General features: G+C 44.8%; 12 protein-coding genes across 21 annotated transcripts; 3 read left to right on the top strand and 9 right to left on the bottom strand.

Annotated features, from left to right (window-relative positions):
- Positions 1 to 9748: 9748 nt before the first annotated feature.
- snx29 (sorting nexin 29) lies at positions 9749 to 103695 on the bottom strand. Its single transcript, XM_079292902.1, has 21 exons — positions 103502 to 103695; positions 101975 to 102039; positions 101346 to 101398; positions 100669 to 100793; positions 99526 to 99706; positions 99294 to 99364; positions 98081 to 98341; positions 97028 to 97460; positions 96262 to 96374; positions 95731 to 95827; positions 95497 to 95579; positions 91801 to 91864; positions 91006 to 91134; positions 82387 to 82472; positions 52476 to 52582; positions 42533 to 42649; positions 41087 to 41142; positions 40607 to 40688; positions 26000 to 26140; positions 16183 to 16322; positions 9749 to 11193 (listed from the first exon to the last, which is right to left on the bottom strand). Exons 1-21 carry the CDS (start codon positions 103506 to 103508, stop codon positions 11067 to 11069), a joined length of 2538 nt encoding a protein of 845 aa, XP_079149028.1. The 5' UTR covers positions 103509 to 103695; the 3' UTR covers positions 9749 to 11066.
- LOC306795446 (uncharacterized protein) lies at positions 103569 to 105966 on the bottom strand (the record flags this gene model as incomplete). The annotated part of the gene is made up of 2 exons (XM_079293964.1): positions 103569 to 103697; positions 105508 to 105966. The coding sequence occupies 2 exons, from the start codon at positions 105964 to 105966 to the stop codon at positions 103569 to 103571; spliced, it is 588 nt and encodes a 195-aa protein (XP_079150090.1).
- Positions 105967 to 107605: 1639 nt separating this feature from the next.
- On the bottom strand, positions 107606 to 110705 carry rsl1d1 (ribosomal L1 domain containing 1). Its single transcript, XM_079293738.1, has 9 exons — positions 110645 to 110705; positions 110222 to 110361; positions 109977 to 110115; positions 109642 to 109790; positions 109451 to 109552; positions 108932 to 109025; positions 108580 to 108708; positions 108338 to 108481; positions 107606 to 108242 (listed from the first exon to the last, which is right to left on the bottom strand). Exons 1-9 carry the CDS (start codon positions 110681 to 110683, stop codon positions 108123 to 108125), a joined length of 1056 nt encoding a protein of 351 aa, XP_079149864.1. The 5' UTR covers positions 110684 to 110705; the 3' UTR covers positions 107606 to 108122.
- Positions 110706 to 111094: 389 nt separating this feature from the next.
- gspt1 (G1 to S phase transition 1) lies at positions 111095 to 118595 on the bottom strand. 2 transcript variants are annotated; one of them, XM_079293328.1, is made up of 14 exons: positions 118214 to 118595; positions 117886 to 117930; positions 116870 to 117193; positions 116739 to 116772; positions 116372 to 116449; positions 115916 to 116096; positions 115503 to 115657; positions 115188 to 115328; positions 114666 to 114759; positions 113253 to 113333; positions 112832 to 113005; positions 112347 to 112436; positions 112049 to 112217; positions 111095 to 111832 (listed from the first exon to the last, which is right to left on the bottom strand). In XM_079293328.1, the coding sequence occupies exons 1-14, from the start codon at positions 118407 to 118409 to the stop codon at positions 111780 to 111782; spliced, it is 1815 nt and encodes a 604-aa protein (XP_079149454.1). In that variant the 5' UTR covers positions 118410 to 118595; the 3' UTR covers positions 111095 to 111779. The 2 variants fall into 2 exon arrangements, with proteins under 2 accessions (XP_079149454.1, XP_079149455.1); XM_079293329.1 differs by having other exon boundaries at positions 116870 to 117190.
- A 391-nt stretch (positions 118596 to 118986) lies between these two features.
- Positions 118987 to 122653, bottom strand: dmc1 (DNA meiotic recombinase 1; the record flags this gene model as incomplete). Its single annotated transcript, XM_079293834.1, has 13 exons — positions 118987 to 119056; positions 119926 to 120042; positions 120134 to 120194; positions 120366 to 120480; positions 120603 to 120676; positions 120769 to 120860; positions 121182 to 121254; positions 121349 to 121390; positions 121503 to 121555; positions 121787 to 121869; positions 121998 to 122144; positions 122247 to 122291; positions 122597 to 122653. 13 exons carry the CDS (start codon positions 122651 to 122653, stop codon positions 118987 to 118989), a joined length of 1029 nt encoding a protein of 342 aa, XP_079149960.1.
- A 1226-nt stretch (positions 122654 to 123879) lies between these two features.
- Positions 123880 to 126352, bottom strand: tomm22 (translocase of outer mitochondrial membrane 22 homolog (yeast)). The gene is made up of 4 exons (XM_079293835.1): positions 126068 to 126352; positions 125484 to 125602; positions 125132 to 125249; positions 123880 to 124940 (listed from the first exon to the last, which is right to left on the bottom strand). The coding sequence occupies exons 1-4, from the start codon at positions 126155 to 126157 to the stop codon at positions 124866 to 124868; spliced, it is 402 nt and encodes a 133-aa protein (XP_079149961.1). The 5' UTR covers positions 126158 to 126352; the 3' UTR covers positions 123880 to 124865.
- Positions 126353 to 127580: 1228 nt separating this feature from the next.
- Positions 127581 to 130780, top strand: maff (v-maf avian musculoaponeurotic fibrosarcoma oncogene homolog F; the record flags this gene model as incomplete). The annotated part of the gene is given in 4 exon segments (XM_079293213.1): positions 127581 to 127669; positions 130105 to 130127; positions 130130 to 130191; positions 130337 to 130780. Coding segments are annotated over 4 exon segments (618 nt in total).
- Positions 130781 to 134003: 3223 nt separating this feature from the next.
- On the bottom strand, positions 134004 to 144594 carry tmem184ba (transmembrane protein 184ba). 4 transcript variants are annotated; one of them, XM_079293026.1, is made up of 9 exons: positions 144306 to 144594; positions 144178 to 144238; positions 142378 to 142611; positions 141554 to 141719; positions 139096 to 139186; positions 138715 to 138882; positions 138145 to 138314; positions 137865 to 138059; positions 134004 to 136960 (listed from the first exon to the last, which is right to left on the bottom strand). In XM_079293026.1, the coding sequence occupies exons 3-9, from the start codon at positions 142609 to 142611 to the stop codon at positions 136731 to 136733; spliced, it is 1254 nt and encodes a 417-aa protein (XP_079149152.1). In that variant the 5' UTR covers positions 144178 to 144238; positions 144306 to 144594; the 3' UTR covers positions 134004 to 136730. The 4 variants fall into 4 exon arrangements, with proteins under 4 accessions (XP_079149152.1, XP_079149153.1, XP_079149151.1 ...); XM_079293027.1 differs by having other exon boundaries at positions 144178 to 144240; positions 144325 to 144594; XM_079293025.1 differs by having other exon boundaries at positions 144178 to 144594.
- A 2657-nt stretch (positions 144595 to 147251) lies between these two features.
- Positions 147252 to 153559, bottom strand: csnk1e (casein kinase 1, epsilon). Its single transcript, XM_079292636.1, has 11 exons — positions 153431 to 153559; positions 152131 to 152228; positions 151918 to 152028; positions 151354 to 151502; positions 150331 to 150559; positions 149916 to 150086; positions 149630 to 149778; positions 149277 to 149475; positions 149047 to 149192; positions 148147 to 148201; positions 147252 to 147350 (listed from the first exon to the last, which is right to left on the bottom strand). The coding sequence occupies exons 2-10, from the start codon at positions 152204 to 152206 to the stop codon at positions 148169 to 148171; spliced, it is 1263 nt and encodes a 420-aa protein (XP_079148762.1). The 5' UTR covers positions 152207 to 152228; positions 153431 to 153559; the 3' UTR covers positions 147252 to 147350; positions 148147 to 148168.
- Positions 153560 to 156088: 2529 nt separating this feature from the next.
- tnrc6ba (trinucleotide repeat containing adaptor 6Ba) lies at positions 156089 to 176757 on the bottom strand. 4 transcript variants are annotated; one of them, XM_079293451.1, is made up of 23 exons: positions 176199 to 176757; positions 173392 to 173481; positions 171655 to 171676; positions 170899 to 171339; positions 170585 to 170778; positions 167668 to 170455; positions 166803 to 166967; positions 166371 to 166606; positions 166021 to 166095; positions 165613 to 165831; positions 165286 to 165405; positions 164969 to 165094; positions 163260 to 163430; positions 162688 to 162822; positions 162394 to 162601; positions 162031 to 162198; positions 161713 to 161859; positions 161312 to 161455; positions 160582 to 160674; positions 159528 to 159731; positions 159114 to 159181; positions 158771 to 158910; positions 156089 to 158483 (listed from the first exon to the last, which is right to left on the bottom strand). In XM_079293451.1, exons 2-23 carry the CDS (start codon positions 173446 to 173448, stop codon positions 157943 to 157945), a joined length of 6462 nt encoding a protein of 2153 aa, XP_079149577.1. In that variant the 5' UTR covers positions 173449 to 173481; positions 176199 to 176757; the 3' UTR covers positions 156089 to 157942. The 4 variants fall into 4 exon arrangements, with proteins under 4 accessions (XP_079149577.1, XP_079149574.1, XP_079149575.1 ...); XM_079293448.1 differs by having other exon boundaries at positions 167668 to 170778; XM_079293449.1 differs by having other exon boundaries at positions 165286 to 165384; positions 167668 to 170778.
- On the top strand, positions 175385 to 179022 carry LOC306795097 (putative endonuclease 4). Its single transcript, XM_079293452.1, has 8 exons — positions 175385 to 176334; positions 176759 to 176883; positions 176974 to 177183; positions 177338 to 177520; positions 177921 to 178052; positions 178223 to 178327; positions 178490 to 178619; positions 178849 to 179022. The coding sequence occupies exons 2-8, from the start codon at positions 176760 to 176762 to the stop codon at positions 178907 to 178909; spliced, it is 945 nt and encodes a 314-aa protein (XP_079149578.1). The 5' UTR covers positions 175385 to 176334; position 176759; the 3' UTR covers positions 178910 to 179022.
- Positions 179023 to 194332: 15310 nt separating this feature from the next.
- cdc42ep1a (CDC42 effector protein (Rho GTPase binding) 1a) lies at positions 194333 to 204200 on the top strand. 3 transcript variants are annotated; one of them, XM_079293391.1, is made up of 4 exons: positions 194333 to 194518; positions 198433 to 198544; positions 200852 to 201849; positions 202694 to 204200. In XM_079293391.1, the coding sequence occupies exons 3-4, from the start codon at positions 201378 to 201380 to the stop codon at positions 203398 to 203400; spliced, it is 1179 nt and encodes a 392-aa protein (XP_079149517.1). In that variant the 5' UTR covers positions 194333 to 194518; positions 198433 to 198544; positions 200852 to 201377; the 3' UTR covers positions 203401 to 204200. The 3 variants fall into 3 exon arrangements, with proteins under 3 accessions (XP_079149517.1, XP_079149518.1, XP_079149519.1); XM_079293392.1 differs by having other exon boundaries at positions 198433 to 198912; XM_079293393.1 differs by lacking the exon at positions 198433 to 198544.
- Positions 204201 to 204957: the final 757 nt, after the last annotated feature.

Raw genomic sequence — 204957 nt, 5'->3', positions numbered from 1 at the left:
GAGCTAAGAAATGTGAAACCACACAAGCACAGCAGAAACTGAATTTTAAAACTGCAATGTGCATCTGTGATGTCGTTTTAAACCCCGTAGCGTGTCTAAGGTCGTATTAGACCTTTATTTAAAAGCTGATTTATTATGTCAGGTCATCAACAGAGGAACATTGGCGAATCTAGTAGACTGTTTATTGGGACACAGGTCTTCTCCTCCCACCAGTCATACTGTATTTATCCACACAATCATTTGGACTTTATTGGCACTTCTCAGATCGTTCTCGGTCACTGGAATACAAAGGCTTCTTTGGACCGGCTGTTCCATTTATCTGCTCTAATCTCCAGCACCATATTGGAGCAGGGACGTGCCTTTCCAGCTGGAGGTGGAGCGGTGGCCGTCTACCAGATCAGACAAGGAGACGACACCCTCTGCCCTGGGCCACATGTCATTACTCCCATGACAAAAAAGCACAAGTGAGCAGAGGAACAAGAAGCTGCCAGGCTCGTTGGAAAAACAGGAAACCATCTCTCTTCTTTGCCATCTCTCTGTCATAGAGCCCCCCCCCCCCCCCCCACGCTGTCTCTTCCACTTTATCTCCCTTTTTTCCTCTCTCATATACACACACACACATAAATAATGAAGCATAACAACACAAGCGCCAACAGCTTCACATGACTCAGTTGGTTCACAAGTGTCCGCACACACACACGCAAACACAGACACAATTAGCGGATTGCCGCACAACAACAACAACAACAACAGCAGCAGCAGCAGCAGCAGCAGCGCCGTTGGGATTCCCGGAGGTTTTGTGGAGCACTGTGGTTCATGGAGAGAGTTTTATGTAATCTGAGACAGCCCCAGCCAGCTTACTGTCAACAAGAGTCACAGCTGGAACTACTGTACCTTCAAAAATATCCGAGCATGGAGTTCTTTGGGGGGGAATGTCAATACAAATGACTCAATACTTGCATCTCCAAGTACTGAGATTTATAACTTTCTGGTCTATCTATTTTTGAAAAAAAAAACCTCCCAAATCACCTCAGCTTTCCTTTTGCATTTTTAGCTGCTTAACAAATGAGGATGAGTAGTTGGCGCTGCAAGAAATGCCAGCTTGGAAAAACAAGCTTCATTCTCAAACCAAAAATCAGTGTTTCAAAAAGATGTTTCTTATTAAAGGGGAGATTTGATGCTCATTTCCAGGTTCATACTTTGGGTTTCTTCTAGAACATGTTCATGTGCTTTCATGCTCAAAATAACACTTGATCTTTCTCATACGCTCTGTCTGAATGAACCTGTATTCAGCCTCTGTTTGAAACGCTCCGTGTCTGGCCTGCTCCCGAAACAAAGCCCAGTCTCCTGTGATTGCCTTTGCAAAGGTAAAGTTCTCAAGCCTGACTCGGATGTGTGATTTCACAGTTCCTGGGTTGGTAGTCACTCCAGATACGCAAATGTATGTTCACAAGCACTGAAAAGGTGAGTTTTGCATGATATGTCCCCTTTAATTAAGATATGAGAGATCAGCGATATAAATTGACATCATTTTGATGTAATTAACAGGATGCTAGATGTACCGATCCGTGTGAAAATGACACCTGTTTTGCAAAAAATAAAAATAAAAAAAACAGTCACAAGCCTTTTAAAAATAGAACTGACTAATTGTCAGCTGCGATAACTCTGTATTGAAATAACAAGAAAAAAAAATGGCGGATAACCTGTGAAAACGAGCACAAGCAGCCTGGCCGACCTGAGATGGTGTGATGTTGCACTTCTCAGGAATAGCAGCAGTTGCCACTGTTGCTGAGAAATAAAGGTAATTAGCACAGGCGACAGAATGGTACGGACACACACACACACACACACACAGTTTGTGCAAACAATAAAATTCTCACCCTGGCACTAATAAAAAAGGAAACTGCAACAGAGAAGTAGGTGCACACACACACACACACACACACACACACACACTCTCCGAGATGCACTTTCTTCTAACGAAGCACCAACACTTGCAGCACGTGAGGGAAGCCTTGTGTAGGCGAGGAGGGACTCTACAGTACTAAGAGTGTGATATTTCACAGCTTAGCATGTCGTCTCTCACAGGCAATAAATCACAAGGATTCATATGACTCAGGAGTTAAACTTCTGCCATCAGTGTTCTCCCCAAAAGCAAAAATCTGTTACTTTCTTGCATTAAAGAAGCTGTGTGTGCATAAACATACCTTTTCATAACAGCCTTAGCATTCAGTGACAGGAAAAGGATGTGGGGGGGGGGCAGACGGTGGCTGTGTGAAGATGTTCTTAACCATGAATCTGTTCTTTTGTAAGCGTTAATTCAGCAGAAAGTCATGTTTGCACTCTCTAATCCGTTATATTCGAAAGCCAATTGTTTCTGCCATTGATCTGATGATTTAGAAATGAATGGTGTTTTCCGCTTATGCAGCCGACGACTCCAGGCGTCAGTCAGACTGCAGCTTTGGATTCATCTTCCCTCACAGAAAGCAGAGCTCGGCTACACGCGCTGCTTATTTTGCTGAAGAAAAACATTCACAATTGGTTTGAATGTTTGGCAGCGGCGAGTCGCTCCTTCATTACATTCGTGGTGTTTTTCACAGCAGACATTTTGACTCGTCACAGCAGGAAAAACACAGCTGCTACTGACGGCATTAACAATGACTCTGCGCTATGTTCTTCTCAGAGTGTCCCAGTAAAGCCAATTATTTTCAAATCCATATTACATATTAATTATAATCTGGTTTTCAGTATGTAATGCGTTCACACCGGAGAACAAAAGGGGAACAATGAAGGACGGATGGTTGTTGTTTTCACAGCCAGTGAAATTCTATCACGTCCTCTTTGTCTAAGTGGGTTGAGGATGTGGATTTTTCTTCGACCCTGCAGAATTGATGGCCCAAAAATGTCCACATGAAGCTGCTTGTTGCTCTCTGTTTTGGGGAAAGTTTCATTCACAAAAATGTTCATACGAGAGTAACAAGACGTCCAGCTTTGGCGATCATGTGACGGAGAGAATATTAGCCTGCAGTAGACCATGTGACACTGTAGGGTGGACAGAGGACGACACTGGACTGAGTGAGGCCTCTGAGGCAGCTGTTGGAGAACAATGCCGAACTGTATCAGTTAAAATATGCTGTTATTAAAAACAATCGGACAAAAAGAAACTCAGTAAACTAACGAGCCAATTCATTTTTGCATTACGTTTGTTTCAGTTGAATCATTGAGTTGCTTCAAGTATCAGATTTAAACTACAAATTCATTTAAACTACAAATTCCACAGCTTCATAATTCTGAAGTCAAACTATTTGTGACACGTGCAACAGGTCTGGAGCCCTTCATCATCGGACTGAATTGCCATTTTGTTTCACTTAATTATTTCTTTCCTCTTCTCCATCTGAATCAGTGAACACATCTGAACCGTGGGCACTTCAGTGGAGTAGAACCAGGCGACAGGATGTGTGGCTGCAATGGCTGGCGACACAAAAAAACAAAAAAAAACATATTTGTGGAGGTTTGACGCCTCATTTTAATAAAATGTGATCAAGGTGACGTCACTTTTTTCTTGTGTTTAATTTCAAACCTATTTTTAAACATTCATCTGAGTCCCGTGTCATTTTCGCACCTTAGGAGTTGATTTGTTCCGAACTCAAAATGTTCCCGCTGTCACTTCGGGCTCCAGACACGCAAGACCCGCCATGTACTTGATGAGTAAGAACCTCGGCCAGGACTTCAAACCACATCATTTTGTTCCTGTTTGACAGTCAAATGTATCCCCCTTCTGTCAGTTCAGTGTGTGAGTGTCTGACAAGAACATACCGGATGGAATCAACCTTCATGTTTCCCCATCACCGACGGGCCGGCCTCATCTCTCACCTCCCTTTGTGCTCCCGCCATCGCTCTCTCTCGTCACATGAAGGACCCCCTTCGTCTCCACGAAGAACAAATGAGGCTGACCTTCGTTCCAGGCACATGAGATCCGGTGCGGCGCGTTTCGGCTTTGAATTCTGTCTCCTCTGTACGCTCCATTTCCGTTTCTGAAGAGGAGGGAAGCGTCCTTTCTGTCCCTTATCTCCATCTTTTGTCTTAATCTTGTGAATTCTCTCCCTTTTTGTCTTCCTTCTTCTCTCTCCACGCCTCTCTGCTCATTTCTCCTTCCCTTTGTTTCGACCGCTCCGTAACTTCCTCTCATCGCCTCCTCACTCCCCCCCCCCCCCCCCCCATTTTCCTCTCTTCCTGCGCTCCACATCTGTCAATTCCTACTCTGTCTGCACCCTTCCGACTTCTCTTTGCCCTCTTTTGCTTTCTGCCTGTGTGCTCCAGTGAAGAGACACAGTGTCTCAGTGGTAGTGACAGGGATCACTGTCCGGGTCCAGCAGTCTCTGCCTCAGAGCTAAATACTAAAAATGGCATGTTGCAGCCAGAAACTGGTACCAGGTGAGAAGAGGGAGAGGGAGACAGAGAGGGGGAGGCAAAAAAAAAACGTGAGCTCGCTTTCTTTAGGCCAACATCAGCAGGATTTCGGCCAGTGTCGCTACATCAGGCTCATCAAAGATCTTCTCTCCTCCACCACTACACCCACCTCTCGCTTCTGTTAAGGGTCATCAGTTCGGGCCGTAAAACACCACTTCCTGTGATTAAGTGTCCAATTACAACGCCATTCTACTCCCACGCCTCCTCTTGCTCGAAAGGCGGTTTCGAATAACGTCGTGTGGATGGGTCTCAGCCGCCGTTATTGATGGAGGAAAATGGGAGGAAAAACCTGAATTTGCAGGTCCAAGGTACCTCAAGGTGGTACCTCAGTTTGTGCTTATATGTTGCAGAAAATAACAGTTTTTCTCCGTTATTCTCATGCAGCCTTAGGAACAAAATCCTAGTTTAAGGAATTGTTCAGCAAACATAAAAACTGCCTGTTTCTGTTTATTAATTCATGATCCAAGAAGTGTTAAAACTCGATTTACACAGTCTAGGAAGTGTCTAGGAAGAAAATACGAACAAAAAGTGCAAAAAGACAACAACCGTCTTGCTTTTTCAGCACGGTGCATTGACTTATAGGTTGAAACCTACAGCACATGAATGGATGAACAAAGTGTCTGTGCACCGCTCCATACCTTATCATTTACATCTGTTGTCTCCTGACCTGCACGGGATGTTTTGCGGAGCACGTTTCTATATGTGAACCGTAAAGAGACGCTGTGTTTAAAGAAGCACAAATTATGAAAAATAAAGTGAATGCTTTAGTTATCACTGCATCTGCAGTCTCAAGACTGCAGATGCAGTGATAACTAAAGTGCATCAAAACATGATGTTTTACTGAACCTCAAAGTAATTGAGAATTCAGATTGGAAACGGCAAAATTGCTACGCATGGTTTTAAATGCTTATGGTTCATTGAGATATGTCTGTCTAAAATGTATTCTTGATTCAACATGGCAACGGCTTTTTCTGCCCACTGGGTATTTTGGCTAAACTAGCCTACAGAACTGTGATCTGATGACAAAAAAATAAGATTAAAATAGACGAAACCGTTTTCCTTGACTAAAACTATATTCAAATAGTTATGGTTTTCTTTGACAAATGCCCAGACTTCAAGTCAACTTAAACTTGACTTAAAAAACCCGCATGAGGTTGATGATGAAATTGAACAAGGACACTTGCCGTAGGACTTCGACTACATAAAGAGATAACTGACTAAATGAGCACCAGTGGACGGGGAGACTGCGGCGTTTTGAAGATGGTTTGGTTCTTGTGACTCTGGGCACACACGCCAGCAGCCTGCGGGTAAAGGAAACAAAGTCAAATCAGAGGACAAGAACAAAAGAGAGCCTTGTGAAGTTTACTTTTTTGTTTTTGATATATAGGAAAGGCCTTTATACATTTAAATGTATCCGCACAACCTGCTTGTTTGATGCCTTATTCGCAGTGCGAAAGCTCAGAAAAATCTTTCTTTGCTGCGTTATATTTGCATTTTGTGTAAAAGTTTTGATGTTCAAAAACCCCCCAAAAAACTGTAGTCTACAGACCAAGCTGGAGCTTTCATGATGGATGAAAGCTAACAGTCCAACCTTCCTGTTTACCGGTGTCTAGAAATCAACATGCTACGTCGCGTGCTCTTATCTGGGCCCCAACGTGGCGAGAATCAGCAAATCCATCATCTGATAAGGTGACGTTGCATTGCTGTGTGTAGCATTAACGCTGAAGAACACCCTCAACAGCTTAGGGATGAATCGCACAGTTCATTTCCCATGTCACCAGAACTGAGCATATGAATTAACATAATCCATTACATTTTAATTTGGGATTTAATTCAGATAAGATACAAGAGGAACGCATCCTCTGTGATCCATCGACATGTTCCACCCTCCTGCTCACCTGGAACTACAGGTCATGTGAACTTTGTTTGACATACCGGGCAAGGAGTCGACGCTCGATGTTGAAGAAATTGAAAAAGATGAAATGAGGAAAACAATTCCAAAATCTATTTTTCAACGCAGTTTCAGGATTCAGCAGGAGAGTTGGGAGGAAAATCCTCCGAAGGGCTGTCTCTCTCGGTCTCTCCTGCCTCTTTGCTGAACAGGTAATAAACACAGGTAGCCAGTGAATTGTGAACAAAAACGTGTTTTAAGAAAATCCACACTTCGATGATTTAAAATAAGATCATACTTACTTGCCGTATCAATGCGCACACAGCAGTGTGAGGATGTCATTCCTACCAGAGACTGCGGTGCGCAGCCTCTACAGTGGAAGCTGTTTACGCCCTACATATTGCATACCAGATACTTTTCATCAGCGACCTGGGGTAGAGTGAAAAGTATCCTTAATGAGCAGGCAAAAATGCCCCAGCAATCAAAAGCAGCACAAGCTAAAGTTACTGTAATAACTGACGCAAGCATTTCAGATTGATGCAGCTCAGCAAGAGCTCTGAGGAACATCCGCTGTTGGCCTTCTAGTAAGCAGAAATATGAAGCGCACGCTCATCTTGGTGTCTAGGAGGCTCCTTCCTGAAGGGCCAGTTGTCTATAGGGTGCCTGAGACGTCAGCCCCGTTCTTTATCATTACGATGAGCATGCGCCCTGATGCCGAGATGGCCATTGGGCTTTGTAGAAATAGGAGCACTGCTTATGCAGCGGCCTGGTTTAAAACCAGGTTCCCCGTCTCCTTGATGTTCCTCCCACAAAGGTAAGAGCTGGGTAATTGCATGCAGCTCTGTAAAATGAGCAAAGAGGGACCTCCATGTCTTCAAGGATAGAGGAGGGAGCGTGGGACACAGAGAGACGTATATAGACATGGATGAGGAGGGGAAACAGCAAATGCATTCATACTTTGACTGGCAGTCACAAGGACACTAAACTCGTGGAGTGATCTTTAGTTTGCCCTCTTTGTACCGTGTACATGAATCCCTGATGAATCATTAAATAATAGTAAGAGGCCCAAATGATCCATGTTGCTTTTCTCCAAAACATCTCTGAGAAGGTGCTCACCTGTGCTGCATTCACCTCCGATCTATTCTTCAGCAGCTGGCGCGCTCTTTAGTTACACAACGTCCTCCTTCAGTCGTGAACAACGGTAAAAGCTTTCAGTCTCCGGTTGGAGAGTCAAGGATTTTTCCTTTCATTTTTCGAGTCCAAAATTTATTTTTTTTAAACACACTGACTGGACTACACGACCCGTTACTCACACACGTTTATTTTAGCTTGAGGACATTGACCAAATGTCCAATTCTGCATGTCAGTGTGGGAATATAGCACAGACTGTAAACATGCTGCGCCTCAGTCAGCAGGATGGTTACACACAAACTGCAACCACGGCATTTACTGGAATCCCCACTGCATAACATTCAGTGTCTGATTGCGGTTTAATCAGGGCAGCATCTGGGAGGAAGCGCTGCCTGAAAGGATCAACGCTGCGCAGAACCGCTCCGTGGGGCAGCAAGTGCTCGAATCACTTCCAGCTGGTGTACCACAATATTTGTAGTGAATTAAATGAGTCATTTGTAAATGTAAAATAGAGACGGTGTTATTACAGCTGTGGTAATTACAGATGTGAGTTGGTCATTAGTCTACTGAGGACTCTGGCCTGGCAGGACCGGGTTTGACTGAGACAGCCCTCTCTTCTCTTATGTAGCCAGTTCATGGGTAAAATGTTGAATGGAACTCTTTAAAATTGTCGCAAAGGGCAACAAAAATATCGTCAAACACTTCACCGCTGCTCTCCTGCCGTCTCCCGGGTGTTTCGCGGTTAATGAGAAGTCAGACTTCCGTTCTGTCCCTCCAATCTCCTTCCACACGCCAAATCTACCAAATGATACGACTTATCATAAGAGTTGTACACAGGCAGAGCATCTCGTAATACACACATTTCCATAGGATGTAGTTAGTTACACTTTTTCCTCACAAATAAATGTGAGAGCCCAGCCAGTGCTTTTCTATTCCATTCTATGAAAACAATAGAAACATTGCAGGAGAAGTGCCGTGTCAGCGCTTGGAGAACTTGGCTTGCATGCATCCGGTCGTGTGTAACGTGTCCAACGTTGCCAAAGTCAATCAACCTCCTTAACGGGCTCGTAACCAATTTTCTGGTCAATGGACAATGAGCATTTAGCACAACCTCGCCATTGTTCCCTCTCTACCGACCCGGCATGCCCAGTGCAGGAAGAAAAAAACTAAAACTGCAGCCTTTCCCAAAAAATGGCTTTGAATGGATTGAACAAGCAACAAGGTAAACAAAGACACCTGGCAACGAAAGGCTCGTACTTGTGTGATCTCAACAGCACCGAGATGTTTTTAGCATTTAGGGCATCACGCAATAGAAGAAACCCTGGGTTAAAGGGTTAAAGGGTTAAAGGGGCCCTGTGTAGTTAACGATAAAGCGTTATTCAGCAAACATTGAGATTCAAACAAATGTCGTCATTTTACTTTCGAATGCAACATCTGCAAAAGCCAACTTCTGGAGTATTTTAAATCCTGGATCGTTAACATCCATGTTGGCTACTACAGCCACATTAGCAGCTTCCTTCGCTTCCTTTGAGGCGTCTGTCAGCAGACCAGCGTGACGTCAGCACCGGGACAGTGGGCCGAGGTGCTCATGGACCTTATAAGCAAACACTGCTTATAATAGTGAGGCGTTGAAAAGCTTTCCCAGACAATCTGCACATTGTGAGAGTGTTATAGGAGTGCAATGCTAAATCGGCGTCGTCTTTTCAATAATGACCCCGTGCATTACAACATGTACAATGTGGATATTCATGCAGCGAAAGTTAGACCCACCAGTGTTCTTCTCCGTTGGTCGGCGGTGTAGTAGGACGCTGTCGGCAGATTTTCCCAATAAGGCAGTACTACACTTCAAATATCACCAAGTCTGTGCTTTTACTGTATCACAGCAGAGAATAGTCTTTAATAAAAAGAATGCCACAAATTACATGTTCTCGATACGATGCAACAGCAGTGGCATTTTGTTTTCCGATTGAGGAGAAAAAGAATACCAATGAAGAGTAATTCCTTGAAGTGTTTCCACACCCGGTGTCCTTTTCTTCCCCACATGTTGAACCACAGACAGAATCCCTCTGCAAAAAGGTCTCATGAAAGAAATCTCTATTTGACGGTGACCCCACGACAACGTCCCGACAGCGCACCGCGTTTCCCAGCAGACGGCTACTCGCGAGGGTCACGTCTGTGTGAGAAGAACAGCTTCATTAAAACCCACAAGCCTCGTGTGTCCCCCCCCCCCCCTCCCCTCCCAGACGGTGAACGGTGTTTTCCATTCTGCCAGCCGACCCTTTGATTCGAGTTTTTTCCGACAACCTTCTAACACAATCAGTCCTCGTTTGAACGCGGCCTACTCTCGGGTATCCCATACATATGGATTGATGCTCAGCAGCGCTTTCCTTTGCACTCTAACAAGCAGCGCTTCTTCCAAGTGTTTCGTCTCGTAAACACTATTTGCAACATAACGCCGCATTAAATCCAGCTAAGACACGTGAGTTAAACAATCCTTAAACATTGAAACATTTTTCAGTACAGCCAGCCGACCTGGCCCCACATCGATGTGATATGGTGGAGTTGTATAGTGTAGTCATAGTGGGGTTGAGGGTAAACCTATTGAAACACATCTCGCCCATCTATTGTAATGGAGAAAACTGTTTCCCTCCATTTCTGCCCAAAAACATTTAAGACGAAAAAAATGATCGTATGCGTCACAGCAGGTGTCTGAGACGGACCTCAGACATGTGAAAAGATACCTTTGAGAGGAGAAACCACAAGAATGTATGCGTATTTAAGAACTTTCTCGAAAAGGGACTGTCCAAAAACTATTAGGGGACAGAGGACAACACTCCTCTTTCACTGTTTTAGGGCTTCATTTTAGCAATCAGTCAACTCGATAAGAGACCAACATGTTAAACACAAATAATGTGAAACAAATACATTGATACAGGTGATTAAATGTCTTTTTCACTGCAGATCTTCCATTAGCCATGATGATAATATAATGATATAACAGTAGTAGGAAGAAGGAATACCCACTGCCTTGTGGTCCACAGCAGAGATCGTGAATCATCATCTAAAATGTAATGGCACTATAATGCTGACACATTAGCTGGAAAGCAAAATTCATTTCCCCAGATAATACTTCAATCCGCTCCCCGAGCAGGAAAGCAGCTACAAAACACTGCAGGCACTGTGACCAAGAAACACCGTCACTACAAAACTGAGCGGAGGAAGAAAAAAAACCTGCTCTCCATCGTCTCATTGTGTTTGAGATTAGAGAGAGCAGCCCAGGTCCTGTGCAGTTTGCAGAGAGTCGTTTTGTGTCTCAGTGAGGTAAGAGGCGCTGTATGATTGGGTCCACTGCTCGGCCGCCTCAGGCGAGTCGTTTGTCCTCTACTCAGCCAGGCGACGCACAGACACATTTCCCCGAGACGCATCCAAACCTCCACCGAGGCCTTTAACCTGCAAGGCTCTGAAGGTCCGTCAGACACCCCTAATGTCCTCACACTGTGAGCCTGTGTGTCACAGGTCCTCCTCGGCCTATACAGTGAGAGATTATTATTCAGCGGCTCATGGGGGGGGGGGGTTAAAGGTCGCCACTCTGGGGTTCAGGTCTGGTTTCCTGGTTGCGGCTGCGGCCCAGTCTGGGGAAGCGGGATGACGTTTTGGACCGGGGCGTCTTGGACCCGCCGTCGTTGGCCTGGGGTGTGTCTCTGAATGAGAAGACAGCAAGAAGGAGGAGAAAGGAGCCATGGGCTTTAAATGAACATCTGGCAAAGATCATTACCCAGTTTATTCTTCAAACAAGCCACTGGTGCTGCATCTGGAGACTTAAATGCATCATTTCCCTCCTGCCAGAGGACCTTCTCTTGGAAAACCCGACATTTGTCAGAGCAGCAAATAGACGCTTTCATGCACCGAATACGCTGACTCTCAATGATTCTGCATTAACTGTGCATAAAGCTAATGTTGGTTGAAAATGCTGTCTTTGGTTTTGGCTTTATGGAGCTTTTGTGACGCTGTGCTCTTGTATTGTAGTGCTGGTTAGTCTTCAGATTGTCATTTCGTTCATAACCTGCTTAGCTTACATATTTGTTCATATTGTACATTTCCCTTTTAACAATACAAACGAAAAGGCTACAGGATGAGAACTGTTTCTAGACCAGAAACCCCAACGCGCCAGTGTCCGTGTTAGTGTGAGACCGATTGGTTTCATGGTGTTTTCTGACATTGTACTCTATCACTGCAACGGATTCCTTGCAAATGAAGCAAACACACTTCCCCTTGTACTCGTTCTGCCATGTTTACGTGATCAACTGAGGTAAACGTTTTAATCGGCTAGTAATCAATGTAGGTCAAGTAGGCGCCGACAACTGGTGTTCCAACTAAGAAGTGCAATGTACTGAAAGTGCAATTCATTAGAAATATGCCATATTCTAGTCTCATTCTGCAAACAGGCAGCAGGCCGTAGTTGAAGGTCAGATGGATAAACAACTGCTTAAATGTTCCCTTTAACTGTTTCTGTAATGTTTTAGTTTCGGAGGCTCAAACAAGCCGCCACCCTCTTTAAATGAGGAGTACTGCTCTTGCTACAACTCTGTGAACGCCACTGAGGAATCCACAGATCGACAGGCCCGTGGTGCTATGATGTGATTTGGCTTCTCGTTACTCAGGAGGATATAATCTCGGCAGCTTCATGACATCATTGCCCCAGTTACCCCGACGACCGTCTTCACGACATGTGAACCCCCGATCCCCGAGTCTCATCCGATAACAACGAGGAGGAACGAGAGGCACCCGTCGGGGGAAGAGCCTGCAGTTGAATGCTCTTGCTGCGTTTCATCGCCAAGACGGCGACCTCTGACCTGCTGCTTGTGACGAAGCAGTGATTTGGTTAATAGAAGCGGTGGGTTCAAGTGCTTCTTTGACAAAAGGGATTTTGATTTAATATTGAAAACAACGAAGAGGCAGAGGGCATTTCCCCGTCGGTGTCCAACCGGCCTCTTCAATGAAGCGTCCCAGCTGCTAGCGCTGTGATTAAGGTTGTCTGGGAGGTCCTGGAGTTTGATTCCCACAAGAACAACACAAGCTATAAATAAATGCACTCATGCTGAGGCTGATAGAGTCACCGCGGGCCATATGCTTGTATGTGAGGCAGTAGGGGCTAAAAAAAAATTTAAAAAGCAGCACAGTAGAAGGGCGTCATGTTCAAATAGGCCGAGCTATGGAAGAGACCGGCCTGAAAGCACAGATTCTGTCTCAACCGTCCCGATTCATCAGCCCCGGGGGGGGGGGGGGGGGGGGGGGGGCGGTAGGACCAGATAATATGGGAACAGCTTGAGCTTTGCTAATAAGGCGAACATCATTCTGTTTTCCTCTGGCACTGAATGCACATTCATCAGTGGCACAAGTACCACTCTCCGCCGTGCCAGGCAAGCTCAATGAGGAGCGCAGTCGCACGTTTTGAACTTGACCAAGGTTGGCCAAAAAGCGATGCAATGGGGAGTTATATCAGCAAAAATCGTACTAAATTGGGGGCAGCGTGTGGAGTCAAAACCACAAGCCATCTCATTTATTCATATCACACCGGGCAAAGGGGCTAAATGTGCTAAATGAATTAGGCTTATCCGCTTTCTTTCTCCAGCTCTCAGCATGTGCTGGTCCCCCATTTGGACAGGATATTGACTTGTGCAGGATAATAACTTTTCCAGGCACCGTTGGAATTTGAATAATTTGACTGCAGAGGTGCATAATTAGGATACAGAGGTACACAAACCCAAGCATGCATCAAAGTGATTGTCTAACAGCAAAAGACGGGGTGTGGTGATAAGTTATCTGAATAATAAATGATTCCCAGTACATTTCCTTTCACTCACACTCTCACTCACTCACTCACACACACACACACACACACACACACACACACACACACACACACACACACACACACACACACACACACACACACACACACACACACACACACACACACACACACACACACACACACACACACACACTCTCTCTCTCTCTCTGAGTAAACCTTTTCTGGCTTTGTAACAGGAATAGTGTCACCAAAACAAAAAACCCACAATCAGGCGTTTAGGTCAGTGCAGCATCAGTTTTGATCAAGTGCCTCAGCAGGAGATCTGATGTGCTGGACCACAATCAGTCTTCCCTTCTTTTCTCTCTTTCCTCTGTCTCCTCTTCAGACCCCAGACCAGCTTTCTTTCCCTGCACCTCCAGGCTCCTCTTCATCTTTCTCACTAAACCGCCTCTTGTCATTTTCTCCACTGGCTTCAATTTCTCTCAATGCACCAGAACGTCTGTTACCTGGCGTTTGAGTCTCTCCATCATTGTCTAGGCTTTGCCATTGGGTTACAAATTAAGCAACAAAATGTATAAAAATATTTAAAATCATGCTAACTTGTGGCCACATAGTCATCTGGTAACATTCACAGTGAAAGTGAACAATGTGAGGAAGCATATCTTATGTTTAGTCCATTAATGTCCATAAACAGTGGCATGAGGGCCGTGGAAATGAATATTTTGCTGAATTTACCATGTTCATACACCGCCTATATTGGCAACGGGCCTTGAGCCGTTTGTGCTGGATCATATCTGAGACTTGGCCACTATTTGAGAATTGACAGTGTGCAGTGTTGTTGCATAATCAAGCAAAGTACGGTTTCTCTTTGCGGCCAAACAGCGTTCTCGCTTACCGCTGCATCTTCTCCGTGTTCCTGCCCGCCCCCGCTCATCAAGTTAATGACCCGACTAATCAGGCTTTCATCCCTCACTGAAGATGTTAGACCAGCGCAGGTTTCATCATGTTAAACCATTAAACACCATGACAACACCGGCAGGCCTCAGCGCAGCATCGGCGACAAACTACAGCGTATGCCTGAATACACACACACACACAAGCCAAAAATATCATGGTATGCTGGTCGGTGTTGATTCGATGTCGGCTGCGATTCCATTGCGTCGTGGTCGTGAAAAATCCAGTGTCAGCACATATTACAGCGGGCCCAGAAAAACCTGCACATGCAAGTAAAAGTCCTGAAGCATCAACTTTACTTCATGTGATGCTCAAGATGGCGCCGTGCAAACGCGTTAACGTGATGGTCGTTCCTCTGCTGCGTCAACCCCATGTCATATAAAATAAGATAATAAGATGGAGGGGGCGGGGTTTATATGCCGCCAGAGGAAGATATTTTGGGTTGACTTTTGGGGAGCCTTCATGTCGGCCATCTTTATATGGACTGAGACATAGCTCATTCATTGGACAGTTTTAGTGACGTCATCCTGCACCATCAGTGTCACATGACCCGCAGAGACGATCTCATTCCTGTGACTGAGAGCCAACTCCTGTACGTCAAAGTACAATACTGCTACTCGTACAATGTTGAGGTACTTGTACTTTACTTTAGCAATCCATTACCTGCTATCTACTCCACTAATCTGACATCTTAAGTTACTCGTTACCTTTCAGATTCTAATTATTATCACAAAATACTGTGTGTGCTATTTAATCTAGACCAGGTAGGAATAGACTGAAGCAACAGATAGCATACACAGAGCAGTACGCCTCTGTTTCACTTATTTTCCTCCTGATGTATCTGGGAAAATGTGCACATCTGTTACCATGGTTACCAAATGATCTCGGATAATTCATGCGATCCTCGGAGATCGCTGGACTGGTCTCACAATAAGCAGCTGGATTTAGTAGTTCATCCAATGTATTCAATATGAAATCACACATCTACTTCCACACAGAACGGTGGTCGGTCTGCATTGCTCACATACCACAGAGTCTGATCCAGAACCAGAGTCTGATCCAGAACCAGAGTGAGACCCGTTTCAAGCGGTCTCGTTCAGTCCCCAGCCCAGGGACACTTAGACTGCACTCTTCTCCTTTATCTACGAATAGAAACGCGTGCCGTGATTATTATTTGTAATAAAGGCCATCATCACAGAAGAACTCTACACATTGTGGCCTTTAGCAAAGGCCACAAAGTGAAGAGTCCACATCTATGCCAACTATGTTGTTGTTGCCTGAGCCCGATGACTCAGATGTCTCCAGAGAGGAAATGACATTCCAGTCGGTCGGTGACAGCTGACTGAGTGGAAACCGATGTGAATGTTGACAGGCAATGACTGGAACATCTCATTTTCAGACGGAGCCTGGTCGGGAGGTGGGCAGCCAGGGCATCGTGCACTTTCACACTTGCTGGATCTGAGTGTGTGTGAATGTGCGTGTGAGAGAACAAATACACTTGTGTAGGTGTGCGAGTGTAAAACGCGGGGAAACGCTTGAAAGTTTGTTTACAAGGGATTTGGCATCGTCAGTGACATTAGTCCTCCCTGTTTGTATCCGGTAACAACTACTGCCACAAACAGCTAATTCTGTCAGAACATCTTGTCGATTAAATTGGTATAAGCAGACAAAGTATTGTCCAAAAAACTGATGTTTTTCCTTTTAGACCCACAGCATATAGTGGGATTTCTGCGAAGATTAGAGGCAGCTCTACATTTTTAAAGAGGTATATTATTTGGATTCCACCATGTTTGAGTTGCTTTGGACAAAACACAACTCAAAGCACCATCTAATGCTATGAGTATTCAAAGAAAGTCACAGAGACACACACATTCCCTGATTGATTTGTCCAACATGCCCGTGTGTGTGTGTGTCCACTTACAGACAGAAAGGCAGCAGAGACAGCAGGGTCTCTTTGGTGGGGCGGGCTGTGAACTCTGGCAGCGTCTGCATCAGTTTGTTCATCACCGTGCGAAGGTAGCCCTGCAGCTGCTTCCTCCTCTCCTCCACAAACTTGGCATCCTGCAGAGAGCGAGAGCGAGAGAGAGAGCGAGAGAGCGAGAGAGCGAGAGAGAGAGAGAGTGAGAGAGCTGAGGTTAAAGTGGCAACATGAAGCGTTATTCATCACACGAACATAATACACTCGTTTTAATTCCAACAATGGATTACATGACTACGTGTAAAGGGGTCGCTCGTAGTGATGAACCAACACAGAATTATCAGCCGATTCTGCAGTCCCCCGCAGACTTACGGAGCTTTAAACTAATAGTTTTGGTTTTTACGGCCCACAGCTTCACTGTTTTTCCATAGCGTTCCCACCAGTGATGTTTTCAGATGCAACAGGCAGCTGTTTCCAGCGAAAGAGCTCTTGAAATCACAACGGGAGGAAGGCGGATCTTAAGAACACATGCCGTCTTAAGGGAACATGTTGCTTATGAGACGATGTCAACAGTTAGTCTGTTTAAATCCGATTTGATTTGGGCAGTTGTGAACGCAGTAATGGTGTTCTGGTGCGGACCAAAACACAGCGCTATGGGTTCGCTAGGAATCGGGCCGAGACCTCTCACAAGCGGGGTCAGATTGCAGTGGGAACATAATCTGACCCTGTGGCTTGTGAAAGCCCCCTTAATGACCTGTGGCTCTGGAGTAATTATGTCTTGTCGCTGTGCAGGATCAGATCTTGAATAGGTGTTAAGCCAACTAATGCTGATAATGACCAGGCCTCCACATACCACGTCTCCCATAACAAGCAATGCTCCACACTTTACCTTCATATTTGTGTTTATTTTGTGATTTGGTTGCTGATGTTGAAGAACAATTCGGCACGGTCAAATGAGCATTCACTGCCCCTGATTTGAAAAGATAATATGATCCATAACAATCAAACAATTAGATAAATACAACACACATTTAAAAAAGCAAATCGTACCGGTAGTCGTTGAGAAGCAGAACAGAAGAAGAGTCCGCAATATTGCATTTGGAGACCTTCAGTTTTTGTTTTAATTTTGTAAATTAAAAATATATTAGTATTGACTCTAACTCTTACAATCCAGAAGAAAAATTAATTAAAAAATCAATTTTTCAATTGTTAAATGAATCAGTGGTTTGACCTTTTCATGTTTATTTCATTACTCGGGGAGACTCTGATGCACAATTAGCACGTCTTTTTCTGAATACATGAATTCAATTACCGTAAAAGATATATTTTTTTGTCGCTGTCAAAACAACTGAAACAACCACAGAGAGTAATGCATGAAGAATGTCACACTTTTCTCCCAGCGCGACACAGATCTAACCACCACAACCAATCAATGGCAAGGGTTCTGCCATTGTGCCATGCACAGTGACTTTACGGCCTTTGGCTGCATATTCCTGGTGCAGTTTGTTCGCATTCTTCCACTGCGAACCAACCAGAAAGTTGGTAGATGACAGGCAGTACAGTGGCCAGAGAGAACTTTCAAAACAGAGAGTAGATGAGAGGTTCACTGTCGCCCCAAGTAGTGCATAAGCGTGGATCACTGAACTCTGCTCCGTGCCGGGTACAATGGGCGCAGTAGGACCGGGTAAATGTGATGTGACAGATTAGGACGTGCGTGCCAGCGTGGCTTTCATGCCGTGTCAACGCGATGAGGGACACCCCTGGCTGCTTTCATGGATGTCGGAGCAGCGAAAAACACTAATTGACATCGTGACGAACTCGTCCGACGGAAGAGACGGAAGGCTGAAGAGGCCAGGTGCAGTCTCTCGTGTGCAGAGAGGAGCGAGAAGGCCGAGCAGAAATTGCTGTGGCATACGGATGCAGGTACAAGGCTGATGCCGTCTGCGCACATCAAGCTATCTCGACACTGCTCCTTCCTGTGCATTTAATGTGAGCAGGGCAGCGCAAACAGCCACATGTATGAAGTGTATTAAGGTTATTCCCTCCACATTGGCAGCCCATAATGCTTTAGTACAGCATCCTTACTCCTCACCTTTCACAATAAAAGCCCTAGACCGCTGGCATCACTGCGTACCAGAGGGAACTTAAATTCACTTTCCCGAAGAGTGAACTGAGCAAAATAGCTTACAATATGTATTTATGACAGTATTTATTATGGATGTTCCACCAATACAGAATCTGTTTTTTTTCAGGTATGGGCAGGAGAGGGGAGACGTCAATGGAAGAAAAGCGTAAATTAGTCACATATGCGCCGGGGTCTTCACAACTGCTCAGTGAATTTGCTGCCAGCTTTACGCCTTTCAATTCTGGGGAAGGGAATAAAAAAAATCCCAAAAAGCACGTCTGAAGAACTAACAACAAAAAACATATTCAGAACTGAACAGAAAATCGATGCTTTTGACCAAGACTTCGATCCTGCTTGAAAATTGTGGAATAACTGTGTTTTACAATGATTGTGGCTTTTTTGGTTTTATTTCGTTCCAGAGACTGAGACAGGAGGGATGTAAGGACGCCATGTAACGGAAGTCCCCGGCCAGATTTGCTGGTTGCATATTAAGCTGCTGTCTTGGCTAATTCAGACACTGATAATGAGCAGACTGAGAACTCATTTTGTCGAAGGATTTACCGTATGTGAATCAGGCCCTTAGTGTCTGGCATATTTTCTGGAAACAAAAAGTTTCTGAGCTTCACACATGCAAAAAAAAAAAAGAAGAATAAAAACCACCCCAGAACTTTCCAAGTCACCACTTGTTTTTCAGGGACATCAGCCGAGTGCTGATTTGAGCCTGCAGCACACTTGACTTAAACGAGAGTGCACAGCATTGGGACACGCTCGCCACAAAACAAGGTCAACACTTTCCACCAAGTCAGCCCACGCCGGGGCGCAGCGAGGCTGAACGGGCTGTTCTCTGAACATGCACCAAAACCGTGGGTCCGGGCCATGCATAAAACATCACAGGCACTTCAGGAACGCTCATGCAAGACCTCCACAACGTCTCTTTGACATAATTAAAAGTAAAACACGTATATTGCATAATATGTGAACACAACATGGTTAATAATTCACTTTGTTGTTTCTGATTAATTCATGATTTGAATCACTGTTCTCATCTTGCCTATACTCTCCCCGTGTAAATGTCATCCTCCTTATGTAGGTTTTTCTGTGTAGACTTCAGTATCACATCGTTGTTAATGAGTTGGCACACGATTGGCTGATGATCACGTGCTCTCCAGCTTTGAAGTGGACGAGGTGAATCGTTCCATTGTGTGCTCTCCGAATGCTAGGAGGGCGTCTTGGCGAGCCTCTGTAGGACCTGACGTAAAAGGACCCGTCCTTACCCGGAAGCATCAAGTGTCAACCAACGGGAACAACCGGCGATTCCAGGACGTTAGTGCTCAGAGCCTAGAAACTGTTTGGCACACATGCCCGTCGGAAATGGAAAACGTGACGTTTTTACACTGCAGTTTTTGCACGGATTAAACAAACTAAATAAAATGTGTTCCTTAGGGATCTTGAGGTGGAGGTGGGCTTTCTTACCAGGTTAGCGGTTGCGCCCTTTGTTATAAGCTAAGCTAACCAACTGCTGGGAAGAAATCAGAGTCGTATTGATCTCATGTCATCTATCTGCCAGAAGGCAAATAAGAAAATTTCCCCAAAGGTGGAACTTCTGCTTTAAAAACATTATATTTCCCTCTGAGCAAACCCAAACTAATGTAAAGTAACGTGAAGAACATTAATAAGTTGTGGTATCAACAGCGACTGAAAGCTAATTCAGAGCCTGAAGTCAACAGTGAAATTTTACGAGTCGGCTTCAGTGACCAAGACCACAGCGATACAGCGTAGCGGCTCGACACATCCCATTAGTCTGCAACCGTTGATGTCAAAACTCGAGAAAATCAAAGTCGATCTTCCACACAGTCTCATACGACTGCTCGCTAAACATGGACGTGCTGATTGAGAGAGTTATCCCAACCGTCTGACGAAGCAGATCACCAAAAGACTCTTTCCCAGTGCGTCTCTTTTAATCCGTCGCTCCTGGGAAAAGAACCACGACGTCTCCATTGAGAGAACAAGGAGAGCGAGATAAAAGCCCAAAACAAAGCCATTTGTTTCGGAGCCTGAGGCGGATGAGTGACTTCAAGGAGCAGGAGGGGAGACAGTGACACAGAAATTGGTAATTGAAAGAAAAAAAAAAAAAAAGACTCGCAAGGGCCTTTGGACACAAGTCATAAAATGTGGATGAGGTGCAGCCAGTGAGAAACGCTGATAGCTGGAGTCTGGGGTCTGACGACAACGTGTCTTTGATGTCATCATTGTGGCTTCTCTCTGTCTCAGCGTTCGCATCAGGGGGGATTTGACAGGCGCGACTTGGGAACATTTAGCCTGTATGCCTGGCCAGGCCCCTGACAAATCAGCTGGTTAAGAGCTGACACAGCCAGAGTGTGTGCATCTGAATCTCTATGTCTGTGTGTGTGTGTTTAACATCATCTGTATTGTTGGGTCACACAGCTGGACGGTCTCTCCCAAAAGCGCTCGGAGGCACAGCGAGGGAGAGTCTCATTAGCGGGACCGGCCGGGACACAGATGCACAAATGAGTCAACGAGGCAAAGTCTTGGTGGCGGCGAGGACTCGCGGGGGCCACGGCTGCCGGCTGATGAGACATGAGCCAATTTCTAAACGAAATGAATCCAAACGAGGAGTCACTCAACAGTATTCACATGACTGCTCCTTAAATAGCGATGGCTGAAGGTGTCCTGTTGCATTTAACTAAGGGTTCTGTGCATGTTCTATCATCTATAGATGGTTTGTTGGAGATTTATGAAGGTGAACTTGGTTTCATGGAACAGAGGCTTGAGGCCCACATGTTTCGTCTTGGCATGCATCAACACAATCTCTTCATATTTTGAAACGTTCTAAGAAATAAAACAACCTTTCATGAAAAAAACAATTTTCCCTATTTCAACATAAAAGAAGAAAAGGCCTCGATATTTACGAAAGGTTCGCTGGCTGGAAAAGGTTGAGAGCATTGTGCGTAACATACTGCTAAAAAAACAATACAGACATTGGCAGACATATCTATGATATATTAGTCTCTTCAGGTGTAACGTGATTCAAGCAGACGGTGCAGCAGTTAAGCCCACATTCGGTTAACACTTCTAACCCTGTTGCACTATTGATGAGTCCTGACACCACACGAGGCAGAAGATTAGCTGAACGGTCCAATCACAGAGCACTGGCATGCAAGCTGCCTGAGGAGTCAGTGAAGTGTTGTAGCACAGACGATCTCACAAACGCGTGTGTGTGTAAGTTACCTGCTTTGCATGAGATACGTGTGTGACGTTTTTCCGTCAGATCTCTACCGACTTAAATCCACAGCAGGGCGGACCTGCTGCTGTGTTTCCCTCTGAGCCGTCGATCATTCGGGGGAAGTGTGGACGCGATGATGAAACCGACTGTCCTCGTCATGTAATAGAGTAAGTGAGGTGTGTTTGAGCACACATTTCCTCTACTGCCTGATCTCCACTGGCAGTTGGCATGTTTCATCCTTTGCAGAGAGAACCACAGCGGAGCAGATCTCCACGGTGCTGCCGTCAAAAGGCGTTTGAGGGTCTCTCCCTCTCGCTTCACTGCTGACATGAACATTTCTCCATCATTCGCCACGCATCATAGTGAGAGGCCCTGTGTCTGTGTGTGTGTGTGTGTGTATCAAAATCAGCTTTGGGTGTGCAACACTGTCGCGAAAGTGTCACTTTGTAACGGAAGAAAGCAGGAAAGAGGACTTAAAGACCGATTGTTGCAAAAACTAAGTGCTTTAAAAAGTACTTATTACTTTTACTTTCGTAGTTCGATACGTCACTAATAATATTACATCGTTATTATAATCCTCTGGACAAAATCTGCACAGAAAATAACCTTGAATGCGGATTAAGCAGGGAAGTCAGTAAATCTGTCTGCAGCGATCTATGAATGAATGTGTACATCTCTGCATCGAGGTTTACGTGACGTCGGGTTGCGTCGCTTTCAAAAAGCTGTTTCCGCGTCAACTTGTCGCCCCCAGGCCGCTGGATTTTCTTTCGCTTCCTGCACATGTTCAAACGAATGGAATGAGTGCCATGTTCGCCACCTCATTTGGTGTGAATGCAGCTTTAACTGTGGCTTTAAGGGAGTTTATTGGGTTTACAGTTACCCATTTTACACACAATCCCCCAATTAAGACAATGCAGCAGGACAGAGATTGCTGAAAACTGAATTTCCAGCACGATTATTTGAAACAAGTAAAACAAGCCGACTCGAAACATCAGCATTACTGTGGGAGTAAAATAATCTTGGCAGCAGCACTGCTCCCCTCCTCACCTTAAGAAGGCTGTTTCCACCGCCGACACTGCAAAGTGCTCCTAGAGAGCCAGAAACAAACACCGACTGGTTTGAAATAACAGGGAAGCTCAACACTGCAGGCCTGCTGATTACCAACAACACCACACGCACAACAAACACGCCTGAATATACAAAGTACGCACTCCATGCTGCAGAGGCTCACTTCTGGGGTATAGAGACACACACACACACAGCCAATACATTCTCTCTGAAACACACACAATAACTGTCTTTTATGCTGTGCAGCACAGGCACACACACACGTGCACACTTCACCAATCTGTTACTTATCAAATCTTTGAGCTAAAAAGCCGTCCACCTGCTCCCTCATTTCATTTCAGTCTGGTCCCTAAGGCCTTGAGCTCTGTTTCCTTCAAAACTTCTGCTGCTGCAGCAGCAGCAGCTCAATTGAGAAACGTAAAGAAATTATTACATTTATTTCATTTCACAGCTTGAAGGTCTTCATAAGATCCAGTGGTGGGCCGTCAGGGCTACTGTCTCCCTCAGTTGCTCTGCTTCCAGTGCAGCTTGTTTTAAATTGAGCTTTTATCCAATCAGATTTCACCTCTGTGTCTCTAGGTAAGAACAGAGGCCGAAAACGAAACTTAAGCAGAGGCTTAGTCGGAGTAGTAAGAGTTCAACTTGAAAGATATGGAAGAAATGATGACTTTTTTTGCATTTTGCTTGGTGTAGATAATTATTTGGCTGAAGGAGAAACGGATTTGTGAGTTGGGATTTAACCGTTGGATTAAACTCTTTGTCAACAAAGAAAGGAGGATGGAGTTTGTCTTTAAGTCAACTGCATTTGTTTTTTTACATCTAATATCTGAACGGCCCTCGACTGTGTAGCAGAATGCGTGTTGCTGCAGGTCTGCTGGATTGATTTGTTGCTCTGTTGTCACATGAATATATGTGACTGGTTCTTGCGAGTTTGTTGTTGTCATTGTGTTAATTATATAGATTTGGACTGTATGCATTGTCCGTTAATTACGAAGCATACCGTCATGCGTGGAGTTATTGTTTGACAAGGCAGTACTGATAGTGTCCATGACAAATGTTCTAATTTGAAAACCTTCTGTCAAATGGGTTGAATGGTTAAAGAAGTTAAACAAGACAGGGAGAGAGATTTTAGCTTCCGTCGACATACGGCTGTATATTTTAGGCTTTAGTATCGACGTGGAAGACAAATGAACAGAGAAGCTGGTCTCCACAGTGCAAACCTGACTTGAACATCATCACTGCGGGCACAGTGTATTTGTGAAGTAATAGAAACTGTTAATGGAGAGAGTGGGGGAGGAAGAGACCTCAAGAGGCTTATAAATGGATCCACTCAACACAAAAAGAAACATGACGGCAAACAAAGGAAAGGGTAATTTGGGTAAAAAAAAAAGAAAATGAGATGAAAATATATAGCTAATGTGTTATGTATTATGAGAAGAAAACACTGAGTGAATGCAACTGAAATATAAATCAAGACAACAGAAGAAGAGGTGTTTGACAACATCTATTATTTACGCCTGTTATGAAGACTGATTGAATTTCCACCGTAACGTCATCAACCCTGAAAACCATAAACTGAACTCTTCTGGTTGAAAGTTTCAACACACACGAGTGCAGCGAGGTCAGGAGAAAAGAGTCTGGTGTTTAGCTACTCTTGATACTTGACAGGAAAGCGTAAAGCGAGTGTCCATGGTGTGTGTGTGGGTCTCTTCCAGCAGTGCTCCTGCTTTAAATTGTAGTCAGAGAGCAACAAAACCGGGGGCTGTTTTCTGTACGGTGACGGACGACTTCCTGGAGATGGTGAAAACCAATAATTCACACAAACCTGCAGCGTAATGGGCTTTCAGAGAGCTTTCCAGCACACAATGACACAGAGGCCTGTGATAGACACTTGGACTTCCACATGATCCCACACGGTCCTGCAGACCCACAACACACACACACACACACGCACACGCACACACACACTCCTCTCACAACCTCCTCTCACAACTGCAGCACCTGCACATTGGCGTTCAGTCCCTTTGGAAAGAGCAGTGTCGTTGAAGGTGGGGGAGTCAGACCAGCGTCAAATCAGACCAGCCACAGAATTGGGGTCAGAACCAAATTATCTCCCAAATGTTGGAGGGAGACAGAGGAGAACATGATGAAAAAGGAGGGCGAGAGGAGAGGGGTGAGGGGGAGCGATAGAGAGAGAGAGAGAGAGAGAGAGAGAGATCTCCGAGTAACTAGACAGGTAAGTGAGCCATGGAGACCTGGAGCAGTGTTTGTTCCCTGTAGATGAAGAGGGAGGTTTGGTGTGTGTGTGTGTGTGTGTGTGTGTGTGTGTGTGTGTGTGTGTGTGTGTGTGTGTGTCAGGAAAAAAAGATTGCGAAAGAGCAGAAGTGAGTAAGTGCTGGCAGGGAAATGGTGCTGGTTAACTCCATCTTTTCAGGCCGACATGAATTTTTTTTTGATAACTGGTCCAAGTCATGTGGGGATTGTGTCTTTCATATGAAAAGGGTTGAAACGACCATTCAGTGCAGCCCTCCCTCTGAAGGGAGAGCTTAGCGACCATGACTAGGCACAGAGAGTCTGCAGAGCTTTGGCGTTGTCCACATGGGGGCTGTGGTAAGAGCTACACTCCGCATTTAAAGAGTTTAGAGGATGGTGTTTTTGTTTTTAAGCCAATCTAAAACTAAAAAATCTAAAGTTTTAAGTCGTCGTTAAACATTAGCTGAAATGTTAGCATGTCCGGCTAACTAGCTTACCACTGTATTATTGTTGTTTTGCATCATTATTCTATATTTTACGCAACAACCCCGACAACGCCTGTCGTCACATTGAGCCACTTGTTAGCAACCGCATTTTTAAAAGACATATAGAAGCTTCAAAAGCCAGGAGTGGGGTATTTACTGACCTATTTCTTTATGTCTTTGAACAAAATGTTACAATCTGTCGTGTTAACCACAGACCTTATTTCAGTCATCTAACCAAAGCCATTGACTGAGACGAGGGAACCTTGCCTGAGACTGGACAAACTAATTTATGGAGCCATCCAGAGCGTAATTAAGACCCATTTATCAAGATTATCATATTAAAACGAGGAAGCTGCAAACATTAATAAGACAGCTGGATATTTCGTTTTCCACCAACTCCTGCAACTAACATTAGCTTAATTAGCTAGCTAAAGCTAATACAATCTGCAAACAAAATCGACGATTGATGAATGAAGAAATTATAGTTCTGCTTAAAAAAAATCAAGGACCCGTTATGTTTGATGTTTTACAGATTGTGTGCATAATTATCAAGGAGGTCTTTATGTACTACTGCTCCACAGAAGTGTTGGACACAGTCACAGAGAAAGGTCCACAGTCGGTCACACACAAACAGGTCGTGCTCACCTTGTTCCCTATGGCTTTCTTGGGTGGGAAGTTGAAGGTGTCCACCTGTGGAAACTGGGTCCTCAGGTGGTTGTGGAGCTCCCTGAACTCGGTGTAGCGCCTGTACACGTTCCACTCGTTGTCCAGGATACGGATGTAGACCTGGGGACAGGGAAGACACAACACCATCATCATCATCATCATATTCAACATCAGCATGTCCTCAAATCATCAATACAAATGCAACACTATAGAGACAAACTGAAACCCCCTTTGAGAAGCTGACGAAACCAGAACTCATTTATCAAATATTCAAAAGGGTAAAAAAGAAAGAAAACCGCAATAGCACGCTGTAGAGCTCTTACAGTGCTTTACAACGAATGAATGAGATGGGTGAAAGAACGACGTCCTCTCATCCTTGTGAATGCGTATTTTCACTTAAATGCTGCAACACACAACAGAGGAAAGAAAGTCTGTCTATAGGTGCGACTGTGGTGCCACCATTTCCATGCACCATTAGCTGCTTTATTCAGACTCGCGAAAGATGGAGGGAGCAGAGGGAGAAGGAGAGATGAGCCTATTACAAGGATAGAGAGCGAGAGATGGGTCCCATTTTCACAGTGGAAACACAGAGACAGGCTTTTGACAATTCAATTCAAAAAGTGCCCATCGACAAAACATACGGACTAGATTCAGGTGCACACAGACAGAAATTGATTTAAAAATTGACGAAGCTCCTTCATGCAAAAAGTCAAGACACAAGAGTGGCTGTGGTGCAGCCTTTTAGAGGTCTCAGAGAACGTGTTAGTCAAACGCAACTGCTGAAAGAAGGCAACGGTTTGAACTGCTCTCTCTCTCTCTCACGCTTCAAATACAACACAACACTATAATTGGCTACCGGGAGAGAATGTCTGAAAATAAGTGGTGTTGTTCCCACATTTAAACAAGTATCACATCTGTGCAAACATGTAATGACGAGATATTTCACTGGATTAATGAAATCTCAGGCCCACTAGTGGCACTGGAGGAAACATCAGAGGATCACACAAGTCCTTAGGCTGTATCCTCTTTAGGACCATGAATTCCTGGGGAAAATAAGATCCGGAGCAAAGCAAATATCAGTTCTTCTGGCTAAACACCTTGATATCATGACGATATTGGAGGGTTGACTATTGCTTTCACAAAATACTTACACAATGACTTTTTTTTTATAAATAATCACCAGTAATGTGTGTCTGTAAAGACTGAGTGGGTGAAGGCAAATGATAGAACAGCTAGAAGAAAAAAAAAGGGCCGGTAAGTTCAGAGATTTTAACGAAAAGTGAAACGCTGACAAGACAAAACGTTTGCCATGTTACGATATGTTGCCCAGCCCTGCTTCATATCATGATCAACATGATCAATAAGGCATTTGGGGCTCAATGGTTGGCTTTAAGGAATTACCCTTCTTAAAAGACATTTGGTGTCCATGTCAACCTCTAAGACATTTTGACGGACATTGGTGCAAGTGGATAATGACGGGTTTTTGTTTTTTTATAGTTTTAAGGGCAACTGTTCTTTTACCGAGTGCTCTTTTGTCAGCATGCATGCTACTGTGCAGTCTCGGTTACACGGCAAACACAGAAACGTGTGACATTTTGGACAGCCATTAAGAGGAGCCCGACAGCTGAGGCTTTGTTAGCCGTCCTAAATGTCTCGCTGACGGGCACGTCGAGACGTCGTTAATGTTATAAAAAGAGATGTGAAAATAACTCTTCACGGTATAGTTGAATAGAACGATCTAAGGAAGGGCACGTAGCGTCATTTAAATGGATATCTACGCAGTGAGTGGGAGGTGTTTCTAATCATACGCTTGTATCTTGTGTTTTTTAATCACAGAATTATAGAATGATACGCTAAAGGGTTATAACGTGGTATGAAAGCGAGGAAACTCTGATGTAAAGCTGAATTAATTGCCCACAGACTTTAAAACCCTCTGATATACAGTCACTTGTTTGCATGAAGAGCAGCAGCCGCCCTGAAAGACGGACCAGAGTGCGGAAAACGACAGCGGTGGCTGACGAGATGGGAGCAGACAAGGCTGCTAATGGATGGGACACTTTGTCATCTCAGCACTTTGTGTCTGACACACAGAAGCACATCTACGTTTCTACCAACTTCTTTTTTGCAAGTTAAGGGAAGGACTGTGTGTGTGTGTGTGTGTGTGCGTGGACGTTACGCCTTCTTACAGCTTAGTGTACGGCTGACTAATCTGGGTCATAATGAATCCCGTATTCAAGACGAATCAAAGAGTCTTTGACTTTATTTTTATGACAATTTTCAGATTTTGATAGATGACCAAAAATGTAGGAAAAACAACTCACCAAGCGAGAGTGCCCTCTACGGGTAGGTTGTTTTGTTTTTCATATATCATCTAGATCAGGGGTGCCCACACTTTTTCGGCTTGCGAGCTACTTTTAAAATGACGAAGTCAAAATGATCTACCTACATTAAAAATGCTGAATATCTATTTATATATATATATATATAGGCAAGGCAAGTTTATTTGTATAGCACATTTCAACAAGGTAATTCAAAGTGCTTCACATAAAACCATTAAAAGCATCAAAACATAAGGTGAAAAAGGAGATTTAAAAACAATTAAGAACATTCATTGCATTAAACATTTTTTTTTAAACAGTGTAAGAAATAAAATACAGTAGTAAAATGCAGAAATGCAGGAAATTGATTAATATATTAATTGAATGTGGTTCAATTAAAGGCAGCAGCAAACAGAAAGGTCTTCAATCTTGATTTAAATGAGCTGAGGGTCTCAGCAGACCTGCAGCTTTCTGGGACTTTGTTCCAGATATGTGGAGCAGAAAAACTGAACGCTGCTTCTCCATGTTTAGTTCTGACTCTGGGAACAGAAAGTAGACCGGTCCCAGACGACCTGAGGGGTCGGGATGGTTCATAAGGTAGCAGCAGATCAGAGATGTATTTTGGCCCTAAATCATTCAGTGCTTTGTAAACAAACAGCAGGATTTTAAAGTCAATTCTTTGTATGACACACTGAGTATACTTTATATTTACAATATATGTTGGCGTACCTTGCATAACTGCATGAACCCTTATGGCACAATACAATGCTGTACATTTTTGGTCATGACCTTACTCTGATGACTTGCACTGAATGGGATTGGCCAGAGTTGTATAGTCCGGACAGTAGTTGCTGGTGTCCGCCTCAAGCAGACTTCAAATGTTCATCAGTCATGGTGGAACGGTGTTTGGTCTTAATGTTCTTCATGTGGGAAAAGGCTGACTCACATAAATGAGTAGAGCTGAATAATGCAGTCAAGAAGGTATCACATGTCCTCATGTTTGGGTAATTTTCCTCTCTGAGGAAACTGTCCATGAGCCCTGGACTTCAGCTGAATGTCAGCTTGCAGTGTCAGAATCTCATCCTCCACTCCAGACGAGTTCAGGTGAAACAGCGTTGACATTTTTGATGCGAGTGAATCAACCTCAATATCTTCCCCAAATGTGCAGCACATAAGTGTAGCAACTGGCTCGAGTAAAGCAAAGTCTGGAAAGCGTTTGTCAAACTCTGACAGACACTTGTCAACCTGCTCTGTGTAGCGCGCGCTGTCGAGTTACGCACACGCCTTCCGCTGAGTCTCCAGTTCTGACGCCAGGTTTTGGAAGTTTCCCAAATCATGGCGCTGCAGCTTTAGATTCTTTAGTAGAAATAAATTGGAAGGCTAACTAATTAGCTCGCCGGAGTTTTGCGGTTGACCGCGCATACGTGGTGACCCATGTGTTAGAAAATCAAGTGGCAAATGCCATGAGGAAATCAAATTTTTTTTGAATGGCATGCGATCTACCCGCACTACCTCCGCGATCGACCGGTCGATCGCGATCGACGTATTGGGCACCCCTGATCTAGATCAATATGTTATTATTCACAACTTTAGTCTGGCCTTGAGTGAAAAATAAGCACCGACATATCCATCACCTTCATAATCTCCTAAAAAAAACATTGCAGAGCCGAATTCACACATCCACACATGCTTGCCTCAACCCCTCCGTCACCGTAAAAACATGATAATAACAATAATAATAACTACATAATCCTTCATGAACATAAGGTACAGCCTGCCTCAAAGCGCACACTACAATGGGTTCATATAGCTATATGTGCTACATGTACAGCCACATGTCGTCTCTTGGCTCTGAATACACATCCGGAGCTGCATAAGCACACATGTGGCGATAGCATCAGTCCCGTGGTGTCTGCAGTGTGTCAGACATCAAACGGCTCCACACACGTGACGGCGGTATTAGCACAGCGAGCGTAATCCACTCTACACCATCTCATTGGCGCATACGCAGCGACCAGCTCTCTCCTTCCCGGACGTATCACAAATAGTCTTTCATAAAATCTCGGCGACATCCAAAGTCAGCATCTTTGAATATTTGAGCAGCGGCGCTTTGATTTCTCCAATAAAAGGCGTCTTCAAACGGGGACGGGGCCTCTAATCATGCTTCAGAGCGACCTCGCGGAAAAGGGGTCGATGGGTTGAAAAGCTCGACTGTGATGGACACGGTCTTATTGTCTGTATTTAAATGGCTTATGAGAATATCTGAGAAAGCATTATAATACGTTTGATGAAAATATAACCCCAATGAGTCAATACAAGAAGGAAAATCCACCTTTGGAAGTATCAGCAATTTGTGATATAAAGGATGGAGGGTTTATTAAGTAGTGAAGTGCTGTAATTTAATTCTTCGGTGTCACGACTTTTCCCACAAAATTGACTCACCTACCTCAGCTGCAAAATCACTGCACTCAGCTCCGTAGGGAGGGTTTTAAGGGGCTAAAATTAAACATGTAAATACAAAGCTAATTAAACGCTCAAATAAATAAATAAGTAACGTAATGCTTAATTGCCACCATAAATGAACAAATCACAAATGAAATGACAATAAATGTTAAATCCATTTGTGCATTTATTGATCTGTTTGTAATTGTATTTATGTATCTATATATACTCTCTTGTAACTTGCTGCAGCGAAGTAAATAAATCAGCTTAAAGCCTCCGATTGGTAAATTAACAGTTTTACAGATGATAAGCCTCTTCGCCGGAGAGATGTTTTCAACATTCGAGCAGTTATCCACAGGAATACAACGAAATGGACCCGGGAATACAGGGTACCTCGGCACAAGATGCCGCTGTTAAAATGCATAGAATGTAACGCAACAACATGGGCCTAATGCGAGAACATTTTCATATAGTTACCCTAAATCTCCCTTACACTGTGCCTATACGGGAGACATAGCGTGATCACAGACTTGAGTGGGGGTCAACTGCACAATGAGCTTCAACAGACGAAAACAAAATGTATTTAGCAGCGCCAGTAGTCATGTTAGAGGACATCATTGACATCATTTTTTATAGCCCCTAAAAAAAGATCAGAAGTCTTTATGTTATTTAAAACACAGAACTTTTACCCCCCATGTGAACAACTTGTTTGTTCTCGGTTGGGTCTAAAAATATTAACACAGAGATATTATTATTTTAATCTTTTAGCTGCTCACTTCAGTGAGTTGCACTTATTCCGAGAGATCATTACTGACCTTTAAGACCGAACGTCACGGCGCGAGAACAGGCTCAATATATACTGTGTGACAAAGAACTGATAAAAACTGGAGCAATGACAAGAGGATGTCAAATAAAATGCTTTTTATAAGTCTTCTCGACGCGTCCTTCCGGTGAGCGATAATTAATTTCAACAATCAATGTCAGATGTGCTCTGTGGTGCTCCCAGCCTGCTTCGATGTGAAAAGGCTAGCATGAGCTCCACTTTATTCGCGAACACCTCAGCAGCGGCAGGTGGTCCGAGGTCTGCTGCACACATACATTCACAAAGACGCGTGATTTCAAAGTGCAAAGAAGTTCCAGCCTTCACGGGAGGAATCCACATGACGCCGAGGAGAACAAGCAAAGTGCACACCAACGCTACATCTCTGCGGACGTCTCTCAGCACGACAGCTCCCTGAGGAAAAGAGCACTTGCATGCCGTGAAATAACGACAGAAATAAAGATCTGAAACAGGAAGTCTGTGAAGGGATAATTGCAGCCTTTTTCTTTGCTTGACATTTCACTGGATCTTTAGCCTGCGGGTATTCCAACAAGCAGGTGGAATTAGGGGTAGTCGTGAGCCACTGCCGAGAATTTGCAGAAAGTGCAGATGATAATGATGTCTCTCTCTCTCTCTATCTGATGTATTTCTTTGAAAAGAGCTTGGTCTGTTGTTCCCCCGTCTGACAGGCATCTGTAGGAGATCCCACTCTGGTGTGCAAACCCATTTGCGGCACCACAGGACACCCACACAGAGAGCCTTCTAGCTCGCTTCACAGTTGACGGCTGACGTCTTTCGTTGACCAATCTATGGTACGACCAACATGATGACAGCGATCACTGAAACAGATCGAAAACACAACAAACCAAAATCCATCTGCCTCCGGGCCTATTTCAACATGTCGGTTGACTTTAAAGAAACGTTACACTGGTGAAAGGTGTTGATCAAACCAGAGGGAAGCAAGAAAGAAACAACCGAAACACAAACAAATCGCGAAAAACTAAAATTAGCAGGTTTTAATTGCGAGGCTATGATTTAAACCTTTGAAAAACCATTGGGGGAAAAAAAAGAAGCACATGAAAGAGAACAGCTTGGAGCACCGGAAAGACACAAGCGGTGCAAGGATGTCTTTGGTGTGTGCGTTCTAGTGAAGGAGACAGAATAAGTGGGCAAAAGAGAACGATTCAAGTCAAGCCAACGCAAAGGCAGCAGAGGCTCATGTCACCCCCCCCCCCCCCCCACTCTTCACAGATCATTGTTGAAAATAACAATTGCCCAATTAGGCAGGAAAGGACTGCCGTGAATGTATGAGTGCATCCCTGACCCCGTTTCACTGCCTGAAACCCGCCATCCAGGCACGCAAGATCCCTTGACTTTTCCTTTGAGGTTGAAATGTGTAGTTTTGAGTAAAATGTCTTAACAACAATAGTTTGGTCGAGAGGTTCATGTCCCAGAGAGGATGGTTTGTAATAACTTTGGTAATGTTCTGACATCTAGCACCACCATCAGGTTAAAAGCTCAACTGGTCGGTTTATAACCAAATACCTGTACAGTCTCGCCATTAACCGTACTTTGAACTTTGTGATAGTTCGCAAGCCACCAAACTAAAACGGAGACAACGGTGGACATCAAACATCGGCATCTTACTGAATAAGTTACTGAATAAGTTACATACTGAATTAGACTCTGTGAGAAGAGCCAGATGATGCAAATGAGGAAAACAAAAGGAGACGTAGGGGTGTGCAAAATGACATTAGATCGCGACCGGTTGAAATGTCTCAATGATCTGCCTTTACAACTACTGATGCTGTCTCATCCTTATTTTTCAGTGAAGTTTGCTGGAAGTGATGTGAGGTAGCCCTGGTGTGTTCTATGTGGAGCGCTACGTAAGACTCTGCTTCGAAAACAGCCTTTTAAATGCTACATTGTTTGTCGGCAACCGGTCATATGGTAACATAGGAGGCGGTTGTGTGCTCTTGATTAATTTAGTGAAACAAAGGTTTCTCATTGAGAACATAATTTGATATGGTGTTTTGTCACCGTGTACAGCTATAATTATTTTAAACGGAGAAATAAATTTGTCCTGTTGAGGAACTTGCAAAACAGTCTTAAAAACCGACATTAAAAAGAACTGAAACAAGACTCTGGATTGTGATCGTGCCTGAAAAAAACCGGGTGATATAACATTTTCACCATATCACCCACCCCTAAGGAGGAGAAAGGTGAAAGAAAACTGTCGGAGGAGAAAGCTGACGGCCTCCTCTCAAATCTGCCTGACCGATCACCTCGACTGCCAGGACAAAAAGTCAACGGCAGAATAAGGAGTTCCTCCTTTGTGCTTTCAAGTGACCAAAAAGGAAAGAACGTATTTCAATTCGACATCATTTTAAAAGCTGTCTCGTACATTGTGCGTACGTGGCGCGCACATCAATGGATCACTTTTCTGTTGCTCGCATTCGTCTGTAAAATGGGGGAGAAAAAAAGAAAGCTGGTGTTTCACGGAGGATCCTTCTCATTAACACAGAATGAGTGAAAATACAAGAGTGAAAGGAGGTTATTTCCACTCGTTGTACTCACTACCCAAGCTTCTCCTACATGAAAAAATAAACTCCTAAATATGGAGGAGGCTTATTATTCAAATATTCTGTTTGCTATTTCAGCGTTTGAAATGAAGAAGATGTCACATCTACAAATCTCGGCAAACAACGCTGCGCCTGCTGCCGAACGCCTGAGTGCATATTGGTGCTTTTGAAGGACAGAGTTTTGTAGAAAAGAACAGCGCTGGTTAGCAGACTGCATGTAGATCTGCAGCATAATCAGAATGCATGGTCAGTTGTATTCAGAATGCATACAGGGGGGACAAAATCATGCAAACACAAAGTTTCAAACACAACGATCCCAAACATAGATCTCATCTCTCATCCCGTCTTTTATCACAATTGCTTCCCTGATTCTGTTTCTCTTCTTCTCCCACTCCCTTCTTCTGTCAACTCCCTCCCTCACACTCCCCTCTGCATGGCCCTCCTCAAACACTTGACTAAAAACTAAGCCACGGGAGGAGACTCTCCGTCTCCCTGCCCCTCTTTCATATATGACTGAATGAGTCACCGGCGAGTCCTGAAAACTGGCTTTGAGCGTAGTAAGGAAGCCGGGGAGCAAATGACTGGCGGCGAGTGGAGGACGTGGAGCGAAGCAGACCTGAATGAGACTGAAAGAAAGAGGGGAGGGGAAAGCAGAGTGACGGGGGGGGGAAATGAAGCATGACAGGGAGAGGCAGACAATTAGAGACCCAAACTAAATGGGTAAATATAAATGGAGAGTAACAAGGGAGAGGGAAGGAGGAGGCGGTCTGATAAATGATGCTCCAACCTAAGATCTAATCAGATGTCTTGAGGCTAAAGCAGAGATCATCACACTCCCTCAAAGGGACACAGTCACCAGCCGGATCCCGACTCCACCACCCCGGAGGGAGCCGAGCCCATTTCCACCCGCTAACTGCGCGCCTTTGAAGTCTCTATTGGCGGGCAGCTCGCTGATGAAGTCACACAGCATGGACGGAGCAGAGACACACCTCCGAGAGGCCACGCAGCTCGGTTTGTCTTTTGGTGCGTTAAGCAGAGGCGAGATCCAGACGATGGAGACGAAGCGATGAAACAAACGGCAGCTTTTTATCAGAAGAGTAGCGACACCTCAACTCACCGGTTTGAGGCATAGTGATGGAATATTTTGTCCAAAACAACAACAGCATTAGCAGAATACAATGAGCTCATCACACACATATTAGTTTCGACATGTATATTAGCACATGTGCGAAAAGAAACGTTTGCAGTCATGAATGTTCTATTTACAGCATTTCTGCTTGAACATATTTTCTTTCGTTCACATTTGATTGGACTGCTAAAAGTGGGCTTAAGTGCCTTAAGTGACTTAAGTGCCTTAAAATATCAAGTAAATGACGCTGACGTTGTCGTGGTGCCCGCGCTGCAGCGTGCAGCAGTAAGAGCAGCCTCTGTCTTCCCGAGGCTGTTTAATCTGTGACTGATGGATGTAGCACCAAGACAACGATCGTGATTATCATCATTATCATAAAACATTCATCATAACCATCATCAACAAAACAGTTATCTCCCACTGTCACCAACCAGCCATGATCAAAACCACAATCACTCACGTGCGCGTCCGCACACACTTCTTTTAAACCTCCAGCGTCTCTTAAATCGAGTTCAGTTGTACAGAAGCACAACAAAAGTGTAGAAGGACAGAGAGACAGCACATTATCCAGCCTCATTAGCATAATTAAAACAGTGAGGATTTTTGCAGTGAGCCGATGACTGTGTGGAAATTATAGGCTCAGCTTTTTGCTGATCAAAGGGAATTGCTCATTTGTAATGTATGCACATACATCTATCAAAAGCATATGTAAAACAGCCGGTGAGTCGTGGGCCAGAGGTGCTACATTGCTGCTATTTCTACAGACTCATTCATTCACACTGCATTGTATTTGTGCTTGGGTACTTAGATGGAGTTTGTGTGTGCACGCATGGATGGATGGATGGACGCACAAGTCCATGCAGATTTGGACAAGATAAGGTCTTTGTGTCTCCGCCACGGATAAAACACATGGAGAGGTACAGGTCTTTGTCTCATCGGGGAAGTGGTGTGAAGACTAATTTGTGATTCGTTACTGTCAAACTGCCCACTTTCTGCCCCTGATTGGGAGAAAATTAGCAAAAGAGTGGGAGACAGAGAGCACGAAAATGAGAGACTGATTGATAAAAAAAAGAAAAAGAACAAGAGACAAAGAGAGGCAATAAAAGAGAGAGGAGTGTAAAGTAGAATGATGAGGCAGTAAACACCAAAACTCTTTAAAAGGTGCCCTGTGTAATACCTGGCACCACACGCCCTAAATAAATAGGGTGACGCATTTGACCTCTACTAGCAATCTCAACTTACAGTCATCAGTTATGGAAAAACTTGCTACTTTCAGCTTATTCAGAAGCCCAATCAGAACGTAAAGCTACGGATAAGTATTACGTTCGTCTCCTCTTTGTCAGCAAACAGAACTTGATCATAACTTGACGGTGTCAGCTGCAGTAGGTCGAGTATTTCCCTCCCGCTGCTGCACCACCACAGGTATGACACCTAGTAATCAACGAGCTGAAAGCTCCCATCAGACAGCAGCGCGGCGGAGAGCTTCTCAGCAGGGCTGCCCCCGAGCGTCTGACAAGACAAATGTGAAATACCTCGAGTCAAATAGCCTGATTCAGAGTTACAGTCGGGGGGGGTTGCGTAGGAACACGAGCTGAACTTCAGAGACGACCAGAACGACCTCGAACTTAAAAGTTTCATTCGCTCCATTGAAGCACTCTTCAAACACTAAAACAACGAGGTCCAAAGACACACAATTGTAGTCGTGATGTGCCAATCTGAGGAGTGAATCTAATACGTATACCCGACAGCAGGCTGCAGCGAATTTCATGGCAGTCCAACCAGCAGTTACTAAAACGTTTCAGAGTGCACCGACCGACCTCTAGATCCCGATGCCTCATGTTCTTTCTGTGTACACGTTAAAGCTATCTGCCTTATTGCCCGCACACACACACACACACACACTCTCCACAGCCCCCCCCGCCCTCAATATCCGCATCAGCTTCTGACTGATGCTCTTTTCACAGCACAATGCCAGCCTAAAATACGCAGATAATGAAAACACAGACACTCCAGCACACACCAAATGAGTCCGCGTGTTCGCTGACGCGCTCCGGACGCTTCCCTCGCTCTTCTAGTGATAGCCTCTATTGTTGGTGTTGTGTGGGAGGGAGACACTGATTTGCCGCGGCCGGTATAATTCTCTCATTACGAGTTCAGAAGGGGAGAAGTGGCACAAAGAGCGATGGAGGGATGAAGGCCCGGAGGCACGACGTGCCACAAAGAGCAAAGCCCGACTGATAATGGAGCAAATCCATCAGTCTCTCGCTCTCCATCGCGGGCCCGTCTCTCGTCATCCATCCCACAGGCCTTACTGAGCTTTAGATGGAAGTCATTTCAGAAAGCTCGGGGAGGAAAGTGGCTCCGAAGAAGAGTGGAAAATGGAGTACGAGCGGTTTTAGCGGCGCCATAATGCCGCGCAATCTGGCAACGGGAGGGAGGCGGATAGGGAGGCTGAAAAAGAAGTGCAGATGGAGGGAGGGAGGGAGGGAGGGAGAAGAAAGCGACATTCAGGGACACACAATGCAAGAGGTGGTTTTTGGATCAGTCTTTGTTGCTCTCTTTAGGCGAGTTTAGCAGCAGCACAGCGCTGTTCGTGTGCTTATTCTAAACCACAAGGTTGCTGTGACCTTACTGCTAAAATCCCATTCACTCCCCGACCCTCCCTAAACCCTCTCTAGCTCCGGTTATGGCTCATTGCTCTCATCATTCATTCAATTTTGCAAGCACATGCATGTGTGTGTGTGTGCGTGCATGTGTGTGTGTGTGTGCGTGCGCGAGAATAAGAAAAAAACACTGAGAAAAGAAAGTCTATGAACCCACTTGAGGGTATTTTACAGAGACCCCTGACTCCTCCTCACGATGCGGTCTTTAAGACTGTTGGCTCGGTGTTCAATCACCATAACAACCTCACCTTAACAATGACTCAGGTAACCTTGGCCATCCATTAGCCTGTCTCAGAACAAAAGCTGTTTCCACAGGGAGCCATTAGACAAATATAGCTCTGGGTTAGGGAAGTATCCAATACACCAGATGGGCTGCGCCTTGTACTAGCTGCAGGGCTGGACAGCAGTCTCTCAGACCGTTATTGAGAGGGAGAAATTAGGCAAAATCGGTGCAACACATAGAAAATGTTCAGGTTCGACGCTGTGATCATATCTAATTATTTTGTGTGCGATTTCCTCAGGTTTAACATTACCCATCAACCCTCGAGAAGACACTGGTTTCTATTATGGTTTGACAGTCAATGTGCACCTTCATGTTGGAGATGAGTGCCAGGTTGTGCCTTCATGTATTGCCATTGCATTCGAGCCATAGAGCTAAGCATCAGCAAATAATATTTGGCAATATTTGTCAGTGAACAACACTCACTGAAGGTAAATCTAGAATTATCAATGTGTGTTTTAACCGTTAAGATGGTTTCCTAACATTTGTCCCTGCTCTTTTTGTAAAGGAAATGATCAAAATATTAGTTATTTGGTATAAAAATATAAAATATTGGAATGAAACATCTATATGTCAAAATAACTGACAATACAATCTAAAATGTTTGGTTCAGCTCAAGAGATGCAATTTCCGACTTCCGTCTTTATTTGGATCAGGAAAAAGAGGCACAACTCAAGAAATCGTGACTCATATTTATCACGGAGCAGGTGACGCATGTTTACAGGAGTAAGTGTTTAAGGTTTGTGGAAATGACGAACATAGCCGTTGTTAAATGACCAAAGATCGGTGGGTATTTACCTTTCAGTAAAATCAGATGCGTCGCTCTCTTATTCAAATTAAATGGTAATACATGAGAGGCAACATCACTCCGTAATGAACCCTCCGAAACTCTGCTTTAATGACGCCACCATTACCATGCAAGTCCTGTGTGAATATTATATTTGTGTTTGCACCACTATATCCATTCATGTCAGTGTTTCAGTTTGCCTGTGAGTGTGCTTCCCTGTCTGTCTCACAAACGAACCATGGGACCGTGTGTGTGTGTGTGCGTGTAGGTGTGTGTGTGTGTGTGCTTCTGTCTCACAGAGGGGGAACCGGGGGGACGGCTGCGGTGAGGCAGCTGGAGTATAAGACCTCGTTAATGCGACAGTAACAGTGAAACAGTCACCGACGGAACGAGCCGCTGTTGTCTACTTTGCTCGATAACTTGACGGACGCAACAAGAAGCAGCAATTTGATTTGTTGAGGCTGCTCTCCAGTTCAGTTCCCAACTCACCGGAGTTGGATAAGTGTCTGGCACAAGTGGAGCTGTGCTGTTATCATTGCTGTGAATACAACAAGTTCTGATCAGGCTTGATTACAAAGTGGCACAGGCTGTAGTCTTCTTCTTCTGTGACGGAAAAGATCGGTGAAAAGTTTTTGGGGTTTTTTTCAAATTATTTTCTGTTGACTTTGTTCACATGACAGGCATATATTACAGACTGGATTAGTAGTCTACCGCCCATTAATCCAACAGTCTACGAGACAAATCACTCCACAAAACCAACGCATGTCAAACTGACGCAAGAGGAAAAGAAAGCCAACGACAAAAATCACTGTTACGACAACCAATCTAATAGATGTCGAGATATTTCACTCAGAAATGGAAAACTTTGGCCTCGTTAGCATTTGTCCTTTGGGCACCGTTGATATCTGCAGCAAATTTCCGCAAAAAGTTTTTGAAGTATTTCAGTCTTGACCGAAGTGGGTGAACCGACTGACCGACGAGCATTCCCGCCCCTTTGAGCTACACTGCTAGCATGGCTTAAACCAGGTCTGTGCCAATCGCTTGATTCCAAAAATCTGCTATGGCGATGGGATGACCTGCCCCACTCTGCCTCCGATTGGCTAGCAGTCGTTGCCTTCGTTGGTTGGTTTGGTTCGCTTTAGGCACGAGGAGAATAAAGTCACGTCCGGGTCTCTGTCCCTGTCCAGGAAAGTGTTCCGTTTTACCACTTGAGCAGTCGAGTAGGTTAACAAGGCCCCGAGTGCAATAATGCTAATGAACACTCATGATGGGCTATTAATGCAAACTTTAAGGTTTAATTATTTCAGAGCTTGCTCATTTGTTCTCGCATTGGCTTAATGAACTTGTAACTTCATCCCTCTGTTGTTCGGTTTAATTCAAACAAATCGATCGCAAAAAAAAACCTTCGCTGCTACTCCGTCTTTTTTTTTTTCATCAGTTTTTAAGTCATGTTAGAATCGTTTCCCACAAATACCACCAGCAAGCACAGCAATGTGTCCTCACGTGATGCCTTGCTAGTTTAGCCCGGTAGTCAGAGGACACAGGTATTAAGGGTCTGCGTGTACCTGGTAGACGTGGTAGGCGTTGGCAGCTCTGCCCTGCAGGAACACGGAGGGGATCCACACGTTGATGAGAGCGCGATGAGCCCTGAGTGACACAAACAACAAAGCGTCCTTACTGCCGTCGCCATTATCATCATCATCATCATTATCACTAAGACAGCAACGGTGTGTCTTTGCGCTGTGCTTGGACAGCTCCAGCAAATTACAGCTCACTCTGGGAAAACTCTTTAAAAATGCAATTTGGTCATGATCCGAGTGTGGAACAGCTGAATGAATGCATGAAATTAAACAGTGTTTGAGCTTTGTCCACGGGTAACCTCGAGGAAGAATAACTTCCACAATTACGCTGGTAAAGGTGATATTTGACATGGATAATAATAAGAGAAACTGCAGGGGTAGAACAAAAAAAGAGGTATGAAGAGAGGGAAGGTTGGAGGAGGACAAAGGGAGGGGGAGAGAGTAATGGAGGAGAGATATTCTTACGTCTCAAAATCTGACAGGCTGGGGTCATCCGACGTCTGGCTTAAATCACCTGGAACCTGGACAAAGAAAAGAGAGGGGGAGATGGATAACAAGTAAGAAAAAAACAAGAGACATCCATTTAACATCCAGTTCAAAGTCACGTAGCAATAAACACACACACACACACACACGTCCGATATGTAATTGATTCCCAAACAGAGGTACTTATAGACCCTTGGGGTACTTCTGCAGAAGATCGTAGAGGAGTTAACTCATTTGCATATGTGGAAACAGTCGTGGATAAACAGCTGAAACTGTCGCTAAAAGTCGTGGATAAACAATTGAAATAATTATCTAAAAGTAATTCATAAACAGGCTGAAAGTAATAAATTGTTACATTGTCACTGTATCTAGTCTGTAAACAGTTCAAACAGGAAACTAAATGCAAGTTAAGAATAGCTAACGGCTAACGAGGGGGAAATGGTGAGCAACCTCCTGCTCCTGCTGCTCCGTGTGGCAAATATACAAACTTAACCAAACCAACCTAATCACTGACAGTTCAACTGTATGACAGAAACGTAGTAATATCTGACTTTATCGGATAAATAACCACCACTTTAATGTCAATTGAAATGTGGTGTTGACGAAGGGGTACTTTCAATGGGGTCTGTGGTGAGCCTTTGATCAAACCCTCCGAGAGTGTCCCACACAAACGGACAAACACACACACACCCACACACATACACAGGTCCAGCAGAGAACAGCTGAAGCTTGGGGATAAGAGGTCCTATGTTCAGCCTGGGGCTCCCATCACTGCAGACGGTGTGTGTGTGTGTGTGTGTGTGTGTGTGTGTGTGTGTGTGTGTGTGTGTGTGTGTGTGTGTACCACACCGCTTCGAGCTCCCCTGAGCATGACCAGATGTTGGCATTCTGTCTGTGTATGTTGTTGTTGTTGTAGTGGAGGACCACTTTTAAAGTAAAGGAAGTTTGACCTAGTTAGCGTTAGCATTGATTGGACACCGGCGTGTTAAACAGGCACCAACAAGAACACCACCACCTACAGACAATCACAGAGAGAAGTAGAGGGGTGTGAGCGCACGCTGTTTGATTGACAGTTAATCTCAGAGCTGCAGGGCAGACGCGCCGCGAAAACATGAAAACGGAGGAATCTCACGGATGTTCAATGAAAATGCAGTTAGCCGTTATTGACCGCTGAGAGAAAAATGAGCAGGGCAACGCCGCAAAAACATACGGGGGAAAGAGGAGATGAAAATCAAACAAAATCACAAGGAGGAGAGTGGAGAAAACAGCAGGGTGACACAGACGGGAGGGAAAAAAGAGAAAACCTGCCAAGGAATCAGATGAGAGGGGACATTGTAGAGAGAGTATGTGTGTGTGTGTGTGTGTGTGTGTGTGTGTGTGTGTGTGTGTGAGAGAGAGTGTGTGTGTGTGTGTCCAGTCACTCACCGGGCCTCTCAGGTCAATGAGTTCCTGTCTCATCTGGACAATGAGGTGGTCTTTGGCCATGAGGGAACGGTACAGGTGCTCATTAAACTCGATCAACTCACCGTGCATCTCGGCCACCTGCAGCAAACACACACACACACACACACACACACACAACATACAAAAAGGGCTCTGAAATGAATCACACTGGAGAACAATATTACATAAAGCACAATTCAGTAAAAGTGAACAGAGAAGCATGTAAACACATTATGGATAGCCTAAGAACATTCAAATATACCATTTTTACTTCTCGTTTACTGTAACACACAAAAGGCTGAAGCACTCCAGGTGATGAATGAAATGACGTAATGAAAACCAGTTCATATCTTAAACAGTCAGACTCCTGCCAGCCTGTTAATCAATTCCCATCAGCTCTAACTGACCATGACGTGGTGTTATTCACGTCCATGTGTGTCTGTGGAAATATGGCCGAGCTATTCTCTGTGTGTGTGTGTGTGTGTGTGTGTGTTCTCCCCCCCCGACCTGTCTGCCTAACCAGGCTGGACAGGTCTCTGTCAGCAGGCTGACAGCTGTGCTGTATGGAGGGCACCTGCTGTCACAGCCGCTTCGGCAGAACGCCGTCTCCGGCTGACAGGTGAGCCGAGGCCGCCGCTCCAACCGCCGGCCTTCATACACTCACTTACTCGCATCCCGTTTAAGAGCCCACGCACTGCCGCGAAGGCGGAGGAGAGGCTCCTTATGTAATAACAGCAACAGCGATGACGATCACAACAAACTTCATTTATAAAACAACCCAATGCTTCACAAAATAGAGCCGCGTCAAAGGAGATTGCGGCTTCGACGCCAGTTCGCACCGAAGATTTCATGTTATGACAAAAACATTGAAAAAAAGCAGCATGGTTCCTTTCAAACAAAGGCTGCATTGAAAGCAGCAAGGATCTAAAAACACTCTGCAACAAGACACAGTTTGTGTGTCTTGTGTGAGTATGTATTTTTGATTGACTTATTTTACTCCTGGCTACAGTGTATTGACCTGGTTTGAGGACAGGTTCATATGTTTTGATGTCTCTCTTAATAACCATCACTTGGTCGAGAGCAGTGACTTCAGGAGGTGACTGCTATAGTTCCCTCTTTGTGTCTCCCTGGACAGTGTTTCCTTGCGGGAAATCTTTCGCAGCAATACAGCAACCGAAGGTGTTGTCAATGAATATATTGTTATGTGAATGTTTGTGTGAGACAGAAGCATGTGAACCCGTCCAGGAGCCGGACTGCAGCTCCACACATCAAGCCTTCGAGTCCAATCTACAGTCTGAGCCGGCTGCTGTGGAATTTCAGGAGAACACATTTAATCAATGTTTCAAATTTTCTTTTTACAATTCGCTGAATTCAGTTTTTTTGGCAGCGGTATTGACATAGTTTCAAGCCTCCAGTTGCCATGACAACCCCATTTCTAAAACACAGAAAGCAAGGCTACAGAACATGTGTTGTCCCCGCCTCTGGGCCAAATAATTACAGATATGCCGACATTCTCAATGTAGAATAAAATTTAAAAATACATGTTGCACTCTGCAGCTCACGTCAGTGTTTAACGAGTGACGAGGTCGATCCAACCTTACGAAGTGTTCTTTCTCATAAAAATTAAACAAAACACTACTTTTCATTAGAACGGTCTTACAAATTTGTAGGACTTCATATTCACAAAAGAGTTTTTTTTTTTTTTTTTTTTTTTTTTTTTTTTAAAAGGTAATTTGCAACTCTAATGACTTTTTGTGAATATTATCCGCTCCCCGGGCTCGATAGGTATTTTTTTAATTTACCTAAAGTGGCCCTAATATGCTAATAATAAGGCCCTCACTGCATAAACAAATCTGTTAAAATGATATTAACACGAGAGAACTGAGACAGAATATAAGAACACATAAGACGAAACACACAATTACATTTCACTCACAATACAATGTTGTGCACAGGATATAGTACACAGCCGCTCGCTCAAAATAAAAAGCATACCACAAATAACCATTTTCTATATCATAAAATCTGTAAATTCAGTCTCCTGTCTCTCTCATCATTCCTCAGTGAGAGAAAGTTTGTGCTGCGATTCACATGTCCCTCTGTCCGTCTTTGTTGCTCCATATTGTTCAACTGCAGCTCAGACGTTATTAAGTGGATACTGAGGTGCGTATCCTCAGCTCTATACCTCTAACCTGAGCTCTATAGGCGGTAATCCATCCAACGTGTTACGTAAATGAGTTGCAACAAGTCTGGGACTTTCGAAAGGCCTTCAATCCCTTGCAGCAGATTACAGCGATAACCGATTCAACACTTTTTGAAAAAAAGAAAAAAAGTCTCTTCGTAAGGTGATCAATACTGAAAAACAACAGAAGTATTTCACTTCGAGGACCACACGTCAACAATCTGAGTTCTGCTGAACTGAGAGAATGGGAGGCAGATTTCATGAAACTGAACTGCTCAGTCAATGTCTACATCTCTCTTAACCACGGAGACTTTAGAAATCTCAGGATCAGATCGGGCCGGCAAGCAATGCAACACAGCTAACGCTGATCTTAGAACATAAAACAGAACAGAGTCCAGCTCAAAAACGAATCCCCAAATCTGACATCTTAACGTTCCCGTTGGTGTCCTGAAGGAGAACTTGACGTCGCGTTTCTTTCACGAGCTGACAAGGACGCCCGGACACACACTTCTCAGTGGAGCTTATGCGCCTGGTCCAACGGGCCCGTGTCACATCCTGTCACATTGAAAAGGAAGTCCACCCTAAAACACTCAACGCCATTCATCACCTCTTATTATTTAAACGCCTCAACTCTCAAATAGGACATTATGAAGTAGGGAATTAATTTGAAGCGTGAAGAAACCCAATTAATTCTCAGTGAGAGGGAGCTAATCAGTTTGTCACTCTACGGCCATATGTGTGTGTGTGTGTGTGTGTGTGTGTGTGTTGGGTTGGTACAGAACAAGGCAGTTATGGAGACTTCAAAAGCTTAAGGGCACCGTCAGAACGGGTTAGGTTTGGAGTTTAGTGAAACTGCACAAGTGATGGAAACAACAAAGACAAGCCATACCAAGACAAACAAAAACACAGGCGAGGGAGACGATGTTAATTCCAAGTCGTGCCTCGTAGGATATGTGTGGGTGTGTGCATGCGTGAGGACGCAGCATGTGTCTCTACCTTCACCAACTCCTTTCTCTTGACGCCCGCAGCCCGAACAAAAGCGCGTTCCTCTTGAAGGTGATGGACTGGCTTTACAATATCCTTCAAGCCATTGGAGCTTCAAGTTGAAAAGCTTTTCGGTGTGAAAGCCATGAAAGGAAACATCACAATAAACCCGACAGCTCAACAAGGCAGCAAATTAGAAGCCTGACACACGCCGCCGTTTGCCTGCTCTAGGCTACAGTCGATCCGGAGCATTGAAGCTCCTAAAGGCCCCCCCGCACAAACTAAACAGTCCCCCGGGACCAACAGACAATAGATATAAACTCACCCCTCACAGCAACAGCCTCACTGCCCACCTTTAAGAGAAGCTTTCATGCTTTTGTATATGGTTGCAAATACATTTGTACCTGATACGACTGAGAAACGGGACCACAGCAGAGCAGTGCGAGGCAAATTACTGTTTGCTGTCAGACACTAAGTCCGGCCTGCAGGGCTGGTTTAGTACGACGCAACCGTCGGCACCGCTGGAGTCATCACAGCGGACTGCCACCCAAGTGACGCTGACCGCACGCTCTCTCGCATAAGCACACTATCACACCCTCATAAAAACACACACACACACACACACACACACACACACCACACACACACAATCCCCTCCTTCATCAGAGCTGAGCCGACCTGATTAAAAAGGCTAAGAAAGCCCCGGCTGCACGCCTCGCATTCTGCCTGCATTATTATTATTTCATATCTATTTCACTGTTCCAGCGTTTCGCGATAAGCACATCAACAGTATTTCACGAACAAACTCCAAAGTCAAATCTGTTTACTGCCCTTGTGGACTCTTTCAAATTTTTCAGACATCGTTTCAGGTCACAGAAAGTTGAAAGTAGGTAGCAACTGGAAACACGGATGACATGCAGCGCATCGAAGATCATAAGCCGGACTGGTGGCAACGTTACCGTCACATTCGTTTAATAACTAGGCCACCAAAATGCACAAAATTCAGATTTACTGATAGTCACACGTCATCTTTTCCTATTTAGCATTCTTTCTAATTCGTTCAATCTTCAATATATATTTAGATAAATCATTCCATAGCACATTTTTCACACTCTGTTCAAAAGTCTAATTTAATTCTTCCTGATATAAATACTTCTTTGAAAATATTATATGTAATACTTCCAGTGAAACCGTGGCCACTAGTCTCCTTTCCAATTCAACATCAAGCACTTCTTTAAAGAATTACACATTCACATCTTCACAATGGGTTATTGTGCACTGTGATGATACATGCAGCTGAATGGCAGGTGGCTCTTAGCGCTCATGTTACAGCAGGACCATTTCATAGTGGACAAGGACACCACGACTTGAAGGGAAAGCACTTTCCTCTTTTCTTTCCATTCAGGGCAGAAGGGAGACCCGGCCGCAGGGTATCAACGGTTCATTTAAACATCTTAAACTGAGTGAGACCTCAACCAGAATACGGCCGAAAAACTGGGTTACTTTGTAAATGTGAATGCAGCTCGTCTCTCTATCTGCGTCTCTGACTCACTTCAGCACAGCTGCTCCGAGAAGAGACAAGGCGGAGAGACGGAGGGGGGAAAAAAAGAGGAAGAAAAAGAGGGCGAGAAAGGACCAATTTAGACATCACAAGCTGTGCTCTCCATTATGAACTGAGGTGGGGAAAAAAAAGATACAAAGAGAGATCAGTTAAGAAGTGTGAGCACACGAGAGCGGCAGATGGACCAATAGAAAAGACAGAAATGGTTTATGAAAAATAAAAACGGCAAAATCTGGCCTGTGGTACAGACTCTTTGAGCTGCGGGAGCACTTGGATCACACATTTTTGGGTTGTGCAGTATTATTACTTTGAAACCGAGGCTTTCCACTCCTGCTGCAGAGCATTCCGTAGCAACATGCTACCCCACTGAGCTCATGATCCTAAAAGTAGCCGAGATAAACTTAAACACACATGCTACATGTTCAAGCTACATGGCAGGGACATTAAGTTTGAATACTGGTGAGATGATTTTACTGCACTGTGGGGCCTTTAATGATTCATCCGCATAATTAAATGCCCACAAATTGTAAGATTAAAACCATTATTGCATTCTGCTTAGTTCTCATTTCACCAATCTGAACATCGTTACATGCGTACATCAACAATAATTCAAGTAAAAGCGGATTTAGTAAGCCCTAGAATGGCTTTTGTACTCCGAGCATGTATGAACACTTCAAAGCAGACTCACCTGCACTGTTCTGAGAAGAATCGCATGCATTATGCAGCTTTTTTGTCTTTTCAAGGATCATACTCACTTGCATTACACAGCAAACACAACAGGCATTATACAGACATTTCTGTTCATACGCTCACGGTTTCTGTTTTTTTACTGTGTCTCTTCTCTGAGGAGATTCAGAGAGACTCTGAGTCGGTGGCTTGTTGTTCTTGATGTTGTTCATGGTTAATTAATGAGCTCGTGGATCAAAGAGAGAATCCCTGATCCCACTGGAGGTTTCAACCCATATCTCCTCTCTATCCTCCAAAAGCGCTTTGCCTCTTCTTATCAATAGAACACACCAGATTTTTTTTTTTTAATTCAAAAGAACACCATGGGAAACCGGAACAAAAAACCCAGATCTGCTGGAAGTGTAACTGCGTAGTCACAAGACTCCCAACGTAGTTCGACGTTAATGTAGTTTGTTTACTGGATGTGGGACAGACGTCTGCTGAACAATTTGGGTCAGGATGATCCAGCCTTTGAGCTACAGACCAGTCAGTTTACAGCAGTGCTGTATGACGTAATGAAGCCTCAATTGTAAATGCAAGACGCCTTCTAAGTCTAAAGAACTTTCTAATGACTCGCAGGTGTCTGGAGTAAGAGTATACTGCTCCATAGCGATGACTGATCACAACACGCTGCCTCTGCGGAGGATTGAGGAGGTTATTTTACAACAGCTGCTGAGATATCCGACCTTTCAGAAGCTGTATTATGGTTGATACATTCAGGCATCGTATCGCATTTTTGTTCACAAGCTGAATGGACAAATTACAGAACAATGTTAAGTTTGCACAGTGGTATTATCTCATCAAGCAATTCTGTCTGATCTGTGCTCTAATTAGCTGCATACTTGCTATGTCATTGGAGTAATTGTGTCTTGAGCAGAGAATGAAGTCACTTTCGCTTTGTGCGTTATCATTTCAGCGTCTGTGTGTTTTGTTCATGTCCGTTCATGTCCGGTCTTGCCTCACGTGCATGTTGGTGCATTCAATTCACAGTGTGTGTGCCCCAAAGGCTAGCTTGTCGCCTCTGCGCAGCTCTGCGCTTACCGCTGATAACATTGTCCCGACCAATGGTGTTGCTACGCAACGCCCACCCTCAGGCTTCCCCCAGGCCAACACCCGTACCTCTGTCACCACAACTTGTTGCTGTTGTTTGCACTTTTTGCGCTGTTAGCTGCTAACTGCGAGCTCAGCTGTCGCCATGTTGAGAACCTTTAAAGCCTCTGAAAACCTTCTTGCCTGAATAAAAATCTCATTTAACTGTGAAAGCTGGTGTTTGTACTGTATATGTAGTTCCATATTCACAGTTGCATTCAGTCAGACAAGTGTTTTTTTGTTGCCAGCCTTTCCATGAACTTCCCTTTGTTTGTTTTTTAACTAGCAGTTTAGTTCTTGAAAAGTTCTTCAAAAGGTTTGAATCTGTTTTTCAGAGACACAAATACTTGCTGACTTCACTCGAGAGGAGTCCCTGAACGCCTCGTCTCGCAACAGCCTGCAGTGGCGTCAAAAAATTCCAGGTTTGTTGAAAAATAAGTGGCTGAGGAGAGGTACGGCTTTACCTTCGTCTCATTTTCATCCAAAAAACACAGCCGGGAAACCCTCTCTCTAGGACTCCCTCCTACATTATTTCTGTGGCTTCTTTCTCTATTTTGGAAACATATTCTATGACAACTGACAAATATTGACAATAACAATATTGATATCGTTCTACAACAAAGGGCACGACATGCAATTAAATAACCAAATGCGTGCCGTTATCATTTCAGTTGCATAATTGATTTTAAAATGTAATTAAAAGCGAACAGTCACATGCTGGTGAGCGTGAATGCTTCTCAGGCCCACGAGTCCAGAGAGGTGCTTCCGTACTGTATCACTTATAACTTCACCAACAGCTTGTGTGCACGCATAAGAGGATGCGTTACATCATTACCTTCCTACCTGTTCCTCATCACCGGAGCCTCACAGATCAATGGCATGCAGTTTTGGTGTTTCTCAGAAACCTCAGTGGACATGCTAACTGCATTATGAAATTTGTTTTTAATCACTCACAGAGAAGGAAAAACCCCACGCACTAAAGCTGAAAATTAAAATGCTTGTGCTTCTATCCCCTCGAGTTCTTGTCGTTTCACTTTCTTCCCCCTTTTTTATCTCTCTCCGCATCTTTCACCTATTTTCTTCATTTCAATTGTGTTTCCTTTCAGACAAGCACCGGTCTATTGGGAAATGTTGAATTGCCCTCCCACTCCGATAGCTTTTTAAACCCACTTAGATCCGGCATCCACGCAGATCGGTGCGAGGAACCCCACTCACCCGGACAAGACTTTGCACATCTGGTAATGCACGCATACACGAACGCACCTCATATCGCTTTCTCACTGTTGCAGCTGAGAGGTGAAGGAGTGATGGACATAAAGAAGAGAGTAAGAACACTACTGTGTGTGTGTGTGTGTGTGTGTGTGTGTGTGTCTTTGGACTCCGCAAAGTCAGCCCTGCTGGTTAAATCACAGACATTGCATTGAGGCGACAGCGGCAAAGATTAAGCCCAACATCTGGCTTCTTGGACAGCTGTTTAACGGCGTGAGGTTCAACTTTCTATTCTGTTTAAAACCCCCCTTCGCCCCAACCCAGAGCCACTGGCAGACGGGATGAAAAGAGCATGGAGCACCTTGAGATTTGGCTCAAATATAAACAAAGTCAAAATCAATACCAGGCATTAGCATCATTCAATTAAAACTCAACTGGGTCACAGAACACGGGCGTGTTTCCCAGGTTAATGAAGGCTGAGCCCTGTCTAATATTTATTTGTGTCTGGCAGGCCCGTAGTTACCCAACAAGGCTCGATGTGACATTTCAAAAAAAATCAATAACTTGGTGAGTCAGATTTTGTTTCAGTCGCTGAAGCCAGACAGCTGAATCAGCATTGCTGACAGCTGCTCAAGTAAATCGCACATTTTCTGAATCCTCACATCAGGACCGACAGCGGACGGCGAATGGACGCACACATACGCGCGCTGACAAGCACTCTGAATATATTACGGCAAACCAGGTTGTTGAAAACATTGATGGCGGTCAATAAAGACAGCATCCTGTATCTCCTGATTGCTGCGTATCTTCCCCGTTCCTCTTCCTCTGAGTTTAAGACACTTGCTGACGTCGTTAGCCGCTAAACGCCGGCTGGCGTGGGACCAGAAGAGAGGCTGAGGTGCCATTGTGTCCCACACCGGTCCGACAGCCAAGACAATGGACACATAAATAAGTAAACGCCATTCAAAATGTACCACGTATACACGCCCTCCCACTAAATAAGTGAAAACGTAGTTTGGCCAAACACAGGCGGAATTATTTCTTATTAAAGGAATATAAAACCGTGGATTAATTATTCATACGGACGCCTCTCACACCTCACTGACCATTAGAAAAGACCGATGTTGACGTTATTCTTCTCTGTCACTCTCGCAGGGGGGGGGAGGGGGGGGGGTTCCTCATTGGTCAGTCTAACAGGAAACTGGACACGGTCTTGGTTGGCATCATTATGCCAGTTATTAGACTCACGCATAGAAACCGTGCAACAATATCGATATCTATGAGAAGAACCTGCTCAGGGAATAGCTCTTGGCCCTGTTGAGGGTTTTAGATCAATGCGGCTGCAGAAAGTCGAATTCTCTGCTTTATTTAGATGAAGTATCTCTGAGGATTTTTCCTCTGCAAGGCGCTCACAAGGCCAAAAAAACTTGTTTTATCATTCTTCCTGGAAGCCTGTGAATGTCCTAATCCTCTTTGGAACAAGATGCAACGAGGTTTATCTTGTCTGCATTTTGATGACGTTTTTAAACCCTGGTAAACATCAACTATATGGAGGTGTCACACTGAATTTCATTAAGATATTTTTCACATTTTAGGGAAACAGGACTGACACCACTTGTGTCTGTATGCTAAATGGAGCTAGGGCCAGCAGACAGTTAGCATAGCTTAGCATAAATGCTGGAAAAGAGGGAAAACAGTTAGCTTGGCTTTGTCCAAAGTCAAAAAATAAATAAATCCGCCAACTAGAACTTTTAATTAGCATGTTGAATCTTGTTTGTTTAAGCCGGACACAAACCAAAATGTAAAAGCAACAATTTTGTGTTTTTGTTTCTTTTACAGTGAGATATGTGCAGAATTATATATTTGAACCTGGTCAATGTCAACCTGAACTCGCCAGGCTTCCCCCTAGCCCTCCCCCCCCTGCTTCCAGTCTTTGTGCTAAGCTAAGCTATCAATCTTCTACTCTAACTCTCACCAAGAAAGTGACTGAGAGTATTTCCCAAAATGTTGAACTGTTCCTTTAAATGCTGCAAATAGTTCCTTAAAATAGTTTCACAACGCTCCAGTTTGAGATGATTGTGCTTCATGAAAATCTGTAATACAGAACCGTGGCACTTCCTTTGACGTGCATCATCGCCGATACGCGGCAGAGAACTAAAAGAGGCGGCACTCACCTCTATGAGTTTGCGTTCATAGCTGGCGGCCAGCTCCTCCGTGTCACCCATGAACTTATTCTGTGGGACCGGAGCCTGGTCTTCACTCGGCCGCAACATCGACATGCCTGCAGCAGAAAGAGGGAGAGAGAGAAAACAGCTGTGTTTACACAGACTTACAGATACGTCGATAACACACACTGCGAGGAACGACTCTTTTCACAGCTAATTAGAAACAGCACGTTTTATGCCAATTATGTGCATCGTGTCGTCCTCTGTGGCGAGTTTTGACACCTGCGGGTGTTTGACACTTGTTTTAGCAGCTGGGAGCAGCAGATCTATACAATGTACACATTATCAGCCAGGCAGGAGCCACACATTTCCATTTTATTTAATTAATGTCACACGCTGAAGTAGATACGAGTCAAACAAACAGACACCCACAGAGAAACCCCCATAAGCACACAAATCCTCAAACACAAGCACGCACACATTCTTGTATATACACATTAGAAAATGCTGCCGCAAACACACACACACACACTTTTCCTTCTGAGAAAACTTCTTGCTGTTCTTTTAAAATGATAAACTCCCCTACTCTCACCATCGCCTGATTTACTCTGACTCTCAGTTCAGATGAAGCTTATTGTTTCTGTGCACAACCGTAGCTCGCTAACCAGCTGAACTCATCACTGCGGAGCCTAAAGCGCCGCATCCGAGGCCATAAACATCCAGGTAATCGGGTTCCCTCAGCAAAGAATGGCACAACTTAGCAGAAGCCGGGGCTCTTTGCGGCGGTCGGGGAGACGGATTGTTTCTTCACCACAGCGAAAGCAAATTAGCGCCGTTCACCGCTAACAACATAACACACAGGCTTTAGACGGAGGAGGGGAGGTGGTGGGGAAATAAAGTACAGAGGTAGAAATTCAGCACATCCAAAGGCTGCACAGAACTCACATAAACGTGCGGTACAATGGCACTTAGGGGATGAGTTTAAAAAATATGTATAAAGTTGGACCGTGATTAGAAAGAACGTGAACCCCCAGCAAGTGTCTGGATGTCTAGACAGAGTGTAGGCAGGTATTGATGGAGGAGGCCGGCTCATTGTAGTTCCAAATAGACGGGACTGTAGAGGAAACAGCTGCTGAGAATCAATAGCAGATACGGGTACAAAAATAAGAGCACTGTTGGATAAAGGCAGCCTAGTGGACACACACACACACACTCTATATGTGCAGTCTCAGACTAATAGATTGGCCTTCCTGGTGAGACTTTGTCCTTTCATGGCACATTATATCTCAGACAGTGTTTGCATTTTTGTTTTGTGCTCTACTGAAAGGCACAGGGTACCAGCATGGCTCCAGGGCGGTTCAAGAGGTGTATGGCACGCAACAAAGGTCACACGGCTGGCATCGAACGGGGGATTTTCTTGCGGTTACGAGGTTACCTACGCGCTCCAGGATGAGAATAATATGACGGAGATATCACACAGAGTCAGGAATAGGACATCACAAACCATGCGAGGCTTAAATAAGTGATCACCTTGGAATTAGTCTGCGCACCCACAGTGATTAAAAACGCTGACTATTTATGATGGTATGAGAAAATGAAAAGGAAAAAAATCCTGAAAATTCTCACAATTGGCATTTGTATTTTAATTAAGAAAATTAAGAGTGATCAACTCATCAATTTAATGTTTTAGTATTAATTTAGACCCCTCAATAGAAGAACACCACGGAGACACATGTATAGAAATACACACACACAGAGATAGACGTCAAACCAAACCAACAGAGTTCAGTCATACAAACTACAATTACTAGCACAGCAACAAAGTTTCTCACACACACACACACACACACACACACACACACAGGCTGACAGAAATGCTTTATCATGGCTCCTGCAAAGGGCCCGGCAGCACAGCAATCCCCAAGCTTACCTTTGGCCCACTCACAGCACTGTACTGTAAACCTCAGTCAGCAGCCTAATACCCTAGACAACGACAGTACATGCACAGACACACACACAAAGTAAATATATACAGACTGCATAAAATGCACACAAAAGAAATGGGACCAGTGGCATAAAAGCGGCAAATAAACACTTGAACACGCACACACAGGATTGCTGACGGTTGCTCTTGCTGTTTTTTCCCTCCTTAAGTTGTATTTCTGTTACCCGTCACAGTGATAGGCACTTAATAATGAAACATATAGGGGGGGGTGTGGGCGAACGAGAGAGAGAGAAAGGTGGAGAGACGAGGGGGCAAACACAGATGTTCCCGACTCTAGGAAATGTCAGACAGCTGGTCTGTAATAACAAAACTAACTGAGCAACACTCGCGAGCAGCTGTGCGTGTGAGCTGGCGGGGTGCAGCCCTACTTTACTTACAGTCCTTCCACTGCTTTGGAAAGTTTGGAGTTCTCAGTGTTATCGATTGCCGACAAGCCAAGTGGACAACCCCATCGGGACTGTGTGTTCTTATCTTGTATATTATGCAAGATAAGAATTTTAAAAAGTGTTTACAATTTACATTTTGAATGAAAATATCTTCCTCGAGAGGACCAGCGTGGATATGTTTTACTTTCTGTTATTTTATGATCTTGACTGAACATGCTTTGTTGCTAAAGACTATATATATACACACACAGTATATACATGGTAAGATTGTGTGTGTGTTGTTTTTCGTAACGCGTGTGCGTGTGTGTGTGTAGTAGACGTCACAAATGTCGAGCCACATACCAGGAATATGCCGCATTGCAAATGCTGCAGAAAGCACATCAGATGTTATTATGAAACTGTGTGTGTGTGTGTGTGTGTGTGTGTGTGTGTGTGTGCGTGCGTGCGTGTGTGTGTGCATGCGTTTTGTGCTGAACTGCCCCATTCCCAGAAGTGTGCATCCCCCTGGGGTTCCACCTGAGTGTGTGCCTCTCCAGAGGAGCGTCTCTAATGATCAGTGTGTGAGATAATTAGCCAGTTTAGTGGGGAAGTCCACCAAGAGACGGGGACACACACGGGCCAGTGGCTGCTGCTCCACACAGAGAGGAATTTCCCAGGAACAGGACTCTGTGTTCAGATCGCTGCATCCAGAAACCAGGAGAGCAAAGTCGTACTTTTGCTTTTACAATCTGCTCAACATACAACACCTTCTAAAATATTGAATATTCATAAAGTTCACCTGCTGGACACAAATTATCTCCTGCTTCAGTGCAAACTCCATTCTTGGTGTATGCGAGCTGCAGGCTTCAAGTGTCCGCATTCTGCTCGTGTAGGGTAAGGGTGTTGCATATTGGACAATAATTGGCTTCAAAACATGTTCACACGTACACATGTCAAACTGAGACTTAAAGGACCCGTATTGTAGATATAAGTGAGATTTTTTATGATAAGCAGGTCCAGGTGTTATTTAAATACTGTGAAAATATCAAAACAAGCTGTCAGGTGTGCTTGACACACCCGGCGAGTAACGCTGACCAATCAGAGGAATCAGATTTTTCTGGAGGGGGGCCTTTAAGAGACGGGCACTAAAACACATTTATAGGCAGTGGTCGACACACCCGACTGACTGCTGCTCCGTCCATCAGCAGCAAAGGAGACGTGGCTCTGCAACGCGCGACGCCGAGCACACGGCAGGGCCGGAGAACTAACAGACGTCTGGCCGAGACGCTCGGCGGGCCGGAGCGAGCCTGCTGAATAAAAGATGCGCAGGCGTCCCTCCACAATAGGACTAACGCGCAATCAAGCGGAGCGCTCCTCGCAAACGGCACACACCTCGCGGCGCTCACACCACTGTGAAATAGGGGCTCTTCAGAATCTCGTCTTCCGTATCTTATCTTCTGATTCCGCTCCATCCCTCCCAGCTCTAGCTTCCCGTGCCTTTGTTCTTTTTTTTTGTGCCCCTTAACTGTCTTTCATCTCCTTTCGCTCATAAAACATGTCCTTGTTGATTCCTCTCCTCTATGAAGTATTGATTTGGTTTTCTTTTCTTCCTTTGTTGCATCTTTCTTTCAAACTCCCGCCTCTGCTCATTTATGCAACCTTCATTCATCCTGTTTTTCTCCACACTCCCTTTACCTTTGAAATCTTCCTCCCTCCTTACCCTTCATCCTCCTCCTCCTCCTCATTGTCTTCCTCACATTTCTCCTTTTATTACTTTTTTTCCCCCCCATCTTATCAATCTTTCATTGCCGTTCAATTCAAGTCGGCGGGGTGCTGCGCTGTCGTGCTACGGCGGTCCCATGCCACCAATCACGCATGGTGTTAAGGCCAGCCACTAAACGCCATACATATCAATGGAAACATGCACAAACACACCCCTGGACACATGCAGGAAGACGTCACAGCAAATTGAGGTTCACGGTTCATCCGTTTCTCATTATACAACTACAAGATCGAAAAGCAGGGGAAGGAGACGAAATGTCTTTGTGCCTCGCTACACTAACAATAGCATGCATTCACACACACACACAAAGTTGAGTTAATCATGCAGTGAAGCCATACATTGTTGATGTGCTGGCTCGGAAGCAGGAAGGCGGCTGACTGAGTTAATTAACAAGTGCTAATCAAAAACAATCTTCTTTCATTTTCTAATCGTTCATAGCTCATTTATCGCGTTGCCCTCCTTCGGATAACAGAGGCCTTTGTGTACATGTATTGGGGGGGGGGGGCAGATCAGGCCGACTCACTGGGGACAAACAGGTTTTCATTCAAAAGCACGTGAGGCAACACGTGTGGAAATCACTATTCTCCTCGCTCTGATGGCGCCAATCAGGGAGTTTCTGCTCCGGCTCATCATCTGAGTAGAACAGCTCACTCACTCTCTCTCTCACACACACACACACACACACTCTCTCACTCTCTCTCTCACACACACACACACACACTCTCTCTCACTCTCTCACACTCTCACACACACACCGTAGCTATTCCACACCTGTATACAGCTCTCCTGAGTTGACTGAGGCGCCATTGAAAGGTGCCGCTCCAATTATGACGGGTAAAGTGAGAGAACAAATCTCTTGATAAGGAATCTCAAGAACGGCAAGAAATATGCATCAGATCCTCGTCTGAGTGAACTATTCAATCGATTAAATGTACAGGATTTTATCTATGTTCATGTTTTAATTGAATATTTCATCCACACACACAGTAATAAGAGCCGTGTATGTATAAAAACATACCCAGAACGAACACACACACACACAAACCTATCATTTGGAAACCATCTGGCTGTTTGTGTGTTTGCTCTCCTTTCTACTTTTAGAGGGTGCTCTTTGAGCTCTGTTCTTGGAAGAGTCCAGAATAGCACCAATCGGAGCGAACCACGGCCAGCTTCCAGCCCTGCGTCACACAAAAGGGTGAAAAGCGGTCGCAACTACTTTTATTCTGCCCCCAGAATTAGCTTAACACACACACACACACACACACACACACACACACGATGCCCCAATCCCTTTGAAGAGAAATCCAAAAGCTAGCTTTCGTCCTGGAAATGTAAAGGAGCAAAAACGTCACGATTTTACTTGCCGACTGCTCGTGGAGGCGCCGTCTTAACACGGCATATCTCACTGGCTTCAAAGCAATCAGCCGAATGACCGCGATATGAAATGTAAGTGTAAAATCAGACATTGGCAGATGGTGAGGAATACTAATGGACAAACATTTCCTGTTTACCAGCCCTTCATAGTAGCAAGACGAGACGTCGCAGGGCTGGTGACATAACGGCACCAAAAGACGGTCATGACTCACGCAGACCAGTAATGGTAAGAAAACATGAGCAGGGTGTTGGGGAGTGTTATTACACCCTTTATCCGATTCTGTTCATGATAACACGGGCACAGTCAGTGTGACACACGTTGAAGGTCTCCTTGTGACTTGACACTCTTCGTTATTTGAATGTCATCATATTTCCACTACCGCTGCCTTTATGATTTGAATATTCTCATATTTCCACTGCAAATACAGCTCTTTTGAAGCTACGTGTCGGAGGCCTTTTAGCATCTTTCAGCTCTTTGTTTTGGTTTTTACGGCCTACAGCTTTACCGTTTTGATTCACTCTCATCACTATAAGCGGATGATGACTATACTTCATTTTTTATTTCTCATATAGATTAGCATCTACTTTCCCTTTGTATATTCATCACATGAATATAAAGTAATGAAAAAGACAGATTCACCATTTACTGAATTGTATTGTCAAAAGATGCAGTTTCAAAATACAAAAGTTTTCTTTTATTTCTACAACAAAATAGTTTTAATTGTGGGCGGAACAATAAGTTTCGTTACTACATTTCCAGTCAAAGTGACAGCTTTGGTTTTCCCGCCATGATTTACTCAGGAAGGCAGGAAGGCAGTGGCAAAGTACCATATACTGACCTAAAACACTGTGTGGACGACTTTATTACTATAAGCAAACTATTTAAACAGCATTCTGCCCAAAGCTTTTTGATTCATAAAAAGTGGTTGATAACTGTAACCAAGACTTTATTTATAATATATTTATCTTAAATGGATTACTGAGACCTCTGGCTATGAAAATACTTTTTTAAGAGCATACTCATCGCTTCACAACTCCACCAAACACACACATAGTCAAAGTTGTCAGTGTGCTACTATGTCCACCTCATTTCCGATTGTCTTACTGATGGACACTAGTGTTCCACAATGCAAACAGGAAATTGATAAGCAGCTCTGGTGGAAAAAAAATTAAATAAATGTGAACAATGGTGACCAAAACTAAATTGGAAGTAAACAGCCAAAATGTTTGGAAATACATGCATCTTCCTTATCAAGCGTAAGGAGCATGTCCTCCATGTTTTAAAGGTCCCATTACAATATTTTCTCTTTAAAGAATCAACAGAGAACCAAAAAATGTGTTCGTCTGGCTCCCCAACAAACACCTCCAATCGATGTTTCTGCAATGACCCAATTTAGCTGCCAGGATCAATGTGTGATCCTCCTGTGACCCGGAGGATTAAACGCGATCATGTCGCACCGAGGTTATGATGGCAGATTCAGCCTGCGATCAAAGCGCGAGTCGATGGCAGCGCTGATCAAATCCGCGGGGCGATTGTTGACAAGCGCGTAATCCAGGTGAGCCCGCCACTGTGACCTGAGCAAGCTGCGACGCGTTCAGCTCTTCCGACAAGACCATTTCGTAGCTTTATCACACACGTACCTAAACAAATCTGTGGAATGGTTGGCTTCCATCTTCGAACATGTGTTTTGAGCATGTGTTCTAAACTCTGTCCAAACGTTTCTAACCTGCTGCTGCCAACACATATGTGCCATCTTGAGGTAACCTGTGTTTTACCCCCCGGCGCGGTATGTTCCTTGGTGGTGATTACTTTTATTATCTGCGAGTCTCCATTTCCTCTCTTCTTGTCCACTATTCTTCCCTTTTGCAATGACCCAGTTTCCCCCCGCAGGGATTGAGAAAGTCTCATTTCTATCATCGGCTCTAATCTGAAGTGCTCAGCCTTTGTTTAGCCTTCGCACCTCGCAGCGTGACGCGAACCCTCGCTGAGGTTACCGAGCGTTGCTGCTGCGTGATAAGATGGGGCGCTGCTCGTGTAGGGGAGGAGGCGGCCGATCAATATTCGGATTACGTGTCGTGGAATGATTTGATGAATATTTATAGGAAGTGTTGAGGGCTTAATCATGAATTGTAATATTCAAAATGAGCGCATATTTACCACCTTGATTGCTTAAGTTTTCCGCGGGCGAAGCTCAGAAATAAGCCATTTTGTTATGGTGGTCAAAACCTTTTCAATACAAAAATAGTTTTTTCCCCCTGCTGACTGTAAATTCACTTCACCTCAACATAATATGGAGTTCTAGCAGTGAACTCAGACCCAGGGAAAGGACTTTTATAAATGACTTTATGTTGCATGATGATCATTAGCACCTTAAAAACAAACAAACACATAAAGAAACTTGCCAGATAACTTGTCTGACAACTTCACTGTATAAAATATTCTATAATAAGAAACCAAAAAAAAAAAGTGAAAAGAAGAAACACTGTTGGGGGGGGGGGGGGGGTGTTGTAATTGAATTTGGGTTTATAAGACGCAACGTGCCCAGCTCTATTCAACAAATAGGTAACAGTTAGTTCAGCAGCTTCAACAGATTGATTATCGCTTCTTCTCCGAGCCCGGTGAAGTGAGGATTCTATTAAAAATTCCCATTATCTCGGCCTGCGTGCAGTAGGAAGATTGAGTTTCCGCCAAATCTTTGACCTGACAGCGCTTCACCCGTTTCGCTGCCCGATCCGAGACGACCATCTTTCCACCTTTTGTCAGCGTGTCTTAATTAAAAGACATGTCACTGTCGTGCTGAAGGACGGGAGACAGAGACGTGTGTGAGCAGGTGCCTGCCGTCTGCTGACGTGTGCGTTTTGAGAAGGGGGCGAGAAGAAAACCTAATTATTGCTGCGATCAAAGCAATTATTAGAAAGAAGAAGAAAAACAAAAAGAGAGACTGACCCAGAAACGTCTCAGCTGGAAAGCGTCGCAGCTCAATCTGCTGCATCCTATTAAAAGAGTTATCAAGCATTCACAGAGCGCGTGCATAATTCACACATTTACAGAACCAATCGCACGCAAAAACGAGAACTGGTTTACTAAAAACTCACATTTTTACTCGCAACGTCACTCAAAAAACACACGTCAAGCACCGATTCAAAAGGACTCACAACGAAGCATAGAGGCATTTATATTTAGTTATGCTTGAAATATTGCATGCACATTCATAACGTGCGCATAACCTCTTCACGTGTAGGCGACGTATTCTGAGACAGCTCAGGAAAAAACAACTTTCACCAAAGCAAAAGCACTGCAGTATATGTGGGCTTCTACATCGACAGCAGAGGATTTGTTATTCAGATAGAAAGTACACTCCGTGCATATTAAAGTCTGTGATCCTTACTGTGCGGCCTCGATTCACACATGGGAAAAGTAATAGTGCTGAGAAGTGCAGTGTTGTACCGGAAAACGCTATTTCAATTCTCCAAAGCATTTATACGATGGATTGATGTATCAGGTCTTTATTCTGTCAAATCTGCAGTTAAACTCAGGCTCAGTAATGGTCTTCACTTAACTGGTGAATTTCTGTATCGTAAGCTTCAATACGTGCAGTTGACTTTGGTTGAAGGTGGGTCTTTAATTGATATTTTCATTGGCTCAAACTGAATCTAAGAGGAGCTGCACTGTTAGTCAGCCAATCAAAACGGCACAAATTAGTGAATTGATGTGGCTTCTTTAGGATAGAGACAACGCTTGTTAGTTTATAGAGCAAGTTAAAACACCCATGTCTGTTATTTTCTATAACAGCCCACACACTTGCTCAACCATGGAAAAAAAGGTTGCTCCAACATCAATAAATTAGTTAACAAACAGCAGTTGAATTATTTTTCCAACAAGAAAAGCCCAGAAAAATCCTACTGTAGATTCTGTAGATTTCGTTGTACCCGCGAGGAGCCGGTTTCTTATAAATCGGATGATTTCCGAACCTACTCTGGATAATCGAACAGAGGTAAAACTCAGACAGTGAGCTTTCATCACTTTCTTCGTGGACCTTTGTGTGACAGACACCTGTGAATAGACGTGTCCATCAGCGAGGCGTGAAGTGACAAATAGACCCTTTTACAGCCAACGTCACGATTGTCACGGCGTTCGCTGTGGAGGCAAAACAAAGGGAAGGCTGGAGGCCAACATGAATCACCTCAGAGTAGTGGGGTAATACACATCGAACAAATACAGCATCTTGCTGTGTTGTTGGGTGGCAGAATCAATATCACATACGTTTGAGATGATAAGCTGTGATTCAAGGCTCTGGCGGCTGCAATATCGGCAAAGCGTTTCAGAGATGGAGAGAAAATGTCGCTAATAGTTTAGCCTCCTGCTAACCTCCTCAGCCGCCGCGGTTGCTGCACCGCGGCAGGCTAAATTATTCGAGAAATGTCGGCTAAACTATTAAAAAGATGGAGACACGGCACGCTGCTGGGCTCATTTTCTGTAACCAGTGTAGCATCAAAGCATGGTGAATATGAAGTGCTGCAGGAATGAATCCTAAAACCAGGAAAGTAGTTAGCATTTTTTCACTTACGGTTCCCTCGTCTCAAAGTTGATGGGGTTTTTGGTTAGATGCCTGAAATAACGTTCCGTGGTTAGCACAGGCTAAAGAGATTTTAGCGTTTTGTTTTTCGATAAAAAAAAAATACATCAGTAAATACCCCTCTTGTGAATTTTTATGGTTTTACATGAAAATGGTTGCTAACAAGTGGATAAATGAGACTTCAAAACGTCACCACGCTGACCCGTCCGCCTTAACAACCTCTTACTAGCGCTCATGTGGCGGTGATAGTTCATTTATAGCCTAACGTTAGCTTTTTACTTCTGCCGATTGCATTCATTCGTCAAAAATCATAAAACGACGTTCATTTGTAAAGGATTATCTTGAACAAAACTTGTAAGAATCATAAACCTGTTTTTGCCACAGAGCTCATTTTCTGCAATAATACAAAATCCTGCGGAAAAACCCAATTGTTTATTTCGTTAAGGGAATCAGTGCCATGCTAACTTCTGGGGTTGGCCGACAAAAACACGTCATCCCTGCAGCACTCTATTAGCTAGCTAACTAGCGGACGGCTACTCAGCTAGCTTGCTTAGTGCGAGTGGCATATTGAGAGAAACTTTGTCAGCCATTGTATAACAAGAAAGGCAACACAACTAGCCAGCGTTTTTATTCTGCCTCCACTAAGCGCACCCAACAAAAATGCGACATTGTGTTTACAACAGAAAAGGGGTCGATATGAACTTAAACGGTATCAAAACTGGTATCAGCCTCATTCCCATGACAACATAAGTGTCTTGTCACATCTGCTTGCTTGTACTTCCTTTGAACACAGAGATTACAGGCACAAAAGCATACAAGCTCATTTGCATGGAGAGAAGATTGCCTTTTTCATAGTTTTCTTTAAAGCGGTGTGCTTGTCCCTTGAATAACAAACCGACTGGGCCTCAGAGACAGACAGGCAGTCAGAGCTGTTCTTCAGACAGAACATTTCAACACAAAGCAGTGGAAAAGTCAAGTTACAAACTAGAGTCGTATTCATAGAGACGTCACTTGATATTTCAAAATTTGGGATTAATCTACGTCGGTCAACCTGGCACCGTCTTTGTTCCGACCGGAGACACAGAACAAGGACAGATGTCTGCACAACAGCAATAAAATACAAAAAATACAAAAAATAAAAAACAAAGACACTCTGTGAGAACAGGCCTGGTGAAGTTTTCTTTTAAGATTTAAAAATAATCTTTGCAGCATCTTACAAAAAAAAAAAGGTTTGAACAGATTTTTCCTTCGGTCTTCAGCGACAGATATACACCTTCATATTCAGCGAGCTTCTGACAGAAGTAAACCAGAGTCTGGCAATGTCTGACTGGCCAGACACGGATCAATGAAAGTGTAGTCCTAGAATATGCCATGTTTGAATCAATATAGCTCTCAGGGGGGAAAGGGGACAGTAAATGTCAGTGTTGGACATGGCATTAAAAGACAGAACAAGAGGTCTAGCTGGTGTACAGTAAGTTCTCATGTAAAAACAGTATTCAAATAATGGTCCGTATGAACAAAGGCCAGTCGCTAAAACCAGGCAATTCACGCCACTTTGCTGCACCGAGTTTCTATTCTAAACCCGGTTTTATCGATTATTTATGTCAGTTTTTCCACATTTTCAATTTTAACAATCGTCATAAGCTACCGTCAATGCAATGTAGAACGTACATCTTTCAAATTAAAAGCCTGCCAATGACAGGCCGGCATGAAGACTTTTAATGTGAAAAATCAACTGGAGGCGTTGTGGTGCATTCACGGTAGCAAAAATCGATCTGGAAAAACTAATAGGTGGGTTATTATTAATTGGTGAATGAAAACTGTATTTCTGCAGTGTGACGAGTATAACATGATGGAATTAGTGTTGTGGAAATGTACATTTTGCGAGACGATGGCGCAGCAGCATCACCAGCGGCAACATCACCCAGCGTGCCGTATTTCTCTCGTCACGCGTGAAATGAAGGCGAACGGCAGCTTTTCTTGTTGGTGATCAGCAGCTGCATCATCGCCCAGTGTCCCAGAACTCTCATTTCCTCCCCCTCTCCCCCTCTCTTAGTCTCTCTCTCACCTCTCCCACTAGCAGTGCAGCAGCTTTTCTAATTGACTGCCATTTTAAAAAGCCAATCTAATTGCTTTTTGGTTATCTTGTTAATAGTCTGCTGTTAAAGGGCACCTGCGCCGCTAACATCCAACACAGTGACACAGACCATTTGTACTCTGCAGTTCTCGCCGTTTGGAGCCGCCCACTGACCAACCGAACCACCGTTTAGACTAATGAGGAAGGTAAAAGGGGTCAAATTATTATTAAGATTATGTTCGATTAGATAAATCTGCAGCAAACCACAATTGCATGGTAAGTACAGGGAGCCGAGAGAATTACGGACAAAATGAAGAAATCCGGGTGGGAAACATGAATGGGGGCCAATCCCACCTCTTAAAAAGTGCTGTCAAGGTTCCCTCAGTGCCAGAAAATGAAAGCATCGTGCACTAAAAGCTTTGAGTGCGTAGCTTATGGAAGAAGAAAAAAAAAAAAGCTGTCTGTGCTCAGCCTGCCTTCCCTGGTGAAATAAAGATTGAAATACTTGCAGGATGGGAAAACGAGTGAAGAGTTTGAATTGTGGTCAGAGCAGTCGCTTTGCTCCCACAACAACAGCGTGCACGATTCTCCTCGTCTCTGCCGACATTCAGTGAAAAGAAATACTGTGTGAAAAAAAGGATATAAAACGCTATATGAAAACACATACATCACCTCGGCAGGAGAAAATGTAACTATGCAACCAGAAAGCATCTAGCCCCGACATTTACAGGTGTATAACGGCTGAGTTCCTCGCGTACTTAAAAAGGCAGCACGCCGCCATCGTAACAAACGAGCGCATCGAGCCGTCCCGTCTGCCACGGATCGCCGCACAAGCATACATCGAGTTAACAGCGTCCGCTGTGATTCAACCACCTCCAGTTTAACACACTGGCTCGCCCGCAGGTTTGACTGGAAAATACACCGAAACTACATTTCGGAGTCCAGCAAATGTTGGTGGAAGGTGATGAATAGTGTTGCAGAGGCTGGCGCGACACGGCAGACTGTGTTAAGTCGGTACAACTGTAGTAAACACATGACGTGATGGCAGAGATGACTAATAATCTTACACCATGGTATCGTTATAGTGCTGAAACAAGTTGATTAATCGATTAGTAGATTAGCAGAAAACCAATCAGTGACGACTGTGACATTGACTGATCACTAAGGTAATTTATCAAGTAATAAGAACACGTCTACAGGCATGCTAGCACCCCCGTACGGCTGTACGTAGACACAGTGGTGCTTTGAGCTGAATGCTATCATTAGCATGCCAACATGGTCGCAATAGTTTTTAAGTACAGCATTAAAAAAGCTTCGTGGAAACGGCAACATTGGATTGGATTAAAATAAGTCTAGCGCTTGCTGGAGGTGCTTTTTGCATTTGTCGAAAAAGATTTGATGAGCTAAGTGGATTATGGGAGTCGACATCTGGCGAAACAACATCATAGCTGGTTTTAATCACTCTATTTGCATTTCTTTTTTTGCACTGAAAATGCACTTGACAATGCGGACAGAGGAGGTTCAGCAGGTTTGATGTTTACCAAGTCCACCATCTTACTTTAGCGTGTCAGCATTCTAACGTTTGATCTAATAAGCACCGAGTACAGCAGAGGCTGATGGGAATTTTGTCATAAAGTATTACAAACTGAAATGTAGACCTGATGGTGGCACTCGATGAAAAGGGATCGCCACCTTTATTTTTACAATTCAATACATGTATGAAACACGAAAGACAAATACGAAGAGTGTCTAAACTTCTTTGGTTGTGGATAAACATGTCACGAGTTCATATCTGCCATTTTGAACAACTAAGACTTTTATTTCAACTTGACAAATTCTCATCTTTTCTTTTCCTCTCGACCTCAATACAACCAAGGCGAGCACCAGCCAAATGAAAGAGGCCAAAGGAGGTTGGCAATCTTCTCAGTGATCGTCTCGTATGCAGAAAGTAATTATTGAAACGTCTCTATATTAACATGCTAATGAGCTCCCCTGCATGACGTACTTTTAATCAGGATTTGGCTCAGGTGTCTTGGGAGTGTTTATTAAAAAAAGAGAAGACTACGTCGTGTCGGTGTTTCAGATGAGCGAAGTGAGATACCGAGTGATGCCCTGTGCTCTGGTTTTGTACACCTGGAGGGGGGGGGGGGGGGGGGGGGGTACCAGCATGGCAGAATGAGCATTAACAATTGATGTTCCCATCTGGAGGAGAGGAGCGTTTTTCCTCCCTTCAAGAGATGCTAAGACCAATCCTTTCATTTAGTGTCAAATGAAATGTGTCCTTGGCCCTAACATTAAATTAAACAGAAGACGACAGAGGGTGGGAGAGAGGGAGAACAGTGCTACTGCAACCTATTAGCAAGGGTAATTTAGACATTTCCTATTTTAGAGCTGGGGGAAAGCCAGAAGGATGGCGACAGAGTGAGGCGACTGAGAATGACAGAGAAAGAGAGATAAAACAAAGAGATGAGAAATAAGGGGACAGACAGAAAGACAGAGAGTGCAACAAGACAGAGGTTAACACACAAAGATGCACACACACAGTATCTGATCTGTACTTCCTAAAATGATCATATCAAAAGGTTGCCAGACACGAGGCGTATTTGGCACATAGCGGGCGCCGCATGATTTATTTAGTTTTTCTTGACATTCTTAATATCCACCACATCGAATGAGGCAACATTTACATTAGCTGCATTCATATTTAGATCTTCAAACACATCAAAACAGGAGACGACGCAAAAACGCTTATTGTGCCGAATTCATCCTGCTGGAATTGATGACTGGAGACGACGTCACACAAGGTTGCCATGAATACAGCAGTCAGAGATATCGACTGTCACAAGAGAAACATTTGTCAATGCCAACCGAGCTCAAAGGAACACCACGCAATCCATTCATCCAGAAACACCGGCGAGGACTTGGCTCAAAGCTTTCTACGGGTAGTGGAAACCATCCGTCCGCCACCGAAATGTCTTAAAAAAAAACTGTCTCAAGTGTCTCAAGAGACATCTCAAGACAAAACTGCTCTTTAGACAACAGAAACCAACAGGCCTGTTCAACGCAGACAGTTTAAACCAGTCTGTAGTGTTAATATCGCTCTTAGATGAATCTAATGTAAGTTAGACTGTTGGACTGTAATCATTTGAGCGAGAGAGCCAGCGAGAGAGAGACTGTTGACTTTGGGATTACGACCAATTTCTGTTGCTGCAATTATTTAATTATAATAATAATAATAATATGACAAAGACCATTGGCTCCGCGCGAGCCTCGGCATCTTTAATTGAGCGATTCCAAGCAGAGGGACAAAGGAGGAGGTGGTGAGACATTCACGGCGGACGGGGTTGAGAGCGATGGCGCTCGTTATTCGTACAGCCCTCTCTGCCGCTGTGACCTTATCAACAGGTTCGGATCGCTTCATCCCGCGTCTCGACAGGGCGGCAGAGATGGAAAAAGAAAGACTGTTATTTCTCTTTGTTGTTTCGGTCGGTCCTCTCATCCCACTTCGTCACCAGTATCATCAGTCAAAGCCTTCGTCAAAATCAATGAGCTGCTCGGGTGTTTTCCGCCGGCTGGAGGTCAGGCCGCGGCACAGCGGAGCGAGATGTCTTTCCGAACTGTTTAACAGTGTACATCTCATTTCCTCGCAGGCCATTACTGTAAATCTGCATTACGGAGGCCTGTCGGTGGCCGTCTGCCTCTCCTCACACCATAACAGACCAGCACACACACACACACACACACACACCACGCTGGAGACTCGTGGACACACTGCCATCTATGGGTAAAAGACGTCGACCTGGAGAGAGCCGGTGCGTCCACGGTGCAAAAGAGCTTGTCCCACGAACGGAAAGTCAGGCCACCTTTTACTCTCATCAGCGGCCATAACTGAGCTCCCAACTGCTCTTTTATTATACCGTGGGTCGTCAAGTTTGAAGTCGTGTGCTCTGTGTATTTGCAGACGTGCAGAGCAGCAGATATACGCAATATTACGCAGCGAGAAGAGTTTGTTTTGTCACTCGTGGGTTGTTTTTTTTTAGCTGCCGGAAGAGAATAAAATGAGGACAGTGGATTAAAAATTCCGTTCTTTTCGGTCGAGGATTTTTCTCGCCATGCTGTTTCTGCTGGTGCAGTATCTCATCTGCTGCTGCGAGAAAACAATAGAATCTGCTGTGACAGCGTAGCATTAAAGTCAGAAATCTCCAGCCCAATCCTAAAACAAGACTAAAAGAATAATCCATCCAATAATCCCAAACAAAGTTACATTGAGGCCTTCTTAAATAACAAGCTGACAAATCATTACATCAAGGTCTTTCCTGTCACGGCTCGTGGTGCTGATTCTGTAGCGGCCAGAGACAGAAGGCCATGAGTTCGTTTGACTAATCTGCCTCTACATTTGTCTCCCTTGTTGCTAACTAGTGGAGACGCCAACGCAACGCTAACCTCACTGCAAACTATCTCCGGTTCAATGCAGCAGAACCAGAGATATCGCATTTTGTTATTAACCCCCTCACCTCCCCAGGTTAACACCCTTAGCTCCGTCAGCACTCTTGCCATAGCTTGCACTGCGCATGCTGTTAGCACTGTTAGCAGCTAGCCTCCCGCTCAGCCGTCGCCATGTTGAGAGCCGCGTGGAGGCAATCCCAGATATGCTCCGACTTTGAATTTAGCACCTTTAAGCGACGTTATAAATTCCTTCCGGCACATAAGAAAGGACCCTCGAACACCTCATACACAAAAGTTGAACAACTTCAACTTCCCGAGTTCATAAACAAACACCACCTACTGCATACGCTATTTAATCAACACAAGTGGCAATTACGCAGGAGATGAGGGCGCTATTACACACTAAAAGTTCAGACGAAGCTAATCACTGGAGGTGACAGCAAGTTTCAATCAGCACCACCTGCTCGTCACTCATTGCGCTTGAACACAACTGTGCCGTGTCGCATTTTTGTTTTTGTAAACTCCCTCTTTGTGTGCGAGTCAAAAGCCCGGCTAGTTCACACCCACAGACCGACTCGGTGCGCTGGAACTAATTAATGCCAAACAACTTGTCAAAGTTCATCAGGTGGCCTTTAATCACGCCAACTTGTCTGCAGACATCCACGCTTCGTATTTGAGCCTAATCAGCAGAGCAGCGGAAAACGGGGAGGAAGAAATAAAAGTCGGTGAGCTGCTGAATCAGGGAAAATTACCCCTGGTGTTGTGTTGATGTGAAGGATCTGCATTACGCTCATGACCCCCCAAACACAAAACAGATCACCCGTCTTGTCCCTGGCATATGCAAAACACACACAGTCATTAAGCAGCGATCTTCCAGGAAGTAGTCTGCAACTTCTGATGTCAACAGCTCCCCCCCCCCCCCCCCCAAAAAAACAACCTGACACTACTTTCCATATTCATATTCACACATCGAGGAAAGAGCTTAAGAAAAAAAAAAACAGCGTTTCAGAAGCTTTTCACACAAGCAAAGGGATGAAAGGGCCGCGGAGTGGAGCAAAGACACTAAAGTGTATTTTAGCGTTTCTTTCTTTTTTGCCCAGCTGCTTTCTGCGTGTGTTCCAAGGTCCGGAAGACGATCAAATATACATTCAGCATCTTATTTATATCTCCATATTCCACTCTGGTTATTAATGCGACAAGGTAGGTGGTGAGGATGAGAATAAACGTGTGTGTGTGTGTGTGTGTGTGTGAGTGAGTGAGTGAGTGAGTGAGTGAGTGAGTGAGAGATTGCATGGGGCTCGGTGCCAGTGTTAAATATTTCAATCGCAGATTGAATTGCTATGAACATGCTTTTGATCCAGACTCCAAAGGACTTTTACCAAACAAGCATTTCTTTAGAGTTGGCTGCAGCACAGTGGGATTCACCAAGGGGAGAAAGTCCAAAAATGCTCTGAAGGAAAAAAAAAAGATAAAAAATAAAAACATTTCTTACAAAGTGGATTCCCTCCAATCTTCATTATGTTGTAGAAAGTTCTTTTTTTTCATCTTTCAGCACTTTTGTTCTCATTCCAAGAAGATGCTATGGGTTTTGCATGTACGGTATATTAAGTTCTGGGAACATGCTCATTTTGGAGAACTCAATTTAATCAGTGCGACACAGTTTTCCAATTTAAGAGAAGACTGGCAGTAGCAGGGGGCATGTAGAGGATAACCTAATAATGAACCTTTTGGTTATGAATTCAGTCTGCATTTCACATTAATGACCACAAGGTGTCTACATCGGATTCTGAAATCCTGTAAAAATTACATAGGAACTAAAATAAGCTACAGGAAAGGGTCGGAGGCTTTCTTTCAGCATAAAGTTGAACTTTTACAGAGCACATGACGCAGTTTGTCTGTGAAAAGGACTTCCTGTTCCTCGTAGGATCCAAGATGAGTCAATACCCGCTGTGATAGCCAAAGAAGCACCTAAAGAAACACGCTTTGATGTCCTCTGTACACTAAAGCTAGAGCGAGCATCTCATTAGCTACGTTTAGCATAGCCATTGGGAAAAAAGGGGAACACCGCCAGTCTGCTCTGTCAAAAAAGAAAAGAAAGCGCCGACTAGGACCTCTACATATTGCAAAATGATTTCACAAACAAGATATATCACCTTACTTAGGGATCTTAAGAGGTGAGATTTTGTATACCTTTAGACTGAGCCAGGCTAGTTGTTTCCCCCTGATTCCAGTCTTAATGCTAAGCTAAGCTAATCAGCCAACGGCTGTAGCTTCTTATCGAATGGTCAGATACTAGGGTGGTATCAATCTTCTCGTATAACTCTCGGCAAGACAGCTAATAAGTGTGTATCCCAAAATATCAAACTATATCCTCCATTGAGACGAATGGCCATATCATGAGCGATCATGAAGCCTTATGCGATTACAACGGTTTCCCAGAAGCTTTAGTTTTTAGAGTGAACAATTTGAATATCTATGCTTATTTTAGGTTTATCTACATCTGTAATGCAATTACCGGTATACACTAAGGGATGGTTTGCATTTGCGTGTATGTTAATGTTGACACAGATGATGTAAGATGAGAACTAGAAGTGAAAGCATAAAGTGGAATTGTGTTTTGAACACTGGAACCCGGGAGAATATCGACTTAATTGTCACGCTAAAAACAAACTGCGGATCAAGTTAAATCTTAAACCCCCCCGCCTCTAAATCCGTTAATCTAAACTCATGTCATAATCAGGCATGAGCCAAAAAATTATATTTATCTCAATCACATTCACTGTAAAAAAATCTTTTCAGGTCCGCGATTACAGCGGCTCGGATGAATCGTGCATCAGCGTTGGCTGTCCAAAAACAAAACGTCGGCTGTTCACTTTTACAGACAATGTACCGTTTACTTCCGTCTCAACAAGGTCCTCTCCATCAGACATGTCAAATCCACTGCACCTCACTTGTTTTTGTTTTTTGATGCAGGTGAGTCAATGAGTTGATCTTCAGTACGTCCTGGGTGCATTTACACCTGGATTTTATTCATTCTTGAGCTCGCGAATTAAAATCTGATTACCCCTTGAAGCGTGTTCGAATCAAAGGAGAACATAAATTACTGGGAAATGACTCCTCCCCTCCGTGTGCTCCTGGAGAATATGCTGCTCTGCAGACGAACCGTGTCACCTCTTCATCAGTATTCTGGGTCTGATGTGGGACAGCTGGTCGGATAGACGGGTAACGCCTGTGCCCCGTCCCAGAGGAGGACAAATAAATGAGAAGAAGCGCGGCAAAGGCCTTTAGAGAGCTCCCCTTATCCTCGGCACAGGTATTTAACCAATACAAAAGAGCCTTCTGGAAGCGGTTAGATTAAGCAGCATCCCTCATGATCCTTCCACACCCTCCATAGTCACGAACAGTGATACGTCAATGCTGCTCCGATGCTGTAATTCAACATTTAATTCTACACACTTGTGATTCTTTTCACCAACTGTGTGCTGCAAGCAGAAATTCTGTTTCAGGATCACGCTGGGAAAAAGCTCATATGTTGGATGGAAGATGTATTGGAATAGTTTAACAAAGACTGCAGAGCTCCAGTACTGTTGACAGTGAACAATAGCAGAGGAACATTGAAGCACCAGAGACCATGGCAACGTTGAACATCCACCAAGTGAATTCTTGTAATTTATACTGGTCAACAAAACTGTGTGGTAAGACTGTTATTCTTGTTTAGGTCATGACACACACTCAAATTCAAACTCGAACTCGTTTTCTTTGTGGAAGGAAATGTGAAATGTATGATACTGCAGCTGTTGTGCATAGAAAATGGGAGGAAAACATTGTTGGACATATTTGTGAAGACTGATTTAAAGGAATAGTTCAGCCCAAAACAATATCAATTGTAGTACTCACGTCCCTATGGACGCAGAAAGTGATTTCTATCAAATGGCATTAAGAGGAGCGGAGCAACCAAAAATGAAAGCCTATCAGCGAAAACCAATGCTGGCGGAGGATGAAAAATAACCACAAAAAAAATGTTAGAAAAAAACTTTTAGAAAATCCCTCTGGAGCAAAGTGTCTTGCATCCATTAGTGGGCTCGTGTAATCCTAAACCAGGCGGCAACCTCCGGTTCTGCCGAGTGAAGCCAACGAAGAAGTTTCTTGAAACTTGCAGTCTCTCTACTGACCAGCAGGGGGCGACTCCTCCGGTTGCAAAAAGAAGTTTGATTGTAGATGAGAAAATGACCCACTTTCCCACTTGATGTATTACCTTCACTGTGAACATGAGTTTACGGTCTCAACGGCTAGTGTAAAGTCTTCTTCAATACAGCATGATGAAGTTATGGTCCATTTAGAGTCAAATAGACCATAAAGCAGAGTATGCTTCAGGGCAGGCTTACTGTGATTGACAGGTCGCTGTTTTTGGCTTAACTATTCCTTTAAGATGTCCCTTTAATAGTTTACCTGACAGTTTTCACACACACACACACACACACACACACACACACACACACACACACACACACACACACACACACACACACACACACACACACACACACACACACACACACACACACACACACCCCCCCCCCCCCTCCTCTTAAGCTAGGTGGTCTTTGAAGGAGCAGAGAGTGGTGATCCCCGGCCCATAAAATGCAGGATTAAGTTGTTTATGGAGCTGGGCTGTTATCGCATAGCACATTAACAACAGTCAAAGGGACACACATGCACACACACACATGACTGAAGAGAGGAGGGGTGAAATGCGCTATGAGGCCGCGATAAAGAGATAGAGATTTGCTGGTGGCACTTATTCAGGAGACAGTTCCAGGCGGCTTCTCAAAGCCTCCATGGGGTTTGAAAAGAAAAAGGCTCAGAACGAAGGGGGATAGTTCTCTGTGTAAGACTGTAAATATTAATATCCAAATCCCAGCAGTGCTCCAAAAGGAAAAAGAAAACTCATAATCAAGCCGAGATAGATCACTCAAAACAGATTACTCCCACATGTTGAGACTCAATCCGAGACCAGACGAGAAGAATTATTATTTTGTGTTGTGCAGGATCCCTGGTTTCCTTGAAAGGCACTCGCAAACTAAATGTATTATTATTATTATTATTATTATTATTATTATTATTACTACAATTACAGGGGATGCTGGTGAGCAAGATAAATTGGGATATGGATTATTTTCTTTGCACTTACTCTGCTCTACATGCTCCTGCTCTGGTTGCAGCAGTCCGTCACGTCACTGTGGGTTTGTCTGCTTGTTCTCTCACTGATCAAAGAACAGAACCTCATCAGTCTGCACTCACCGAAGATTACCCGGGATAAGACCAGGAGGATGATTAAGGTGTTACTTTTCAAACTTGCATTGTTCCTGCCATTACGCCAATCAGTTCTAATCATGATTTATGTCACCGTGCAATTAAGTCCCTTTCCCTTCGTGGCTCCAAGGAAGATGTCGGTCTAACGTCTGTGTAACGCACCCGTTTAAATTCTATTAAGGCTTAAGATTATGCATGAGGTCGTTGGCCGCAAGCACTTTTCAAACTCAGCTCCACCGCTGAGCCACCTCTCTGCCAATTTTTGGAGTTAGGGTGCGTCATCCCGGCCAAGATGTCGCCGGCCGGAGGCACCCACTGTGAGCTCACAAACGCTCACAAAACGCTCCACCAAAAACAAAAAAAGAGGCTCCAGTGCAAAGGTTATTCTGGAGTCCTGCTTTCACCATTATCAGGTCAAAATATGACCACACTCCTGCAAAACCGATGAAACTCCCATCAGCCTCAGCTGTACTTTGTGCTTAGCCCTAATTAGCTAATGCTAGCATGCTAACACGCTAAACTAAGATGGTGAACATGGTAAACATTACACCTGCTAAACATCGGCGCGTTAGCGTTCTCATTGCGAGCACGTTAGCGTGCCGATGTTAGCATTCAGCTCACAGCACCACGATGCCCAAGTGCAGCCTCACAGAGCTGCTGGCACGCCTGAGGCCTGTTGCTCTTGATCCCCTGACTAACACGCTGACACGTGACCGGAGTTTAATCTCATGACTGTGAAAAAAGACATTTAAATCATGTTCTTGACATTTACGTCAGCGTCCGGTGGTTCTTACCAGTGAATGGTGTTAAAGCGGCGGCTCCTTGTCTGAAATAAAGACGCCAGAAGAAATTATTGCAGTTTTATGAAATGTGACGTGAGCCTTTTCGGGGGAAAAGGAGAAGATGAACTGTATCACAACAACAAAGGCTGTAATTCAATGGGTGAGGCAATTGTTTTGACAGTCATCTAGTCATTATGAGACGAGATGCGTCACGATCTGTCAAACTGACAATGAACGGCTGATCACATTGTACATTCGCTTTGAGGTAATTAATCAGAGCAGCACATCGCAGCGTCAGGCAAAGTAGCAAACAAAAAGAAAAGTGTTTGAAGATGTTTAGCTGGTTCGGATATTTTCCACCAGGCATCACAAAGTGTGGAAATGAAAGAAACATTTAACACAACAGGAATTCAACTGACGTCAGCTGTCTGAAGTTATAAACATCCCAATTACCTTCCACATTCAAACCGTACTTTTGAAAACTGGGCAAGCATCTGCTTCAGTTCATTTATCGTTGATTTTGAATTAACCAGAGGATCCCTGTTTTTATTGTTTCAAATTAAACATATGAACACTGTTAAATCCAAGCAACAAAATAACATCATGCTGCTTCTTCGAGACAAAAAAAAAAAAAAGACGATGGTGAGAAATAGCCAGAACGTTCCCGTCAATGTGCTCAGGTCCAACCCCAATGTTTTCAAGCGTGAGAGGAGAGCACTAACAGGGGAGAGGACAACAGAGACAGATGCTCCTCGAGTTTCATTATCAGCTCCGTGTGTGGGACGCCGCGTCGGTTGGCTGTCACAGAGCACCGATCAGCTCTGATTAATATCCCCCCCGGTCCAACCAAGCCAGTGACATCACCGCTAATAAAGTATCCTTGTAAGCCTCGGCCTCCCACCCAGAGTGCATTGCAACAACTGCGAGAGGAGGAGTGGAAATCAGCGGGACTGCCGCAGGTATCCGACATACAGATGCTGTTGTAATTAAAAAACGACCCCCCCCCCCCCCCGACCTTTTAAACAAGCAATTCAAAACACACACACTTAACCTCAAACTCTCCTTCTGTACTTCGCAAAACACACAACCGCCTGTCGCACCACCTCACAGCTCCACCACTGCAGAAAAACATGTGTCAAAGTCAAACAGCCGGCATGAAGGGAGGCAGACATCCGCTCTATGCAACCCGGGCCTGTTTAGGCCTCGCGCCGGGCTCCGGCAAACAGCACAGAGCAGAGCGAGCAGTCGTCAGTAAATGACTGGCTAGCCTGGCCTCTGCTGATAAAGCACCAGTTAGTTCCTACTCTAGGTTGGGAGGCAGCCGGGGGAGTAGGGATCAGTGTGAAAGAGCTAAAGCTCCAAGACGAGACGTCGTGGCAGTGACCTGTCAATCACAGGGAAGTCTACTAGAGATTGAGACCATAAACTCATCACTGATGTCATAAAACAAGTAAGAAGTGGGGTCATTTTCTCATAGACTTCTACAACATCTGACTTCTTTTTACAACCAGTCGCCGCCTCCTGGTGGCCGTTAGTAGGGATGTTTAGGGAACTTCTGCTTTGGCCTCACTTTTCAGGTGAGGTGGTACAATCTCGCAAAACAAAGCCAGTCTCACACACATGTAAACCAGCGGGATGCAACTTGCGGCGACACCCTGAGGCAAGAGAAGAGGTGAATCTCCAGAAGCAGGCAGGCAGGCAGCACCCCCCCCCCCTCTTCCATCTCCTCTCTTCAGACTCATAGCCAGCGCTCTCTTTCCTTAATCCAGTCTCAGAGACAGACACCTCACTCCATTACAAAGCTTCAAGAGGATTGCGCGAGCGCAAATATCAGAACCGTCCTCCTTCAATTGACTTGCTCTCAAATGTTGCACACAATGCCTCAGCTCGGCGGAAAGCTTGAAAATCCCTCCGTCCTTCTTTAAGCTCTCCTCTGATCCTTTTTGAAGATGATTTCATCTTTTAAACAAGTAAGGGATCTCAGCTTTTACTTAGCGTTACCTGGTCGGGCTATTGTAGGGAAACAGTTTATGTTCAAAAGGGGGGCTTTGGAAACAGTGAATGTGTTCAGAAAACGACAGACTCGCAGACTAGTCCTGAGGAACTGACACTTACAGTACGGGCGAAGGTGCGGCTCACACCACCCGTTACAGCTACAGCTGAGGAAACTGAAATTTCACTTCTTTAAACATTTTTATGCCGGTGCTTTGATATCGTGGTTCTAGTTTGACAAAAAAAAAACTGATAAAGTCCTTGGACAAGAGACAGCATGAGCTCCAGAAACAGACGACATCATCGGGGTTGAAGTTCAGCCATGAGAGAGTGGACAGTTGGAGAAGCAATCCAAGGCCGGAGGCCATCTTTGGACAGCTAGAGGGAGTCACGGCCTCCCGTTATCATGTGACCAAAGCTCCACACTTTCATGTCAACTGTGCCATCTGATACATGTACTGATGCTAGAGCCCTTTATGAATATCAAGACGGCGATTTCAATCCTATTACACAGTTCTTACTTATACTTTTCAATGGTCATCCTGTCAGCCCAGTTATTCTACTCATTCCCACCAGCTGCTCCCGTTTCTGTCACTGCTGCTGCATTACATCATTTACTGCAGTGGTTCCCAAAGTGGATATCTCAAGGATGAGCCAACATTACATTGCCGATGTAAACGGAAAAAAAAACTATTAAATGCCCTTTCAAATATGCAGCAAATGACATCCCACAGGCCTCATTGCAACGCTGAAGCTTCGTGGCTCGTGAGTTTTCCAGGTACCAAAAGGTCAGAAAAAGAAACACGCGATCGAGAGATTCATCTTAAATTTGGAGATAACTAAACATTGCAATGTTGCAACAAAAAGCCATGCAAGTCAAACAAATGCTACAAATTGGTTGCCTAAGAGCCAGATGATGCATCACATGGGAATCTATCTTTCCCTCCTCAGCTGCGCGTTTTCTCCATATTTATCTCAGAGAGGCGGACGAGATGCCACCCAGCAGGCTCCGGCGTTCAGCGAGATGATTAAAATGTTCATTAAATCCTGCGAGACATGCGAGAATCCGACGCACGTGCGGCCGACAATCGAGCGGCGACCACCGGTGACAAACAACATGCGATCTCTCTTGTGCCAGGTAAATAAACACGGCCTGCTGGATTCATCGTCATGTGGACACACAAACAGACCGCCCTGTGCTGAATAAATGAAAGCCCCCCTCGCACCTTTGAGCTGGTAAACACGCCCAATCTGTTGGACTAAGACCTGCGAGGCTAAACAATGCGGGCTGTTGTGATCTGCGGCTGAATGTGTGGGCACAATTAAATTCAGTTCACATAGAGGATGACTCATCGTTTGCTCTTTTACAGTCAGCCTGCTGGGATGCAAATAACCTCATAACATAAACCACTTACACGCCAGTTACAACAGCTTCGTACCCACCTACAGCCGCTAATGCACAGTTTAATTTAGGCCTCTCACACACACACACACACTCACTCAATGCGACTCGTCCGCAAAATGACAATTAACACTGATAGAGTACATGAAGGCGCACACATATGCCCTGACAAAACACAAACCTACACACAAGCTTAATAATGCCCCCCCTCTCGCCACTGTGACCTGCTTTTCTCGCACTAACTCCCGAACACACACTCATGAGTTAAGTAATGAAAATCCACCTCCATTATAACACACATCTACACACACACACACACACACACAGAGAACATTGTTGGATTAACAGCCACAGGAGACACCAACCACACACATTCAAAGTTTTTATTAACATGCTAACACACCTTCAAACTTTTGTACATACACAAGGCAGGTGTGTACGTACATACACACACACACACACACACACACACACACACACACACACACACACACACCAGGATGTCTGACCTCCCCGAGGCCCCGCAAGAGCAAAACAGAGCGCACGGAGTGACAATAAACGCAGATCTGTGTGTGTAATGAATAAGTTACACACTCCGATTCGGGCAGGCAGCGATGACAAATGCCTCTCATTCACTCATTAGTCCACGGGGCTGCAGGAGAGACCAAGGCGAAGCGGAGGGAAGCTTATTGGGTTTGAACCGGCCATGTAATCCATTTCCTGACTGGAGATGAATAAGCTCTTGTCCGCGGCGGGTTTATTTATGGATAGATTAAACACGTACACAGTGACAGGCAAAGCGGAGAATTAATCAGAGTGCAGGTGTGTCACTGTTCGCATTTAATCCTGGTGGGGAAAACACAGGTGAGAGAGGGGGGGGGGGGCTTTAATTCAAATGTATTTATACATAAGTGTCAATCAGAAATATATATATCTTTGAAAGAGAGAAACTTTTTAAATTATTTGAAGGCAAAAAATAATGAATGGAATGTTTGAAAGAAAGCTAATGCTCCCTCTTCTTTACTTTTATCTTGAGGTCACTGCTTCTCATCGTTGCCGTTTTTCCAAGAGGGAGCATTAATCTAAAGGAATAATGGAGTGTTCGGATAAAAATGAGAGGAAATGGAGTTATCACAGAGCTCTTGATAAGAAAATGGAGGAGAGGGAATTCCATCTAGCCAGACTCACCGCCCTCTGACCCGTTATCGAAGCCCAGCCAGTACTGAACAGCTTAATAACTCCTGATCTCTATCCCGCCACTGGCAGGCCAATCTGTTATTTATATATACATATACATACATATACATATACATACATACATATATACACACACAGCACAGCAGGCCAATTTCAGCCGACCACTTGGAGCGATCAGCCATGTCAGAGGGAGGAGGTGAAACCCCGTTTACCAGGTTCGGTATATCCCCTCGGGGGAATCAGTCCCCTGGGAAAAGCAGCCAGTCGAATGGCAGCCGGTCAACCAGCCAGCCATTAAACCTCCCCACTGGGAGGCTGAAACGCCTCGAAACTGTATGCCCCAAGAGACAAGGAGCTTCCACTGAGGACGAGGCAGCGCTCTGAGGCAACTGCTGCTTTCTTATCCAGTCAATGCCCTCGTTTCTAAACCTGGCCTCCTTATCGCTGCACCAACGGGCTTCAGGCGACAGCGCGATATCTCAAGTCACGCCGTCCTGTGTTTCTCACGCCATGCTCAATTATCCAACCAAGAAAAAAAACTCAGCCCAGTGCCGGCAGCTCTTTTCCAATGATAGCAGCACGAGCTCCAACCTGGTGAGAAAGTCGGCAAGTTGGCAACAGCTCGTCCCTTTAGGCCTCCCTCCAACGCCCCAATATTATAATTCCGACAGTAAAGTACATGGCTATTATAGTACTGATGGCTAGTTACCAGGCAGGTAGCCGTCCAATCGTTTCATTCAGGCCGAATAAAACGATTGGACGGGCTTATTACGGACCTGCAACATCCACCGATGTCCGATTTGTTTTTAATATTTTTTGGTTGCTTTCGGGAAGTTATTTCAACAAATATAACAAAAAAAAAACAAAAAAACATTATCTCCCAAAGCTTTAAGTCGACGGACTGCCACCACTAGAACCCCTCGATTTCCCAATGACGTACTGCATCAAGAGCCCGAGAGGAGAGCTGCCATGTTCACTTGGATGTGGTCCCAAACAGAGAGAGACAGAGTGTCGCGGCAACATGATGAAACTGGCTGCAAACGTTCAGCATCTGGTTGATGGAATGCCTTTTTGGGGGTATGTATGCATGACAAAGGCTTGAAAACCAAAGTGAAAACTAACTTGCGCTGTCAATGTCAGATCGCATTACTGTGGAGAATATATCTGAAATGTATTGAAAAGGCCCTGGCCTCCGACCAGCATCATAATAACGTGTGCAGAGGACTCGCACACTTCATAGTGATTTAAAAAAAAAAAAAAAACTCCTCTGAAACAGTAGAAGGGAGGAACCGTCTTCTGTGGGATGTCAGTGGGGCTGACGGCGCCCGAGGAGTGTTGGAGAGATCACGTCTGCAGCGCCATCATTAGACAGGAGGAGTTTCAGATGATCACGGGGAAGCATACCGACAGCACATGAAAAAGGAGCGCTTGTGTATACATTCATCCTCATCTTTTTTTTTTTCCCCACATATGATTTTTGCTCCCCCTAAACTGCTCACATATTATTCCTCCTCCACTACTCCCAACACACACACACACACACCAGCAGACCGCGTGGTCAACATCAAAGTGTGATGGAACGAGGCACATCATTAGCAGGAGAAGACAGAGGCGAGGGAGGATGAAATCATTTAGACGCCGCGGTGGAGAGGTAATTACTACGGCTGTCGGGATAGCGGCGGTTTTTAAGGGGAAGACAAGAGGGATGAAGGAGGGGTGAAGACGGAGAGGGGAAAGGGTACAAATGATAAGTCATCATGGGCCAGAGAAATAATGAGTGGCAAATGACGAACAAGAGGAGAGCCAGAACGTGTTCGTTGAGTCGGTGCAGTTGAGCTGGGTGATGGCTATTTCCTGATAATATATGTGCGAGGGAATCACCATTTCCATTGCCGTGTTTTTATCAGATAGAAATTCTGACAAAAGTCCTGTCGCAGTAAACAATTCCTTCCTTCCTTCCGCCTAACTAAATAAATGAGAACAGGATCACACAAACACCAAGCTGGAGTTACGCTGCGTTCTTAAACGGATTTATATCACAAAGGTTTGTTCTCATGACCTCTTTAATAAAATGAAACGGCGTTAACTTGATATCACAAAGTTCTACATCTCCCTTTACCTCCAACAAAAACATACAAGAGAAACTCACAAACACAAAAACCCTCCGGGGTGTCACAGATAAACCGCTCTCCCTTCTATCCCCCAAAATGCAATTAGCCATTATGTGGCCCTCTATAATCTGCCTTGTTCAGTTTATTTGCCTTTGATACAGCGGGAGCTTATCTCACCAGTCTTTACACAGAGCACCGCTTGCATCCCCCCGGCAACACGGAAAACAAAGTCAAAGTTATCAAATCTGCCCCAAAAACAAACAAAAAAAAGAAGGTAGAGTCGGAATGTGAGAAGGGCTTTGCGCCGTGAAGAAAAGGCAGGTCGGTCATCTGAGCCCCTGAGAAACACATCTGAACTGATCTGTGTAGGGAACTGATGACCTTATTTCTCATCTATAAGCATTTCTGTTTCAGAGCGTAATAGATGGACTGGGACACAGATATGAGATGTAATATCAGGTCATAATGATGCAGTGTGTGTGTGCGTGTGGTTTACCATCATTGCCCTGGCTTCCCTCTCTCTTCAGCATCTGCACCGCCCCCACATACTTCTTCAACTGGACCTTCAGGACCTCATTCTCCCTGCAACAGACACACACACACGCGCACACACACGCGCACACACACACACACACACACACACACACACACACACACACACACAGCGTTAAACCAGAGAGCACTATCAGTAAGGAGGCTATAACGACATTACATTCTATGCAAGCAGTTCTTTGATAGCATGACTTTAATGTCAAATATCCTTACTGTAATTCATAAACAGACTAGATTCAGACTTGGGCATTTTGAAAAAATAAAAAAAAATAAAAAATAAAACCAGTCTGACAACCAGTCTGCTGACTGGTTGTCACAGGAAAGATGCAATCATGCACAAAAGTGACGACGGTTATTTTCCGGTCCAACAACCCTGAGAGCTGCATCGAGCCGGTAGCGGGAAGTTGTTGACTCTGTTTTATGACAGCGTGCAGTGGAGGGACACAGTGGGAAACCTGCTGTGACATCTTTCACCTGTGGAACAGTGAGAGTAAGAGCCAGGTGGCCAGACTGAGCTTTTTAAATTAAATCCACCCACAACAGTCAGTCCAGTCTTCACACTCGATATCAACATGAACCTTTGACGACTGTAATCTGATTTTTCCGCACGAGGCAGAAATCTCCGGTAGAAATACATTGAGGATCAGATCATCAACACCAGCTGCTTGGTGGACTGAAATATACAGTCAGGGCCATAAGTATTTGGTAGCTGTGCCTACGGAGAGATTATATTCACAATTATGTTTGCCCGTCCAATTACTTTTGAAAGAAGTATTTGAAAGAAGTATCTCAGAAATGCATTTGAAGAGCACTTCTAAATGTGATCCAGCCACATCAGATAAAAAGACAGTTCGGGCAGAAGGAGCCGGTTAATGGTCAGAGTTATGGCCCAGTTAAACTACAGTCCAACATTAGCATCGCTCAGAGCAGTGGCGCGTGTGTGTGTGTGTGTGTGTGTGACTGCAGATGAGGATGCAAATACAGAGGGAGTGATAAAGAAAGAGGCAGTCTCTTTACAAGCCATAACCGGTTGAACATCATCGACTTTGGGGAGGAAATCAATCAGAGTTGGAGTGCGCCTTTATGCCCTTGGCAGTTAAATTTAACAGCCTTTGTCTTGCTCTCTGCCCCTGCCCCCCCCCCATCATTCTCCACGGCTGATTTCTGGTGCCCTGCTTATCAGCCCTCATTCCCCCCCGCAACAACAAAAGAGGTACCTGCCTGGAGACCTCCCGAATCCACACGACGAGCTCTCCGAGGAGCCGTCCCCGTCGCCGTTATCAGAACCACCCGCAGCCCAGACGCTGTTCCAGCCCGATTCAATTATAGCGAATACGCGCCGCTTGCGCCGGGTGTGCCCGTTTGTGTAAGGGCTCTGGGAGATACGCAGACATTCTGACTCGTCTCATTTCACCGACAATGGGTCCGTTGTTACAGTGAAGTGTCACGGATACTACCAGAGACACTCGGGTGAATAAAAAGTACTTTTAGCAAATGTAGAGCTTTTGCTACCTGTTGATACCTCAATTACTTCAGCTCGTTTGTCCAATCAGTCTTCAGATGACAGATCTGTAACAGAGTTTCTCCACAAAGAATCACACAAAAGCACCACTTTGAATCTTGTGTTCACCAGAGATCTGCTCATAAATTTCTCGGAAATAAGTCCTTCAGCATGGAAAAAAAGCATAAAAAAACAACGAGTTAACGACAGAAATCTTCGACTTAAGACCAAAAACGACCGATTAAACGATGAACCAACTAAGAGGGGGCAGCCCTAGTGTTTAATACACTTAGTGTGTATCCATCTGTGAAGTTCTGTCCCTTGTCTTCCGTTTTATGAGCAAACCTAATCGTCCTTTAAATAACACAGATCACAGAGCTTAACGAATAATCATTTGAAAAATAAGTTGTATTAAACTTCATAAACTTGTTTATTTGGTTTGGCCCGTCATATCCGTGAGCCTAAATGATAATAACTGGAGAAAAGGAGGGACACACTCAGTGAAATACAGCCTAATAATTTGGGGAAATGCCCAAATGTTACATAAAGTAGCCCAAATTATCCCAAGCCATCGAATACCATTTTAACCGGCCAAATCAAATAAACTGTCGTCCAACTGGGTTGACAACTGTCCATTCTGGCGACAATGTCAGCGCCAACCAGCAGATGGACAAAGTCGTCATACACATGGCGACGCCATTAGTTGCGTAAGAGCCAAATATTTCCCTCAGGAGTTGGTGGAGACCAAAAACGGAGCTACAAGGAGACAAAATGTTGGCCTTACGCACAACTTAAACACAACTCAAAAAGCATGCTAATGTTGCTCCGTGTTTGCTGCGTATGTAAAATAGTCTGACGTTCAAGAATAGGTTTTTTACGGTAGGCTTAAAGACCTTCACAGCAGGAAGAGGCGTTACAACAGTAACGAGGGGTCTGGACCGGGACGCCCGAGCTGGGTCACATCATTGACGTTATTAACTACACGTTATTATTAATTCGTCTTGCTGTTATTTTCCATATAATTACCTTTGACGCTGAATTTCACACCACTTTTATTAGAATAATTATGTGTTCACAACACCGCAGTGCTGTGTTGCGCCTGAGGTTCAAATGCTTAAATGTTTCTAGTAACCTTTAAAGGAATGGGTCCAACACGTCAACACACTGACGATGTACCGTGAGCCCTTTCAAACCTGCTGAAAGGCCTCCAATCCATTATGTAACTGCATACTGTCAACAGCTCTAATGGCGCACCACAATGGAAGACGCTGCCAGACTTCAGCTAATCAAAAAGAATACCGTTTGTTCTTCTTTGTTCAGAGAATCACTTATTCACACCAACCCTTATTTCTATGAATAAAGGATTCTCTGAAGAAACAAACACGACCATTTCAGGTTACAACAGCCTGGTAATGAACAGTTTGCTGAATTATTGATCGCTCCGATGCAATTAAAGTGTTTTCAATGCGCTTGCTCTCTTTTGCAAAAGTGAAGACAGAAAACTCCGCTTGATATGAAACACAGAAGGAATGTTTAAACAGGAAAAGGCTCAAAGCCGTTTTGGTCTTGATATTAATAAGTCTGGTTTGATTGTTGATTCCAATGCCGAGTCATTAAATACCTTTTTACCTGGACTTTCTACCAACGTGTACAATATTAACACTTGAGTAGCCCGAAGTTGAACCATCTGTGTGGCTCCTTGCATTGAGACACACGCATGTTCTCAGTTTACCACCTCATGACATCAGATGATGGAGACGGAACAAAACAGAATCCTGACACAGGTGTAGACCACACCTACGGTTTGACGCGCATCCACAATATAAGCTGTCTTCGGGGAAATTTGGAGTTAGTGTGCAGAGGCTGCTGATATTGCTTGTGAGCGGGACCATGTAAATGAGCGAGTGTGCCGCAGGTTATGAGGGCGCGTCGCTCCAACGAACAGCCTTTACCTGCTCGGTACCTTTTCAAATCCAATTTCGGAGCAAACTGATAAAACACAACCCGGAGGCTTAAAACACACTCTCTGTGTCCTGTCTGCGTCGGAGCGGCTTCCCTCCGGGTCGTTCAGAAGTTCATGCTGCCACGCGTTACATCAAACACAGAATTCCTCGTTTCCCCCCCAAAGAGCGATTCACCTGCTCATTACCGACAAGGAAACTGTCCACCTCCAGACATCCACTTCTCTAACTTTCTCTTTTATTTTCCCCATGAATGTTGTAAGCTTCTGTTTATTGCTCGGGGAAAATACATGCCTTCCTCCACATGAAGTATCTGTCCGAGGCTCAAAGTCACAGGCTGTTTCTCTCAATGACTTAATTTGACACTTCCCTGTAGGGCTGCTTGATGTTGATAAACGAATTGATTAATCTGTTGGCTTGCAACCTTGAGCAGTTTAACTAGCGCTCGTTTTAATAGTCTGTAGAGGTCTGAAGATGTAAAAGACTAAGAGTCTGCAGCCTGGCTAGTCGCTCTTTGAGGCTGCACTTCCAATGGAAAATGTCAACCTCATGGTGGCGCTACAGTAAAAGTCAAGGGATCTTCAAAGCTCTGAAGATACATCGTCTGGAGACCATGAATGTGTGTAGAAAAGGTTGTGCCAATCCATCTTGCAGATGTTGAGACATTTGAATGCATTGGCATTTTATCGGCAGCCAATCCAATAGGACAAAAGAGATGAACCGACCAACTGTCTGCTAGCATGGCTAGATTATCATTTTGTGATAAAATGTTTATTTTTCTTCTTCTGTCCCATCTTATTCATCATGTTGTGACAACAGCCCTGCCCCTCAGGTTGAGAACCAGCAATCGGTTAAATGCTTCAGCACTACTTTTATGTGGACCGTATAAGTGACTGAATTTCTCCACGGTGAAGGAAAACATTACCGATAATGTCGCAAATTGTGGCTTTATATATTTTAGCCAGTGAGTAAACTACCAGCGTTTGAATTGTATCAAACCATTTGAAAAGCCGCACGCTGTTAAAGACCCGCTTCGGCCGAGACTTCCGTGTTGCATTCACTCCCTCAACGCCTCTTGGCGAGTTCATCACTGCCAACTCAGTTTAGTGGACAACCGTCACTCAGACCCACAGGGTAGAAGGTAAATGATGGATACCAAACTAATCTAAAGTACTAAGCCCCCTGGGAGTGACAACATCGCACAACCTTTTCGTCCTTAAAACTGCTGCAAGGAACTGCAGCTCGGGCTCTGTTAATGCTTTCCAATTGAGAGGGATCCATTAAGCCGTTTGGTGCTTTGCTTCGACTGAATGTTGGTACGCTGGAAATGTGTTTGGAAGTCATCTGAAACTTTAAGTGTCTTCTCTGCCTTAAGGGACGGTAAAGTTTTAAATGAGTGTGTCCAAAGTCAAGAACTTGCTCAGCATCTCTGCTGCTAAAACTGCATCCTTTGTCCGGCTGATGTGGGACCAGACACAAACCCCCTTTCTCATTAAGGGCAATAGTCTGACCCAGAAATATTGTTTGTGTGTGAATCAATGCTCAGAGGAGAAGCCTATTAACTACGTTGGCTAATGTTGACGTCAGCTCATCTTCTTCCATGCGAGAGACGAGCGGGGAAAGACGTGCAGGAGGAGATTTAGAAGAGTGTTTGTGTTGCAGAAGAAAAAAGCAGCGAGTGTGCCTTGGAGATATATTTAAAGAAATTGTTACTGCAAGAGCAGGAAACAGTGTGTGTGCGTTTGCCAGATAAAGACATTGTAAATACTTTCTGTGAAAGAGGGAAAGTCAGTCTGTAAAGTTTGTACGTGTGTTTTGAATAAAGCAAATCGTGTAAGAGGCTATGAGAAAGAGAGGATGGATGTAGAATCTTCTCTTAAGGAGCAAAAACAGGCATCTCAGGAGGGAAGCTGAAATTTAAAAACTACACCCAGTAATTACTCAAGTTGAGAGAAGCCCTGGGGTGGGGTTTTTGCTCTCTCTCTCGTAGCCCCCCCCCCACTCTCCTTTATTATCCCTGTGCTCGCTAGTCGTCTTAATGTGCAATAAACACAGCTGAATTGGCTGTTCTTCGGGTGTGATCTGGTTTTGTTTGAAAGTAGTAAATGAGAGGTGCAAAGCCGCCTTCACAGACAGACAGCTCAGTCGCTGGGTAATGCTCCTGAGAGCAATTTACTGCTCAGCCTCTTCTGAAAAAGAAAACTCCAAGTATATACACATACATATATACACACACATACATAGCCCCTCCCCCCGGGCAGAGTGACATAATTGACTTCCCAAAGAAGGAAAACAGTGAGCCTAAACACTCCCAACAAGTAAACTAACAAGTAAACTGGGCAAACTTCACAGCCGCTCTCTCTGCCACTTCTTAGATCAGCTGTACCAGACTGCCTGGAGAAAAGACGGCAGCTCAGCCAGCTAAGAAAAAGGCATCTGCTCCTGTCCAACCGCCCCCTCTTCCAGTGATGAGGTACCACTTCCCGGACCGAGCCCACTCGACTGGCCGCTTTCCCGTCTCGCTGCTGCCAGAGGCCTGCTGTCTGCTCTGCCAACTGACATCGAAAAAGGGGCACAAGACTATTTAATGTCCCCAAAAGTGATGTGACGTAAACATGTGTGTGCGCGTGGTTTGTGACATCTATTTTAAAAGCCACAGTTTTTAACAACTTAATGCCCGTTATAATTAGCAGTGATAGTAACTAAATAAAAGGCGCCGTGTGGTGAAGGTTCTGAGAAGCGAGGACAGATATCGAGTGGGATTTTGGTTATCATAACATATTTCAATTTAAACCTGAAGTAGGGCTGAACGATTTGTATCAAATCGCCTCTGTGTGTGTGTGTGTGTGCATGTCTTGTACATATTGTGCAAAATAAACAAACGGATCTGAGACCCACTCAAAATGAAATTGCCTTTAAATTGTCATTTTCTAAAAGCTCAATTTCCATGTGTTTTGTGAGATAATATTTGCATATATATATATATATATATATATACACACACACATACATTTTTCTTGAATATATTACATTTATATTACATTATATTATATTACACAGTGACATTTATTTGTCAGAAAATGCATTTCCTGACAGCTGAAATGTTTGCAAAGAATTGCATTGCATTTGAATTTTCTTTCCTTCCCTCAGTGTTGCAGCCGCAGAGTAAAATGACCACCAAATGTCTACTAGCTGAGTCATCATTGTCACATGACCAATGATTGGTCTGTCAGAATGTGTGTTAATACTGTATATTACGAAGGCATTAAGAGAGACCCGCTAACGTCTGTCACAACACTGATCGATAATATTGTGATCTTCGCTGTTGCCACCAGTGGAGTTCCTCCGGAGGCGATTTGACGCGCCTCGTGCACGCAAACGTACATCTGTTACACGTGCGCTCGGATTCCTGCAGTCTGGTAGGCGTTGAGGGTGAGGATGTGGGCTGCTATGTGTCACTGCGTTACATTTCCACGTTATATTTGGAGGCCTGTGTGAGTAAGGGTCCTGCAGTACATCTGAGTGTTTTGTGTGTGTGAGTAACTCAGTAAGTGAGCAGCGGGCTCATTTTAGCCCACTCCCCTTCATGCCGGAGTCTACGTCAGCCGAAAATCTATCTGTGGCGACTCGCTCATCCTCTGCCACCCCCATATACAGCCGGGCCTCAAGACACACACACACACACACACACACACCACTTCCTTGCTGCTCTACTGTACTACTACTAGGAACCGCAATTAACTCAACTCAGCTGGCGGTCCGTCGACGAGCGCGCCGACTGTCCCTTCAACGGGTGACGTGTTACAGTTCAGTGTCAGATTTCACGTCAGGCTTGCTTACTGACTTCCGATCCCCCCCCCCCCCAGAGTGCGAGTGAATCACAAAGAACTGTGGGATTCATGGCAAACCGGCGCAAGTAGCCTCTTCCACTGATTGAGGCAGACAGCTTCTCCAGCCCTCATTCAGCGGCTAGCTGCTCCTTCAGGGGTATTTATAGCCGCTATTGATCGAGACATTGGCTGAGAAGGAAAAAGCAGCACTTGAGATTGAAGCGGCGGACTGTAGAAGAGGCTTTTGTGTGTCTTCGAGTGTGTGCGTTTTGTTGGCCGCGGCGGACAAGCACACACCCCCCCCCCCCCAAGCAACTGCACCGTCCTCGCCATAAGCTTTGGCGGCCCCTACACACTCGATCAATCCCAGCTGGTGGCTTGACTTACTGTAGGAGGCCACTATGTGACTGCACACTTGCTGCGTCCTTCCGTTTAGATGGCTGAGGGATGAGTAACCCTCTATTTAAAGGGCTCAGGGCTCGACTGAGGACTTCTGGCATACGGGCGATCGATTGTAAATGCTGAGGTGACTCAACTCATTTAGAGGGAAGCGGTAGGAGGTCGCTTACTGGGATAAAAGAGTGCGATTGACCGACGGAAACGCAGCACTCTACAATTCGGTCTGAAAGGGAAAACGTTGTTTTGACAGCCGACCACTTTCACCATGAATAGAGAGAAGCTTCAAAGGCTTCCCGATATAGATTCTAACACCTGAACTTAAGTATCAGCAGATTCGAAACCAGTGTGTTAAAACCAAAAAAAATATATATTATTTCTATCTTGACCAGCTGTGTACTCCTAAACCGGTGACGTGATCTTAAAAACGTGCAAAACATGAACACCCCTTGAAACTAAAGCCTTGTACTGTACACGTCGCCATTTTATTCGTGGGATTTTCCAGTTTAAAATATTGCCGACTTGCTGACGGTTTGCTAGCTCCTGCTGACGCCTCACTGTCTGCTAGCACCTCCCCGATCGCTACTTCACAAAGAAGCGCGACGGCTCGCTAGTGACCTACTTGGATCCATTTCGGACGCTGCGATATTTGGGATGCAGAAGACCGTGGTTTTGGGGAATTTTAGCTTGCAAATAGCTTACGAGATGATACATTATATCGTTATTCTATAGTATCGATTTTATAGTTGAATTGATCAGTTGACCAAACGGCTCACCTCTGCTTTTCTTGGCATTTCTTTTTGTTTTTTTGACATACTGCCAGCTGAAATGACATCATTGATGGACGTTCTGCAGACGTCCCAGCTGTTTCTTACCTGGCCAGAGCCTGGACCTTGGCTGTGTGTCTCTCCTCCAGCTCTGCCAGCTTCCTCTTCAGTAAATCGGTTTCCTGCCTCAGGCCTGCCGAGTGCTCCATCTCCCCATCCAGCAGGCTGCGAAGAGACCTGTCGAACACATGAAGCAGATCACGGACCCGTGCGTTTCTGTCCCGTTTACCCTCAGGTCGATACATCTTGTGAAGACCTGATCCTCCATATATATTCAGACGTGCTAAATGTTGACATTCCGGTAATGCTATTTTCATAAACAGGAGGATGGGATAAACATTATTAAGCTTATTTAATTGCAGTCACACTCTGCTCCGACACAAAACACTTAATCAACAGCCATCTGTGATTGCATCGCTGTCATCTTAATGCCCCAAGTACAAATACGAATCACAGTTTATCATAAAGACCTAAATACGGCTTGGCAGAAGATTCGCATTCATTTAGGATTAATTGCAAAGGTGTATAAACATAATGCTGTGTTTTTTTGGTCATTACAACAGACTCTTACTGAACTGTGTGCTTTGCAGTTTGCACAGCAGTTGTTAATTTGCGTAAATCACAAAAGTCTCTGGTGGCTTAATGCTCAAAACAAAAAACACAACAAAACAGTCTCGAGCCCCCGAAGTTGGCACAAAAAAGCCCCTCTTGTCTCGGGATAAAAACAAAACAAGCCGACACAATTTATACAGAAAGGTCATTTGATGTCTCCCTCCAGTGTGCGTGCGTGTGTGTGTGTGGAGGTTTGCGAGCAGCAGATAAGGAGAACACATCCAAACGTACGTGTTTTGTTCCTCCAGCTCGTCCTTCCTGTTCATCATGGCCACAATGGCCTGACGCAGCTCCACTGCAGATGAGAACAGATTTCAGTCAAACTACCTCCGATGCACAAAACACACGCGGTCGCTACACACAGCAATATGCATAAACTAATACTCCACCGTTCTCAAATGTAGAAATGACAGAATCCCACTTTTTAATGCTGCACTTTGTGTTCCGTCCTTGTGATGAACTGCTTTGATAAAAATCCGGTTTTTACTTCTTTTTTTCCAGCTGACAGAAGTTACACACAGTGATATCTGTTTCACTCACAGAGAACACTTTTATTACTGAAGGCAGAAAGAAACCGACACCAGCTGAATGCCGGGGAAGACAAACACTGGCTACTGTTCGCATTAAACTATCAAGAAAATATGAAACCAAACTCCCAACAATGAACAAATCAACTGATCATACAGTCGAGCACGAGGAAACCGTCGTCTTCTTTGGCCGTTCTGGCTCATACGCCTCAAAACCAGACATTTATTATTGTGTTAACAGCCAAAGTAGCAAAGCCCTCCTGTGAATTCACTGATATATTCAGCTGATGTTTGCCCTTAATAACACATTATGGGCCGTCACATCCACCTCTGATTTAATGGAAGTTCCTCTCTTGACTGCTGCAAAATAAAATACTAATCTCAAATTTGTCCATGTAACAGAGCTGTCACCCAAAACAATTTCCGGGTGTAATGGTTTCTGATATTTCACCGACGCGGTGCTGAGATCTTGTAAGGTGCTCTGGCTTTACACAGGGGGGGGTAAGTCGTTTTGAAAACACTGGAATTTTTGCGAATAATAAACCCAAACGGTGTCGTCAAGTGATTGAATTGTGTTTTACTGACGACGCACATTATGTGCAGCACTCGTATCCGTTTGGCGAGTTTTTGCATCACACGATGATATTAAATGACGTTTTTATTTGCAAACCTGAGAATAAAAATGCTGAGTACTTCAAATTTGCTTCACCAGCAATCCATTCAGTGAAACAGAGTATCAGGCAAAGGTAAATTATGACGTCTTCAAATGTAAATATTTTGTTGTTGGTGAGAAACTTGAATAAATGCAGCTGTTTGAATGAGACTAGACATTACAGAGGGAATTGTTCACTTGTTTTATGCTTCTAACGCACTACTCGGTATCGGCCGATACACAAGTTGAGGTATAGGAATCGGGAAAGAACATATGCTGAAGGAACATTTGCTCTGCAAATTTGAAGAAATCATCAAAGAGCAGCAACTTGACTCTGAAGTCTTCAGTATCCTTCCCAGTTCAACTGTATCAGCTGCAGCCAAAGTCTGCTAGCAGTCAGCTGCTGGCTGATGTTAATCTCCATTAAAGGACAGATTTGGGGCGGGCTGTGTGGCGGTACAGTGACTCGTCTCCATAGTTACGCTGGGAGGTGCACATGAAGGTTTCAAAGCCCCTAACTAGGCTGCTACCAGGACTTCCAAAAATAACAACCATGGAACAAGGAGTTAATCTACCCTGCACTTTGCATTCCACCATCACACACACACACAACATGCAGAGACCACAACTATTCTCATAACTAATGTAGGGTGTCGATGTAGCTCCAGACACAAGTAGGTCTCCTCCAGCCCCGAGCTAGGAGCCTGGTTGGGGGGGGGGGGGGGGGAGGAGGAGCAGGAGGAGGAGGAGAGAGAAAGAAGAGTGTGATGAAGAGTGTGATGAAGAACAGAGTGCAGACTGAGCCATTAGGGACTTCAAGCGGAGCGGACGCCCTTCCGTCGTTGCAGACGTGCACGGGCAAATTACAGCACAAGAACGTATATACACATATGGAAGAGATTGTGTGTGTGTGTGTGTGTGTGTGTGTCCACCGGAGCCTACACGCTCTTGCTCAATTGTTACAATAATAGATGCATTAGCAGAGAGCTAGGCCATGTAATCGAGGTGTCTTGTGAATTATAGACTCCATACTCGCTCCAGCACGCTTTGTATTCGACTGCGTGTGTGAACAAAGCCGTAATCACAAAAAAAAGGGCAAACTGCCATTAACAGTTGTACCAATCTGAAGCACCGAGTGTACACACACACACACACAATGTATTGTCCTCTTCATAGAAGGTCTTATTACTCTTATGCCCATGCACAATCAACTGCTCATTGTCATTTATGACTTAATCAACAATATTAATCAATAGAGAGAGCGAGAGAGAGAGGTTTTCTTTATTTACCAGTCGAGAAAAAGTCACGGCCATTTGCTCAAAATGCAAAAATCGGTTTTGGCTGCGTTGCATTCTGGTCTATTGAGCCGACGGTAGGCATGGAAATCGGTAACTCTGCCGCGATGCCTTTCTTCCTGTGACACTGTTGGATGTCAGCGAGTCTGGAAAGGAGCCGTTTGCTCTTTGATTGTGAGAGACCGACACAAAAAAAAACCTGACTTTACAGCAATGTCACAGTATTTCAGGGTGGATTTGACTTTCAACTGGTCTGCTGTTTTACATCGTTATCTCAAAGTCTATTTTCTCTGCATACACAACAGAGACGTTGAGATTCTTCTTATCGCTCCCACTAGCTCTTTCCCTGACCCTGCGACCTCCTCTAACTCAGGGCTAATCGATTGGACGACGGCTCAATCCAGCCCTTACAGGCAGCTCTGGTCACCTTTCCTCCCCTAGCTCTGTCACTTACTCACACACACACGCGCACAGAATCCAAGGTATCACATAAGCATCAGTGTGAGAGTCTTGTGGTCTGATTAGCTCCAGGGCCCCGAGCAGAAAACACCAACCCCAAAATCCTTGTGTGCTGTGAGTCGCGCACACATTAAAGTGCTCATCACTGTGTGTTTAATGCACATCTAAAATCGCACAGCTGCCGTCAATGGCAGGCATGCACACGATCTGACTGGACCAACAGTGCCACCTGGTGGATCGTTTTTGCATTATGGAAATGTTGTGGAACGGAAAGGCACCATCGCTCGTCGCAATTAGATCACTTTAAGCACACGGAAAAACAACGAGGTTTGAAAATAACAGACAGTCTGATTGAATTTGATTGAATTTGCTGCAGACGACAGCTGCTGGGGAGACTTCCAGACAAAGACGTGGCAGGACTTCCACAGGATTCATCATCATCACAAACTTCTTGGGAATAAACTCCAAGATGAGATTGCCTTCTGACAAAGCCTCAAGAGGAGCCGACGATTCGACAGATGTGATTCTTGCTGTCATGTTGGAAAATAATAATTTTCATGTCATTAATCCTTGGCGCGACAAAGATATTAAGGAACTTCACCTAATAGGCCCTAATCTCAAAGGAGTGAGAGACGTTATTGAATCCTTTAAGTCACAACAGTGTCACTCCCGACACGTCCTTGTTTGTAAATTGCACCACCGCCGTTATCCATAAGAACATGAATCAACCTCGTTGGCTTGTAGAACTTTCATTGGAAAAAATGCTAAATCTTTACAAAGCGAGTCAAAATATCTCATAACATGTAACAAATCTAGTGTCCCCGGTCGAGGTGATGTCTGTGTGTGAAGTCCTGTGCAGAGACACTGTTCGGCTGTCTTGTGCGAGCTCACTTGTGGCATAAAATGCTGATTTACAACACAAAACCGGTTTGGTAACAAACCCAACTAGAAGAGCAGCAGTGAGTGAGAAACAGTAAGAGGCAGACACACTCACCCACTGTCATGGACTCTGGCAGACCAGATGTTGGCAGCACACCGGAGAGTGGAGCAGACTGCGTCGGTGGACTGGACTCCATACTGCAACACATTTAACAATTCATTTCTGTAAAGAAAGCTGAGCCTGCACTTGCAATACTTGTTTAGTCCTGTAGCTAAATCTGACGAATAGTTCGCCCTAAACTGAAAATAATTGGCACAACATGAGAGCAAGCCTGAAACGACGTCTTACTTGAACGTTAGCGGCGATCTGCCGCTCTCACAGTTCCCCGCCCGGCCTGTTGACTCACGCTGGGCAGGAAATGCAGCCGCGTCCTCCACAGAGTTCACTGAAACCAAATAGAAGTGAAAGTGAAGGTGTAGACGAACACAGAAAGTCCCGTGATTCCATCTTATTGGCATCCAATCCCGGAACTGAAGCCATAAGCAGCTGTGGTCAGCAGTAAAAACAGTCGCGCAAACATCACAGAATCTTAAAATGCGCTCTTAGAGCTGCCACAGTACAACTTAAATTACAACTCTTGATTTATATGCATATTTTAAAAAATCTATGCGATGTAACACAGTTACTGTGCAGTGCAAGTAGGAAATGTAAACTGAGGCTCAGTGTGGCAGCGTAGGCTAAAAGCACTCAGGAAAATAAGATACTGATCACAGATTGCTTCCGGAAGTGTTTTAATGTTCTTCGATCTTCCTTTGAAGCGGCAGGATTGTGAATGAAGTCTGCAGCTGTGGTGTTATTGTGTTGTGAGGACCACAGTACCTGGCTGAGAGTCTGCGGGGCTCAGAGGAATGAGGATGTCCGCGCTCCTGTGTTCGGTCATCACCTGTAGGGGGCTCCAGGTGGACACACTGGACAGGCTGCCGACCACCACCCTAGAACAAGAGCGCGTTCACCTCCGTCAGTCTGGCCGTGCAATCAGTGCTGTGCACTCCACATTTTGGATTGAAACCTCAACTGCACGACACATTCTGGGGTCTATTTCCCATGATGCTTAGGGGGATTTACGGATATATAATCAAATCTAAATACAAGCCAAATCAGCGGGTAAAACTACGAGAGCTAGTTTCCCAACATGAGGGGGGGGATCATTTTATTGAACTACAAAATAATGCAACTTTCACTGTGTATTGGAAAATGAAGACCAACATTTATGGTTCATCTTCCAGATATTCACTTTATATAATGCTGGTTGTTGTTGTGTTTCCGCAGGCTGTGTGTGCATTTGTTTTCTGATTAAAAACACTTCGTGTGCCCGGAGGAAACTGACTTTTGGAGCCTACCGATCACCTCCAGCAGCCCATCATTTAAGAACCCATCCAATAAAACAGGGTGAAACCACAAAAATGAGCACGTTTGAATTAAAACCGGATTTTTTCATGATCTCACGTGCATCTAATGAACAACCCTCCAAGGGTATTTTGTCCCGAGCCCACATTAAATTCTGTCGCAATAAATTTAAAAAAAAGTGAATATTTCTCTTTATACTTTTTATAACCTGACATTCAACTGAAGACATCTGACTCACTGATCAGAGCTGCTTCTCCTCTCCTCCTCCTGGGTTTGTGCTCTGGGTTTGTACATCTCCTCCTCCTCCTCCTCCTCCTCCTCCTCTTCCTCCTCCTCCTCCTCGTTGTCTATACTCTTAGTGTCAGGCGGAGGAGGAGGAGTAGTAGTGGGTGGAGTACGAGAGGGATGGGGGGACCCCACCCAGCTGATTATGCCCGGCTCATCCGTGCCGTTCTGGGCGGGCGACTCGGAGAAGACCGGCTCCAAAGGGTCTATTCCTTCCTCCACACTGCTTTGAACAGGAGCAGTGTGGCTCTTCCTCATCGCGCCCATCTTCTGGGAGTCCTCCTCGCCCTCCTCCTCATCCTCCGCACCTCCGTCCAGATCGTCATCAAAGGAAATGATGTTGGTGATTTTCTTTTTCCTCCTGCGCTCTTTCCTCAGCCCGGAGTCTGAGTGGGGAACAAGATTGAAAAAAGAAGTTGACAAAAATCCTGAATTTCTACCTTGAATAAAGTGAAAATAAAAAGAGCGAAAACGCTGCAAGTTGTCCCCGACGGGATGGACCGGGGCAGACGGCTAAATGAGGTCAAACAAGGAACCGACACTCTGGAAGTTTATTCATTTCATGGGGGATTTCATCACTGACGCAGCACTCCGCTGCACACGCCTTGTGTTGCATCCACTAGGTTTGTTCCACCAGTGCATTCGTTATACATGCTCCGACTGAACCATGTGTTGTTTTACTGCATGTGCCGGCTTTTTGTGACACAAACACTTCTCTAGGAGCAAATATACAGCAAGCTGCAACACTAAAGTATGGCATGTGTCCATCCTCAGGCAGGTTTATTTCATGTTGATAGTCCCAAAAAGTAGATGCCATGTATGCAAAGTTTCAATTTTTGCAGTTATGTTTTTCCACAAAAATGATGTGATGTGTAAGCAAAAAAAAGGCCCAAAAAATGACACCGCTATGTATTTCTTGCATGGCTACTGTGTTGTATAGTGTATTAATTTGACCGTGTGTTGCAGCAAAACAAACGAGCCTGTATTAAACATTGCTCCGTCCTACCAGCCGAGCTGCTGCGTGGCAGGACGGGCAGCGGGTCCGAGGCCCTGTCCACTCTGGGGGTGAAGCCGGGCACCACAGCCGTGGCGGTGCTGATCTCTCGCAGCAGGCTGCTGACCCCCTGAGTGGACTCTTTCCACAGGCTGCCGATGCCCTGCGTGGACTCCTTGAGGAGGTGGGACACCGAGGAGCCCCCTCCTCGCGTCACCCCGCCGTTCAGGTCAGTGTTGTCGATGTTGATGGCAAACAGGATGGAGTTCAGACCTGAAGACCGCAGCAGAAAGAGGGAGTTTATTGCAGGTCAGTCTCGTTAAAATCATATAAAGCTTTTCAACTCCTGCAAAGTGCTTTGTCAGCTTTTTTTCTGGACGCGCACAGATAAGAGCGGGCAACCTAAGATGAACCGCGTATGAACAGAGAGGAAAAGCTCTGGCACAAGATCAGTGGTTTGTATTCGTAATATTTTAGAGTTTGTGCTCAACCGAGTTTGGCTCATCAATAGTTTACGAGTCAGAGCACAGTCATTACCACTAATAGGGTTCGGACTTCAATTCCCACCACATCCAGTCGCGGTAAACAAGTGAAGTGCAAAAGCAGTTAATGGATTTTTACAGCGGCTCCGTTTGTGTGAAGCATGTTTAAATTTCAATGAGACTGAAAGTGAGGCTGTAATGCTCATTAGAGAGCGGAAGACGGAATACTTGGATGGATAAAACGCAGGGACACCAATTTGCTGTTTTTAGATCCTTTGCCACTAATGGGGCAAAGAAATACAGCCTGGCGTGAGAGGGTGGCACCAGAAGAACGGCTGTGAATCAAAAGGAGTTTCCCTCTGTGTGTTGGCCATTCAGTTTATTGTTAGCACACTAACATGCTAACATGCTACACATGCAAACTGCAACATGTTTTCATGCTAACTGAATGCATTTCAACAGGCTAACATTACCAAATCATGCTGTGTTTAGGCTAATGTTACATTACGGACATAATTAGTAAAATACCAACTGTACGCATTTTAAAACACCAACATTAGAGCACAGGCCTAACATGGCCATATTAGCATGCTATGTTAGCATAACATGCAACACTAATGTAAGGTGTTCACTTCCCTCCGAGTGGCATTTCAAATTAAAATAATGCTAATAATTAGCCACGGTCCTAGTTTTTTTTTACAGTGTATCTGTAAAATATCTCCAACATTAAAACACAACCTCACCTGCCGCCATGGTGGGGAGCATACTGGCTCTCTCTTCATCGAGAATAAAAGCCCAGTCTTCATAGTAAGTCCTATAAAACAGAGAGGAGGCGAAGAAACATCTCTGATCAGGACAAAGAGGAAACACCAGCTTTACAGAGCAGAACTGTGCAAGTGAATTGATTTTTGAAGTGTCAGTATAATGCATGAAAAGAAATCATGCGTGTAATCCACACAGACACAGTGTACTAACCCCAGGCGAAGGCGGTCGGCCAGCAGCGTGTGCAGGTATCGCTCCAGCGAGTGCTCGTTGAGGGCGCAGCGCAGCCAGGCGCGACCGCGGCCCAGCTCCGAGGCGATGTGGCGCAGGGAGTAGAACCGCTGGAGCTCGTGGCGGTTGAGATGCTCCTTCACGTAGAACCAGAACGTCAACTCTGGCGTAGGAGCGGGAGGGAGAGCAAGAGGGGCCAAAGAGGGAGAGAATGAGTTCCATCTCGTTGGTGAAAAACAAATGTTCGCGAGTTACTCGAGAGGTTCAAAAGGTCGCAGTCGCAAAAACACTTCTGGGGTCCGGAGAGTCAGCACATTCTCTCATTAACATATATATCTACACCTCCATATTTTGCACTCACCGCAGAACTCACACAGATGTATTATTTTCTATAAAACATCGGAAATGAATCGCCACAATGGTTCTTAAAGTTGACACAGCATAAACAATTCAGTAGAATGTAAAACTAACGTCTCCGAGGTCTTTATAGGCTTTGGTGGCTGCAAGTAAAACTGAATCTTGAAGCTTTTAATCATAATTTAATATCCTCATGGAGAGTCCCAGTCAGGGGTGCTTCTGCAGTCGCAAGTGTCGACGTGGAAAGATTGTGGAGACGCTAAAAATTAATTTTACAGAATATAAATTACAATTTGATTATTAAAAGGTTTTTAAATAAATTGCCAAACAGTAACGTTAAGGGTAATAAGTTGAACTAATTCAAATGCAAACACTGATGGATGAACAGTTAAAATAGCTTGCTTAAAGTAAAATAAATGTTTGAAATATTTGGCTGAACGTAGTCGATAAATGTTTAATAAAAATCCTGAAAATAAGATAAACTTAACAGAGACGGAGGATGTTTTCCACACAGCATGACACCGTATCACATGCTGTATATCATCTATCTGTGTTTATCCCACTCTTCACTACATCAACACATTCATCATATTAGTGTACAATGAATCAAATACTTAAACCACGTTGTTTTCTTTATGGCTGCAGTGTTTCATCAACTGGCAACATCACAGATGTCTTTCTGCACTTCAGTACCAGCGACCCCGGCGGTTAAAGTTAAGTCGCTGCCGTGGTTTTTGACCGACCCACGCGGCCGCTGAGGCGTCGTACCTGCTTCGGTCTTGCTGTTGAAGCCCGCTGCCTGCTTGAGAGCGGCGGCGGTGAGAGCCAGACCTCGGCTCTTCCTCAGGCCATGCTGCAGCACCGCTTCAAACTGGGCACACAGGCAGATCACCCTGCAGAGACAAAGACGCCTTACACCACTATGTGCACCCCCACATTTGAGTGGTTTTTAAGCCACTTGAATATATAGCTGCACTTTAAACTCCACGGGAAGGACCATTATCTGTAGTTTCCGAATGGAAATATGAAATTGTAATTCATTTTTCAAAAACTGGAGCTACAACTTCAAAATTAGATCTGAGCAGCGCAGGATATGAAACTTTGATGAAATATTTCTCTTTGACTGTATTAAGCTCTGATGGAACACGGTTGGTACGTCGTTTGTCTTACACATAAAAACCCTCTTATTGCTTAGATGCGATGGAAAATATTGTAAATCTCTCAAAACCCCCCAAAAAAATAAGATGATTTAGTTCATTGCAGCGAATAAAATAGATTTTCTTTTTCGCTGTACAGAAGAAGCTGAACGTAAGATACTGGAGCCTGAAGCGCCACAGCATCAAGTGACCTGGAACTACACGCTCAAAGCAAACAGCCTCTCGGGTGCCGAATAAACACAGACACAACGAAAGAATGTCTCGGGGGCGACAGGCGGCTTCTCTTACCTGCTGTCAGAGTCTGTGGCGATCTCCTTTCTTCCTCCAAAGCGGATTTGGCACTGGAAAGATATGAAGGGAATGATTAATAGCTGCCTGCGAAATAAAGACTTCTTTCTTCAGCGTTTGAGCTTGCGTTCAAACTTCGCTCCAGCACACGGTGAGCACATTTCTAAGATTTCTAAAGGCCTAAATCGCTGAAGTGGCAGCAGTAGAATCGATGCAGTCTCTTGCTGATGAACAGTGCTGACACATGGGAGCAGGCGGCCTATCGTTTACCAGCAGCTGGTAAGTTTGGAGTAAAGTCTGCATAGACGTCTATCATACATATATATCCATATACAATAATAAACCCGGCTAGTCCCGATACTGTCCATGCAGTCCCCACTTTCTTTGTCCCCCTATGTACGGGAAAGGACATGCCATCAAAGCACACAATATGGCAAAAACTAAAATCTCAGAGACATAAATCTGCATATATATATTCAGCAGAAGATCAGCTGGTAGTACGAGTGGTAAACACTGCTCAGTGTTACTTCCTCCAGGGTGTTTTGGTAAACGGTAGAGCAAAGGTGCACTGACACCACAAGCAAATGGTGAGTTACTTCCTTGTTCCGGTTAAAGGGCATTGGACTCACCTGTTTGACAGCATCCAGCAGCCTCTCCAGGAGGTGCTGTCTCTTGGTGTCACTCTGCTGAGTGCCTGCAGAGGTAAACAGACAGATTAAGGAAAATGACCCAAATTTAAGTTTGACGATGGATTCAGGAACTCAATTACCGAGTGATTGTTCCCGTTTTAATTATGTCCAAGAGGAGGGGAAGGAAACGAACTGCTGAAGAAAATCATGGCCATCGCAGGCGGTATAAAAACAGTTCGAGTACAATGGAGAAATCTTTTTTATGGATTACTCCAGCATGAAAAAAACGTTTTGGATGGAAAAAGTAAAGAATTGCTGTTTATCAAAAAATATAACACCCGGTGGTCCCTCAGCCTCTCTCGTCCCCGCTGAAAGACGACTCTGCCGGGAGGAGAGCGGGCGCCAGCTTCGGAGAAGGACCGCCGCAGCGTTAGCAACCCTCCCGCCTCCCGTCTCCGGAGCGACCGTGTGCTCTCCACCCGGCTGTAGTCTCCAGCGGCATGATGACATGGCGGGGTTAGCAAGCTAACTTTAGCCAGCCGCTAAAGGAGCCGTGCTGTTGATGCTACACAGTGGTTACTGAAAAGTGACGCGGTGGGGAGAGAATAGGAGAGGCGTCTGATGAGAGCGCGTTAATATTATTTCTATTTGATGACGTAGATCAGTCCCAAACCATCAACCCAGCTCAGACATCTGCAGATTCGGGCTGATTTAAAACAGATGGTGTTTTGAGACATTTTCAACCATGAAATGCCTATTTTTTTTGTAAATTTGGTCAGAAATCTCAATCTTAACACGAGCATTGAAATGTTTCACAGGAATACGGTCATATTAAATAAAAACACATTCAAGTGTGAAGTTAGTCTGTAATGGGCACCGTCCCTAATAAACAAATCAATGTGGCTGTTATAGTTTGCATCTTTCTATTTTTGTTACATTATGTGTACAGTACCCTTCTGTAATGACTTTGATTCACAGTTACAACTAAAGATAATATTGTCTGTTTGAATACATTTACCTGTTACAGAACATTTAAATGAAAGTAAGTGCTTTGCTAAAGAGCACTTCGGCAGTTGCAGAGTGCCGAAAGCTGCATGGAGCAGTCTCTTTCCTCCAGCCACATGTTTCCATGGGATTCCCGACCACACTTCTACAAACTCCAAGGCTACATGTAGCCTCCAGAGAACTGCGTCACGTGGTGACTTGACACTTCAAAACAAACAGAACAAAGTGTTCTGCAGGTTTGTCTTCAGTGGACCTGAACAGCACGAGGTTCAGTGGTGGTGGGCTGAGCTTACAGGACGCAGTTTAAACGTTTAGAGTACTTTTGAGCAGCGTTTGTATTTTCTCTTTCAGTTCACTACGGTTCGACAGACCAGAAAGGCCGTTCTGTGTGTTAACATTGGGGAAGTATCTGCAGCGCCGTTAACAAGTCAGCAGAACTCAAACTGCATGAACACAACTGACTGCATGATGTGCTTTAGTGGCAGAGTGACTACCAAAAGGCAATGACACAACAACACTCACCGTTCATTCTGACAGCCAAACTCCGGGACCCGTGACATCCAAGCCTAACCGTTCATGAGAGCAGAGGCTAGCGATGCACCGGGCACATGCTTCCTCCGCGGCCCGAGCCGGAGCCACCCAACCGCGGCGTGAGGACTGATGCTCGCACGGTGAACGGAGAGGCCTGCCGGGGAGCCGCTGTGAGTCTGTACACAGGCTGACATGCAAAGAGTTGTACGAAGCAGCGGAACTGTGCTGAGCACGAGCCCGAGTGCAGTTTCACAGCCACAAAACTGTCCGTTTTAAAAACATGTGGCGGTCGGTCTGAAGAGGAACGCGGTGTTTTCAGTCTGGGACCTGACTCGCCGCAAAGAACGGGAAGCGGAGGACTGAGCAGTGTCGAGGTCACGTGACAAAACACACAGCGGTCATATGACAGGCAGGGCCTAGTGGGAGTTGTAGTCTTTTGCTGTTGAAGTGTCGCACTACAAGAGTAACTTTTTATATTATGCAGAGAGATTCGAGAAAATCATTATTCATTTATATATATATATATATATATATATATATATATATATATATATATATATATATATATATATATATATATATATATATATATATATATATATATATATATATATATATATATATATGTGTGTATATATACTCACGATTCAGACTTTTTTTATCCAGCGCCATCACCAGGTTAAACTTCAATTTGGTTTATAACAAATACATTAATAACTCAGAAAGAGCCTCTCAAACAAAAAGCAAAAAGCAGCAGATTAGAGAACAGCCATTATGTGACAGTGTGTGTGACATTTCACGTTCTTCCCCACAACTAATTCAGACAGAGACACTAACTTATGGATGTCACATGACTCGATCAGTGGTAATCAGATGACCTGAGAATCATCGCAGTCCGCTTCAATCTGTACTCTGATCACTTTGGTCATATCTAATCTAAGGCTTTAGTGTCTGTGCATCACACATAAGAGAGTGTGTGTGTGTGTGTGTGTGTGTGAGAGAGAGAGAGAGCGAGAGCGAGAGAGAGAGAGAGAGAGGTAGAGAGAGAGAGAGTGAGAGTGTGTTACCGTTTTATTAGAGAATCACAAACATGAGATATTGTCAGATCAGCGGTGAAAGAGACTGTCTGACATTTAGAGAACTTTAGATTCTTTCCTTAATGTGGATGCTGATGTTTGGAGACTTGAAGTAGAACTTTGTGTACTATATACACAACTACTACTGTTTGTATGCTGAAAAAATGTTAGCAAGATACATTTATTAGAGTTCATTATATTTTGTACATGAAGAGATTACACTCCAGGAAGCTGAAGATGGCCGTGAGAGAGTTAAATAAATAATATAAAAGAGGGGAAAACTGAAATAATCAGACCATTTACAGATTTATTGATGGTTAGTCATAAATGTCTTCGGAAGGAAGCCACAGCCCAGAACCGCAACATTATTTATCAATGACAAATACAAACCGCTCACTGTCCAATATTCAACTGCATTGAAAACACACAATCAGCTCGTCAGACTTGAAACCTTCAGGGACTTTTCAGTGCACTTGGATACAGATGGCGATCGAAACATGTATTGTAGAGACGGGTGAGATTACAGCTTCAAAAAACAAAAAACAGGCGGCTATAAAAATTCTGGTCGCACAATCAGCCTCATCATAAGTCCCTCGTCATCGCGTTTATTTCATCACATCCCGACTTTGTAATATCTGTGAATCAACCAAACATGACTGATGAGAATGCTGTGGTTTCTGAATCAAGTCTTCTTCTTTTTTTTGCAACACTGTTATAGTGTGCAAAGTTTACATCTTATCAGCCAGATAAAAACATGTGGGTGTTATCTAGACAGCGTTGTCTAATCATTACAAGTGTGCATGTTAGCGGTGCAAACACAGAATCCCTTTAAAGTGACGAGCAAAGAAAAACAAACGTAAAGATCCAAGTTCAGTGTGTCCGTTAAAAAGGTTGAGTTCATATTGACAGTGTCTCTCTCACGAGTTCTTCAGAAGAGGTGGTGATGGTCGAGTCATAGATGGTGGAGAGCGACACCTCTGCGTTTGAAGGCCTGCTGTTGCCTGTTGGGTCTTCTCTGATGGACCTGCCGCTCTTCCTGAAAGAGCTCCTGATCGTGAAGCGGTCGGACACGCTCCTCACCACCCGGCTGAGCTCGCGGTCCTTCAGCTTGATCAGGCCCACGTCGTCCTCCAGCTCCTCGGGCGGCACGAGAATGTTCCCAGAGTACCAGAACACCCACCAGATCAGGCTGAAGAAGATGATGATCGCCCCCGCGTAGATGAACAAGTCGTGGATGACGAGCCCTCCGAACACCCCCAACAGCATGATGAAGACGCCGACGACGTCGTGGGCCACCGCGAACCAGAACGAGCACTTGCAGCGGCCCACTCCTCCGTCCACTCTCTCCTCCAACGGCTCTACCTGCACAGATGTTGACATGGTGGCAGCGGAGGTCCTCCGACGGCAGAGTGTAGTCCAGATGTGCAGCTGCCGGACAGCAAAGCGCGATCCTCGTCGACTCACAGACAAACCTGCAGTGGTCAAAGTACAACGTGCGCAAGCGGTTATCAGCAAGCACCGCAGCAGCTTTGTGAATGTGTCGGATGTTTTCGCAGGAAACGGTTGCATCATCACTGACAAAAATGAGTGTGTCCACTTTCACATTGCGGAGTCACTTCTACTCAAGCCCCCACGGCTGTACCGCTTCCTCCTCTGCTTCTGGTTCAGCACGGGGATCCACACCAGACCCATCACAACAAACATCAGCCCTAAGGACAGGCAGGCCGAGGCTACGGAGCGGGACGCCTCGGTCACCGCCAGGGACTGGAGCAGGAAGAGGAGGCCGCCCGCGGCAGACATCAGAGACCCCATCACCATCACAATGATGGGTTTGTGGAGGTGGGCCCAGCCCGGGCGAGGGTCCGGACACAGGCTCAGACTCCCAGAGTCATCTGGAAGTGAAGTTTCTCCAATTGCTTCCATGGTTGCTTTCAACAGAGCAACGCCCCTGTTGCCGCTTTGTCTCTCCCCTCTGAGAACCTTTAAAACATGAATAATGGGAACACCAGCCACTGATCGTCCAGACCTTCCCTTGAGCTCGTCCCGTCTGCTCAGCCAGTCCCCGTTGAAACACAGCCGCCTCCCACCGGCAGTCACACGAAGGAGCTTTGTCCTCCGTCTGATCAGAGTGTTTGCATGATGCATCTCTCGTTCTCCTGCCCAGCAGCCCGTGAACACTGTCGTTCCAGATGGCCCACCACACCCACACAGCAGAGGGAGGGCTTGGACGGACAGACACGACTCGGCCCACCTGTTGAACAACCAATATCATCACCGCCGATTGGCCGGCCACTTAGTGACCATCTTGTTGCGTTTTACATCAAAGACAAACATGCTGTGTGTAGAAATGTCGGGAAACTCATATTTCAGTATCTCAGATCTGCTCGTGTGTAGAATGTACTCTTTTTTTTTAGTAAACGTTGTGAAGACGCAAAGCCTCAAAGGAGGATGTACGGTAGTTGTGCCGACACGGCATTATTGCCAGCGAGCGGCAGCTGAACAAGCCCGAGTATTAACCAGTCAACAATAGGCATGTCATTTGATACGGCTAGCAGCTTTACATGCACAGCTCTGACTGTGAGCAAACACGTCTCAAGGATAACGCACTTCAGATGTTTAAGGATATAAAAGGTGTGTGGACAGATTCTGTGTATGAAACCATTCAGTGTTGTGTACAGACTGATGGTTTCAACCTTGAAATGAGACGTTGCCGACTTGAATCCATGCGTTTATTATTTTTAAGTGCTCAAAGACTTCAGTCCAAAAGCTAAATTAATCATAATTCGGTTTATTAATGTTCAGCGACTCATTCTACAAAGGCCTTGACGTGTCGACTCCTATTTTGAGAAATACATTCTTGGAGGACTCGTCACATTGGGTGTTACTTGAACTTTGCTCGAATCGATGACAATCAAATAAATCGGTCATCTCTTTCATGCCAACAGGGATTCGTTTTCCTGAGGAATGTCTGACGGTTAAAACGACCTGAAAATAAAAGGCGGTCAAAAAGATAGAATGCTTAAAAAAGGAAAGGAAAGTATATTTCCTTTTGTCGAGTCAACAACACAGTATTTGAATGTCCCAGTTGATAAATCACTTCTATTCTACATGACTAATCACTGGCCAAGCCACCATAAGTATTTTTTTCTTTTTCATACCGACATAGCAGGAATACGACATCGGTAATTATTGTTAATAAGGGATGAACTCCATGTAAGCCGTACTAGTCTCAGGACCCCGTCACTGTGTACGATGGCTGATTGACACAATTAAATAAAAACAGAGGCTTCATTTTCGATATTGGTTCCACTCGTGCTTTTCCTGCTCTGATAAAAGCGTCTGCTGTGACGAAGGCCTTTTGTTAAAAAAACACATTTAGAGAACAAAACATAGCCACGGATAGTTTTAGATTACAAAGTTTATTATCTGCTTCATCCGAGCAAAAACAAACAGACTGAATATAATGATAATTCTGTGAACGAATGTGTAAAATGTCCTTGTAGAGACGGCAATGTGCAAAGAAGCTCTATTGAGAATCATTTGACATGAGGAACTTTTCTCTTTACTTTAAAGTCAGTCTTGCCGGCTTTCCTGGCCCGTTTCTTTGGTGCTTTCTTTGCTTTCCTCGTCACGGCGGCTTTGGGACCTTTCTCCAGCTACAAAGACAGAAAGAAAGGCGATGAGGGTATGCAGTCCACTTAATTCATTAAATATTTACATTAGTTTAAATCTTAAGACGAGCAGCACTGACCTCCAGTTTAGCCTTTTTGCTTGGTGTTGCTATGGGAACCAGCTGTGGGATTTTGTCATCCTTTTCTCCCTCCTCTCCGGTGGCAACGGTTTGCTTCTTGAGCGCCTTCTCGACCGCCTTCTCCAGCTTTCTGGCCGCGGCGTTCTGAAATTCACGCACATGCGAGCTGTTTATTTAACACGCCGTTTCTAGAAATGAAGCTCAGGCACGAGATGAACATGCGAGTATGAACTTGTTCTCGCCTCTTTCTTTCTTAGCTGAGCATGTTCCGCCTCTTCCAGCACAGTGAGGTGGGTCAGGCTTGAGTTGTAGATTGGCAGGGCCACTGATGTTTGACTCTTGATATGGACGAGCTTCATTACGGGTCCTTTCTGTAAACGGCAACGCAAATATAATACATACTTGGGAAGAGGAAGCAGCTTAAACCAACACAGTATGAAGGGTTGCACAATGAAATAGAAGTTGTGGGCCCTTCACGCTACACACACGGAACATAAATACGAATATATAAATAAGAATAGAATAAAATAAGACAATATATGTTACTTATACACACAGAGAGACGTTGAACTGGAAGTTATCCAGGGAACTCACCGTGCGTAGTTTTGCCACCACTGCCTGGAACGCAGCCTCGACGTTTTCTGTCACCTCGTCTGCAGTCATGCCGGCGTGGGCAATGCGCGCCATGCTAAGATAGCGGCCATTCGTGTGAGAAAATGCAGCGTTACTCTGTGAAACTATAAGGTGACGCTGTAAACAGCCACAAAACAAGCAGTATAAATGCAGGGTTTTAATGCAAACGTAACATATTGTGTATCAAAGTTGTAGAGACGGACTTTATTGGAAGAGGAGGTCCATCTGGATTTACATTGAATCTCTATGGCACCAGCAATTGCCCAAATCAAACACTTCACAGAATCGACCGGGTTGTTTTGAGGTGCTATTCATGTTAGAGGACATCAAAACATTATGTGAAACTCTAATCGTTTCCCATCTTGCTGAAGCAATACTAAAAGAAAATGTTTTCCTGAAGCTGAATAAAGGTTGTTTTCACAGACAGCTGAATAAAGCAGATTTCACTGGGAACACAGAAAGCAGTCGTGCAAATCTCACCAGCAGCTGCCCCTGTTGCTGACTTTCATGTTGGTGCCCTGGATGACTCTGTGGATGTCTCTCGCCAGATGTTTGCTCTGCAGGTTCACACACAGCGGCTCTCTGGGAACGACAGAAGCGGCGTAAGAATCCATCTACTGCGGCTAAAGAAGAACTCGTTGGTACCAAAGAGTGGAAGAAAAGGGTCTCACCTTTTCCTCAGGTAGAAATGTTTCCCGAGGTGGGACGGCAGCAGGCGGCGGACACGTTCGTCAGAAAGGAAAAAGTCGAAGTTCCCCAGCAGACGGCGCTTGGCTTCATGCGGTTTGTACTCCGTCTTCAGTACCTTGTACGGGATGATCTGCTCCGGATACAGGGACACATCAGGATTTTGGTTCCTCCATCAACAGGGGGTCTTAATGTAGACCAAAATCATACTCTGCTGCCAAAAACTAGTGTTTTTTAGGAGTTACCAGCCACTGTGGTTAGTCAGCCAACTTTGCTATAATAAGTTAATGTATGTGTTTTTCTGTACTTGTGTGCATACCTCAGTGATGTTTTTCACTCCCTTCTCTTGCAGCAGCTTCTTATAAAACCTTTGGGTCTGTTCTGAAGTCATGTGGGGCTCGTCTCTGGTGAAGAGGCAAACCTCGACTGTGTCAGGCCGCTGGCCATGGGGCAAGGGGCTGGGGGTGAAATAAGACGTCACTATCAATGAAATCGGTTCAGATGAGAGCAAATATATCTGCTACAGATTAAACTACGGGTCAGGGATGAAGGCAGTGGACTCACATGCGGATGTTCAGTGGCTTTTTGGGGATCTTCCAGAGGGTGAAGAGCAGGCTGATCTGTCGAGTATCGTCCAGGAACAAGGAGTCCCCGGTGGACTTAGATTTCAGGAAAGCCCGCAATGCCTGGACGGCCTTTTTCACCTGGTTGAGACATTAACGCTACAGTTATAACATACTTATAACAACCCACCGACAAACCATAGTTTCCTGTCAGGGTTCGAGGGATTCGGGCTCGTTGCTGTGCCATTAGTAGATTCGTTGCTAAACCAGTCAGCTAGCAAACAAGCTAGCGGATACTAGCTAGCTTATAGTCGCTGTAGATTCATAACATGATATATCATGAACACATGTAAACTTCCATCAACCGACATCATATTTATAAAGAGTTTAAACTGTACTGCAGCAAAAAAGAGCGAGTTTTTACCTGTGCTCTGTCCAACGCAATCTCCACTCCGTCGGCCATGCTGTCTGCTTCACGTGTGAACCGTAGTCACGCATGCGCAATCAGTGTTCCCTACGTCACACAATACTAAAAAAAACTTTATTTAAACGAGAGCTCTGGACACACGAGGAAGAAAAGTTGCCTCATGACAAGATTCTTTTCAAAATAAGTTAGAAATGATGGATACAGATGTTGCAGTCTTAGTATTTAAGTATTTGCACTGAAATGTTTTATATAATGCTAAAATAAATTACAAACGTATGGTGGCCCAAAAGGGTAAAAAAAAGTCTGATTTATGAGTTGCAATACATCCAGTTATAAAAACAAAGGATAGGTAACTTCTATAGTATTATGCTATTAACATTCAAAAGGAAATGTCAGGATTTGGATTGAATGCCCATTCCAAATGGAAATATTTATTAAAAGGGAAACAAATACACCTTTGTGTTGCAGCTTGATCATTTATTTTCAGTTTAGATTATGTAACAGCTGTGTGTGTCTGTTTGTGTGAGTGTGTTCATGAGTAGCATGTGAGCTCAATCAAATTAAACCATTTCATATGGAGAGAGTCCAAAATTCTGGCAATAGTTAAAACCAAATTAAAAAGTCCGTTGGATTCTTAATCCCACTCTTAAAACGGGACATGTACTCTCTGCAAATTGTAATTACGGTACAGGCTAACTCTGGACTTTAGCAGTATATGAAACCAGTCTATAGAATTCGTTTTTTCTTCCCCAAGCTCGGTTACACTGCATCCATCTCCATTCTAAAAACAAATGGCGGGGCCAGCCGACTGCGCGGTTAGCCGTGGGAGTACAGAAGGGGGGGGTGGGTGGGGGGCGTGTAGCTACATTAGTGGCATAGCTGAGCTCTCAATATGAGAAAGCTGACACACTGGACTTGGTCTCTAGTTTCATATTGTTCATCATAAAAACTGATTCAGTCTTGTTTTCTTCATTTGAGCCATTTTAATCTCCTTCATCACTCCTCGTTGTCATTGCTCTTCTCTTCAGCATACTTGGGTGTAAAGAGAGAGTGGCTGTTTGGGTCGGCTGTAGCAGCGGTTTCTCCTCTGGTAACGGGTGGAAGAACTCCATGCATGCTGCCGCCGTTGAATTTAGTCCTTTTCTGGCACCAGCTTCAGCACTTTGCCGATGGCGATAGTTTTGCCTGGAGGAGACGCACACGAAGAGAGAAGTGAGGGACATGACGGGGGATTCAAATCATTGGAGAAATAAGCCGTGATGTGCACAGGAGCGATCAAATAAACAATATGTTATCTCTGCGGTAACATCCATGTCCGTAGGCAAGTTGTGCAAAATCTATTAGTTTAAGATAAACATGCTCAAAGTGTCTTACAAACACACACACACACACAGTCCTTACCTTCGTCTCGCAGTGTGAATCGTCCCATCTGAGGGAAGTCTTTGAAAGTCTCTAAGCAGATGACTCCAGCTGCCCGGAGCCTGGCGATACACACCTGGTCCTGCTTCACGAAGCGCGGTCGTGTTTTGCTTTTCTCCCCTGATTTCTTGTCCACCATACAGATTAAGGCCTGCAGTCAGGATTATAAAGTTTAGAACCACAGTCCAGTACGGCCAGGGGGGGGGGGGCGATCAAAAAGACACACTCTAGTAGCGTAAATCATTTCAGCAACTGCTTCGAACGTGGTGTAGTAACTTACTGAGATTTGCACTTCTTCAATGCAGGTGTGGATATGAAGGACTGCATTGTAACCAGGACAAATGATTGATTTGTGCTCAATTATGACGATCTGGAATAAAAGGAGAAAATGTGCATCATCCAAAGGGATTATTAAATCACGATATTCATAATACTTAAATATAGCATTGAAACAGAGCCGGATATAGCAGTTCATTATCTATACTCTCTTCAAATTAGTCAAAAACAAGCAACAGAGTGCCAAATAGGTTTAAAATGTGTCTTTAACTGATTAAATGGGTTGGAATCGACAGGAGTGAGCGGCGGAGAGTCTAGCTGTTAGCATCAAATTAAATAAATGAGAGCTAATTAAGCCTCGACCTGAAGAGATTAATTGAAATTCTGCCCACAAGTAATGACTCTGAAAAGTCAGATGAGGACACAGATGCGCCCGCATGCAGTGGCTTTGCTCTTCTGTTGTTGTTGATGATGTTGTTGTTGTTGTACCTGTGCGTCGAAGGTGCGGCCGGAGTGGCAGAGGTTGTCGGGGCTGCACAGGATGAAGCCGGGGAGGATTTCTTCCTCCTCGATGCCCTTCAGCCTCAACTTGAGATTCTCTCCGGGACACGCATCGTCTGTCTCCACGTCGTCGCTCAGCAGAATCAATACCTCCACTGTGTGCTGCAACACACACACACACACACACACACACACACACACACACAAATTGAAATAAACATATTATTGTACATAAACAGGATGTGTTGCTGGTGTTAGCACTGAAACTATATCATTATGATTACAGGATCTTCTTTCCATCGAGGCTGCGGTGAATTAAAATCAAGAATGAGGCCGTGGACTTATTTCCAGTGGATGGTTTTATCGGTCCCTTGTGAGAAGCAGCAGAGTCACACGGAGGAGATCTCACCCTGTTAGGCATCATGACCAGCTGCTGGGCTTTACTGATGCATCCAGACTCCAGCTTGCCGAGAATAACTGTGCCCATGTCCTGCAAGGACACAAACGCCAAGTTCAGAAGGAAGGATCAGAGCGTTTCAGTGACTTGATGCTTATTCGTTGTGTTATGCGTCCTGTGTTATGAGTGCGGGACCATAACAGTAGAGGTAAACGTCATAGTGGGAAATACAGCATTTTGTCACTGTCCAATGAAAACCATGTATCCAGCAGGCAAATATGAGCAGGCTAATGGGACTTTAATGCCGACGCTTACTGTTGACCTCCAGTATGAGAGCAACTGATCACTTTTGCTTTCTCTCGCACTATTGTCCATTACGCAGTATTTGTGTAACTTTATCACAGAAGCATCTTCAACCCATCAAAGGAATACTTTTCACACAAAATTACCATTTGTGTCAATTGCTCCCCCCGTGTTACCTTGAATTTTTTAAGAAAAAGTCCTTCTCGCATGCCTCCACAACAGACAAAAAAAGTGGAGAACGGCCGTGATGAATTGAAGTTAAAAGCGGCACCCGTTCACTTCAATTCATCTTGGAAGCATGTGAGATGAATTGAAGTAAATGGGGGCCACATTTAACTTCAATGCAAGTGATTGATGTACAAATGGTCATTTTGTGGGTGAAATGATGTGTTTGTGTGTAGCAGTCTAGAACCACAGTTTCAAGAACACAGTTAGAATAAAGTACAAATTTGGAAGAGGATTTTTGACTGCGGTTGACAACCGGGATTTCCAGTATCCCTCCCAAAATAATCAGGGGTAATAATTGTTTTATCCACAGCTGGATCCGCTTGCTGTATGGAAATCCTGGACCGTTAGTATGCGGCACCCAGTTTACTGATCCATAATCCCCCCTTACACCAGGAAGAACTCCAGTTGAGACTACTTAATCATACAACCGCTTATGCAAATCACAGAGAGAGAGAGCGAGAGGAGTATTTGTACAACTTAAAGACAAGAGGATAACGAGAAAAGATGAGACGTGGAAAAGAGAAAGATGATTAATGCAGGGAAAACTGAGGCAGCTCCAAAATAACTCCACCAACACTGACAGAATGTGTTGAACCGCTTCCAACATCTAAACTCAGGCAAGTGCCAAGACGCTGAATTATCTTAAAGAGAAATGACTTTGCAGAGGCTGCAGTGTGTGTGTGTGTGTGTGTAAGCATGTTGGTTTGCTCTTGGATACACGCCCAACCGGAAGGAGAATGACAAACTGCAGAGGGAACATAAACAGATTTTGGCCAAAGGAACGAAAACCAAAAGAAATGTGTCGCCCACACGGTGCAGCAGAGAAGAAGAGCTGCACACGGATTTGGGTTTTCCTCTCTTTAGAAAGAGAGCAAACGGCCTCCAGCTGCTCACCTTGTACTTGTCTACAATAGGTAGCCTGACTGGTCCATCGTTGGATCTGGTGAAGTTCGGCAAACTGTCCAGATGGGCAATAAATGGCAAACCCCTGGTAAAGAACAAAGAAAATCACCAGTCATAAAAAAATCAAAAAAAGAAAATCATAAAACAGTCAGAAATATCTTCATGAGTGCAACTACTGTGTCCGACCACGGCTGACTGTGCGAGTTGTGTGAAAACTATGACTTTTATTTCAAGAGTGTTCTGGCAGATTTAGAAAAGGTTTGGATCAAAGCACAGCTGTGGATCAGGACAGAAGCAGCAGAAGATATTGCATTAAGAACAAATACAAACAAAACCTCACATGTAAAATGATAAATAAACACAACCGTGATCCTTTTCTACCTACTGTCTTTGGCTCCGTATTGAGCAACACTCTGAGCCCGCCCACTTTTAAGCGGTCCAATCAAATGGGAAGGATTGGAGTTTCACCGGGATTTGCACTGCCATACAAACGCACCCCCAGAGCCCACTTACGTGTACCAGAGGCACTCGGGTACGGGGTCCTTGAGGTTGGAACCTGTGAGTCCGGAGCAAGGCATAAAGTGGATGTCCTTCTTAGGGTTGAAGCCCACCTTCTTTAGAAATGGAACCAGCTTCTCCTTACACTCTTCATACCTGCAGAAAAGTCAGGAAAAAAACATGATTGTTTACTAAAATATGCATGAATCTTTCCAAAAGAATGTGCCAGAAGTCTTGTGGGAACATCTGAATAAAACAGACCACCGACACGGCATTAAAGCCAAAATAAAACACGCATCTTCCCCCCCCCCCCCAAACGTCCTAGCTCACCTGTCTAGGCTCCAGTGGACTGTGGGGTCATCCATCTTGTTGACCAGGACAATGAGGTGCTTGACTCCGGCCGTTTTAGCCAGCATGGCATGTTCCCGTGTCTGTCCACCCTTCTCAAAGCCGGTCTCAAACTCCCCCTTTCTTGCCGAAATCACCTGATACGAACCAATACCAGAGGCAGAGGGAATTCCAGCATTTAGTGGCATTTTAAAGAACATATTCATAGAATATATAACAAAGAGGGGCATTGGAAAATGGAATATGCTGCTGAGGTGGTTTGAGAAGCTTCCATGGACGTATATGCTTTTTGTACAAGATATAAATATAAATAACTTCAGTCAGTACAGGATTTGGTCTGTGTGTCTGAGGTTTAGGGCTAGCTAGCGGTACTTTCATGTCCCTGTCCGTCTCACCAGGACTGCCAGGTCGGCTTGTGACGCTCCGCCAATCATGTTGGGGACGAAGCTCTTGTGTCCGGGGGCATCCAGGATGGTGAAGTGTTTTTTCTCCGTCTCAAAGTAAGCTCTCCCGACCTCGACCGTCTTCCCTTTGTCTCTCTCCTCCTGGTTCGTGTCCAGCGCCCACGACAGGTACCTGCAACAAACCGTATTCACTTATTCATAACTCTGCTATGAGCAACGTGAGATTGCCGAGGGCCAAACAAGCCTGTTATCATCAAAACCGTTGTGATATTTGCTTAAATGATTCCCATTGAAAAACATGCAAAACAACATGTGGTATAGGTCAAATGTAACGCTTTCATTAATATACTTTAAGCGGCTTACTGCAATTTGTTCCCATATGTTCATACTTAACACAATCAAATGCATGCTGGTTTTAGACAAGAACATAAAGATGGCCGCCCTCACCATGTCTCCCTGTTCTTTTCTTTCGCTTCTCTTTCATATTTTTCCAGGGTTCGCTTTTCCACCATTCCAGTTAAGTACCTAGAAAGGAGAAAACAAAGAAATGGACACGTGGTCGGAGCATTATTTATTGTATCTTTGTCATTATGGAGGCAAAAATTGAACTGGAAAACACTGTGCTGTATAAGAGGCCACCTGTTGCATTGTAGCCGACAATTAACATGGATTTTAATTGTTTGACACGGTTTAATTAAATTACAAATGAACTAAAAAGGGTCACTTTACGAGTTTAAGATAAATACTAGATGTTGTTATCCATTGTGCAGCCCTGTGATCAGGCAACACAGATCACGAACAATGGATTACTCACATGATCTGTCCTCCAATCGTTGATTTACCGGCATCTACCAGACACAAACATCGCGAGGTCAATAAAACAGTCCACAGTCTTTCTAAGATCAATGAAAGACAAACACACACACACACACACACGAGACGCACCCACGTGACCGATGAAGACCACGTTCACATGTTCTTTCTTGGGGGCGTTGGGCGGGCCCGGCGCCACCTTGGGCATGGGCATCTCCTCCTCTTCCTCCTCCATCATCTCCTCGTCCTCAATCCTCGTGGTGCCCTCTTCACAGGCTCCTCCTGAACCCAGGTCCTCCTGTCGTCCTCCTCCTCCTCCTCCTCCTCCCTCTCCTTCTCCCCCAGGCTCCTCCTTCTGCTCCCACGTCTCCTCCTCTGTGGTCATGTCTGCCTCCGTGCCGCCATTCTCCACCGGAGCTGCTGGAACCATAGAAGCTGCTGGAACCATAGAAGCTGCTGGAACCATACACATTCACGACACCTGTTATTTCTCCGCCAGGTGTGGATGCTAAAGGCAACCCACAGCTTGGAGGAACTAAGTAATGATATAACATACTTTTTGGCTGGAATAAAAACCTGCAGTCTGATCATGAGTGAATCCTTTCTGTCAGTTTCATGTGTATTCCAAACTTTACCAACCTTTTACCACATTTGGAATGAGATCCCATTTTGCACACATGGAGCATGCCTGTGTCATATAAAGACCCCCCCTTGTGTCACTCTTATTAGAAAACAAAAACACCACCAGCTTTTCTGTAACTCGAGTAGAGGCCCACCGCATCTGACTTTGCCTGACTCAGGCATATTAGAACTAGGCAGCACAAAGTGGTGGAACATATTAAAGTTGGTCTGACAAACAGCAGGCCTCACACACACACCCCACTATGGGCCAATGGTAAGTCTATTTCGAGCAGGGACAAGTTAGGTTGCATCATATTATACGTAGGCCTCGCGCACATAGGATTACCTCTGCCAAATATGGCTCATAAGTTAACTTACAAGTCACGAGCACACTTGTTCTCCCAGTCTGCACGAGGTCTGGTGTGAGATTGTCAAATCTGGCTGCAGGTAAATGCACACACCTGAGCCCGTAACCCTAACCTGATCAGTAACGCGATAACCTTAACACCACTGTGACTCGTGCGTACCTGCTGTTTCTGCCACCTCCATGCTGGCAACTGTATCCGGGGCACCTTTGAAGTGAGAAAGCAAAGCATGTCAAACTTTCATAAATATTCATTTGACACAGCGTGTTCACAGGTTTTAACGTCTTGTTTGCGGCCGTTACCGAGTTATAAAGCAGCTATTGCGCCACTATAACACACGACTAATACTCGAGCCGACTTGTTGATTCGTTAGCGGAAACGCGATAACTGTGGCACCGTGGCTGGTCCGAGCACAGAGGAATGCTAACGTAGCTGGATTAGCAAGCGAGCTAAGCTAACTTCCAGCCAGCTTGTCGGGCCGTTCTCTCACCGTCTGAAGCCGGAATTTCCACGGCGCTGGCTTGAAACACGGTCGGTATGAACGCCGGGGCGTTGATGTTGGGTACAAAGGGCTTGGCGTTCACGTTGAGAGCAGCGAAGGCGGCCGGGAGCTCCGTTGCGGCAGCCGGGGCCTCGGCATCCTCCTCTAGCTCCCACGAATCCGGGGCTGTGTCTCTCGGGTCCATCGCTCCTTTCACCGGAGTTGACAAGCTTTCCGCTACCGGGGAGGTGGGTGGTTCTTTAGAGTTCCGTGAAGACGCGTTGAGTTACCGGTGTGTTTTAGACTCTTAGCAGCACATTTGGTGAAGTTGCCATCGCTTTGTTAAGCCTTGCTTTCGCAAGCATATGGATCCCGTAGCCGACGAGAAGTGGCGTACAGCCGCTGCACGTCCTGCAAACACCGCGAGAGGCCAGCACCGGACTTCTGCTCACTGTACCGTCACGTTACCGCTAACTTCACATTCTTATCTCTGTCGGTAATTTGAGCGATCTCAGGAACTATATACTATTGAAAAAAAGTGCATAACAGAGTCTTGACTTTTTTGGTGTTTATTCCAACATCAAAACACAGTAAAAATACAACAAAGTGTAGAATAAATACATCAAAAGTACCATGGTACAAGATTGCCAGTGTAACTTTAAGAAGTTAATATATTATATAAAAGTTATGAAACTCAATAAATAAATCCATTAAAAATACGTGAAATAACTTTAAACCGATGGTAACAGAGGACTATGTCAACATTCTTCTCCTTTTATTCTTCACTCTTTGGCATCACTAACTCCTCCGGCACAGATGGCAAAAGTGGCCTCATTCTCAGGCATATCAGGACTGGAGGATATCAAGAAGGAGAGAGAGAGCAAATGTGAGTCCAAAATATTTTCGCTGTTCAAATAAAACTGAGGTCTGAGTTCATTTCTCAGACCAGGTTAAAGCCCTTAACAATCTAGTCTAAGCATCCCCTTTTAATTTATTCAGACCACGCTAGAACCACCAACGGTGTGTTTAAAGATACATTTTCATATTAGGACTATGCTGATAATGAGCAGGTACAAAGATAGGCTCATGTTGAAAATGGAGTGTTTAATACTCAAATCACAAGATAAGCTTTGGGGTGGGATATTACTTGAGGACACACAGTCGAAGTTAAACGATGTTAAACGAAGTCCAAGGCCTTGAGCTTGATAATATGCAGAAGACCTGGTTGTGATATCACACCATCTATCAGGATACGGAAAATCACATGTCATCTGACATCATGGTAAAAGGAAGTGAAAGGTCAACTGTAATTTGCAGCAGACATGCTAAAGTATTTAATAAAATTGCTACGAGAGAAAACATACTAATTGGTTTGTTTTCTTTTACAGTTTACAGATCGTGGGTTTTCTTGTAAACATGTTAAATGAGATGTGTTCGTTTGCATGAGATTTATGTACTGAATGAAGTGTGCATGTTTAATAGCTCTTCACAGTGAATGGCTTGTGATTCATTGGCTGGTTGTTCTGATCTCAGGCTGATGTTTGCACACATGTGTTCTTATTTAATGTGTTTTATTGTGATATCTTGTCTGCGAGATCCTTTTCGCTCATGGCAGATGATAAAGTCAGCTGAACCTTTAACATAACAATGTGCTGTGCGTCATAATTGACTGAATCAAAAAAAAAAAATCCTGCATTCCCCAAAATAAAACAGCCAACTACCTGTCAAATATTTTGGCAATTCTCATCTCCGCACGCCCTTTCCTCAAGCTGATCCGTGTGGTGGAGGCGTGGGCCAGGATATGCCCACCAATCGGCTTCTTGGGATCAGCTTGAAACCTAAAACGAGGGCAGACAAAGAAACATCAAATCAAAGCTTGAAACAGAATTACAAACACGAAACGTGTCGGATTTATTCGGAATGACTTACGTCATTCCTGCACCGGGATCAGCTGTCATTTGGTTGGTGATGAACACTGCTACGTTGTACTCTAAGAAAAACAGAAATGAAAACCAGACATGGGCAAAATCCTAAAACATTTGTCATTATTTGGAACATTACTCCTTTATACTTTATGCATTTCTGCAGATATTCCCTGTACGTGCCAGTTATTATATATATATATGGCGGATGTTTGTGAGAGCACAGTCCTGGTTCAGACCTTCAGAGATCTTCTGCAGCCTGGAGAGCATCTGGGCCAGTTTCTGCTGCCGCTCAGCCAGCTCGCCTCGACCAGAGAAGTCTACTCTGAACAGAGCCATGATGGAGTCGATGATCTGACAACAGGGAGGAATTCATGCTTAGCTTCACAGAGCACTACTAAAATAGAGAGGGGGAAGTACAACCATGAATATGATGAATATGTGAATAAGTTCCTTGAGTCCATTCTGATCCTCACCAAAAGTTTGAAGACTCCTCCTTCCTCATGGAATTTGGCAGCTACAAAGTCCAACAGCTCCATCTGGTGTTCACCTGAGAAGAAAAAAGAACAAAAGTTAAATTTCCTTTGCACACCACAAATGTGTCCAAAGGTTCTCTGGTCTAAAGGAAGTGTGTGTTCGTACTGGTATAGGCCCGGGCGTAAAGCACGTTGTCCAGCACAGCACCGTGGTCCACATTAAACCTGTCGGCGATGTCTTTCAGTCGGTCCGGACGACTTGGACCAGAGTCAAGGTGCTAGTGAAGGATGAAGTGACACAGAACAACGCGAAGAATACCTACTGATACACACATGAACGGTCATTGTATCGTCACATTAGGACGACTTCTGGAGCAACATCTCTCATAAAGATGTTTTCTAAATCAGCAGGTGGTAGGATGATATGTATGGGGCAATGCAGCGCTATCTATCGCCAGGGTTCTTCCTGGGACAACAAATAAACACATGATACGTCAGTGAAGGGAGCCGTCGATTGAAACACCAACCAAAGTGCACAGCACACACGCCGTACGGTTGTTCCAATCGTTACGAGGATACAAGGTGTTCTCTGTGTCAATGAAGATGACTTTCCCGCCCGGGTAGCCATCCTCGCCTGGCAGCTGAGCAGTGACTGGACAAAACAACATCTGTTTTATTTGACTTGCACGGTGTTGTTTTATCTTTCACTTTGAGGCAGCCATTTTCAAAAAAGGCTCCTAACTTACCACAGAATGTGTGAGACAGCTGGGTTTTCCCTGTGCGGAACTCTGTCGGATGAAATAGTGTCGTGATAGTTTTGAGCCAGTGCAGAAAACTGAGTGATGTTAAAACAATATAAGCATACACAGTATATTTAGCGGTAGGAAGACATCTCCTCACCTCCAAAGGCCTCCGTGATAGCCATACTCTCTACACCTCCACCCAAGAGTTTACTGGAGAGATGAAAGGTTTACTTACAATCAGGAATATTTTTAACAGATTCACAATCAGAGAAACTAACTTAAAAGTCTTTATCCACCGAGGCACAGCATCTGCTGGTTAATCCCAATGTGGAAAACTTTACCATACCAGCCAAATACATATTATAGTAAAGCCAAACATCATTTGTAAGTGTCAGTGCATCTGGTAAATACTTGTTATCAATGTTAAGAGTAAATCTTAACTCAAACTCCTGGCTCCCGGTTGTGATGTGGAACACCTGCTTCCTCTTTGCACTGTACTCAAAGGCGGTCTGGAAACCAACATTCTACAATGTAAAGAAAATTATCCAATACAAAAAAATAGTCTCAAGTAATTCAGTCTTAAGGCCACCAGAATAACGTGGTCCAGGTTGAAGAATGACATTAAATTCACGAGTAGAAAATCCTGTTTTACCAGCATTTTCCCAGCAGCCTCCTTGATCTTCTCCACTTTTGCCTCTGACAGGCCCTTGATGTTGCACAGAGCCTTCTTAGTCGTCATCTGGATCCCCTTCACTGTGCAGATACCCACTAACTTCATCTTCTTGATGTCTGCCACATTCTGTGGTCACAGGTTGGAAGGACAGAGACATATTGACAGAGACAACTGACTTTTGATCTGATGAGAAACTCTGACTGTGTCACAGCCCTGCTGTATACTCACTATCCCATGTTTCTGTAGGAGGTCAATGTCTTGGAAGAAGGTTTCCTGTTGAAGACAAAGAAAATCGACATGAGTTAGTCGCTGAGAAGTAAACTTCATTATTGGGAAGATTTACCATAAAAAAACATTTGTAATATAACTTAGTAATACATTTGTATTAATTAGACTGTCACACTGTTGTCATACAGTGTTTTTACCTAAATTATTGTTATGAATAATTAAAAAAAATCTATATATGAATATAAATTGATTCTGGTCAGCTTGGTCATTTCAAATGTTTGACAGATGTGGGGGATTTGTCTAGTAATAGAAGGCCAGATAAATTAAAATGCTACAATATATTATCTTACCTCATCATCCTGAAAACTAGTATCCTCATCAACAACCTGATCATCTGCAGCTTTCATTTTCAATGTAGTGTGGGTTAAACGTTGACGATAAAACGGATTTTGGCTGATTCAGTTGCTGTCAATCAGCAAGTATCTTTAGCCCGGGTCAGCTAAGTTAATGTAGCTAATGCTAACCTGTCTGTGTAAATGCTAACGTAGCTAACGCTTGCTATTAATAGCTAATTAGCTGTTACTCTTGTCTATCAGCTGCTCACAACATCAACAAGACTGTCAGTAAAACTATCACAACTAGGATATATTCTTGTTAAATAGCGTTAGCAACAACACGACAAGAGATACTGACTAAAAAAATACTATCTTAAGTTAAAAGGCAGTGCTCTTTGGCTCTTGAAGGAGGTCGCGTGAGGCAACCGGCGGGAATTCGCGATTTTAGTCCGTTCAGGTGCAGTCGGAAATTATAAATTTATCAATTGAACGAACATAAACTATGGATGTATCGTGACATTGCCAACAATTATTGATTTTAAATGGGAACCTGTACAACTTCATAACTGGGTTTAAAGTGTTTATAAGTTATAGTGATTTTCAAAAATGCTCATTAGTTACTGATCTGAGCCAAAAGAGAACACGTTCCCATTATCACTCAAAAGACTGGGCTGAAAAAGAGCAGTGAATGCAGCATTGGACACAGGCATTACAAAATGTGTGCAGAGATATTCTGTATTTACTACTCTTTATAGTGCTTGAAAATGCATGTGCTGCATTCTGAAAATTGATTATTATTTTAGGGTGTCATCGCGACTACAATAATGGAACATTTTCATTGCAGACATGTTGATATGCCACAGCAGGACAAGCACACGTTTTCATAATAACATCAATTATGGCTGCATTATATTTAGTTGCTCAGGTTCCAGGTCTTAGGTAATCACAATAATTAATGTCATGATTGCACGTGTGCTTTTCCTGCTATGAAAAGTAAAAATGTCTGCTGTCAAAAGATGTATAAGGAATTTGAGTCCAATACTTATATTTGACAAAATATATCTACAATTTGTAAATAAAATCATAAGTATTCATTGAAAAATATTCTTACATTCATTTACCCTCATTTTGATATTATAAAACTTGAATGAATTATTTGTTAACGTCTTTAATAATAATATAACTTAGCCTGGTCTGTCATTCATAAATCCCTACTTGCTGTTTGACGACACAAAACAAACGTGCTGACAGTAAACTCTTAACTTTCCTTTTGATTTGGTGTTTTAATTACCGCAATCATGTTGAACAGAAAACAGAGACATGTGTTTGCTTACTGAAAAGAGGAAAGAGATTGTAAATTCACATGTCAAAAGAGAACATAAAATAACAACGCAGACTGGACATGTCAGAACAACATTGAAATATTTAGCATACGTTTTCCCTCAACCACCATATTTGTCCAAAACCGTATGACATGTGTCCCGTCTTCAATGACAATATAATTTCACTCTTCACACACACCATCAAGAGAAAAGGACCCAACAATCTTTGAATAATTTAACACCATGGAATCTGGTGTTGCTGCATTATACAATCTGTTGCTTAAAACTAGAGCAATGCAATCAATCAAATAACTGATGTGAGAGACATTGCACTCCATCATACACACTGTAGATAGTCTACATTTGAACTGTGACAAATGCACACATAGGAATGGGCCACATAGAAAAGAGTGATGTTTATCTTGTCGAACTTCAAGAGGCCATCCTGTCGACCACGTGTATGAATAGCATTTACAGTGCGGTTCACAATGCATCAGACCTGTCCCGTTAGATGACGATGAACAAAACTGCTAAAATACTGTGAGTATAGCACATATGTTCTTCAGGCTGCAAAAACCGAGACATACGGTTGGTAACCTTTTTGCTTTCAATGTATCCACTTATACCTGCTATCCCCTAAAGAACAAATTATTCATGTTGATTTATTTAAAAAATGAAAAAGAAAACAGAAGCAGTGCTCCTGGAAATAAGTCTCTGCATGATGTTGGAGTAAGGAGAGACAGTGAGAGAGAAGTGTCAGAATCGCATCACATCCTCCTTCCAATCCAATATGTTTGGAGTGGGCCTTTCATGCTGCTGACATCCAGCTTTTGCTTCTCTTTTCTCTAAACTGCAGTTCTTTGCCCTTCTCCACGGTCTCTCTGTCTCTCCTTGCGACCGGCCTCCCCCAGCTGTACCGCTGAGCAGCAGATCTCAGGTTCATGTCGGCCCTTTTCCGTGTCTCACATCTTGCCAGGTGCAGGAGGCATCATGCCCGGCATCCCGCCAGACATTCCAGTGTTGGGCCCCAACAGGATCTGGAAGCGAAAGAGTCGATCGTTCAGGTTGCTCACCGGTGTACTCAAACAGCACATTAGAAATTGCAAATCCCTGTTCATACTGCGACCAGTCCTCGGCGTCAACGCTTGCTTCCCCACACCTGTAAAACCGTAAGTGTTTGTGGCCATCTCTTAGCTACTGGTTATCGTACATGCACAGGAACGCTCACCTGTCTCTGCTGTTGTATCTGCTGCTGCTCTAGCTGTAGTCTTTCCGTCTCGAACACAACAGGCAGCACCAAGATCATGAAGGAGGTAGTACCGACCCAGAGAGCCGAGCGGGAAAAACTGGAACAAGTTTAAAAACCTGATTAGTTTCTGATTTTTAAGATGAGCCTCCAGTGATTTACAATGTGTAACTGTTTGGTAAGATGTGAGTCTAACTTCGTAAAACAAAGACAGGACCACTGGCTGCTGCTGGGATCAGGCCTATGAATTAGTAGTTCATCTCTTGATCCACTGGGCTACTGTAACACTCTGTATGAATTCCTGCAGTGACAAAGTGTGAGACTTCGGGTCCACCTGTAAAACTTCTTGGCCAGTGAGACAGAGCAGAGTGCAGACACTTCAGCAGCAGTGCGAACTGTGTTGGGGAACATCTCGGTCAGGCCCCACAACCTCTCCATCAGTGTCTCGTCCAGCTGAAGGAGACACACGTCAGACATGACACTTGTGATACAAAATGACTGAGTAAGCACTCAAGCAGCATCTCATATGAATAAAGGCATGAAGAAAAAATACATTCAAAATCTAAATCGTTTTTTTTCCCCCTATATGGTCCATACTGAAGTTTGTTACAGGTTGGTTTGGCTGATGTTAACACTGATACATTATGTTTCTACTGACATGACATGAGTGGAATCACTGGTAGTTCGATCAAACAATGTTTTAACTATTTCACAATTGCTATAGCAATAAGCTTGTAACAGACCATGGACTCGTACAGGGTTTGTCACAGCCTGATCACCCCAGGTGCTACCTAATTAGCATCGGTACATCCGTGTTAGCTAGTCATACTTTAGCCCAGAAAGAACAGAGCGACTCTGTGTTATTTTATTTGTTTTCATTCACATTTCCGAAATACCACAGAATGACTAGCCACTAACATCTTCATCTTCGTCGTCGTCAATCTCGTCCTCGGGGGGCCGGGTGGACACCGGGCCCGCAGCGGGGGAAAGCTCCTCGATCGCGGCCATGTCTCCTGCTAGCCCGCTCCTCTCTGTCGGCCTGGATCAGCTTTGCGCACGGTGGGGAAAAGTCGCTAGAAAACACCGTGAAGCCGACAGTCCGTTCAGTGTGTTTCGGATGACTTCCACCAGGTTTTCATCGAAGCTAAATGCTAGGAGGCGTGCATCTGTTCAACGACAGTCCGAGGTCACAGTGGGAAAACGTGACGACAGCAGGTTAGGGGTCAGTTTGTACTTCATCTAGAAACAAACAGCGCCCCCTGTCGTTGAGGCTGTCCGACTGCAGCCTGCAGTGTATGTGAAGAATGTTTGTTTTGGCTAGCAGTGAGTCCAAGTAGTCAGATAAATCAATCAACCTGAGATTTGAACAGCTTGTTTTAATTGCAGATATAAATGTATTCTTTCAAAAATGTAAGTATTATAGATTGTTATATTATAAAACACCTGTATTTTGTTGGAACAATAAATAAGCATTTTTAGAGCATGAACGAAGGGTTGGAACACTAGTACATTGTTAAAACGAGTATTAAGCACAACAACATAGCGAAAAGGGTTATCAAATTATGGCTATTGTTATATGGTCTATTTTCATGTTTGATGTGACCAAAGTTGCCACCGTTTTGCATGTTAGTGATGCTGGAAAACAGTCATGAAATATAACAATAATATTCACTCAGCTCAAATGCAGGCTAGCTACATCGGACAAACCAATGAATGGTATTTTTCTCAGAATATGTACAATATAGGTCAGAGTAGAACCGTTGCTCCTACTCCCAATGTTTAACACACATTTGCAACTACAGGTACATTAAAACATTAAAAATACATTTGTAGATATGTACTTCAATTGAGTATATTCTGAAGTAGGCTATTTGTGATACATGCTTTGTCTTCTATGTATTAGGTTACGGGAAAATATCCCTATATAACGTGTAACTAAATATAATAAAATAGTCCCAACGCTATAATCCTTGACAATTAATAAAAATTCCTCAGTTAGAAAAACAAACACATAATGGACCACCTCTACTGATTGTCTGTCATGCAGCAGGGAAATCTAATCTCCTATAAATGCACTTTTCATGAAATGCCAAACTGTAAAGTATGAGTACACATGTGTTTGTGGGTAGTGTGTGTTTTAGCTTCAGTATTTGTTTTTGTTGTTGGATTCTGCCTGATTTTTAACTTCCCCATCTTATAGCTTATACTGCTTGTGTCAGCAAAGGGTGACTCTCAATCCTTTCCCAGTGTTTTTGCCTTTTTTTCAGAAGAGTTGTTGTTGCTTGGAACAGCGAAAGGGGGCCTGGTCATGGAAAAGTTCTGGGACGAAGGGATTCCTTGTTTACATCCTCCCGGAGTACGCCGCGGGGGCGGAGTTGGCTCCGCCCTCATTCTTCAGACCTGACGTCATGGTCGCTTGTGTTTTTTGTGAATGAAAGAATCCAACCTCAGAGAGCAGCGGAGTAATTCCGGGAAAAGGCGGACTGACATTTTGTCGCCAGCGTCGCGTCGACCCAGCAGGTAAATTATATTATTTTACTAAATATTAAACGTTAAAATATTCCGCTGGAAGGTGATGGCGACAGACAAACACTAGACTACTTCTTTGCGCCGGGGACTGGCCAACCAACCAAGGACAAGTGAGCAGGCAGCTGTTTGCTTTAATCTCCTTTAGGTTAGCTCGTCAGAAGCCGCCGATGCTAGGTGCTAACAGTTAACATTACTAGCATGTTTAAGATGATGCTCGTAATTTGGCCCCGCGCTTCACATTTAAGCCTCTATACTTGTAACATCTGACAGCCAAATGATGCCCCCACTTCCTTCTTTGTAACTGTACGTTTTAAAACAATCTAAATGTATTATTTAAAGTCTTACTAAAATGGATGTCGAGGGCACTCGTGATGGCTGTTTACTATATAGCAGCGGCGCCGTCACCGCAAGCTGGCCAGCTCCTCTCCGTATAAGGATACGGGTGGATTCTGGATGTAGCGTAGCTAGATACATGTTTCCAGAGGTGGTCCCTGTTCGCTATTTTGTTTTTGTAGTCATTTTGAATTCAAACTGGATTCATACGAGGGTGTTTCACTTTACAAACCCCGCTAACTAGCGTTAGTTGTAGCTTTGGCAGCGCTGCGTTTCACTTGTTGCGTACCACTCTGGGAGCCGAAAAGTACGTCGTCTTAAGTGGTATTTATAGTGAGGTGCCATCGTGGACATGCTGTGCTTGTTTGGACAAATACAGAGAGACGTGGTCGCAGCTGTGTTTTCTGTGTTTGGACTGACTGGCGGTCTTTGAGGAGCTGAGCTGAACGCTTTATTGCTGAATCACCCTGACTTCACGAAACGGCGGTCTCATGGGTTTACAGCCGGGCTGGTCGGACAACCGCTATTCCTGCAACCTCCACATCCCACGCATGTCGGGAAATGCAGTCAAATGTCAGCAAAGGGTTAGGGTTACCATAACGTCTTGTATATGGAGCAACACCTACCGTACACGAGTTTAAGGCCTACATGTACCGTTAACGCCCAATTCTACTATTATGTCGTCAAGTTTTTACGGAAATTGGATTTTTGAAACTGAGCTCGAGGGCCCTATAAATGAAACCGACGAAATGTGACTAACTTTAATGACTCCTTTTGCGTTTACGTTTCCTCCTCCCTCCTGCCTGGCAGCATGGTTACCTTGCTGGGAGTCCAGTTTGTTTTCTGACATGCTGCTGGAGAGCGGCACACATCAAGCCTTCGCTTTACATCCACTGGAATGCGTGCTGCTCTCTCTCTCTACACACGTGCTTACCTTTTTAGATTTCACAGTTTTGATTCCTTAAACAAAAAGGCCTTTAATTCGTTTATAACAGTGTAATATCCTTCTATATGACGGGTCGTGATTGTAATGAAAGCAAGTCAAGAAGAAAACCCACTGTTGCAATACATGTGAAAGTACACTGTATCACACTTTCACTCTCCCGAAGCCATGTGGGGAAAACCCTGTGGTTTGATAATGTCAAAGTAAAACTTAATTAAATGCCAATGTCAGAAGATGTCTTTGCTAAACACAGTCAACACACTGTAGCCCCTCGTCAACAGACAGCATGTGGTCAATGGAGGCGAAATTGGTAAATAGCTAAAACAGCTTCAAGTTTAAGTGCAGAGTCATTTTTTTTTACATCAGCATGACAGCGATCTAAAACACAGAGAAGAAGTCAAGAAGGCTGGCCCAGTTAGATGTTGGACTTTAATCCCACACAACAACATTCGCGAGCTGACCTTAAGGCGAGTATAGGAAGTCCCCGCGCAGTCTGTGTCAAGCGTTCAGTAAGAACAACGGGAGATCGTTTCCAAACGCACTTAAACAAACTCTCACTGCTGCTGTTACAGGTTGGTACAGCAGCAATTAAAGTGTGTGCAAACTTACCCGATCTCGGTGTCTAGCCTCCTATTTTTATTATGATTTATACGTTTAAAGGAAAAAAGCATTATAGAAAAGTTTCAGCGGTTTTCTAGTTTAGTGGTTATTGTAATGTTGTGTTCCATTTCACTTAAATGTCTCTTGTAACGGTGAGGAATAGACGTCACAATGAAAGCTTTGAACCGTTGGCGTTGTGTTGACAAGAGGAAGTGCTGAGGGGATTGGTTAGGACACCTGCTTTGAGCAACTGAAAGGGCAGACGCACGAGAACTTCCTCCTCGCCATTCCAGCTAACCGAGGCTGGCGCGTCGCTTTCAAAACCTCCTCTTCCTTTTAATATCAAACCGCAGGGTTTAATGAGAGAGCAGCAGTTTGGAGAAGCATGAAAGATCTGCGGGTTCTCCTTTTTTCTTTATCGTGACTGGCTGTCTTGTGAGCGGATGGTGAATGTCAGGCCAGATCTGAACCAAAAAACGGCATGATTCGCAAGTCACATGTCACAACATACTTATTTTTTTGTGTGCGTGTCCTGTTTCTGTTCTTTCAGAGTGTCCGTATCTGTGTTGACTGGTGTTTTGGAGAGGCCGGAGACAGTCGGATCATGACATCAGAAAGAAGCAGCAAAGCCCTGAAGGTAAAACTCAGTCAGTCATGTGATAGCCCTTGACTGTCTATTTTGAAAATAAGTTTTGGTCTCCTTCCTGTCAGTTATTCTTTAACGCCATTGGTCGTATTTTTGTCTTGTCTTCCTTCTCCACCGTCACTCTTTTTCTCTCCAGGTGAAGCAGGAGTGCGGCGAGAACGTGCCCGTCCTGTCGGACAACGAGCTCATGTCCCTCACGGTGCGAGAATTGAACCTGCATCTGCGCGGCATGTCCCGCGACGAGATCCAGAAGCTGAAGCAGCGCCGGCGCACCCTGAAGAACCGGGGCTACGCCGCCAGCTGCCGAGTGAAGCGCGTGTCCCAGCGCGAGGCCCTGGAGCTGCAGAAGACGGAGCTCCAGAGGGAGGTGGAGAGGCTCGGGGCGGAGAACGCCGGCATGAGGAAAGAGCTGGAGGGGCTCGGCGCGCGACTGGCCGCCCTCCAGAGGTTCGCCCGGGGCCTGGAGGCCGGGGGGGGCAACCTGCTGGCCACCGCCCCGCGTCTCAACACCGCGTCGGTCATCACCATCGTGAAGAGTCCGCCACAGCCTCAGCCACAGAGAGATCAGGAGCCGTCCTAGAAGGAGCTGCTGGACTGGGGGGGAGGGGAAGGGGGGGGGACGCACAACCTGCAATGCAAACAAACACACACAGGCACATATATAGATATATATATATATATCTATATATGCGCCATACACACGCACACACATGCCGAAGAACAGGAAAACGACTTTAGTAGGAAAATACTAAGCACTTGTCTGCGTTGCGCCTCGTTCACATTTTTAAATTCCATAGGACTTACGTAAGCAGGAGTCATTCATTCCTGCGTGACACGGTGTTGACGGAGCCGAGTGCGACGACAGCGGCCGTGTGTAGTTTTCCAAAGCAAAGGCCCCGGACCGAGGTGTCCTCCACTCATGCTGGTTGAGGACACTGCGGCTTAGTTGGCCGACATGTACTTCAGAGCATTTGTTCAGAAAGATGCAGCCGGATTAATGTGAACGAGGCGTCGAGCACTGATGCACTCACACAGTCAACACACACATACACACACACGCGCACAAAAAAACCCTCACACTCAGTCCCTGGTCCACACGGGGCGTAGACATTGACTAACTGGACTCTGACTGAAGCCAGACCGACACAAACCACCGTTACTGTACATGTTCCCTGCTCAGCTGAAGCTACTAGCTGTTTCCTCGAACCAGCCCAGGCCTCTCCGTCTGTCTCTGCTACTGTGCAAGAAAATGTCCCAAAGTCTGATTCATTCTCTTCTGTTAGTCATTAATGCAGAGTCTCCCAACCACGGTGTCACTTAACGTGCAGGTGGGAGCGGGGGGGGGGTCACAGGAGAAGACTAACAACTGTTCGGATCACATGGGTTTCGAAAGCAAAAGTGGCTACACGGTTCAGAACAAGGTTGAGAAAACACAGAATCTGTGAGTCATGAATTCCTTCCCGTTGGTTTCGGTGGCGTTTCTTTTCTTTTTTCTTTGGATGCATCCGCCGTGACTTCCTACCTGTTCTACGAAAGTAGTTTTGTACTGCTCGTGTACACGTTCCTCACATTAACGCAGTGCCTTCAGTGTATTTGGGAGTGAGGAGAATGCAAACCTAAGAGGGGAAAGGGTGAAAACAAGACTGTAATCGCTCATTGTTGACCGCACATTTCTTTATTTGGGCTTTCTCTGAATTTCTGAGCTCTAATCCCTCATTGCTCATTTCACAATCTCCACTGTGCAGTAAATTTGCTACGGTCTGCTCTTTCTTTTCATATCTGGTAGACTCCCAACAACAGATGTTGGTCAGTTTGTTTTGTTTTTGCTACAAATGTGTAATAGCGGAGTCTCATCTGGTAGGAATTACGCTCAATCCGATGCGAATCCGCCGCATACATTCCCGTCTTGTGTTCTTATTTGTAATGTTTGTACGTGCCGTTGAGAGACGAAAATGTTGAGTGACATTTATCAGAGATATATTCTATATTTTATTTGTATTTAAAGGTAGATGTTATGAAAAGACAAGCTAACGAGTGCTGTGATGTTCTGTGTGTTCAGAAGTACTTACTTATGACTAGTCCGGGGATATTCTCACGTCTAATTATTGTGTTTGGCAACGATGATTACTTTACAAAATGTTAATTATTAGCTATGTAGAAATATGCTCAAAGCCAATGGCCATATTGCTGTATGATTTTTTTTTTTTTTTTGTGCGTGCGTGTTCTCACCATGTTTGTACTTGGCTTGTCATAGTGGATTCTTGGCGGGATATTATTTTTCTATGATGATTTTTGTTTGTTTGTATGAAAAATTAAGGTCACTTCTGTATTTGGCTGGTTGGGCAGATCCACAGGATGTTAAAGGAAATGTGGAAAGAAAGGTGGAAAGAGGAAGGGTAGAGGAGTTGTTGGAACGATGGAGAAAGAAAGTAGGCATGGCGGACTGGGGAAGAAGGTTGAGAGAGGTGGCGCGTTATTCACTTGAAAACCTCAATCAGTCGAGCCGTTTCAGCCACGATGTGCTCCAACAGGCTCGGCCGTCGTGGAGTCCAGGCCACTGAATAGTGCTCGCAATATCATTTATAAGCAGGCGTCGTAACACAACACACTGTGTTGACCAAGATATGAGGCATATATTTAGCTATATGAATATCGGTGTGGCAAAAAAAGCATTTATTCCCAATATTTTAACGTCTCACGTCTGTCAAACTGTGCTGGATGTTTTGTAATACTTGCAAAACAAAAAAAGTTTTTTTTGTATTTATTACTTGTATTTTTTCTATTGTGAAAATTTAAGTACATTGTCTATTTTATATATTAATTATAATAAATGTTGTACATATTGTACATAACATGGTGTGGTTGTGGGTTGAAAGGGAAGGGGATCCACAGGATGTGTTGCTCAAGTTATCGCTCTGGATCAGAAGAAGCTCGAGGTTAAAAGTAGAAACAAGAGTTTTTGAATGAACTTTAGTGAGACTAGAAGTGCTTACATGGCATTTTTTTTTTAAAATGTGAGCAGTGTTATTTCTCCCTTTAATGACCTATTTCAAAATATCTGTAAATTATGTTCAGATACACTTCACGTTGCCCGCTGTACAATGCAAAATAATGCTGACTCACCAAGCAACTACAGCAGCACTCGGCAAACAGACGCCAACGTTAGTGATTTTGCTACACACACAACGTGTCATTACGAAACCAGTTTAGTTTGCCTTTAGTCACTCGCCAACCAAAACTCACCTGCCGCCAAAGAAAAGAGAAAATAAACTACTTAATAACCATCAATTATGTTTCACCGGTGCCGCTTTGTGGTCACGTTGCGCTCCGGGGCGTTTTAAAGCCGCTAATGGCTCGCCCAATGTGGAGTTGACTCCGGCCGTCTGTGTTCACCTGCACGCTGTGGAGGAGCTTTTGCACACGGCCTTCCTTCCTCCCGTCTGGAACAGCTTCCTAATCCTTCTCTGTGAGAACACGGCCTGTGTCTCCTGCTGGTGGGTGAATCGTGGAAGTGCACTCATCCAAAATGCTTTGGCCTTCAAAACAAGCATGGGCCCGGTTTGTTTGTTTTTAAAGAGTACGGTTTTGACGTTTTGTTGTGCAGAAATTAAATCTTTAGGCTGCGTTACCGTCCTTATTTAGTCCGACCCAGTGACACATATACTGAAAAAGGGAATTGCAGTGGTTCAACTTTCGAAACTAATCTAAACAATCATTCTGGATTTTTCAATGAGGGCGAAGAAGCAAATGCAATTTTAAGAAATGTTAACCAGTAATTAGTATTTGACTTGTTTTAATGGAAGAATACTTTCAGACAAGTTATTTAAAGCTGAGTGTATCCGTGGAGGAGGATCTTTAAACAGTTTACCTACTGAGGCTTTAAACAAAACAAACTGTTAACTTACATACCAGACTAAATATCTTTTATTATATCGTCTCCATTTGACATGAAATAATAGTGTCATGAGCAGCTTCATCATATACAAACAACTAGAAACCAAAAGTCATCAAAATAATAAAAAAAGATTTAGTAAAAATACAAAACTAGGTATTTTTCTCTCCATCTTCAGAGCATGTATGACGATTTCAACATACTTTCCCCCCTGAAGACGGCACGTAAAACTATTTACAACATCAGTCTGCAGCATTTCTTCAGCTAGATTCATAAACACCAGGACATCTTAACAAGCAGAGAAAGAGGATGAATTATGGCATTCAAAGTGTCCAAATTAGTTTGTAAAAGAAACACCGGATCATCTGTAGCTGGCTGACGCTCAGTCAGTGTATCCATGTCAAAATGTAGCAGCCTAATTATCCAGACAACACTAAGCGCAGTCTAAAAATAGCAGCTCCTGTGCACAGACGTGGCTTCTGTCCTATTCCAATATGATGTCAGGCAGAAGCGGAACAATTTAAAATTAAAAAAGACCCATGACCACAGTCTGAGGCTGGCTTCTCTCCTCTGGTGAGAGGATTAAAAGAAGTGACAGACTGGTGCTCAGACAAAGCAGTTACATGCGAGTCAAGCTTAACGTGCGCGATAGCTGGCTGTCTGCTCGCAGATAAGAGCGTCCGCATCTTTTCCACGCGGCCCCTGGTGTTCATGCCGAGCTACAGCAGGGCGGCGACAGTGGGTACAGTAAACACGGCGGCACGCTCCGTGTGACTCATTCAGAGGACTCAAGGACTTCAATTTAGTGTAAGAAGAAAATAAAAATAACCAGCTCTGCCTGCGGGGAAGTTAAAAGTTACAAGAAAAGACTGGAAGAGCATCCAAGTCAAACAAATGGTGTTCTGTTAACGGAGAATATTGATTCTATTGTAAATGCATAAGATGAAAATGTGGTAAACATAATATATATCTTCTCATATTACTGTGCTAATATTCAGGGCTTCTTTTCTTTCAAATTTACCATAACTCACTGTAAAATGTGCAGAAAATATATTTTAAGATAAAAACTTAAGACCGTACAAGCGAAACACGTACAACACTGAAACCTGACACAGCGGTCACCATACTGCAGAAAGCTCTCTTGATCTGGATGGAAGTTAGTCTGGCTTAAGTATTTGGAGCCAATCAGGAACACTTGGTGGTGAAATAGGGGGATATTTGAAAAGACATCATCTTGATATTAAACTGCTCAAAAAATAGTCAAAATGAGTCAAACAGAAATACATTTTTGCTAAGAAATAAACATGTATGTGTGTGTTTTTAACACTCGTACTTATTTGATGAATCATCTGGTTATCAAAGGAAAAATGTTGCGAGATCTCCAGGGGGCATGGATTTTAAAGTTTGGGTCGCGACTGATGATGTCACTGCTGGTAATCCGATTGGTCGTCTGCTCAAATATGTCCAAAAATGAGTTATCTTTTGAACAGCTAAAAATGATGCACAAGACCTCTATTAATCCCTTTCACACTAAAGTGAGAACATTTGAATTTGTTTGATTTAAACATTTGGAATCATGTACGTATATGAAGAAAGGTTTAATTCCAGCGCTCCTCTACAGAGAACAAGCATCTCAAGTTATCTTTAACCGACATTCCTCCGGTGTTCATCCCTCAATCCAGTTAACCTACATTGTGGTCTGCAGCGGTCCTCTCCCTGAGTGAACAGGCTTTAATCCCAGCCACTGACATCACACCAGTATACTGTAATCCTTCAGTCCTGCAGCAGACGTACTGTATAATCTATAATCTGCTCCCACTAATATCAATGACCACGTTCATCCATACAACTGACATTAACTCATGTTTAACTCATGTTTTTGACTACGTTTCCCTTTAAATCCATCCCCACAATGCAGTAAAGGACATCCCTTAAAATCCCACAATGCAACAGGGTACCGCCAGCTGTCTTACAATTTATCGAGACACATGTTCCCCGTTATATAGTTTAATGACTGTACCACAAGACTGCTGCGATACTTACAACAGCTTCTGTTTGAAGCACAATAATGCATTTGCAAATAAACTAATTTGATAAAAATTGCTGCAAATTAATATCAAGTTTAAAGTTCATAAAACTAAAAGTTAAATTTTCTATTTCCATTCATTGAGTAAATATTCTTGTTGAACTTTAAGGATGTTCATGGCTTGATAAACAGCCGATGACAATCTGAAAACAGGGCCTTCAAAATGCAATACAGGTCCAGAAAAATAAAAAAATTAAAATCCATGAGGACGACTACATTGCTACAAGACTGAGCTGAAATGTGAAATCGTCCGAGCCAGAAAACTTTCATTCCAAAAGTCAAGTATGACTCAGTGTGTAAGAGTGTGACTCACAAACTTTCCAAACTTAAAAAAAGTCGGCCAGGAAATGAAAAAGGTTCGTGTGAAAGCGTTCCCACCGAGACGCTCTAGAAATGTGGCTACATGAATGTTTATGCAGGAAGGTCCTAGAATTCGCGATCAGAAACAGAAAAATGTCGAACACACACCTTTCTAATGACTCACACGTCCAAGAGGGCCAGCTGCATGGGAAGGGTTTAGTACCATCTGCCATAAAAACATTCGGTTCCGCTCTAGAATTCGTCGTCGGAGCTCAGCAGGAGGGTCTTCTCCGTGTCCCCGCGGCCCCCGACGGCGCTGAGTGTGCGGGAGACGGGCGCCGGCGCCCCCTGCTCCAGCGTGGACTGCTGGGTGTACTGCTGGTAGGCCGGGGAGAAGTTGTGGATGGCGTCCTGCACCATGTCGCCCGGGTTCATGGTCTCCTTCAGGCTGCTGGAGATGCTCTTCATGGGGGCACAGCGGCCTGAGGGAGGCGGGCGACACCAGAGAGTTAGAGGACGGGAGAAAGAAAGAGCGCAAAGGAGGTTGAAATAAGAGAAGGGGAGAGGAAATAAAAGGATGTAGGAGTGAGTGAGAGGAGAGAAAGGGAAGAAGAGGGAGGAAAGGAGGGAAAGAAAAAAGAGTGGGTTCAACATAATGGGGGGGGGGGTGGATTTATGGAGATTTAAGCAAAGATGTGGGAGCAAATCAAAGGAGAGGAGAAGAAGAGAGAATAGAGTGAGAAGAAGAGTGATTTAGTGGACGAGGAGAAGGGTGGGAGAGGAAAAGACAGAAGAACGGGGCGTCGGTGATTCAGAGGGTGTTAAACAGCGGGACAGAAGGACGACATGGGTGAAAGAAAAATTTGGGGGTAAAAAAAAAGGAGGAATTGTAAGAGAACAGTGGAAGTGATTTAGAGAGAGGAGATGGTTCACAGTGACGGGGAGGGAAGAAAAACAGGATAGAAAGGGGAACGTAAAAGATGATCAGTTTAGGAACAGGAGGAAGAAGTAAGAACTACCTAAAAACAGTGGCAGCATGAACAAAAAGGAAGCGGGGGGGGAGTAAACATCGTCAGTGTTCAACCTACCAAACTCTCCGTATGTAGGAACGGGTCCTTTATGCACAGCAGAGAAGAAAAGAGACACATGAAGATGGATGTGTAGAAACAGGGGAAAATAATGGAAAAGAATAAAGAGGACGAAGTCAAATCAAGGTGTGATCAAAAGACGGGCGATGAAGTAGAGAAAGAAAACACATTGGAACAGATGGAGATGAAACGGAGACAAAAGGCGATTTGAGAATATTTAGATGTTTCCTTTAGTAACAGTAAACTCTGTTGTGGTGTCAGAAGTCACACGGTAAGGGTCCCTCTTCCCCCTCCTCACCTTGTGAATCGAGACTCTTGTCCATGTAGACTTTGTAGGTGAAAGCGTGGCGCAGAGCCAGCGCTGCGAAAAACATCTCGATGCAAATGATGAAGTTCTGATAGCCGGCGGCGACCGTCCCCTCGCCCACAGACACCTCCGCCGAGTCGATCTGGGGGATGGCCCCACACTTCTCCAGGATGGCCAGCAACATGCCTGACCACAAATGACAAGATGAGACTTAAGGATCATAAAAAAGCATCTTTAAAAAGCATGCTGCGTCTCGTGAGGTTACCCCTACCCTGCCAGAAGGAGAGGAAGATGACGGACTTGACCGTGAGGAACTTGAGCATGGGGCTGTACGGGCTGAGCAGCTCTTTGGTGGAGAAGTAAAAGAGGAAGAGGGCGTACAGAGACAGGCTAACGGAGACGTTGTAGACGATGGTCACGTACAGGTAGCCGCCCGCAATGCTGTCGAGAGAGAAGAAGTCAGAGAGAGACCGATGTTAGAGGTGTTGTTCATGCTAAAAGCCTAAATCTAAGCCTAAATTTCAGTCCACTAGATGGTGCTGAGTTGTTTTCTGGTGAGGTCAGCAGAGGTGCCGGGTCTGCTTGCGTGATTGGTAGGAAGTTGGTCGAAACAAAGATGGAGACATCAGAGAAAGAACTCAGATAAAACATGTTGTTGACACAGTTTTCCTTTGGGGACATAATTTGAAGTTGAAAAAAGTAATAAATCGCAATATATGTTATCACAATACTCAGAATATCGCAGTATCGTGAAAGTATGGCGATAATATCGAAGTATCGCGATAATATCGTATCGCGAGATCTCTGGCGATTCCCACCCCTGCTGTTCAGCAGCACTTACTTGAAGTCTCCGTCCTTGTATTTGCCGTAGGCCTGCAGGATGACGGTGACGGCGGCCATGAGCGGTTTGACCACGCAGAACTGCAGCGTGGCCTGCTTACAGAAGCGCAGGAAGCCGATGGAGTAGGCCTTTCCCCTCAGACAGCAGGTGCCGTACATGCAGCTGGACCTGATGGGACCAAACACACCTGGTTCATACTTGAGGTCTCTGATATTTGCGGGAACATTTGCCAATTAAGGCAATAGATTCCTCAGTTGTGATGGAATGAACGAGAACGCAGAGTTCTGCTGCTCACGGAGCCATGCTGGGAGGGTCTACATGTTTCATGCTTTAACAGCCGTTCAGAATCAGATTCTTCAACAGAGGATGTGCGAGACTCACTCGATGGGTTTCCCTCTGATCTCGGCCATGATGGCGCTCTCTCCTCCCAGGTATTCATAGCACAGACTCAGGAAGTTGTAAATCACAAAAGCTGGGGACAAATAAGGAGAGAAAGGGTTAGTTGATATTATCTCTGTGTGTTTACTTATTTTAATAATCATGGTAGTCCTTCACAAGCCAGCATGATGTTTCAGAGGGCAGTGTTTGGCTTTTTACCTACTGTGACATGTCAAAATGTCTTCCTCCAGGACTGGAGCCTGTTCTCTGTATATCTGCTTTAAGATATCATCTTCAAATTGGCGTAAAAATGATTACCATAAATACATGTTTACTTCATGTAGCCAGTGTGAAAACAGGTTTAACAGCACGTTGCCCAACAGCAACTGCAAACAGCAACAGTGAGAAAACTGCTTTAACTGTAAAACCACAAACTACAACGTAGATCAGAGAGAATCCTTGAGTCAGCCGACCCCCACGCACCCACACATCACTTCCTGTCCCACCTATTTAGACATCTGCAGACAAACAAGTTGCAGAATCATGTGTCGTTTACCGGTATATGTAAAGATCTAAAAGACTGTAGCTGATTGTAGCTGAAAACACTCGGTACGGACGTAAAATGTTCGATTTCTACTATTTCAGCAGGACAGTAAGACATGACCGTGAATCTAAAACAGGTTCACACACCATCACAGACAAGGCGGGGGCTATATGGTCAACAAAGACCACCATCATATCGTTCAACTCAGACTCAGATTCACTCAACTGCTATTTAACATGTAACAAACTAAAGGTGACCGAGTGGAGCTATGCGTTACCATCCCTCTGACGACCCTTCACTGGCTTACGCATGCTCGAGCATAACCTTAAATCACCCCCCCCACCCCCCCTCCCTCCCTCCCTCCCTCACTGTGTGACTGTCTCCACCTGACCGTCTCTTGTGCCCGGTGGATTATCTCTCCTCTGTGCTGCTCCAGTGAGAGCGCGATGATGACCATAAAAACACAGCCGGGCTAATCCTGTTAACACACTCTAGTCTCATGACTCTAGTGCATGTGAGCAGGCGAGCAGGGGAGGGGTGTGTATCGCTTTACTGGGAATGAGAATGTGATATATCTTGGGCGTGTGCCATGGTGTGTGTGTGTGTGTGTGTGTGTGTGTGAGGTTCAGGAGGATGTTTGTACGTGTTGTGTCACAATACTGATCTCAAAGCAGCTGTACTGCTGGCACTGATTATTTTTACCTCAGTGATCCGATGAGTTGTAATATTTTCCTTTTCCTCAATCTTGACTCTCTGCTCTCTCTCTGCTCCACCCACAAACACAAACACACACACACACACACACTCACACACACACACTCACACACACTCACACTCACTCACAAAGCCTTCTGTGGTCTACTGTCTTACGTCAGGCTGAAGTGATAAGATGCCATAAATACCATCTCACAGTCTGACTTCAGCACAAGAGCGAGCGCACAGCGCTGACGGAGGAGAGCCGGTAGATCTGCGTAGCTCTCCGTGTCTCAGCTGTTCACCATTGTGCTCCTTCACTTCTCTCCAAGGACCCCCGCGGGCCGGGCTAGTTGCCACGGTGATACAGTAGGCCTTTCGTACAGTGAGAATCTGAACTTTGCAGCAAGTTTGGTTGCGAGAAAGTCATTATGGGATGCGGCCGTTCTGGTTGATGAGGAAGATTTGCGAGCAGCGGTTGCCACGCAACAGGTCGGGCCCTTCTTCGCTCAGGAAAAGATGTGGGCGGGGGGGCTCTGATGCATTGTGGGAAGGGGGAGACAAACGGGAGGAAAGAGAGGAGGAGCGAGACAAGGATAGGACGAAAAGTTGGAAAGTTGCTGAAAAGGATTTGGTTGAGAGTAAAGAGGAGGGAAGGTAAAGAGAGGAGAGCCTTCTGTACGAGAGAGCGACACGTCGACCACAACACTGACGCCGCTTCCTGCCGAAAGCAGAACCGCACGCAGAGCGCCTCCCCCGTCACATTCAAATGCATGAGACGTCACCAACGCGCGGATACAGGAAGTGACGCCCGTGTCACTCCCAGCGAGCGTCACAGCTGACTCTGGGGAATGAGGAGCGGAGGCCGGCGAGCTGCCGTTCTGCCAATTCAAACGTCGTCAGAGATTCAGAGCACCGGACGGCATTTTGTTTTGTTTTTGCGTCATTCATCTGCTCAGCAAAGCTGCCGGCTCACCATCAACTTAATAAACCCAGACCATATAACACCTTGAACAGTCAGCCATTGATCCATGGGAACAAGTAATATAAAAACCAAACGTCCAATTTATCAACTAAAAACAACTTGGGAATGAATAAGAGCTTCTATCCAAATACATATGAATATATGTACGACACTTTTGAATCACATTTGAATCATTAAAGTCCAGATGAGCTCCACAGATGACTGAGCTCCACAGGGTGAAGACAAAAGCTCGCTCTTACCCTCATAGCAGTCCCGGACGGTGTCAAAGTACACGTAGTACTGGTCGTTGGTGAAGAAGAGGAGGCTGAGCCAGGAGTCGAAGGCGTAGATGGGGACGATGAAGAGGATCCGCACGATGTGGCGCTGCTCCCTCGGCGAGCTGTAGAAACGAAGGTGCATGTAGATCTGGGAGAGACCGGAGAGAAGCTTTAAAACACCGACAGTAAAACACCCGCACTACGTCAGCGTGAAACTCAGTTCACGGTGCTCTGCAGGCTGGATTAGAAGGAAGATATTCTACACCTTTGTGTGATATAAGCTGCTTCCCCGTTCTTACTGTGGACTCATAAGCCTGAATCAAAGGGCTTAAACACGCGTGTAGGGAGATAACACAGCAAGTCACGGTAGGCTTGAACAGAGCTTCATAAAAAGGACTTGGAAACTAAATTAAGAATCGTCATCGTCATTATGAGGACACAGATTCTTGAGAACATTCAGATGTGTGTTATGTCTATCTTTAATCGACTGACCTTAATCAACACATCACATCACCGCTCAGGAATGTGTCAAAGAGAAAAACACAGAGTCTATTCAGCTATTCATCCACCTGGATCAAGTTTCACCTTCATGTGTGTGTGTGTGCATTCACGCTCTGTATCACAAACACCTGCTGAGGGATGTTGCCAAGCAACCCCTGCCCTTCTCTGGGCCTGAGCAGATGTGTGCGTGTTTGCAGGATCACATCATTTGTGCATCTGTATCTCCAGCTGTGTAATTCAAACAGTTTAAGGATGATGATTTAACCCCCCCCCCCCAGCTCCTTCTGCTGTTTGGGAGCAGATACCTGGTGACAGGTGAGGATGAGTGCGGTCCAGACGAAGAAGCCGGACACGGCCTGCGCCGCGGGAGTCATGAGGAAGATCGGCTGGTCCGTGCTCAGCAACGGGGCTTCCGGGAGCCACGACATGTTGGGGCCCGTCGGGGCTGCCGTTGGCGGGGGGGCGGGTGCTGCAGCCAGGACCGAGTCCTCCCCCAGCCTCTCTGAGAGCGGCACGTCCCGTCTCCACACATTCAACATCTGGAAGGGACACAGAACACAGATGGGGCGTCTGCGAGTACATATGGAAACCTCCTGAAACTCTTTTCAAACAATGACTACGCTGTGAGACAATTCATCACGTATGAACATCCATGTGCACGAGTAATCATCAACCTGGAACATAGATCACACGCTCCGTTATCAGTGCCATGTGTAATCTGAGATGGGAAGACAGATAAGAGGACAAACACAGATACACTACAGGTCAACATTTTATCACAGCTCGAGCATGTGTGTGCGGCATGTTGTACAATGGTATACGTGTCGGACTTTCTGGAAAGAAAACTCCCAGAATGCCATTTGATCACTGCCAGATAACATGGCTAAACATCGAGTCAGCAGTGGTTTAAGGCGGAGCGTGTGAGCTCTATAGCACAGGAAGCAACATGTCATTTAGCTGCAAGGCATTCTGGTATTTTGAGGATTCACTGATTCCTCCGTATATGATAATCAAACACTGGAGGAAAACCTGGATGAGGCCGGTTACCCTCGGAAATAACAAAAAATACAGACTCAAACAACATAATTGACCTAAAAATGTTTCGTAACAGCGTCAAAGACCTGTAATTCCCACCTCTGATATTCACATATCTGACTAGTGATTGGAACAACAGCTTTCCCCAAATTCAGGTGGGGATGGGCAAAAGACGCCACACAAACGCTGCCACATCCACTGCAGCTCCAGAAGATGACTGGACTTTAAGTGGCCGGAAGACACGTTCCGTAAGCAGCAGCTCGTCACGGTCTCCAAGGTGACGCAGTAACGCTCTCAGGGTAATGTGTGTTCGTGTACCGACAGGCTCACATCGTGCCATTCCACACACACACAATTTCTTTACAACACTAAATGCATTAAAAAAGCAAGTTATTGAATTTGGTGGTTTCATAAACCAGTTAGGCTGCTTTCACACTTTTATATGTGAGGCTGAGAGGAGCTACAGGTTCGCTGTTTGTGTGTACGTGTGTGTGTGTGTGTGTGTGCGCGTGTGTGTGCGACAGCAGGTCATTTGTGTTGGTTTGCCAGGCGTCAGCACATCTACAGGTCAACGAGGAGAAGTGAAGGCATCAGCAGCCACACATACACACACAGACACAATGCCAGTAAAATGATGCTGCGCTGAAGCACGGGGACATCTGTGTTTCATGTGAAAGGCAATAAAAAGGTCAGTATCTCTCTCTCTCTCTCTCTCTTTCCCACTCCCACACACACACACACAGAGGAATAATATATCAGAGAGGCAGGGGGTCAGGAATAAAGCAACGCAACAGATGGAAAGGGGTGATGATGGGGGATAATTCAAAGCTAGTCATGGTATGGGTGACAGCCAGACTGGATTATCATACTGGCTGAAGCAACAACAACAACCACCACCACCACCACCACCACCACCACCACCACCACCACTGGGCTTTATTCAGCAGAAACTTTCCATCCGTTTTACTTCAATAACAGTGATTTATTGTACTGCTGTGAATTAATAGTATGGACATGAAGCTCACGTTCAGACAAGTTAACCACAAATAGCAAAGTTTGAAATGACTTACCTCAGCTAACTGTTAATAGCCTCAACAATGCACAGACTGGATTTGTTTTTAAACCTGGACACTGGAAGAAGAGACACTTTATTAGTCGGGTAACAAAAAGTGTCGAGTTAAGAAAAGGCATTTCCAACCTGTTTTAGAGGCTCTCCTTGCAAACAGGCTACTGCTTTGAAATCCTCCTGAGCTCCGTCAGTTGAAGCCACGAGCAGACTACCCTGAAAACAGCCTTAATTCCTCCTCAGAGCCGCACCGTTGCTCCCCAAACATCCATGTTGAGCCCGCGACGGACTGCCCCGTCAGCCTCTGCGTCTCCCGCCCCCCCCCAAAAAAAACTCAACTCTAAAGTTAGAGAGTCATGTTAAACAACCGCTATAACATCCTGTTTGTTCTCTTCTGTGCATTAACGTTGTCTAGTGTCCGTGTTTCTGAAGTTAAAACAGTGGACTCCGTCATTCCTCTCGGCTCCCCTTTTCTCTCCACTCCGTTGATTTCAAACCAATCCCTGTCGGATTAGCTGCAGGTCAGAGAAGCTCCGCCCACACCGCGAGGACGAGCCTGTTCAGCCAATCACACACCAGTATCCATTATTAACCCGGAACAGGGCGGAGTTTGTTCACCGAACACTGAGCATGCGCGGGTCTATTCTCGGTTCAGCGTCGTGAATGTGGGTGATGTACAAAGATGAGTTACTTGTTTGTTACTTCCTGTCCTAACTGTGTCGTCAGAGTGCGTGGGCAACAAACACTCACCATAATAATAATTGTTATGTTGATTGTCCTTTTTAGGTAGGTTTTTCATTTTCCAAGAACATCCAATGCCTACTTTTGAGGACGATTTTTGGGCTTTGATCATTTTATTGTACTTCCATGAAGTTGGAGCACTCACAAAAAACACTTTTAAAATAAAATAAAATGGTCGAGGTTGATATACTGAGTTTTCGGGTAATACAATTTGCAGAACATGTAGACCTAATTACCATTTACATCAATTAATCGAATTCAACTTTTTTAGATTTTTCTTTTAAAATAGTAACAACATTTTAATGGATTTTGTTGGTAGTTAGACAGACATTTCTGAGGTGGGTGGGTCCCAATTTCAACTTTCCTAAAATCCTGACTATTGACTCTCAGATTGTCTGGGACGTGTCTTCTGCTGTCCCCAGAGTGAAGCAGCATTCAGTTTGTATGCACCACACATCTGCCTCTTAACTTAAACTTGGGACTCTTTATTCATATCTTGCCCTGTAATTTGTATACTGTCTAATGTGTCTTATTCTATTTGAGCACTCCCATCATCTATTTGCTTGTCAAAATTATATTTGTGTGTGTATTCTTATATTGCCTTGTGTCATTTTCTTAATACATTTCTGTCTTATGTACAGCACTTAGAATTACCTTGTTGTTGAAAGGTGCTATACAAATGAACTACACCAGAAAATAGCCGTTGAAGAATTTAAAACAAAATAACAGCATAAAGGCATATTTGGTGAATTGTCGTGTGCTCAACACTGCAGCAAATACGTAAACACATAACTAATAAACAAAAAATAAATAATTAAATCACGTTTAGGAACGTCCATGTGAGTGATGCTCTATATGGCATGTGATCAAATAAATAAATAAATTCTGAAAAAAGAAAATCAAGTTGATAAGGATATATATATATATATGTGTCATTTCAACACATAAACATGTACAGTATATCTACATTAAAAAAAACAAATACAACATATTTAGCATCAAATAATAAATGTGAATCGTCAGATATTTTGCAATCAGTTGAAACATGACATTAGAAGTCTGTATAAGCTGTGTATATTTTTATTGATTCAGAAAATATACACAAATATCACAGTAATAAAGTTGAAGCATGGGTAAAGAAATGTACAGGACACCAGACAGCTCATGAGCATCAGTGGCATCAGTCCATCCTGACAGGGCCGGGTCAAAACACTCCTTGAAATATTAACAAGAAACCTTTCTGTCATTGCCCGCCTCAGTGGAAACCAAAACACACACTTCTGGCGGACTCCAAAGGTCAGTGGTACCCCCCCCCCCACAGGGCTGTCAGGAAGTAAACACTCGTTAAACAATCTGGCAAAAGGTATCTACACATTATACATGTATAATAAAACAGAGGAAAGAAAAGCTAAAGTAATGAACAAAAATACAACACCAGACTTGTTCACCACCAAGATCGTCTAACTTTCTCAAGTCTTTTCATACCCGGAGTTACAAGCTGGACTAAGGCGTCATCATATGGTACAATCCTCGCAGCTCGCCCTTTCATTCTGTCCTCAACTCACAGCAGTCTTCCTCCTCCTTCCTCTCAGTGCAGCATGTTCCCCTGGTCAGGCTCTCATATAGGCAAGACAGCAACAAGTGTGCCGAAGGAAAGGAGGTTTTAATTGGGGACCGGCCTTCTGTTACGATTCATGGGTAATTCATCCAACAGTCACCTTCCCCTCCTCCATCCCTGTCGGCTCTCTAAAAGCAAATCTAAAAGGCAAAACGAACACTTAAGACGGCAACACGCGGACAGACAGCGACACTTATTGACATGAAGCAGCCTCGCTTCCCCGTCCACAAACCCAACGCAGACACACATTTATTCCCTCTGATCCTCCCTTTGATCCGTTCCCAAGGATCCTCCTGTCTCGTCTGTTGTTTGTGTCGCCATAGTTGTGTACATATTTATTCAGAATTAAGAACACCATAAGCAGCGGATGTATCTCGTAGCAGGTTAATAGTTGATGTTTTTTGAAACCATTTTTATCACAGAATTTGTGAAATTTTGTCCATTTTGTGCACGTTTTGTTTTTTCTGTCGCAAGTTGAGCCTCTGAGTCGATGTGCAGGTGAATATTAGCAAAGAAGGGGCGGGACCTGTGTGTTGTGTGGCCCACTTCCCTCCTTCCAGCCACATCCCGATGAAGCAGTACCAACCAGTTCCAGCCCAGAGTTTGTTTGTCCCGCCGGTTTCTATCGTTTCAATGTTCCCTCGGCTCCTCCTGGTCACCACTGTTCACACAGCACACTGACAGACACACGGATGGCCTCCACCCCCCCCCCCCCTTTAGGGGCCTGCCACGCCTCCTCCTGCTCCTCTTGTCTTCCTCCACTCACTCATGTTTTCATTCATCCATTTGAAAAGTAAGGGGTATTTGATACCCTGCAGCTGCGGAACAACAAAGAAACAAAACAAGGAAGAGAAACGTCACTTGTGGGTAAACAAAGGACATGACTGAAAATATTCTGTATTTCTCTTTTGTGTGTCAACAAATCTCATGAAATGATACAAGCGATGCATTATTCTGTCTCTCGATACATTCTGTGCACTCAGCCCAAAGCCCATTAGTTCCCACTGAAGAAATGAATCTTTAAAACCAGCTCACAGATACATACGGCTGCTTGTTGTTTTTAGCAAACGTCACTCGAACAGGAGGAAATAGTGCATTTGTCGGGGACTATTTTCATCAGCACATTAGATGCTCTAATGAGTATTTATTTATATACATACAGATGTTTCAGTTTACATCCATGTCTGTCCAAAATGTCATTATTTCATCATTGTATCCTGTCATAGATGCGTGCGTCCTATTAGACTGCAATACCAATATTGGCCAGCAACATTCATTCTACAAGGAAATAAAAAAGGTTTCATTAAAAAATGTCACGTTGATTCTTCCTCCTTTTACTTGACTTATTGAACGCAACGCCACATCTCTCTATTTGATTATTTATTTGCGGAATAATCGTTATTTCTTTGGCAGAATCACTGCAGTTGAAAAACAATTTTAGCACAGTATCAACTATTTATTTCTGAATGTCTATTAAGGGTAAGGGGGTCAGGGGTCATCAAGCATGCTGTGTGTGTGTGTGTGTGTGTGTGTGTGTGTGTGTGTGTGTGTGTGTGTGTGTGTGTGTGTGTGTGTGTGTGTGTGTGTGTGTGAGAGAGAGAGATTTGTCCATACCTGCAGGTCAGCCAGGAGTAACTCACTTTGCCAGATGTTCAAACGGCACACTGACCTGAGTGTGGAGGGAAAGATGAGAAGCTTGAAGCGGCTCAAATGGAAAAGACAGAAACCTGAAGAATACACTGTGTTTAAGATCTGAGCTTTTTCGTGCCCAAATCATTTTGGAGTTCTTAGTTCTTGATTTAAGTTGAGATCTTTGGTCGGAATATGGATATTTGTGATCTGTTCAAAAGTGTCCCTCTCACAAAGTAGACCCACAGAGGAGCAGAAGCACAGAAATCGACAAAATGTGTGGACCGGCAAGATGAATCAAGATCATAGAAATATACGGCAAACGTCCTTATTTTGTCTGCTTCACAGTGAATTCATGAAAACGCAGACTGTGCAGTGTCATTGAGAATGAATCCGTTTGAATTTGGAACAGCTCCGCCAGATTACTCGTGCGTGTGGGATTATTTGTCTGGATATTTAGAATGGCTGGCATTACTGCAGGATGCTGACACGATCCCTGATCAACGAAAGAGCAATGGAGAGAGTTCAATTACAAATTATAAACAAGCTTTGGGACACAAACCTGACTCGGGGGATTAGTCTCTGTTTGTTTCACGTCAGACTTAAACTGCACAGCAACGACAACTCTTCACATCAATATATTGGTGGTGGTAATTATGAGTGGATTGTGTTCGGTTATTTTCCGAGCTCCAATATTTGCAATCTGCCATCATGCATTATGAATTTGCATCAACATGAGTGGCAAGAATAACAGAATCCAGCAAAGTCAACATGCAGTTCAAGATAAAAATAATCCTTCTGTGCACTCTGTGTGCTCTATAAATCTTAGCCTGAATGGATTTCCTCATAAATAAGCTGAAGCAACTGATGCCACAGTCTTCCCACCTGTGATGCGGCGATGCGCGATTGGTCGAGGCGTGCGGTGAGGTCGGAGGAGGAGACGTTGGCGGGGGCCCCGCGATGAAGCCTCATGGCCACCTTCCTCTCTCGCTCGGCCCGCTCGGCTCTCCCCGCCTGAGGGGAGCGGTTCCCTGCCAACAAAGACAAACGTTTGAACTGAGGGCCGTCACTCTCTCTTACAGTTGCATCTCCGAAACCGCGGGCGCCACCCTGACCTGACTGCTGGACCGCGCGCGCGGCCGGGTTCGAGGGAGCAGCATCCGCCTCGTTCCTGACTCTGTTGGCCGCCGAAGGGTTCGGAGCAGGCGGCAGAGCGCGACCTCCGCCTCTTCTTTGGCCTCCTCCTGCTCGCTCCTCGCCCTCTTTTCCCTCCCTCCTCTCCCTCTCTCCATCCTCTGCGGTCCTGCCGGCCCCCTGAAACACAGAGGAACAGCGCGGGTGTGAATGTATGCCGAAGAGGACCGAAACGGAAAAGGCTTTTGAAGCTCCGAGCTTGAGCTCGTTGGACGAAAGCGCCACGCTGACAGCGCTCTGCTAACTGGGTTTGAGTTCTGGACGAGCCACTCACAAACTTCAGCATGTTCCAGTCAAAGACGTAGTCGTAGGAGAAGCCCTGTCTGTGGAAAAGGTTCCTGAAGAGCTGCCTCAGGTAGGAGTAGTCCGGCTTGTCGTCGAACCGCAGGGAGCGACACATGTTCAGGTAAGTGGAGAACTCAGCTGGGAAGCACAGGAGAGCAATCGCAATCAGCCATGTATGTGTGCACATACATGGAGTTTGATTCGACGAGACAGAGTTATTGCAATGGTCCTATTTAAATTGGCCTTTTCTCCGGTTTCTGTTTGTCTATACTCACATGGGTATCCCTTGCAGAGCACCTCGATGGGCGTGGACATCTTCTTCTCGCTGATGCGTTCGTACTTCTGCCTCTTGGTGGCAGCCTTGAGCCCCTGCCAGGGCAGAGAGCCCAGGTTGAAGTACATGAGAACGTAGCCCAGCGACTCCAGGTCGTCTCGCCTCGACTGCTCTGTGGAGGAGAAGACAGAGAGAGAGAGAGAGAGAGAGAGAGAGAGAGAGAAGAGTGAGAAGAAGAAAAAGGACAGGAGGGCAAAAAGAGAAGTGGAAGATATAAGGAAGAAGGAGAGGAAAGGACACGGAAGGAGGCTGCAGATGGCAACATATTCTGCTGACACTCCACCGCGGCGTCAGCAGAGCAAACATAAACTCCTGCGTCGATATGTAGGCCGAGCGCTGCCTGTGTGCTGCCTTACCAATGCCCAGGTGGGTGTTGATGGAGGCGTAGCGGGCGGTGCCGGTGAGGTTCTTGTTCTCACGGTAGGGGATGTGCTGGTGCGTTCGGGCGTCCCGGTATTTCTTGGCCAGGCCGAAGTCGATGATGTAGACCAGGTTGCCCTTCTTGCCGAGCCCCATCAGGAAGTTGTCAGGCTTCACGTCTCTGTGGATGAAGTTCTTGGAGTGGATGTATTCAATCCTGCTGATCTGGAACGGAGAGGTTTCACATGAAGGTGAAAATGGAAAGAAATGAAATCTTTACAGTCATGGATTACCTCACATCTCTGCAAGTGATTTTCATAACGTGTTAAAAGAAGTGGAGGTCAATGGCTGCCTATGAGGTGGTATGCTATAGAAAATGGTAGTAATCGGTCAGTAGGTCAGTATGTGCAATTGTGGGCTACGGTCCTGTCAGTTATCAATTTGACGAGGGATTGATAGAGTTAAAGAGGGCTCGGTCTGAAACTGAAAGTGAGTTTTAAAGGTCACGAGTCTCATTGCCCAGTGAAATAATAGTTGAGTCATTGGTATTGATCAATAACCCTGTCAGCCTTTCTGTAGATATATAGAGGCCATTCAGTATTATGAGACAGTTAAAACCTTAGTTATTGTCCCGAGAGGAGAGGAGAGGAGAGGAGAGGAGAGGAGAGGAGAGGAGAGGAGAGGAGAGGAGAGGAGAGGAGAGGAGAGGAGAGGACAGGAGAGGAGAGGAAAGGACAGGAGCGTCAGAGAATTATTCGGCGATTCTCAAATGATCCATTTCGCTCCGGTGTTAAAATAGCCACATCCTTTCATTGGAATCTGCGTAACTCTCCCAGCCGGAGGTTGACTTCAGTGCATTATGTGCACGCAAAGGTGCACATGCATGAACTTTAACAGCGAGCTCTTCTAGTCATGAGTTATAACTGAGGGCTCGTGTGGAAACGATTGGCTGTGGGTCTGAGGATCAACCCTGATGAACTATTAGGTTTTACAGACTGCGGTCGGTCGGGCTGTCTCACCATCTGGTCGGCCAGCAGCAGGACCGTCTTCAGACTGAACTTGCGGGAGCAGAAGTTGAACAGGTCCTCCAGACTGGGGCCCAGCAGCTCCATTACCATAACATTGTAGTCGCCTTCCGCTCCGCACCACTTAATAGACGGGATTCCCACTGTGTGTGGGGGGGGGGGGAATCAGAGGGTTAGGAAGCAGAACAGCGCGTGATAACAGGGTTGACAATGGTTATAATCCACCCATTTACAATACAATATATATACAGCGCATATACTATATATCCTGTATATTCTCTCAACACCTCTGACTACAACTCAACACTACTGAATGGCCATTACTATCTCTCAACAACCCTGAACTGACTTCAATGCTCCTTAATTCCACTCAAAGACGCCTTTCAGTGTCCCTCAAACGCCCTTATATGTTCTGAAATCCCTCTTTAATGTCTCTAAATGCACTACAATGCCTCCTAAACAACACTCCCATCATCATTTCCCTCAGCACCTCTAAATACCCCTTAGCTCCCCTTGAACTCTCCACTGCCTCTCAGTGCCTCCTGAAGCACATCTTACCTCCGCCCTGCATCATCTTGTAAAACTTGCTCTCGATGTGGAGCTGTGGATGTTTGGTTTTCACGCATTCCAGTTTGATGGCGACTTCCTCTCCTGTAGCAATGTTAGAGCCTGGTGGGAGAAATGCTGGAGATGTAGTTACAACACATCGTGTCATTGCCAACAATGAAGATGAAGGACCGATATCGGGTCACAAACAGTCCAAATTCTCACCGAGGTAAATATCTCCAAAGGATCCGCTCCCTATCTTCCTCCCAAGGCGGTACTTGTTGCCCACCCTCAACTCCATGGCTTCTGAGCTTTTAAACTCACTAAGGGAGTAAACACACACACAAACACACAGATACAAACACACACGGAGCTGTCATCAATCAGTGGTGATCAATATAGTACAAGGACAGTGGTGCAAACTGCAGACTTTACACTGAACGCTGTGAACCCTGGGGCGGCTGCATCGTGGAAGGAAATGAAACTGGAATCTTGAGGGAAAAAATAAAAATAAAAAATCAACGGCAAGGATGAGAAAGAATGAAAAGTGCGAATGACTGAGGCAAGGCAGTGACGTAGTGCAGCCTGAGTTACTGGGACTGTAAAAGGAAAATGTTGCTCCACTTGCAGCTGTGAAGTGACTTTATGTGACTGAAGCCACTGCGGGAGCAACACATTTTCAAGACTTCAGGGTCTCATGTCGCCGCCCTGCTCCTGGACGACGATGCAGGCCAATAAAGTGTTTATAAAGTGCACGGGCCTGCACACTGTCTCCTCTGAGGAAAACAAAGCGTGTAGTTGTATAACATGATTTATTCAGAGCTGATTGGGGAGGGGAGGGGGGGGGGGCTGGCTCAGCATCTTACTCAATCTTCCCAAAAGCACTCTAAGGGGAGTCTGGTCCTGTGTACAAGTTATTTGCACAAACTCTCCAAATTGTCGAATGAGTCATGTTTTTCCTCATCCAAGGCCCTGTGTGTGTGTGTCTGAGCGGCCATGGAACATGGACTTAAAAGTGGGAAATGACTGAGGTTAGCAAGCCAGTTTGACGATACACTCAACGCTGACTAAGTTATTTTATTTTATTTTTTGGTCTTGGCTGCGTTGTAGACCTGCACACGTTCCTGTCCACATACACTGTGCAGCGGGGAAATAAAGCAGAGCGAGCCACTGCTGCACATCACCAAACCCCTTCAGCTCGGGTCTCTCCTCAGAGCTGCTCCTGTCAGTGTTACAGAACGGAGACGCGCTGCTGCAAAGGGCTGCAAAAACAACAAACACGCGAGACGACGTGTATTTTTCAGAGAGAATACTTCATGCAGTTGCCCCAGATAGCACAGGAGACGGAAGGGGGAAAACACCCAAAACACACACCGTTCATCCCGCACTGACCATCAAATGTGGGAATAATTCTCATAACCGCACCCCTCCATAACCCCAAACGCACACACACACACACGCGCGCACACACCTCCAGACACCTTGAATAGCCAACATACACCGCCCCCCCTCACCTCCTCCTCACCGGGTTATGTCAGGCTCCGTGGTCGCCCCGCTGGCTCCGTCTCACTCAGGACCCTGGACAGCGAAACACGGACGCTTCGGACGGCTCATATCCTCGGAGATGTGTGACCCGAATCCCCCACTCCCTTAAAAAACACACACACACACACACACAAAATATACAAGCTGATCCGAGTCGACCGGAGCCCCGCGTCTCTGGAAGATTCTCTGTCACGATTTTTTTTTGGGAGGGGGGGGGGGGGTGAGAAAAAACGCCGAAACCAGACACTGAGGTCCTCTCTACTCCTTCCCTCCCTCTCTCGCTCCCTCCCTGCCCTCTCTCAGTTTACACCCTTGACAATATCAATGATGTCATCCGTGGACTTGAAGAGATGCCCGGATTGTCTTAAAGTCGCCGCGTTGCTGCTGCTGCTGATGATTTTGTTTTTCTTCGGAGGCACGAATGAAGCGAACCCTTCACTCAAAGCTGCTGCACGTGTTTACATCTCAAATGAATTCCTGCTGAAACAAATGTGACGACGACAGCATCTGCAGGTCGGTGCTCTGCGAGGGTTCCGCTCGTGGTTGTGTCCAAGTGTCAGCGCCCTCTAGTGGTAGGCCGACACAAACGTCTTACTTTATACACACGACATGCAAAAAATAAGATATGATCATAAGCCTGTTTGAAGTGGAATTGGAGGCTTTTAACATTACTCTGTATACAGAAAAGAACTACAACCCCATTACAATGGGAAAAGGTGCTTAAAATAACAGATAAATAAGAAAAGAATGCCAACAATGTGTGGAAGCTGCAATGATGTAGATCAGGGGAGTCAAACTCATTTTCAGTCTGGGCCACATCAGCATCACGGTCGCCCTCAAAGGGCCGGTTGTAACTGTAAGACTGTATAACTAACTTCTCCCGAACATATTGTTCAATAACTCTCTCTGCATTTGATTATTGTTCATTCAAGTGTAAACATATTGTACATGCAGTTATATAAATGAAAAATGACATTTAAACATTTCTGTTATTATAACATAAACCATTTTAGTTGAGGGTTAAGAAACCCACATGACTCTATCAAAGATCAAACTGTTAAAGAAAATAACAGACAAATATCAAACAGAAGTTCTGACATGAACTTTGTTCAAAGCTGTTTGTGTCACCTCTCTGCATCACTAATGTTCCTCCCTGTCGTCGTCCTGCGCATGGCAGCTACATCCAAGAGCTGCTCACTGAGAGTCAGGTCTGATGAACATGGATAGATGATGTATCCGTGTTGTCTGTGCTTTCATCAACAGTTCATTAGAAACACAAGTACCTGCTCGTCTCTTAGCTGCTGTGTTGTTAGATTGCTGCTAGTAGTGAACTCGGTCTGCGATGGTGTTTCTTCACAAACTGACATTTGTAAAAGTCTGTATCTGGTCGGAGCTCTGCTCACATACCTTCAGCATGCACTGGGCTGTAGCTGTGTAAATATATTCTGCTGTGATTGCAGTCTGCCTTTTAATTCTTGGACAGTTTGATGTTTTTCTTGGAGGCTAAATTCAGCTCCGTGTTTGGTGTCAAAATGCCGACGTGAATTGTATCCTTCATCACCGACACGCCTCATAACACAGAAGACAGACCCGTTGTTCTCCTTGAAGCACAAACATGTATTCGCTTTCCCATCTTTCATTACATTTTCTTCCCTCTGCATACATTTTTCTCTTCGTGGACATTTTGGGATTATTTGTCGATCTTTTTCAATTGTTGGAAAACCTCTTTTCGGGCTGTTTCCTCTCCTGCCCACCTGTTGTGATCGTGTCGTCGGTACACAGACAACATGCGATCTCATAATTTCAACTTTCGATCTCGTAATTTCGACCATGGGGATACTTTTATTTTCAAGTCTAACTTTTAATTATTTTTCCCAAAATTTTTTTTATTTTTATTTTTATTTATTTTTTGCTGGGGGATTCGCGGGCCACATAAAATGACGTGGCGGGCTCATGAGTTTGACACATATGATGTAGATATTCACTGGAGTGCGACTTTCATAAAAAGTGGACACTCATTAAATACACTCATAGTAAAGACACTCATTACTCATCTCCACTTTACAGTAGTACAAGATGGTTCTATTGTTGCCAGCTGGGAGAGAAAGTTTGACTTAATTGTGAAAAAATGCAACAAAAAAAAGATACATGTGCCAGAGTAATGAACAATAACTCATTAAAAATATATATATATATTAAATTACTGGTGTTATTGTTAGCTTTCCCCTGAACTTTACTTCTAGAGACATTTTTTTTTAAAATTCAAAATAATAGAAAATCCTCTAAACCCAGGTCAGTTATGTTGAACTTGAAACCTTGAGGTTCTTTTCTGTTATAATTACTTACTCATTTAAAAACACTAAAGATAAAAACAGAACAAACATGACAGTGGGATGGGATGGAAAATCAGGAACGGCTCCAGAGTGTATGAAGCATTCACGCTTACGTGACCTTTTCTAGCACTTGCTAACAAGTATCGGGGAGATTCTTAATCTATATTTTGGGGAGCAGCAAGCACACGTCCTTCACGGTGTATAGAATCAGACGTATGAAGAATGTGCTTTGGATAACCAGACATCCTGACGTGAACCGTTAACGACGCGGTCGATCAAACAAACCACAGCAGACTTCAATTCAACCTTTATTATCTTGTTCTTTTCTGCTTTAAATTAATTTCCTCTTCTTTTTGTAACGTCTGAAAGAAATGAAAACATCCTGAACAGGAGTGATAATAAAGACTGACTTAATTTAAATTGATACATAACAAAAGAAACAAACAGTAAAACATAACAGGTAATGTCTTTAACGTGTCTGTAAAACACTGTTCCAGCTCAGCTTGGTATGGGAGGATCTGGCATCGTTATAGAAATGCCTTCAGTTGGTTGCTTCGTCTTAAAAACTAAATATTCTGTTATTGCATTTGGCAGAAAAATAATAATAATACAAACGGGAACAAAATGCTGCTAAAAAAAACACAACTTAAGAGACATATGCAATAGTGCCAATGTTTAACTTTTTAGCTATTACAATATCCAGACAGTCAAACATGTACACACATCCACAAACGCACCCGTTCTCTCAAATATAAGCTGTCAGATTAACATCGCTTCACTTCCCTGACTGGAGCAGATAAGTGTTCAAAAGCAAGCGCACACACACACACACACACACACGCACACAAAAACATTTCTCATGAATCTCTCTCGGACAAGAAAAAAAACATTCAACATTGTAGCAATAACACAGACACTCCCGATATCATTATCTTCATCACATCCTCCTCCAGTCACTGTCATCACTCCTTTCATGCACACACAGGCAGGCAGGAGGGCACCTTGTACAGCGAGTAAATAAGTGATCATAGTCATTAACGTCATGACAATATAGAATAACCAACTTGATTTCTCGAGTAAGAAAATAAAATAGAATAGCGAGGTCAGTGTTTGAAGAGGGGAAACGGAAAGAGGACATCTTTGAATTTCCACAAAGTTTCACACATTTCTCTTTTAAAACAAATGATAAACAACCGACATACATCAACGGGGAGATACAATTTCGCTTGTCAAATATAAGAGCAGTGTGTAACTGATGAGGAGGTGTGAAGGCTGCTGACATGGCGGGCGTGCGGCCGCTGGTTGTTAGCCAAGGCCACTGCTGTTGTAACATTAAGTCATCCGGTACGGTCTGTGTAGTTGTGTTGTAGCCGTTTCCCAAAAACAAAAACAAAAAATAATGGAGGGATTTGTGGAGGATTTGTCAACAACAAACCCAGAGGCATATAGTGCAAGTTTGGCTAATGTTGTTTCGGTTTTGATTTTTCTTCTTCTTTTTTTTTAACCCTGGGTCCCATGTTGATGGCATGTTTCCACAAAGGTAGTGGTGCCGGTACCGACTAGAAACGCTCTCCTTTTCCAGATCTCAAAAGGTTGCCGATCGTCCATTTGACTCAGTAGTGTGGCGCCGTCCCCGATTCTACTCGAACTCCTGATCCTTCCCCCGCTCTAAAGCTTCCAACACGAGAACTTAGAAGTACGCCAGCCAGGTCTACGAGGGCTCAGTCTGCAAGTCGGAATTTTTGAGATTCGACCATTAAATAGCAATACAAAAGAAAATAAATTGTGGCACACGGAAAACAGCAATAGCTAAACTTGCTGACGTGTAGGACTCTGGCTGAGCCTGTCTACAGTGCATGCCTGAGTGAGCGGGTCTCTGAATGCAGATGGCGGGAGTAAAAAGACAAACAGCTACCCAGATGAGTCCTAAAAGAGTTTAATGGATTTCACCTTTTCCCCCAGTTCAAGTTTTACTGTCGTCTTCATTTAAAGTTAAGCGGTTTACTGTGTGTGTGTGAAAACAATGTGTGCATGTACTGCACGTATCCTGTGTGTAGTATGACTGTTGGGTGACCAATGGAGCTTTATTCATGTCATCTCTACGTGTAAATAAATAGAGTATGACACATGTATTACAACTTGGGTGTAAAATGTGTGTGTCAGTCGGCCCCCCCGCCCAGCAGGTCCCCGGGCAGCAGTGAGGCGGGGCTGCCCATCTGGTGACGGTCATCTAGTGCCGGGGAACCCCAGAGGCTACTGCTGGAGTACCCGGCCCCGCTCATCCCGCCCATCCCCCCCCACAGACCCTGCCTTCCGCCCTCCACGCCTCCGGCCCCGCCCACCACGGTCCCGTTGCTGCTCCACTGGGCGAAGATGCCCAGCCCGGGCCCCTGGGTGGCAGACTGGTCCGATGAGCTGCCTGTGCTGTCCAGACTCTGCCACCCGGAGCTGGACGGCCCGGCTCCTCCATTTCCTGCTCCTCCAGCTGAGGAGCCTCCTTCTACTCCTGCTCCGCCTCTCTCGCAGCTCCCTCCGTTACCGCTAGACCCCACCGCGGAGGACGACGTCGGCCCGGAGCCTGCAGAGCCGGCTGCGGTTCCTCCGCTCCCTGCTCCTCCTGCCTGGGAATGTGCAATGTAGCGAGCCACATCCTCCTCGCTCACGAACTCCGCCAAGATGGTGGTATTACCCAGAACACACCTGATACGAACAAAAAGTCTGTCAGTGACTCTTAATTCATTGCCTCACACAATGCAGTGAAGAACTTCAAATTCACTTCAACTTTAATTACAGTGCCTTCCACAAGTCAGTGTACTATAAAAGGATTAATTTCAACACTTTGGGAAATATATCCATTTGCTTTCTCAGCGAATGTTCGATGAGAAGATCCGAAGTGTAGGAATGACACTTTCACTTGTAGAGGCTACTGGATTCTGTTACATAGTGACCACACGGACATGCGAGCGATATCAAAACGACAGTCTTACATGTGGAGTGCGCTCTGGGCCTTGGCCGCCTCCTGTTTGGAGCCGTAGCGAATCAGAGCGGTGCCCTGGGTCAGGCCAAGGTGAAAGGTCAGCAGAGGGCCGTGCTGCATGCAGATGGTCCTCAGAGTGGAGCCATCAATCTGCGGGAATACGCAACATAGACGATGGAGGACTTTCGAGAGGGATGGGTTGACGTATGAAATTCAGAGCAGTGCTTCCATCTGGAAAGACTTTTTGTGTGCTCGTTTATGATGAGCGCATGCATGAAGTGAGGCTTAACAACCCAGCCCGGCTGTGTTACAATCGTTACAGCTCTCGATCGTTGTGTGTCTGTGTGTGTTACCTGTGGTGTGAGGTTGCTGAGCACCAACCAGCAGCTTTCCCGAGAGCTGCCGTCACTCCAGGTTGAGGCTACAGAGAGAGAGCGAGAGCAAACAGGAAGAAATAATAAAATGTGAGAGACTTTTCCACATTCCCTGTAAACACAATCGCACTCTGTTGTTTCTCCTCGGCTTCTCAAATCTAATACATGATGAATGTCTTTCCCAAGGCGTGGCTACACTTCCAAATCAAATAAAAGCAGAGTCTGTAGTTCAAAGAGCACTGTGTTGCATCTCAGCAATCAGAGCCAGCTGTTTTATCTGCTGTGTACATTTAAAATCAGAGGAATATTTCCACATGCACCGTGTGCCTGAATGATAAATAAAGGGACAACCTTTGGTTACCAAACAACATGATAAATGTGTCGGGGCATTACCAGTGGTGCTGGAGCCACCGCCCCAGCCCCGGCCAGCCAATCGAGGGGCTCCTCCAGACCAAGGGGAAGGCGATGGCTGCTTTTGACTGGCTAGTCCTGGAGGTGCGCGGGACAGCTGGCTCTGGCTGCTGCCACGGGTAGCTTTCCAGGATTTGTGTCCGATGGGCTCTGGGGGCCAGCTGGTCTTGTAGTCTGTGTACTTTGCTGTGGCGTGACAGAGAAGTGAATGAGGCTCTGGAGGAGTTATCTACTTCTTAATACAACACCGATATGTAATGACACCAGCATTGCAATCAAGAAGAACTTTCAACGGTTAGGACAAAGATGAGACAGAGAAAGCAATAAGACAAAAGGTCAAGACTGCTCATAATTTAAAACTGTTAAGATGTAACGTCATTATGCAAATGAGCGCTGAAGAAGCCTTTAAGCCGTTCTCTTGAAGGCTTCTCCTACATCTACTGTTGGCTTTCTCTTGTTTGACATAACCAAATCACTTTTATCTCTTATGAGGAATACAATGTTCCAGCTTGTTGAGGCACATTTTGGAGACGGTGCATGTGGTCTCGGATAACTGGCAACGTTATTGTTATGAAACAGCTGAGCTGTCAAGTGAAACTCACATTTAAGTTGTGACTTATATCACTCAGTTATGTACACAAAATTCTCTCAATACATCGAGACAGATTACAACATGCGACTGACCACCAGAAACAGGGCTGCGACTAATTATTTTCATTATTACTTAATCTGGTGATTCATTTCTCAATCAATCCACTCATTGTTCGATCGATGAAATGTCAGAGCAAAGTGAAAAATCACAATTTCTCACAATCGCGACTTCCTAATGAACACACCTGAACAATTGAAAAGGAACTAAAGAATGTTTGACATTTGAAAAATGACTTAACGAACAATCAATGCGATTAGTTCTCCAAGTGATCCAATTGATTGACTGGTCACTTCAGCTCTACTCAGAAAAACAAGACAAAGTAACACACCAGCCCAGAGACGTGATGCTGCGAGTTTGAGTGTGTGTGTGTGTGTGTGTGTTTACCTGAGTTGTGTGCATTGTTGAGGGGACTGTCTGAGGCACTGTAGGGCCAGGCACCAGGTGAAGGCAGCAAGGTGTTGAGGGGAGGGGTGGAATCTGCAGGAAAAAAGGCATCAACCTTTCATGAAAAAATGTCTAACAACTACTCCAAAAAACAGAATCATATACATTAATGGAGACAAAAAAAACCACTTGTTTCAAAAGGACAGTTCACCCCAACATAAAAAATGCTATGTTCTCATCTCGCCCTGTCACGACCAAGAGCCTATCGTCCCAGAGTACGTGCACGCTTGCTTCTGCACGGCAATATGTTTGGGAGAGAAAAATAGTTCCAACATGAAACTGATTCCAACAAGGTCTGTGGATTATCTGAAGTAACCGTGTCATGATCTCTGGTAAGAAACATTGCTGTTGAGTTTTTCAAATGTATTATTTGGCGTTTTGAGCACCACAAGCCCAGTGCCATCTAATTCCATTATATTGAGAGAAGGCAGACATCTCTATGGCTGACATCTCCAACACTCGGCAAAACGATCTAGACTGACCAATAGCACTACGGGTAGGAGGAAAAATACTGTATGCAAAGTGAACAGAAGCAAATATATGAAGAAACAAAATGGTACAAGAAGACAAACGAACAAGTAAGGAAGGCAAACTAACAAACTGCTAGATGTGGTGCCATCCAACACCTTATGATAAGGATAATGAGGCAGTGGAGCTGCTGGATGCTGACCTGTATTGTCTTGTAACAACTGGTGCTCGGTGTCGTTGAGGTTGGGGGACACTGCGTTTCCCATCATGCTCCCTGGGGTCATGTAAGGGTCCGAATCAGGGTCGACACGGTCGATTCCCTTCCAGGGCACACCAGGCTGGAACTCTAACGAAGAAACACGCATGTGGTCCGTTTAAAGCAGCGTGTACAGGTAAAGAGAACACATTCCCAAATAGTTCTTTCACGTTTAGCCCCGTGTTTCCAGCAGAGGAGCCTCTGATTACTCTGTGAAGATGCATGGGAATGAATACAATTAGTGGCCGATTAGGTTTGTTATGTTTTTAAGGTCGTCCCTCCACGCAGAATGCATATTCTATAGCTTCCACTCCTAGTTATCAATTTAACCATGACTAGTCACTGACCAGGGGGCCAGCTGGGCGTGGCGGTGGGCTTGGTAACCATCTTGTTGCCAGGGGTGCGATGCCAGTTGTCTCCCAGCCCGTCCCCAACCATCATGTCGTACTGAGAGTAGGGCGAGCCCCCCGGCATCTTCATGGGGGTGACAGGACCTGGAAGGTGGCGATAATGGTTGTTACATCACTGAACACCGGATGGGTTCACTAATCACCTTAATACGTGACTTCACATCTAATGCCATTAACACGATCTGCCTCAACAGCCTTTCATTTCACGTCTTATAAAAGAATACAAAATCACAAATAAAATTAAAAGAATCTCACCGTTTTTGTGAAATGCGTTCTCAGGTGAGGAGGCGTCTGGAGAAGAGTGTCCTTCCATCATCCATTTGAAGCGGGACTGCTGAATCCCGAGGTCCTTCATGCCCCCAGGACCCCCTACTACAGAGCCGCCCAGGTCCAGACCTGGGAGGTTCACCCCAGATCCAAATCCTGCTCACAGGAAAGAGGAGACAGGGAGTATGTTATTAGGAAACTTCTGGTGCTACATTAAAATAGCATGCCAACCCACATATTTCACAGTGCTAAACTGATTGTGGCTTAACCTGTGATCGCTGGGTAAAGTAGTGCATAAACACTACACTGGAGTGAGCAGTTTCCTTCTTTTGTCTGGGAACAAACGCTCACCAGAATATGGTCCAAGAGTTTTCTGGTGCAGATCAGCCACAGATCCCGCCAGGCCTGGATGAGGCAGAGAATCAGCCCCAGGCAGTTTGGGACCCCCTCCGCCACCTCCACCATGGTGGGTGGGGGAAAGCTTGGAGCTGCCGCCTAAACCCCCGACCTGCTGCTGCTGCTGCCTCTGCTGCTGGAGCACTGCCATGATCCTGGCCAGCTGACACAACAACAACAAAAAAGACAACAGTCAACAGCTGGGAGGAGGAAGTAAAGGAGTGAGTGACATGTTGTATTTATGTGTACCTGTTGAGGGTCAGCCTGCTGCCGCACATTCGGTGTGAACTTCCTCTGGTTTTGCAGTAGATGCTGTGGCTGCTGTTGTTGCTGCTGTTGCGGCGGCTGCTGCTGCTGCTGCTGCTGTAGGAGGAGCTGACAAGCCTGAACGAACGCAGACGGAACGAAAAAGTAAAAGGAAACTGAAGAGGAACGAGACTGCAACAGAGACAAAAATGCACTCTGCACAATAATTTGCAAGTTTGCACTTGATAAACCCAGGCGTCAACCGATTGCTACGTAGACTATTGGTTCCACTCGGAGTAATAATCACCTCTAGATATTTGGGCAGTGAGTTAGCGCTGTAGCAAAAGTTTGTTTCCCAAAAATACATTTGTGTCACAGAATCTTGTAAAATGTGTGATCCTACCATAACAAGGACGTCTAAAGACATTTTACGGGGACAGGGTTCCCACATTGCTTGGTTTGATTTCATGGACTTTGCTGGTGTTGATGAGTTAAAGTTTGGTGATTCATTCCGTATCAACCATCAGAAGATGTGACATGCAAGGGGAGTAACAAAGTTAGTTTCTGCTTCTCACCAACTGGAACTGGATGTGAGGTGGGTAGATGCTGCTGAGCATGGCAATATGCTGGGGGGACAGCTGTGGAGGGAACACACCTCCCCCGACGCCTGCCGTGCCGCCCACGCCGCCAACACCCCCCGCGCTCCCGCTGGGAGGGGGCATCTGCTTCAGCACGGAGCCTGGCACCTGGAGACAGACACAACGGCAGAGGCACCTGTTACCACAGAAACGCGCCGCTGCTGTAACCACCAGCAACCATATTAGTACAGCGCCTCTCCCCGACGAACATCGGTTCGCTTATATGTGCTCGTTCACTGTTGGTAACAAGTGCCTCGACCCAAGTGAGCGGATGAAAATAAGTCAATTCTTGGAAAAGGCGACTTTCATTTTGTATTCTTGCGGAGGAAGATCAATGTATTCCCGAAGAGAGATTATGCACCGATTTATAGACACAAACAAAGCCAGCAGACTGTAAGCTCATAGACATAATAATCAGACAATTACACATGATGTCAGAGACTTCACAGTACAAAGACCCCCCCCCGCCGCCGTGCATGATCAGGATATACTGTGCATGTCTCCCATTGGAGCCAATTATAATAAATAACGGTTTCTCCACCATTGCTTCACTGTTAGTTTCCACCTTTAAGATGAATATACATGAAGTGCACGGAGCTACAAATGATACAAAAGCAACGTCTACGTTCTATTTTTCCACAAATTATGAGTTACGAGCTGATCAAGTGCCACGGACATTATTATTATTATGAATTTAACTTAATTATTGATCAGATAAAAAGCATATTTTTTCATTGTTGTGGATGAGAATAAAAGCGGAATGTAACTTGTAATGTTTACGTTTATGACTCAAGTGGTAATCTAGTGTCTCTTTGACCTCATTTCCGCTAATTAGCGTTAGCTAAATCAGCTGTCTCCATCAGATTTGTGTCCATTTTCACGGACAAATGCACGACTACAGGTTCATTCTGAAACAAACGCAACAAGACAGAAATGTCTTCGCTTTGTGAAGGATCAATGTACCGGTAGTCAGGCATCAGCTTTATCGAGGCCCTGCTACAGTGATCCATCAGAACACAAAGAGGAAACAGACGAACGGTATTTCTGTCCGTTATGTTTGTTTTGTAGTCGTATGCCCCTGTGTTTTTCTCTGCTGTATCATTCGTCTCTGCCTCTGACTTTTCAAAGGTCAACTCCAGAGACAAATGAGACATTTCCTGAAATTTATCTCATGAGCTACTTCCTGCCCCCACAGAGACATCGTCAGAGCGCGTGCGGCTACATTTTACTCCAGTAGATGCTGAGAACTGGCGTCACAAATGCAATAAAACCCTCACAAGTAAGACAAGTAATACCAGTAATTTATCAAAGCATTTGGCGAACACGCAGAACATAAATGTGCGGAAATGCACAGTTCTCGACTGTTTGGCGAGCAGACGTCCATCCTCGTCCACCGCAGGTAACGCTAGCGATGGCAGACGGAGTTTGATCACAAGAACAGACTAATAAATGAAAGCTAACACTTAGCTTTAATTGGTTAGATGCGACTGTATTTTAAGGATTTTGGACTTTTTTGTAGATTGTTGGGCTGAGGCTGCCTAAAGATGACTCATCCCACAGCAAACACTGTTTAACACCGACAGTCAACTCACATACCTCCAGTGTCAAGTGTGAAATATGTCGACAGCCGGGAAGAATACTGGTACCTGAGGTGACAGGAACTGATGAGGCACTTGCGCTCGGATCCCTGGGGACTGGTTTATGGGTGGGACACTCGGCTGGTGTCTTGACTGAGCCATCCCTCCACTACTGCCAAAGATACTGTGACTGCCCTGTGATCGTAGTTTGAAAATGAAACCTTAGAGGACCCATAACAATAGAGACGTATACATGAAAACATACAGATTACACAGAATAGGACAGACTGGGGGGGGGGGGGGGTTATCTTTTAATAACAGAAAAGTACAAGAACCCAATGTTCAAAAAAATGGCGGGATGGAAACAAGAGTCACGGTTCTCTTACTTGTCTAAAGGGAATATTGTGGTTGAAGAGGGAATGGGACTTGTAGGCAGTGGGTGGTGAGTACAGAGAGCTAGGACCCTCCTCCCCAAGGCACCAATCCTGATTGGTCAAAGGCAAGGTCTGTCACAGTGACAGCCAATGGGAGACCAATTTAAGTGGTGGTGAAGGGGGGGGGGGGTAGGGGAAGAATGAGACAGGGAGGAATGGGGCAGACGAGGAAGAAAGAGGTAGAATCACAAGAGGAAATAAAGAATAGTGAAGACAAACTGCTATCTAGACATGAGACAAACAGAGTGACAGACTGCTGAGGTGGCAGTGAGACATTACCTTGTCGTAGTAGGACCCAGCATCCCCAGGTGCTGCCTCTTTGGAACCAGGTGGACGATAAGCCATCCCCCCTCCTCCTCTTCCTCCTCCCTTCCTTATGTCTCCATTGTAATCATTCATCCCCATCCCCATCCCCATGGCTCTTTTCTCCATATCCATCTTCTTCTCCTGGAGAGAACCCGGAGCCAGGTCGATGTTCGGGCTACTGGGATCATCATTCTGTCCAGCGGAAAAGTCCACCATTATCATTATCATCATCATGTAGGGAATAAACAACCTGCTAAGCGTCTAAACATTTCGGATTATACGTGTGTGGGTCGGGTACAAAACAAAGCATCTGGAAAGAGGAAGGTTTTGACATTTCCCTCAGGTTCATAAGTAAAGTCACAAAGACATGTTTTGTCTTACCAGCAGCCCCATGTTAGAAAACTGTTTGTTGATCGGGCTCATCCACGAGTCTCCTCCGCCAACCTTCATTGGACCCTGAGAGAAAAGTACAAAGCGAGCAGACTACGAGTTAACGTTTAAGTTCTACGAGGGTTTTAACAGAGAAATTACAGTTTAGATTAATGCAATAACATCACCAAACTAAATCAGTACAAACCATTTCGTTCATTAAACTACGGTAACTTTTATATACTATATATATTATTTGCACACATGAAGGTTGCAGGACCCAAGTGTAATGCCTTTGTCTTTTGAATAAATCTTAATTTGTTTGTGCTTTTCTTTTATCAAGATCCATTTTCACAGCCCACCTTGGTGGTGGGCTTCTTCCCCGGGTGGCTCTGCCCCCAGCCACTGTTGCTTCCCTGTCCCCAAGACGAGCCGCTTCCCTGGGAGCCGGAGCTGTTGTTCCACATGCCGCCGCCGCCGCCCCCTCCACTGCTGCCGCCGCCGCCTCCCTCCTCCTCGTCCTCCCAGCTTGAGTGACGCGAGGCAGCCACAGAGGCCTCTTTATCCCCCCAGCCATCTTGCATTGACTTTGAACCTGCTGGAGGAAAAAAAAAAAGTCATACTAAATGCCACTGTCAGGCTGTGAAGTAATAACGGATCAATTTGTGGGTTTTCGAATAGCGGATTGGGCATGCCAATGTTCCAAATGCAATGCACCAAACAACTCTAGGTTAACCTGGTACAATCAACACAACACTCAAAAGCTTGCTTTAGTCTTTATTTGCTTTTCTAACCAGATTTGATGGGGTTGGGAGGAGGGTTGCCCCACCCCGTATTCTTCCCTCCGGCCTCTTCGGGGTCTCCCCAGCCAGTAGGTGCGTCAGTAGTCTTTCCCCAAGCTCCGGTGCCATTGTCGGCTGTAGGACTAGTTGGAGAAGTACCACCCCAACCTGACGGACCTGCATCACCACATGGACAACACAAGTTAAGTAGGAGCAACCTGGTGGAGACCCTTTGGGTAAGGACACAATTGTTTCTCTCAATTTGAGTTCAACGTCTAGAGTGGAGGCACATGCAAAGGGCTTTAAAATTGATTCGGAAACAGATATTGCAACTCTCTTCCTCAGATGGTTTTTTTGACGAGGTGTTGGCTTGGTTTGGTGTCATCTGGTACACATTGGTCTAAAATCAAAGCATCTCCACTGCGAAGAATATCCACTGACAGAAGATGGGATTTTACCTCGGCTGTACTGAGTTGGAGCACCCACCGAAGCTACAGTACCGTGCATCCACGGTACTGTAGCTGCAACTGCTTTCAATGTGGTTTTGAGAGGAAACTACAGAGCTAGTAAGCAAGTGGCTGGCTGAAAAACAACTGTCTCGCTCTGTCATTTTGATTCGCTAAACCTCCATGCTGACCTATGAACAGCAGATTAACCGATCCCATGAAGGCAGCAGTTGTAGAAGTTAATTTATTTGTGAATTTCACACAAAAAAACATTTAGGGACATTTGTCAATGTCTTTAGCTGTCAAACTGCCACAGTTGATTCAGAAACAAACTCCAAATCACACATGACGTCAATTGTTTTCTTATTTCCTGACACTATATTCAAAACACTATATTATTATGCTCAAAATCAAAGTTTGTGGTGTCTTACCAATAGCTGAAGTTTTTCCAGGTCCATGGCCAGTGTTGAAGTCTCGGTTACCTCCAAGGGCTGCAGCTTGCCTGCTAGGCTGCTGTTGTATTGGAGGAGCCTGCTGTTGATGTTGTTGTTGCTGCTGTTGCTGTTGTTGTTGTTGCTGCTGCTGCTGTTGTTCTTGTTGTTGCTGCTGCTGTTGGTGGTGTTGTTGCTGTTGTTGTTGCTGCTGCTGCTTAGCCGGAGCCTGGCTCTGTGGCTGCTGGTCATGTGGCTGCTGCCCAGCAGGGGCGCTGTTCTTATCCCACAGGTTGACCGGCTTGTAGTTGTAATGGGTTGGATCTCCCCATGCTGATGTTCCATCATCTATCTCGTTCTTTCTGCTGATAGACTGTGGGGAGGGTTCCTCCCAGCCGCTTGGTTCAGATCCACTTCCACCTCCTCCGGCGCTACCAGGAATGGGTCCCGAGGTCCAGCCTGAGCTTTGGTTCTGATTCTGGGCTTGAGAGGTGGGTTTCCTCCCCCCGACCCCTTGCATAGCCCCTTGGTCCATCGCTGGCTGTCGCTGTGGATGCTGATTGCGGGGCTGTGATTGTTGCTGTTGCAGTTGTGCCTGCGGGCCTGTGATGGAGCCCGGCTGGCTGTTTGGCATCTGGTGCATTTTGTTTCCTCCACTCCAACTTTGATGGGGTTTAGACCCCATGCCCCCAACAACACCCACCCCCCCTCCTCCCCCCCCTGTGCCACCGGCTGCCCAGGTTCTCCGAGGAGCACCTTCGTCCCAGCTCCCCCAACTACCCCCACTTGAATCCCCACCTGAGTTTCCTCCTCCATTCTTCCTGTCATCCTCCCATCCTCCTCCTCCGCTATTTGATTTGGACTGTTGCTCTCCCCAGTCCCTACCTGCCCCCGCCTTCTGTCCTGATCCCCACCCGCTCCCTCCTCCATTCCCTCCCATTTCTTTCCACCCCCCTGCCCCTTTCTCCTCCTTATTTCCTCCCCAGCCTCCACTCACTGAGTCATCCTGTTGCCCAGGATCACCCCATCCTCCTCCTCCTCCTCCTCCTCCATTTCCTCCTCTACTACTAGTACTACTACTACTACCGCCATCTCTCCATTCCTCATTTCCCCAGCCCTTGGCCTGCTGGGCATCCCCAGCCCCCGTCCCTCCTCCACCCCAGCCTGTAGCCTTACCCTGCTGGCTATGTCCTGGCATTACCCCCGACCCCATTCCGGGTCCCGTTGTGGTCACTGGCCCAGATTGTGAGACGCCAAGATTCCTCATGTTGGGGCCTGAAGTTGGTGGGGCTCTCCCAGACAGAGAGGCCCCACTACTGCTACTGTTGCTGCTGCTCTCCCAGCCCTCTCTGGAGGACCCAGCAGATGGAACCAGGGAGGGATTGACCCCTGGACCCGTAGAATCAGTGTTTAGAGTCCTGGGTCCACCAGAATACTGAGAAGAACCACCATGAGAAGATGTGTGTTTCGATGTCGCTGATGAAGATCTACCTTTACTCTGTCCTCCACGGTCTTCAAAGTCCCAGGACGTGTTTTGTCGGATCTGTGTTTGGCCCCAGCCGGTGTTGGACAGGACCCGAGGGTCCAGATCAGACCGGCTGAGCAGGTTTTCTAAGGCATCTTCAGCATTAGGTGCAGGGAGGGGAGGACGACTGTGTCTACTGTTAGGCCCGCTCCCATTTCTGGAATTTCCACCACTAGATGAAGATCCTCCCTGCGCTCCCTGTACATCTCCTCCCCCACCCCATTCCCCTGTTTCACTCTCCCCCTTCTGATTGTCCCAAGCTCTGGTCATAGTGGTGGCTGTTGAGGAAGAGGAAGAGGTGGCAGGGGGGTTGCCAGCTGTGCTGCCCCCACTACTGCTGCTGTTACTGCTGCAGGCTCCACCAATTCCCTCACCTCCTGGGTTGGCACCACCAATACCAGTGGAGCTCCCACCCCATTCACCACCAGAAACTCCTCTCTCTCCTCCTACTCCTGATGAGCCCCACCCTCCCTGAGATACCCCGGAGGTTTGACTACTGTTTCCCTCAGTTCCAGCACTGCCCCAAGCATTAACCCCACTAGTAGAACTCGGGTACCCCCAACCTGAGGTCCCATTATCTCCTTCAGCAGCTCCGAATCCCCCTGTGCCACCTCCTCCACCCTCCCACCCATCAGTCCTTGAGGCACCCATTTTGGAGTTAGCTGCAGAGTGAGAAGACTGGCCTCTCCATGAGGAGGCAAGGCTGTGGTCTCCCACACTTATCTCGCTTCCTCCCACACCACGGTCCATTCCTCCCCCAATCCCTTCCCCCCCTGCGATTTTTGGTCCCGCTGATTCGCTTTCCCACTTCCCCCCTCCCATCTCTCTGTCTCTGGATTGCATTTGGTGAAGTTGCCGCTGATGGGTGCTTGATTGATTCACAGATAAAGGTGGGTGTACCCCCAGCACTCCGGCTGCCCCGCCTCCCACCGCCAGGCTCAGGGAAGCAGAGTTGTTGGCAGATAAAGACCCCCCAGGGCCCTGGGGATGGAAGGAAGATGGACCTCCTTCCCCTGCAGCAGCGGGCCCATCCTGCTGCACCAGGGCAGGCCAGGCCGAAGGGTTGGCATTTGGATTGAAATTGGCACCTGGAATCCCACTGCTGCCGTCGACGGGGCCACTGGCATCATGGCTCCCTGGCACAGCGGAGGCTTTGGAAAGTGAAGAGGGCTGTTGTAGCAGAGACCCAGCTGCAGCTACCGCATTCCCTCCTCCAAGATGACCCTGGGAGGCAGCCATCCCCCACGCCACACCGTTGGACGACTGCATACATTCATTGGGCAAAGAGAACGAGGAAGTGGGTGAGGATTGGTTGCCAGAGGCACTAATGCTGTTCACAGGAATTCCGTTGTTGCTGCTGCCCCCTCCAGCCCCAGTGAAAGAAGCTCCTACCCCTTCACTGCCAGCGATGCTGGGCCACTCCTCCAGGTCGTTGCCGTCAACGATCACCTTCTCCCTGCCCTGAGAGGGGACCTGGCTGCCTGAGCTTGCCCCCCACATGGAATTTGCATAATTAGAAGTAGTAGTAGAAGCAGCAACTGATGATGAGGTGGGGGCCAATGATGAGGCGGCAGCTGCACCAGAATCTGAAAAATAAAATCCCACAAGAGAGAAACTTCAGGTGTCAAAAGGAAATGTGAAAAGAAATGATCTTAACAGAGAATGGATCAATTCTAAATGTGACCTACAGCATTGCTAAAATGTACCTGAGACAGCAGCCATGTTTGCATTGGGGCCATCCCCTCCTCCTCCTCCCCCTCCCAGCAGCATGGAGGAAAGTGGCGGCTGACCCCTCTTCAGTAGCACTTTATGGTCCTGCTGGCAGCGGAATCGCGGCGGCACTTCTCTCGGCATGTAGCGCGGTTGCTGCTGAGGCGCTTGGGCGCCGCCTCCGCTACTTGCGCTGCCGTTTCCAGCAGCACCGGGGCCGCCAGCAGTGGAGGAAGAAATGGTTGTGGAGGTGGGCTGTCCGTTGGCCACCGCCAGGCGCTTGGCATTGTTGCCGCCCTGTGACGGGGAGGCAGCACTGCCAGGGCCCAAGGTGGCTGGGGATGGGGAGGCAGAGGGGGTGGGTCCAGGGCTGGGGGAGGCAGAGCTGCTCTGAGTGGCAGGAGACTGGGCAGACACTGGCTTGGTCAAGTCTGGCACTGCAGGAAGAGCAACGCAGAGAGAGAAATGGATAAGGGGAAATTAAACATAATTTAACCAAGTACATCTCGGGAGAACAGTGCACAATTCCTGTTCTGTAAATGCACTAACAATACATTTCTATGAAGTAAATAAGGAAAATGGAAAATGCTACAAAGCATTCACTAATAGCCTTTTTTCCCCACCAAACTAAAAGATGATTAAGACAAGTCATGAAATGTTAAATAAGAAATGGACCATACAAAAATAACCACAATTTAAATATATAAAAAACAAACAATAAAACTGAAAGCTCAAATCACTTGACTGCTTACCTTTGTTTTTTTGTTCTGTGACCTAAAATGATGAAAGAAAACACACATTAGTTACTTAATGATTCTTTTAAAGCATCGTGAGGACACCCTGAGAAAAACTAAACACATTTCATTCATCCAAATGTCAAACCTCAGTTTGAGCAAAGATGAAAAAGAAAGTATAAGACAAGAGACAACATGGAGTTCACAAGAACTAGTCTGTGATTGTGGTTAGATAAAGAAAACAGTCCAGGAGTTCCCGGATAATAAATACATCACATTGTTGAGACTGGTTCTTGTAACTCGGACAGACGTAATTCCAACATCATTGTTGACTCGTGATTTTGTTCGTACCGTTTCATATTCTCAAAGCAGTGCAACCTAAAACTTGTCCCAGGTCAATGAAATACTTCAGAATCGAGCTCAATGCAAACTTTTGTTTTCTAAGAGACACTTTTTAGAGTGACTCTGCCTTCTGTCCACTTGACGTGGACAAAAACATTGTCCGTGACAATGCTGTCGGTCGGGACAGCGTTATCAGCTATAACCTCCATAAGAGAGCCGAGCAGTACAACAGCCGTGAGCTAACCAGCGGGTCACGCTCGCATGCACTAAAACCATATGCGGCCAGCCTGGCTATGTCAACAAAGATTATTCGCTGACAAATACAATGACATAACTGACCTGTTCCCAGTTTACTTCTCCACACAGAAGTTATTTCTCAAATGTAGAATGCAACACTATCAGCTCTCTGTCCATGATACAAGACAGGCAGACAAAATCGTTAAGCCGTTACTTTGCTCATGCAACATAAATGGTTAGTAAGAGTGACATTAAATATTGTTAACAACAAATATCATCCTGGCCGGTAATGAGCCACGGAACAGGGCATTGCCCATTGTAAATAAATAGAGCCAACGATGTTATCCATCAGCCCACACTTCAGGATGTTCTCTTGTTGATTCAGAGTGACAAAAAAACAGTTAATTTAAAACCGTGTATGCAAAAGTAGCCTACAGAAGTAAAGCACATGATGAAATCAAGCTGTTAGAAACCTTTCCCTTTCAATTCTCTCTTTTTATATATAAAAAAGGCTCTTACTAACTCTTTGTTCGTGGTGAATGGACTTGTACAGTGCTTTTCTAGTCTTCAGACCACTCAAAGCTCTTTAACATTACATGTCATCATTCACCCATTCATACACTGATGGCAGGGGCTGCCATGCAAGGTGCCACCTGCCCATCATTCATACACCGCATGCACAGCTTGCGGGAGCAATTAAAGTTTCTTGCCCAAGGACACATCGACATGGACCAGCGGAGCCCGGGATCGAACTATCGATGCTCTGATTGAAGGACGACCCTGCTCTACTGCTGCGCCACAGCTCCAGATTCATTTGTTAATGTTCAGTGATCCAAATTGATCTATTCGGGTATTATTACTTTGAATAAGCCGTTTGGTTCGATTAATCGGGCATCAGCTTTTTCCTGCTCCAAACTATTGTCATTATATCGGCCATTAAAAACGCACTACACGTCAACATCTAATATAAAACACCCAAGTCAAGTTTTCTCATGAGTGCTATGGAACCACTTTCTTTTGATTGTGAATGTTAAATGATCAGAAATACAGCTTTTAAACTTTTACATTTGAAAACAGTATAATCTTAACTCATCACAGACATTACACAACCCCAAATAAGCAGAAATAGCACTTCTAACAAAAACATAGCCTGCAAGTCATTTTGAACATGCTCACCTTCTGAGAGGCTTCCCTTTTCCTTTTGTCGTCTTTTTTCCTTTTCTTGTCTTCCATGAACTACTGCTCCTGTCCTGATACTCCGTTCTTCTGGAAAACAAAAGGGTCAAACATTCACCATCCTTAAAGTCCAGAGTGCTTCTTTGTATAGCCGCTGGCTCTTTACTGTAAAGTACATCCCTGAAAAAAACAAAACATTGACCAATATTTAATGACGACTGCAGCTAGGGAAAGGACGATTTAACAGTTGTACTGTGGCTGGAGGCCACGTGAGCTTCCATTCATGTGTGTAAGCGACAATGTACTGCATGCTTGATTGGCTGAATCAGCCATCAGGTGCTAGAGCTAAGAATATAGCTGGACATGTGGGCAACAAACAGTAATTATCCCCATCATACGCATACAGAATGGCTGTGGAAACCATAACAAGTGACCTACTGGAGGTTTGAGACCCACGCTTCTGCTGTAATTGTTTATAAAATGCAGTGTGCACATATCTTCCAGATTACATGCCTTCAACCCTCTGAACCCCAAAACCCGCCAGCGAGATGGAAGATCATGTTTTCCATGAGCACCGGCTCACTGAAATTAGTGAGCATGATCTTTATCTGTGGTTACTAATCCACTTGTTTCAGCTCTATTCTCTCTGTTAACATCTTTGTTGTGAAGTGAATTAACGTGTTAGGATTCTGATCATGTTGGGCTCTTGTGTTTATTTTCTGTGTCTTCATTTAGATGTGAGTGGGTATGTTTGTTCAAAAGAGGTGTGCTTTGTCTCGTAGTGGCGCTTCATTCACCGCTTTTAATTATCGTCACGGTCTCTAAACATGTGAGAGACACTGGTTTTAAACTGTCCGTGTGAAGAATTAACCTATAAGAGCCTGTTCATTCCTGGTTAAAGACTCTGGTCTCTTTGACCACTTTTCTCTTTTTGGAGAATGTCATGTGAAATAACTTCTCTGACTCACGTAATATGATCCTGCTCTTCCTTCTCTTTCCTCGTCTCTCCCCCGGTGTGTGTACATCTCTGAATACCCATATTTGATTCGGTGAGCTGCATCACGTGTTGTGATTGACAACGCATTGGTCGGTGCGTTTCCTGCATCGCTGAACGAGTGCCGTAAAGGCTAAAAAAGCTGCGCAGCGCCGGTTAAAATAGAAGCGCTCTGTCAAAATAAAAACGATTTTAGGTCCTGGGTCCGGATACAACGGCGTCTGGGTCCGGATCCGGACCGCGGTCCGCCAATTGGCAGCCCCTGCTCTAGACCTTTGTTATTTGTCAGACAAAGAGAAATTGTTACTCAGGCACAATACATTCTGGTACATGTAGGCACAGCTCGTACGGCTCTGCAGCAGGAGGGATCAGCTTATTCGGTCAATGTAGCACGCACTGGGCAATGTATTTCTTCAGTGGACTACATTTACCATCAGCACTGATTGGACATGCATGTAAAAAAAGGTGGCAAATGTTCCCTTTAACAACCGATGCAACACAAGAACACCAACTAATGCACTGTGATTAAGATCCTCAATAGAAGAAAATAGCTGACATGGACAAACCCAAACAACTAAAACATTTCGTTAGATACATCTATACGGATAAATATTGATATAACAGCAGTGCTTTTTTAGAGTTAGATTTTGACACCTAAAGATATTTTTTCCCCCTAAAGATAAAACTTAATTGATAGCCAAACGGGTAATGATATTCACTGTTAATTTAACTTTACCATTCTAATAGGTTTAGAAAATATCGACACTAATGTCGCACAAATGTAATACACCAGTGTACTAGAACATACTGGCAATAACCAAAAATCCCACAGGACCACCAAAGCTCATAACACCATGTTGAAAATAGTCCGTTTATCCATTTTCTAGCCTTTCAATGCAAACACTCGTTAGAGTGGTCCAGAGTCTATTTTTAGTTGGTTTCGTTTCTGCTTAGTGCCATGACACTTTCAACTGGCAGGATTCCTCGCTTGACAGAACCTGACATCCTTGCTAAAGCCTTTCCGACCTCGGGCCTGGTGCACCACAAAGACAGACCTGGACATCGAGTTGTTACGAGATTTGCATTCAGCTCTGACCATCAGTAATGTAACGTTAAACGACACCAGCTAATGTCGTCGTGCCTGCGTTGTCCCCGTTAATGTTACCACAAGCTCATCCGCATTAAGCTAGCTCACGCTACAGCGACGATCGGAGCTTTCGTGTGCTAGAAATGTAAAAGTGTTCACCAAAACCGAAGACACAGGTGATTAACGTCGTCTAGCTGAACTGGACCGCCATTAAGCGGTCAGCGTCCATATCCAGCCACCGTCATCCCTGTACTGAGAAGTTTGTACAGGCGACAAGTTAAACAGCAGCTGCTGGTTTAACGTTTTGTCGATGGCTAACATTAAGGAGTGGTTTCTGTTCATACTTGTTAAATACGCAGACACAGAGCAGCGCGCACATTAACTACCACGTTAACGAGAGCAACCAATGAAACGTTATGTTAACTGACGTTATTCCGTTCTGTGTACACAACGGTCCTTGACAGCAAATACACCGAGCCTTGAGCCACATATCCACCTCTGCTAATGCACAGACACCGCTAATGCTATCCAACATTAGCTAAGTGAGCTAAGTTACGTTACCTACTGACAGGCGCTACAAGTAGCCAGGCTAACGGTGTTAGCTTGGCTAGCAAGTACCGTTGCATTTCATTGACAAATATGTTGCAGTTATTTTGCATGCACAGCAAATACGAAATGTTAAAACTATGAGAAACATGCCGCACATCTCCAGCTCGCGTTACTCACCTCTGGAATCACATATGAAGAAAAGCTAGCGTGCTAGCTAGCTTAGCTAAAGTGCTTCAGTGCGATTTATTTTTTTTTAGCTTTTTGAGGCATTCGTCGAGGCTACAAGAACAGCGACGCCTGAGCGGACAGTCACGTAAGTGGCAGATGATGCAAATACACGCGCACTAAGCTACTGGTTTGTAAATAAGTACTAACGTTGTAATAGTGTAAACCCTAATGTGCAGAAGAATTTAAATTTCAAAGCGCTGTGGAGTCAGTCGGTTGACGGGCGGCCATTTTGCTGCTGAGCATGAAGCGTCTCCAATGGCCTGTGGCAGCTGCGTGGAAGCCTTCTTCTGACTGGCTGGCTCCTGCCGGGAGGGATGCATAAAAAAAAAAAACTCATTCTGACCTTCATAAACTTTTGACAGTCAAACTTTGCACCACTGTCCGTGCATTGTAGGTTAACAGCCTTCCCAAATGCATATTTTAAAATTAGCCCCGAACGTCATAAACAGAAGCGCCTTTCGCGGAGAATGACATAATCATAGACGCCGCTCACAACTTTATGTTGACAGTATGGGTCCGAGGAAAAGGAAATCCGAGGAGGCTTTGGGAGGAGAAAAGGAGGGAGAGGACGCTGAGGAGAGGAGGAAGGACCGAGGGAATAAGAAATACATTGGAGCTCATGTAAGCATTCAAGGTAAGGCCTAATGCCGTCTTGTTAGAGTTTAAGCCATTAAAACACACACGCGCACACATTTCCAGTGCTGCCTCTTTTCTATGTCTCCAGGTGGGATATGGAAAGCAGTGGGGTCCTGCACAGAGATGGGTGGCAGCAGCTTCGCCCTGTTTCTGGGCTCCCAGCGGTCATGGAAGAGGCCTGCACTGGACCAGAAGGCTGCAGCCCAGTTTAGGGAGCAATGTTCCCTGCAGGAGTATGACCCCGCTCACATCCTGCCTCATGGGTCCTACTTGATGAACTGTGGATCTCCTAAAGAGGGTTTGTCAGACAACAATGGATGTCTTCTGCAAATTCTGTCCTTGACTCCCCCCCCCCCTCCCCCCTTGCTCTCTCCCACTCAGTTACCCGCCCTTGTCTTTCCCTTCCAACCGTGTCTCCTACCCTCTGACACCCTCCTCTGTTTTGTACGCAGATGTGTTTGAGAAGAGCCAGGCCCTGCTGGTGGATGAGCTCAACCGCTGCAGCCTCCTGGGCCTCAACCTCTACAACTTCCACCCTGGTTCCTCCCTGGGCTCCATCACCACCGAGCAGTGTGTGGAGAAGATAGCAGGAGCCATTAACCACGCTCACCGGCAAACACCTGCTGTGGTTACAGGTGCAGTGGGCGGGTAAACTAAGGGCAGATAGTCACTGGTGTAAGTGCACCAACTGCAAACACTGCAAACCGATGTCATGCAGCATGGAGAAATAAGTGTCAGATAACCACAATGACGCATGCGACATCGAGGAAAACCGCAAAGACGAACAGCAGAGAACCTCACCAACAACTACACACTACAGCCTCCACAATCACAGTGACTTTAATCCTTACCTCTTGGTGGCTTTGTCGAGCAGAAAACATTAAAGCTTCACTGAAAATGTACTGCAAGACGATGCTTTATTGAGTCTTGTGAATCTCAGCATAGCGAGAGAACTTGGCGGCCAAACTCTTATTATGGGTGTGTCAAACTGATAGTGCCTTATCTTTCTTTTGCTTTTGCCGCCCATGTGGTCAGTGTTGGAGAACATGAGCGGTCAGGGCAATACGGTGGGCGGTAAGTTCTCTGAGCTGAGGAGCATCATAGACAAAGTGAGAGACCAGACCAGAGTCGGAGTGTGTCTGGATACCTGTCACGCCTTTGCAGCAGGTGAGAGAAACCTGAGCTTTATCCTTTTTGACACACAAAATCAGCAGAAATCAAAAAAAGGGTCCGTCGTTTGCTCAAACTCCCTGTAAACCTAAAATCTGCTGGAAAACCAAGCCTTTAAGTATGACCGCTTCCATTCGGGCTGTGAGTGTTGCTTCTTGTCTTGGTAGGATATGACGTGGCTGCAGTGGGAGGAGTGACGGCCATGCTTGACGAGTTTGAGCAGGAAGTGGGACTCCACTATCTTAAAGCCCTCCATCTCAATGACTCCAAAGGTCCAGCCAGGACTTTCACACCCAAATATCACATTCACAGATTAGATAGATGAGCTCATTGAGCAGTACGAACTTTGTGACCTTTATGGAATCAACTCTTGCTGCTTCGTTGGCACTCATTGTCCTTTCTGTTGTTTTTCTCTCTTTTTTTTGTTGTTGCAGGTAAACTAGGCTGCAACCTCGATCGCCATGAAGACATTGGTAAAGGTCACATCGGAATCTCTGCTTTCCGAGACGTCGTCAATGAGCCCCGACTGGACAACATCCCTCTGATCCTGGAGACACCTGGACGGTGAGATAACTGCAGAGACGAGGAGTCTGTTGTCGTGAACAATGAACGGATGTGATCTTTACATTGGACAACGCATCTTTGTTCATTTTGCAAAATGAGAATATAATGGAGAAGAGTGCATAGTCTGTCCTGACTGCGTCATGTTTTTTTTCATTACAATCAATGATTTATAGACGCCGTTGCACTGGTTGAAGTTTGCACATGACTGTTGCGTTACCTTTCCCCACAGGCCAGGTTTCGAGTATGCTGAGCAGATTGAACTTCTGTATTCTCTCTGTGACAAAACCTAATGGTCACCATTACTGAGGAATTGTCCCCGCGAACCAAACCTCAGCTCGCACGTCCGCTAAGAGAAGGAGCCAGTTCTCCTTAAACACGCTCAGAGTTTGTTTGGTTGTGAACAGTTTATGAACACGAGTTGAATAAAAGTGTTGTTAAAAGTTGTCATTAGACTTGTTTGGAGTCGTCTTGTTCACAATGAACCACGAGAGGGCAGCAAGAACACACGGCACAAACCTGAAGTCCTCAATTTGACGCCAAATGATGCAGGCAGAGATGAAAAAAGGAAGAAAAGAAAATCCAACTTGCATGCACATTTGCATTTGGCAATTTGTAGGCGCGATACATATTTATTGGCAGCTTTATTTAGCTCATCTGATATGTTGACATGTCATTATTTGGAGCATCATTTTTTTCTGAATGATATCTCATCAGTTTGCTTCGGAAATTTAAACATTCAAGGTTTTTGGTGAGTTATTGTTCCCAAAAGGAAAATGTACAAAGTTAGAAAGGTATCAAACATAAGGGAACAAGCATAAGGATGTAGGATATATATATAGGACATATCAGTATGTACAATCAAACAGATGTTCGGGGGGGAAAGACTTATGTGGCATGACATTTATTTTAAAGTCAGTGTTGAGAAGGGTTAAGAATACGGGAAAAGGTAGGAAATGGTGCTATTATCACTGTAATCATCTCATCTCATCGTGGTGGGGAAGTGCATTTACTCAAGTATTGTTCCGAAGTGTAATTTCCATTATATGCCACCTTATACTTCTACTCCAGGCAAAGATTGTACTCTTTACTCCACTGCTGTTATTTGAAAGCACAAGACACTAATTACTTTGTCGATTTTGTCAATTAATACAACATATAATCAACAAATGAATTAGGATGTATTATGATAGAATACTCTACCCAGCAGTATATGAAGTAATTAAAATGGCACCTTTACCAGCTGCAACACTAACGCGATGCTCATATTAATGTTTCAATAATTATGATCCGGTAATATAATATATGATTCTGAAATGGGACATTCTGCATGATGAGTTTTTTTAAGTACATTCTTATGCTAATACTTTTATTTGTATATTTATGTGTATTTACACACTATGTCTTGCTAATTTTGCTGAAGTATAATATCTGAACAACTGTAACATGTGTACAGTATGTCGGACCCCCTACAGCACACATACACCCCTCTCGTCCACACTAAACCCCCACATTCCTGCTCTAAAATGGTCCAGCTGTTGAATACCAACACTTTGGTGCAGCTGTTGACACCCTGGGTGGACACCAACTGATTGACACGCCAATTCCAACACCCCACGGTGCACATAAACATTCATGTAAACACACACACACACATTCCCTGACATTTGAGGCTTGGAAACATTCAGCTTTCTACCCGTGAATGCAGCTGAGAAAAAGAAGTTTGGGGATATTAGCTATTGTTATGTGTTGACTTCACTGTGATGGTGCAAACACACCCACATGGTTTCTTGAGTCATCTTAAAGTTCTCCTCACACTTATGCTCTTCAGTTAAGGCTTACACATTAATCTGCCATACTTCTACACATTTACCTGCTCTAAAATACACTTTTCTGAGGTTTCTATTCTTTTCCATTTGCTTTTAAACCTCCATCTTAACTATTTTCCCGATATGTCTTTGTCTCATATCCTTAGGTCCACGGGACTGTTTTGTCCCCTCCATTATCTGGGCACTGAGACTTTGACCGTGCACTTTTAAACTCTTGTTTACATGCGACATTAGTAATCTTGGAATTTAAACTTAATCTACTGCTGCATGAGCAGCGGATAAGAGCGCCAAGTAAAGAGTATAGTCAAGTAAGAGCAGGTCCAGACAGCATGTCTTTCAGTGTGGCGTTAACAGAGACAGGAAGTGGAGGTGCCTGGCCCAAGAATGTCTCTGCTCTCAGGTCCCACCCACAGGAAATGCCTGTCCGGCCTGTTGGAGTCTGAGCTGAGGAAAAAAGTAGTCTCCTGTTAGCAGAGTTTGGCCTCTGACGGATGGAAAGGATGGATGGAGTTTGAATGATGAGGAGGCTGGTCCTGGTACTTGTATGCTGGATAGTTTAGATAAGCTGATGTCTGATGGTTTTACAGAGGCGTTCTGGTGATCTGGTCGGGTCAGGGGTTACAACCCAGGGAAGGCGAAGACTAAACAGTGAGCACACACATTCCTGAACTCTAGATTAATCATTTGCTGGAGGAGGCATGCGGAAGAAATCGCCGATGGGAATATATAAATGCCTTTCCATTCTCTAATTATCTTTGGATGTGTGGCATTAGCTGGTTCTGGTGTGCCCATGGTCTTTGCGAGCGCCCGTCCAGACGTTTCTGCTCCTCTTTCTCTGTCATTACATTTCATGCCGTGAATATTTTTCCACTGCAGCCTCAAGCCACTGATCTAATTTTACAACTTTGTAAATACTTCCAGATATCTGTGGTTGGAGTTCAGTGTGTCGTAAGGCTTGTGAATGATCTCTCACTGGACTCGGTTTCCATCAGACTGATAGCTGCCGTGGGAAATGGACATGAGCCTCCAACGGGCTGCCAAAGAGAAGCTGGAAACAAATCTGTGAAATTGTTTCTGTTCGTCCTCGATGGCTCAAAGGCTGCTGGTGGTCGGGGGCAATTAAACCTGCACAGACTTGCGTACATTTAAATTTCCATTTCTTTTGTCTTGCAATTTGTTGCAAGCACTTGGTTAGCTTCTTTACCATGCATGCACATTCATCCGCTTTCACTGAAGCCGAGGGGCAGGCGTTGGAAGTGCTCAGTGAAACCACACTCTCCCACTGAACAGCTCCACTGGGGCAGTTGCAGGGTTTCGGTCACGAGTGTGACCCAGCGCAGGGAGGGCGATGTGTTCACTCTCAGACTCTCACACTCCACACAGGGATCATACGTTTACCTCAGCGACCTTTAGGCTGCTGTTTATTGATATATATTCATATGCTGTCTACATGAGATGCTTTCGATTCAATAATTAAATATGAAGGAAATATAGAAAAGTACAAAAGAAGTCCAAAGATGACGACATGCACCCAAACAAACAAGACTGAACAAATTACAAATGGTGTATCTCGAATTATATGTTAATTCGTGTGTTAATAAGTGAGCTTTCGAGGCGCCGGTAGGCGGGTTTTGTTTTGTTTCGACAGAGCTGGTCTTTATGCTAAGCTAAGCTAACCGGCTTCTGGCATTAGTCATTAATATTTAGGGACCGTGGTATGAATCTTGCCATCAAACTGTCAGCAGGAAAACAGATGCCAAACTATTCCTTCAACTATACACAAGTGGACATTTCTTGAGCAGTAGAACTGTGGGGGCTTCGTCTCTTTAATTATGCAGTCAGTAGTTTGTATCTGTACGACTGCCTCATGGCAGACGTTTTGAACAATAACTCATTTGTCTGGCTTCTCTACTTGCTTGCGAAATAGTTTTCACACACTTTCAATCACAACACTTGGTGTTTAAGGTGTCACAACTGACTGGTGGAAGGGAGGCATGATGTCCTGTGCTGTCTGACTGTACCAGATGGTTACTGGGACGATGAATATGTTAAAGATCAAACTCACACCAATTTGCAATATTATTTTTGTGTTTATTTTTCTCCCTTACACAAGAACCTGGATACTGGCTGGGGAATCAGTGCATTAACACATTACAAAGTCGTGCATGACGCTCTTACTTCCCACAAGCATTTTTTTTTTTTAAATCTGTAAATGCTTTCAAAAAGAGATTTAATGAACAAGATCAGCATCCATGTCATTAAAACATCCAATCGGAGTGTGTCCGACCTGAGGGAGGCTCAGAAGAACCAAGGTAGATGAAGATTCATGTTCAGTTCGAACAGTGAAGACAACTGCAGAGAGGAGGAGAGAGAGAATACAAAACAAAACAGAAGACAGAGAGAGAGAACGAAAGAGAAAGGACTGCATGCGTGGCTCTTGTGCGGCTTGAGTTGCAGCAATAAGCCAAACTTTATCCGTCCCGCTGTACCCACAGTCTGACTGCCACATCTGCCAGCACTTCCCTGCTGAGAAGATGCCCCACACACACACACACACACTCGCACACACACACACACACACACACAATCCTCTGTGTTGGCCTGCACAAACATGCCGCTCCAAGCCTCAAACCTTACACACATGAACCAAAGTGTTCAGAAGAAATAAGAGCTGAAGGGCAGGGTGGAGTCCATTTTGCCTTCTCAGCAAGTCTTTTATTTTTGCACCTCCGCAGCAGCGCAGGCATCGTAACTTACCTTCGAGATATGGCATTTCATTTCCCACTGTGAAAAGAAAGAAAGGAAGAGAGCGAGGCCGAGGTTTGAATGCTCTGTGTGTTTTAGCAGACCCCTGCGTGGTCAAACTGTGCGGGTATCTTGTGGCCTGGGCGAGAGTGTTGCAACGAGCGAGCAGCTGTTTAAACGTGAGTGGATGTGGCTACAAACACAACGTTTAGGACCGGCAGGCACTGAGAAAAAGCTGGAAAGCGACAAACAATTTGGAGAAGAAATTGCTCCTCAGCGAGGTCAGAGATACAGAACATCACACTCTATATAAGGAGACCCCGCTGTGGTTCTTTCTGTCATTCCTTCCATTTCTCCTTCTCCCCCCTCTTTCAATCCCTCTCTTCCCGTTGGCTCGGGGTGAGGAATGCTACCCAGTGGCGGCCGGGCATCGGGCCACGAGGAGACAGGCAATCACAGCAGCAGAGCAGGAAAAAGATGAGGAGAAAATGGATGCAAGGAAAGAGGCTGGAGAGGAAGAAGCAGGATGGACGAGCATTGCACGTCAGAAAATCACAGATCTTTACTGCTTAAGTCGTCTCGCTTGTATAGATGGCAAACCTGGTCCATGAAAAACCTCGAAAAAAGACGAAGTGAAGGACAAATCCACACGAGAAACAGTTCTAGACAGCCGTTGTAAAATAAAGACGTGTCGTATTCCCGGCAGCAACCCTGAGTTTGAAGATGTTGAGGGGAAGTAAAACATAGTTTTTTATAGAGTTGTCATTTTCATACATTCATAGTAGAAAAAGCACGCAGTTTTTCTTCAATAGACCACAATGCAATGAATACAACCACAGCTTGCACATCTTATAATACTTCGCTGTTTGTTACACTGCTCCAAGCGGCAAGAAAATATGACGAATGCAGGTTTAGTCCCATTGAGCGTTTGTCCAAAAACATCAGGTCAATTCGGCTATTTGCAGTTCACAATTTGGGAGCAACATCCTTTTCCTACCTTGTTAGTTTGAAAGCACTTTTCCGAAAACAGAAGTAACCACACGTGCAATAACACCCAGAACGTGACAAAATACAGTCATTCTCATTCGAAGAAATCCTCTCCTCATCATACTGAAATAGAAACTCAGCAGACTCCCCCCCCCCCCCCTCCACACACACACACACACACACACACACTGCTATTTTCACACTTACAAACTCACCACTGCACTCAACCTGTTATTTAGATGCCACAGAGCCAAACATATTGAGACCTAATTACAATGAGGTGAGCGAAATCATGCTGTCAATGCCACCCGGCTCAGACTGCCTACACATGTGTCCAAAAACTCAGAGAATATGTCTTGCATGTTTTTGATTGGGGCTTTTGTTCTTGCTTTAAATAAGAGGCATGTCAGGATTGTGTGTGTGTGTGTGTGTGTGTGTGTGTGCGTTAGAGTGAAGCCAGCCCACACAGGTCTGTCTTCCAGGTCAATCATCCGTACGCAAAGAGCACAAAGGTCAGACATCGACATTCCTCACAGCACAAAAACACACACACAAAAACACACACACACACACACACACACACACACACACACACACTCCTGTCCTGACCTCCCTTCTATCGGGGCCTTGTACATCGCCATCCAATGGACGAACTAAGTAAACACATAGCACAGTTTATGTAAGAGTCTCTGTTATCACACCTTCAGATTCACAGGCTTTGACGAGAGAATGCATACTCTGCGCCACGCACACGCACACACACACACACGCACGCACGCACGCACACACACGTACAGACATACAGCATGGAAAACAGCATTGCTCCGCCACATACCTCCAGTCTGTAAATAGCCACCCTTCCTCTACATCTTTCCCTTCCTTTAACTCTTTTGACAACCAGTGCAAATCCATAGATATTCCATAGGTCACAGGCGGAGACACTGTGTGTGTGCGTGTGTGTGTGCACACACTGAGACATTTAGAGAAAGGCAGTAGAGCGTGGATGATTTCGACCAATGTCTTGCCAAACTGCAGTGTCTTTTATTGAAGGAAGAGTTCATCTAGAACTGGCCAGAGCTTATTTTTACTCTTTCATGGGGAGATATCCATCAGTCCAAGTCTCTCAAATGTAATTTCCAAAGGCCAATAGCCATAGCTCGTCTCAATTCAATTTGAGTTGCTTGAAAAAATGAAGATCAGGAGAGGTTAAAATGGTGCAGTCAATGAAATATCCTCGTAAGAGTGTATGTGCGTGATTAAGAATCAGGACAGGAAACATGACGGCCTTTGCCGGGTTCTACGTGCGTCCGTGCAGGTTAGTTTATGCTTGTGGCCGTCTTAGCGTGTTTTCCTGTTTGAGCCTTGCATGGACATAAAGTGCGGTCTTACAATAGCCCATTGTCCCATCACCCCTCCACGCTTCCTGTCAGGTCAGAATTCGCGGAAATTAGGACACAGTGCAAACAAACAGATGCAGATGCAGCTCTCCACCCACCGTTGGGCCTTTCAGGAGAAACCCGCGGCTTCGACTCCGGGCTTGGGTGGTAGCGTTCCTGCCAGGAAGCTAATCAGCGTTGCGTCCCAAATTTGACGAATGCGCGAGATCCACATTTACAGTGTGCATGGGTGCACTCATGTGATTGCGGGAGTGATGGAGACTGGAGGAGGAGGTGGTGAGGGGTGGAGTACAGACGAGTTGGGGTTTTAAAAGCACAGAATAGGGGGGGATTTCCAAATGAGGCCTTTGTGGTTTATGTATCAAATACAGTGAGATCACCTCCAGTGGGTTGGTTTTCTTTTGGTGGGAAAGTGGACTTTTCACATTTTTAGGTTTTGGCTGCTCGTAGTCGAAACACGACCACTCTCTTTTGCAGCAGCCTGGGATTAAAAAGTAAACATCTCTTTCATTTTCTTCAAAGATATTTGGGAGAATCACGACACAGAGAGCCAAACCAAGTAGCGCGGACATAAATCGGACTTTATAACATCTGACACAATTTGCTGGGAGGATCAGTTCTAATCTTGTGGTTGTTTGCACCAACTGAGCCTGAATGACACTCAGCATCACTCTGCACCTTGACGAACAAAAGCCAGATTTTGAATGAATTACTGACGGTAACAAGCCTTTACACACCTAAACTGGCCCCAGCTGGTGAAACTGTATTGTCATTGTGGTATGGATTAAACAAGAGACATAATGTTTTATATTCGTGAGCTGTAGATGTGTTGGTATGCAGACTTTGCTTAGCTTAGCTTTGGACAGAGCGACGATAGCTTCACTCTTCATGCTAAGCTAAGCTGACCATCTGCAGCCTGTAGCTTCATATTTAGTGCACAGACATGTGAGTGGTATCGATCTCCTCGTCTAACTTTCGACAAAAAAGCATTTTCAACGCCTGCATCACCGCTGTCTGTTGTAGAACTCATGCAACGTAAATAAATAAACCTCTCATCAGTTGTTATAAAGTGGGCCAAGTCGTACCATATATCTGTGAGTGTGTGAATCTGATTTTCAATATTTTCTGTCAATAGTGGCTGCGTGGTTGGAGCCGAGTCGAGTGCTTTTTGAAGACCATTATTATCACTGGACTTTCCTTTGATCAGCTGCTCATGTGGAATGGACTGTGTGTGTGTGTGTGTGTGTGTGTGTGTGTGTGTGTGTGTGTGTGTGTGTGTGTGTGCGCGCCTGTGTGTGCAACAGGCCAAGGGTCTCTCGGTCTGTGTTATGGCTGCGTTTGTACCTCCAGTATTTCCTTACAGATGAACGGATGACTGCACTATATGAATATGTTCTGGCCCAGTTATGTGTGTAAATGTTTAGCTTTCAATTTCCTGTCTTTAGATTCAAAGGAACTGAAAGTTATTTATCGAAATATATTCAAGAGACAAAAGTACCCACAACTGCTGGTTAGAGTTGGAAGATCTGTAATCTGAAAGGGATTAACGGGCAGACATGCACTCCTGCATACATAAACATAACACTGACACCCGCATGGGAGCGCGTGGACAAACACACACACACACATGCTGCCAAATCCACAGAAAGAGCAAAGATCCAATCAGGAAACACGCCTGATGAAAACAAAACATTTGGGATTCAGTAAAACAGTCCCTCCTGAACGCATAATTCAACCGAAACCCTGGAGGAGGAGCGAGAGGGCGAGAGAGCGTGCACCTGTGTCCACTGCAGACTCCCTAGACGGACGTTTGGTTGCAGATTTCTGAAAAACACAGTAGCTGCTGTTATTCTTGGAGTCAAATTAGCGGACGGGCCGCTGAAGGTTGGAGAGGCCTAATTGAAACCAGTCTGGCCGCTGGGCAGCAAGGCGTGCCGCAGAAACAGGATTTACTGACTGGCACTCAATCCCCGTTTTAATGTGCACCGCTGCGATAGCAACAGAGGATATTACTGAGACTGAGAATTTGAATTTAATTAAGTTTGGTTTTGTTTGACAGTCTGTTGGCAGGCATAATGTCTGCTTCAATGTCCAAAACTCACAGAGAAAGACACCGGGCCACTTAAAAGCACAGTTGGATTTGGGATTTTTTACTCTTTTCCTACTTTACCAGTGAGACGAAGTCAAGGCTGCCTTTTTTATGTCTCAGCGTGCATTTTTTTTATGGTTTGCTGAATGATGAGATGGGAAATATGTTTTAGCGTAATACATGCAAGTATAGCGGTAACATAGTTAAAACACAACTATTCCTGTAAGTGCACACGTACAACAGTAACGCTTCTAATCGTGCTGTACAGTTTGGGTGGGAGACTATTTTTTTCCCCAAACCATTGCTTACAATTTTTAGAGGGCTGCTGTTCATTACCTGAAAATGTCTCTGGTCTCAAATGAAAATACATTGCGGTTCACGGCTGGCTCAGCAGTGAATTACTTTGGTAATTGGTTGAATTTCTCGGGCTTGTGCTTCTGGAAATGGTTTCAGCATACCTGGCAGGCGTTTGCACGACGTGAAAGTCATTTCCTGGAAAGACATCCACACGTTCTGTCTGTGTGCAATATTCAACCTGTTTCAGCGCACCACCTCACTGCCTCGCTGCTTTCCTCCTCTTCTTCTTCACCGGCCTCCCTCATCCTCGCTTCCACATGCCTTCCTGCAGCCCGACTTCCTCTCCTTCCTCCATTTTCCTCCTCCATCCCTCAATCACATCTTTTTTTCTCTCACGCAGTTTTAAAATGATAACAGTGGCACGTTTACCACTCAACATCATCTTCTCATCAATAGCTCTTTATGGTTTTCAGACAGAAGTTGACAAAGCCCTTTGTCAATTTAGTTGGTTGAAATGACAACTGTTGCTATTTTTTATCAGCCGTAGCTCGCAAGCAAATTAAGCTAAATTTAGTTCCGTGAGTTGATGTTATTTTTTAAGTATTTCCAGCAGATTTGTTTTAAAACAAGAATCCTGTAACACAGTCTTATCTACGCATTTGGTGGTTACCTGTTGTGCGAAAAGACTGAGGCCAAAGCTCCATATCCATCCAAGCCTGCTTGGCTATGATTGGACAATCATTGTTCAGGGGAAGTCAACCCCCTTTTTCTCCTGCTGTCTCCGTATTTCATAAATATCCATTAAAAACTATTGATTCTGCTTGAATCGCTCAAGATTTAAAAAAAGGGGGGAAAGAATCCCAATGTTGCTGAGCATCACACAACTTTAATTGCACACTCCTGCTGACAAAGATCAAGGTTGAATCTTCTCTCTTCCAGACACCACTTGGAAGGAACTCGATGAGGCAACAAGCCACAGACAAATTGGTTGAAGCCAGTACAGTAAATCACAGCGAGGGGTCAACGAGCACGTCATACATCACACACCTACTTATGAGGAGGAGGCAGGCTTTGGGGTTGACACAAACATATGGATGTATCCCCCCCCCCCTCTTTCCCCGTCTCTCGCTCTCTGTTGTGTCCCCTGTGGTTAGATATAATTGCCCCTCCATCATGCTCGGGAAAGCAAAACAGTGCTCCGTATCTCCATATAGGAACGGTGGCCCAGTCTAAACACAGCCGCTGTATTGTTGTGCCTAGGCCTGTGTGTGTGTGTGTGTGTGTGTGTGTGTGTGTGTGTGTGTGTGTGTGTGTGTGTGTGTGTGAGCTTGCATTGGGATAAAAAAAGAAGCAGATCTCAGCGTGTGTCACCAGCAGGTTGCACACAGAAGTGGGTCTCTTTGTCTGTGTGTGTTTTCATGGAACGAGAGGAAGTGTATCATAGTTTTTGTGTACACATCATCGGCTTTGGTTCACTGTGTGTGTGTGTGTGTGTGTGTGTGTGTGTGTGTGTGTGTGTGTGTGTGTGTGTGCGTGTGTGTTTGTCAGGCACTGAGCATGTTGGCAAACCTGATTGTGGCTCCACCAATTTTAAATACCCACACACACACATTGTGAAGGAGGGAGATATTCCAGAAAATAAGATAAACACTGAAATCAAACAGACAAAGAAATGATGTAATTTGTTATGAAATGTATTGAATTTAGAGTCATTTCGCCGGCAGACAAACATGCAACACAAGCTCAAGTCTGCCGACCACGGAAGGAACATATGTCGACCAAAAACCAGAGGAGTACTTCGGATGTTCTTGGTTTTATCTCACCGCAGAACAGAACATTCTGGAGAAATGTCTACTTCAGGTCATCACACTGAAAAAAAAAGCTTTTCCAAACAACTCAGTGATAAGCAAATGCCAAATTTGGGAGTGTTTTGCCACCACACACTGAAGTGTGTGTTGCACTCTCACTGGACACAGGCTGCTCAGGGGCATGAGAACTGGTGTTCGCTTGGCCCCTCCCCCTCTTGTGTGGTAATCAGAGAACAGTGATGAAAGTTCCTGACAGAAAATAAATCAGCGTTTAACAAACAACAAGGGAATTTTAAGCCTCTATACGGTTGGAATAGGAGGTACATAAGGTCAACCATTAAGGTGAGAGGGTGTCGAAACTCACAAATCTGGGAATCACCAAGTTTCAAGTGCGAGATGTACAAGTGGTGAGAGAGGTGGAAGGAAAAAAAAGAGCAGCGTAGACCAAGAAAAATAAAAAAAAACAGAGGGGGAGATTGTGAAAAAAGCACTCAATTTGAAATCTTGCCTCCCTTTGGAGACCCAGCTCTGAACGGCGTCCAAAAACGTATGAGCTTTTTTGAACAAATAGCTGACATGCCCCAGAACAGAGGTTGTTTATCTTGGGATGGAGTGAAGGGGGAGAGAGGGGAGGGATGCAAGGAAAGCCTGGGAGAAAGAGGAGGGGGAAACAGGAACAGAGAGATGGAGGATTCCAGCAGATTGTGCAAAAGGAATAAAAGGGAGGCAGAAGAGAGAGAGGAGATGGTTGGGAAAGCGGGCTGTTAAAAAAAAAAAGAGTTTCGGCAGATCTACCAAAATAATATTTTACGAGTGTCAGCCTCCACACTCGTCTACAATTGTACAAAACACAATTTATTCTCGTATCTTAAAAAAAAGGTTTTCAGGCTGACATCAATGCAGATAACATATCAACTAAGATAACAGCATTCAAAAAGCATGACTAACAACAGGCAGATTTCAACAAGAGAGTCACTAAAACAACAAGACTTTGGATCATTTACTCAATAAACACCTCTATTACCAAAGCAACCTTAAAAGCTCCCCACGAGTAATGAATCACGCACCCAAACATGTTCACATTACAAGGTTGAGTCCATCATTGAACCCGGGCCAATTACAGAAAGTAAGGGAAACATTGCCCATCTATCTCTGAGCATGTTGCACCTTAAAATCAAAAAACAAAGAAAGTACAGCGCGACCATCTAAAAACACATTGTCAAAGTTTCACCTTGTAAAGTTGTTATGGCTAGCATGTTAGCAGACACATCACACATCTATATCCAGCAGACACGTAGCCACATTAGCATTCAGTGTGAGATGTGTCTCAGCCACCTGACCGACGCCAGTCCAATATTAACTCGGCTTTAGGCTCGGTTTTGGTCTCCACCGACTCCTGAGGGAATTAACAGACTCGTCAGCTGCTAAATGCTTCACTGTGTTCACCAGCTAGTCGTTAAGCAGATTTTTTTCATTTTGGCTGAAACCAGCTGGCTGCTGTTGGAAACGATACTGATGAGAGCGGTGAGACTGAACCACATCAGTGAAGTTATAAAAACCAAAACAATGAGCTTGAAGGCTGAGGGGAAGTGCCGAGTCATTGGATTGTGACGTTCATCACTACGAGACACCTCCATTGTTAAGACAAAAACATAGAGGACAGCAGCTTTAAAGCACACGACTGCTGTCTGTTCTATATTTTTCTTATTGTCAGAAAATCCCAAGTGTCTCTCAAAATGTTGTGACTTCACTACTCTGTGGCTCTCAGCCCCAAAACCATTGTTCCCTGAGGATGCGAATCAGATAAACTAAATGTTGTTGTTTTTTAGCAAACGTAACTTAAAAAGGAGTGTATTGTGCATTTGTTGGGAACTATTTTCAGCTGGGGATTAATACACAATTGGTGCTTTCGTGAGTATTTTACAGCTGACCCAAAATACTAGTGCCATGCACGTTAGTGGTAATGAGAGAACAAGTCCACCAGTGCATCAGTGGCTCTGATCAATATGTTTGTAGTCATTTTTGGACAAGAGGTTGTCCATTGACAGAGAGGAATAAGCTGTTGATACACAAACAGTACTTGTCAGAAGGATCAGTTCCATATTTTGTGTATTTTCTGCCTTGAACTAGACAAACACACTTATATGTATGTATTGTGTTAGCTGTTTGCTTGCATTCTGAAGGTGTGAGCCTGCGGTTGTCATGTGGAATGCTTTAACGAGAACTGACGTAAACCAGTCCAAAAATGTGATTTTCTGTAAGAAAAAGGAGCTTGTTGATTCTGACTGGAAACTGGGTGGCATTGTTTCTTTTTTTTTGGGACACCTGAGCCAAAAAGCCAGGAGATTTGGGGAACAAATATCCACAGTGAATGTCACTGAACCTGCCAAAAGCACGGTGAAGCCTGGCCGTGCCAGCGCCAGCCCTCCATAGAAGTGTGGGCATAGAGAAGTGGAGACAAGACAGCCAAATACAGACACACACGGGCATGGAATGCACACACACACACACACACGCACACACACACTTATCCTCAGATGCCCTCTGGTATCGTATGTTGAGGTGTATTAAACTGTCTTTGCTTAAAGGATATAATAACTTAATAACAGACCAACAGTGCAGAACATTCCCCCAAAATAACATCAGAATTAAATCAGTGTGAGATATTGTTCAGGCGGAGGAATGAACAGAGAGACACTGTGGAGACTGTGAGGTAAACCTACTGATTGAACACGATCGGTTTCAAATGCCGCAAAGTGGCCTGATTGGATGGATTATAGAAACACGTTAATGCTCTGGGCCAATCAGGAAGAAGTATACTGAATTCATTCTTAAACGTCCTGTAAAACGTGGATATTTAAAAAATATCCACGTATGTTTGTGGATATTTATTTTCCACATATTTTTGAATGTGAACCAATCAAGCAAAGTATTTTTAAACGTGAGTTAACAGAGAACGACTTCATTCTTGTGAGATGAGGAAGGGTGTTGTCTGAAACAGTGAACGATGGCGGCTTTCCAGCTCGTGTGTTATTGTGTTCACTTCCGCCTCCCTACGTGTGAGTTCCTCAGTGTGTGTGTGTGTGTTTGTGTAAGTGTGGTACCAAGGGAGAGGTGTCATGTGGCTGCGGTGTCATGGGTGGCGGTGTATGTTGGCAGACTTACAGGCCACCTCGGAGCGTTAATGACAGACAGACCCGTGGGGAGCCTTTGAGGACGGCGTAAGGATGCTTCTGTTCCTGTTGATAAGACACTGTTTCCTGTTGGACAGGTCAGCGGCGGATACATGAAGTGTACGCTTTGTGGGACTACGGCTATAACAGCCGGTCGCTGAGGTTTGGATGTAGCTTTGCTGCAGTCAGTCAAGGAGCAGTTCATTCAACTGAAGTTTAAAGCTGAATCTGGCGACATTAAACTGTAAACCCGATCAACTGTTACCTCAACAGTATAAACTTTAAAGGCGGTCTGAGTCGAGGGAAATCCACTCATCCCTCCGGTGTAAACGCTATAATGTGGATTCACCGTGTTTGCTCAAATGGAATTCATGAATGGATCATGAATGGAGTGAAATACAAACTGTATTATAAACAACAGATAGTTTGCCGTTTGTCCAGTGACTCACTAGACTCAACTCTGGTTTCCTTTTTGGTTGAATCATCACAGACATGAGCCAGCTGACGCCATTTTTGTTCCGGGTTTTAAAAGGGATAAAAGTTGTCAAAGAGTGACATGGAAACATTGTCAACTTACAATTTTCAGCCTCCATTGTGAGGAAAACCTGGAATTATTATTTTTTTACAGGTTTTAAAACACAAATATGTATAGGCCCATTAAAATCTGACAGTAGGCCGATCTGTATCAACACAGACAATCACTGAGAAAACGTAGAGCTATTATATTCATTAGGCTGTTATGTTTATACATTTTGGTAAATCTTTATTTGGTTTCTTGCTGACAGGCAAACAAGAAGAACAATACCACCTTCAGACCTGACAATTAGATATGAAGCTAGAACCAGGGAACAATTAGATGAGCTTGACTGAGTTGTAAGATATAACCTGCTGGTAGGAAGATGTTGCCTTTGGACAGAGCTAGCTGTTTCCCCGATGCCATGCTTTATGGTATGCTAAGCTAACGTCTCTTAGCTGTAGCTTAAAAAAAAAATGTAAAAACAGAATGGTATCAATCTTTCTGCAAAAAAAGAAAAAAAACGTATTTTCCAATATATGACACTATATCTTTAAAAAAAATGGCAGCTGCATGCTCATACTATCAGCAGATGATTGGTTATATTATAAGCTACTGTTATATTTGTGTTAGTTTCAGGCACATCAAAGCGTCATTTCAACTCACAAATGTGTCTTTTTATGGCGCATCAGAAAGTGTTCACATTTGATATGAGAGCCACGTCACAGCGCCACCTAGTTCGGCTGCAGACGCGATGTTTTCTTTTCGCTTCAGCCCGTGTTGACAAGGCGCGCGCTATAGAGACGTCAAGCTGAAGTGTGAGGTGTGGGAGTTCCCCGGCGGGGCTCTCTGATGGTTTCATTGGTGTTTGACCGACGGCCCGCCCCCCCCTTTCCTCGTCCTCCGCGCTGCACCGCTCAGCACACCGGGCGCACTAGCGGGACAGTCCGGCGGCACCACCAGCTCCCTCGGACCGCACGAAGCTGAAATACATTCCTAATGGAAAGATAATTGAACCGGACCCAAGCAGTCGCCTTGCTCTTAGTGTCGCACTTTCCGCGGGGTGAGTTAATATTATGTTATATTCATATGAGGTGAAATCACTCCATAATGTTCTCAGAAAGAGTCTGTACAATTAATGGAGACTTTATAGTACTTTCATATTGAATGTTATTATATTCATTTACAGACTTTGAGAAACTTTGCAGTAAGTAAGTGCACTGAACGTGTTGGAACGTTTTTTGGTGCATATGAAAAGTTTATCGGCACAATGTAGTTTCATCATCCAGGGTCTATTTTATAAAGTATATTCTATAATATCCTTTAATGTTTGTAAAACATTCCTTACATTTGACTGTGATATTTGTATTGCATCGTAGATGCGTCGTATTGCTTGTAGAAGGAAAAACAAAACAAAAACAACTTTTGAGATGAATGCATATTTTGTGATTAATTATTAGCAATGCTGCTTGTTTTTTTTCTACACTTAAGATATGGATGAATTAAAAGGTGCTGAGGGGGAAAAAAGCCTCCTGCTGACCAGAGAAAGAAAGCAAACAGGTCTATAGTTTCAGATTAGGCGATACCATTACGTATTGTAAATGTTGACTGAGACCAAGCTGTTATCAGACATGCTGTTAATGGCCATACTGTAAGTTGTTTTTAGTGTTGCGAGAGTCTCAGATGTCTGACGTGAAACTCAATCCGCTGCGCTCTGTGTTTATATTCAGCAGCAGCAGCATATTCTTGGTCAGAATAAACTCTGCCGCCGCTTTCATTTTTTCTTTTTTGTCGCTCTGCCTTGCAATTACAGCAGCTGCACGACACGACCCGTCAATTTTTCAATACATGTCAAACAATGACCAAGATGTGCTCTGACTCGGTGGAACAATGACGGGGGTGAAGTTGAAGTTGGTGGCCTTGAGGTGTTTTAATTACGGACGACAAACGGGCCGCGCAGTGTTGGACTCATTACAAGCTGGGGGCAGTGGCCTTCTGACCCCTACAACCTGCCAGCAAGCCAACAGGGAGGCCACCGTGTGAAATACAAAACACACACACACACACACACACACACACACACACACACACAAACACACACACAAACATTGATTAAAGAGCCTGTTGGCCTGCTGAAGCCCGCCAATAAAGGTGATCAATGAAGAAAGCCAGTCAGCTTCAGTGATAATAACACAAAATCCAATATATGCATTGATGAGCTCAGTCTTCCTGACTGTGGATCGGTGCGCTCTGTGACTTTTCCATGTTTAGCCGGCTCTGTCATTCCCCCAGTTAGTCTCCCCACAGTAGGCGTGCAGTATATCCTCCTCGAGTACATGCTTTGATATTTCTAAGTTCGGCCTCCTGTATACGCACGCAGCTCAGCCAGCAGCAGATGAATAACACATGCATGTAATATGTTTCCTGTACATCCCCCTCATATGATTTACCGTAATGATACAGTACTTGATGAAGTAAATGAGGGCAGACACCCCCCCCCCCCCCCGTGGTTTTCCTGCCCATTCCTTTTTTTTTTACCTGAGTTCAACATTCCTCTGAGGGTGGCCTTTTGTGACCCTTGGGTGTCATTGACGCAACCAACCATAAAGGGGTTAGGTGCAGAGGTGGGAACTCAGAATCCAGCTGCTGTATTTGTTTTCACACCACATGTTTTTTTGTTTTTTTGCCACACATGATGATGATGTTGGGAAAACCGCTCCATCACGCTCTGCCAAATGGCCACAACTCACTCGTCTAACAAGATGGTCCAACATCCCCCCCGGTAGAGGAATAAGCCAAGTTTTTCTCATCTCATTAACACACTTAAAAAGTGACTATTTAGCATCTCACTTCAAATATTTTAGGATACAGATGTTAGTTGACATGTGAGGACATTTTTGACCAAGCCACCATGATTTTTAAACAGCTCATGTCTGGCTGATGTCCAAAATTTGACTGCATGTGAACTTTTCCAGTGATGATTGCTGTAAACGGTTATGAAGCTAGCTGTTCTCCCTGAAACTATACAAAATGAAACTCTCTTGTAGAGCCCAATAAATACTGGATTTCTCAGGCTAATATCAATCGTTGACAGTTAAAGAAATACAAAATATCAGCTCATTTCTTGCCGAGGGGTATAGAAGAAAAGATCAAATTCACTCTCATGTGTGTACACGAAATATGTAGCGACAGCTAGTTAGCTTAGCTTAGCACAAAGACTAGAAACAGGGTAAAACAGCTGTCGAAAAGTAACAAAAATCCGTCTCTAAAGAAATATTTTAGCAGATATAGCCCTGTCAGCATCTTTAAAGCTCACTAATTAACATGATATCTTGTTTCCCAGTGTTTCCAGTCTTTGTGCTAAGACTCTCATCACTTAACAGTTAAACTGACCATTTTAAAGCCTCCTTTAAAGACCTATAACGAAGAGAAGGGGGGGATGTGCATGTGTGAGCAGAAGCAAGGGAGAAGAAAAGAAAAAAGAGTTTATGTATGCAGCGCAGAAGAGATATGAACTGAGAGAGAGAGGCAACAAAGAGGGCAAATTGGGACCGCCGGTTCTAGCAGATGCAGGAAGCAGAGAGCCTCGGAGAGTATGGATATTTGTTGGAGCATGGAAATGTTTTCTTGGCGGAGGAGGAAGTGTAGCCGTGTTTTGCTTGGATTCAGGCTGAGCGTGGACGGGGAACATAGGAGCGTAATTGAAAGTCAAAGAGTGAGACCGAAAAATGTGGCCTTATCTTGTATGTTTGTTCACCTGGTTAGCGGGGTTAGTGAGTGAAGGACATGGGAAGAGAGAGGGGGGGGGGGGGGGGGAGACCCGCCATGAAACACAAAGTCCATCATGGAAAACAATATCAGAGTAAATATTTTTGAGTTAAAGTCATCAAAAGTGAGATTAATGAGGGAGTGTGTGGGCCCAGCAGCTGTTTTAGACAAGCTTTTTCAGCCTCCGCGAGTCAGCCAAGATGCTCAAAGAGAGGCAGGACAGTAGAAGAAGAAAATAAAGATAAAACAGGGACAGAAAAAGAGAAAGGAAAACAAGGGAAGGAGAAGAGGAAAGAGAGGAGCACATTCAGAATGAGTGTAAAGTGAGTATAAAGGGAAGAGAGGAGCAGACAAAAGGAGACACAGTTAACCAGAAGACAAGAAACAGAAGAAGAAATGGAAAAGAGAGGAGAGCGGAAGAAGTGAGCGAAACAGAAAGGGTGAGGAGGAGGAGAGGAGAAGAGAGGATGACAGAAAAAAAAGAGATGGTTCAGACCCAAACGTGGTTTCAATCAGCGCCGAGGTTGGGAAGGATGTTTGATGGTCGTAATCGAGAGAGAGAGACTCCACCGACCGATGCTCAGGAATGTGTTCGTACAAACACACACACACACACACACACGCACACACACACACACACGGCTCCTATTAGACTGTGGTTACTCTGGTTTATATCCAGCAAAGCCACCTCAAGCAAATACTGTACGTAGTGACATGGAAATATTTTATTGAGCCCCGTCTGCGATGTATGAACGCACCAAAACCCCCTGAATGGTGAGTTGCCCGAGGAAAACAACTCGGAGGTGCAGCAGAAAGACGGACTTGGCAGAAGTTTTAAAGCAATAATGCATTTTTTATCACCAACTGGTGGAGTAACAGAAAAGAGTTTCCCCATCAACAGCGATTGAGTCCTGGTCCACTGATGTTTCGTTGCAAGATTTCCGGGTATTGAAGTTTCCACAGTCTTCTCTCTCACCACCTCTGAGATACCTGTGCAGATTTGTCTGGGTCAGCGTTGAAAAAGAGCTTTACTCATTGCTTAATTTCTCTCGGCATCCGTTCCTGTCATCTTTATTTCTGCCCAATTTTGCCATCCTCTCCCTTCACTCCAAACCTAATTTGCATCACTTCTCACCCTTCCTCGCTTCAGCTTGAATTGACTCTCCCCCTACCTGAAGCTCACTTTGTATTTCATTTATTCTCTGACAGGAATCAGAACCAGTGGAGCAGCCTACCAGGGCGGTAGCAGCCAGGCCTTGCCCCAAAACAGACGCCCTAGTGGGGGCAGCGGAGGAGATGAGGGATTAGGAGATAATCCGGGGTACGTCCAAGTCCCTCCTGTCGAGAGGTCTCGTTATTCTTTTCTGATATCCAACACGCAGGCAGGCAGGCTGCTACTGGGATTACAGCGTTAAACTAATTACCTTTTTAAGACTCAAACTTCTTTTAGGTCATTTTTATCTGAGGCCTGAGGCTGCTGGCTGCTTTATGTGTGTGACTGTACCAGAGGAGCAAGTGCAAAGAAGGATCACAGAGAGGAGGGATAGAAGCAAATGCATCGGGTCCAGATACATAAGAGGAGTCGGAGCGGGCGACCCCCCTCTGAGCTGCGGTCAAGTCTTCAACGGGATTACAGGCAAAGACAAAACAGCAGAGCTTTCCATAAGCACACAGCCAGAGCAATTAATGGTTTGTATTCCTGTAATACTGCCGGTTATCAATTAGAACGAGGATTCTCTCGTTCAGCCTTGATGTACAAGACAAACTCCTTCCCTTATTGTGAAAAGCATAGAGCAGTTATGTCTGCGACCGCTGTCCCTGGGGAGCTGTAATCAGAGGTGGCCTGTTGCTTCAGTAAACGTGCACAAGGTCCCTGCGCGCCCACGCCATCTTAGATTAAACATCACACCTCGGTATACTGGTCCCTGGCGTCCCTTCGCGAGCCTTGATATGGCTCTGCTCAGCGCTGGTATGTGCGGCGCTTCCTCCCTCCGCACTCCCAGATGCCCCTCTTAAAAAACGCCAGCCAGGGGAAGTGGAGCGCAGGGCCCTGGGACTGCGGTCAGCAGCAAATTAGAAGGGCTGCCTTGGACCTGACGCAATCCCCATCTCTTGAACCATAGCGGGTCATTAATGAAGCCAGACGGGGCTGTGCATGCGTGGGAGGCCTGCCGACATTGAGCCGCTGCAGTGGAAAGCTTTAAAGAGAACCAGAGGTCCATGTCAGGGCTGCTTCATGCTATCAAAATATTTTAGAATTGGATATCCATTACTCTGCTGGCAAAGAACAACACATGAGAAAAGGCAATTTATTTTATTGCCTTCGTTACCGACTTACAGCGGTATGGAGCTCCAAATAAAACGGCAAAAGGAAGTAAAAGCTGCCAGTCAAGTAAAAAATATAACAAAATGCATCAATTGATAATACTATTTATTCAAATAATTTAAATGGAGTGTAAAAAATAATACAAATACAAGCTTTAACATCTAAAGAGGCTGCAAATAATGTTAATGGAAGATAATATAGGCAGAAATATGGTGTCCAAGAATTCTAATTGATGTTAGCTAGCCTACTTTGTTAGCATTACCTTACCGGCTAACATGCTTTAGCTACTGTTGAAGAACTTTAGACAGTAATGCTACAGAAGTTTGAAGTATGGCTGATTAGTGTTACCGGCGCAATAGTTAGCTTTAGCCATGTAGCTAGCTGAAAAGGCTGGTGCTCATTGTATCTTTCAGTTAAGCTAGCTAGCCACACAATTCTCTCATTGCTCCACTGATCATGAACACAGAAAATGACATGAAAAGTCAACGTAAATAGAAATAGTTAAAACAGGGAATAGATCAACGACCAAAAATGGAAACCTAAAAAGCTGAAAAATGTATTTAGCCATTGAAAGATACATTTTTACTAATTTTAATTTATTTCATTAACATATTGTAGGCGAGGAAAAAAGTATACAAAGCATTTCTCTTTTTTTTTACCAACTTATTGGAGATAAAAAAAAGTACATGACGGGTTCTTTTCACACTCAATTTTAATCGTCGTATAATTAATTAACTAGGTACATTTTTGAGTTGTCTGATCATCTTTTACTGCCTTTCGACTGGCAGTCTAGTAGGCTACAGTGAAGTAGCAGCCGGGATTTTCTTATCAGGAAATTGATATTATCTCTTCCCGTCTCGCTGAGCATACTTTGCCTGTTTGTAAACACATCTAAGCCGGTTGAATGAGCGCTGCTGCTTGGCTTCCAAAGCGTGATAAGTGTTTTCAGTGAAGGGAAAAATGAACTTTGTGTAACCTTCATGCCAGACAAAGCAGGACAAAATGGATGCAGGAATTCCTTGAAAGTCCACCCATTTTATGGACAAGAGGCAGTCTTTGGTTTTTGCACAGAAGAGTGACTGTGGTCTAAATTTAGATGGTTCCAGACCAGCGGACCTTTGGAATCCTAAAAAAAACCTGCGGAAAGACAGATCTCGTTGACGTACAGTATTCAGAATAGCAACGCACCGTTAATCTCAACGTCCACAGGAAAAACTGCAAATGCCATCCCTCAAAATCAAGTTCATCCCCGTCTGCATTTTAAAGACAGATGCTTTTTTCCCCTGTTTTTACTCTCAATAGATGGTTCCGTGGTGCGGCCGCAGAACCGTTTGCAGCTGGACTCAGACCTATTTCTGAGCTGATGTCGACTAAGCCAAAGCCCAAGGCAAGCGGGGGGAAACCAGGCGACCTCACCGCACTCCAACTGGACCGGCTTCTTCCAGGAACACAACTGCACAGTGTTCTCCCCAATTTATGGCCGTTTTAGTCAGCCAGCTATGCATGACAACGGGCTACCAAGAGGGGGACAGAGTTTGGCTTGCATATGATAAACAGAGATAATATTCCAGTGAGCTGTTTGGCACTGCAGGCCTGGAGTTTAACTTTTCAGAAAATACACAGTTTCAAGATCTTGGATTAAGCTTTCAGAGCTATTTCAGGTCCATACTTTGGACTGCTGAGCTGTCAATACTTTTGACAAACATCTAAGAGGAGAAAAGTTGACTTTACTTTACTCCGTTTTGCTATTCAGTGGGATTAAAGGCAATTCCAAGCATTGTTTGAAGTTGATTTTCAAGAAATATTAAGTCGTTCCCCTCTTGTGATCATGAATCTTCAGGAAAAGTTGTCAGGCCTAAAGGGACTGGTCACACACTCCCACAGCAAGCGCCGCTTTAAAGGCGACCTCACGCTGGACATGATAAGCCCTCCTCTGGGGGACTTCCGCCACACCATGCACGTGGGCCGCGGCGGCGACGTGTTCGGGGACACCTCGTTCCTCAGCAACCACGGCGGCAGCGCCAACGGGAACAACGGGGAAACGGCTTCTGTCTCCAGCCCGGACAACAAGATCGGAGCGTTCTTCTCCAGGACGCTCCGTCACATCAGGAGGGGCTCCGACAACCGACCCACGGGAGGATCCAAGGATCTGTCGCCGCCGCCTCCCGTCCTTTCTCCCATCATCAAGAACGCCATCTCCCTCCCCAGGCTGGATGTGGACATGCCAAATGGGAGTCCCACCGCCAAAGTGCTCGTCCCTAGTTCTCAAAGCACGCCAGAGGAGAGGAAAAGCTCTTATGGTGAGTTTAAGAAAAGAATAAGGTCAAATGAGTTAACCGGTGTTAACTGGATACCGCAGAGAAGTGGGAACCATCTGGAGAGCCGCAGTGAAACTCATCCATCAGTTAGTACCCAGTAATCTAGACAGATTTGCCCCAGATGTCCTTATGAATCACCGTGGCTCATAATCAGCACGCACTGATAACAAACAGAGATCCAGACAGAGCCGGTAACAAGCTGTCTGAGGGGCTCAAATACACCTCAGTCATAGCGGATACCTCCCCTGTGTGTGTGGATGTAAGCGTTTTGTGTGCGATGCCATTTCTATCTACAAAAATCACATAATTCACTCACTTTTGTAGCGATAACTGGAGCTACTTCCCTCTCCAGTAATGGTGCATTAGGACACATGGATGGGGAGAGTCTGCCGGGTTTTCATCCAACCAAATCCTCCTTGCGTTCTGGTTAAAGTGTGTTAATCTGTGAAGTCAGACGCTGTTTTCTTTGGGTGGTACGAAAAAACCTCCAGACTCTCGGCCCTTCACGGGTTGGCACTGAGTGGTGCGGCGGTAATTTTAGCCGCTTGGGTCATCAGTGTGTGACTTGTTAAGCGATCTGGCAGGGTCGGGCAGATGATTCACTGTTCACACAGCGGAACAACTCAGCACTTTTCAGGCTGGGGTTTGCCGGCCTGTCATCATCAGACAGGATGTTCTCCGATGGGTGCACGCTGCCCCCTGTTGGACCCCTATGATAAACCATCATAATCTGAAATATATTTAGTGTTTGACATAATACATAAACTGTGTGTATAAAATACCTCCTATAGATTTGTGTGTATTGACATCCGTGTCTTCTCCTCAGGTCTCGAGTCTGGTTTCGTCACTCTGCCTCGTCTCTCCCGCTCTGAGCGTCAGCAGCCGTCCATCTCCCTCCCCACTTCCTGCTCCCCTAACGTCCACCGCGGCTCTCTGACCGACCCCACTGACGCCATCTTGTCCACCTGCTCCGCCTCCACCATGACCTTTGACCCCAAACCCACCTACTCCGACTCCCTCCCCTCCCTCACGTCTTTGGACACCTTCACCTTTGACCTCGGCCCCTCCCTCATGAGCGAGGTGTTCGGCCTGATCGACGGCCACCACCTCGAGGAGCGCGGCCACGCCTGGGAGGGAGAGGAGGCGGGGTCGGCGTGCGGGTTGACCAATGAGGGGTCAGAGATGGACTCGGCTACTATCTCATACGTGGACTCCCTGCTGCGGGAGGACTGCGGGGGCAGGAAGAGCCCGCATGGGGCCGAGTGGGAGGAAGAGGAGGCGAACGGAGTCGGGCTTTCTGATAAAGTACCCGACGTGGCGATGGGGTCCCCTGAACGAGGGAGGTTGGGGCTAGGGATGGAGAGCGAGCGGTTTCAGAGCGTCGCAGATGTGCTCGCACGCCACTACGGCGCCGGCCACTCGAAGGGACGGAGCAGGATGGAGGTTGCAGATTCAGAGATGATGACCATCAGCCAGCCCAAGAACAAAATGTCCTACAGTTACATGGACGACGAGGATGAAATCAAAGTCTGAGTCGAGATGTTTTGACACTACGAAACTGTCTCTGATGTATGATTTCCCTTTAATTCCAATCAAATCAATCATCTAAAATCTTGTTGTGGTCAACAAGGCTGGCTCTTTTGACAGGATGACCATGAAAACTACAACCCAGTATGTTTCGCATTGGATCCTTTACTTTTACACAATCACGCTTCAAGGATGTACAGTTTTAACGCAGAACTGTCGCTGAATGTATCTAAAAGGAATGAAAGACTCAATGCAGAGAGGGAGAATGCTTCTTTTTTTTTTTTTTAAATAAAAGGTCGAAGCTTAAAAGGGACTGAAACAAAGAGGAGGCATTGGAAAGCGAGGATGTGCCAGAGAGATGTAGAGAGCGTCACAAAGGAACCGCCAACACAATGTAGACGTTACGAAGCCTGTCATTCAGGCTGCGGCCTTTGTGCCAAATGGACATTTTGATAGCTAGCACAGCTTTCATGATGTCACAGTTTAAGCTTCAGGAAAATTTTGGGTCCGTTTCAGATTCTACAATGGGTGTGTATTGCACAGAATGTTCAGCGCTAGAGTGATGGAGCGGAGCATGAAAAGTATTCTCACAAGTATCCATTCTAGCATCAATGACTGCAATATAAAGAAAGGGATGCAACGGTAAAAACCTTTCAGTTGTATTGAACACTAAGAGGGAGAGAAAGTAAAGTCACACACAACTACTACAGTGTCAAATATAACACAATTAAGTCCAACGTCTAAGTCAAATATGCAGGATGTCAGACTATATTCACTTCACTGATTAAATTTGTTGCTTTTTTGGACTGAAATTCTATTTTGAATTTTTGTTGGTTTAAAAGTTATTTTCCTATTTTTTTTTCATGTCAAAAACTAAAATACAAACAAATACACACGAGCATGACCAATGAAAACAGAATGGTAAAAAAAAAAAGGACCTATGATGGACAACAGCCCCTTCAGATGACGTAGACCTGCCGAGTACATATTCTACAGTTGACCATCTCCCTTTGCAGATGAAGGTCATGTGATGTGGCTGAAAGCTCTGGAAGAAAGCTAATAAGTAGACCTTGAGTTATGAATTCAAACTGATGAATTTACCAGTGCAAATACCAGTTTACATTAAATATAGATAAGTCTTTATCATCATTATATGTGGATCTGCTTTCTACCCAGTTTTCTATATTTCAAAAAGAAATCTTTTGTTTTGATCAATAATTCACGTAAGGCGCTCTTTAACAGATACGGTTATGTTATGAAATGTTATTGTGAGCTATAAAGTGTATTTTCTGCTTGTACTTTTTGTGAACCGAATACGTTCTGCAGCTGTCCGAGAGAGAAAGACCACCAGCGGGTTGTCAATGAAACACTTTCCTTTGACTTCTCTGACGCACACACACAACAGTGAGCTGTTTCAGTCGTAATAACTTCCGACATACAACGCAAACTGAGCTGAAACATGTCATGTGATGGTGAAAACGACACAAAACAATTCAGCGCTAGAGGTGCTTTCATTTAAAATATGGAAATCATTCCGAGGCCGCAAATGTATTTACAAAAAGC

Source organism: Melanostigma gelatinosum (genome assembly GCF_949748355.1).
Source record: "Melanostigma gelatinosum genome assembly, chromosome: 21".
Lineage (NCBI taxonomy): Eukaryota > Metazoa > Chordata > Actinopteri > Perciformes > Zoarcidae > Melanostigma > Melanostigma gelatinosum.
This window is presented reverse-complemented; position numbering and strand designations above follow the sequence as displayed.

Coding starts and splice junctions, on each gene's coding strand:
- snx29 (XM_079292902.1), bottom strand. Junction 100,794..101,345: donor GCCACAGACTCTGACAGCAG/GTAAGAGAAGCC, acceptor TTGTCTCTGCAG/GGTGATCTGCCTGTGTGCCC. Junction 97,461..98,080: donor GCCACGCAGCAGCTCGGCTG/GTAGGACGGAGC, acceptor TTCCCCACTCAG/ACTCCGGGCTGAGGAAAGAG.
- rsl1d1 (XM_079293738.1), bottom strand. CDS start 110,683: ATGGCCGACGGAGTGGAGATTGCGTTGGACAGAGCACAG. Junction 109,026..109,450: donor AGCAACAGGGGCAGCTGCTG/GTGAGATTTGCA, acceptor CCGCTATCTTAG/CATGGCGCGCATTGCCCACG. Junction 108,243..108,337: donor GCAAAAAGGCTAAACTGGAG/GTCAGTGCTGCT, acceptor CTGTCTTTGTAG/CTGGAGAAAGGTCCCAAAGC.
- gspt1 (XM_079293328.1), bottom strand. CDS start 118,409: ATGGACCCGAGAGACACAGCCCCGGATTCGTGGGAGCTAGAGGAGGAT. Junction 117,194..117,885: donor GGAGGTGGCAGAAACAGCAG/GTACGCACGAGT, acceptor GTATGGTTCCAG/CAGCTTCTATGGTTCCAGCA. Junction 115,658..115,915: donor AAGCCGACCTGGCAGTCCTG/GTGAGACGGACA, acceptor GGTTCGTATCAG/GTGATTTCGGCAAGAAAGGG.
- tomm22 (XM_079293835.1), bottom strand. CDS start 126,157: ATGGCCGCGATCGAGGAGCTTTCCCCCGCTGCGGGCCCGGTGTCCACC. Junction 125,603..126,067: donor ACGACGACGAAGATGAAGAT/GTTAGTGGCTAG, acceptor TGTCTCCTTCAG/CTGGACGAGACACTGATGGA. Junction 125,250..125,483: donor CTGGCCAAGAAGTTTTACAG/GTGGACCCGAAG, acceptor AACTTGTTCCAG/TTTTTCCCGCTCGGCTCTCT.
- tmem184ba (XM_079293025.1), bottom strand. CDS start 142,611: ATGTTGAATGTGTGGAGACGGGACGTGCCGCTCTCAGAGAGGCTGGGG. Junction 141,720..142,377: donor TCATCCTCACCTGTCACCAG/GTATCTGCTCCC, acceptor GGTCTCTCCCAG/ATCTACATGCACCTTCGTTT. Junction 139,187..141,553: donor CGTCCGGGACTGCTATGAGG/GTAAGAGCGAGC, acceptor ATTTGTCCCCAG/CTTTTGTGATTTACAACTTC.
- csnk1e (XM_079292636.1), bottom strand. CDS start 152,206: ATGGAGTTGAGGGTGGGCAACAAGTACCGCCTTGGGAGGAAGATAGGG. Junction 152,029..152,130: donor CTTTGGAGATATTTACCTCG/GTGAGAATTTGG, acceptor TTCTCCCACCAG/GCTCTAACATTGCTACAGGA. Junction 149,779..149,915: donor GCTCTGCAAGGGATACCCAT/GTGAGTATAGAC, acceptor TGTGCTTCCCAG/CTGAGTTCTCCACTTACCTG.
- tnrc6ba (XM_079293448.1), bottom strand. CDS start 173,448: ATGGAAGACAAGAAAAGGAAAAAAGACGACAAAAGGAAAAGGGAAGCC. Junction 171,340..171,654: donor CACAGAACAAAAAAACAAAG/GTAAGCAGTCAA, acceptor CTCTTCCTGCAG/TGCCAGACTTGACCAAGCCA. Junction 170,779..170,898: donor AAACATGGCTGCTGTCTCAG/GTACATTTTAGC, acceptor TTTATTTTTCAG/ATTCTGGTGCAGCTGCCGCC.
- LOC306795097 (XM_079293452.1), top strand. CDS start 176,760: ATGGGTCCGAGGAAAAGGAAATCCGAGGAGGCTTTGGGAGGAGAAAAG. Junction 177,184..177,337: donor CTGTGGATCTCCTAAAGAGG/GTTTGTCAGACA, acceptor TTTTGTACGCAG/ATGTGTTTGAGAAGAGCCAG. Junction 178,620..178,848: donor ATCCTGGAGACACCTGGACG/GTGAGATAACTG, acceptor CTTTCCCCACAG/GCCAGGTTTCGAGTATGCTG.
- cdc42ep1a (XM_079293393.1), top strand. CDS start 201,378: ATGAATCTTCAGGAAAAGTTGTCAGGCCTAAAGGGACTGGTCACACAC. Junction 201,850..202,693: donor GGAGAGGAAAAGCTCTTATG/GTGAGTTTAAGA, acceptor TCTTCTCCTCAG/GTCTCGAGTCTGGTTTCGTC.